This window comes from Diabrotica virgifera, chromosome 8, assembly GCF_917563875.1.
Source record: "Diabrotica virgifera virgifera chromosome 8, PGI_DIABVI_V3a".
Lineage (NCBI taxonomy): Eukaryota > Metazoa > Arthropoda > Insecta > Coleoptera > Chrysomelidae > Diabrotica > Diabrotica virgifera.
In genome coordinates, this window is record NC_065450.1 from 82747314 (window position 1) to 83035671 (window position 288358).

At 32.5% G+C, this 288358-nt stretch overlaps 1 protein-coding gene and 1 pseudogene across 1 annotated transcript; both read left to right on the forward strand.

The window, feature by feature from the left end:
• Positions 1 to 46014: 46014 nt before the first annotated feature.
• On the forward strand, positions 46015 to 179379 carry LOC126890192 (uncharacterized; annotated as a pseudogene).
• A 107800-nt stretch (positions 179380 to 287179) lies between these two features.
• On the forward strand, positions 287180 to 287965 carry LOC126890193 (golgin subfamily A member 6-like protein 7). Its single transcript, XM_050659046.1, has 2 exons — positions 287180 to 287557; positions 287798 to 287965. The coding sequence occupies exons 1-2, from the start codon at positions 287180 to 287182 to the stop codon at positions 287963 to 287965; spliced, it is 546 nt and encodes a 181-aa protein (XP_050515003.1).
• Positions 287966 to 288358: the final 393 nt, after the last annotated feature.

A 288358-nucleotide genomic window follows, 5' to 3' on the forward strand; every position in this document is an offset into this window, starting at 1 on the left:
GTAAAAAATAGTATTCTGAAAATTGTTTTTACTGACTAAGAATATTACAAATCTTACAAATGGTATCATATCAAAAAGAGCGAGAATTTCTACAGCGTCTGCTAGATCGTCTTAGTGAAGATGAATATAATGAAGAGTTAGTGAACGACAACGACGAAGACAGCGAAGAGGATATAATAGAAAGGCAAGAAATATATTCTCATTCTGAAAATGAAATTAAAGATGAGGACGTAGAAGTCAGTCTCTTACAAGTATCTTACTTGGTTGGGCAAGGTGAAAAAATAAGTGGCCAAAACACCCTCTACTCACATCACGAACAAGGGCAGTAAACTTGATAACTCATATGCTAGGTGCTAAAGAGGTGTTAAAAATTTGGAGACACCGTTTGATAATTAGAGGTACGTTTTCAATAAATGTGCTAAGCATTATTCTAATTATTTCATTCGTAGAGATTCTGACCAATAAAAAGCTACAGAGATAAAAATTACAGCGATTATTTTTTAATGATTTTAACTTCCAATCGTATAGTAAGATTTTTGATCACGTGTTTAATTCTGTCTAATCAAATTATTATTACATTGGTAATTTTCTACTGTAGAATATTTAAGTGAGAATTTTTTTAAGTAGATTGTTTCTGTTTAATTTCAACCAGTTTCCTAGTTTTGACAACTGTCACATTCAAGAAAATATCCATAATTTACCTTTACTTCTGCATCCAATGTCAAATTGTCACGAGAAGAACACAAATGGGCAAATTTAAGCGCTCGATTTAGTTTGGAAGATTATTTCATGAATAAAACTGTATTTTAAGTAAATTAACTAATATTTTATTAATATCTTCATCTAAATATTTGCTAAACTGTGCTTTTCTCTTTGACAAGTTGAAAAATGTGTGTCACATTAATTGGGATCAATGTCACTGACTGTTTTTATATAAAGACTTGAATTTTATATGTAAGTATTAAAAAATAATCTTACGAATATCACACGATAGAAAGAATAAATAAGAAAATAATGCTTCACTTTTTCCCAAATTTGTTGCCATTGGGCAACAGCCACTCGAGCCCTGCGGGCTCTCGTGTCTATTGCCAGACAACAAGTTTTCGAAAAACTGTCGCATTATTGTCGATTTATTCTCACTCCCTTGTGATATTATACCCTATTATTTCATTCATAAGAGATTCTGACTATTAGAAAACTGAAGAAATAAAAATTAAAGTGATAATTATTGATAATATCCCGTCCTCAAGCACTACGTCAGATGCCCTTCGTTACTACGCAAAAATGAACATTCAGTGACATTAATCACAATATTAATGTTTTACAACTTGTCACAGAGAACATCAAGAAACACGTTTAGAAAATATTCAGGTGAAGATATCATATAAAACATTAGTGAAAATGATTTAAAAAGACAGTTTTATTCATGAAATAATCTCAGCCAATTACCCTCGGTCTCTAAAATTATTATCGATTTGTTGCCCTCGTGCCACTTTTACATAATTTCACTCCCCTTCGGGTCGTGAAATTAAAACTGTCAAATTGTCACTCGGGACAAAAGTGTTAATTCAATGATTTTAACTCTCAATCCTGTAGTAAGATTTTTCATCACGTGTTTAATTCTGTTCAATCAGATTATCATTACAGCGTCAACTGTCACATTTAAGAAAATATCCATAATAAACTTTTAGTTCTGCATCTAATGTCAAATTGTCACGAGGAGAACACAAATCGGCAAATTTAAGCGCCCGAATTTACTTCCGTAAGATTATTCCATGAATAAAACTGTATTATTAAATAATCTTAACTAATATTTTATTAATATCTTCGTCTAAATATTTTCTAAACTGTGCTGTTCACTTTGACAAGTTAAAAAATGTGTGTCACATTAATTGGGATCAATGTCACTTTGGAATATTATATGTAATTATTAAAAATAACCCAACGAATATCACACGACAGAAAGAATAAATAAGAAAATAATGCTCAACTTTTTTTCAAACTTATTGCCATTGGGCAATAGCCACTCGAACCCTGCGGCTCGAGTCTGGTAACATAGTCATAGACGGAGTCTATCTGGTAACATAGTCATAGGCGGAGTCTGGTAATAAACACTCTCTGGTAATAAACACTCTCGTGTTTATTACCAGACAAAAAGTTTTATTTTCACTCTCTTGTGATATTAATGCCGTTAATTTTTTATAATTTCCCGTCGTCAAGTATTTTACGTCAGATGCCCTTCGATCCTACGCAAAAATACATTCAGTGACACTAATGACAATTAATGTTTTACAGCTTGTCACAGAGAACACAAAGAAACAGGTTTAGTAAATATTCAGGCGAAGATATCAATATAATATGTATTAGTTAAAATGATTTAAAAATATGGTTTTATTCATGAAATAATCTTAACGAATTACTGTCGAGCTTCGAGATTCTCGATTTGTTTTGCCCCCGATATCGACAAATCGATAATTTTAGAGCTCTGTAATTACTACTGATAATACGGTTTAGAGCAAGACCTAACTTATATTTTTTATTTATTTTTGTATATTTACATTTTTCTTTTGTATATTTTTAGTTAAATCAGTGTAATAATAATTTACTACGTTTGTTTATAAAAAAGGTCACATATACTATATCACGCATTTTACGTGCCAAGTGCGGACTTATAGTTCGCAGCCACTATTGGTGCACAGAAATCAAACGCCAATGACGGAAGGTTAACCGTTTCCTATATCCTTTTTAACATTGTTGTTTGAATGTCTCTGCACAATTTAATCATCTCGTGGTCCAGATATTTATAGGTATACACTTGTATAATTTACGTGCCATTTGCTGAAATTGTTTTAGCCAGTATAGTAGTACCGAGTTATCTGCAACCGTGAGGAAAAGAGACGACAGACGTTCGTTTATGCGGTGCAAGTGATCTTGAGGATTTTTGTTAACTCTGTTATACTGTATAAGGTTTGTCATTGTATTCTTGTGAAGTTAATTTTCAGTCCAAATCGTGTGCACGAGCTCTGGTGGTCTTGACGAAATTGGCAGTCGTGATCTACATGGTCTGAAATAAGTACTATGTCGGCGACAAATCTCAAGTTGTTCAGAAACTCTCCACTTATATTGACTCTAATATATTTTCCAATATAAGTTATTATTTCTCATACTACTCTGTAATAAAGCGGTGAATAGTTTAGGATGGGTGGACGAGAAAGAGAAGAGAAATATTTTTGTGTCACTATAGTAGATTTTCACTTCAGCTGTTGTACTATTAGATATATTGTTCTGGAGCTATTTCCATATGGTCTCTTATAAAATGATATATACCGAAGAAGAGTTGTGTACCTGTAATTAATACTTCACTCTATAGGAGCTCCTAAAATATCAACAATAGTTACATTAATGTTCTTTCTTGTCTACTTTATTGGATTTTTTATTATGGCATATTTCTTCCTACAAATGAAATGTCTTGTCAAAATGTCGAAACCCAAAAGACTCCATTTTCAAACAAATAAATGTTTAAAAATAATAAAATCTTTGGATTTCTTAGTTCGGAAACAGATTCTCTCTTATACCTATTCTCGTCCTTCTAAAAATTGCAAGGAAAAGGGTGATGAATGTATAGACATGGGGAGTCTACATAGTTGCACTCCACAACATATCAATTCACCGAGGTAAAGATCAACAAATCTGCTTCCTAGTACTCGATACGTGAGTAAAACCCTGGGTAGATAAAAGGCATTATATTTAATTTCGATTCAGAGATCAGTACCATCTTTCTATGGACCATTTCGAACTCTTTTGTTCTCATCAGGAAAGCAACTGTAATGATGCTCTAATGATGAGAGCATCATTACAGTTGCTTTCCTGATGAGAACAAAAGAGTTCGAAATGTCTTGTCTTTAAGACTGATTTATCTTACGACGGGACGAGGACGACACGGTCGTCTTACGGGGGACGTTAAAGAATGTTGCGATGTGACAAGCATTGGCTAGTTTATAGTACAATGGAACGGAGAGACAACGGGGACGTGCTCCGTCTATTGGCTAGGACTATTGGCTCCTGTCTATTGGCTCTAAATAACATAAAACTTACGCCAATCAATAATTATTATTTATTTACACCATTATAATGTATTGATAACAAATGCGAGAATTATGTACCTATTGTACAAATTAAAAATATTTAGTAGAAATAAACTCCACAAAATTTTATGAGATTAGTATACACTCCCACTATTTCTAATAATTCTTCTTTTTTTAATGAAAGATAAGTTGATTTGAGCAGTTAATAATGTGAGGTAGGAATTTTGGTGTGCAATGTGTCAAAGTGAATCTCGGCAGAGAGAATTCAGTATATTAGCTTTATTTTAATTCCAGACCATCTTCTTGTCTTGGTGTTAGTAGTTTCCGACATACTGTATTCACTATTCACAGTTCAACATTCACAGTTTTTTATAAGTAATAATTTTTTTTTCGTATCTAACCTCCAATTCTCTACCTACGTGCGTTGTTACAATAATGTTTTTATCTATTAATATGCATGTAGAAATTAAATAATTTAACTACTAATAATTAATAATAATTCAATTGAATCTATTGTTGCCATTTGCTACTTTTTCCGATTACTCGCAAACTTTGCACAATTTGTTTTCTACTTCTTGATGTTAAACTAATATATGGCTTGTCTTCTAGTTTTTGGGAAGAAAATAAACCGTCTCTTCTTATGCAACATCTGCAATTGCAGCAGCTATCCAATATCTGTAGTCGTACCAGCTAAACACCACCAACAAACTAGAGCTGCATTGACATGAGGCCGAAGTATAATCCAACAATTGTTAGTTTTTGACATGAATCTGAATATATTTGTTATTGAATTTTATAAGTCATATTTTAATTAGAGTAGAACCCCGATTATCGGTGCTCCTCGGGACCGGACGTTGGCACGGATAATTGAAAAGCACGGATAATCCAAACGTTTATTTCTTATTGTAATACATATGCACGTATATCCATACATATAGTCCTACCATAAAAAGACAATAGAAAAAATAAATCTTTTATTATGAGTCTCCCCCTCCGCGTATAGAATTTCTGTCGAGTGATTTACAGTGACGCTATTTTGATAAAACCTCAAAAATGCAATTTAAGTAATAGAAAATCATAACACGGATAATCCGCAGCCCAGATAATCCGCACACGGATAATCGGGGTTCTACTGTATATCTTTATTAAAAAATAAACATGATTAGTTAAAATATTGTTTTGTTTGTTTCCAATCTAGCTCTTCATATTTCATATTTACAACAGGCTGTGGGTGAAAAAACGTGATATAATTCAGGAATTTTTGAAACCTATCAGGTGTTGTAAAGGACGATGCCAGGAATAACTTTTACTAAAATGTGACCAAAATTATTGTGAGCTTTTTTTTATTGCGATTTTCATTTGTTAAATTTGCAATTTTTAAAGATTTTTAATTTTGCAGCTTAGGATATTGATTTTAGAGAAAAACTTTTTAATAGAAAGTTGTAGTAAATTAAACAACCTACAATTTGAGCTATGGTAAGTTTAATTTCGTTTATTGGTTATTGCAAAACAGCCTGCGAAAAGTACAAAATGGCCGTTTCTTACAATTGCATTATTTATTGTACAAATAATTTTCTTTTATTTTTTAAAGCTTTAAAATGAAGATCTTTCAGTTCCAAACATAAAAAAAATGTAAGGCCGGATTAACGAATTTGTTGCTTAGATATTATAAATTGTTTTTCCCAAGAGATCAAATGTCGAAGGCTATAACTTTTTGAAAAAAAAAAAATCGTAGAGAATTGGTGAAACATCCAATCTCCTTCTAAGGAGTTATATTTTCATATTCTGATGTAAATAAATGCGTAAAACATTTTTAAACCTCTAATTTTTGGGTTTGAAGATAAGGGGGCAAATTTCGTTAAAAACATTTAGAGCTGAAGCGGCCCTGTACACCTATGAGTTTTTAACTTACAGATTATTGTTGCTGAAGACGAAACGAAGATTTATAAAAAAATAAAAAATTTCTACGACCAACTGAAGCCGAACTAAATGTTGGTTTTGAAAATAACGGGGCAAATTTCATTATCAACATTTAGAGCTGAAGCGGTTCTGTACATCCTGTGAGTTTCTGACTTACAGATTATTGTTGCTGAAGACGAAACGAAGATTTATAAAAAAATAAAAATTTTCTACAACCAACTGAAGCCGAGATAATTGTTTCTTTTTTCTTAAATCGTAGTGCCTTTATTTATAACAATTAAGAAATTATTTTACAGTCATTGACTGAAGAAAGACTTATGTTATCTTAAAATAAAAATTATTATAAAATATAGTTACATTTATATAATAAAATATAGTTTTTAAAATCGGTACTTTGGCGAGCGACCGAATTTTGCAAATCGCCCGGCTCGCTTCAAATCCGCGTGCTCGGAAAATATTTACGTAACTTGTATTAAATTTTGACAGAAAACAATTTAATAATATTACCATTATAAATTTAATTTTTTTAAATTTGTAACATTATAAATTTGAATTTAACTTAATATTTACCAATGTATTTGTTTCTCTTGATAAACTTTTATATGTGAAATCTCATTTCTGAAGAACTAATATTACAAAAATGATACATATATATGAAATATATAACTATATTTTTATATTTTTAATTTTTTCATTGTTATATAAATATAATAATAATAATGTTACTTCTTATTATACAATATAAAACTTTTTCTTCTTGTAATGACTATCCCGTTTGGATGTTGGCGACCATCATGGCAATTTGGCAAACCCCATTTGGAAACTGAGAACCAGGAAGGCGAAGGATTACCTTGCTAGAAAATTTACTTACGTCGTTCAACACAACAACTACAAATCTTTTTAGAGCAGCAGTACCGATTTAGTGTGCAAGTACAGATTGCCATGATGGTCGCCAACATCCTAAAAGGATAGTCACTACAAGAAGAAAAAGTTTTATATTGTATTATAAGAAGTAACATTATTATTATTATATTTATATAACAATGAAAAAATTAAAAATATAGTTAAGTTATATATTTGATATATAATATGTATCATTTTTGTAATATTATTTCTTCAGAAATGAGATTTCACATATAAAAGTTTATCAAGAAAAACAAATACAGTGGTAAATAGTGTATATTATAATGGTAATATTATTAAACTGTTTTCGGTCAAAATTTAATACAAGTTACACAAAAATTTTTCGAGCGCGCGGATTTGAAGCGAGCCGGGCGATTTGCAAAATTCGGCAGCTCGCAAAAGCACCGATTTTAAAAATAATTTTTAATAATTAAATGTAACTATATTTTATAATAATTTTTATTTTAAGATAGTATGTCTTTCTTTAGTCAATGACTGTAAAATCATTTCTTAATTGTTATAAATAAAGGCACTACGATTTAAGAAAAAGAAACAATAATCTCGGCTTCAGTTGGTTGTAGAAAATTTTTATTTTTTTAAAAATCTTTGTTTTTTCTTTATCAACAATAATCTGTAAGTTAGAAATAGGATGTACAGGGCCGCTTCAGCTCTAAATGTTTATAACGAAATGTGCCCCCTTATTTCCAAACCCAACATTTAGCTCGGCTTCAGTTGGTGGTAGGAATTGTTTATTTTTTTATAAATATTCGTTTCGTCTTCAGCAACAATAATCTGTAAGTTAAAAACTCATAGGATGTACAGGGCCGCTTCAGCTCTACATGTTTTTAACGAAATTTGCCCCCTTATTTTCAAACCCAAAAATTAGAGGTTTAAAAATGTTTAACGCATTCATTTACATCAGAATATGAAAATACAACTCTTTAGAAGGACATTAGATGTTTCAGCAACTCCCTACGATTTTTTTTCAAAAAGTTATAGCCTTCGACATTTGACCTCTTGGGATAAACAATTTATAATATCTAAGCAACAAATTCGTTAATCCGGCCTTACAATTTTTTCTAAATTTGGAATTGAAAGATCTTAATTTTAAGGCTTTTAAAAAGTAAAAAAAATTATTTGTACAATAAATAACGCAATTGTTAAAAACGGCCATTTTGGACCTTTTGCAGGCTGTTTTGCAATAACGAATAAACGAAATTAAACTTACCATAGCTCAAATTGTAGGTTTTTTAATTTACTACAACTTTCTATTAAAAAGTTTTTCTCTAGAATCAATATCCTAAGCTGCAAAATTAAAAATCTTTAAAAATTGCAAATTTAACAAATGAAAATCGCAATAAAAAAAAGCTCACAATATTTTTGGTCACATTTTAGTAGAAGTTATTCCTGGCATCGTCCTTTACAACACCTGATAAGTTTCAAAAATTTCTGAGTTATATCCTGAAATCGACCTAGTTTTCACCCACAGCCTGGAGTAATTTTAGATTAGAACAAGACGAACAAACACATTGGGAATCTGAGCTAGGCTAGGGCAAGCGATAACTATCATAGTTGATTTAAATATTATTTTTCATTAGTATTTCAATTACCTGTGGTAGATTAACGCTTCACAGTTTTTATACGAATCTGTAGATATATAGATTAATATCAAATTAGAAAAAAATGTGACGGACACGGCACTGTAATAAAGAATACTTCATCATTTAACGATTCTCCGTCTCTGTCTTCTCCCCGACTGCGACTCGCACGTCCCACCTGCCATAATTTAATGATAATTAGTGCACCGGGTACACTTCTTCGTTTGTCTTTTTTACTGTATGAGCTTGTTATATTTCGGATATCTAGTTAGGACCCGGCGTAATGTGATGCAATCAATTAGGAGATGCATGGATGTTGATTAGGGGCTGACATAAATGTATCGGGTTGGTCTGTATGTTGTTTGATGTGATATCATGGAATATTGTTTTCACCAATTTTACAAAAATGTGAAAACCTTGAATTATCCATCTTTGTCTGTCCGTTCGTAAACAAAACTCATAAACACAACTCAACGTCATTAGACCAGCTGTAATGACAAATGAGGTGTCTAATGAAATTTTGTTACTCAAAGATAGTACTAAAGGTGAGAAATGTGACCTCGCACTTCCGGTTTTAGAGTTACAACCGGAAGTACCGTTTTAAAGTCACTGAAATAGTATAAGCAATATAACGAGCGATCCACAATTATTGGGATCAAAGCCAGCCGTGCAAAATATTACGTATGTCTTGTTTTAATCTAAATTTATATCATTGATTTATCAATTAATTTTAATTAACATTATAAAACATAAAAAATCAGTCAAAACCTTTAACACAGAACTTTAATAAAAAAAATTAATGTGTGTGTACTTTGTACGCACATAAGAAGTTATACTTCTACTACATATTATGTGATTTTTAAGACAATACCAAAAATTTAAAAAATAAAAGAATAAAACGCACACAAACACATTGAAAAATGCCACAAAGAAAAAATGATTTGTGAACGAGAATAATTGTTGGCAAAATTTTAAATACGCATTTTCTGAAAAAAAAAAATTATGTAACAAATATACTTACAATCATAAAATGCATAAAAAATAAAAACTTGCATCGGGAATCGAACCCGTGAATTTCTGGGCGCTTTGATTCGTAATCGAAGCCTAGACTCACTCGTCCAATTCCACATTATTTGTCATGTGGAAAAATAGGGTAACTGAACTGTTTACTGTTTGACAGTTGTTTTGAATATAATTAAATAATGTAGTTTAAATTTTGTGGAAGAAAATATTAAAATATAACAAAACAATAAGAAAACAATATATTATATGAAGATTGGTAGAACTTTTGTTGGTAATCAAATTAAGTATGTAAATCAAAGCATTACATACTTACTAGATAAATAAATCTACGCCAAAAAATCATAATTTAAAAATAAAAATCGGACCTAATTTGGGATTTCTCTCTAAAATCCCCATTCTTGAGAAAATAAATGTACCGTAGAGCGTCTATTATCCGAGCAAGCGTTAGTAATTGACGATTAAAATATCTGCAGTGTTCTTCAATATTGTATCCAAAAATAATTATGTTGTTGCAAAGACTGCACTTTTTTGTTTAGTTGCTAGTTGTCATTATCAAGATATATAAATAAATATGTAGGTATATAAATATGGCTTTTATTCACTTGTGGATAAATATGTATGACTATAAATATGTATCAATATATTGTAGTTCGATTATTTGAACAAATCTGTTTTCCGAACACCTATGTCCCCCAATTAGTTCGGATAATCGACGCTCTACTGTATTTCAACCTAATCCAAATGTATAATTACAATATGATTATAATAAAAACTATTTACCAAATTAGAATGAGTTTTCCTTGTCCAAAATAGTCCAAAAGTCCAAAAATATAGGTATATGAAAACTATTTAAAAAGGCAGTATAACTATTAACTAACTTTTGTTTGTTGTTTCTTTTCACACAAATTTTAAAACGCAACAACCATAAATAATCTAACTACAGCTGTGCCACAGCCGCCATATTGAATAATTTTTGACATGTCATTTGAACATCCAATCAGAACAAAGGTATAATGCGCATGCGCCGGGATCATATGTTTTAACATATAAAAATTCACCCTCATATCGCCGGTAAAGAAGTATAACTTCAATAAAAAGATTTAACAAAATTATAAGCAACAATAAAAAATACAATCCAACAAAATGCTGTATGTGTATGTCCACCACCAACATCTCTACATAACCTAACTTTTCATATTAAGTTGACTGACGTAACCTGAAAAGTATATCTGAATAAAGAAAAGACATGCACTGTATAGCTATCTCTGTCGTTCAGAGCCACCTATGGTGACAATAATTCTTGATTACACGTTATTATTCGCCGTGCCTTAGCAAGATGAGAACAAATGTATACTTTTGTTTTTTATATCATATCCAGTTAAAAGATTGTAACCGGAAATGCCACATATTATAGTCGCAGAAACAGTACATGTGACATATCAATCGAAGCGTATTGAAAAGCTGAGCTTGAATATTTAGTTCCCTTTTGAAGTAATTTCCTTTTAAACAATTATGACCGAAAGTTTAGTAAAAATAACTTAAAATCAGTGAAATCGGATATCAATTGACGAAAAGTTACACGAAGGGATCAACTGTCGACTTCCGGTTGTACTGTCGGTCTTTTTTGGTGAAAACCTAGGACTTACGAAGTCCAATTACTTGTTTTTAAATGAGAATAGGGGTCGTGTTTCAGCTCATTTGAAAGGTTATGCAGTTCTCCATTCACTAATATAAACACTAACATATCTATTTATACAGCGTGATCTATTTTTTATTTCGTCTGAACTCTTTTATTTCATTCCTCACACAGCGTGTTGCACTTGTCCTTGCTAGGCCACATGTTACAAAATGAGAGCGATATGTTTTCTTTATCTACGCTTCTACCACAAAACATAGATCCTTCTCCTCCTAAGTGTTTCTCTCTGTTTTGGGCTAAAATGTTTCGTAGCCAAGATTATTTCTTTCCTCCTATACCCCCTTTACCTTCGATCTGGCCTTTTAATATTATCTCAAGTTCTGGGTGAAATCGAGTTCGCTCTGCTTCGTTCAGGTATATTTTAGAACGGTACGAATTGGCTCCCGCATGAATGCGGGTAGGCTCTCATATAATCGCGGAAACATTAGACATTGTTACCAAATCGTGTAATATTTATACTGCTTAGGAAATTTACATAGTGATATAGACTTTTTATAGGAAAATTATACTTTTAGACAAATAGTTTTAGAGTTTGTTTTAGTTCAACATTGGCATATGTGGCAATTTTAACACAAATTATCGTTGTCGGCCGGTATGCGCTCGACCGTTTTGCGCTCTTACCTGAAATCGGCCGGTTTGCGCTCTACACTCTAATACCCGAAAGTTAAGTTAGGACCGAAGGGTTAGGTCTTCCTCCTTTCCCATAGATATTTCTAGGAAGGTACCTGTTTCTAACAAAAAGAGAAAATTTGAAAGAAGTGACAACGCTGGGTGATATTTTCGAATTGTTTAGGTAAAATAAATTTTGTCTATGGGAGCCGATTCGGACTCTACCTTTTTTAGTTCAGGTAAAATTCTTACCATTGGGAGCGAACTCGACTCCGTCCCAAATTCTCTATGGTGGCATTATCTGCGCTAGATAAATATGATCTTTCTAATTTTGATAGTATTGACCAGATGAGGACGTTTGTTAACCTTCCGCAACTAACACAGGTTTTCTGAACATTAAAGCTAACATCGGGTCTCAGAGACCGACATAAAAAAATGTTTCCATTGACACAAACTTTTAAGTGTAGGATTTTGTTACTCCCCGAAGGAGTAAAATTAAACATAAAAGATATCTATTGTTAAATTATTAAACCTCTTTAACATTAGCAAAGTACCAAAGAAAATAAAACAATCACATAACATCTGATTTGTCAAAAACAACCTCAATATTTCCATTGCTGTTTTCTTGTACCTAGGTTTACATTTTACTCCTGGCAATTGGGTTACTAAATTATTAGCACTTGTTTGCACAGTCTTTCGTTAATCTAAATATTTTTTTCATTGAGTAAATTCTGGGTCCAACATGGCTCTCTGAGACAAGATTTGCCGATAATTGCATAATTAGTTGACACTGAAGACTCAAACTTCAACACTAAAAACAGGCATCTAAATCAGGCAGCTACTGATGGCGCCGAAGATTCATAACGAACGATTTGGATATAATCGTAAAAGCTCTAACAGGTCGGTCTCACAGACCCAATGTTAGTCACGGAAGGTTAATGTTTTTCAGTACTCCTTCATTTGCAGTTATGCTGGTTCAGCTTATTCTTAGCATTCGGCGGTACATCCACATTTCGAATAAAATCAATTTTTTGACGTCATACTGGTTTAATGTCCTGGTGTCACAACCATAAAATATAGTAATAGAGACCACACGTAACATTTTATTGTTCTCAATCTTATTGTTATTGATAGCTTAGGGTTACAGATCATTTTGTGCATGTTCATGAAACCAGACGTTGCTATTTCAATGCGTCTTCTAATTTCTCCTTTAATATGGAAAATTAATATTAGACCAGGGCGCATCTGTAAAATATTAGTACATTTAGACGTTGAGAGGTGACTCAAATTTTTTTACATAAATTGCTTAAAAATAACTTAAATAATAATATTTGAGTTATACTCCCTCTCAAAAAGGTCCGGAACATTGTTTAAATAATTAAAATGTCAAAAAATAAAGGAAAAATTCGATTTTTTTCTTCGTTTTTTGATAATAACTTTAAAAGTATTCATTTCCGAGGAAACTGATACAAAAGTTGCGTAATTAAATTTCCTACAATATAGATTTGGTTAAAAATTTAAAAAATAGTCACCCTTGTTGCGAAATAACCATAATTGCGAAAAAACCGTACAAAAACGAGTATTCGCATTTTACGTTTCTCAACCATTTAGGCCAAACTTAGGACGTTCATATTTTACCTAGAAAATCTTTATAATACAGTAAAACAATACTGTAACTTAATTAAGATCGGTTCAATAGATTTTGCAAAATAAATTTTGCAATCCAGCTTTCGCAAAAAAAAATTAATTTTTTCAAAATGTTATAGGACTGAAAATAAAGGAGATAGCAAGTTGAAATTTTTTTTTACCTATAGAAGTGTACCGTACCTTTCATCTGCAATTCGCAAAATTAAAATCGACTGACTACCACGGCGTCAGGATTTTTTTAAAATAAACATTAATTATTGGTGCTATGCGCAGGACAGCGGATAGTTTGCCCTGATTGGGCATTCCAATGACATTTGATAATGATTGATACATTTTAATTTTTATTACATTTTGATATGAATAAATAAATTTGTTTATTGCAAAATAAAAACACATAGGTACTCTATCTTTTGAAATAACACTTTTTTAGCAAAAATTTTCTTTGTTCATATATTTTAACTTAGAGAATAAAAGTTTATTATTTTTAAACATATGCAATTGTTTAAAAAATATTTCACAAACAATAATAAAATTAGTTTGATTTTTGTGGAATTAAAATATTAAAATAAAACAAAATATAGAGTAAGAAAATAATATTAGATAAAGATTGGAAGAAATTTTGGTGGGAATCAACTTGTGTGAATCGAACACCGCGGTCCTGCGCGTAGCACAAAAAATTAATGTTTATTTAAAAAATTTCCTGACGCCGTGCTAATTAATCGATTTTAATTTTGTAAATTGCAAATGAAAGGTACAGTACACTTCTATAAGCAAGAAAAATTTCAACTTGCTATCTGCTTTATTTTCAGTCTTGTAACATTTTGAAAAAATGATTTTTTTTGCGAAAGCTGGATTGCGAAATCTGTTAAACCAATCTTAAAGAAATTTATAGTGTTGTTTTACTATATCATAAAGTGTTTCTGAGTAAAATATGAAGGTCCTAAGTGTAGCGTAAATGGTTGAAAAACGTAAAATGCGAATACTTGTTTCTGTATGGTTTTTTTCGCAATTATTGCTATTTTGCAACAAGGGTGACTATTTTTTAAATGTTTAACCAGTATCGTAGGAAATTTAATTACGCAACTTTTATATCAGTACAACTTTTCTCAAAAATGAGTAGTTTTAAAGTTATAATCAAAAAACAAATAAAAAAATCGAATTTTTCCTTCATATTTTGACATTTTAATTATTTAAACAATGTTTCGGACCATTTTTAGTGGGAGGATAACTCAAATATTATTATTTGAGTTCTTTCAAGCAATTTCTGCAAAAAAATTTAAGTCACCTCTCAACGTCCATCTCAAAACAGATAAGCCCTGATGGCATAGTTAATATGGCAAGGCAAAAAGTACAGCTTGTACCAAAACGTTTAAAAATGATATTTTTAGGAGATTTTAAAATAAACATTTACAAACACGGGAACCATATAAATTTAACTTTAAAAATGTTGTTTACATAACAGTTATTGTTATTTTGTTGACCATTGCCATTGACACACATCATATAAATTTACGTAAATACTGCAAAATTAAACATTTTTTATTATAAGGATTTTATTTTATGACTTACACTTTTGTAGTAGGTATTCGTTGAGTTTTATTTTGAAATCAATTTCTGAGTAGAAAGTAGTAACGTCCACACATAATTTTTAATTTTATTTGGACTTACACTACCTACTTAATATACGATTAATATTTTTTTAGCACCATGTACATTGAATAGTAGTTAATTAAAAAATCAGAAAATTTAAAATACTTTCAATGTTGTATAAATATCTATTTATTTAACAAAAATATAATAATAATAATAATATACGTTTATTCAAATTCGTAGTTAGTACAATAATTTACAATTTCGGTTTATTTACACTAAAATAAACGTAAAAAAAGTCTTAGAAGCATAAACATGCTTGTTGACTTAATCTGTCTAATATTGACAAGTTTATGTTTATTGTTTTTTTTTTACAAATCATTATTTTATTTTACAGTTTCTAATCTAATTTCTATGTTTTTTTTTATCTAGTATAATTTAAATTTATAAAATTTTTACACAACTCCCTGTTTTCTTTTACCAAAGCAGTAACTAATTTTTTATACAAACAAAAGTTTTTGATATTTTTAAAATTTATGGGCAATTGATTGTATATTCTTGGAGCAAAATATTTAATTGACCGTTGGGTGATTGTTTTTAAAGTGTGAAGACATTCGACATTAAATTTTTTTCTTGTTTCATAATTTGAAACTTTTACTTTAAGAGGAATTTTATCTTTATAAATATTTTTAAGTAACTCTAAGCAGTACAATAATTGCCGAACATCAAGAACCTGAGTTTCATGAAAAAGTTAGTCTGAGGGATTTGTTTTTCGTTTTCCATATATTAGTTTAAGAAACCATTTCTGAGTATTTTGAAGGGTCACCAGATGGCAATCAGCTACTCCACCCCATCCTTAAATCCCATATACAAGATGAGATTGTACTAGAGACAGGTAAAGCATTTTAAGCTGTTCGACATCCAAAAACTCTTTTAAATAGCGGAATTTTGGTAGCAGTCCTCGTATTTTTCTTATAATATTTTTTATTTGTAAGTCCCATTTAAGGTGCCTGTCAATTAAGACTCCTAAATATTTTATGTACTCTGCTTTAGATATTTGTTGTTTTTTATTTATTTTTAATGAATTAAAAGTTGGCAGAGAATTTTTATATATTGCAAAAGGTATATATTTAGTTTTTTCATAGTTTAATGTGAGTTTGTTTATTTGTAACCATGTTTTTATAATTTTAAAGTCTTGTTCTGCTATAATTTTAAGATCTTCCCAATTATCTGCCTTATAAAAAATGGCAGTGTCATCAGCAAAACTAAATTATGTTTCCAACAGTTTTTAGTTTGAGCATGTTACTAACATAGATTGTAAAAAGAAGAGGGCCTAAAACGGTCCCTTGCGGTACGCCATAATTAATTACTTCAGGATCACTTTTAACACCATCAATTTCTGCAAATTGTTTTCTGTCAGTCATGTAACTTTTTAGTAATGTCAAAACCCTTCCTCTCAGACCATACTTCTCAAGTTTTTTAAACAAGATCTCGTGAGATATTGTGTCAAACGCCTTAGAGAGATCGACGAATATGCATAAACTACGTTTATTAGACTCAAAAGCTTCTGATATTTGTGATGCTAGTTTACAAATCGCATCTTGTGTCGATTTTCTTTCTCTAAAACCGTATTGGCAATCCGATATGATACTAAACCTATCAAAAAAACTTACTAATCTATTCTTTAAAATTTTTTCAAATATTTTGGAAAAAACAGACAACAAAGAGACTGGTCTGTAGTTAATCACGTCTTCTTTATTTCCTTTTTTAAACAGAGGTTTGATTGTGCCTATTTTCAGACATTCTGGAAAGCAACCATCCTGAAAAAATGCATTAATGAGAAAAGTTAAAGGAGTAATAATTTCTTCCTTAATTTGTTTGATGGTTTCTCTCTTGATCTCATCCCAGCCAGGAGATTTTTTGTTCTTTAAAGATTGTATTGCATTTACCACTTTTTTTTTTGGTCAACGAGATACAAGTACATGCTGCTTTCTATCCTATCTATTTCGTCAGTCTGGTCATAACATTGTATTGCTTTAAAATATTATACAATTGTTTGTATTAATAAAAATTATTGGTTTTATAAAATTAGCTTTAAAATGTTTTAAATATTTGCATATAATTTATATTGTGTATACCAGGAGTTTATAAATATAACGCAATTTTAAAATAAAACGGAAACAAATAAATGCACGACCAATATTATTGCGGATTAGATTATATTAAGTATAAATGTTACAGTTCAGGTTGATTATCCAGTTGGAGTTGACTATTCCTAGTTCGAGTCAACTCAAATGGCTGGTTTTAGTAAAAGTTGATTATAAATATAAAATGAAGATTTGTATAAGCGGCATAAGCGATGTTAGGTGGCCAGGAGAAGGTAAATGTACAACAACAAATGCCACGATGTACTATGTAGGAAACAACAATCCAGCTCATCTTTATGGAGTCGGTATTGTTCTGGACAGTCGCATAAATGATTCGATGATAAATTTTGTTCCTTATTCAGATAGAGTAATGCTGATACAATTAAAAGCACAACCGAAGAACATTAATATTATTCAGGTATATGCCCCTACAGCAGATAAGGATGACAATGTAATTGAGGACTTTTATACACAATTACAAGTGGTCCTCAAAAGTATACAGAAAAAGGAACCCATAATAATAATGGGTGATTTCAACGCCAAGGTGGGTCAGGGTAGAGTGGAAGATTGTGTTGGAGACTATGGGTTAGGAGACCGTAATGAACGTGGTGACAGAATGGTTCAATTTTGTCAAAATGAAAAATTTGTAATTACAAACACAATGTTTAAACTCCCGAAGCGTAGACTTTACACATGGAAATCCCCTGCTGATGGTAACGGGAGGATGATTAGAAATCAAATAGATTACATTCTGGTTAACCACAGATTTAGAAATTCTATACTATCAACAAAGACCTACCCAGGTGCGGACATTTACTCTGACCACAATCCGGTTGTATCTGTGTTAAACATAAAATTAAAGAAACTAAAAAAGAAAAAAATGACTCGGATAGATTTCAATAGACTAAAAGATACGAAAACAAGAGAAGACATAAAAGAAAAAATTAATAAAAACTTGAAAGAAATTAATAGCGTGAACTCCGAAGAAGTTGAAAATAATTGGAAACAGATAAAGGCAGCACTAACAACAGCTGTTAAAGATACGTTGACTCCTAAACGAACTGAGAGAACTAAAAGAAAGGCATGGATGACAGAAGAAATTCTTAATTTAATGGATGAGAGACGTGCCTATAAGAACAAAAACAAACAACGATATGATGCAATAAATCGAACCATAAAGAGAATGATCAAAGAGGAAAAAGAAAAGTGGCTGTCAGAACAATGCAAGGATATTGAGAAATGTGAGAGAAAGTACGATAGTTTCGGCATGCATAAGAAGATCAGAGAAATGACTGGTACAAAGAAGAAGACTCATAGTGGAATGGTGAATGATTCAGAAGGCAAGATTATAATAGATTTCAAACAAAAACTCACAAGATGGAAAGAATACGTAAAAGAACTTTTTGACGACGAAAGAGAATTAATAACAGTGAAACGAGAAGAAATGAAGGGTTTAAGGATACTTAAACAAGAACTTGAATATGCTTTAAAAAACACCAAGGATGGTAAGACACCAGGGCCTGATTAAATACCGGTTGAAGTATTAAAACTTATTGATGGAGAAGTGATGAACATGATACTCGAGTTATTTAACAACATATATGATACTGGAATAATACCACAAGACTGGTTAAGGTCCACATTCATTTTAATACCTAAAAAATCAAATGTAAAAGAGTGCTCGGATTACAGAACGATTACCTTGATGAGTCATATGCTTAAAGTTTTTCTAAAAATCATTTATAATAGAATTTTCCGCAAACTTGAAGAAGATATAAGTGAAACACAAATGGGCTTCAGGAACGGCCTTGGTACGAGGGAAGCGCTCTTTGGTGTGGGCGTACTATTTCAACGGTGTTTGGATATCAATCAGAATGTATACGCCTGCTTTATAGACTTTGAGAAGGCCTTCGATAGAGTCCGACACGACGGACTGAGACAACTTCTAGTCGAAAAGAACATTGATGAAAAAGATATTAGAATAATAACTAATTTGTATTGGAATCAAACAGCACCAAGGTAGATGATGAAATGACTGAGGAGATCAAAATATGTAGAGGAGTAAGACAGGGGTGTATTCTGTCTCCTCTTTTGTTTAATTTTTATAGCGAAGTCATATTTAAAGAAGCTCTGTCGGACGTTAGTTGTGGTGTAGTGATCAACGGAAATACAATCAATAATTTGAGATACGCTGACGACACAGTGATATTAGCAGACAATCTTACAGATCTGCAACGACTGATGGAACGCACTAACCACTACTGCAACAGCTACGGACTTACATTAAACCTCAGAAAAACTAAATGGATGGTAATAACAAAAGATCCACACGCCAGGAATGATTTGGTTGTCAATAACACGGTTATAGAAAGGGTATCCTCCTATAAATACCTTGGAGCTTGCCTGGATCATACAGGCGATCAAACAAAAGAAATAAGAGCAAGAATAGAAATAGCTAGATCAGCATTTAACAAGATGAAAATATTTCTGTGTAGTCGTGACATAAATCTTGATCTGAGAGTGCGTATGCTGCGGTGTTATATCTTCTCCACTTTATTATACGGAGTTGAGTCATGGACCATCAAGATGGGCAGCATTAAAAACATTGAAGCTTTTGAGATGTGGTGTTACCGTAGAATGCTACGTGTATCTTGGGTGGACCACGTGACGAATGCCGAAATTTTACGTCGGATCGGAAAAGGATGTGAAGTTGTACTTACTGTTAAAAGAAGAAAGCTTGAATACTTTGGCCATGTTATGAGAGGTGACAAATACTCGCTGCTGAGACTGATCATCCAGGGTAAAATCAGGGGTAAGAGAAGTATCGGTAGGCGCAGAATATCTTGGTTAAGAAATCTGAGGGAATGGTTCGTCTGCAGTTCCATCGACCTATATAGGGCAGCCGCCAGTAAAATAAGAATAGCTGTGATGATTTCCAACCTCCGATAGGAGACGGACTTGAAGAAGAAGAATTCAACATTTACTAGTAAAAGTAGACTCCAACTAGAAAAGGTATACTCTTCCCAATGCCATTTAGTAAGAATTGATTCACACAAACAACCGATTCTAGAAATTAAATGTTACTGGGTATGTTCAAATCGTGATCAGTAGTTGAAACGGTCAAAACAAAGAGACGCGCACTCATCAAAAAAGTACTCGGGGTTATAATCATATAATCTACATACTGAATCGATCCAGGAATAGTTAACTCAAACTAGTAAGAGTTGATTCTATTTTTCCCGCGATCTACTTTTACCAACAAGCGTTAGGAAGAGTTTACTTCAACTACTAAAAGTTGAATTCAGTTTTGCAAATCAACTCTTACTGCTCGTTTTAGTTGGAGTTGACTCGAACTAGGAATAGTCAACTCTAACTGAGAATCAACTTGAACTGTAACATAAACACGGACAGATATATGCTTTAACTTATTTCACAATATTTTTAATCACAACAAAACCTAATTATCGTTCAAACAAAATATTTCTGCAAAATAAGAAAAAAAAAAATACTGTACAACATAGGTATGGTACACGAGGCATATAACCTAAAATTAAGTTTGGGTATGGTATGAAAAAAATATTTTATGTGTAAGACCATGTTGCAATTTAAACACCTCATTTTGGCTCTGTCAATACCAGCAATATTAAGTACTGAAGATAAAATTGAAATAATTGTGTTAATTATGGATGAGAATTATAAAACTTACCGTGAAACTGCCAAAATTTTGAATCACCGACACCCAGAGAAAAATCTTTACTATAGCACAGTAAGGAAATTATTTAAAAATATTTAAGACTTTTGGAAATATAAGCAATAAATTTAGCAACAAACGGCAACAACGGGTTGCCAATGGTTGCAAAGAATTTGAAATTATGATTTCAGCAATTGAAAATTCTAAAATATTGCGAAAAAGGTCAGTCAAAAAACATCAACTAGAAGCATTTCACTACACACTGGAACCCAGCTTCTAATTTTTAAAAAGTTTTCTTAATAACATTTTTCAATATTTTGAAAAATAAAGGTAATTTTACTCTTGAGCGATATTCATAATTTTTGGACACACCTCGTATATGATTTATAAAATTTGATATCTGGTTCATCTTGGGTTTTAGGCCATGCAGAACTTTTTATAGAGTATAACGTTTTTTCGTAAAATTAATAATACCAAAATTTTTGATATGTGACCAACTAATTATTTTTTTTTTCTTTTTTTTTCTGGTCTCTCGACCAGACGGTAGAAGATCAGTGGGCCGTCCCAGAAAAAGATGGAGGGATGATGTTGAAACCGATCTATCTAGGATTGGGGGACAACAATGGCAAATCGAAGCGCAAGATCGCAGACGATGGAGGGCCATAGTGGATGCGGCGAAGACTCACCCCGAGTTGTAAAGCCAGTCAAGAAGAAGAAGAAGACCAACTAATTAGACACGCAATGTATACAGGGTGTCCCGAAAAGACTGGTCATAAATTATACCACAGATTCTGGGGTCAAAAAGAGGTTGGTTGAACCTCACTTACCTATGTACAACAGTGCACACAAAAAAAGTTACAACCCTTTGAAGTTACAGAATGAAAATCGATTTTTTTTCATATACATATCGAAAACTCGCAGAGATTTTTTATTGAAAATGGACATGTCGAATTCTTCTGGCAGCAGCATCTTTAAAAAAAATTAAAGTGAAATTTGTGCACCCCATAAACATTTTATGGAGGTTTTGTTCCCTTAAACCCCCCAAACTTTTGTGTACGTTCCAATTAAATTATTATTGTGGCACCATTAGTTAAACACAATGTTTTTAAAACTTTTAGCCATTTAGTAATTTTTTGATAAGCCAGTCTTTATCGAGATATTTTGAATATTTGTCGAATCCACCACATATTTGTATATTTAAGTACGATTATAGAGACCTGTTAATAATCTGAAAATTTACTAATAATTTACATTTCTAGGTATATTTTGAAAAAGAAGCCACATCTCGATAAACGGTGACTTACCAAAAAAAGACTAAGAGGCAAGAAAGTTTTAAAAACATTGTGTTTAACTAATGGTACCACAATAATAGTTTAATTGGAACGTACACAAACATTTGGGGGGTTTAAAGGGACAAAACCCCCATAAAATTTTTATGTAAATATATTAAAAAAGAAGCCGTATCTCGATAAAAACTGGCTTATCGAAAAAATACTGACAGGCAAAAAAGTTTTAAAAACGTTGTGTTTAACTAACGGTACCACAATAATGAATTCATTAGAACGTACACAAAAGTTTGGGGGTTTAAGGGAACAAAAGTCCCATAAAATTTTTATGGGGCGGACAAATTTCACTATAATTTTGTTTTAAGATGTTCCTGCCATAAGAATGATACATGTCCATTTTCAATACAAGATCGCTAATAGTTTTCGATATATTGAAAAAAATCAATTTTCATTTTGTAATTCAAAGGGCTGTAATTTTTTTATGAGCACATTTGTACTAAGGTAAGTTAGGTTCAATCGAACTATTTCTGACCCCAGAATGTGTGTGTGGTATAATTTATGACCAATCTTTTCGGGACACCCTGTATAATATAAAAATTATAATGTTGGATTTTTTTTTATTTTTGTAATAATAAAATTTAATAATAAAACTGTTTGAATTTTATTTAAGTTCTTTGTAAATATAAAAGAGCACAATACAGAGAACATTTATTCCATAATTAAGTAAAATAGGAGGTTCGTGTATTCAACTGAAAGGTATTAGCAAATGAGAACTAGTGAAAGTATTTCGGTGAACTAAGTGAGTGAATGGCGCAGTAGATATAGGATTTCCAAACTGCTTTGTAAAGACCAGGGAGCGGATTTTATGCTAAATGCATATTGCATGCATATATCGCATATTTGAGAACTTACTAAATTTTGCATATTTTTAAAGAAACATGCATATTTTGTGCCTATTTAAAAACATTTAAGTCCAAAAAAAATTAAACTTTTAAATTCGACACAAAATATTTCCCCGCACAGGCTGTCCTATCTATTAATTCGAGAACTACATACCTGAAAAGAGACGGCTCATTCACTGCCTTTTCATTTTTTTCTTAGAAAATACCCGACCTTTACACAAAGTACTTATAGTGCTTATAGTACGCCGTTATAAAATGATTGTATGATGTTAAAATGGTGAAGGATGGTTTACCGGGAAATCCAAATTTTATTTACTTTTATTATGTTTAGTACTATTTGTATCCCAATTTAGTAGGTACTTATAATTCTGGTGATTCTTTTAAATCCTCTATTGTTAAGAGAATTTACACCTTTAACCATAGTTTTACGATTTTCTGGAAAACGGAAATTGAAATATTCATGCTTTAGATCAGATGCCGTCTTTAAAACTTTGAAATTGATTTTGAAATTGATTTTGGTGCAGAATTTTCGGCTTTAACAAGTTATTTTATTATATTTAACAAGTTATTATACTTATGTTGATGTTGAAAGGAGTTGTTCAAGTTATAAAAATATTTTATCTGATCAAAGAAAATGTTTCATCGTAAAAAAAATTGGGAAAAACACATTGTAGTGAATTATAATCGAAGTTATATGTATATAGCGATATTGTTGTTTTATTTTAAATAGGTATCAGATATCAGATATTAATATCAGATATTGGTATCAGTTTTTGTAAAAAATGTAAATAAATTACTTAATGATTTTATTTGAAAGATAAATAAGATTGCCCCCCCCCCTATAAAAGAACCCCTCAGAATAGAATAGAACAGAAAATTTGTGGTTTCTCAAAATGCGCATTTTTACTGCATATATATGCGCATATTTCATCAAAATTGATCGCATATCAATCCGCTCCCTAGTAAAGACTTAGTTCCAATACTAATTATTACTACCAATAAGCACTAGCTAAAATACCTGGACTGACCTATTATTAATTAAAAAAAAATAAGTCGTCAAGACCGAATTTATTAGTACGTCAAAATCAGAAGATAAAAGGTTATTTGAATTCTGTTGATATGTCCAAGGAATTTTAAAAGATAACACATTTATGGTAAGACGAATTCTTTTTTCGGATGAAACAACATTTATATCAAATTAGTCCTGTCGCCAGGGGGGGTACAACGGCCTCCTTAATTCAGATGGACTTACCCAAGTTTTTTTTATATATTTTGACCCGCAGAATACGAATTTTTTGGGTAACAGTTGATCCGGATGTCGATAAGATTGTTATAGACAAAGAACTTGAGGAATTACATAACAGCGATTTCTCGCAAAACAAAACATCTTTTTGTATTTTTTGGGTCATTTTAAGCAAAAAATATTCCTACAAGTTTTTTCGTAGAATGCATAGTTTACGAGATAACCGCGGTTGAACTTTCAAAAAATCGAAAAATTGTAATTTTTGAACCCGAATAACTTTTGATTAAAAAATAAAGTAGCAATTCTGCTTACCGCATTTGAAAGTTTAAGTCAAATTATATCGGTTTTGATTATTTTCATTGCTAGAAATTTATTATTTTATTGTTAAACAAAGCTACACACACCTAGTATGTGAGTGATGTTTTCAATGATTTCTCATTTAAAATCGAACGAGTAGGTAGAGTAGCTACGAGTGCAAGCGAGGCAATTTCTACGTAGCATACGTTAAAACGCATGTATTAGGCACGGGAAACACTATGTGTTTATAGATTATTTTAACAATAAAAAAATTAATTTTTAGCAATGAAAATAATCAAAACCGATATAATTTGACTTAAACTTTCAAATGCGGTAAGCAGAATTGCTACTTTATTTTTTAATCAAAAGTTATTTGGGTTCAAAAATTGCAATTTTTCGATTTTTTGAAAGTTCAACCGCGGTTATCTCGAAAACTATGCATTCTACGAAAAAACTTGTAGAAATATTTTTTGCTTAAAATGACCCAAAAAATACAAAAAGATGTTTTGTTTTGCGAGAAATCGCTGTTATGTAATTCCTCAAGTTCTTTGTCTATAACAATCTTATCGACATCCGGATCAACTGTTACCCAAAAAATTCGTATTCTACGGGTCAAAGTATATAAAAAAAACTTGGGTAAGTCCATCTGAATTAAGGAGGCCGTTGTACCCCCCCTGGCGACAGGACTAAATGGAATATTCTCTAGTTAAAACTGCATTTGGTGATATTAATTAAAATTTTGCAATCAACACTCGGGACCGTGAATTCAAAACAAATATTTATTGTGGAATTTACGGAGGTAAATACGGAGACTATTTGCTCTTTTTAGAGAACAAATTAGAGGTTTTCTGGTAACGTTCCCCTCCTTCAATGTCAACAAATATGGTTTCACCATAATGGTGGTTCAAATTTCTCTCCTTTAATACCAACGTTGGGTTATAAACTCTCATTCGACACCTCATTTGGTATTCTGTTTTAGTCACGGATCAGTTATATTAGCGGACAGACAGACGGACGAACAGATGGGCTGAAACAGTAAATATCTGTTTTGGTCTTGCTAAGGCTCTACGAGTAATAACGTTGCAAATCTAAAACCGGATATACTAGGTCAAATTTCTCAAGTATAATACCATCATTGGGTTATAAGCTTATATAGTAGAGGAGGAAAGTATGTTAAATTTGCAGTTACTCGAGAGTTATGGGGACCTATTAATTGGGCTGTGAAGAGTAGGTACTAAAACCAAAAAAAGTTAAGTTTTACATAAAGTGGGGGACTTTCCATTTTTCGGTTAATTTTTAATTTCCAACAATGGTTTTTTCCGATTATAGCGCCATCTATCCATAATACGAAAAAATATCTCGAATAAAAGTTGCTTATTTTTACGTAAGGTATGTAAATCTGCAATAGAACTTAAGTGTATTTTTACAATAAATAAGAATTGGATAATAGTTAGTAGGCAACCAATTATTTAGCCAGGTACTAGGGGTAAACGGCATTTAGGTATTTTTTATATATTGTTATAATTTAAATCTCGAGTAGTTGATAATTATATTTTTTACTAATTAACATAAAAAAAGGTCGTAGAAAAAGTATAGTATTCTACTCGTATGTAATAACTATTACTCACTCTGATGAATTACGACACTCGCCTAAAGCTCGTGTCGCAAACTTCATCATCGTAAGTAATAGCCATTATTACATGCTCGCTGAATAATATACTATAACACAAATAACTTAAAAAATAATCACAATATTAGATATAAATTCCAATAATTAACACAAATAAAGTGCGCTAATATCACTGTAAACAAAATATACCTAAACGTAAGAAATATACAGACATTATTACAGTTAAAAATTTTCGAAGTTAATTATTGACATAAATTACAATAATAATTGTATTATGTAAATAAACAAGTATACATAAGTAATTTTACTTGCAGCTTATATACGAATAATACTAAAAGTGGCATGCGCCACTTGAATCTAACTTTAGCTTTTGAGTAATGACCCGTGGGTAACTTTAGCCCGTGAGAAATGAACTATTACTCACGGGTAAAGTAATGGGTGCTATTATCTATTAAAAAATAGCGAATAATAAGCATGCTATTAAACGGTCGTGGAAAGTAATAATAATAGTACTATGTACTTGTATAAATAATGAATGATGAATGTAATTTTTAATAAAAGATAAATGTTTTGTATGTATAGCTAATTCCGAGAACAATTTTAAAAAACTTCAATTAGAAGGATTTAATTACATATTAAAACATCCTCTTTAATTCTGAACGACTGTTAATACCTTGAGTCTACGAATCTTTGCCCGTGCGTCATAAATACCTGGCGGTATAAAACTCATACTTTTTATCTAGCATCATCCTCTTCCACGCATGAAACTAATGATAAACCAGCTACCGCCTGCTATTAAGTAAAAACACATGTTATTTTTATGAACGCTCTAGACTCAGTACATTGAAAAGAGATATGTACAAAAAATACGATTGGGGATGTTTTCACATTTTAAGTACAATTTGTGACGTTTCTGGTTTGTATACTTTTGTGGCTGTCACTCTCTTAAATTTTTTGCTGTTATTTTGTTGAATTTTTTAATTTTTAATTTTTTTATAGTATACAAACAGTTGTTTTGACAACTAATTTTATATTGGAATTTGAAATTTTATGGTAAATGTATTGTACTTTACGATTAATTTTTACAACGTACAAAGCTAACCTTATTGATACAGTTAAGAAATGCTTGTGGTTAAGTCTCCGCCAAATTAAATAAAATAAATAGAAAATATGTTACTGATTTTTTTATAATTTTTTTTTCATTTATTAATCAATGATATTAAAAGAATTTATTAAACGACTTCAAATGTAGCTGCAATTGTGCACTAAAATTTTAAAGCAAAACTTACATTTGACATTATATTTATTTGATAACGTCAAATTTTATACTATAACCCGTGATCGGAGCAGTACCCACTTTCTGTCACTTGCTGTTGCGTTTAGTAAATTTTCGAGTTATTTCCTATGCTTTCAATGATTACGCACGGGTAAATAACCCTGGACTCAACGTATTAACAATTTTCATTATTGTGAAAAACGAAGGTATGTACTTGCGAAATTCATATTTTTTACATACCTTGTAGGTACTGATAAAATTATGTGTCTGATGATTGGATCGAAGGTTTAAGTCTATGCAGAGCTATTTTAAACAATACCTTTTTTTCGTAAAATTAATAATAAAAGATTTACCTACAATATTTTTAATAATTAAATTGATGGGTAATTTGAAAAAAGTAAAAAAATCTTTTTTCAATTAGAAGGATTTAATTGCACATTTTAATATAGTTTTTATTTCCAAGCAAACTCTCATAATAACAAATTTCTATATTGTGAAATATACAGGTACTTTACTCTTGAGCGAAATTCATATTTTCTCACATACCTCGTATGAAATACCTCGTAATGAAATTAGTTATCTGATGGTTGCATATTATGTTTTAGAGACATGATGTAGAACTTTTTATGAGCAAAAATCCTTTTCATAAAGTTAATAATAAACAAGCTGAAAATGCGAGCATTATCATAACGAAAACTTTGTTTATTTACGTATTTTAATTCCTAATATGGAAAATTGCTATTATGAAAGGTTGTTTAGAATTAATAATTATGTTTTAATGTGCAATTACATATATCATTCTAATTTAAATGTTATGAACTATAAAGGCACTTTACTCTTGATCGAAATTCATAGTTTTTATATACCTCGTATAAAATTAATAAAATTTTATATATGATGGTTGCGTCATAAATCTTAGAGCATGAAGAGCTTTTTATGAAGAATAAATTCCATTCGTCAAATTAAAAATAAAAGAAAGATAAACTTTTTCAATCCTAATAGCAACATTTATAATATTAAAAAATATTAAAAATATTACTAAAAGATTTTTAAATTGAAAACTTATTGGTATATTTCCCTGGTCACACCTCCAAGGCTTCTACAATTTGCAAGCCAAATGGATGCTGCAGTGAAGACAAAAGGGAAGGAATTCTACACTATGCAATTCACAACCCCCGTCTGCAGCTTGGTAAAGTTCCAACGGAAAATGCACCTAGTTACTCCACGGAGTAATACTACTATAAAATAAAAATGTATACCCTTTTTATTCAGTTGCAATGCGAGGCCAAAAATGTCTTAATGCTTACTTAGATTAGAGAGCGCAACCAGCACTCTTATCGACGATTTCACCTCTTGTTAGAGACTCTTCAGAGAATCCATAGGTTGCTTTTCTCTAAACCAGTAAATTTTTCGACATATATTAGTCCCACACTGCAACTGAGGTGAATGGATTAGGTGACTAGCGTCATCTGGCAATTGAAAGATAAAGTTTTTCAATCCTAATAGCAACATTAATAATATTGACCTCGTTGCAACTGAATAAAAATGTTATACATTTTTATTTTATAGAAGTATTACTCCGTGGAGTAACTAGGTGCATTTTCTGTTGGAACTTTACCAAGCTGCAGACGGGGGTTGTAAATTGCATAGTGTAGAATTCCTTCCCTTTTGTCTTCACTGCAGCATCCATTTGGCTTGCAAATTGTAGAAGATTTGGAGGTGTCACCAGGGAAATGTACCAAAAAGTTTTCAATTTAAAAATATTTTAGTAATATTTTTAATATTTTTCAATATTATTAATGTTGCTATTAGGATTCAACTAAAAAAAACTTTATCTTTCAATTGCCAGATGACGCTAGTCACCTAATCCATTCTCCTCAGCTGCAGTGTGGGACTAATATATGTCGAAAAATTTACTGGATTAGAGGAAAGCAAATTATTCATTCTCCGAAGAGCCTCTAACAAGAGGTGAAATCGTCGATAAGAGTGCTGGTTGCGCTCTCTAATCTAAGTAAAAATTAAGACATTTTTGGCCTCGCATTGCAAGTGAATAAAAATGGTATACATTTTTATTTTAAAAATAAAAGAGTTATAAATGAAAATGTTGTTGGTATCCATAATTTGAGAAAAATCTTCAAATATTTTTTCCATTAGAAGGATGTAATTGCACATATCAGACCACAATTTTTATTCCAAACAATATTATTTCATATAGTTGGTTCGCTAAACTCAGACACAACTGGCTAGTGATTTTAGTCAATAATTTTGCCAATTTGGCAAAAAAAAAATAATTACTAAATAGTTAATAACTACTACATAATTAGTAATCTTGCCAATTTTGGCAAAATTGGCAAAAAACAAAAAAATACCTACTCAAATCCCTAAAATACCAATTTGGGCTATTCCACGAATATACGACTGTCTTGGGTTATCTCGACAACGAATATTTTAGTGTGCAACATAAGAATAGCGAAAGTAAATGGCTCTAATAATTGTTCCAATAAAGAACAATGTATTTTGCAATTTATTTTCGTTCTTTACAATTTGCACAGTAAAATATTCGTTGTCGAGATATACCACAACAGTCGTATGTTTGTGGAATAGGGTATAACAATTTTCATTTCATAACGAATGGAACAGTCCATTTATCATAAAAGGGGAGGCCGTATCCTCGTATTGCTTTTAAAATATACTCAAATTGTATTTTTGAACATCTTATTTATTTCATATAATAATTAAATTCACTATCAAATGTCATAATACTTTAATCTAAAATTTAGTTTGACATTCACGAAATGTCAAACTCAAATATAAATAACCTATGCTTTGCTTAACAAATCGAGATTAAAAAACTAGCCTACTTACTAGCAACAATTTCAGCTGAGGTGTTGTGTGTCGGCAGAAAATAAATGGATTGTGAAGTCACATTTTAGACTTTGAGGTCGATTATCTCAAAGACGGTTAGAGATATCGAAATGCCGTTTTCAGATTTGGATTTAGAAGAAAAAACTACATAAGAATCCATCGATAAATCTCATATGAGTATTGCAGGAGTGGCAACGCAATAACACACATACTTTTGCGAATTTATAAACGAAAAGTTTTCGTTGAAAAATTTTTCTATATGTGCTGAACGAAGTAGACACGCAATATACAGGGTGTAACGAAAATACAGGTCGTAAATTAAGTCACATATTTTGAGACCAAAAATAGTTCGAATGAACCTAATTTACCTTAGTACGAATATGCACATAAAAAAAGTTACAGCCCTTTGAAATTACAAAATGAAAATCGATTTTTTCGAATATATCGAAAACTATTAGAGATTTTTTATTGAAAATGGACATGTGGCATTCTTATGGCAGGAACATCTTAAAAAAGAATTATAGTGAAATTTGTGCACCCCATAAACATTTTATGGGGGTTTTGTTCCCTTAAACCCCCCCAAACTTTTGTGTACGTTCCAATTAAATTATTATTGTGATACCAATAGTTAAATTCAATATTTTTAAAACTTTTTTGCCTCTTAGTATTTTTTCGATAAGGCAGTTTTTATCGAGTTGCGGCTTCTTTTTTAATATGTTTACATAAAAATTTTATGAGGGTTTTGTTATTTTAAACCCCCCAGTGTTTGTGTATGTTCCAGTTAAGCTTTTACTGCGATACCATTAGTTAAACACAGTGTTTTTAAAACTTTTTTGCCTCTTTGTATTTTTTCGAGAAGGCACTTTTTATCGAGATATTACTTCTTTTTTAATATGGTTCAAAATAGGTATACCTAAAAATGTAAATCATAAATAAATTTTCATATTATTACCAAGTCTCCATAATCGTAATTAGCCATATACAGATATGTGGTGGATTTGACAAATATTCAAAATATCTTGATAAAAACTGACTTTTCGAAAAAGTACTAAGAGGTAAAAAACTTTTTAAAATATTGTGTTTAACTAATGGTACTACAATAATAAATAAATTGGAACGTACACAAAGGTTTGGGGGGTTTAAAGGAACAAAACCCCCATAAAATTTTTGTGGGGTGTCCAAATTTCACTATAATTTTTTCTTAAGATACTACTACCATAAGAATGCCACATGTCTATTTTCAATAAAAGATCTCTAATAGTTTTCGATATATTGGAAAAAAGCGATTTTCATTTTGTAACTTCAAAGGGCTGTAACTTTTTTATGTGCACATTTGTACTAAGGTAAGTTAGGTTTAATCGAACTATTTTTGGTCCCAGAATATGTGATTAAATTTATGACTTGTATTTTTGTTACACCCTGTATAATATGATTATTTATAACTGTTAATTTCTATTTTATTTTATAATAATAAAATTTAATAATATTACTGTTTGAATTTTATTTCAGTCTTTTTTAAATATAAAAGAGCACAATACATAGAGCATTTATTCCATAATTAAGTAAAATAGGCAGTTCATGTATTCAACTAAAAGGTATTAGCAAATGAGAACTAGTGGAAGTATTTCGGTAAACTAAGTGAGTGAATGGCGCAGTAGATATAGGATTTCCAAACTGCTTTGTAAAGACTTAGTTCTAATACTAATTACTACTACCAATTAGCACTAATTAAATACCGGGACTGACCTATTATCTGTGGAATCCCCGTTTCTAAGGCTTCTTCGGATCTCTCGTTTCCGTACACTCTGTCGGATTCTTGAGTACGCGCTATAATTACGTGGATTGGCTTCTGCCAGTTTGTTGTTACAAAGTTTTCGCAGCTAGCAACGAAATACGTTTTTAAATAAAAAGCATCCTTAGCATCGCACAAATTACAGATAGCTTCTTTTTAAATATAAATTAAAAAGCTTTTTGTAATACAGGACATCAGTAAAAGATCTTCTAAAGCTACGGAAGTTTTAAATACCATTAGGGTGCATTATTATTCTGGAGGACACCTACTTAGGGGTCACCAATGCCTTTTTAATGAAATGCGTCCACCCAAAATTATATATTTTTGGTTGATGTTTACGAGTTTCGAGGATTGATGTCGATCCGAGTGGTGAAACATTCGTTATAAACAATATAATTGTTTATAAAACCCTACATATACATAATAATTCGTAAACTAAAGGATATTTTTTTTCAAATAAAATTTGCTCATTTAAGAAAAAATAAAAAAAAATAAGGTTTACCAAACTTTAATCCAATAATCAGAACTCGAGATTTTGTGATATTAGTGCAAAATGGTTGCAAAATAAGTATTTTATGAAGTTTTTTCAATCGTAACTCAGCTTTGACTCACACAAATTAGAAAAATGCCAAGTTTCTTGTAAAAGGTATATATTAAAATACCCTAAATAAGGGTCAAAATACAAAACGTTTTCGGATTAAGGAATCCATCATCAGTGTTTAAAAGCCCTAAAATTAAGTATAACCTAATTAAATGAGATAAAAGTTAAAATTGACAGAGGTTTTCAAGAACAAGAGGTCATACTTACAAAATTTGCATGCCTGAGCCACCAAAATGTATAGGGTAAAAACCCTATAAATGTAAATAATAAAGATGTTTTACATATTTATATAAAATTCATCGGATGTAATAGATAAACCTGGATGTTACCCAGGGCAACACAGGACTCTCCCCACGTGGTTGGAACTTTTTTTGGTGAAAACCTCACATATTGGATTTCAATGGCCAACTGACAAGTGAATTAAAGAGCAACCCGAAATGACACCAAGAACTGTCAATGTAACCTAGTTGTAATATTACTTCAGCCACAACGTTAAAGATTAATTTAAATGTTTTAAGATAAAAAACAGTATCAAATTTACAAATAGTAAAAATAAAAGATGTTCACAAAATATGAAAGATTTTTTCCCTAGAATCTTTCATATTTTGTGAACATCTTTTATTTTTACTATTTGTAAATTTGATACTGTTTTTTATCTTAAAACATTTAAATTAATCTTTAACGTTGTGGCTGAAGTAATATTACAACTAGGTTACATTGACAGTTCTTGGTGTCATTTCGGGTTGCTCTTTAATTCACTTGTCAGTTGGCCATTGAAATCCAATATGTGAGGTTTTCACCAAAAAAAGTTCCAACCACGTGGGGAGAGTCCTGTGTTGCCCTGGGTAACATCCAGGTTTATCTATTACATCCGATGAATTTTATATAAATATGTAAAACATCTTTATTATTTACATTTAAAGGGTTTTTACCCTATACATTTTGGTGGCTCAGGCATGCAAATTTTGTAAGTATGACCTCTTGTTCTTGAAAACCTCTGTCAATTTTAACTTTTATCTCATTTAATTAGGTTATACTTAATTTTAGGGCTTTTAAACACTGATGATGGATTCCTTAATCCGAAAACGTTTTGTATTTTGACCCTTATTTAGGGTATTTTAATATATACCTTTTACAAGAAACTTGGCATTTTTGTGATTTATGGTATACAGCCAGCTACAGGAAGTTTATTTTCCTCGTGGATTTTAACACAAATTAGCTTTAAAAAGTCTTCTTTTAGATCTTTCCTACATAGAAAATACAGTAAGACAAAAAAACTGATAATATCAGGATTAAAAATAGATGGAAACGACGATAGAAACATAAGGAAAGAAATGCAAAATTTCCTAACCAGAGAACTGCAAGTAAAAATGAAAATAAGGAATGTCACAAAGATTGGGGAGAATCATCTATGCGTTCTTCTTCTTGTAGTTTCTTCTCCTATCTAAAGTTGGCTATCCTCACCTATCCGTACCTCATTGGCTGAAAAGATCTACTGAGCTGCAACTATACCACCCTCTTAAGTTTCTCAGCCAGGAAATTCTTCTTCTACCTATGGATCTTTTACCCTTTATTTTACCTTGCATTATGAGCCTCAATTACAGAAGATAAATGTCACTTTGTAGTTATTAGTAACTTGACCCCAACGTACACCCCTATACAAGTTGTTCACTACATCAAAGAGAAGCTAGGCATTAAGGAATATATTAGATGTTACGCACTCCTTAAAGATGCCGACACAACAACTGGCTCTTCGTTCAAAATAGGTATAAAATCTAAAACAGCTATTAACCTATTATTTAATAAGGAAATTTGGCCACCTGCTGTTAACATCAAATGGTCTATAGAATCTTCCAATTCTGAACCAACGCTTTCATCTGAGTCACATAAGAATCCGAAGAATCTCATAAGTCCTGTCACCTTGGAAAATCCAATTACCAATTCTCGCGAGAACAAAGACGAAGTAGAAAACACAAACATACGTACAGACAAGCAGGCCATCGAAGTTTGTAAATCTAAGAATCCGTTCCATTCGCCTGTAAATTTCATTAAGAAGGATACTTTAGAACCTTCGATAAATCTGGATCCTTTGACCCCACCAAGAGTTAGATTAACCAATAACTCGAATAGTCGATATCTTCTAGCCAGATAAAGGGAACTGGATATCTTAAAAGCCATTAAACTTCATTTTGCTTATCTACACGACCAACCAGCTTCAGTGTTTTACGATGAATTTACCAATACATGCGTTAAACTCTTTTTGGATTCCGAGGGACTTCTCACTAAGACTGAAGATCTGCGACGAATTCTGCTGGAATTTACCAATGCCTATGTGATTGGTCCAGATGAGGTGGAAGCTGATCTTGATGCTTACAGATCCGTTCTCACTTCTGAAAGAATTATACACCTGCAAAAATCAAGGGAATGTCACCGAAATTACTATTCCGCTGCCTCTCCAAAACGAAATTTTTAAACATCACGACGTGTTCTGAGGGACTAGAATCCTCAAATTGTTTTAGTTCAACTTTAGCATAGTTCTGATTAATACTCGTTCTATAAGATACAAAACTGATGAATTATTTTTATTCCTAGAGGAATTAGGATTCCCCCAGTAGTTGCGGTTACAGAGCACTGGCTTGAAGTCAACGAGCCTTTTTTTGTAGAAAAATACACCACAATTGCTAGGTATGATCGTCCAAGCTCAGCTTACGGAGGCACCCTAATTCTATCTACGAGCAATGATTTTTCTTCGGTAACAGAATATGACTTTCTGCTAAGTGAAGCCTTCTTTGAGTTTTCGTTAATTTACAATAAGAATCATAATCTTTATATTATTTGCATTTATAGGTCACCTAACTCCTAAACCTGCTAAATGTGTTAGATGACCTGCCCCATAAAAGTAGAAAAATTTTATGCGGGGACTTTAACATTGATTATGCTGCTGCTAGTGTTACACAAATATCCTTGGTCAACATATTTGAAACGTATGGTCTAACAATGCACGTTGATTCTCCTACAAGGATAACAAAAACTTCATCTACCATAATTGATCATACTCTCTCAGATTTTTCACCTCTTGATGTTCACTTTACAATTATTAATGCTGGACTATCTGATCATGAAGCAGTTTATACGAAGTTTAATATCTTGAGCAAACCCTCCTCGAAAACCCGACGTTTAGGCAGGATTTTTTTATACCCGGAACTTTCGTAATTTCCAAAATTTATGCTAAACCTCTGAGTGGCGCTTTCCTGCTATGGACGTGGATAATAATTTTAGTGTTTTTTTGGATAAGCTTGTGTGTATCTTCAATAAAGCATTTTCTTTAATTGCAATTAAGCCAAAACATCGCAAACCCTGGACTACTAAAGGTATCCGAATATCTTCCAAGAATATGCGTTCTCTTCTCTATATCAGGAAATTTACTACCAACGTCTCTATCACTGAATATATCACCAAGTACAGGGCAACCTATCTTAAACTTATAAAATCAGCTAAAAAAGACTACTACCATAACCTTTTGGGAAGCTGAAAAAGTGTTACAAAAGAAACTTGGTCCATAATAAACAATCTTCGAAATAAAACCCACACTGCTAAAACAATTTCCCTTCCAGACCCTGAAAGTCTAAATGAATACTTTGTTAATTTGAGTAGAAATATTAAATCAACTATTTTGCCACAACAAGATCCCATTGCTTATCTCCCTAATTCAAGAAAGGTCTCGAATTCATTCTTTATAAAACCAGTCGATAAATCTGAACTGATCCAAACAATCAATAGTATCAAAAGCAAATCTTCCTGTAGTACTGATGGTCTATCGATAAAATTTTATTCTAATCTCCCAGAAAATGTGTTAGAAGTCCTCATCTCACTAATTAATGGTTCCTTTGAGAAAGGTAAATTTCCAGAGTGCCTGAAGACCGCCATCATTATTCCTCTTCATAAGGGTGGTGAAATATCTAATTCCTGCAATTATAGACCTATTGCACTAATACCGGTACTCTCCAAAATTATTGAGAGACTCATAAAAGCCCGACTTATGTCCTTTCTAGTTGAAAACAACATTTTATCACAAAATCAGTTCGGCTTTTTAAATAAATGCACCACTGATGCCATCTTTTCTGTGCTACATGAGGTTTATCAAGCACTGAACAATAATCTTCACACTGCCACCGTTTTTTGCGACTACGCCAAAGCTTTTGTTTGTGTAAATCATAACATTTTGATAAGAAAACTAAATTTCTACGGAATTCGAGGTATTTCTTTAGATTGGTTCCAATCTTACTTGGATGATAGGAAACAACTGGTTAGAGCAAATATTACAGACTCTAGTCTCAAAAACATTGTATGTGGGGTACCTCAAGCTTCAGTATTGGGTCCTCTACTTTTTCTTATCTTTATTAATGACATAACTAGTTTAAAAATCGATGGAAAAGTCTTTCTTTTTGCTGATGATACCAGTATCACTTGGAGCAACTCAAATATTGCAACGCTTCATGCTACTATAACTTCTGATCTACTTACAATAAAAACCTGGTCTGACTCTAATTTACTCTCGTTTAACGTAGATAAAACAGTAGCATTGTCTTATAAAAGGAGTCCTTCAACCCTTACCTCTTAATAACAGCCAGATCAGTACCGTTAATTCTGTAAAATTTCTTGGTATTTTTTTAGACAGCAACCTTAAATGGTCCCACCATATCGATTTGTTAAGGAAGAAACTATCCTCAGCTTGCTATGCTATAAGATCTCTTTCGAATGAACTCAATTTAGCATCTTCCAAAATAACATATTTTTCTTTGTTCAAGTCACATCTTCGTTATGGTCTTCCTTTTTGGGGTTCTGGTACAGCTGCCCAATTCGATGTTACTTTCAAATTACAAAAAAGAGCAGATATCTGTTTCGCCTTAGAAGAACAACGCATTCCAGAAGTTATTTTAAAGATCACAGAATTTTAACCCTTCCATCTTTGTATATTTTAGAAACTGTTTGCTTAATTCGTAAACACCTACATGTCTTTCCACCAAGACCTAATCATGACTACTTCACGAGAAATTCTACGTTTGACGTCTATATGCCGACCCCGTTCTCTGAGTTAGTAAATAAATCTATATTATATTCCGCAAAAAAACTTTACAACCATCTACCTCTACAACTTAAATCTGCAGCATCTTTCCCCAAATTCCGTAAACTGACAAAAGCCTACCTATCTGAAAGACCATATTATTCAGTAGAAGATTTTCTTAATCAATAACTAAGAAATTACAGTACCCTTTGCACAAGTAGTATTATTATTATCATTTTTTTGTCTATATTTGGGTGTTATATGCAGCAGCTTAACTTTTAAACTTATTAATTACTAGGTAGACTATGCATTTGCAATTTACTTAAATTTTGCAATTGATTACTTCTGTTTAACTTCATTATTATTGCTATTATTGTAAATATATTGACGATTTATGTAATTTTAGTAAATTGGATTGTTATTGTTTTGTTTTCTTGACGTTTTATAAGCTTTGTCGATAAAAAGCATATTTATATCTATCTATCTATCTATCAATGTCTCATATTTCGCCCCTCTGGTAATGTGGCCCAAAGAGGCTGAGAGATGCGCTCTTTTTCTAATCGGCGTAAAGCTGAACGGGGAAAGAAAAAATCTCAGGTGACCAGTTTTGCACGGAGAGTCTTAAGACTTTGCACCTCCTTAAACCATCCCAAGACCGCTGGGTAATTCCAACAATGATTGGGGTGTGTAATTAATCTTTGATTGCATTCTTCTCGTGGTGGCCCTGTTGAAACTAAACTTAGCGGATCTACACTAGATAGTCGATAAACAATCCCCAAGCCAAGCCGTGAGATACCGTGGTGAAGGCTCTAATGCATTGGGGTAACAATGTCGCAAACGGGTCCTTTGGGGCAACAGGTCGCAAACCATAGTATTTAAACCTTACCCTCGCAATCGGGGCTCTGCGAGGGGTTGAGTGTCCTTCCCTAGCTACTCGTAGGACCAATATTGAATCTCAAAATAAAATAAAAAAGTAACAACTATGGGCAAAAGGGTTCAGGAGGCCGAAGGCCCAGTGAACTCCTAAGCCAAAATAACAGTTCCTAAAGCCGAAGGGCAGGGAGCTTCTGAACAAGATCTGAACGCCGAAAGGCCAGAAAATTCTGAAGAAATCATTCAAACTGAGAGGCAAGGAACAAGATAAGCTGTCAGAGTAACAGCGTTGAAAGACGTTGATCTCATGGCAGACGAAGAGATTAGGGCTGTAAAGCTATCTGGCATCTCTAAAGCCAAAATCAGTAGGCTGGTGAAACAAGGCCAAGATTACATACAAGCCAAAAGGGCTGTAATCAAGACCAATTTCATCAATGCTGCTAAAAGGGCAAAAGAGTTGTCGTCAGAGCCATTAGAGGCCATGGCAAAACCAAACCAAACCCAGATAGCCGAAGGCCCAAAAAGCAAAGGATAGACGGAAGCATACCACCCGAAAGCCAACGCAAAGGGAAAAGGTCAAGGGTGTGACTTTCAGCGAAGCTGCCGCACCTGTTAAGATTGCAGCAGTACTAACAGGATTCCCGGAAGCCAAGGTGGATGTGGATAAGCTTAAGGCAGCCGAGATAACCATCTTAGCTGCTTATGAAAAAATTCCGGAAGCAGGATCACAGGTTCGCTTCCTGAAAAGTACCTACAGACCGGGTTTCCTAGAACTTAATTGTGCGGATGAGTGGCTAAATGAGGTGATTCCATCCCTGAGGCTCTGGAAGAGTGCATCTCTCAGGGCCGTAGAGGGGGAAGATATACTCAAGCCGCACTTATGCTCCGTCTTCGTACAGGATGAATACGGAAAACGACTTGAGTCCAAAAGGATACTTAATAGACTAAGAATAAGTAACAGTCTGGGGTAGTAAACCTTCGGGAAAAGGGGTGTTATGGACATTTTCAAAGGATTCTGAATCTCAAGAAGAGCTCCAGAGATTAAAGATGTCACACTGTCAAAAAAGTAGGTTTCCTAAAGAAAGGTAATGGGAAATTTATGGACAGCAAAAAAGAAAGTCTTATAGAACTGATAAACACGCAATTTTCGGGCTCAACAATTCAAAATGATGCAGATAGGCAAACCAACATAGACCAAAGGCTGACTAGGCCGAGTTCTATAGATTGGGAAATAGGCACAGCGATCACAAGACCAAATAGAATTAGACGGCTATAAATAAATTTTGGCCATATAAGTCTCCAGGGATAGATGGCTTATATCCGATACTGTTGCACATGGGATTAGAGGTATTGATATCACACTTATGCAAGCTTCTCAAAACCTATTTAGCATGGGGGTCATACCTAAAATATGGCAAAAGGTTGAAGTTATATACTTGACTAAGGTAGGCAAAGTATTAGACCTAACACCAAAGTCATATAGACCAATAAGCATATCCTCTTTTCTGTTAAAATAGATAGAAAGGCTTCTTGATAGACACATCAGAGACGAAGTGCTAAAAGATAATCCTCTCAGCTATCGTCAATCTGCATACCAACCTGGTAAATCTACGGACTCTGCGTTGGATGATCTAAATAGGCTTATCTCAAAGTCAATGGAGGACAAAGAGATAGCAGTTGCCGCTTTTAGATATTAAAGGGACATTTAATAATGTTACTACCAGCTCTTTGATAGGGGCTATGAGTAGACGAGGCGCACCTGCGGTAATATGCAGATGGATAAGGGCATCCCTGGAGAATAGGATAGTAATACCACTGTGGGTAAAGCAACCATCAAAGCAAGAGCAGGTGGAGGCTGTCCACAAGGAGGAGTTCTATCACCTCTACTTTGGGCAACCTTGGTAGATAATCTTCTCAAAAATATGTCCACAGAAGACTTTTACTGTCTAGTATACGCTGATGATATAACACTCATTGTCAGGGGCAGGTTTGCCGAGGTGATGTCTGGAAGAATGCAAGCAGCCCTAAATATAGTGGACGACTGGTGTAAACAAGAGAGACTGATAGTCAATGCTAAGAAAACAGAAATCGTCAACTTCACCAAAAAGACAGCGCTACAAGGTCTAAAACCACCGGTGCTGGAAGGAAAAGAGAGTTCATTTGTCAAAGAAACAAAATACCTTGGGGTTTATTTTGATCATAGGCTTACATGGAATACTCACGTCCTGAAAACCACACAAAAAGCTATTATTATGTCCTTGGGCAGATGTAGAAGAATGTGCGGTAATAATTGGGGCTTAAAGCCAAAATGACTCTATGATTATACACAAGGGTTATTAGACCCATGATAACCTATGGCTCGTAGACGTGATGGACAAAGACGCAGCAAATGTGAGCAATAAGGCTGCTAGGTAATACACAAAGGCTAGCATGCCTGTGTATTACAGGGGCCATAAAAACAACTCCTACAGCAGCGTTGGAAGTTCTGCAGAATCTAGCACCACTAAATATATTTGTTCAGGCCGAAGCCAAAGCAGTGATACACAGATTAATGCATAGTCAGCTACATATAAGCCAGGTGCATAGTGCTGACACCAGAAAGCTAATCGAGGAGCTAAAAGCCGATATTGTAATGGGGTAGCGATGCAACAGCAACGAGATATAGCTTTGATAATAAGTTCAAAATTAATATAACAGGCAGGGAAGACTAGAAGGAAGGTGTACCCATACAATCTATTGCTAACTGGTACGCTGATGTCTCAAAAACATCGGAAGGACCATGTTTTCATTTAAGGAAAAGAGAATTGATCAGTAACTGATAGTCTACAGAGGAAAAGATAAGGACAGTGATCATATATTGAAAATAGTAAAAGTTCCAAGGTTCCAAGGTAAAGAGGTATCAAAAATAACAGAGGAAGAAATAAACAAGAGATTGGAAAGAATCCCTATGGGGAACATAGAGGAGAAATGGGAACTAATAGAAACAGTCATGATAGAAGCGGCATAACTTAGTATTGCGAAAGCAGAAAAATAAAAGAGAGAGCACTGGTTGATGAGGAATGCAAAATAATCCTAGAGCGGACGAAAATGCAGAAATGGAAAATATTAGAAACGATACACAAAAAAATAAGGAGCATGATAAAACCAAATCCAGTTGTGAATTTTTCCAAAAAAACGTAGTTTAAAGAATATTTTTATGAAAAATTACAAGAGTAGTGACAAAATAAACAAAAAAAAATCAGTTGAGCGTAAATACAAACAACAGTTTTTTATAATCTGCTATTATTCCAACCAGAACGTTCATTTTTGTGGTAATTTAGTTCCTATTATATTATTAGTTCAGTATTATCCGAGAGGATTTCTTAATAAAAGTAATTTCTTAATTAATGTTTCATTACTAAACTCGTGAGTTTATATGAGGGTGAAGTTTTGGTCTTCAATATAATGTTAGTAACGTTGCAATATGCAAAGTAACTGCAAAATCAATATTTAATCACGATTACTCTTGGAAACAACACATGTGGTGCTTTGTTACCGTCATATGCTAAATTAATCAAAACGTATTTTTCAATATTGAAACGGGACCGGAACTAATTAAAAATTCCAATAAAAATAACGGCACTCTTTTATTACTTGTTTAATGAAAATTATCGAATTCTCTTCGTTCAATGCATTATTGCTTTTTTAGGGGCAGCTATTGATTTCCCAAACTCTCTCTCAGTTGAGATTTTTCATTTAAAATGAACACTCCATGAAATTGGCTACGTAACAATACAATGACGACGAAAATATGAATTCGTTATTTTATTAAAAGCACTAAAATAACAAATGGCTAAAAACTACAGAAAATTAATTATTTTTATTGTCTGATCACATCCAAAAAATTACATAGTTGAAGTCCGAAGTTCGAAAATTTTTTAGGAAATACAAAACATTTGCGAATATTACATCCGAAAATTTACTGGAACAGAGGAAAACATGAAATTCAGAAAAACCATTAAAAAAACTATGCCATTTTTCATTATTAACCCATTAACGCCCAAATGATTACTTTTTGCATTTTTAACGTAATTCTTTGTTTCGTAATATATTTTGAGGTACAAAATGATGTCCTAGCAAAATTTTTGTTTTTTGTTTTAAAATTTTTGGAAAACCAACTGTTCTAATTTGAACACGCTGGGCTCAATTACTATGAAATTAAAGACAAAATTTAGTTTAGCAACATAAGTTTGTTTAGCAGTTTTTCAAATTATCTCGTATATTCATATTATATACTTACCTACTATGGAGTTAAAATATGTTTATATAAATCCTATATTTTATCAAATTGTTCAAAACAAATCGACAGGCAAAGCTTTACATTACATTTCTGGCAATATGTTTGCGGTTTTGACGTAGTTTCGATTTTGACGTCTTCATTGTTTTTCTCGTTTTGCTACAATGTGGTTTTTACTGTCATATCTAATGTCTTCAGAGATATTGCTTCTTGATGTACTTGGAAGACTAAATGGACGACCTTTGCTTATTCTCACGCCATGCCCACTTTTTAGATATGAATAAGCTACTTGTCGCCTAAATTCTTTGATGGATATATTTTTCCCTTAGGTATCATGTTGTATAGCACGCATTTTTTTACGATCTCCATATATATCATTCGTGTAATACGACAACAATATCATTTTTTTCCTCTTACAGATATATGGTGTTTTTCTTACAACCAGTAATGGTGATCCACGCCACCCATATACACTCACCGACACAAAATTCCGCCACCCAAAATTTTTGATTAAGTATGACAATAATTTATAACTTTATTATTTTGTTCTCCGAGTTTCAAGATACTTGCACCAGTTTGTAGGTACATGTATGGATATCGTTTGGTATTATTCCTGTAACAAAACAAATTTGCTTGCATGGCATTATACAGGGGTGAATGGAAGCGTTGTATTTTCTCCTAACTTTAAAAACTTCTGTGGAAAAACGAAATAGCTGATTTTGTTTCATAGTGCTGTCATATTATCCCGGAGGAATTACTAAAATTTTGTTTTTGAATTATTCGAATATCTCTTTCCTTGAAAGAGGTGTACCATTTTTTGTAAATAAGTACACTGATTGACTCATAAAATAGAGATTGGATTGATAAGATTAGAATGACCCGCTTGCAGCCCAGATCTCAATCCTATTGAGAATTTATGCGATGAATTGAAAAAAGCTATTCGCCGTCATCCTAGGCCTCCAGCAAATTTGGTACAGTTATGGACCTGTTAGAGGAATATCCGGATATTTCCTAGGCAAGGATAACACATCTTTATTCAAATCCATAAGGAAAAATTTCCTGTAGCTTTCTGTATACCATTAATTACAAAAATTAAAGAAAAGATCTTTTGTGTAAAAGGTATATTTATTTAAACACCAATAAACGGCTACATTAACAAACAGAACGTTTTCGCCCTAAAGAGAGCATCATCAGTGTTCTAAGCCTAAAATAAGTATAACCATAATTAGTGAAGACAAAAGTAAAAAATTTAAAGGTTGACCAAGATAAAAAATTAGGTTATACTCACAAGCTTTACATGCTAAGCCACCAAAAATACATGGGTTAAAACCCTTAAAAGACTTTTGGTCGGCATTTTACTTACTCCCAAATTTTGGTTCATTATCTCGATCACGGACGTCACAAAAAATCCCTTATAATTTTTATATTAATCCCTACCCCTACCCCTTTATCGGTCACGCAGCGTTCCGCCCCTGGAGATTTAACTTAGTTAGGTCATGAGCTATTTATTCATGAGCTTAGTAAGGTCATGAGCGTCACAAAAAATAATAATAATAACCGCGATTTTCACCCCTCATAACTACCCTCGTCCCCCTTTTTGGTTTCCGCCTCTGGAGATTTTTACATAGTTATGTCATGGTCTACTTATTCCCAAATTTTGGTGCACTCAATCACGAACGTCATTAAAAATTGTAGCGTTTGAAAAAACTCCAACATTAATTTTATATCCAATTCCCAAAAAGTACATCTATTTTTCCAATTTGTTAATGTTATATCCCACATAAAATATTTTAAAGCCGTCCCTGTTTAAAGATTTCCAAAAGTTAAGAGATATTACGTAAGTTGAGATTTTTACCCCTACTCCCCTTCAAAAAATGATTGAACTCGTCCAAAATGCTAACCCCCCTTTAAAAAAATGGTTTAGTCCAACTGAAAGTAACTGAGTTTTTATCAAGTAAGCATCCCTAAGGATCAAAATCGCTCGGTACTTGCGTCGTACTTTTCCTGTTTGTGGCTTCAGAGCGAAGCGCAATTTAGTCCAGTTTTAAGATCTGTTGGAGTAACATCTGCTCCTATGCTGTGACTCGCTTGAAAAGGGCGTAGTCCCTTGCCCCTTAGCCGGTAATGTGTAGAAGGTCATTTTGTGAAATTATGAAGATCTAAATCTATAGTGAGTGCTCTAGGAAGATTTTTTTACGTATGATAATGGATTTATATGGAAAATCAACTACTCCTATGAGTTAATGACGCAGTTCTAGAAGCCGGTTGTCTTTTGTTTCCTGTCTTATGTATGATGGTCAAGTCCTGATTTCACAGAAGAAATGTGAACCGCCACTCCTCGTGTCGAAAGGACACTGATGTTTTCGTTTCCCGTTCCAGTTCCCAGAGCCCTTTGAATCGAAATAATGAAGAACCCCTTTTCCCGTGTAGTTTGTGACCTGTGACGATGGATTTTGTTAAAATAATTAAGGTATACATTTTTAAATTTTGTAAGGATTCCAAAAGGATATAAAGTTTGTTGGTAAAGAATTTTAAAATATAATAATAATTTGCAGTTTGCTTTCATAATGGTAATAAATGACAGTGACTTTGACATTTGACAGCTGCGTCAAATCTTGTGTTGACGTACACTGCTAACCAAAGTTGTTGTATTTAATTTTGATAGAAAAATAATGTAAAGTTGAAGTTTTTTTGTATTAAAATAATGCAAAGTTGAAGTTTTTTGTTGTATTGAAATAATGTAGAGTTGAAGATTTTTTTTTATCCTGTAGTAATGTCAATCATTCCCTCTTTTTTTGTTTAAAGAAATTAAAAAAAAAAGATGTTTGGAAATATAGATTTTTTTGTTTAAAGGAGTAATATAGTTTCTAACGGTTTAAAATAATTAAAATAAACATAGTAAAATGTACCTTCTTTTATTTGTTTTCTGTGACCCTTTTGAAAAAATGTTAACCTGAGTCTAATGCAACTGTATAAGTTTTAGTCTAGAAGAAAAGAAAATGGCATTGAAGCCAATAATGAGAAAAGATGTTGCCCAGTTTAACCCCAAAGAGGAATCGAAGATGATTGTCCCCCCATTTGGTACCCGTAAGTAAGAAAAATGTCCTGTAAGTACCCATATATGAACCAGAGGATTTATTTCGAACGGCGTCCTTTTTGTTAAATAGTAGAAAGATCCTCTAGTCAGAGTAAGTACCCTTTAGTATTTGGTTATGTTAGTTTAATCATCTTAACACCCTCCTACCCCCCTTAACGAATCTACGACCCAGCCACCGCACAACAAATGAGCTGCCGTCTTGCAATGAGGGTTTGCGTGTCTGTTCCTTCTACTAGCCCCATTTCTACCCCCCAGTATTTTTATAGTTAGTTCTTTCCTTGTTCCCATATGAGCAGACATGTAAAACGCTTCAACTGTCGCCCTAGAACGTGGGGCCGATTCATTTTTCTGCCTCCTTCAGTATCCAGTTGTTGTCTTGTCCAGTTGAATGCTTCAACTGGCCCCGACAACGTGGGGCTTGATTCCTTTTGCTTTGACCTCCGTTAGACCCCATTTGCATGTTCCCACTACCATGTCCATTTGGCCTCCTTTCGGTCTCATTTGTACTACAACTGTTGGGGTAGAGCCCGTACCCTTGGGCAGCCCGATCTCAGTTTGTGGTGCAAGTGTTTCCGACAACATGGAAGCTCGACTTTTGTCATATTTTGTGTATGCCCATTGTTACAAGTCTAGCTTGTAGACATGTTCAACTAGTAGTTAGCCTATCTACTAGTCCCCAACGTCTTTAGCCACCCCCCACTTAGTGTTACATTTGTAACGTACACCCTGAAGTTTGACCCCGAGTAAATATCGCCCCAGTCTTCCCATGTAGTTTAGCCCAGATTCCTCTTGTCTTGCCCCCAGAAACTGTTTCATGTCTTCTAGTGCCCCCGAAACTGTTTCAGTCTGTTAGTCCCCATAAAAGAGCCCATTTTCGTAGTTTTTGTTGCAGAATGTTAGTAATTTTTCCAAAGAGGTGTAAGTATGTACACATTTTGTTGTGGTGTTGATTTGGTCATGCTGTTGATTGTATAGGCATGTACCATTTCATACATCATAGTGTATTTAACTTGTAACCCCATATGTATACTGGTATTGTATGTATCGTAGAACAGAATAGTATGTTATTGTAGCGTACTAACTGTATTGTATTGATATTGTACCCATGATGAAAGCATTGATTTGAATTTTTTGAAAATATTGATGAAATATATAGACAAACAGTTGAATAAAAAGTAACGTAAATTTTTTTTGAAAATTTTGGTAAAAAGTAACGTTAAATATTTTGAATATTGAATCCACTTATGAAGTATAACAGTATGTTGTATTTTTTGCATGTATTCCTATAGATCAACAGTTTTTTTTACAGAATAACCGTTTTTTGTGATTTATTGATTTGGTCGTTTGAGTAGATGTGTGATGTTGTTAGTATGGTCCGTGTATGAGCTTAGTCCCGTATTGTCTGTGAGAGTAGTCCCATGTTTTTCCAGCGAACCTATCTCTGTTGGTGTATGTCATGCCACAGGTTAGTTGGAGAAGTCATCCCCTTGAGAAGTCACCCCTTGTAGAAGTAACCCCATGAAGAAGTGAAGAGGGAAACCGTGGAGAGGCCCCCCACTTATTCAAGAAGAAGTAGATCCCTTTTTTTAAACAGCCAGGAGAAAAGCTGTCGCTGTTTGAAGATGGCGTTCTCTGTCGACACTGTTTGAAAATAACTGTCTTGAAGTGTAGAAGTTAGCCCGTGAAAAAGCCCCCCTCCTTGTCTATGTTGCCCCTTGTTTTTTGACTAATCTAGCTTTGTAGGTGTCAAAAGGATGCCAGAGGTTAGTTGAAAAAGTGCCCGTGAAGAAGTAGTTGAAGTCTCCCCCCGGTGAAGTGAAGTAGTAGAAGTCCTCCCGTGAATGAAGTATGTCTTTTTGTATCTGACATGTCACAAGTGTAATACTCGTGATGAAGGAAGTGTTGTTCAGCTATCTGTGAACACTTTCATTAGTAGTCGGAGCAAGAAATGTCTTATCCCGTGTGAGCTCATATAGGAACCAAATTTCAATATTGTTTGTGTTTGTAAGCCCCTGAGTATATCTAGAAGTCATTGAGTACGTTGTTGCCTGTTTGTTTGTCTATCCCTGTTTTGTCTGGAAATTTTAGAGCCCGTTGTCCCGTGTTGTCTGTTAGCCCGTGTTGTCTGTTAGCCCGTGTCCGTGCTGGAGTTTGATTTTTTTGGCGAATAGTTAGTTGACCTCTCTTCTGTTTGTTGACTGAAAGTAGGCCAAGAGCAGAAGCTGTGACAAGGCTGGTGAGGTTAGGATCTGGCCGTGTTGAGTACAGGTGAAGCTTGCTTTTGATCGATAAATGGAGGCGGTTGTTCGTCAGAACTGTCATACTTTCTACATGTCCCTTTGGTCTTCCCCTTGCGTGTTGCTTTCATCCCCTGTTTTGAAAAAGTAGCCCCCCCGTTTTGAAAAATAAAGTCCACCCCCAGTCTTGAGAAATGAAATGCCCCCAGTTTTGAAAAGTAAGTCTACCCCCAGTTTTGAAAAGTAAGGTCCCAACCCCTGATTTGAAAAGTGAAGTCTTCCCCCAGTTTGTGATTTGAAAATGAGAGAGTTGTCTTGTGAACTTTCAGTGAAAGGTTCTTATGTCCTATGTTGGACTGTTGATTGAAAACGTAATGATGTAATGTTCTCTATATCATACGTTGCGTTCATTTCCCTTAGTCTCGTGTAAAAAGTTCGATATCCTGTTTGAACCCAGTATACTAGTCTTTTTGGTCTTTTGTTGTTGTCACACGTATCCCCCCTCCGCCCTTGTTAATCTTGTCTTGATTTTAGTCCTTGTTGTTGTCATATACCCCTTTGCCTAGCCCTGTCTTGTTTGAATGAGTTGTTGAAGTAAGTTGTTGGTGAGATTTTGTCTCACTGAGGTATTTAGATTGGATGGTCTAAATCCTCATTTTGCAGAACCGTTGCCGAATTGTCCCGTGAAACTCGCTAGGTGTTAGCTGAGTTTGGGCAGACGTATATCTGTCATATTTTTTTAGTTTTTGAGAACCGCTCGCGGTTAGGCAACGAGGTGATAAGGCTGTGTCTGCCCTGGTATGTCACTTGTGTTACTGCTGTGGATGTCAGCGAGGTCCACACAGGGCACAAGTTTAGTTTCTTTCCCAAGGCACAGAAACTCTTGTCACCTACAGTTCTTAGTAGAGTCAATAAACATTTCAGTCTACTCGACTTTAAAGAGTCTGGCGATTGATGGCACGCTAGCCCAATCCCTAACGACTTTTTTGTTTTGTTTAACCCCCACTAGCCATTATCTAAATATTTTGATATTGTTGTCCTGTCACACCTAAGATGTCCATGTTGGATTTTTTTCTGTTTGTTATCGAAAACTGGATAATCTTATCCAGGTTTCTCTTTTGTGCGGAGGCTTTGTAGCGTTTGAAAAAACTCCAACCTTAATTTGATATCCAATTCCCAAAAAGTACATCTATTTTTCCAATTTTTTAATATTATATCCCACATAATAGATAGAAAAATAATGTAAAGTTGAAGTTTTTTTGTATTAAAATAATGCAAAGTTGAAGTTTTTTGTTGTATTGAAATAATGTAGAGTTGAAGATTTTTTTTTATCCTGTAGTAATGTCAATCATTCCCTGTTTTTTTTGTTTAAAGAATTTAAAAAAAAGATGTTTGGAAATATAGATTTTTTTGTTTAAAGGAGAAATAAAGTTTCTAAAGGTTTAAAATAATTAAAATAAACATAGTAAAATGTACCTTCTTTTATTTGTTTTCTGTGACCCCTTTGAAAAAATGTTAACCTGAGTCTAATGCAACTGTATAAGTTTTAGTCTAGAAGAAAAGAAAATGGCATTGAAGCCAATAATGAGAAAAGATGTTGCCCAGTTTAACCCCCCAAAGAGGAATCGAAGATGATTGTCCCCCCATTTGGTACCCGTAAGTAAGAAAAATGTCCTGTAAGTACCCATATATGAACCAGAGGATTTATTTCGAACGGCATCCTTTTTGTTAAATAGTAGAAAGATCCTCTAGTCAGAGTAAGTACCCTTTAGTATTTGGTTATGGTAGTTTAGTCATCTTAACACCCTCCTACCCCCCTTAACGAATCTACGACCCAGCCACCGCACAACAAATGAGCTGCCGTCTTGCAATGAGGGTTTGCGTGTCTGTTCCTTCTACTAGCCCCATTTCTACCCCCCAGTATTTTTATAGTTAGTTCTTTCCTTTTTCTCATATAAGCAGACATGTAAAACGCTTCAAAATGGAGATAAAAGAGTTGAAAACAGAAATGAAGGAAGAAAATAAGGAGATCAGAAGAGATATAAATGAAGTAAAAGAAGAGATAAAACAAAACAATCAAGAAATAAAAAACATAAAAATAGAAATAGAAAGGATGAAGGAGGAATGGACTAAAGAGGAACAAGAACTGAAGCGTGAACACGAACTTACCAAAACCGAAAACAAAAAGATAACAGAAGAATTAAATGATCTAAAACGGTCATTGGAAAAATTAAATAAATAAAAAAGAAAAAATAATATAATTATTAGTGGATTAATAATAGACACCGAAGACCCAAAAACATTAAAAGAGGAAATGACTAATATGTTGGGAAACTACCTAGGAGTCAAAATAAATATTAAAAGATCAAAAAAATTGGTCCACAAACATGCTTAATTGAACTAGAAGATGAAGAAGAAAAAGCAACAGTCCTAAGAAACAAATACAAACTTAAGAATGCTTCACACGAGAAAATCTGGATAACAGAGGATCTCACAAAAGGAGAGAGAGAGAAAATGAAAGCCTTAAGAGATAAAGCAAGAGAGATGAGGAAAAATGGAAAAATAGTCAAAATAAAATACAATAAAATCACAGTAGATGGTAAGAAATGGAGATGGAGTTATAAAGAAGAAAAAATAGTGGAAATAGCGAGTTCAAAAAACTACCAGAGCTGCATACAAGGAACCAAGGAGGGGACATGCAACGAACAGGGAAAAAAGAATTTCTAATTAAGTTGGACAATGTTAATAAATGTTTAGTTTTAAGTAGTAATAAGAATAGGATTAGGAGCAAAAATGATAAATACTGTATTAATAATATTACTGGTGATGGGAATATAGGTATTAAGTATAACAACAATATGGGCAATATGATGGGTGAAGGAAATATTGGGAATGGGTATATAAATAGTAATGAAGGTAGGGAAAAATTAAATATAAGTATTATGAATAAACACAGTAACGAAACAAACAGCAGATATAATGATAATACAAAAACCAGGGAGCATGAAATCAACGATAATACTAGTAATGGAGAAGAAGAAAACGGTAATGAGGAAATACATCATAACGAGACAAATCATATAGAAATAGCGATATGGAATGTGACATCTCTGATAGGTAAGGAAATAGTAGCTACAGAAGAAATGGAAAAAATGGATGTATAAATATTGGGAATAAGCGAAACAAAAAAGATAGACAGAGGACATATAAATATCAACGAGAAATATAGCCTATAATATTCCGAAGTACTACAGGGACAAAGAGCAAAAGGCGGAGTTGGTATAATAGCGAATAAAAGAATAGAATCAAGGATAACAAGTTACGAAGCAGTATCATCTAGAATTGGATATAGCAAATAATAGAGGCGGGAAAAGGTAAAGGAAAATCACTCGAGGAATTAAAAATAATGGCAGAAAACAGAAAAGAATGGAAGAGATGGGTGAATGCTAATTAAAGTAGCGATCCCAAATCCGACACCCTGATAGGGTACAAGGAAGGGGAGAAAGAAAGAAAGGTGCTGTGCTTACCGCAGCGATACTTGCATTTTGAACAAACTATGGCTGTTGCTGTTTTTGCCTACTTATTGCCCATTTTTCTTTTAGATTTTGCTAATTTGACACATCAATGATATCGTCCTTTTTAATTTTGGGATGGTGTTGAAGGTGTTCAAGGGGATTATTTATAATCCACTGTCAAGTTTTTATAAAAGTATGAGGAAATGAATTAACTTATAGAAATGCTTATTATGCCATCCAATAGAGCAGTAGTACGCCGAAAACTACTAATTATTTGAGATTTTTAGGAACAAAGATATTTAGAAAATCGGATGTGATGCAATGTTGTGGACACTTTTTAACCCACCTTGGTCATTCTAGGGTTAAAGGAGAAGAAGATCTGGTTTCGGCAAAGTTGCGACCCTTCTGGCGATCAAGCATCTCCTTTCCTAGCCAATTCCGTTCTTAGTTACATACTTTTCCTGTATCATTTGAGACAAAATTGGCCATAGACCATTTTATGCAAAAACTTCCTCCTTCTTCCAAACGAGTATACACACTGTATAAATCAGACTGAATTTATACATAGCATGGATTATAGATAACCATGACCGTACAGGATGTCCAATTCGCCACGTCTTATTAAAACTACATGTCATTGGTATCCATATAATAAACTTCAGATTAAAAGAAGTTAGTAGTCACCGACTACTGTTGTTTTCATATTAATATGAAACGATGATGCTGTCAGCCCAAAATACATTCCCCAACAGTAACTTTTTCGTAATGTATTGACACACTTGGATCTCATCTGGATTGGTATCTTCCTAAATTCGACAATATTTCGATTCTTCGATAAAAATAAAAAAAGTTTTGTTTCGTATCGTATTGAAATTTGACAAGAATAAGCGCCGATGTTTATATAAACAAAGATATGAGCGTTCTAAATCGTTGCCGCTTAGAATGTTTATAAACATGATGTACAAACATGAAAAGTAGTCGGAATCGGCAAAAGTTTGAAACTTTATTGTTTATTTATGAAGCATAACGTATTAGTAGGAGAGCCCAAGCGGGGATTTTTGCAGTTACTCGAGCGCGTCAGATTATCATATGGGGAGAAACCTGGTACCCTGAAGATGTACCTCTACCATATATTGGCTCTTAACACAGGGAAGTTCGTTAAGGGCGACCCGAAAAAAATCTATCCTTAAAAATACTCGAAATTGTCAGATTAAGATAAGGTAAGTTAAGTACGTCTACAGTGTTCTACAGTGGTCTACAGTTGTTACGTCTACAGTGTTCTATACTATGGAGTGGAATCATGGACGTTAAATGTAGAGACAATGAGACGACTTAACGCCTTTGAAATGTGGACCTATAGAAAAATTATGAGGGTTTCCTGGGTAGATAGAGTTACAAACAATGAAGTACTGAGAAGAATAGGTAAAGAAAAGGAAGTTGAACTTACAATTAAAGAAAAGAAGCTACAGTATCTCGGACATGTGATGCGGGGCGAGAAGTATGGCAACCTACGACTCATAATGCAGGGAAAGATAGATGGCAGAAGAAGCATCGGAAGAAGACGAATTTCATGGTTGAAGAACCTGAGAGAGTGGTTTGGATGCAGCTTGAAACAACTATTTAGAGCTACTGCCTCAAAAATTAAAATAGCTATGATGATTGCCAACCTCCGTAGCGGAGATGGCACCTGAAGAAGAAGAAGTTAAGTACATGCAAAAGAGTGTATATTTCAAAAATCTGACGATTTGAGCGGGGCGTAAGGAAATCGGTGAGTGAAATTTTAAATAAAATCCCGCGATATTTCGCAAAATGAACATCAGATCGAAAAACTGCAAAATACACTTTTAAAATGTTTTTGAAAAATCTATCGAATGGTACCAAATACGACCCCCCACGGAGGTGAGGTGGGGGGTTCCTTTAAAATCATGACTGGACCCCCAAATTTTTATTTCAGATTTGGATTCTCTACTTAAAAATAAGCAACTTTTATTCGAGACATTTTTTCGAATTATGGAGTTAACGCTATAGTCGGAAAAAACAATTGTTGGAAATGAAAAATTAAATTAAAAAATGGAAAGTCTCCACTAAAATGGAAAATTTTACTTAACTTTTGTTCGGTTTTACGACCTAACAATCACAACCCAATAGGTAGGTCCCCATAACGCTCGAGTGACTGCCAGTTTAGCATACTTTGCTTCCCTACCATTAACAATAATTAACGTAAAATGGAAATTGTGTATTAGTCCAAGTAATGAAGCTTAAAATAGGACCAGACCTCGCAATTTTTACAGAATAGATCGATTTGCTTGAAAATTTGAGAATAAGTAGTAGATAGTCCAAGGATCAAAATCTATATGATGCCGAAAGGCGCTTTTACCATGGGGGTGGTTGCCACCCCACTTCAGGGGTTGAAATTTTTTATTATATTTTGACAACAAAAGTTGGTAAAAACATTTATTCTAAGCAAAAAACGTTCTATACATTTTTTTGATAAAATTAATAATGTCCGACTTATTCGCTATCAAAAGTGTTAGTTTTAAATCGAAAAAATCAATGTTTTTAATCAGTTTTCTGCTAATAACTCAAAAAGTTTTCGTTCTATCAAAACAACTTTACTTAACAAAAATGTACCTTTTCAAAAAATAAACAAAACCGTTTTTTTTTGTTTTCTTTAAGACCAATAGTAATCGAGCTATACTTTATTTTATGTTAGCTCTTCTTCGTTAAATGATAAAACTTGTAGTTTTAAAGTCAAAAGACGGGAAAACTATGCATTTTTCGAGAATAACTTATTCAAACTAATTTAAATTATTTACAAACATCTATCACGAGAAATAAAAAAAAAGTCTCTAGCTCAAAAATTAAGTGACTTATAATGAAAAGAATGTCAGTCTCTAATTTTTTTCAATAAAAAAGTCATGGACCTTATTTGGTCTTCTTTATTTATGTATTATTAATAGGTTTTAGAAGTTTGACCGGCTTACAATGATTAGTTTTAAAAAAAATGGAGTTACAAGCGAATCACGAATTTTTGGAGTTTGATAAAAAATGCCCTTTTCTTCAGAATAGAAAGATTAGAATCAGAGATACGAAAAAATGGTTAAATATGAAATTGTAGCTTATTTAATTCCTAAGAAATTGGTTTGCAAACATTTTTTCTACGGTAAAATTTGAGTGAGCTATTGATAATTAAAACTTGTAATAACTTGCAAAAACCACCTTTACCAATCCTTTCAAAGTCACCAATTTTTGCGACTGAGGATTCTAAAAAGGATTTAATATCAACATCCTTATAGAGTTTGTAAACACCTACAAAATTCTTTTTTACTAAACTTTCTAAGGTCAAAAATAAAAAAGTTACGGTTAAAAAATCAATAAATTTTTTTGGAAAAAAAGAAGGGTAAATCAAATTGGAAGCATAATAATGTAAGCTAGCGGTGTTTTTAGTCATTGCTCTTTTTCAGTCTTCTTTATTTATGCATTAGTAATAGATTCTAGAAGTTTGGCTGGCTTAGAATGATTAGTTTTAAAAAAACTGGAGCAAAAAGCGAATAACGAATTTTTGTAGTTTGGTAAAAGATGTTATTTTCTTCAGAATAGAAAGATTAGCATCATCTATATTAAAAAATATTTTAATAAGAAATTGTAGGGTATTTAATTTCCAATAACCTGGTGTTAAAAATTTTTTTCTGTGGTAAAAGTTGAGTGAATAATAAATGAGTATATATCGAAAAACATTGATTTTTTGGATATAAAACTAACACTTTCGATAGCGAATAAATCGAAAACTATTAATTTTATCAAAAAAATGTATAGAATATTTTTTGCTTAGAATCAATGTTTTTACCAACTTTTGTTGTCAAAATATAATAAAAAATTTCAACCCGCGAAGTGGGGTGGCAACCACCCCCATGGTAAAAGCGCCTTTTCGCATTATATAGATTTTAACCCTTGGACTATCTACTACTTATTCTCAAATTTTCAAGCAAATCGATCCATTCTGTAAAAATTGCGAGGTGAAAAGCTTCGGTTCCTGGACTATATAGTTCATCTACAAACTAGCTACAATCTCTAAAAGTTTTAAGTTGCTACATTGTAAAAACAAGAGAATCTGAGCATTTTCCATTAAAATCGTTTTTTTTATTTAAACAATTAATAAATATAAACATTTTTTCGTTGGACGTATGGAAGATAATAAAAGAAAGGGGAGTCGAGAGACACATAATAGAAGTAATAAAGGATATGTACAAAAATAATACAAATACAATAAGAACCAATAACGAGGAATCCAGAGAATTTACTACAAGTCAAGGCGTCAAACAGGGATGCGTGCTGAGTCCACTGCTATTCTCAGTGGTACTGGATGAAGCGATAAAGAAAGCCAAGAGAAGAATGAGAAAACTAACATTAGGATACATAGTCCTGTCGCCAGGGGGGGTACAACGGCCTCGTTAATTCAGATGGACTTACTCAAGTTTTTTTTATGTATTTTGACCCGTAGAACACGAATTTTTTGGGTAACAGTTGATCCGGATGTCGATAAGATTGTTATAGACCAAGAACTTGAGGAATCAAATAACAGCGATTTTTGGCAAAACAAAACAATATTTTGTATTTTTTGGGCCATTTTAAGTAAAAAATATTTCTACAAGTTTTTTCGTAGGATGCACAGTTTTCGAGATAAACGCGGTTGAACTTTAAAAAAATCGAAAAATTGCAATTTTTGAACCCGAATAACTTTTGATTAAAAAATAAAATAGCAAGTCTGCTTACCGCATTTGAAAGTTTAAGTCAAATTATATCGGTTTTGATTATTTGCATTGGTAAAAATTTATTTTTTTATTGTTTAACAAAGCTATAAACACGTAGGGTTTCCCGTGCTTTTACATGCGTTTTAACGCATGTAACGTAGAAATAGTCTTGATTGCACTAGTACCTATTCTACCTACTCGTTCGATTTTAAATGAGAAATCATAGAAACATCACTCACGCACTAGTTGTTTGTAGCTTTGTTTAACAGTAACACAATAAATTTTTAGCAATGCAAATAATCAAAACCGACATAATTTGACTTGAACTTTCAAAGGCGCTAAGCAGAATTGCTGTTTTACTTTTTAATCAAAAGTTATTCGGGTTTAAAAATTGCAGTTTTTCGATTTTTTGAAAGTTCAACCGCGTTTATCTCGAAAACTGTGCATCCTACTAAAAAACTTGTAGAAATATTTTTTGCTTAAAATGACCCAAAAAATACAAAATATTGTTTTGTTTTGCCAAAAATCGCTGTTATTTGATTCCTCAAGTTCTTGGTCTATAACAATCTTATCGACATCCGGATCAACTGTTACCCAAAAAATTCGTGTTCTACGGGTCAAAATACATAAAAAAAACTTGGGTAAGTCCATCTGAATTAACGAGGCCGTTGTACCCCCCCTGGCGACAGGACTAACAGGCAAATTAAACGGACTCAACTATCGGAGCTACTATTTGCAGACGACATGGTATTGATAGCAGAAAACAGAGAAGACTTACAGAACAATCTTGAAATCCTAGAAGAAGAACTATCAAACATAAATATGAAAATTAATACAGAGAAAACAAAAACAATGATAATTTCAAATATGAGGAAGACATACGCAATAGAATTAGACGGGAAACAACTAGAGCAAGTGGAATATTTTAAATACCTAGGAGTAATAATCCAATCAAATGGTAAAAAAACATGGAAATAAACGAGAGAATGGGACGAACAGGAAGTTTATTTAACGCTATGAAAACAACATTTTTGGGGAAAAAAGAGATACCGGAGAAAGTAAAAACGGCAGTCGTTAAATCAGTAGTTAGACCAACAATCATGTACAGCAGCGAGACATGGACATTTACGGGGAGACAAAAATCCAGAGTCAATGCTATGGAAATGAGGTTCCTGAGGAAAATAGCAAACAGAAAGAGGACAGATAAAATACGAAACGAAACAATTAGACAAAACCTAAAACTAGAGCCAATCAATGAAAAATAGTGAAGGGACCACTAAGATGTTTCGGGCACGTGTGTAGAATGTCGAACGAGAGGCTTACAAAACGAGTGTTCGAAACGGGAGTGCAGAGGAAAAACAAAAGAGGAAGACCAAGAGTTATGTGGGTAGATGAAATTAGGAAAGAAGTCGACAAGAAGGGATTGGCATTGGAAAGTGCAAGAAACCTAACGCAAAATCGGAAAGCATGGAGACTACAATGCCAAACTCAACTCCACCAGTCTTACACCTAAAGGTAGAAAGGCTTAGGACTAAGTAAGTAATTTTTTTTATTGACTATTCGTGTATTGTTCCCGTGAATGCATAAGTCTGCAAATTTTTATTCATGTGCATTGAAAAGAATGCAGTCAAATTAACGTCTAAACATTTGACCCAAACGATTGAACTAAACAAAAGTGTTTAATTAGGATCAGTTTTTAACAGCTGCAGAGTCCAGTCATCGAACGTATGCTATTTGTCCATCGAAGTATACTTTCAGATCCTAGTTCTGTTAAAGTTTCTACGTGAACATGTTCAAGTCACGTCGCAAGATTTGCTAAGTTGTGGTTTTTAAAAGGCTGAGTTGTTATGGATGAAGTCAAATTGACTACCTTGGATTCTCCTGCATACTTTCGTACAGGGACAGCCGTAATATTTTAGGCATATCTTGCGTTTCGTCGATGTACGGTTATGGGTTTATTCTTTACTGAACACTGAATCGGTGGATTTTAAACAGTTTTATTATTACCACGTGCTATTGTACGCTATTCGCCGTGTGCAAGTACTTGGAGGGGATGCGAGAAAGGTTTGTGCGCGAATAGCGGAGAAATCTTGCAACTTTCTTAAATAATTCATTGTCAATTGAAATTTTCAAATTGACGTATGTTTCATATCTACTGTCAATGCATAAGAAAAATTATAGGTTTCTCCACAATATTGATATGATATGCAATTATTATATAATAGTTATTTATGAAACCGTTCGTGAAGTATGCTCTTTGCGAACGCACGCGATGTTTAGAGCACGAGCGACAGCGGAGCGAGTGCTATATATCGCGTGCAGTTTCATACAATATTTTATCTACGATAAACAAATAAAAAAATCTGTATCTCTTCGTCACTGTAATTCATTTCTAATCTACAATTTTTAGAACTTTGACGTTTAAAAATTCCAACTTGTCAAAACGTGACAAAACTGTCAAAACTTTTGTTGTAATTTATTGCTCACATATGTCATCACCATGACAACGCGAAGGTTAAGGATATTTGATTATATGAAAGTGTGCCAAAAAATAGTGCGAAAAAGTAAATCCCGTTTAAAATACATTGTTACTTTACGCACACTTTAAATCCTTCACGCACTGCTATCTATAATGACAGTTTTCACAAACTAAAAACTTATATATTATATGAGATAAAGTAGATAAAACTAAGTTTAATTAATTGTATTTTGCTTGTAGTAGTGCATTTTAGTAATTAGTTTTATTTACTACATACAATTGTTTACCTTTTAATAACATAACCTTAATATTATGTTTCTTCTCATAATTTTTTTGGGCTATGGCCTTGACAATTGTCCAGCAACCAGGACTAATATAATTGGCCAATATAATTAAAAGTGCTAAAAATGTTGCTGAGCTATGAAACCAGGTGTCGCTTTTCCGAACTTGGACGGTCCCAATATCCACCTATGGTCATGTAGCAAAAGAGACTGAATACATGACAGCTACTTTGACAGATGTAGCTTAATAATAAAGACGCTACCAACTGTGAAACTAACATGGCTATTTTGAATTTGTTGACTGCTGCCCTAAAATCTCCGGTAGTGGCATCTTAACTTGCTTGGATATAAGTTTAAGTTGGCAATACGTATAGTAGAGCTATTCGGTCGAAATACGCAATAATATGAAATATAGAAAATTATATTTAAAATAAGGAAGATTATTATTTTTATCCGGTGCAACCGGAAGTAAAGGAAGTTTTTTTTATTTACGGTGTATTTTAGAACAATTGGGCACATCCAAAAACCCCACATTCTGAATTTTCAGATATTATTTATGTCAAGTTTTTCTAACCCATCTAATTATAATTCCCAAAGAATTACCCTGTATAAATCGTACAAGAGTTCCGTTTTCGAGATAATTGAGGCGTTCCATATTTAAAATTGACTCTATTGTATATACGTAGTCTGCGAAAACCAATATTTTGATCTATTTAACAATTTTTTTTGTGTGAGTTTGATGGCCTTGGCTGAGCCAATTAGCCAGACATTTTATTTTAAAAACAAACATTTTTTTTTCAATCAGAGGAATTTTTTCTGTATTTCTAATTCTAAATATATGTACATAAGAAACTAACATACTACTATCTAAATAAATACACTGTTTTGGATGTAAATATATTTTTTTATATTTTTTATATTGTAATATTTTTTTGTATATATTTTTTTTGTATATATTATTTTTTTGTATATATTTATATTTTTTTATATATTTTTTTTTCGATTTTTTTTAATTGTTCTTTTTACTCCGCTAAGAGATAAACCCGATTCAACTTCTCGGAGGTTTACATCTTCTTAGTTTTTTTCCTTTTTTTTTCTCTTTTTTTTCTTTTTTTTTTTTTTCTTGTTCTTTTTTTTTTCAATTTTAATATACAATAATTACTTAAATCTACAGGGTAAAAAGAAATAACAACAAAACACACATGTTTGTTTTGTTTTAACAAACATGCCTGTTTTGTTTTAACAAAATTACTTAAATACAGGGTTAATTATATTGCTACAATTTATATTTATAGTTTTTGATATGTTCGTAAATTGTTTTTAATGTATTAATATCTTCAGAAAAAATCAAATTGTTTAAGTAGACGGGAAGTGGCATTTTTAAAATTTTAAGATTATCATAAAATTTGTTTATATTTACTGATTGATGGGAACATTCGAGGAGAATGTGTAGTAGATCACCTTCTTTTCCACACTCACAGTTAGGTGACTCTGTGAGACCCAAACTGAACATATGAAGGGGAGTAAGAGCGTGATAACATCTCAATCTATTTATAACTCTTATGAAATGGCGATTTGATACAGAATGAAACGAAATGGGTAATAAATTCAGGGAAGGTTCTTCGCCTATTTCTAGGGCCTATTTATATTTAACAATATCTGGTTTATTGTATTAATACGCACTTATATGCATCAAGAAAATAAATAGTTATAATAAAAAGTATTAACCAGTTAGTGAACTTTTTCTTCAATCGTAGAATGCAATAAACCCGAATAATTTGTCTAAAAGTTCCCAGTAAAAAAATCAAATCCATTAAAGTTAATGCGTCTCTCAGTTGTATTATCACTCCAATCCGAAAGATTAACTCCCAAACTCCCGTCTACGGCAGTTCCATCTCCCGTAGGAGGTGAAAGAACGAAAACCGAAGTGAAAATGGTAGGAAAAATCCCTATAAAAAGCCACTTAACAGATAAGATCAAGTGTCGAATGAATAAAACAAGTCTCTTGTACTATTTGTCAGGACGTATGTTCTTCTTGAGAACACCCCGGAATAATTTCTTGAGTGGTATAATTCAGTTTTGTGATGGCGCTAGCGGCTGGGGGGAGCGAGATATCTTTGCTATTATCTAAATTCCTATAATGGAGGGATTGCTTTACTCGATTATTCGTATATACTATCTCTTATAAAAGGGACCGGGACTTTTAAATAGTCTTTAATACGGGGCTGAAAATCTTTTTAAAAAGCAACTGCTTGATGTATATACAAAAACAAAACATTTTTTATTGTTCTTTTATTTTGTAATCAGTCAAAAAGAAACCACAAACACATTTGTTGACTTTAAATTATTGGCGCTAAGAGAATTATTTCAATAAATATTTACTCTACATAAATATTACAACCAGCGATTCTTAACTGAAGAATGGTAAATATAATGGTAATTCGTTGCGTCAGAATAACAAGGTTCTATCTGCAATTTTTGTCTAAACTGAGATTTTTATGTAACTTGGTTCTATTTTATGTTTTTCACGTTAATATGATACTAGCACCGACATCTATTAACAGGTGGCTGAAATACCTAAATTACAAGGTTCTATCTGAGAGAATTTTAAATGTTGATAAGTTAGCAAGGTTCTAACTGAAATATAAAACAGTCAACTAAGTATACAAGGTCCTATCTGCAAGAAATAAAAGTGTTTATAAGTTAACAATAAGACTTTATTAAATAAGTTGAAGTTGTTTTATTATATAATAATTGTTAAACAAACGTGTGTGTAGAAAAGGAATCTTTATTAAATAAGTTTAAATCGTTTCTCAAATCAGAACTCTTTTGTATTAACTATTGCAGTATCCGTTCAAGGTTAATAAAAATATATTTTTTTTAAATTACATTGTTAACACATACAGGTGGTGATAATAGTAAAATAAATAAACAACATAGAAACTTTAAGGAGTCATAACTAAAAATGGCACCTGAGGCAGATATAACTTTGTTATTCCAATGCCACGAATTGTTGCTGAAGGTGTCTCTTTTCTTGAGTTTTGTCCAACAAAATTAAAGCTAACCTATTCGGGTGTTTAGTCGTTGTAAATCAATGTGTGTCACTATCATGCATTTACTGTTGGCACTAGTTGGTCTTGTAGTATGTCTTTGTTGTTAACAAACCATAATTTCATAAGTTAGAGCTCGTAACACCTTGTGGTAGGGGAGCGCGTCAGAAAATCACATGGGGAGAAACCATGTACCCTGTAAATTTGTAAATGTACCCCCACCATATACTAAGATGGACTCCTAATACAGGGGTGTGCGTTGTGGGCAGTCAGTAAAAAAATATATCCTTATAATTATATCCTTATCAATGTTTTGAGTGATTCAGAGGAAGAAGCTTTTTGCAAGAATTCGGACTGTGATCCTAATTTGTACCCCTTTTGAGTCTTCAGCACGTTCATATCGAGATAACGAGTATGAAATCGATCCTGAGAGTCTTGATAGCGTCTTAGGAATACAAGTAAGTGGGCAAAGTAATTAATTTTTCTCTTCTTATTTTATTTTTGTTAAATTTGTAGGAGAGCACACTTTGACTTTTTTTCTATTAAATGATTATAAATTACACGGTCATTGATGTCTTGGTTACAGAAACCAACCAATAGGCTTCCCAACAGTTAAGTATCAATCCGTTAAAACTTTAGCATAGACAAAGATGCTGCATGCCTGTAAACTAACAAGAAATAAAGAGCTTTTGAGCAAGTATCATTTGCACAAGGAATTTCCGCAAGTAATAAAAAATTTTTCTACGTTACAACGATACTGGTCTAATAATCCTCTTTACATACATATATTTATAAGCATGACGACAAGGATCAGATTTTTATTGATCTTAAAATATTTACATTTTAATAATAACGATGGTTTTCATAATACGACAGATAAACTCTGTTTAGTTCGACCGTTATTAGATATTATTTTAAACAACAGATTTTAAGAAATATTGACATATTTACACTTCTCCAAGAATAACGAACCAATTGGGTCATTTTTGATATCTCGAATTTCCTAAACCTGTTGTCCGATTTAAGTGATAATTTTAATATATTATATCATTACTTTTTACCACTATCGCTGTAATAAAGTTGTTGCTAGGTAGGTAAATTGTCATTGTATACCGAGTTTACCAGCTACCAATAAAACTGTGTTTTCTTCTCAAAGGTCGCACAAAACTGTGGAATATTACAGCATCTATAAATTACTTAAATTAAAATCCAACCATAGCCCCATGTTTTCTTAATATTCTGTTTTTAAATCATTCGCTTATGTTGGATAATAAAAAAGTTAGGTTCTTTAACATCTAGCCATGTTTTTCATCAATACATGGTGCTTTTAAATAAGTATGGAACACTTTAAGGGATAATTCTGCATGAAAATATAAAGACAGTTTACTTCATAAAAGTATATCCGCAAATTCTTCGTTTCCGAAATAGTGGGTGTTGAAATTTTTATTATAAACTGACGATTTACTTATTGCTCTAAAACCAGTTGAGATGTGCAAATTAAATTTGGTGAGTTTTAAGAGGTAGTTATGTCGCAATTTCTGATATACAATTAAGGATTTAATAGGTACTCCCCATTGACGGGCGTACGGGTAATATGACCCCTGTGCGCGCCAATGGCGAATATAAAATTCTTAGTTGTATGTCAAAAAATGCACAATAACTACCTCTTAAAACCCACCAAATTTAATTTGCATAGCTCAACCAGTTTTAGAGCAATAAATAAATTGTCAGTTTGTAAGAAAAATTTCAACACCTCCTATGTTGCAAACGAAGTATTTGCAGACATACGTTTATAAAGCAAACTGTCATTATTTTTTATGCAGAATTACCCTTTGAAGTTTTCCATATATATTTAAAAACACCCTATTGATGAAAAATAATTATTATAGTACCTAACGTTTGTACTATCCAACATATAGTCCGTTCTTTAACGGTAAAATATTGCAAAATCTCTAAATTTTAAAGAACCGCTTGGATTGACATGAAATTTGGCATACTCATAGCTAACAAGTTAATGAAAAAAAGTGATATTGTGCCGATATGTGCTTTTCCCTGGGGGTGGTTTTCACCCCCTCTTGTGGGTGAAAAATATTCGTCCAAAGAAATGGAATGGATAAACTGGCTAATTTTAAGTAAATTTTGTTCTATAGAGTTTTTTCACTAAGTCAATACTTTTTGAGTTATTTGGCAGTGAATATGTTCATTTTTTCAACAAAATAACCACGATTTTAGACGGTTTTTCGCAAATAACTCAAATAGTAAATATTTTGTCGAAAAAACATTTTTAGAAAAAATATAGCCTGTAAAAATTTTTAAAAAAATGGTGTATATATCACGTCTCTAGACCTAGTAGAAGCAGAGTTATAGCTAATGAAAAATAGGTTCATATTCGTCAAATTCCAAATGAAATATTTTAACGTGAAATAACCAAAAATTAAGCACATTTCGGGGAAAACTCATTACAACTTATTTAAAGTGTTAAAAAAAGCTTCATTTTTGTTTTATAAAAAAATTTTTAGCATCAAAATTAAACAAGTTACGCTCAAAATAAAGTTAGTCCCTTTTGGTTTTGGTAAAAAATCGAGAAAGTCACCCCCTAATTAGTATCTTAAATGAACGTAATCGTTACGACTTCACAAGTTTCTTGACTCGTGTATATATTGTTTATATGATCTGTAAGTTTCATCGGTTCAAAGTCCTTGTTATTGAAAGGGCTGTAGTTAAAAGGGTTTGAACGAGTCACTGATCACGAATATATGCAAATTTAGAAACACCAAATCTTAATCAATTTTTGTCTAACAGAAAAACAAAAAAATACATGATATTCAGAAAAGAAAATCTGACTTATTTTTGTTTTTCGAGATTTTTGGTATCTCTAACAATTTTTAAGTTATTTTGAAAAAAAGCATATTTTTCAAAATTTAAATTTTCCAAAATTTTACATTGAAACCAAATTTTTTCAAAAATAAGCACTTTGAATCGATAAAACTTACAGATCATATAAACACAACATAAGTAAAATAATTTGTGGAGCGGTAACGATTAATTCCATTTAAGTTGCTAATTAGGGGGTGGTCTTCCCGATTTTTTTTTTGCAAAAACAAAAGGGACCAACTTTATTTTGAGCGTAACTTGCTTAAGTTTAATGCTAGAAACTTTTTGTAAAAACAAAAATAAACCTTATTTTAAACTCTTTAAAAAAGTTATAATGAGTTTTCCCCAAAAAGTGCTTAATTTTTTGGATATTCCACGTAGAAATATTCTATTTGAAATTTGGTGAATATGAATTTATATTTCATTGGCTATAACGCTGGTTCTACGAGATCCAGAGACCTAACGCGTACACCATTTTTTTAACTTTTTTATAAGCTATATTTTTGTTAAGAACGTTTTTTTCGACAAAATACTTACTTTTTGAGTTATTTGCAAAAAACCGTCTAAAAATGTGGTTATTTTGTTGAAAAATGAACATATTCAATATTCACTCGCAAAAAAACCCGAATAGGGGTGACTTGGCGAAAAAGCTCTATAGAACAAAAGTCACTTAAAATTAGTCAGTTTACCCATTTCCGAACTCATTTTGGACATATATTTTTTCACCCCCAAGAGGGGGTGAAAGTCACCCCCAGGGCAGAAGCACACATCGGCACAATATCACTTTTTTTCTTTGACATGTAAGCTATACGTATACCAAATTTACCAATGACAATGTACCTGTCTAGTAACAATATTATTATAGCGATATTGCTAAAGAATAGGAATTTTCATTGACAGTCATTTGTTTCGAGATTTTGTCATATGTCGTATAATCCGTGTATATTAATATTATACACAGATTATACAACATACGACAAAAGCTCGAAACAAATGACAATCGCTGAAAACCCGTATATGGCAACATGTTAAAAAAATCACTTAAATCGGACAAGAGGTTTAGGAAATCGGAGACATCAAAAATTACCCATTTTAATACCTCGTTAATTTCTTGGAGAAGTCTACAAGAAATAATTAAGCATTACAAGTATGGTGTAAATTTGTATGAAGTTTGTTCAACATATGATTACTACATAATTAAAGTATATTGTGGTAAACAAGATCTCATTGGAAGTAAGGGACATTCACATAATGTTATTATGACAATTATGGATACCTTACTACACAAAGACAGAACACGCTATGCTAGTAATTTTTAGTCTAGCTTACTATTAGTACCAGAAATATTCGAAAGAAGACCTTTTGCTCTGGAAATTTAAAAAACAATTGTAAAGTCCTCTCTATAACATTGATTACAAACAAAATTGAATCAAAACACTGCTATTCATAATAAAGGCCGAAAAAATATAAAACAAGAAAATATTTTAAAACTTCTTTGTGTTATTGATGAAAACAAGGTCAAAAAAGATGTTGATGAATAAAAATCTATAGTACCTATTATTTTTTAGAACTGGTAGGTAGGGATGCCGGTTGTTGACAAAAAACCGGTTTTCAGTTATACTGTTTTTTTACTTACGGTTTAACCTAGCGGTTATAACCGGTCAAAAAACCGGTTATTCCAAAACCGCTTTCCGGTTTTTTGAATCAATATTCAATACCCAATATGTTATGGTTCTTTTCATGAGGATTTTTCAGTGCGTCACAAATGATAGAAAAAAAGGTGAGTCCGTGATAATATACATTTATAACATTTATTCTAACATGATATTTTAGTTAAATCTGACAGTTGTCAAATTTTATTAGCAATTGGGCATAAAAACAAATCAATTGTCTTTATTGCATTTATAAAATGGTATTTTCTTTGATTTATATAGTCTTATAAATTGTAGAGATTATATTCGTAGATATATTATATAATTAGTAAATAAATTTTTTTCTATTATAGGTTCCATCTATCGACAACTAGAATAATCACCGAACTAGAATAATTAGCAAAGTAATCACCGACGTGCCTTTTTTCTGTCATATACAATTTAATGCGTTAGAAAGAAATCGAAAACTGTGACGCACTGAAAAATGCTTATGAGAAAAAGCATACAACGTTACATTTATATTGCATTTTAGTTTACGATACTCCACTCGAAACGACATCAATATTATCCATACCGATACTATACTCGATATCGATACTATCGATGCAAAAATATCGATACTAAGATAATTTCGGTTCTCAAATACCAAGAATCGATGAATAGTATTCGATTCCTGAAAATTTTTGAAATTCTTGAGATGTGTTGAGAACTTAAACCGAAGTATTCGAATACTAGCTGGCAAAGCCTCTAGTTTATCTAAGATTTAGCTAAAAAAACAAAATCCGTAACCAAATAAGAATGTCTCAATTCAAGTACCTAGCACAGTTTAAATGAAATTTCGCAAGACATACTCGAGGGTGTAACAATGAAAGAGCGACTAAGATTATTATATATTGGAGACCGTGCAACTGAAAACGAAAAAGGAGAAGGACACAAATGCTATGGTCACATGACCTGAAGAAACACGCCGGGTCAAAATGGATGCAAAATGTTCAAGATAGAGAGGCATGGAAGAAGGAAGAGGAGGCCTATATCCAAGGATGGATGTTTAGTGTTGATTAGATAGATAGAGACTAGCTAAGCTGCTAAGCGACTACTAAAAGAGTCAACAAAAGACTGGAAATATTGGAAACCATCAAGACACGAAAGCTGGGGCATGTTATGCGTAATGAGAGATACAACATACTTCAGTTGATTATACATAGTCGAGGAAATGAAGCATTTTGGCTCGCAATTTTTTCGTCCAGCATGCATTTACTTGAAATTTTCACAGAAGGTAGGGAATAGTCCAAGAATCATTTTCTATATCATACCGCTGTACGCTAAAACCTTGGGGGTGTTTGCCACCCCATCTCGGGGGCGGGAATTTTTTTATTACATTTTAACCATGCAAATCGATGTAGAAAGTAATTCTAAGAAAAAAATGTTTTTTACATTTTCTTCGTAAAACTAATATTTTTCGAGTTATTCGCGCTTGAAAGTAACGGTTTTTCGATGAAAAAATCGACTTTTTTAGAGGATTTTTTGAGAATACTTCGAAAAATATGCATTTAATCAAAAAAACTGTAGCTCTCAAAATTATATCTTTTAGTAACACAAACCAAATTATTTTTCTATAATATTTTTATGACCAATAAGAACCGAGATACGGCATGTTAAAGGTTAGCTTTTTTCGTCCAATGCATAATTTGAAATATTCAAGGCCGAATAACGGGATAACTTTGCATTTTTTCGAGGAAAACTTAGATAATCTTTTTTCAAGCATACAATTAGACCTTTCAAAAAAAAATAATAAAACGTTTTGAGCAGAAAAATTGAACGACTTGTGATAAAAAAGTCGGTATAGTACCCTCGGAGATCCGTGGAAAAAATTTACACCCAAAATAACAAAATTCAGTTTGGCAACACTGTGCGAATGTTGATAGTAACATATCCTTTTTAAGATAAGCACAACTGTAATTTAGTCCAAACAAATTAATATATTTTTTTGGCAACAAAAATGAGATTTTTCAACCAAATAATGTTTCAAATATGATGTGCAAAATAATTTTTAATTGGGTTCTGCTAATGAGCTTGCTTTTTTTGTCATTAAAGTAAAAAAAACTAAATTTTATTCATTAAATCAATGTTGTCCGGTTATCGTCTTAATTATTTTAACTGTACTAATATCCGTTGAGTTATTCTGAATGATGAATAGGTCGTTAAAACATTTTATCTATAGCGGCTTCTGGAATATCTTAAAAATATCGAATTTCATTGATAAAATGCGCATATTCCACCGATCTTCGCTTCGACAATACCTGCTTTTCTCTATGAAAAAATCAGTGAAAACAACCCCCTAACTACCCTCCTAGTTAAAAACTTTTCTTAACCATTCTGTAATTCCTTTTATATTTGTATTATCAATACACCCAAGAAGTTTGGCCTATGTAAAAGGCCTAATTTTAGAAAAATTGGAGTTTTAAAAAAATAATTTTTTGGAATTTCCCATTTTTCACATTTTACTTCAAAATATCTCCGAAAATACTGGAGATACAAAAAAAATTATGGACCACTAAATTGTAGCTTTTTTAATATCTAAAATTGTCTTGTGCATAGATTTTTATTAAATTGAACAGTTAGCGAGATATAGCTGTTTAAAACCTTTATTTACGAGCAAACAACCCCTTATTCGAGCCATTTAAACCCACCCTAATTAAAAACTAAGAGATCTTACGGAATTTAGTTTACACAGTCTTATAACTCTTTAAAAATTCTACAAAGACATTTGCCAAAAACTTTTTATCGTTAAAAATGCAGCAGCTATGTTTATAAAACCAATTTTTTTTTTCGAAAAATTCGGATAGTCCTCTTATGGTTAATTTTTAATGTATGTATAATACCACAGAACCGGTTCGTACACTGGAAAATGACTAAAAACTATTTGTATTTGTATTTGTACATTTGTAAATTCGTATTTTTGTGCAAATAAATGTTTTTGTAATTCTTTAATTCTACTTTTTTTTCTATATAAATATATTAAAATATCTACTTATAAAAACTGTAATGTTATTAAGGGTGGTTTTTAAGGGTGGTTTTTAAGGGTTGAAATATTATGGTGTTATATCGTAAAGTATAAAACAATCATTATTTAACCAATCACAACAAAATTTTACAATAAAAGTTTACAATATTTTTATACAATTTTTGAAAATAAGGGGTAGTTTCACCCCTAAAAATAATCAACGCCCTTAAGCATGATATAAAATATGAAGTACAGGGTGAGATCATCCTAATCCCAAATTTTTATGTAAATCGATGCAAGCCGAAATTATTCTTTTAGTATTTAGAATTTAGAAGTAAAATTTTTATATATAGCTCCAACAAGGTTGGTTTTAGGGGTTGAAATATTATGATACTATATCTTAAAACATAAAACAATCATTATGTAACTAATAAGAACCAAATGTTGACAATACTAAAATTTAAAATGTTAAATTATAATTTTTTACAATTAGGGGTAGTTTTCTCCCTTAAAAAACCAAAAGCACAAAACGGCTCAATATAGAAAATAAACTAGAGGGTGTAATGAGCCTAATCCCAAATTTTTGTAGAAATCGATGCTGGACGAAAAAATTACGAGGTTTTGCCATTTTTTCAGCTTCATTTCCTCGACTAACCGGAGAAAATCCAGGGCAAGAGAAGTGTAGGAAGGAGACGAATCTCGTGGTTGCGTAACTTGAGGGAATGGTACGGATGCACATCAACCGAACTATTCAGAGCAGCAGCATATAAGATCAGAATAGCCATGATGATTGCCAACCTCCGTCGCGGAGATGGCACGTGAAGAAGCAGAAGAAGAAACTGCTCGGTCACTAAATTCGGATGTCAGGATCTACTTTTAAAAGAAAATGCATATTCCCAATATAACCGGAGAAGTTAGTTTTGCAAACAAATATTTTTTGAGGTCAAATAATATGATAAATTAACGCAATGAAAATTTCCAGTCCAAATAAAACCAAATGAGTGAAAAATACAAAGGTAGTGAAGTTATAGTTCTATACAAGACTATACCAATAATATGAAATAAATTAGACTATAACGTATGTATGAATAGAGGTATTATAATTTTAAAAACGAAAATGCAACATTAAACATGGTAGAACTTATAAAACAAATAATTAATCATTGTTAAAATACTGAACTGGATTGATGTAGTGCCTTAATATAATATAAATGTTTTTGCAAATTTGTTGTATTTCCGAAAAAAAATTTAATTCCATTTTACACAACATAGGTACAACAAAAAAGCATCAAGCAGAGAAAGCTGGATTATTTCGAACATGTAATGAGAGGTCCCAAATAAAGGTTGCTGCAAAATATTATGAAAGGAAAAATCGCAGGCAAACTGCACTTCAGAACGAAAAAGAACGTCATGGTTGAAGAACTTGCGAGATTGGTATGGTGTTGATACAAGCATGCTATTTAGGGTGGCAGTGAATAAAATTAGGATAGCTATGATGGCAACCAAAGTTCTGAAAAGACATGGTATTATATTATATATTATGTTATTATAGACATTTTATTTTTTTTTTTCATTTTTTTTAAGTCATTACAAAAGAATGATTCTTGTCTCTTGGATTTATATATGTAATGATAAAAAATAAGTTTATTCTCATTTGTGTATTATAGTTGTATAGCATCTCTACAATTATAACTAATTATGACAACTGATTGATATTATAGTATTTATTTTTACAAGACGTGCTTATTCCTAAGTTCATCAAAATGGCCAATCCAGCTTATCACATTTCTTCAACATATTTCAGTGAGTGTGAGAGTCATTAACGAATGTGATAATACTTGCTGTGTATTAACGTGATAATAAAGTTGCTGTGACATGTTGATGATTGAAACGCTGTTTAGACGCTGCGATAAGTTGATTGATGTGATTGACCACAACAAGTTGAAGAGGGGAGTATTGTGTACACTTTACACCTTTCAATAAATGATAACGAGTTTTCATGCTAACAAATATATCCTCTTACCTTCTTTCTAACAAAAATATAAAGTTTGGGTATGTTATACAGGGTATTTACAAAGTTATAACCAATTTTATATGAAAATCGTAAAGTTCAACTCACTGTAAAAATAAAAATAAGCACAACGACAATGGTTTATTGGTGCCATATTTTTTAATTTATTGTCAAAATTTTTAAACATGATTGATATTGCCAGTTTACTTTATATCTAATACAGGGTGAGTTAAAACTAAAGTACATTATTTTCTCAGTAAAATTTAAATGGGATACCCTGTATTTTATATCAATATTGAAAAGTACCATTACCGTACATTAATTTGCGTACAACATTCCCTATGTCTAAATTTATTAGTTTTCAAGATATTTTCATTTTTCAATGGACCAGTAGCGTGGCTACCCAGATCACCAGAATTTAATAAACTGGATTGATTTTTTGGGGTTACTTTTAGAATAGAATGAATGTTATAAAATGCCTCCAACAACAAGAGATGAGATGAAAAATAGAATAAGCAGTCTATTTCGACGTGTTAATTTACAAATGCTCCGTAGTGTAAGTAATTCATTCAATGACCGTTTTTAGACATGCATAAAATGTGTTAGGCGGTCATTTTGATCAAATTACATAAATATTTAAAATATTTTAACTTTTTCAAAAATCTTGTGTTTTGTTCATGTCTTTTTTGTAAAATTTTTTACTGATAAATTATTTTTCGTTATTTAGTGTTCATTTACATACAAATGTAGTTTTTATTTGTTTTCACAGAATGTTTGTTTTGTGTTTGTTTTTTTCTTGCAAAATTTATAATTAATAAATTATTTTTATTCTTGTTTCTTACACTTACACACAAAAATAGTTTTTAATTGTTTCAAAAATTTTGTAGGTATGTTGTGGTTGTGTTTTTTTGTAAAATTTATTACTAATAAATAATTTTTCTCTCTTTATTTGGTACATTGTTACATTTATTACCAGATTGATAATCAGCACTTAATCGTAAATTGTCAGTTTTAGACAATTCAGTCATGGCTTAATCAAAATTTGGAAAGTTTTAGATCTGTAATTAATAATTTGCTCTGAAAAATAAAAATATCTCGAAAACTAATAAATTTAGACATACGGAATGTTCTATAAAAATTAAAGTACGGTAATGATACTTTTCGATGGTGATATAAAGTACAGGGTGTTCCATTTAAAATTACTGAGAAAATAATGTAGGTACTTGCGTTTTGACTCACCCTGTATTCAATATAAAGAAAATTAGCAATATCAATAATTTATGATATTGATATACGAACGAACTCCTAAAGTACGGAGAACAAGATCTAACTAAAGAACTATTAAAACTAATACAAAACATAATAAAACCAAACAGAAGAATGGAGATCAAGCATATACAAGAATGGAGATAAAGAATTCTAATACCTACCTTCAAAAAAGGAGACAAATCAAACCCAGAGAATTATAGAGAAATTAACTTATTACACCGAGAGAAAAAAATTCTTGACATAAAGAAAGTTTATTAATATTTAAGAAAGATCGACTTGGCATATTGCCTAAGAAATATATCTTTGTATGTAAGATATAATTTTCTAAAATATTTCAAATAAATTCTGCTATAGCCAAAGAAATATATCTTAAACATGATTGAACTATCACTTTCTGGCAAACTTCAAACCCATTTATCAGAAAGAAATTAGACTTGATGTTAATTAATTTTATTAGTCATAAAAATATATTTTCTACACATAACAAAACTATTCTTTCCGGGCAATAATATTTCTTAGTAAGGAATATTATTATTTTACTATTAATAATTAATGTATTTAATTTTAAGAAATATATTTCGCAGAGATAAACGTATATTTAGAGTTAAGTTAATATTTCTTGAAAATAAAGTGATATTACATACGACAAAATAAATCATTGTGTTAAGGTAAAATCATTATTTATTAATAAAACAAGATATTAAACGTTATTATTACATACAAATATTTTCTCCACTCTTAAACCACTGGCTTCTACACAACAATAAAAGGATGGAGAGGCAAATCCAACTTCCTCAAATTTTCCTTCTTTTGTTAATAGCACTTTGTATATCAGCAATTCACTAAAACAAAATCGTTATATAGAAAGAATAAACTTACTTTAATAAATTTTTTCTATAAAGACATAGATATTTATTTTAACAAATTTAGGAAATAAAAAAACAAATACACGGCCCCACATAAGAACTATTAATACTAATAATAATCAATCATATTTAGTTCAAACATGGCATTATTTAACCTACACATCTTTGTTTATTTTTTTCTTTTTGTTAATGAAGTATTAATTATTTATCTGTATAATATTAAGTCACACAATAAACATTGTTTAGCTAAAACAAGGGGGAAAATACAAACAATGTAAAACATTGAAGCAGACATAATAATATGTAATTTTCTTAATTTTTATAATCTAAAAGAGACAGCATACCTAATCATTAAGAAATTTTATTACGGGAAATTATTATTAGTTTACATCTAAGTCATTTAATACATATTAACTAATTCACGGTTTTCGGCAATAACATTTCTTAACCATAAACATATATTTCTTTTAGACTAACTGATTTCTTTATCTCAAATAAATTAACAGAAAACATCCTCAGCGTTGCACCCGCCATGTTTAATATAGCGTTGTATTGTATATTTTTATAGAAGACGATACATTCAATAAACCTATTATAGTTGATACATAAGTATAGATATTTTTAAAAAGGTACTTACATGTATGAAGTTCTACCATTTTTGGAAGGCCCCGCAGTTGGTTAATAACTCCTTTCTTAATATTGTTCTGAAGCTATACATTATATCATTCTGTCCCAGCTTTAAATTGTGGCATATTTCCCAGTTAGAATAATAAGCTCCTTTATTTCAGAGTCGTCCATCATTATACCTAAAAAGCATATAAAGATACTATTATGTTTCAACGTAGAATGAAGTAAACACTTCTGTTGTATGTAGGTATATAATTTATTAAAAAATTCTTAAAATTTATCCACAAGGGAGTGGAAGTACAACAAAACGTTTTCGGTCAAACTGACCATCCCCAGTGTAAACCTGGAAATAAGTGAACCACTTAGATTGAAATGCAAAAGGGTGAAATTTTGACAGTTAAAAAAAGAAAATGTGGTTACTTACGTCCAGTGTACAAGTAATTGAAACTAGCCACTTGAATAGGTGTAAAACCTCAAAATAACATTATTGCTACATTATGAGCTGTGTAGTAATCGACAATAAGTCGATGTCATAAGATTAAAAATATATCACATGTGGATGTATGTCATCCTTGCTCCGAATTTACACAAGGTTGTGATCAGGTGAGAGGTTAACAACCAACTGATTAGACAGATTGGTGCCTGAAAATTCATGACAAGATGTCAAAGAAGATAGGTGGATTTCTCAAATGTCAACCGGAAAATTTGACAGAATGAATTAATATTTAACTTAATTATTCAATTGGGAATATGCCACTATTAAAAATGTTTGTTATGAATTCTAAGTTGTAAATAAAGGTTAATAAGCTGTAATAATATATTCATTAATGCACCGAAAACAAAGGCAAAATTCTACTCATATGCTGTGACGTCATAGACTGTTTGTCAACTGTATAGGACTAAGAATAATTATATTTATTTGAGTAAAGTTATAATGAATGAATATTATTGAAAATTATATAGAAAATTTTTTTATATAGAAAATTTTTAAATATGACATCTTAATAGAGTAGCAGCTGTAGAGTTGGAAGAAATACTAATAGGGAATGGTCGGTTGCATATGTTTCAGGGAACCAACGAATATAATGAGGAAATACCAATCTATAGATCTGTAATGTAAATTATTGGAGGTATTAAAGGAAATGGTATTAAATGAGGAAGTGGAATTGAAAAAACCTATGTACATATTTTGATCAAGAAATTTTTTAAAAATTTTTGTTATGACTGAATATAAAAAGTTTGTCGCATATAGAACTATTGAAATTCTAAATGTAGAAAAATTATTAAAACGGGTGATAAGGTAAGTTGCCTATGTTCAGTGGACAAATAAATGAAATATAATTACTGTTTTGAAAATAAATTGTGTGAATTGTTAAATGGATAAAGACTGATATTAAATTAGGAAAATTGCGCTGAAAGAAATGTACATGTTTTGATCAAAGAAAAAAAAATTAATTTAGATTGTAAGCTCTAAATGTAAAAAGAATATGTCACATATATTAAACTATTGAAATTCTAGATTGAATATTGTATTGACCAAAGTTGATATTAAGTAAATTTATTAAATGCTGATAGCTGAGATTTATTTTTTAATTTTAATCTAATTGAAAAAATAGAGTGAATCAATTAAAAAAGTTGGAATTGCAACAAATTTTTTTTTTTTTTTTTGGTTATTGTCTATATTAGAATGTCATATCTGAAAAGATCAAGGGTTCCATGGTGTGATTTTGATATAATGAGAAAATGATTATGTTAAGTGAAAATAATTAGAGAATGAGATGAAAGAGATAGAGTCTTGCCTGGAGCACAGAGTGAAAGAAACTGAAAGATACAAAAGAATATTTGATTGGGTATATTGTTTGGGTTTTTGTTTATTTTAGATTTGTAGTGGTATGTATAGGAAAGAAGGCCAATGTGAAGGTGGATAAAATATAGAATTATGGAAATAATTGTCTATGAATTGGGGTGAAATCACGGTTAAGAAAAAGTTGACGGTTAACACAGTTTGGACTTGTCCTTGCGTCCCTGACAATCTCTAAATCCTCATATAGATCTAAACGAAGGGTATTCTATAACATCCAAGATAAGAATACCCTTCGTTTAGATCTATATGAGGATTTAGAGATTGTCAGGGACGCAAGGACAAGTCCAAACTCTGTTAACCGTCAACTTTCTCTTAACCGTGATTTCACCCCAATTCATAGACAATTATTTCCATAATTCTATATTTTATCCACCTTCACATTGGCCTTCTTTCCTATACATACCAGTACAAACCTAAAATAAACAAAAACCCAAACAATATACCCAACCAAATATTCTTTTGTATCTTTCAGTTTCTCTCACTCTGTGATCCAGGCAAGACTGTATCTCTTTCATCTCATTCTCTAATTATTTTCACTTAACATAATCATTTTCTCATTATATCAAAATCACACCATGGAACCCTTGATTTTTTCAGATATGACATTCTAATATAGACAATAACCAAAAAAAAAAATTTTGTTGCATTTCCAACATTTTTAATTGATTCACTCTATTTTTTCATTTAGATTAAAATTAAAAAATAAATCTCAGCTATCAGCATTTAATAAATTTACTTAATATCAACTTTGGTCAATACAATATTCAATCTAGAATTTCAATAGTTTAATATATGTGACATATTCTTTTTACATTTAGAGCTTACAATCTAAATTAATTTTTTTTTCTTTGATCAAAACATGTACATTTCTTTCAGCGCAATTTTCCTAATTTAATATCAGTCTTTATCCATTTAAAAATTCACACAATTTATTTTCAAAACAGTGATTATATTTCATTTATTTGTCCACTGAACATAGGCAACTTACCTTATCACCCGTTTTAATAATTTTTCTACATTTAGAATTTCAATAGTTCTATAAAAACTTTTTATATTCAGTCATAACAAAAATTTTTAAAAAATTTCTTGATCAAAATATGTACATAGGTTTTTCAATTCCACTTCCTCATTTAATACCATTTCCTTTAATACCACCAATAATTTACATTACAGATCTATAGATTGGTATTTCCTCATTATATTCGTTGGTTCCCTGAAACATATGCAACCGACCATTCCCTATTAGTATTTCTTCCAACTCTACAGCTGCTACTCTATTAAGATGTCATATTTAAAAATTTTCTATATAAAAAAATTTTTCTATATAATTTTCAATAATATTCGTTCATTATAACTTTACTCAAATAAATATAATTATTCTTAGTCCTATACAGTTGACAAACAGTCTATGAAGTCACAGCATATGAGTAGAATTTTGCCTTTGTTTTCGGTGCATTAATGAATATATTATTACAGCTTATTAACCTTTATTTACAACTTAGAATTCATAACAAACATTTTTAATAGTGGCATATTCCCAATTTAATAATTAAGTTAAATATTAATTCACTCTGTCAAATTTTCCGGTTGACATTTGAGAAATCCACCTATCTTCTTTGACATCTTGTCATGAATTTTCAGGCACCAATCTGTCTAATCAGTTGGTTGTTAACCTCTCACCTGATCACAACCTTGTGTAAATTCCGAGCAAGGATGACATACATCCACATGTGATATATTTTTAATCTTAAGACATCGACTTATTGTCGATTACTACACAGCTCATAATGTAGCAATAATGTTATTTTGAGGTTTTACACCTATTCAAGTGGCTAGTTTCAATTACTTGTACACTGGACGTAAGTAATCACATTTTATTTTTTTAACTGTCAAAATTTTACCCTTTTGCATTTCAATCTAAGTGGTTCACTTATTTCCAGGTTTACACTGAGGATGGTCAGTTTGACCGAAAACGTTTTGTTGTACTTCCACTCCCTTGTGGATAAATTTTAAGAATTTTTTAATAAATTATATACCTACATACAACAGAAGTGTTTACTTCATTCTACGTTGTCTTAACAAAGGTATACAGCCAACTACAGGGTGTACCCTTTTAAAGTTTTACTATTATGTTTCTTTTTTAAACATTCGGATACGCAACAATATTATTATTACATCTTAAGTTACTCAATTTACTTTTATTTAATACCTATATATGTACGTACCTTCAAAATATCCGTTAATTTTTAAAGAACACCAATAAATCAAAAATCCATCTATATGAACATGAACATATCACGCCATCTTGACAAACACTGACGACTAATCATAAATAGTTAATCTGCGCAATTCTTTTGTGGAAGAAAATCTTTTTGCAAGTAACATTTCGGCATTAATGACAAAGTTTTTATTTTATAACCACAGCTACTACAGAGGGTATTTCTGAAGAATTATTTCTTGTGGTTTAAAATATTTATTTGACTGCAAGAAAATTTCTTGTTCACAAATATAAATATGGATTAACTTAACATTATATTTCTTATACTACAAAATATTTGTAGTTTTCAATTTAAGAAATAAAAACTTTAGGATAAGAAAATTAAATGTAACCATTAATGCATTTCCTAGTATTGAAGAAATTATCTGTAAGAAATTATTGAGTTGTGTTTAAAAAACTCGTTTCTTCATATGTGAACCGGTATGTTTAAGTTAATAGGATATGTTAACTTTTAAGAAATATTGCTCAAAGAAATCGGTGTTTTAGGAGAAAAGAAATTGTTCTCCCGGTGTAAACGCAACATTAAAATTAACAACCAAAGAGATAAAAAACAAATTGACTGAAATTATACCATTAGCAGAAGAACAACAAGGTTTTAGGTCGAGAAGTCATGCACTTACGCTGTATTTATAATGAGGTAAGTTTAAGAGAAATCGTTGGAATACAACAAACCGGCATATTTATGTTTCGTGGGCCTTAAGAAAGCATTTGACATGGTTAAATTAAAGGAGGTATCCATTTGTTATACTCGAGAGAGGTACCTCGAGGAATCATTAAAACGATCGAAAACATATACCAGAACCACACAATAAAAGTAAAAGTGGAAGATGAACTAACTGACCTAATTGAAGCCGGCAATGGGATAAGACAGGGATATTCATTGAGTTCTTTATTGTTCAGCCTGATCATGGACGAAATAATAAAAAATTAAGAACTAAAAAAGGATACCAAATGGGAGAAAAACAACTCAAAATAATCTTCTATGCATACGATGCAATACTAATCTCTAATGAAGATGATTTACTACGTATTCTGCACCAATTTAACATAACTGCCAGAAAATTTAACATGTTAATTTCTCAAAAAAAGACAAAATGCATGGTTATAACAGCAGATCCAATAAGATAAATTGGAGCTGGAAGGTTAGATAATAGAACAAGTAATGGAGTTTAAATACCTAGACATCACACTATCTAGCTACGGAAGGCTCGAAACAGAAGTGGAAGATCAAGTTAATAGAGCAAACAGAGCCGCAGCTTGCCTGAATGACACAATATGGAGAAATAAAAATATCGGAAAAGATATGAAAGGCAGAATTTACAAAACAGTCATCAGTACAATAATGACATATGCGGCAGAAACACGACCCGACACAGAGAGGACAAAAAGATTGCTCGAAACAGCGAAGATGAAAGCTCTTCGAAAAATCCATAGTAAGACTCTACGGGACAGAGCTAGGAGTGCAGATATACGAAAGAAGACAGGGTAAGAAGCAGAAGAATAGAATGAAATGATCACATAAGCCGAATGACAACAGAGTAGTCAGCGAGAGACGGTTTCCCAATAGTCTGGGCTGATTATCGGAGAATAGGCCATTTTTGGGAAAAGTTATTTACCAGCAATTTTATTGCTGAAATCGAATTATAAGATCCTATATATTAATAATATAGGTATGCAAAGTCCTCAGATAGTGTGCTACTTTTTTTATAAACAAAATGGCGCTCGAAAATCGTGTTTTTTTCAATTATTGCTCTAGAACTCCGAAGATTTTAACTTTACAAAAAAAAAACATTCAAATAAAAATTCACCGTGATTAAATTCTACATAGACGAGTGTTTTTCCCGATCTGCTGCGATGAAAATTTTCCTCGGAAAATGCGGGTTTTCCGAACAAAATCTTTAATTTTCAAATAAAGTTTTAGATAAGTAATTATTAAAGACTGGATTATATGCAAAATGCATATGCATATATATGCTGCATATTTCTCATGTTTTTCATAAATGCATATGCCTTGCATATTTGGAGATTTAAGAGCATATAAATGCATATTTTGATGGGAATTTACTCTACCCCATTTAAAAATAAGGTATATATTAGTAACATCAACATCCATTAAAATAAAATGTGAAAGTAAATATTTTGCTGTTAAGCTCCTTTGTTGTTGTACCCATAAACATAATGGGCGTTATTTATAGCTGCAGGTATCATTATCCGGATATTTAAGATTTATAGACTTCTCAGAATTTACAAATTACCTAAGTAAATACCGATTATATTTTGAATAACATTACAAATATTACCTGTACTTTCTGCTGGTGTCGGCCAACTATGAATTATTCTGGGAAAACCAACCAAAACGAAATTTTAAGCATTTTAAGGGTAGGATAGATTATTTTATTTTATGAATGGTTAGTCTTAAATCAATCGCCGATTATTCAACTTTTGTGATTGCAAGTTATTGACTATACTGTGTAAAAAAATCATTTTATTATTATTGTGAAAATGCCTAAAGTAGCAAGGGAAAAATCAAGTCTTCTCAGAAGTTGGATTGGAAGTAACAATCATCTAAAAGTTATCGACAGTGAAAGTATGTTTTGCACCATTTGTGATAAAAAGGTAAGTTCTCCACTTCAATAGATTTTTAAACTTATCAAACTTCTTTGCACATCTATGTGTCTGTCTATTCTAAAATGACAAACCGTCCCATTTCTTCAAAAACTGTTTTTTAAAGTTCGCAACGGTTTGGCTTATACAGAGCGAGGTGTTGAGAGTGGCCCACCCTGTATACTACGGTACACTGACTGTACTTTATTGTTTGACGATTTCAATTTCACTTTGAGAAATAAAAAAAAATTGGGGGAGGTTTAAAAAGTTTGATCATTTTAATGTAGGTATCTATTTACGAAAACATCTAAAACATCATTATCATTATATTCCAGATTCCATGTCAAAAGAAATTCCAAGTAGTTCAACACATAAAAACTTCACTTCACCAAACTAAGCTATCAAAAAATGATAATAAACCTCGCCAGCAGATTCTACAGAACAGTTTGCAGATTCAGAATACGTCAGTTGGGCAAGAAACCTTTGCAAAGGATTTATGCCATTTTTTTTTGAACTGCAATATCCCTCTGCACAAGTTAGAACATAAATCGTGTCAAAACTTTTTAAAAACTTATTGCAAGATTAAAGATAAACCAGCTCAAATACCAAGTTCTTCAACTCTTCGGAAAAAATATGTCAGTGCATGTTACAAAGATGTGATGACGAGTATTAAAAATCAGTTAAAAGCCGAATATCTTTGGATTTCCGTCGACGAAACAACGGATACAAAGGGTCGACAAATTGCGAATCTAATTGTTGGAGTTCTTAACGACTCTGGCGATTTTAAAAACTCATACTTAATTAGTGTAAAATGTTTGGAAAAAACAAACTATGCTACAATAGCTAGATTTGTTAACGAATCCCTAACAAATTTTTTTTTACCTGATCAAGTACCATTTGAAAAAATATTATTAATGCTTAGTGATGCCGCCTCATATATGATGAAAGCTGCATCCAATCTTAAAATCTTTTTCCCTAATTTAATTCACTGTACATGTTTGGCGCACGGCCTAAACAGAGTTGCAGAGAAAGTTAGAATTGAATTTCCCAATGTAAACACCTTAATAAATAATGTAAAAAAAGTATTTCTGAAAGCACCACTACGTGTACAGGTATATAGGGAGATGCTTCCCGATATTCCTTTACCACCAGAACCAGTATTAACCAGATGGGGAACTTGGCTTAAAAGTGCTATATTTTTATCTGAACACTACGACGACATCAAAAGCGTTATTTCAAGTTTTGATCCGACTTGTACCGCTATTGATAACTGTCAAAATATTTTTAAAGAAAAGTCTATTAAAAATCAATTGTTGTATATAAAATCGAATTTCGATATCATTGAAAGTTCAATTACAAAATTAGAGGCTCAAAATTTATGTCTTCACAATAGTATGTCTATTGTTGATTCGGTTAAACAGAAAATAACAAATCTGAATGGGGAAATTGGAGTAAAAATTAAAGATAAACTTGATGACGTTTTAAACAAAAATGAGGGTTTCACTTTATTGCGTTCAATAAATAATATAATCAATTTTGGAAACTTCGATGAAAATATTAATATGGATCCGTCTCTAATAGCAAAGTTTAAATATGCCCCAATTACATCTTGTGACGTTGAGAGATCTTTTTCTGCCTATAAACAAATATTAACAGATAGAAGACATAATATTAGTTTAGAAAATATGAATCAATATATGATTATTTATTGTAACAATAAAAATATGTAAATTTGTTTTATTGTACTCTTTTTATAATATTAGTTTAGAAAATATGAATCAATATTGTAACAATAAAAATATGTACATTTATTTTATTGTACTCTTATTTATCTTGTGGTCAAAATAAAATATTTTGCCGTTTTATTTGTCACAAAACCTGAAGTTAAAAAAATATATTAAGAAATAATAATACAATTTGGTTTAAATTCAAACCTATTTATTTATTTTTATTATTTTTTATTTATTTATGTATTTAACGTAAACCATAAAATTATTCATATAAAAATAAGTGCATATATAAATGCATATTTGCATGTTAATTGTGCATATTCAGCTTGTTTTAAAATGCATATTGCATGCATATTTTAGACATTTTTTAGTGCATATTTTCCAGTCTCTAGTAATTATTTACCAATAATTAAATAATTTGGTGACTTAAAAGTCTTCTTGGTTTAGATTATAGTTCCAGAAGCTGGTGAAAATTAAACGAATATTTTAGCAACAATTCAATTGTTAATTAATAATTTACGGTCGCAATAATAACCAAAATAATTATTATATACTGATCAAACTTTGAAATCTTATAAAGATGAGATGCCTATTTAATATTTTGTCGACAAAATATAAATTTTTTATTTTTTTGCATAATCTTTAAATGTTTAAAAAAAAATAGTTATAAACAAATTAAAGTTTCTCAGAAAGTTTTTATTATATTATAATTTTAAAAAATACCTAAAATGCGCATTTCAAATATCTTGAAAATGAATGCTTTAAAACTTTTTTGTAACTATTTGCAAAAAAGTTATGAAACAGCAAAATAAACATACGATTACTACGGTGTTAATAATTTTTTTTAATTCTTTCAAAGCGTAGAAGTGAGCTTAAAGTACAAGCTAATTATTTATTAAACAATATCGATTATCAGCTTAATGGTTATATTTCAATTAAAGATTATAAATATATTTTTTTGTAATTTACACGCGCGAAAGTAGAATAATACAGTACCGTAGCTACCCGCCCACATACACAACTCGCGCGAGTTTAAGCGTGTCAGTCGCTTCGAGTGAACATTTTATCTCCGGCTCTGTATCAAGCCTACTTTCGCGCTAAAAATTACAAAAAAAAGTATTTTTAATGTTTGATTAAAATATAACCATTGCACTAATTTTTGACATTCCTTGTGAGTAATTAGATTGTACCATAGACTCACTTTTAAGCTTTGAAACAATTAAAACAAATCATAAACAATGGAGATATCGTATATTTATTTTGCTGTTTCTTAACTTTTTTGCAAATGGTTGGAAATTTTTTTTAAAGCATTAATTTTCAAGACCTATGAAATACGCATTTTAAGTATTTTTTAAAATTAAAATATAATAAACAATTTCTAAGAAATGTTAATTTGTTTATAACAATTTTTTTTTAAACATTTAAAGATTATACAAATAAAATTAAAAATTTATATTTTGTCGACAAAATATTAAATAGGCATCACACCTTTATAATCTTGCTAAGTTTGATCAATGTCTCATGATTATTTTGGTTGTTATTGGGACTGTAAATTGTTAATTAACAATTGAATTGTTGCTAAAATATTCGTTTCATTTTAACCGGCCTCTGAATTTATACTCTCTACCAAGAAAGCTTTTATTTCACCAAGCTATATAATTATTGATAAATAATTACTGGCCCAAAAAATTTATTTGAAAATTCAAGATTTTGTTGGGAAAACCCACATTTTCCGAGGAAAATTTTCGTTGGAGCAAATCGGGAAAAACATGCCTCTATGTAGAATTAAATTGGAGTGAATTTTTATTTTATTATTTTTGGTGTAAAGTTAAAATCTTCGGAGTTATAGAGCAATAATTGAAAAAAATACGATTTGTCGGCGCCATTTTGTTTACAAGAAAAGTAGCACACTATCTGTGGACTTTGCATATCTATATTAATAATATATAGGATCTTATAATTCGATTAAAGCAATAAAATTGCTGGTAAATAACCTTTCTTTGTACTTTACTAATTAGACCAACGTATTATAACTATTTTTTTTCAAAATTTAAAGATTATGCAAAAAAAAGAAAAATTTATATTTTGTCGATAAAATATTAAACCAGCATCTCATCTTTATAATCTTTATAAGTTTGATCAATGTATCATGAATATTTTGGTTATTATTGCGATCGTAAATTGTTAATTAACAATTGAATTGTTGCTAAAATATTCCTTCAATTTTCACCGGCTTCTGGAATTACAATCTATACTAAGAAATCTTTGATGTCACTAAGATATTTAATTATTGATTAATAATTACTTACTTAAAACTTTATTTGAAAATTATAGTTTTTGTTAGGAAAACCCGCATTTTCCGAGGAAAATTTTCGTCAGAGCCAATCGTGAAAAACATATCTCTATGTAGAATTTAATTGCGGTGAATTTTTATTTGGGTGTTTTTGTTGTAAAGTTAAGATCTTCGGAGTTATAGAGCAATAATTGAAAAAAATACGATTTGTCGGCGCCATTTTGTTTATAAAAAAAGTAGCACACTATATGCGGACTTTGCATACCTATATTATTAATATATAGGATCTTATAATTCGATTCCAGCAATAAAATTGCTGGTAAATAACTTTTCCATGAATTTTGCTAATTAGCCCAGAGTACAATAGATTAGTGGAAGACGATCAGTGGTAAGACCACGAAAACGATGGAACGACAACTTACTAGAGGCACATTGAAAAAACAGACGGTCATGTCGATACAAAAAGAAGAAGAATAATTTATGAAAATTTTGATAATAAATAAAAAATATGGCATCAATAATCCATTGCTTTTGTTCTTAATTTTATTTATACAATGAGTTAACTTATTACAATTTGTCATATGAAATTGGTTATAAGTTATAACTTTGTAAAATACCCTCTATAACATAACAATCCTTTATACTTTTGTAATGGCGAAGTTAAGAAAATTTTGAATATAAAATAAAATACAGGGTGTTCCATTTAAAAAAACATAAGTTTGGTCTGCCACTATGTTATCGAATATCCTGTAATATTCTAATTAATTTTGAAATGTGGATCTCAAAGTTGGCTACAATTTTTGTTGCTATCTATTATTATAACGGATCTACGGAGCTTAACCCCACTAATCAATCACCCTGTACATATAATAATTCTTATAGTTGATAAAAGTATTATATTATTGTTGATTGATGCAACCCAACTCCAATGATAAATCGCTGTACCGTTTAGAGACAACGATAAATTAAAACAACTCGATCGATAATAAGTTGATGCAACCCAATACCAACTTCAACCCAACTCCAACTTCGATAAGTCGCTGCGATGCACCGTTTACACACAATGATAAGTTGCAACAACTCGATTGATATTGATAAGTTGTTAGATTTATCGCTGTGTCTAAACGCCGCTTTAAACAAATCAATAATATTGATGAATTTAAAACAAACAATATTTTTTCTCCGAATTCCTTATTTTTTAGAGTTATATAATACCTTATCCGGTTTTTCACCGGTTATTTATTTAAAAAGAAATAAACGGTTATAAACGGGACAAACAAACAACCGGTAAAACCAACCGGTTATTTCGAAGTAAAAAAATCCGTTTTAGTTTATAACCGGTAGGTTTTTCCCAAACGTACTGGTAGGCAAATACTACATAAATAATGATTATATTTTTCGTCAAATTTGCGCAGGTGTTCAAACCGTTTCTACTAAATTAGATCATAATATTTATAGTCCGTTCTTTAACGGTAACATATTGCAAAACCTCTAAATTTTAAAGAACTGCTTGGATTGACATGAAATTTGGCATACACATAGCTAACAAGTCAAAGAAAAAAAGTGATATTGTGCCGATATGTGCTTTTGCCCTGGGGGTGGTTTTCACCCCCTCATTGGGGTGAAAAAATATTCGTCCAAAGAAAGTCAGGAAATGGATAAACTGGCTAATTTTAAGTAACTTTTGTTCTATAGAGTTTTTACACTAAGTCAACATTTTTCGAGTTATTTTGCAGTAAATATGTTCATTTTTTCAACAAAATAACCACGCTTTTAGACGGTTTCTTGCAAATAACTCAAATAGTAAGTATTTTGTCGAAAAAACATTCTCAGCAAAAATATAGCCTGTAAAAAATTTAAAAAAATGGTGTATATGTCACGTCTCTTCACCTAGTAGAAGCAGAGTTATAGCTAATGAAAAATAGGTTCATATTCGTCAAATTCCAAATGGAATACTTTAACGTGAAATAACCAAAAATTAAGCACATTTCGGGAAAACTCATTACAACTTATTTAAAGTGTTTAAAAAAAAGCTTCATCTTTGTTTTATAAAAAAATTTCTAGCATCAAAATTAAACAAGTTACGCTCAAAATAAAGTTAGTCCCTTTTGGTTTTGGTAAAAAAATCGAGAAAATCACCCCCTAATTAGTATCTTAAATGAACTTATTCGTTACGACTTCACAAGTTTCTTGAGTCATGTATATATTGTTTATATGATCTGTAAGTTTCATCGGTTCAAAGTCTTTATTATTGAAAGGGCTGTAGTTAAAAATTGTTGAACGAGTCACTGATCACGAATGTATGCAAAATTAGAAATACCAAATCTTAATCAATTTTTGTCTAACAGAAAAACAAAAAAATACATGATATTCATGAAAAGCAAAACTGACTTTTTTTGTTTTTCGAGATTTTTGGTATCTCTAACAATTTTTAAGTTATTTTGAAAAAAAAGCATATTTTTCAAAATTTAAATTTTTAAAAATTTTAATTTGAAACCTTTCAAAAATAAGCGTTTTGAATCGATGAAACTTACAGATCATATAAACACAACATAAGTAAAATAATTTGTGGAGCGGTAACGATTACTTTAATTTAAGTTGCTAATTAGGGGGTGGTCTTCCCCATTTTTTTTTGCAAAAAACAAAAGGAACCAACTTTATTTTGAGCGTAACTTGCTTAACTTTAATGCTAGAAACTTTTTGTAAAAACAGAAATAAAGCTTTTTTAAACACTTTAAAAAAGTTATAATAGATTTTCCCCAAAAAGTGCTTAATTTTTTGGATATTTCACGTCGAAATATTCTATTTGAAATTTGGTGAATATGAATCTATTTTTCATTGGCTATAACTCTGGTTCTACGAGATCCAGAGACCTAACGCGTACACCATTTTTTTACTTTTTAATAGGCTATATTTTTGCTAAGAACGTTTTTTCGACAAAATACTTACTTTTGAGTTATTTGCGAAAAACCGTCTAAAAATGTGGTTATTTTGTTGAAAAATGAACATATTCACTTGCAAATAACTCGAAAAGTGTTGACTTGGCGAAAAAGCTCTATAGAACAAAAGTTACTTAAAATTAGTCAGTTTACCCATTTCCGGAAATATTTTTTTCATATATTTTTTCACCCCGAAGAGGGGGTGAAAGTTACCCCCAGGGCAAAAGCACACATCGGCACAATATCACTTTTTTTCTTTGACATGTAAGTTATACGTACGCCAAATTTCATGTCAATCCAAGCGGTTCTTTAAAATTTAGAGCAAAAACCGTGAAACAATGGACTATTATAACACTTGACGTGATCAAACTCACTCACATTTATAATCTATCGAATTTAACATAAAATTAATAAAATACAGTATGGAAGTTGCATTAGGGTTTCAATTAACGCTCCATTAACAAATAATGATCTATCAATAGAGCGTGAATTGGCGAATGCGCTCGGAATTACGTTTCAAGTATTCATTTGCCATTCGTGACGAAACAGTAATAAACTTAGTTTTATTGTTTGATCAAGTTACACTAATGAAAGCTTCGATGTCCTCGGCTGTTTGATAAGATTTACTGAAAATGAACTGATATTGTATCGCGGTTAAGCGGTGCATTTATGAGAAATTCTCCTTATCAGATTAGAAACTAAGGTTTTCGTTTATCGTCATTGTAGTTAGCATTGCTTGTAACTCTCGAGCGACAACCTTTAAAAATTTATTGTTATTTATGTTATTTATTATTATTGTTTAAAAACTACTGTAATTAAAAAAAATATGTTCCTAAATCTAACTTTTTAGCAAAAAATCACATTTACACCTGGTCTAGCTAAATATGTCATTTTTCGGGACCAAATAACACGATGATAAGCAGAACGTCTATAAACGTCTAATTTCCATAGGGCATTCCAGCATGCTGTCAAAATTAAATTAATATGGCGGCTGGGAGGCGAACATAAAAGTTATTCAGTTATGGTTTGTTTTTAAATCAAGGGGAGTAAACTAAAAAAACAAATTCACACACAAGAAAGTCACTAGAACTATTACCATATATATCTTCTTTCTTGGTTGATCATATCGGCCTTCGACGTTAATTCATACATATTATATTATACTAATTCGACGCTAAAGACTTCTAAAAACAACTGCTTTTTTATATAAAAGTAAACTAAAAATCTAAAAATTAAATGAATAACGCAGAAAACACATAAATTCGCCGATATAACTTAACCTATGAAATTCCAATGGTGTCAAAATTTTATAAATGTCATTAGTGTCAAAATTTCATTACAGTTGAGTAAACTTGCCTGAGGTTGGACCAATTACAAACAAGCATTATGGCGCGGGAAATTTGAATTACCCCTCTTGGTTTAAAAACAGACCATAGTCCTTAATGTGTTAGAATATAGTTATAGTTAGAATATAGTTGTATACAGTTAAAATATGTAGAATATTTTAGTTACGTTTCTTTGTAATTTTGTTTTGTACAAAGATTTATTTAACATTTTCACTAGAAGAATTAATTTAAAAACATAATATGTCTCATTTCTGTTGTGCATTGAAGTGAGGAATGCGAAGTAACCGTGATAAAGTTCAGTTTTATCGGTCACCATCAGTGGTACATTTTAAGCATAAAACTGAACTAAATAAGTTATCATCTGAGAGACAAAAACAGTAGTTAAATGCTATCAAATGTCCTATAAAAATGCTAAACAACTAACTACGTCCGTGTTACTTATACTTTGAAAAATAGGTCCACTGTAGGTTAACTCAAGTAATTTCAAGTATTCATTTGCCATTCGTGACGAAACAGTAATAAACTTATTTTTATTGTTTGATCAAGTTACACTAATGAAAGCTTCGATATCCTCGTCTGTTTGATAAGATTTACTGAAAATGAACTGATATTGTATCGCGGTTAAGCGGTGTATTTATGAGAAATTCTCCTTATCAGATTAGAAACTAAGGTTTTCGATACCCGTGTTGAGCTGCCCCCCCCCCCACTTGCAAAAATTAAAAAACAAATAGCCCTGAATTATGAGCTATTTATGAACTTTCATTATCCGCAAATTAAAAATTTTGAGCTCGTTCCACTTAGAAGGAATTTAATATTTTATTGGGGGGTGGGCTGAGCAGCCCACCCCCCCCTGCTGAAAAATAGGGATATGAAATCGATTTTTGCGGCAGAATTGGGAGCTATTTATTAGCTCTTGAAATGATATAGTTTCGATTTTTGAGCTCATCCCCTTCACCTCCAAACAACCCTTTAATTGATTTTACTTAAGAGAAACATGCTGAAAAAAATTAAAATATATAGTATCACGGATATTATTCCAATAGCTTATATATTCTAAGAATAAACTCTTAAATCATGCGCATTTCGATTATTGAGCTATAACCCCTTCACAAGAAATTCCAGCCCCATTTTCCAGGCTTAAGAGAGAGTTGTACTTAAAATGCATTAAATGAATTATTTGGATACTAAATATCGTTTAATAATTTATGAGCTCTTAAAATACGCGCCATTAGATCATTAATTTGCAATTTCTTTTGTATAGTGAAGTCACTGAAGGTAAAAATTAACTATTACCTTAAATTTCGGTGAACCTTCATCGATTTTCACGAAAATTGGTGAGCGGTTAGAGGATACTCCAACAACCTTGCGCCTTTACACTGAGGGTGGTTGCCGCCCCTTCTCGGGGGTGAAAATTATTTTATTAAAAATATCTCCACAAATCGATAGAAGGACAAATTATACGCAGAATTTGTTATATAAAGTTATTAAAATAAATCAATACTTTTTGAGTTATTAAAGATCAAAAATTTTAATTTTTCGTGAAAAAATGCATGCTTTAAAGCGGTTTTTCGCAAATCATTTAAAAATTGTAAGTTTTTATAAAAAAGTTATCATTACCAAAATTAAAGCTTTGAAAAACCATTTATTATTAATTCATAGTGACTTATAGGTATCTAATTAAATGTATTTTTTGTTTCGGCGAGTACTCAAGTCAAATTATTCAAGCCTAATTTAACAGGAAAACTATGCATTTTCTAAAATATACTGAATATATATATATATATATATATATATATATATATATATATATATATATATATATATATATATTTGTACAAATATTTTCGACCGTACTGTGTTAAATAGTGATTTTTTGAATAACGGCAATTCGGTCAGATGAAATAAAACTCTATTTGTTCTAGGTCTCAATATTTCGTCACTATTTGGTGACTTCTTCAGGAGAAAACTGTAAATTTATTAAGATTAGATATGGACAAAAATCAAAACATTTCATTACTTACAACTATAAGAGTGATAATTTAAATTCGTTTAACATATTATATTGAACATTGACTTGAGAAATGACTGATGTTATTTTGACATATATTTCGGAGTTATGGTAACTGCAATATATTTTATGTTAATAGAATATTGTCTAATATTGAAAAAAATTTTATTTTTTATTTTTAGTGAATACGTCAAAGTAAACAAGAAAAAGTATTTGCGAAATTTTAAGGTGGAAAGGTAATAGTAGACAAATGAAAAAGGACTTGAAGTATTTTATTATAAATTTGATTTTAATAATGTAAAAATTTTGGAACAAGTTGACAACTATAAAAAACGACTCTTCCTTGAGATGGTACATATTAACAAAACTCCAGAATCAATTAATTATAAGACTGACACTAACCATTTGAGTAATATCTACTGTAATATTCTAAGTAATTCATAACATTCTTTCCCAAAATTTAAAAAATACAAACAAATTACTCAATTAATCTACTAACAATGAATCTACCTTATTTTTATTCAAGTTCTGAATACCAGTCTTACACTAACTCATTACGTACCATCGATTACATTTTATAGTCAATTTAAAATACTTCAAGTCCTTTTTCATTTGTCTACTATTACCTTTCCACCTTAAAATTTCGCAAATACTTTTTCTTGTTTACTTTGACGTATTCACTAAAAATAAAAAATAAAATTTTTTTCAATATTAGACAATATTCTATTAACATAAAATATATTGCAGTTACCATAACTCCGAAATATATGTCAAAATAACATCAGTCATTTCTCAAGTCAATGTTCAATATAATATGTTAAACGAATTTAAATTATCACTCTTATAGTTGTAAGTAATGAAATGTTTTGATTTTTGTCCATATCTAATCTTAATAAATTTACAGTTTTCTCCTGAAGAAGTCACCAAATAGTGACGAAATATTGAGACCTAGAACAAATAGAGTTTTATTTCATCTGACCGAATTACCGTTATTCAAAAAATCACTATATATATATATATATATATATATATATATATATATATATATATATATATATATATATATATATATATATATACATCCTTCATACAAAGTCAGTCCATTAGACAAAGCAGTTATCCCGAGCCATCGATCCCGAACTGATCAAATAATGCAACGTTAATTTATTTAAATTGATTATAAGTGTAAAGATAAAGCTATGTTTATTTTACATAAAACAGCATTATTTATAGACCTGGGGAAGTTTTAATTGTGGAACAGGTTTAAAATTTGGAACGTCAGACTACGAAAGCGTTCTATGTATTTTGTCGGACAGAAATTCCAATTGATTTGTTACCATTTCATTAAACTCTCATGCAAAAATCAGACTGGTGTTTATAACCAACTGGGTATTTTAATGAGTGGAAGATGAAGAACCTGTCAAAGGACAGGAATCATGTTGGTTAGCAATAGCAGTCTGATTTTTGTATGAGAGTTCAATGAAAGTGTAACAAATCAATTGGATGTTCTGTCCGACAAAATACATGGGACGTTTTCGTAATCTGACGTTCCAAATTTTTAAACTGTTCCACAATTAAAACTTCCCCTGTTCCAATGTTTCCGTACACCAAAGTTTGTCCGATTCTCTTTTTAGGTTTGTATTTGTTAAGTTATTTGAGTTAAATTACTCTTGTTAATCTTGATTGTACATATTGTAAATCAGGGGTGGCCAACTTAACCTATTAACCGCCAAGCAAAGAAATACTGCAATAATATGTAATATATTTGATTAACTAGAGTAAAATAAACTTAAACATTCGTAAAAAAATTATTTTACACTTTGATAATGGCAGGTGTCACAACAACAAAATGGTTCGTTTTCGAACCTTTGGCGGAAATGAGATATAAAAATTGAAATACACAATTTTATATTTTTGTGAAAAGTCTCAAAACATTTAGAGTGTAAATGGACCTGGAAGTTTTGATAAACAAAAATAGTATTGTTAGAACATTGCCTACACCTTCTTCAGCTTCTTTATCAAAAACGAAGTCGAACGGCCCTCTATCTTTTTTAGAAATTATTTTAGATATTTCCAGTTTACACTTTCCATTCCTGTATCTTGCACTGTGCCAGTTGCATAAATTCGACAAATCGACATATATTGTCTACAACACTACGCAACCTCCCTTGTGTAGCCCCCTCCCCCACCCTAGATTTTAACAAAACTGAATACCAGAATACCCGTCTTTCTAAAGGTACGTATCCACTACGTTCGTAATATAGGACCGCACGGTCGTTGGCGCACTGTTGCACGGTCCGGGAGCGCCAACCATCCAATATGTTCACAAACCTCTTGCACTCCGCGCTCCCTGCAACTGCTCCAATCGATACGGTATGCGCTCCTCTACATATAAACCGACACCAATTGGAACGCCGAGGCGGAGCGCGCACTGTTGCACGGTCTGGTATCGCCAACCATTCACTATGTTCACAAACTTCTTGCGCTCCGCGCTCCCTGCAACTGCTCCCATCTACATGCATGCGCTCCTCTACATATAAACCGCCATCTATTGGACCGTTGAGGCGGAGCGCCCACTGTTACATGGTCCGAGAGCGCCAACCATCCACTATGTTCACGAACTTCTTGCGCTCTGCGCTCTCTGCAACTGCTCCAATCGATACGGTATGCGCTCCCTTACATATAAACTGCCACAGATTGGAGCGCCGAGGCAGAGTGCGCACAATTGCACAGTCCGGGAGCGCCAAACGTGTCCACTATGTGGAGCAGTTGCAGGAGCTCGGAGCGCAAGCATAGTGGATACGTGTTTTTACACATAATAAAGAAATATCCCAACAAATTACTGCCTGTGCATCACCTTGAACTTATTCCTGATCAGACAGGATTATATGTCGACTTCCGCCAATGGTTCGTTATCTAACCATTATTTTCAAACACGAGATTTGATGACTCAGAAATTATTTTTTCTGTATTTTTATAACAATTGGTGTACAAATAGGTTAAAAAAATAATGTTTTAATTTATTTGACCACAAAAGTGTTATGCCAATAAAATTACTACAGTTAAAATAAAGTTGTGTCGAAGGATTGAAAATGTTGGACATTTAGAAAATATTTTTGTGATGAAAGCACGAGTTTGGAAATTAAACAAAATTAAATTTAGTTTCACTTATATCTTGTGGTTGCTTAAAAAATACAAAGATTTAAAAAAAATTAACGAATTGTCAAAAAAAAATTCTACAAAAAATGGTGCGTTTTCGCACCTTTGGCGCTAAAATCGGTCAAGATATACTGTCTGTCTTTCTAATTCTTTGCGATCTACCGACTAAGAATTTTTTAAATATCTGGCGAGCGGAGCTGGGCCGGTTACTGATAAATTGTACTCGGGTACAGAGTACCGGGTACTTTTCATATTTGAGGAACGAGTGCAGAGCAGTGGCGGCTCGTATAACTTTAGGAAGGTAGTGCCAGAATCCAAGCAGCTGCCTAAATTTTTTGTGGCGGTTTTACGATATGGTCAAAAAGGATATAAAATATAAATAAAAAAAAATATCGATTCTTATCTACCTGTTCATTATGTTTAATTAGAGTATCACGATAAGCTGAATTTAATTGGGTTTTTATATTTAACTTACCAAGCATTGAAAAGCTAAAAACGTTATTCATGTGCACTTTAGATTTTTCATGGGATTTCAATTTCTCCCATATATGTACAAGATCATCGGTGCCTTTGTTTGACCAAGTCTCGTCACCTCCAAACAAAACGCATACAAAACAGAAGAGTTTATTAGTTTGTTCGCAACCACACAACCAGCTATTTTTATCATAAATAATTTTATTAAACTTACGACAGCGAAGTTTTTGTCCATTTCCACTTTGTTTTTCAATTTTTAAATCGGGTAAAGGCCGACCGAGTTCTTTAATTTGTAGTTTTTTTTCTAACGAAAAACCACCAAAAGAGTTTTTTAATATACTAATTTGATTCATTGTCAATAAATAAATTAAACGTAGAAAATAATCAAAATATTATTTTTATACCTACGACACCCACGATCACAACGCACTAACTAATAATTACAAATTAAAAAATATAGTAGAGTATAAACACAAATATACAATACAGTAGTAGACAATAAACACAATAGCGTCAAGCGAACGCGTAACGAAACTAGAAATATGTAGATCTAAAACATTGTATCTTAAGATCCACTAACTTCCTTTTCGAGATTTCGAGCCTGGCACGGAGACTCCAATTTAAACGTATGTTAAAAGTGCAATACCGCTCTCTCTCTGTCACTTACACAGGATGCTCATACAATCTTTCTCTTTTCTCACGAGCCACTATGCCGTTCGGCACTGGGATTTTTATGATTTTCATCCTTTATCCGGTCAGCTGTGGATGGCCAGAGTCGGTAGATTTGCATTGCGCTACACAGTTGCCAGATTTGATATAATTTATAAAAATAAAGAGAAATATTCACAAAAAAAAATAAACAGGCATTAAAATGTTTTTAAGATAAAAAATATGTTTCTGCATAGTTAGCAAGGTAGTGCCATGGCTCTATGGCACTACCTCACGGGCCGCCACTGGTGCAGAGTACCAAGTACATTGCTCCAGAAAAGTACTCAGAGTAACATACTCAAAGTACAATTACCCGAATTTCTCGGGTACTTATTTCGAGTACATTCGAATATAGAACCTGAAAAAAGGTAAGAAGGTAATAATTATCTCTGCATCTCTAAACATATTTATGAGTCATGAAAACATAAAATACCGTATACCAACTGAAATTAAAAAATAATAAGAATTTCAGAAACTAATCGTCGATTAATAATTAGTACAGTAACACCACTCACACTTACTGATTAATTTTATTGACTTTTAAGATAACTAATTTTTCAGTTTTCATCAGTTAGAGCCTTTCTTCGAGGGCTATTAATTATTGTAGCATAAGAGAATAGGCGTTCTGCAGGCGCAGAAGAAGGCAAGCATGTATCACAGTAAAACCTGTGTTATCGGCCACCTGTACTAACGGCCAATTTCAAAATTTCCCAAATCAATTATACACTGCGCGTCATAGAAAACGGGCACCCTAAAAAAGGGTCATTTTTGATGTCGCGTATCTCCTTAACATGTTGGCGGATTTAACCGATTTTTTGAATATGTTATAGCCTTATTCTTTGTCAATATCCCTGTAATAATATTTTTGCTAAACAGGTAAATTTTCATTGTATACCGGGTGTACGAATCAAACTGTGTTTTTTTCTCAAAGTTCGCAACACCCTGTGGAATATTCTAGCATTTATAAAATACTGAAATTAAAACCCAACTATAGCCTCAGGTATTCTTAACATTCTGTTTTTTGATTCATTCGCTTATGTTGGTTAATACAAAAGTTATGTACTTTAACAACTAGTCATATTCTTCATCAGTATAGGTTGTTTGTAAATAAGTGCGACAAATTTTAAGCGGCAATTCTGCATGAAAAAATAATGATCGTTTGCTTTATAAACTTATGTCCGCAAATACTTCGTTTACGAGATAGGGATGTTGATTTTTTTTACAAACTGACGATTTATTTTATTGCCCTAAAACCGGTTGAGATATGCAAATGAAATTTGGCAGGTTTTAAGAGATATTTATTGCGAATTTTTTGACTTGCAACTAAGAATTTTATATTCACTATTGGCGTGCATACGGGTAATATGACCGATCATATACCCGTATGTACGCCAATGGTGAATATAAAATTCTTAATTGTATGTCAAAAAAGGTGCAATAACTACGTCTTAAAACCCACCAAATGTCATTTGCATATCTTAACCGGTTTTAAAGCAATAAATAAATCGTCAGTTTGTAAGAAAAAATTCAACATCCCGTACCTCGGAAACGAAGCATTTGCGGACATACGATTATAAAGCAAACTGTTATTATTTTTTAATGCAGAACTACCCCTAAAAGTTGGTCGCACTTGTTTAGAAACACCCTGTACTGAAAAAGAACATGGCTAGTTGTTAAAGTACCTAACTTTTGTATTATCCAACGTAAGCGAATGAATAAAAAAACAGAATGTTAAGAAAACCTGAGGCTATAGTTGACTTTTAATTTCAGTATTTTATAAAAGCTAGGATATTCCACAGGGCGTTGCGAACTTTGAGAAAAAAAAAAGAGTTTAATTCGTACACCCGGTATACAATAAAAATTTACCTGTTTAGCAAAAATATTACTACAGGGATATTGACCAAGAATAAGGCTATAACATATTCAAAAAATCACTTAAATCGGACAACAGGTTTAGGAGATACGCGACCTTAAAAATTACCCATCTTTTAGGGTGCCCGTTTTCTATGACGCGCAGTGTATGTAGATTCCCCTATTTTAGACCTGGTATTTGCGGCCATCTTTATGATACGGACGCGGCCAAATAAACACATATATAGGTCTGGATCCCGTGTATGAAAAAAAAGTTGATTAATAGCAAGCTGAAAATTTGTTAATAGCTTAAGGGTGTCTAGTCGGACAAACTTTGATATATGGGACCACTGGAACAGGGGAAGTTTTAATTGTGGAACAGGTTAAAAATTTGGAACGGTCAGACCACGAAAACGTCACATGTATTTTGTCCTACAGAACTTCCAATTGATTTGTTACCCTTTCATTAAACTCTCATGCAAAAATCAGACTGCTATTTATCTGGTAGCGCGAAGACTATTTGGAGTGGCGCGAAGATTTTTGACGGCTGGATCAGCCGTCAAAAATCTTCGCGCCACTCCAAATAGTCTTCGCGCTAATTCCCACTCCGCCACGTCATCGACAGCCACGTCAGTCACATCAGTCCACGGTATAAATGACCGCCCCAGCGTCAGCAACAACAGTATTGCAGTGAGTAGTGAAGTAGTGAGTAGTGAGTGTAGTGTCTGGAGCCTCAGGAGACTGAGACCCCGGAAGCCCTGAAGATGACGTCAGAGAGGACGTCGAAAGCTCGGCCTAGAAACCAACGACGCGGTTCAACCCGGAAGCCTGGTGAGTTTAATTTTAATATTAATTCTTTTGTTGATATTGATTTTAGCTTTAAGTTTCATTGTATTAACCGCGGAAACCTTTCCGAACATCATATATATATATATATATATATATATATATATATATATATATATATATATATATATGTATATATATATATATATATATATATATATATATATATATATATCTATATATCTATATATCTATATATCTATATATATATATAATATATATATATATATATATATATATATATATATATATATATATATATATATATATATATATATATATATATATATATATATATATATATATATATATATATATATATATATATACATCCCGCTATTAAATTGGCATCTTTTCACGTTGCAGTCATTTGGCATCACCTAGAAATGCTATCATTTTCTAGGTATAATCCGTGAATGTTCGCTTAGTACACTTCTTTAAGCTTGGCACCGTTGTCGGATTTTCAGTAATCCGATTTATTTATATATTTTATTCCTTACACTATAACGACAATTTGACCCCCGTAGGTCAAAAACATTGCTTAAACATCACTTTGGCAACAACAGGATGTTGCCAAGATATACATTTTTACGGAAAAGACAGTACCTAGTTAGATACATAATATCGATCGCTTCACGTTACAAGTCTTCCACTCGCACTCAGGTAAAAACCAGTTGTAGGCTCTTTTGTCTGAACGGGTCCCTGAATGAGTTTAATAATTCACTTTTATTGTGTATTTTGTTTCGTTTAGTTGAAATATCAGATTTTGTTTGTAACGAATTTCATAATAGATATTTAAATTATTTTTTTGTTAACAAAAACAAATTTTAAAGTTTGACATTTGAAAAATTAATTTTATATTGCCATTTTCATGACATGGTCAATGGTTAATTGCATTTATAATAATTTAATGGGTCATTGCGAAACAATATACAGTGCGTCCATAAAGTAACGCATAAATTCATTATTTCACAAACCGGACACTTTCAGGAAAAATACCGAAACAGGTCGATTTTTATTTTTAAATTACAATTTATTGGCATACATATCATACTAGTGACGTCATCCATCTGGGCGTGATGACGTAATCGTTGATTTTTTTAAATAAGAATAAAGGGCATGTAATAGCTCATTTGAAAGGGTATGTAATTCTCTATTCAATAATATAATTGTTAATATAATTATTTATACAGGGTGTCCAAAAAATGTTATTTAAATTAAATTAATTGGTATAAAAAGATGAATGTATGTAATTTGTTTAATTCTAAATATATTTTATTGGTGCCAGCAAACATAAAAATGTTTTATTTAAAACCTAAATATTGATTTTCGCTTAAGCGTAATCTTAAACTTCCAAGAGGCAGGTGGATGGCAGCTCTAACATTTAATTTTCTGACAAAAGTAAAACGAATTTTGAATTAAATAAGTTACATACATTTTTCTTTTTGTCTCAATTAATTTAATTAAAGAATTCTTTTTGGACACCCTGTATATATAATTATGTTATTGTTTGTATTAGTAAATAGAGAATTAAATACCCTTTCAAATGAGCTATCACATGACCCCTATTCTCATTTAAAAAATTCATCGATTACGTTATCAAGCCCAGATGGATGACATCACTAGTATGATATGTAATATGCCAAAAAATTGTAATTTAAAAATAAAAATCGACCTGTTTCGAAAATTTTCCTTAAAGTCGCCGGTTTACGAAATAATGAAATTATGCGTTACTTTATGGAAGCACTGTATGTTACAATGTGTAAATTTTTCAGGAAACGTAAAAATCTTTCCATTAGTAGTTAGAGATTCTGATAGTAATACTATATTTTATATAAGTATTATGGGTTATAAATGCATCTATTAGGTCTGGATCCCGCGTATGAAAAAAAAGTTGATTAATAGCAAGCTGAAAATTTGTTAATAGCTTAAGGGTGTTTAGTCGGATAAACTTTTATATATGGGAACACTGGAACAGGGGCAGTTTTAATTGTGAAACAGGTTGAAAATTTGGAACGGTCACACCACGAAAACGGCACATTTATTTTGTCCGACATAACAGACTTAAACTCTCCGAATAGAGATTAAACTCTCATGCAAAAATTAGACTGCTATTTATCACCTGTCATAATTCCTGTCATTTGACATATTCTACATGCTCTACTCATTAAAAGGCCCATTTGGTGATAAATAGCAGTCTAATTTTTGCATGAGAGTTTAATCTCTGTTCGAAGAGTTTAAGTCTGTTCTGTCGGACAAAATACATGTGCCGTTTTCGTGGTGTGACCGTTTCAAATTTTTAACCTGTTCCAAAATTAAAACTGCCCCTGTTCCAGTGTTCCCATATATCAAAGTTTATCCGACTAGACACCCTTAAGCTATTAACAAATTTTCAGCTTGCTATTAATCAACTTTTTTTTCATACGCGGGATCCAGACCTATATCTGAAAGACCAAAAAAGTTTAAATGTTGCTTATTTTTTTGATATTATGTTTTAAAGTTTGTGGACTTATGTTGTTTTCGAAATGAAACCATAATTGGTAAAGTTTTTTCTTTATTCTCAACAAGAAACAGTCATAATACGGACAACGCACACATCTTATGGAAAATATAATGTCACTCAAATTCAATAAAATTTATACGAATAGATCCGTTTTAATTTACCGATCAAATCTTATCATTGCGCCAACTCTTAATTATGATTAATTACGGCGAAAATTGCAATTAAAGTTTATCGAAATCACATTTTTGGAGTCCATAAAGTGTTAAAAGTGTTAAAGTTACAATCATTATTGCTCCGAGTGCTATTCATAAGAGCTTAAATCCCGCTGGGCCTAAGCGGATTAGTGAAACTAATCCGCTGATTTATGGAGTACCGAAAATCTGGGTAGTTTAAAATATTTTTTCTCTCTCTAACTTATGTACCTACCCATTTGATTTCAGATTTATTTGTATCAATTTCTGCTCTTATTTTTGAAAATAGAGAGTTGGCGCAATGATAAGATTTGATCGGTAAATTAAAACGGATCTATTCGTATAAATTTTATTGAATTTGAGTGACATTATATTTTCCATAAGATGTGTGCGTTGTTTTCGAAATGAAACCATAATTGGTGAAGTTTTTTCTTTATTCTCAACAAGAAACAGTCATAATACGTAGAAATTTATACTAAATTTAAAATCCAGATTCAGTAGAAATAAACAAACCAAGACACGTTAAATGCTACTAGGAGCACTCCCGAATCATAATTATTTACAATGTATTGTTATATTTCTATTTGATATGAAAATTAAATTTTGATGGTTGTAAACAGGATTCAATTTAATATAAAATATTTTCAATTTTCTCAACCACGGGCATATAAATTTAGAACACCCTGTATACAACAAATTGTTATATTTAATTTTAAGAAGTGATTAGACGGAACTCGGGACAGTGCGCTTAAAATAAACAAAGTGAATGACGCGTACCATTATCGTTCTTCTCGGAAGGTCGATCATTAGTCTATGCTAAATAAAACTCAGTGAAATAGATGATAGTTCATTATCGTTTTTCGCGGAAGGTTTCGATCATTAGCCTATGCTAAATAAGACTCATTTGAAAGAGAGAATAGGTCATTAAAATTTGTAAATAGTAGAAAGTGATTTTAGAATGGGAATTAAATATTTTCTTTTGAAATCCATTAAGCATATTTAGAAAGATTAAAAATTGGTTTTTGAGGAATACTGAGAATGAGAGTTGGTGGTGGAAGGTTGATTTGTGAATCTGGAAGGGATATTGAGAAAGTAGGTGAATGAATGACAAAGTGGGATCAGAATGTTTTGAGCTGTCGAGAAGTGAAGTCGAGTAGTAGACGGTAGTGTTCGAGGAGTGAGAAAGCCGGTAGTTCCGTGAGTGTGGAGTATCTATCGTGGAACGAGAAGTAGGCCAGGTCGAGAGTAAAAGAACCTCCTTGAGCCCAGAGTGTCCCGGTAGCTGATAGCAGTTTCGAAAAAGGTAGAACACAGCATCACGACAAAAGCAGGAACGAGAGCTATTCGAGCTAGTTTTTCAAAGGAGAACATCACTGGAAGCCAGGACGAGGTTTGATCGCAGCCAAGGATAGCAGGAAAGGGTTTTGTGTGAGGACATTTTCAGTTCACCAGGAAAAGGTCAGTCTCATTTGTTTGGACATGAATGTATGGGTTTTTCGTATTAAATTCCACATAAAAAATTGAATAACATAATCAATAATATCAGAAAAGCTTCATCAAACTTAAATAGAGTTGTCCCTAATAACTCCTAATAGTTAAATGTTAATAAAAACTTTCAATAGAAAACCAAAAGGAAATAAAATTCCCAGTTGTAAATGTTATGTTTAAGAATAATAAGAAATAGCAAATATTAAGCATTGATTGCCTTTTGAATAAAATAAAAAATATTTTGATTATAATTGTAACCCATATTTGTATTTTTTTTTACTCTTTTCTTTTCTATCCCGATTAGGAACCATTAAGAAATATTCAGAAGCCACGAAAGTAAGTAATTAATTTATAATTCGCCCTGAGATTGAAAACATATTGATATGTGATCTGGTTAATTAATTAGATTAGTATTAATACATTGATTAAATTAAGTGACATATAAGAATATTATCTCATATCAATAATCAAGATCACATCAGTATATACATTGTAAATTCCAAGTCATGATTTCCAAAGTTTACACATTGTAAATTATGATTCGGGAGTGCTCCTAGTATCATTTAACGTGTCTTGGTTTGTTTATTTCTACTGCATCTTTACTGTTTCTGTTAACTAATCTAAACGTAGAGATATTTTTTGAGATTCTTTAACTCTTTCAATGCTGGGGTTTGTCACATCCCACCTGTCTGTTAGTGGCAAAAAAGTTCACCTGTCGGATGCCGGGTTAAAACATGACAAATTAGATGTGGAATGAAAGCTTATAACCCAAAGATGGTACTAAAGGTGAGAAATTTGGCCTCCGACTTCAGGATAAAGAGTTGCAACCCGAAGTATTGTTCTAAATTCGCAGAAATAGTACAAACTATGTATTACTCGACGCGCCTTAGAAAGACGAGAACAAATATTTATGCCTGTCCGGTTTTATGCCTGTCTGTCCGTCCGTCTGTCAGATATAATCACAGAGGTTGAATGAAAGATTATAACCCATAGATGGTACTAGCGATTAGAAATTTGACGCGCATTAGAAAAATGAGAACAAAGAAATACTTTTTTTAGTTTTACACCACTTCCGGTTAAAATGGTGTACCCGGAAGTGACACACATAGTCACAGAAAAATATACTTGATCAATTTACGTGTATTAAGAGGTCGAAACCGAATTTTTTTAATTCTGGTTTTGATGTCATATGCGGTTAAAAAATTGTCTGGAAGTGGAAGAAACCAGTTTAATAGTTGTCCCCTTCGAGTAGCGAAAAATAAACAATACTTTGTAAAAACATTCAACATTGGTTGATATTCCGCTGTTTTCATATTATTTATTGACCTAAGTTTTTGTAAAATGCACTAGTCTTTTTTAAAGATATCATTGGACAATTTACTCACTGTTTTTGGATTTTACAAAATCGCTTGGATTGGCATGAAATTTGACATAAGCATAGCTAACATGTCAAAGAAAAAAGTGATATTGTGTCAGTGTGTGCTTTTTTCTGGGGATGAGTACCACCCCCTTCTCGAGTGTGAAAAAATATAGGTAAAAATATGTCCGTAAGTGGATAAACTAATTAAATTCCTTGTATTTTTTGTTTTTAGATGGTTTTTCGTAAATAAATCAAAAAGTAAGTATTTGATCGAAAAAACTATTCTTAGCAAATATAAAGCTTATAAAACAGTAAAAAAAATTATGTATGTATGAAGTCTGGACACACAATAAAAACAGAGTTGGAGCTGAACAACAGTTGGTTCTTATTCGTCGAATTCCAAATCGACTAGTTCAACGTAAAATATCCAAAAAATAACGCACTTTTCGGGGAAAACTCGCCACAAATTTTTTAAAGTGTTTAAAAAAGTTTTATTTTTGTTATTTAAAAAGTATCTATTCTATCACCATCAGCATCAAAAGTAAGTTACGCTTTAAATAAAATATGTCCCTTTTTTTGCTAAAAGAAATCGTGAAAATCACCACCTAATTAGCATTCCATATGAAATTAATAGTTACCGCCCTAGTTAATTTACTTATATTATACTGTTTATATGATCTATAAGATTTATTGGCAAGAAATGCTTATTAAAAAAAATTGGTTTTAAAATAAAAAAATTTTAATTTTGAAAAAAAATGCCTTGGTTTAAAATAACTTAAACATTAGTGATACTAAATATCTCAAAGAGTAAAAAATGTACATATCACATAAACAATACATAAGTAAATTAGGCGGTGATTTTTACATTTTTTTAACAAAAAAGAGACTTCATTTTGATGCTAACTAACTTTTGATGCTAGAAACGTTTATAAAAATACAAATAAAACTTTGTAGACATTTTATAACAGTTGTAAGTCATGAGTTTTTCCCGAAAAGTGCTTCGTTTTATGGTTATTTCATGTTAAAATATTCGATTTGTATTTTGACGAAGTAGAACCTGCTTTTCATTAAGGTGATACAGTAGCGATCAACAGGTAGCCAAAACGCGTTCCAAGATTGCGGCTGTAATTTTGAATATTTTTTCGAGATATTTGGCACACGTATTCGTAATATAATAAAGAAGGGCGGTACAGAGCCGAATTTGAAAAATATATTAATATGTGGAAATTACTCTGTAATTAAATATAATATTAAAAAAACGAGCCTGTACCGCCATTAAGAAGAACAAAAAAATACACTTTCTTCAAATAAACTTTTTATCCGATGCCTAGATTTTGTGTCATTTTGGAACTACTAATGAAATACAAAATTTTAGTAGTTCCAAAATGACACAAAATCTAGGCATCGGATAAAAAAGTTCATTTGAAGAAAGTGTATTTTTTTGTTCTTCTTAATGGCGGTACAGGCTCGTTTTTTAAATATTGTATTTAATTACAGAGTAATTTCCACATATTCATATATTTTTCAAATTGGGCTCTGTACCGCCATTCTTTATTATATTACGAATACGTGTGCCAAATATCTCGAAAAAATATTCAAAATTACAGCCGCAATCTTGGAACGCGTTTTCGCTACCTGTTGATCGCTACTGTTTCCTCTTAACTACAACTCTACTTTTACAGGGTCTACAGACTTCATACATACACCATTGTTTTCACTTTTTTATACGCTATATTTTTGCTAAGAATATTTTTCGTTAAAATACTTTTTGAGTTTTTTTCTAAAACCGTCTAAAAACGTGACTTTTTTGTTGAAAAACGAACATAATATATTCACTTGCAAATAACTCAAACAGTATGTTAAGAAAAAATCTATAGAACAAAAACTAGCTTAGAATTACTCAGTTTATCCACTTTAGGACTTATTTTGAATGTATGTCTTTTCACATTATAAAAGTGGTTGTACTAACTCCCAAGGCAAAAGCACACGTCGGCACAATATCACTTTTTCTTTGACCTGTCAGCTATGTGCATACCCAATTTCATGTCAATCCAAGCGGTTGTTTAAAATTCGGAGGTTTTGCAATATTTACCGTGAGTGGATGGACTACAGATATATGTATATTAGATAAAAATTATAGTCTCAGCGAATCTTTGAAATATCTCCATTCCTTTGAAATGTTACATTTTTTAAGCCTTGAGGGAGTAGGCGCAAAATTATGACCAATGCTATTTAAATGCATTCAGTTTATTCGAATCCTGAGAAAACTAATAAGAATTTTGGAAAAATTTAAACGCAGAATGAAAGATTACATTATAACCGAGGGCGAAACTCTCTAAAAACTTTTATGTTTATATTGATAAGTGAAAGGGTGAAAAAAAAAGAAAATTTAGTGTGATTTTTTATTTCAAATATTTAATTCAAAAGAAATTTTTGTTTATTCTATTCTTTTTGACATGAGGCTGTATTTGATTTCTCTATGTCATTGTATGCTATTGGTTAGTTCCTATCATTTCAGCCGACGTACGTCACGATTGGATCAATAGGGCCGAACATACATAACTAAGGCCCTTTTGGCATGATGCTGTATTATTTTGAAGTCGATACAGCCTGAATATTTTTTTTTATTTTTTTACGTTCTATGTGATTAAAAAAATTAAGAATCACCGCAATTTTAGCCCACCACCCCCTTCCCCTTTCCCCACATCAAAAAATGTCAATTTTTCGATTTTATTTTTTTTTAAGTTGGTTTGCAATTAAATTATAAATTACAAAAAATTCACACGCACAGCTGAGGCTTTTACAAAACATATATTTTTATGGACCCGAAGGTCGAGTGTACATAACCTCAATGTTTTTTGTTTTTTTAATAGGTACGTATAACTTTTTTTGGCGATGGCTGCATGTCTAATTTTTTTGCGTTTTGTGAATTTTATCAAAATCTGTATTTCTGACTTTTTTCAGATTTATTCGTAAGGTGCGCCATCTTCAAAAATCCGGAAAACTGGTTTTTTCGGTAGTTTTTTGGGATTTTCTCCATTTTATATACTTCAAAATAGACTAACTCAAGGTTTTTTATAGGTTACGTATATATAATTTGAAATAACTGAGTTTTTAGGGATATTCAAAAATTGTGTAAAACACCTAAACCCCCCAAAAACTATGTTTTTTCAAATTCTTAAAAGTTTCTTAATTCTTTCGTACCCCATGAAGTTAAATTACAAAGCCATTAAAATATAACTAGAGGTGATTCATACCTACTTACCATCTCAATTGAATGCAATCATCGGCAAAGCCATCTTTTAGTGTCATTGTGTCATCCCCAAAAATCTACCTGGGTCTTAAAATGCAGGTATGCATACTTGTTCCGTTATAACTCTTATCTTTTAAAATTTTGTAGTAAAAGCATTTCTATAGCTATAGTGAGTTTATTGCCCTACCTCTTTATGTAGCTTAATGATTTGGATTGTAAACACAGATAAGAAAGGGTGTGATAGACCAGAGAAATTAGCAAATAAATGGCCTCTTTCGTGACATCCGTTGATACAGGTATCTAAGAACTGCTTATGGCATTAGGGTAAATTTAGTTACAACAGTATCCAATATAAAAATTATGCAAAAAATCAAACGTACTTTTTAACTTATAAACAATATATAAACAATTAAAGATCGCTATTTGATTGTAAATATTAAAGGTGGAGACCGGTATGCTGTATGGAAAGGTGATATAATTTTACTGAAGAGCATAGAAAATTCTTTAAAATGAGTGTTTGGAAAGTTCTTTTTGTTAATTTGTTGCTTAGTTATTGGGAAAATAGCTTCAAAAGTCGATTTTTTGAAAATAATTAATAACTTTTCTAAAAATACACTAAAAGCTTTATTTTCGCGTAAGTAAAGGAACAATATTAGAAGTATTCAGCCGTTAAATTTTCAAGAAGTTTTACCTAATAGTTATTGCAAAATTGAAATTGTTTATCCCAAAAAGCTTCTATCTACAGCGTTATTATGCATAAACTATTAGGTCAACATAAATTCTAAAGACATCAAACCAAAGAGAAAGGTTCAATTTATCAAATTAGATCAAGTCTTGAATAAAAAGTTTATAATAAATATTATAAATAATTATAAAATAATTTTGAAAAAGTAGTGTTATTTTAAGCTTATTCGCGAACTCAAGCGAGGGTGCTGCCGCTTATTTTGAACTAGAGGAATTGGGATGAAGATTTAAACAAAACATCCGTTAACCTATATATCAATGTCGATTGAATGCTTGTCTGGTGTGTTCATTTAATGAATGATTTATTTATATTAATTAATTACATCAATAAAAATATTAATTATATCAAAATGCATTATCCCAATTACATCGGCCATTTTCATGCAACTGCACTGCCACCTATAATCGATTGAGTTCGCGAATAAACAATTAAAATAACAACCGCATTAACATGTGGGAATTAACTAATTTTGATGGGAAATAAGCCACAATTTTACTAAAAAAAATGGTTTTATTTTGACAACGACACCCGATTTGAGCGTCGAAACGTTAATAAAATCAGTTTTTTTAGTAAAATTGTGGCTTATTTCCCATCAAAACTAGTTAATTCCAAAAATGCCACAAGAAAATAGCTTCAGAACAACAACACGTAGGAAGTTAATTTTTTTTATTCGACATGTTGGTATTCATATAGAAACTGAAACAAAAATTTAATGCCCTACAACCCTTAAAACCCGAGTTAGCCACTTTTTTCAAAAATTCACCGGGGCTTTGTTTATAAATATTAGAAAATTTGAAAAGCAACATTTAAACGAATGAAAGAGCATGTTTATACAAAAAAAAATTAAAACGATTCTTTTAAAAACGAGCCGTCCATGATGCGCCAAAAGTGAAGAGTTTAAAAGTAAAGCGATTCTTACCCTCTTGATTTTATTATCAAAAACTTAATTCACAACTACACATTTATAAAAGGCGCAATACCTCCGGTAAGATTTAGGTACAAAATTAACAAAACCCAAAAAAAAATATATAATACAATATTCCAGTTACCCGTCGTTTGTCACCATTAATCCCTTTATCCTAAAGATAAATAACAGTTTGTCGACGAAAATTCCATTCGATCAAATGTTCGTCGATGAATTGTCCATTCGATGAATTGTGCATTCGACCAACTGTTTGTCGACCAACTGTTGTCGACCAATTTTCCGTCGACGAAGTGTTCTCGACCAGCTTTCCGACACCGGATTTGGGTGTCATTGTATTCTGTTGGTTAATTCCTACCATTTTAGCCACCGTACGTCATGATTGGAAAAATAGCAGCGAATATACGTAACTAAGGCCCTTTCAATATTTTACTGTAATTGATTTTTCTGTGTCATTGTATTCTGTTGACTGATTCCTATCATTTAAGCCGCCGTACGACACGTTTGGACCAATGGGAGTGAAGATACGTAACTAATACCTAACAAGAGGTTTACTCAAACTTCTTTTTTGTACTTATACCACTCGGTAAAAGTACAAAAAAAAGTTTGGGTAAACTTTTGCACAACTGTGTAAATACTAACGAAAAATCTAAAATATTAAAAAAAATTAGTGGAATCCGTTAATCTGTTCTCGAAAAAATTAGCTATGAAAATGAGCATAATTTTCTATATCCCTAACTTTTGACGAGCAGTTTAGCTTAAATGGGGAAAAGCGGTAAGCTTAGACCAAACACCAGTAGGAGGCATTCAATTAATTGAGGAAAAAAATTAAATGGATAACAATATTTATTTCAGTTACACAAAAGGCATTGTCCCGCTAGAATGTTTGAAATCACAATTAATAGTCCTACAAAAAAGACAGGCGTTTAAAAGTGATAAGACCATTGAACAATAAGCCTGTGAGCTACCTTTTAAACACATTCTTAAAAATAATCCATAACACAATTAAAAAAAGGTTTGTTAAGAAATTCTTTTATAGACTTCAGAAATTCAACAACTTCTCCTGATTATGTTTAAAAAACGTACGGAATGCACTAAATGAAAAAAAAAAAAAAAAGAAAAAGATTTATCATACCGTTATATTATAATATATCCTTACGTTGAATATTTGATGCTTCCCTGTGGAGTATAAAACGGACAGTTGTGTTTTTCCCGTGATCTGCCTTGTTTAGTCTTCTTTGTCGTTTTATTCGTTAAATCCTATCCTCTTAAGTCACAGCGTCAGAAAGCAGTGGGTATATGCAGTGAACGGGAGGCCTATGTCGAACAGTGAACGTTGGGGCCCTTTCGCGTTTATCATATGTAGAGAAGTCGCTTGTCAAAAACTGGACGTATGTAATCGTATTCTATTTGTTAAATACTCTCACATAATATGTCATACCATGTGCGTTAATCCATTTTATTTCTACAATTTTAAAGTGTTATTACATGCCGTCATTTTCATTTGTCTACACCATCGTATTCTGCCAGTTAAATCCCATCGTTTCAGGCGCTGTACGTCACGATTGAACCAATAGGACCGAAGATACATAACTAAGGCCCTTTTGACCTGCTGCTTGTTTGATTTTTCTGTGTCATTGTCTTCTATGATGCCTAAGGCATATTTATGACATGTCTTATTTTTAAAGAAAACAAGTAATTGGACTTCGTAAGTCCTAGGTTTTCACCCAAAGTAATCGAAAGTAGAATTGGAAGTCGATATTTGAATTCTTCGTGTAACTTTGCGTGGATTGATATACAAATTTACTAATTTTGAGTCATTTTTACTAAACTGTTTACACAGAAATAACTCTAAAGATTCAAACCTTTCAATACGCTTCGATTTATGTGTTCGTATACTATTTCTGAGTCTATTGGGACCGTGCAAGTTCGGCAAAACGACACCTGGTTTCTACGCTCTGCAACTTTATTCGCACTTTTAATTATATTGGCCAATTATATTAGTCCTGGTTACTGGATAATTGTCAAGGCCATAATCCAAAAAAATAATAAGAAGAAAAAATAAGATTCAGGTTATGTTATTAAAACGTAAACAATTGTATGTAGTAAATAAAATTAGTTATTAAAATGCAGTACTGCAAGCAAAATACAATTAATTTAATTTGCCTTCATATAATAATTGCATATAATATCAATATTGCAGAGCAACATATAATTTTTCTTCTTCAATGACAGTAGGTGTGAAATGTACGTCAATTTGACAATTTCAATGGACAATATGAATTATTTAAGAAAGTTGCAATATTTCTCCGCTATTCGCGCACGATCGTTTCTCGTATCCGTTCCAAGTACTTGCACACCGCGAATAATGGCATTTCCGGTTATAACTTTTTAAGCGGAAATTACGTAAAAACCAAAATTTTACATTTGTTCTCATCTTGCTAAGCCACGTTGAATAATATATCACTTATTCTCTTTCGGCAACTTTAAAATAGTAAATACTTACGGTTGCAACTCTAAAACCGGAACTCCGACGTCAAATTTCTCATCTTTAATAATACCATCCTTAAGTTAAAAGCTTTCATTCGACACCCGATTTGTCATTCTATCTGTATTAATAACGGAGGAGTTGTATTCGCGGATGGACAGACATACGGACAGACAGCCTAGGTAAAATTTTTCATCTTTAATACCATGCTTGAACTATAAGCTATCATTTGGCACCTCATTTGCCATTATACCTGGTATAATGACGGAGGATTTATACTCGCGGTCGGAGGGATCGACGGACAGACAGCCTAGGTCAAATTTTTCACCTTTAGTATCATCCTTGGATTATAAGCTTTCATTTGACACCTCATTTGTCATTCTACCTGGTATATTGACGGAGGAGCTATATTCGCGGTCGGACGGACCGACGGTCAGACAGCGTAAGTCAAATTTCTCACCTTTAGTACCATCCTTGGATTATATGCTTTCATTTGACACCTCTTTTGTCATTCTACCTGGTATAGTAGAGGAGTTATATTCGCGGTCGGACGGACCGACGGACAGACAGCCCAAGTCAAATTTCTCACCTTTAATACCATCCTTGGATTATAAGCTTTCATTTGACATCTCATTTGTCATTCTACCTGGTATAATGACGGAGGAGCTATATTCGCGGTCGGACGGACAAACGGACAGACAGCCTAAGTCAAATTTCTCACTTTTAGTACCATCCTTGGATTATAAGCTTTCTTTTGACACCTCATTTTTCATTCTACCTGGTATAATGACGGAGGAGTTATATTCGCGGTCGGACGGACCGACGTCTCACCTTTAGTACCATACTTCGATTATAAGCTTTCATTTGACATCTCATTTGTCATTCTACCTGGTATAATGACGGAGGAGCTATATTCGGGGTCGGACTGACCGACGCGACGGACAGACAGCCTAAGTCAAATTTCTCACCTTTAGTACCATCTTTGGATTATAAGCTTTCATTTGACACCTCATTTGTCATTCTACCTGGTATATTGACGGAGGAGCTATATTCGCGGTCGGACGGACCGACGGTCAGACAGCGTAAGTCAAATTTCTCACCTTTAGTACCATCCTTGGATTATAAGCTTTCATTTGACACCTCTTTTGTCATTCTACCTGGTATAGTAGAGGAGTTATATTCGCGGTCGGACGGACCGACGGACAGACAGCCCAAGTTAAATTTCTCACCTTTAATACCATCCTTGGATTATAAGCTTTCATTTGACATCTCATTTGTCATTCTACCTGGTATAATGACGGAGGAGCTATATTCGCGGTCGGACGGACAGACGGACAGACAGCCTAAGTCAAATTTCTCACTTTTAGTACCATCCTTGGATTATAAGCTTTCTTTTGACACCTCATTTTTCATTCTACCTGGTATAATGACGGAGGAGTTATATTCGCGGTCGGACGGACCGACGTCTCACCTTTAGTACCATACTTCGATTATAAGCTTTCATTTGACATCTCATTTGTCATTCTACCTGGTATAATGACGGAGGAGCTATATTCGGGGTCGGACTGACCGACGCGACGGACAGACAGCCTAAGTCAAATTTCTCACCTTTAGTACCATCTTTGGTTATAAGCTTTCATTTGACACCTCATTTGTCATTCTACCTGGTATAATGACGGAGGAGTTATATTCGCGGTCGGACGGACCGACAGCCTAAGTCAAATGTCTCACCTTTAGTACCATCCTTGGATTATAAGCTTCTATTTGACACCTCATTTGTCATTCTACCTGGTATAATGACGGAGGAGCTATATTCGCGGTCGGTCGGACCGACGGACAGACAGCCTAAGTCAAATTTCTCACCTTTAGTACCATCCTTGGATTATAAGCTTTCATTTGACACCTCATTTGTCATTCTACCTGGTATAATGACGGAGGAGTTATATTTGCGGTCGGACAGACCGAAGGACAGAAAGTTTAAGTCAAATATCTCACCTTTAGTACCATCCTTGGATTATACGCTTTCATTTGACACCTCATTTGTCATTCTACCTGGTATAATGACGTAAGAGTTATATTCGCGGTCGGACAGACCGACGGACAGATAGTTTAGGTCAAATTTCTCACCTTTAGTACCATCCTTGGATTATAAGCTTTCACATTTTTTCAAAATTGGGTGAAAACAACTTGATGCCAGAATGATTTGTTGATGAAAATAATATATACATTCTCAAATTGCCTATTTTTCGTTGTGGATAATATTGTATTCAACAGTGATGCCAAATTTCTGATGCCAAAATGATTGATAATGAAAGTGGGATATACGTTTTCATGTATATAGCGGCAGCGACAAAACGGTAAAACACTGAACTAAATGTATATAATATTTTCACTGTGCCATCATTTTGAACTCAACCATTTTATGGAATAAACTTATATAAGTCAGTAAGGAATAAACAAAGAAAGCTGATATATTAAAGTAACATCAAGGAATCAAATCTCTAACTACAGAGTTGATTAGACTTCTGCTAACAAGTACAGGAAAAAAGTTATTAAGGTAGTGTAAAGTGGCATCGATATACAGATGCCACTTTGCAAGACGATGCCAAATTGATGGTAAATGCATAATGTATCGATGCCAAATTGATAGTAGGATTTATATATATATATATATATATATATATATATATATATATATATACATATATATATATATATATATATATATATATATATATATATATATATATATATATATATATATATATATATATATATTTATTTTTAGCATCTTATGACGTCCCCCCATGTTAAACCGTAGTCTCTCGTGGCTTCCAGGTCTTCGTGAACTCCGATATACGGTTGCCACGAGGACTTTCCCTAAAATGTATCGAAAATGAAAGGTACCACTTCCTACAATGCTTACACAAAATATTGGCCGGACGTCCTCAGTCACGTTATCTGTATAATAATATACACATTACTTGGAGCAATTGCCGTCAGGCGCGCCATGTTCGCTTGCTGTATATCTAAAATCACTTTAACGGTTTTGATGGCATCCAAATATATATTTATTCAGTTTGCGGTTGTAGTGGTCTCCGTATATTTGAGTTTATGTCCTCATGGCTTCCACTGCGCTGTTGTCACCTCAAATGTTGGAATGTAGACTTCGGATATTTTTATAATTAATTATTGTAGTATGTTGAAAAAAATATTGTTGTGATATATTAATGATATTTTTTGTATAATTAACAATGTATTTTTTTTCACTGCAAAAATAAAAAATTAAAAAGTATGTTCATTAAAATTGATGAATTTATCATAACCAGTTGCCGAATCTGCTGGTCTAATTGCTCAATTGTAACATATTATAGAAGTGTTAAAATTGAATTCTTAATTTTTTATTACAAAACTTTTACCTCGACAGCGTAGGGTACAAGAGGACGGCTTAAGTAAAGTAAGTACAAAATTTTTAATAATATAATTTGTTCAACTAATATGTGCAAAGGTGTCTGGAAAATAACAAAAATGTTTAAAACATTGCTTACTTATTTCATACACTCAATGTATTTTTTTATGTAAGGATATAGAAAATAATATTTTGAAAAATATTTAAAATATAGTAGTAAGTCTTAAATTTCACATTACATAAAGTAGTTAAGTCTGCTAGTCTACAAAATTAAAAACAAATAGAATACATACTTAAAAAAAATTAAAGCACTCATGCCATACCAAACGAACTACATTCTTACATATTTTAAAAAGAAAAATCTTTAATTTTGCCCAACCCGACTAAACTATCGGCAGGTAAAAAGTCTGCAGTATGCGGGGGCCCTACTGTTGAAATAGATTAGAAAATTAAAATAAACTTATCTACCATTATGAAATTCTAATTTGACACAAAAAACTGTATCCTGGATTAAGAACAAGTGTGTAGAATACTCTCGTGAATTAAGAAGCGTTTCTACTGTAGGGTGACCATATCATAAATTTGAAAAAAACGGGACACATCCAAGCAGCAGTAGCGCACCTATAGTTTTTCTCTGGGGGGAAGGGGGTTGGCTTGGGCGTCGAAATTTTTTTCTATATTTTGTGAAAGACAAGTTACATTTTCCTGCTATTATTTATATATTTTTCATATGCCCTGGGGGAAAGGGGGTTTAACTCCCAAACCCCCCTCCCTGGGTGCGCTACTGCCAAGAAGGGTTTGGAGCGATAATACACAAAGAGGGATTGAAACACCGTCTTTTAGCTAATTTGGAACCTATAAATCCTTTTCAATTTTAAATGTGTAATTTACGTACGATCAAGACTGCGAAACGCAGAAAACTAAAAAACTACGCTAGAATGACGTGGATAAACAACCAATCCGTCAAAACAAAACAGGGAAGAATAAAAAATAGCGAGAAACACAGCAAACTCAACAAATAAAAAGAAGAAAAATGACGGGTTTCGCTGGAGGACATTAAAAAAGACAGAAAACCATCAAATATAACAATTTTACAAAAAAGTGAGATAAAAAAATACGTCCAGCATTAAAACAAGAGTACTAAAAAACAAAAAAAAGAGAAACCCTGTTTGAAGACAAACAGATCAGCAGAATATGAGAAGAATATTACGAAAAAATGCTATTCGGTATGAAGGAAACAGATGAAGAAGAACAAGATAACAACGAAGTAGAAATTTTCACAGAAGAAAACGTACAAAAACAAATATTAAAAACAGAAAACGGAAAAGCAGCAGAAGAAAATGAAATAACAGTGGAAAAAAATACAGAGGAAGAGAATTACATAAGGAAATAAACCAGCTAATACAACAAAAAATATGAACAAAACACTACCAGCCGATTGGAACGCAGATATTATAGTAGGTACCTATATACAGTAAAACCCCGCAAATCCTAACTAACTGGGGGGACAGCCTGTTCGGATTCCGAAAAGGTCGGATTATCCGAAAGTTAGCCTAACTAATAATTGAAAGTTTACTTTGTCGTTGATTTTGAGTCGCTGTGCCTGTCTCTCTCCCTCTTCCACCCATCTCAGATTGATGTCACTGATGCAGAGCCAGTGTCATTATTTGTGCTTAGTCGTTAACTCCATGGCTTGATTTCTAATTTGAATAAGCTCTATTTTTCCCCGTTCCCCTATACAAGATGGATCAGAAAACTAAGAAGAAAGTGTAATTACAGAATGGATTGAAGCTGACGACAAAGGGAGCGAAGAATTTACGGATGAATACATTGTAGACTTGGTTCAACCTCAAGGCAACCCTAATGACTAATGAAGATGAAGAAAGCGAGGAAGAAGTTTCCCTGTCATATTGAGTGTCACACGCAGATGCCACTAAAGCTCTGGGTGTGGCTCTACGTTACGTGGAGCATAACTCTGCTGCATTACCAGTAGATGTAATGTTTATATGTAAATAGAATTAGAATTAAACAATGGTTTCAAATTCACCTGTATAAGTTGCAAGTTGGGAGGGTCAGGTAGTAAAAAAGTTACGAATTGGCCGGTGTACATTTTGATTTGAAAAAGTTTGTCATTAAGAGTTACGAGTTGGCGCGTGTCCATTGGAAGAAGGAGAATGCCACGGTTAACGAATTTAAGGGACTGGTTTAGATGCAGTTCTAGAGAACTCTTTAGAGCAGAGGTGGATAGATTAAAGATAGTGATGATGATATCCAACCTCCGATTAGGAGACGGCACTTTAAGAAGAAGAAGATATTAGATTTTACTGATTATGCCGCCCCCTTGTGATGCCGCCTGATGCGGCTGCCTCACCGCATCATAGAACGGCACGGCCCTGAAAATTACAGTCTTTTCGTTTAAGTCGCTACAGGTAAAAATAAGTAATTAAATATTTTATATCAGATAGAGTATTCATTTTTAGTAGATGAACAAAGGTTTAAAATGGCAGTTTTTGAATTTTGGTACGATTATTTGTTGCTTCGGAAGTTGCAAAAATAAACTTTTGCAAAAATAAACTTAAGACTGATATTACATGAAAATTTGGGTCAAACAGTCCATGTTCAGTCCAGATATAACAAAAAATTTCAAGGTGATTCGTCAATTAGTTTACATTTTATTCAATTTGTTTAATAAAAAATCCTTTTCTGTGCAATGATAAAGCATGCTTTTCTTCATAAAATAATAATGATACAGCAATTTTGTGGAAACTACATGAAAGAAGAATACTTATGTTTTCAAAGTTTTTAAAAAAATAATAAAAACTCATTTTTATCATTCCGAAAATATTTTAGTAAATTAGAGTCGTTTTTGGCTTATAAACAATTTGAATAACTTTGTTAGTATTGACTGCAAACTAAATTAATCGACTAAGGGATGGAAAAAACCTACCGGTTATAACCTAAACCCAGTTTTTTTAATTCGAAACAACCGGTTTTACCGGTTGTTTTTTTGTCCCGGTTATAACCGGTTTTTTTTCTTTTTAAAGTAATAACCATTGAAAAACCGAATAAGTTGCCTGTGGAAAAAAATTAATTTAGAGAAAAATGAAGAAATTTCTATATATTTTCGATCTTAATCATATAATATTATAAATAATAAATGCGAAGTAATTAACCCAAACAACCATAATTCAACTTTTATTTACTAATAGAGAACTGGACGAAAGTGTCACATCAGCTTTTATGAAACAATTTTGAGAATAGTTATTTAGATTAATAAATATTTCAAAGACTGGTGAAATGGTGCATGTGATGATAATATTTACATAAAAGTATGTGATCTGCTTGAAATCGATATTCCAACCATCATCAGCTAAAAAATTGTTTATACTTGAGTACTTGAGACTTGAGACTCTTGTATAACGTGAATACCGAAATACGATTAGGAATCTCCATTATGTAATTTTTAAACAATAAATAATTCTTACGAAATAAATGGTAGGTATTATACAAACGTATTAAAAAATATTACCTACTGAAATTTTTTGATGGCAATAGAGAAGTAAATACTGAATTGGTTTATCGAATTTATTTTGTAAAATACCTATAAGTCATTTGGACATTTTTTAAAACTTGATAGATCCAAGGGACATTTTGATAGATCGATAGGATCATCACTTTTGGGAATATCCCAATTATTGACAACGCAATATACGCCGACGCCGTCTACAACGAGCGACGAATCAGAGATTGGGGTACTCTGGCCCATTTTTAGGGTAACTTGAAAGCGCCTGGGAAAATTTTTATAGGTTGAATTGGTTGGGGAATTTTTCGGGAGGAAAATTGAGCAAACTAAAGTGCAATATAAATGTAACATTATAACTTATTGAGTATTTGCTTTTGATTAAAAAAAACCGAAAACCTGTTTTTGGAACAACCGATTTTTTGACCGGTTATAACCGCCAGGTTAAACCGTAAGTTAAAAAAACCGGTATAACCAAAAACCGGTTTTTTGTTCAACAAGCGCCATCCCTAGACTTTAGGATTTAAAAAGCTGGTACTTTTACATTATTATTATATTATCGGTTTATAACGTTCTTCGTCTTCCGATACCCATTCGCCATTCCTCTCTGTCCGTACATTGATCTACTTGCAGACCTCTTTCATCCATGGCTTTGTTTATTCCTGCCTGCCAACTTTTACTCGGTCTACCTCATCTTCTTCTATCTTGCAGTTTCCATTTTTGCCCTTGTTTTGGGATTCTGTCTTCATGCATTCTTTATACGTGACCAAACCATCGTAGTTGTATTTCGTTGGTTTCGTCATTTATTGTATGTGTGACCTTCATTATTTCTCGTATCCGTTCATTGGTGACATGTTCTCTTCTTGATCTTCCTGCAGCCCTTCTCCAGAAATCCATTTCGGTGACCTCTAACATTCGTTTTGATTTTTCTTTCATATGCCATACTTCGCAGCTGTATGTTATAATGCTTTTCACTACGGCGTTATAGATCTTTTTCTTGTTTTGGTTGTTTACCTGCTTGTCCCAGAGTACTGAGTTTAGGAGCCTAATTGCTTTCCTGCCCTGAGTGTTTCGTTCTTTAACGGCTCCTTCTAGTGTTCCATCATTCGTGATTTTCATATTCATACCCAGGTATTTATATTCGTTACATTTACTGATTGTTTCTCCTCCTTCTATAGTCGAGGAAATGAAGCATTTTGACTCGCAATTTTTTCGTCCAGCATGGATTTAGTAGGGCGTAGGGAATAGGCCAAGGATCATTTTCTATATCATGCCGCTGTACGCTAAAAGCTTTGGGTGGTTGCCACCCCATCTCGGGTACGGGAAATTTTTATTGCATTTTAACCATGTAAATCGACGTAAAAAGTAATTCTAAGAAAGAAATGTTTTTTACATTTTCTTCGTAAAACTAATATTTTTCGAGTTATTCGCGCTTGAAAGTAACAGTTTTTCGACGAAAAAATCGACTTTTTTAGAGGGTTTTTTGAGAATACCTCGAAAAATATGCATTTTGTCAAAAAATACTGTAGATTTGAAAAATTTATCTTTTAGTAACACAAATTACCCCTGTAGTTATCACATTGTTTTCAATGTGTACTTTTACATAAATGTTAAAAAAAACTTTTACCTTGATTAATTACGGTCAAAGTTAGGCACTTTTTTTTATTTAATTCACAGCTAGTTTCTTTATAACAATTAAGAAACCTAACTAGCGCTATTTTAAAGTTCAAGGTATGTATATATAGTTTATGTGTAAAAGTTTGAGTAAACTTGAACAGAGTTGTTAATATATCTTTAAAAATGACGTCCTAACGAAATCGACTCGTGGTCTGTGGAGCGGAATTATTAAAATCCGTGCACTCAAAAAATGAAATTAACTTTTCAAAGATATGTTGCGCTTAATATCTCCTGAGTTTGTTGATGGACTTTGATCATTATTTTTTTAATTTATATATACCTGTAGTTTTGTAGAGTATGTTATGTACACATATACCCACCTAACAATACAAAATGTTATGTATACATATACAAGTATATGTATACATATATAATTTCATAAAAATCGTTCAAGCGGTATCGGAGGATTATGGCAACTAACATTACAACAGGAGAATTTTATAGATGTAAATAAATAGATAACTATTAAAAAATAGGGGTTGGTGGTAGAAAGGTGAAAATTAAGGGTTGTATATATTTTTAATGGTACATAATATAAAATGAAGGTAGACAATTTTCTCCAAAACAATAAAAAAGTGGCAGGGGCAACCCCCCTTATAACGTATGGGTGTAAATAATAGATTACCACCTATTTTCAGTCCTACAGAATATACGTGTAAAATTTCATAAAAATCGGTCAAGCCGTTTCGGAGGAATATGATAACTAACACTGTTACAGGAGAATTTTATGTACATAGAAGTAACTGTGAATTAAATAAGTAATAAAAGTGGCTAACTTTGCTCGTAATTAACCTAGGCGAAAAGTTTTTTTTTGAAAATTCGTGTAATAATATCAGCTTTTCAAATCCCAACGTAGATTTAGTCAATATGTTAATATGGTTATTAAAATTGTTTAGAAGCCAAAAATGATTCTACTTTCGTAAAATGTTTTCAGAATGCTAAAAATGACTTCTTATTGATTTTTTAAATAAGTTAAAAATATAAGTAATCTTCTTTCCTGTGGTTTCCACAGAATTGCTGTATTATTATAATTTTCTGAACAATAACATTGCAAAAAAAGCTCTTTGTGATAAACAAATCGAATAAAATTTAAACTAATTGACAAATCGTCTTCAAATTTATTGTGCATTATGGACTGTTTGACTCAACATTTCATGCAATATCAAAGTCTTAATTTCATTTTTATAACAATTTTTTTATAAGTTATAACAATTTTTTATTTTCGAAATTTAGTTTTATTTTGCAATTTCCGAAGTAACAAATAATCGGATCAAAATTTAAAAAATTTTAAACCTTTGCTTATCTACTAAAAGGTGAATAATCTAAATAAGATATTTAATTACCTTATTTTTACCTGTAGCGATTTAAACGAAAAACTGTCATATTTGACCCTTATTTGTTAATTACTAAAATTCTCGTCCGAACTGTGACGGGCATTGTTGTATTTATAATGTAATAGGTATAACTCCAAAAAACCCATTTGCAACCTGGCTGGTCAAGTGTCCCGACAAAAACCTTATTTTTCTGGACTATTGCAACTAAGAGAAGAAAGAAAGAAACTTGAAAAAAATGTTACAAAAAGAAGCAACCGAAGAAGGAAAAAGCAGTAGAAAGGAAATACAAAGAAAAAATATAGCGGTTAAAAAGCAAGCCAGGAAAGACAAAAGATACTATGTATATGATATGGTAAAAATGTCAGAAAAAGCTGCGCAAGAAAACGACCTGAAGATACAGTACAATATCATCCGAAATTTGACAGGGAAAACACTAAACAGTAATAAACAAATCAAAGATAAACAAGGAAATATAATTAAATCAGAACATAAAATAATACAAAGATGAAAACAACACTGCGAGGAAATATACTCCAAACACCAGATATAGACGAAGATAACGTAATACAGGAAATAAACATTAGAACAATTGAAATTACGAAAGAAGAAATACAAAACACACTGAATCAACTAAAAAAAATGGCAAAGCCGCTGAAAGCGACAACCTACCGATAAATTTAATAAAGGCGGGCGCAAACAAATTAGTAGAAATGTTACACAAACTCAAGATATGGGCCGACCAGGAGCTCCCACAGAAATGGAACGAGGGTGTAACTATTAAGACACCAAAAAAGGGCGATTTAAATAAATGCGAGAATTGGCGAGCAATAACACTGCTAAGAGCCACATTCAAAATAATGTCAAATATCATATTGAATAGACTGAAGCCAGAAATAGACAAGAAACTAAGACTAAGAAGCAACCAAGAAGGCTTTCGCGCAAAACGCTCCACTATCGACCACATTTGTACTCTATCAGCACCTCTGTATCTTGTACCTGTACCGCTGTATCTCCTGTACTCTATAATTATCTTGGAACAAGCTAGTGAATGGCAAAAAAATATAAACATAATGTTTACTTTGACTTTGACTTTGAAAAGGCATTCGATAGTATAAACAGAGAACAAATGTGGAAGATTCTAAAACTATATGGACTACCGATAAAATACATCAACTTAATCAGACTATTTGACAAGAAATATACAGCCAGACTAGAACATGCGGGAAAAATGGTAGTAGATGTAGTTATACAAAGCGGAGTTAAGCAAGGATGTGTGCTATCCCCGACATTATTTCTAATAATAACGGACTGGATCATGCAGAAAGTAAGCAATAATAAAACAGGTATTAGATTGAAATTGCATGACTAGTTGGAGGATTTGTAGTTCCCAGATGACATTTTTCCCCTAACCGAACATAGCAGCCATAAGCAAAATAAGCTTGCAAAATACTCCAGGGTAATGGGCCTGAAGATAAAGACAAAAAAAAAAACAAAACTTAAAAAACAGCAACCAAGAAACTAAAATTAAAATACAAGGAAGACAAATACAGGAGGTAGATAACTTTACATATTATCTGGGATCAACCATGGAAAAAAAGGCGCTAGTAGATCAGATGTAGAAAAAAGGATAGTAAAGGCACAATATGCACTCATTATATATTCATAATGCATTAAGGAAAATCTTGAACACACGCGATATATCAGAATTAACCAAAATCAAAATATTTACAGGAAGAGACAGGAAGAAACAACTAGCAAAAAATTAAAAACCTTTATAAATAAATCGTTGAGGAAAATCCTAAAAATATACTGGCCAGATAAAATAAAAAACATAGATCTACGGAGAAGAACAAAACAAGAGAAAACGATTAAAAATAGGAAATGGAAATGAATTACACGGACTCTGAGGAAGGATCGAAATAATATAACCAAACAAGCACTCGAATACCAACCAGACGAAAGAAGAAGAAGAGGAAGACCTGATAATAGCTGGAGAAGAACTGTAATAAGAGATCATGAAAGAATTGGCCTGAGATGGAGAGAAGTCAAACAGAGAGCGAGAAACAGAGAGCAATGGAAAATAAATGTATAGCAAATTTCGAAAGAATAAAACAGATAAGGATGCGCTGGGAAGGGATTACAGGAAGAGAGAGAGAGAGAGAGAGAGAGAGAGAGAGAGAGAGAGAGACAGAGAGAGAGAAACAGTACCGATTATTATCAAAATAAAATTTAATAATATACCTAACCTAACTTATCGAAAGGCTCATCAAACAATTATTAACTTTAAAAAATAAAAATTTGTCAAGGGTATATAGTGGTATTGTTAAGTATATTACAATATAACTTATTCCATCGAAATCTTCCGAAATCCATAATCTTCTTCCATCGAAATAAAATAGAAAATCTAAAAGTTTAGAAAATACATCATTCATAACTACACCCAAGAAATAAGTTTTTCTAACCTGATTTTAGAGTATAAAAAAACGAAAACAAACAATTTACAGCAAATCCTTATCGTATATCCGAGCAAAACCACCTAATTGGCAAAAGTTATAAATAGAATTTGTCTGGGTTCTACAACTAAATTTGCACTTAAACACGACCAAGGTTAAATATTTTACTTGATATTATAAGTACGTTGTTGCCAGTATAACGGATGCCAAAGCGAGCGCTAACTGTATGAAATTATTCTTGTTAATATACACGCTGTATATTGATCGGAAGTCACGAAGAGTCAAAACTATACAGAAGCCACGAGGGACGCAAATACAATATATATATATATATATATATATATATATATATATATATATATATATATATATATACATATATATATATATATATATTTTGAAACGTTTATTCAGCAATCTGTTAGTTATAAAAAATTCTATCAATAAGCGTCTTTGGGGTTTGAGTAAAAAATTGACGTTAGAGAGGTCAGTCTAATGACAGGATCTCTAGTATGGAACAAACAGGACATTCCGATAATATGCTACATAGAAATATACATTTTACATTTACAAACAATACATATATCTAAAACATAAACCCAATTACGGTGAGTTATAAAACTTAATTATAAATAAGGTCCACTGGATTTTTACGTTTTAGTCTGTGAGTTTGTTGACTATTATCAAGTAAGTTTATTGTTAACGCATTTGGATGGCTTTCTAGGCGTTTTATGTACCGAACACTGCACTGAACTATCACTTCACTGATCGTAGGTACTTCTAGATCACAATAAATGACTTTGTTTGACACGAACCATGGGGCGTCTGTTATAGAGCGTAACACTTTGGATTGTAATCTTTCCATTATGGATATGTTGGATTTTGTTGCTGTACCCCATAGCTGGATCCCATAGGTCCAGATCGGTTTGAGTATTGTATTGTATACCAACAGTTTGTTCCGTATAGACAACTTCGATGTTCTGCCCAGTATCCAATAATGTTTACGAAATTTTAAATTTAACTGTTGGCGCTTTTTCCATATATGTGTTCTCCATGTCAATGTTTTGTCCAGGTGCATACCAAGGTATTTAACGCTTTCGGCTTGTGGAATTGCTTTGTTATTTATTTCTATATTGGGCGATATTTTACGACATTTTGTAAATATGATATGTTGTGATTTTGATTCATTGATCTTTATTCGCCATTTCTTTGTCCACTTTTCATGTACATACTCTCTTGTATAGTTGATTTACTACTTAATACATTATTGAAAAATTCTCAAAATTTTATTTTATTTTTATCTTAATTACATTAAATTTAAATACAGTAATGAGCGCGCTAATAACCGGCAAAATAGCACAAAAGATGGAAGACGTATTATGCTGTGAGATAAAAAGAAATGAAACTAGTCGAGCTGGGACATTTAGCGATATTAAGCTATAAATTTACATTATATTGACTGTTTCCTACCTTTACACATATCAGAGAAGTATGTCAACTAAAACTGTCACTGTGACAGTGGTAGTTTCCAAACTCGTGCGATACGTCTAAAGGTGGAAAACAACCCACATAATGTAAATGTGTAGGTTAACATCGCTAAATTTCTCAGCTCCACTAGTTTGATTTCTTTTTATCTCACAACTTAATACGTTTTCCATCTTTTGTGCTATTTTGCCGGTTCTTAGCGCGCTCATCACTGTATATATATTTGTTCAGGAAATTCATGTGATAATAATATTTATTATTATTTGTAAGATTGCTTATTCTTAAATAAAAAAAACAGTAAATTTAAAAAAATTTAATTAAAATCAAAATTATATGTTTGATTTAAAAATAAATTACAATTTTTATATTTTTGTTTTATAAATAACAAATAAAAAATTCTGATAATAGAAGATAAAATGAAGATGAGAGGCCGCTTTTCTATAAAATCACCGGGCCGCTTGAAATGTTCCAGCACGCCACTGCCTGTGGGTGTGGGACTCGACATTGCTCCTTCTTTTTGTCAGACAAAAATAAGTCATTTTATTTTAATGCATAATCTTTTAATTAAAATTAAAAATTATAGTTTTGCAATAACAAAACATGACCGCGCTAGAGCTACAGGTTTAGGTGTTGTGCGCGCGGAAAAGAGTCCAACCTGCGCTCTGAAAATGTTTGAGACTTTTATAATCATATTCAAGAAAGCACGGTGTACTGGGGACTATACCAAAAATACGAAAAAAAACTACGTTGAAGAAAGAATTTCAAAGTTCAAAATCTGTATAGGTACGTAAAAAAATGCATTTTCTTTGCTTCCAATCGAGCAATGTTCTTCATTTTTTTTAATCCGCAGTAACTCCACTGGAGCCACTTAATAGCGCATTGTCGAATCATAAATATGCTTTAGGCTAAGGCCACATGGGCGATAATTTACGGAGCCCTAAGAGCAGTAAACCTGACGATGCATTGGTTGACTAACTCCTCTTTCATGTAAAATTGGTGGAGGAGTTAGTCAACCAATGGGTTTACTGCTCTTACGGCGCCGTAAATTATCGCCCGTGTGGCGTTTCGCTTAGTTTTGTTACCTTAGGCTAACGCCAGACACGTGATAATTTACGGCACCGTAAAAGCAGTAAGTGAAAGGCCACACGGGCGATAATTTACGGCGCCGTAAGAGCTGTAAACCCATTGGTTGACTAACTCCTCCACCAATTGTAGATGAAATAGGAGTTAGTCAACCAATGCCTCGTCAGGTTTAAGGTTTACTGCTCTTACGGCGCCGTAAATTATAGCCCATGTGGCCTTAGCCTGAGCGCTGTAAGAAGCATGGCCAGACGGGGATGTAAAATACGGCGCGTGTCGCGAGATGTAAATACAACGTTTTGGTCGTTGTGGCGAGATGAGCTACAAACGACACAGCACCCTTCTTATGGAAAATATAATGGCACTCAAATTCAATACAATTTACGTGACTAGATTCGTCTTGAAATTACGCTCGTTTCATATCAGTACGCCAACTCTGTATTTTGCTTAATTAGGGCGTAAATTTATATAAATAAATTAATATAAAATTAAATGTTAATTTAAATGAGTCAAAGAGAGAAAAAAGATTTTCGCAATCGCCACTTTATAAATTTTTAAGGCAGAGAATAACTTGACCGGTAAATCTAATAAAGTAGGTATAATTTGACCATTCGTACAAAAGTATTAGTTCCTCTAATCCTCTTAATAGGCTATTGATTATATCCAAAATAAGATATGGGTCTGGATCCCGCGTATGAAAAAAAAGTTGATTAATAGCAAGCTGAAAATTTCTTAATAGCTTAAGGGTGTCTAGTCGGACAAACTTATATATGTGGGAACACTGGAACAGGGGCAGCTTTAATTGTGGAACAGGTTAAAAATTTGGAACGGTCAGACCACGAAAACGGCACATTTATTTTGTCCTACAGAATAGACTTAAACTCTCCGAACAGAGATTAAACTCCCATGCAAAAATCAGACTGCTATTTATCACCTGTCATAATTCCTGTCATTTGACATTTTCTACATGTTCCACTCATTAAAACGCCCATTTGGTGATAAATAGCAGTCTGATTTTTGCATGAGAGTTTAATCTCTGTTCGGAGAGTTTAAGTCTATTCTGTAGGACAAAATAAATGTGCCGTTTTCGTGGTCTGACCGTAAATTATCGCCCGTGTGGCCTTAGCCTGAGCGCTGTAAGAAGCATGGCCAGACGGGGATGTAAAATACGGCGCGTGTCGCGAGATGTAAATACAACGTTTTGGTCGTTGTGGCGAGATGAGCTACAAACGACACAGCACCCTTCTTATGGAAAATATAATGGCACTCAAATTCAATACAATTTACGTGACTAGATTCGTCTTGAAATTACGCTCGTTTCATATCAGTACGCCAACTCTGTATTTTGCTTAATTAGGGCGTAAATTTATATAAATAAATTAATATAAAATTAAATGTTAATTTAAATGAGTCAAAGAGAGAAAAAAGATTTTCGCAATCGCCACTTTATAAATTTTTAAGGCAGAGAATAACTTGACCGGTAAATCTAATAAAGTAGGTATAATTTGACCATTCGTACAAAAGTATTAGTTCCTCTAATCCTCTTAATAGGCTATTGATTATATCCAAAATAAGATATGGGTCTGGATCCCGCGTATGAAAAAAAAGTTGATTAATAGCAAGCTGAAAATTTCTTAATAGCTTAAGGGTGTCTAGTCGGACAAACTTATATATGTGGGAACACTGGAACAGGGGCAGTTTTAATTGTGGAACAGGTTAAAAATTTGGAACGGTCAGACCACGAAAACGGCACATTTATTTTGTCCTACAGAATAGACTTAAACTCTCCGAACAGAGATTAAACTCCCATGCAAAAATCAGACTGCTATTTATCACCTGTCATAATTCCTGTCATTTGACATTTTCTACATGTTCCACTCATTAAAACGCCCATTTGGTGATAAATAGCAGTCTGATTTTTGCATGAGAGTTTAATCTCTGTTCGGAGAGTTTAAGTCTATTCTGTCGGACAAAATTAATGTGCCGTTTTCGTGGTCTGACCGTTCCAAATTTTTAACCTGTTCCACAATTAAAACTGCCCCTGTTCCAGTGTTCCCATATATCAAAGTTTATCCGACTAGATACCCTTAAACTATTAACCAATTTTCAGCTTGCTATTAATCAACTTTTTTTTCATACGCGGGATGCAGACCTAATAGCTAAAAGGAACTACAACGTTAACGGGGTTTTATTATTTCATATGGTCAATGGACATCTATATATGAAAATACCGCGGAGTGCTACCATTGAAAGGGGTGCGTTTTTGAGAAATGGGTGAATTAGTCCCTGGGCACAGGTTACATTAGGGTGAGTTCTATGCACTTTTGGTACAAACATTTCTACATAAAAATTGTTCCTGGTTAAATTCCCTATCTAATAAACAATTTTTAAAGTCAATGATACTTTTTTTACAAAAATACATATATTCAAAAGAAAAAGCACAAAGAAACCCAAAAGAAAGAAATTTTGTTTTTTATCCCATAACTTTTGTCCACGAGGATATAGGTATAGATATTGCTTTACAGAGAAAAAACCTACGTATTTCTTCTTTAAAATTTTGTTCAGTAGAGGTAATTAGGATTTATAGTTTTCGAAATATGATTTTTCAAATTTCGCCACTCACAGCAAGTTTGGGCAATTTTCCTTGTTGTTTCGCAAATATTGTTCTAACTTGTTTCCACGTAACTATAGGCATATGAAATGGTACATGTAAGATAAATAGAAATAAATTACCTTTAAAAAGGTCTACTGCATAACGTTGTACGACTTTTTTTAAAGAGATTATGGTTTTTCAAGGTTTTATACTTTTAACGATTTTTTATAATATAATATAAAAATAAAATAATATTATTATATAATATATTATATATTATATAATATTATATTATACCTATATTATATACCTATTATATAATACCTAATATAAAAAAATATTATTTTTTTACATTTTTTACGATTTTTTTTTAAATTTCTCATTATAACTTTTTTTTCTTATACATGAACACACTATATATATTGCTCAATAAAGAGGGCTTACTTTCTGTTCTTTAAAATGGTGTATCATCTATATTTAAATAATGGAAACCGAGTGATTCTTTGATATTTTTTTACCTGTATTATTTAAAATTATTTATTTTACAAAAATTACATAAACATTAGTCTTAGAAAACATCACTAGTTAAAATTATTTAAACGTTGACGTTTAAAAAATTTTCAAAATCAAAGTCCATCTCTTCGTTAGCATTAGCTTCAATATCTTCCTCTGACACCTCAGTTATCCACCTCAGTTCCCACAATTAGTACCCATGCACATGCACGCTTTGCAGAATATTGAACAACTAATTCCTATCTTCCTACAACCGCAGTTTTTTGTACATCCTTTGGTACATTTACATGCTATTTTTTCAAGCAAAGCTTGTGGTGCAGGAGCTTTGACAGTAAATATTGGAATTAATCTATATTTTGAAGTTTGAACGGCCGAGTCAAGTGGATCCAAAGTATAAAAAATAAGATTCAATAACAACACACAATCACATAAAAAAGTTATGAGAAATTTAAAAAATAATCCTAAAATCAAAAATCGTTGCAAGTACTTATTACATTTTGAAAAAGCTTATCTTACTCAAAAATAATCCTAGAATTTTTTGTAATACACCATTTTGAAGTAAACAGAATAAGCTTTCTTTTTTATTATATAATATATACCTAAATGGCAGTGGCGGCTCTTGGCTTTAGGGACAGGGTCGGCAAGGTTTTGTCTCCAAAAGCTTCAATTTCATAGGAGATCTTTGGTTTTTGTTTTTTTTTTTGTTTTTTTCCTATAAATTTAGAAACTATACCTGTTTATAAATTAACTCTAGTCTATGTTGTTTCGAAGTAGCAGAATGGGTTATAATGTATGTAATTGTAAAATTTATTATTGTTTTGGAGGGACTTTAAAAGTTTTTTTCTATCGACATTTGAGACAAGTTTGACATTCTCTCCTGTTTCATGGTGTTTCGACAATACGTTTTGACTCTTTTGAGACAAGAGAAATCCCGTTCCGACCAAAAATATATTCTGTCTTATGGCTTCTACTCACGTCTGAAAACCTAACAACCTCTCATAAATTTAGACGTAACGCGTATCGAAGAACAATTATTGATACTTGTGAATGAAATGTTACCTCTATCAGTAGTTTCGTCTACTTCTACCGAAAAGGATCAAAATGTAACTACTAATTGATTCTTTCATTCTGTGCTGTTTTAGGTACGCCGGTATATTCTTCGAGTCAGAAAATAAATTAGAAAATTCCAGATCGTATTTGTTAAACAATTTTATTTGTTCTCTATAATTAACTTGATTTAACGAATGCTTCGATACATCCTGTCCCCTAAATGGTAATTCCTAACAACTTAAAAGAATTACAATATCAATAATAATATTAATAATTAAACGACGTAAAACTACTTACCTATTTCATAATTATCCCGGGCGCGCCAGCAAGGCAATACGTGGCTACGTACGTGCCTTTCTGCCATTTGCAGATCACCGCTCGGCCTCGGCAGAGGTAACCGCTGCCGTACTTGCCATTCAAATAAGTACGGAGAATGTATAATTGGTTGCCTATCGGCTAATATTCCATAGCTTCTTATTATATAGCAAATCCTCGATCTGGGGACGGCATGCCGTGCCGGGCTTTATAATAAAAATTCACACAATCGGGTGCGGGTGCATGGCTATAGGATCATTAATTTGAAAAGTCTTTTACGCACAGCGCACAGGGATCACTTAACTAACGTATCGGGATCGAAGTCTTTTAAAAACAATGAATAAAATTTAGTCTGTATTATCTCACAGATATATTTTTTATTTCACAGAAACGAATATCATCAACTCCGATTAAATTAAATATTTAAAAAATCTATAATGTGTCCATAAATGTGTGGGTCGGCACTGCCGACCCTGCCGACCCTGACGAGCCGCCACTGCTAAATGGAAAAAAAAATATAATGGGAAATTTAAAAAATAATTGTAAAAAATATAAAAACTCGTCAAAAGTATACAATCTTGAAAAAGATAACCTCTTTAAAAGAAGTCGTACAACATTATACAGTAGAACATTTTAAAGGTAATTGATTTCTATTCCTCTTACATGTACCATTGCATATGCCTAAAGTTACGTAGAAAAAAGTTACAGAACAATATTTGGGAAATAACAAGGAAACTTGCCCAAAATTGCTGTGAGTTGCAATCTTTGAAAAATCATATTTTGAAACCTGTAAATCCTAATGACCTCTACCAAACAACATTTTAAAGAGAAAATACGTAAGTTTTTTTTCAGTGAAGCTATTTCTATACATATATCCCCGTGGACAAAAGTTATGGGACAAAAAACAAAATTTCGTGCTTTTGGGTTTCTTTGTGCTTTTTCTTTTGAAGGAAATTTAACCAGGAACAATTTTTATGTAGACGTGTTTGTACCAAAAGTGCATAAAACTCGCCCTAATGTAACCTGTGCCCAGGGACTAATTCACCCATTTCTCAAAAACGCACCTCTTTAAATGGTAGCACTTCGCGGTTTTTTCATATATAGAGATTCATTGACCATATGAAATAATAAAACCCAGTTAACGTTGTAGTTCCTTTCTATAGTACATAATCAATAGCCTAAAACTCACGCAGGGTAAGCTCTTCTGAACAGCGATTAGCCTAATATTATTTATGAATGACACTTTTATGGACTCCAAAAATGTGATTTCGCTAAACTTTAATTACAATTAACGCCCTAATTAAGCAAAATACAGAGTTGGCGCAATGGTATAAAACGAGCGTAATTTCGAGACAAATCTAGTCATGTAAATTTTATTGAAATTAAGTGCCATTATATTTTACATAAGACGGGTGCCGTGTCCTTTGGATCAGGTCCATTTGTTTTCGACACGACGCACGCCAAATATGGGCCCGTTCGATGTTGCTGCGCGATATTTTATAGCTCAATCTGGCCATCCACTACTCGCACTGTGGGACCCATTTTCGCGCTTCATTTTACGGGTATTACGGCGCCGTAAATTATCGCGTGTCTGGCCTTAGGCTTAGGCTTAAACCTAACTTCGTCCGGTACATTTTGTACGTTGCGTGTATAAAATCCGTCATTGTCCTTCATTTCAGAATTGTATAAAATAAAATACTTTTCATCATCCATATAGCCCATCGGGATACCATTTGACCTTGGATTAGGAGCTGCCCCAAATTTTATTTTTCTGATCTTTAGGGGGGGTCAATAGTAGTATAAATTTAAAATCTCGACTGAATTTGAGCGTTGCGTTAGCCGCCATCTTGATTTTAAACGAGAACCGTTTTTGCTCAATATCTCCGCCATTTTCAACTTTTCGACCAAAAATATACAAACTCAAATTATTTAAAATGCGATTTTCTATAATTTCATTTATTATAATTTTTTACGTGCGGTCCATATTTTCCGAGTTATGGGGAATAACAGTGACAGTTAAAGCATAATTATTGATTTATTGAATTATCTCGTTTATTATTACATCTACAACAAATTTTAACCCATACAAAAATGAAGAGAATTAAATTGTGTACAATTTTGATCTCTTTCATTTTTTTGATAAAATTAATATTTAAGGTAGTACGTATGCGGTAAAGGCGCGAGCGTAAGACCCGATTGGTTTTAGAGCAATTGTTTTTGTTCAATATCTTCCCCATTTTCAACTTTTCGACAAAAAGTGTAAGGACTGAAATTGTTGCAATTACGATTTACTACAATTCGAAAGAGCCAGTGGCGGGTCTAAGAAGGGGGGAATGGAAAAATTCCCCCAACGGGGTCCAAAATAAAAAAATTGTTGAAATATTAAAATATGTTAGCTCACATGAAACTTAATTATCGACAAACAAATTCAACCAATAAAACCCGCTAGTTAATAAAATTAAGTGAACTTACTGCATAAGTTATTATTTACGTGTTTTATGTACTTAATTTGGTTGGTGTGATATTGAAAGTTTTAAAAATTGTATAAAATATTTTGTTTATATACAATTATGTCGTAAAGTTAAAAATAAATGAGACAATTCAATAATTATGCTTCCCCTCCGTTTCCACTATTTTCCTCCTTAACTCGGAGAATATTGATCGCATAAAAAAATTGTAGAAAAGAAATTGTAGGAAATTGCGTTTCCAACAATTTTAGTTCCTACCATTTTTGCCGAAAAGGTGAAAATGGCGGAGATATTAAGCAACAACGGTTCTCCTTTAAAATCAATATGGCGGCTAATGCAACCGCGGAATTCAGTCGAGATTTTAAATTTACACTACTATTGATCTCCCCTAAAGGATACAATTATAAAATTTGGGGCAGCTCGGAAAAAAGATTCAATTCAGTAATTATGCTCCCCCCACCACTTTTAAGTATTTTCCCACTTTACTCGGAAAATATCAAGCGCATGAAAAAAATTGTTAAAAAGAAATTGTAGGAAATCATATTTGGAACAATTTAAGTTGAAAATGGCGTAGATATTGAACAAAAACACTTGCTACAAAATCAGTTAGGTCTTACGCTCGCGCCATTATCGCATACATACTACCTTAAATATTAACTTTAGCAAAAAAATGAAGGAAACTAAAATTGCGTAGAATTCAATTCTCTCTATTTTTGTATAGAAACGTTTTTGTCGTAAAACTAACAATAAACGAGATAATTCAATAATTATGCTCTATTTATATATAACTGTCACTATTTTCCGCTATACTTCGGAAAATATCGTTGGGACGAAAAAATTGTAAAAATAAAAATGATGGAAAATTCCATTTTCAACAATTTTGCTTGTTATACTTTTTGTCGAAAAGTTTAAAATGGCGGAGATATTGAGCAAAAACGGTTCTCGTTTAAAATCAAGATGGCGGCTAACGCAATGGCGGAATTCAGTCGAGATTTTAAATTTACACTACTATTGACACCCCCCTAAAGACTAAAAAAATAAAATTTGGGGCAGCCCCTAATGCAAGGTTAGGCCTGTTATTCGTCTAACCCGACTGGACTAATAATGACAATTTTACCAGGAAAATGAATACGTCTCAAAGCACGACATCTAGGAATTTTTGAAGTTATACTTCTTTACGGGCGTAATGACGGTAACATTTTATATGGGAAAACCTAGCGACCGGGCGCATGCGCATTATAACTTTGTTCTGATTGGATGTTCAAATGACATGACAAAAATTATCCAATATGGCAGCTGTGGCACAGCTGTGGGACTGTGCATGGTTTGGTTATAATGTATGCTTGTTGCGTTTTAAAATTTGTAGGAAGAGAAACAACAAACAAAAAGTTAGTTAATGGTTATACTGCCTTTTTAAATAGTTTTCATATTATATTTTTGGACTTATTTACATAGAAGAGATGATTGTTGCATCACAATGTGAAAGCTCATCAAACTGTGCCTAGTATGAGTGCCGCAGATCTCGCTTATTCAAAGCTAAAGAATCTTTCACTGGTAAGTGTTTTATAAATAGTTGATCAAATTTTGTTATGATATTTGAACATAGCCACTTTGCACGACGCAAGTGATTGCGAAATTTATTAGTCGTTATACGGGCTCCGATACCTACCTTGAACCTACCAAAATACATAAGTAGTATGTAATACTTTTATTTTACACCTTAATATTCACCTAATATATTGTCTTCTTACTCTATATTTTGTTGTATTTTTTCAATTCTAAATCATTTCAATTCAAAATCAAAATAATTTGATTTACATAAGTTAAAAATGTCAAAAGGTTAATCTGTTTAGTTAGACGATCTTCGCACATAATGACAAGCTGTCTCTGTGGCGAAGTTTTAATGCGGGTGGATCGCAATACAACGCAAATACCAGCCGCGTGGTAAGTTGGTTCGAATCCCAATACAAACTTTTATTTTTTTATTTTTTTTTATACATTTTATGATTGTAAGTATATTTATTATATAATTTTATTATCAGAAAATACGTATTTAGTTAAAAATTTTTCCGACAATTAATGTTCAGAAATCATTTGTGGCATTTTTAATGTGTTTTTTGGCACTGTTTTAATAAAAATTTTTGAGAAGTAGTAAGTATAAATTAATTTAATATTTAAATAAAATATAAATAAAAAGTATATTAATTTCGTTTATAATCATATAATCATATAATAGAAGTATAACTTCTTACGTGCGTACAAAGTACACACACATTCTTTTTTTTTTCTAACTGGGCTTGTGTACTTAGGAGGTTTTTTCTTTTATATCGCTTTAAATTATTTCTAGAAATTGTTCTACTAACTGTGAAACATTATATCTTCGGCCAACATTTCGCAAAGACGTTCGTAATTGGTTATCCATACTCTGAATTAATCTCTGTTCCCGAGTAGTAGTTAAAACTCTTGGTCTTCCACTTTTTTGCAAATTAAGGCATGGTATACCATTTTCGCACCCTTTAATTGTCTGGTAAATCGTTGACACAGAAATATTTTGAGCACTAAAAATTCTTACAACCAGGGCCGGCGATAACGGGCCTGCAAGGGATGCACTGCAGGGGGCGCCCCTGTTTGGGGGGCGCCAGAATTAGATTTTTCTGTTGGTATTATGCAAAGTACTAAAATAGAAAAATGTAATTTTTTAAATGTGGTTTAAATTCGTCTTAATACCCTAATCTGTGTTTGTTAGTTTTGCATATCACACAATTATAAAATATACAAAAATATGCAATGCCTCATAGAATTCTTAATCGGGCTCCACACTCTCGGCGAAGTTACTTCGCCAAAGTTGACCGAAATCCGAAGTACCTCTCTACACACTCGTTCTACTTCGCGCGATACCGACAAAGATTCCTTTGACTCGGACGCGCCAGACCGACAGAGAAAGGAAGTAGAGCGAAGTGAGGCAAAGTTGCACAAGGTGGCCGTCTACACTCTCGTAGTTGTTGAACCTCGATCGACTTCGGCGAGAGTGTGGAGCTCACATTACCATGTAGTAATATAATTTATTGGTCAGATATATCATATTTCAACCAATTAACTTTGCTCTTAATGTCAATGCTTTGTTTATTTTCTTCAAATTTCTTGCAAGTTGTTAAGCGAGCTCCACACTCTCGGCGAAGTTACTTCGCCAAAGTTGACCGAAATCCGAAATACCTCTTTACACACTCGTTCTACTTCGCGAGAAACACATTCAAGCGGTGCGATACCGACAAAGATCCCTTTGACTCGGACGCGCCAGACCGACAGAGAACGGAAGTAGAACGAAGCGAGGCAAAGTTGCACAAGGTGACCGTCTACACTCTCGTACTTGTTGAACCTCGATCGACTTCGGCAAGAATGTGGAGTTCACATTATGTGAGCTCCAGTGGGTCTCACTACTATATTAGAACAGACATACTGTCCCCGAGGCCCGAGGCTGCTGTTGTACGAGTATCTGGGTGTGTGGGTGGGGGCCGACTGTGTTAGTTTTGCAGGCGGGCACCTTATACCCTAGCGCCGGCACTGTTTAGAACATCGCGTTTTGGTACATGTCCAACTAAACGATAAATGCTTTGATAAATATTAAGTTTGTACGACATCTTAACAAACCGTATTTGTCAAAACTGACATTGTTTATATCGTTTAAGTTGGTCACTAACTTTGGTTTCCAATGGCAACTTGATCAAATGCTTCCTACCAATAATACTCTTAAATCTAAAATTTTCCGAAAACTTTAGGGACATATGTTACTTTATGTAAATAAAGAAATAATAATTTTTAGGTTTTATACTAGCTGCATACATACGTTCCATGCAGCCATTTTTAGGATTTTATTTTTTTTTTTTTCATTAAATTCCATACGGTATATGTATACAAAAATTAGTACCTTGTATTGGGTTACACACCGTTACTTTTATATATTTTGATAGTCTTTTTTTTAAATACAGTAGACATAACCTCGGTAGAAGTTTTTATAATATTAAAAAAAACGTTATATAAATGATAACAAGCTTTCATTTCAAACGCCCACTAGTGTCATTATTGGATTTTCAAATATTTAGGAATTTATGTTTGCCTATATTGCTTGTTATTAACTTTTCAAAAGTACTTGATATTTATATTTGATCACAATCAACGGATTTTCTGTATTCATAACAACTTCTATGTATTTCCAGGATCTCTGTATTTATATATTCCATGTCAATGGTACTTTATTATAAAACGTTACAATTACAATTACGGCCTTATTGATAGACCTCGACATGAATATATAAACGCAATTATTTTGGCATTGGATGGATGTTATAATTAAAATTTAGCTGAAAAAATAATTATTAATTCTGTAAATGCAGTTTTTACAGCTATAAACATACACATAATATGTCCAAAAGTTTGGAATATTGGAACATTTTATCTTTTTATTGATTTTTATGTACAAATCTTCTGAGTAATTAAACATCATTTTGCTTCAATTCTCATCAATACTAAATAAATCTCAAAGCCTGATAAACGATATGCAAAAAATGATTTAATTTCATGAAGGGAAAATTTTTAAAGTACCACTTACATTTAAAAATAAATTAATACATATAGACAAAAATAATATTTAATAATAGTGCAGTCACTGAAGCTGGATATGAGCTATTACTCACGATTTGGTTGAACCTCCATCGATTTGCATGAAAATTGGTGAGTGGTTAGACGATATCTCAAGGAACAAAGGCGACATGGTGCCAACTTGCGCTTTTACCCTGGGGTGGATGCCACCCCTTCTCGTGGGTGAAAGTTATTTTATTAAAAATAACCCCATAATTCGATAGAGGGACTAACTCTAAGCAAAATTTGTTATATAAAGTTATTGAAATAAATCAAAACTTTTTGAGTTATTAAAGATGAAAGAGTTTAATTTTTCGTGAGAAAAATGCATGTTTTTAACCGATTTTTTATAAATAACTCAAAAACTATAAGTTTTTACAAAAAAGTTATTATTACCAAAATTAAAGCTAATAAAAAACGAAATAAATTCCTTACAAGAAAATCCTTTTAATGTTAACTAAAAGTGAGGTATAGGTAATTGAATGTATATTTCTTTCGGCGACTACCCAAATCTAAGTTTTCAAGCTTAAATAACGGGAAATGATGCATTTTATATATATATATATATATATATATATATATATATATATATATATATATATATATATATATATATATATATATATATATATCCCGTTCACAGCGTAATACGCCTTTGGGTTCCCGTTCGCCAAGCCTGTCTATTCTGCCAGTCTTCTTCAGATAGATTTCTTGCTGACATTGCTTTTGAGATTCCTTGGATCCATGTTGTTGGTGGTCGTCCTCGTTTTCTTTTCTCTGGTGGTACCCATTCTAATATCTTTTTGGGTAGTCTTTCTTCCCCCATACGTCTAACATGTCCGTACCATATTAGTTGTTGTTTTTCGATGTCTTCTATAATTGATCTTTGTACTTTCATTTGTCTCCTGATGTCCTCATTTTTCACATGTTCTAATCTAGACTTTCCCGCTGCTCTCCTCCAAAAATCCATTTCAACTGCCAATAGGTTACCTTTAAGTTTTTGTGATAACTGCCACACTTCTGAGCCATAGACGATTACTGGTTTTAATATGGTATTATATATTCGTTTTTTCGTTTCCGGTCTTATATTTTTTTGCCATAATACTGAATTCAACGCACCTATAACTTGTTTTCCTTTGGTTATTCTGTCTTTTATGGCTTCATCACTTCGTCCTGTCTTTGTCAGTTTTACCCCCAAATATGTACATTGGTCACATTTCTTAATAGTTTAATCTTCTAAGTCGAGGTCATCTGGATTATTTTCTCCTCCTACGCAAAGATATTGTGTTTTTTGGACATTTACTTCGAGGCCCCATTTTTTGTACTCTTCCATTAGTTTTCTAGCCATATACTCCAGGTCTTCTTTGTCTTGGGCAATAACTACCTGGTCATCTGCATAGTGCAACGTATATAACGTTTCATCCCCAATAGATAGCCCCATCCCTTTACACTTCTTCTTCCAGTGCCTGAGTGCTTCATCGATATATATGTTGAACAGTATGGGAGACAAACAACAACCTTGCTTCAGTCCTTTTGTTACCTGAAAACCATTAGACACCTCTTTTCCTATTTTAACTTTTGCTATTGTGTTCTTATAAAGCTCTTTAATAGCATCGATTAGTGTAACGCTGATACTGGTTTTCTCCAATACTTTCCACAACTTCGCAACAGGCACGGTGTCATATGCTTTTGTTAAATCGACTAAGAGTAAATGCACTTCTCGAGATCTCAGTGTTCTTTTCTCAAGTATTTGGGATAAGCAGAAAATACTATCTATTGTGGATCGTCCTGCTCTGAATCCGTTTTGTTCTTCTGACTCAAAAGGGCGGTATTCTTCGCATATGCGTTCTTTTATAATTCTTCCATATAATCTGCTAAGCGTACTCGTAACAGTTATACCCCGATAGTTATTGCAATCTTCCTTATTTCCTTTCTTATGGATAGATGTAATCCATCCTTCTTTCCAATTTTGTGGCACTGGTTCTCCATGCAAGTGCCTATTGAAAACTTCTGTTAGAATCTCGAATAGTTTGTTGGTTCCATTTTTTATTAACTCTGCATATATCCCCTCTGGACCAGGAGCACGTCCATTTTTCAGCAGTGATACAGCTTTTTTAGTGTCTTCTACGTTGATTGCTAATGGCTCCCCTTGAATCAGGACTTCATGTTGTTCTATGTTTTTGTATTCCGGTCTTTCTTCTACTAACAGTGTTTTATAGTGTTTTTCCCATTTTTCAGGTTCTATGGAGTGTATGGCTATTTGTTCTGTTTTGTTGGATCTGATGTTTTTTAGCAACCTCCAGGATTCTCTTGATTTGCGGCCGCCGATGTACTTATCTAATTCCTGACATTTTCTTTCCCAGCTTTGATTTTTTGACTCTATTACCGTTAATTTAAATTTATTTACTATTTCTCTATATTCTCTTTTATGTTCTTGATCTTTTGTTCCCAGCCATCTGTGATATAATTTTTGCTTTTGTTCTTTCATTTCCTGTAGTTCATCATTCCACCAATTATTTGTCTTTCTGGATTTATTTTCTCTTATACCTAAGGCTTCTTTAGCGGCTTGATGTATTCCTTTTTTTATTATTCTATGTAGCTCTTCTGTTGTTTTATGTTTGAATTCCTTTGGTAGTTGTTGCTCTAATCTTTTTTTATACAATTCTCTAGTACTATCGTTGTCTAAACTTGTTAGATTGTACTGCAGTTGTTTAACTTCTACTGAGTGATTTTCGTTTATGTTTTGATTTTGTTGGTGTTTACAATTTCCGCTTAGAGGTAGTATCATTTTGGCTTTTACTAAGTAGTGGTCACTTCCACATTCGGCTCCTCGAAACACTCTTACGTCATGCACTTTTATTTTAGATTTTTGTTTCATTATTAGGTAATCAATTACTGATCTCAAGTTTCTTGTAGGCTGAGTCCATGTATATGTATGTATTGCCTTATGTTTGAAATACCCATTCATGATCCTTAGTGAATTGTGTCTACACATTTCTATTAAGTTATTGCCATTGTCGTTTGTAGTGTTTTCTCCATATGATCCTATTATTTCATCGTTTATTCTTCTACCAGTTCTTGCATTTAGGTCACCTAGTATAATAGTTTCCCTTGTTTGACCTATTTGAGAAATAGTTTCATCTAAGACTTCATAATATTTTCTTTTTTCTTCTACGCGTGCATCATCATTCGGGCCGTATGTGCCTATTATTGTCATTTTTGATCCTTTCAGGTTGAGGTTGACCTTTATGATTCTTTCATTTATTGCTTGCCAGTTCGATATGTTCTTTTTGTATTTCTTCAATATAAGTATTGATACTCCTCTTTTGGCATGTTCTTCCTTATTAACTCCCGTATGTATATGTATATACCTATCCAGATTTTGAGTTCCTTGTCCTTTTTTCTTTGTTTCAGAGAGTACAGCAAAGTCCATTTTGTGTTTCTTCATTTCTTCGATAACATCTTCGATTTTATTTCTAATTCCCTGTGTATTCCAAGTACCACAAATCAGTGTCCGTTTTCGTTGCCATTGTCGTCGTCCTTTAGTTCCATCCGTATTCCGAGGCTTGGTTTCGGTATTATTAGCGTAAAAATATTTTTCCAAGAATGAGTTGCTGGCCCATTGCTAAACCCCCTTGCTAGGAGGACCAGAATTTTCTGTCGGGGTTTATTCCCTTAGCCGATAAATAACTCGCCGCGCTGGCACGACGGTTTGGCAAGTGAGGGGGGATATAGGAAAGGAATTTGGGGTTTGGGTAGGATAATACTAGGGTTTGGGCCTGGTTTCACCTAAGTCGGGAGTGGAGGAAAAACCAGGAGCTCGCGTGGGCAGGGACGCTACCTCCCTGAAGTAAGTCTACCCTCAATCGGGACCATAGAGGGGTACCTACCCGCTACCGCTTGCATTTTATAACATGAACTAATTAAACATTTGTCAAAGTATTTAAAAATATCTATCAAATGAGCACCCAAACAAGTTGATAGCATTAAAATTTATGCTCCAAAAATTTTTCAAAATTTATCTTTTAAAAATTTTTCCAAAAAAGTTTTTTTAATAACTCCGTTAATTTTGAGATATCTTCTTCTTCTTCTACGGTACTACAGCCCAAATTGAGCCTTGGTCTCCTTTATTTTTTGCCTCTACACTTGCTTGTCTGTCGCTGCTATTCTCCATACACAGACTCCTAAAAGGGCTTGTGCGTCGCTATTTACTGTGTCTTCCTAGCGCTTTCTTGGCTTTCCAACCGGTCTCTTTCCCTGCATTCTAGCATTCAGGGCTCTTTTTGGTAGCCTATCCTCTCCCATTCTTATCGCATGTCCGGCCCATTGCAATCTTTGTATTCTAATGAATCTGACATTGCAAGAGGAGCATTTATGAAACTTAGATCTATTCTGAGCAACTCTCAGCTGAACTTACAACTAAGAATCAAGTTCCTAAAATGTTATGTGTATCCTGTATTACTATATGGATGTGAAACCTGGATCATGAAGGTTAACATGATGAACAAATTAGAAGCCTTTGAGATGTGGTCGTATCGTAGAATGCTCAGAATATCTTGGGTTCAACGCATTTCAAACAGAGAAGTCTTAAACAGAGTAGGTCAAGGCGAAGGTGACTTAATGAAGATGATAAAAAAGAGAAAACTTGAATATCTGGGGCGTATAATGAGAGGTAGCAGATACAGGATGCTGCAGTTAATACTCAATGGAAAGATCGACGGAAAAAGAGGAATTGGTCGAAAGAAATATTCATGGCTCCGAAACCTTCGTCAATAGACTGGATTATCAGCAGATCAATTGTTACATGCCGCACAAGATCGATAACGATATCGGCAAATTGTTGTGGAAGCTACCTACGCCTAAAAATTTGGGCACGGTACTTAAAGAAGAAGAAGAAGTCTGACAGGGGTGCTTCCTTATAAAGTTGATAAAGTTCGTTGTTGTATCGACTTCTGAAGATTCCGTTTTCCCTCACAGGTCCAAGTATTCTCCTCAGTACTTTCTTTTCGAATGTGTCGAGTTTGTTTTTGAATGTTTCTTTCAGGACCCAGACTTCACTGCCATAGGATGTTATTGGTCGAATTAAAGTTTTATAGATTCTGATCTTTGTATTTCGGTGGACACTTGTAGACCGAAATATATGGGAGAGGACAAAATAAGCTCTGTTTTCCTGCGTAATTCTCTTCCGTATTTCTCCATCTTCTGATCTGTCGGCATATATTTCCTCTCCCAGGTATGTAAACTTTCCAACCGTTTCAATGTCACCTTCATGTATAATGTTTTGTGGGACTATATTTCTTCTCGTCTGAGTCACTATACTATTTTTGTTTTTTCTGTGTTAATTTCCAGGCCTAGCATTTTTGCTTGTGTTTTTAACTCTGCGTATGTTTCCTGTGCTCCTGTTGATGTTTTACTCATAATATTAATATCATCGGCATAAGCGGCCAATTGAACCGTTAGGTTGGTCAGTGGGTTTCCTCGTCCAGTTTGCATTTGCCTAACCGCATACTCCAGTGCCAGGTTAAACAATGTTGGGGTCAGCCCATCTCCCTGCTTTAGTCCCTGCGAAATTTTGAAAAAGTCTCTCCGGTGGTTTTGTATTCGTACACATGCCTGAGTTTCATCCATTGTGGCTTTAATTAGTCTTATTAGCTTGTGTGGTATTGCCAATTCAGCCAATATGTAGTATAGTTTGTTCCTTTTGACTGAGTCGTATGCCTGTTTGAAGTCTACAAACACGTTGTGAACATCAATGTCGTGTTCCCATGATTTGCTCAAGATCTGTTTGACTGTAAATATTTGATCCAGTGTCGATCTTCCCCGTCGGAAGCCCGTCTGATACTCTCCAATAATATTTTCTGCTAGTGGTTAGAGCCGCTGGTTTATAATATACGTGAGGACTTTATATGCTGTACATAGTAGAGAGATTCCACGGTAGTTTTTGCACTGGAGTTTGTCTCATTTTTTATAGATCGGGCATACTATACTTTTCTTCCAGTCGTCGGGTATTTTCTCTTCTTGCCATATGTCTTTGATGAGCGCGTGGATGTGACTTGCTAGGTGGTCGAAACCTATCTTATACAGTTCTGCTGGTATTTCGTCAACTCTCGGAGCTTTATTATTTTTCTGGACCTTTTGAGATATCAGATTCACCTAAAAACCATTTGAAAGCTAAAACTAAGGGATTTTAAACTACATTGAATTTAATCTTTGAAACCCCTTACTTTTTTAAAAATAAAAGGTTAAATGGCCCCGGTTACATGGTTCTCACAGCAAAATTTAAGATTTAAACGTTTCTATCTTGTTATTTTGTACCCTATAGAAATAGTAAAAAAGGTAAAATATTTAATACACAACAAACTAAAATTTGGTTGTATATAATTTTTTTCCTACATTGAGTATTTTTGAAGTTATTATTAAAAGAAAAAGAAAATTACGATAATTTGAAATATTCTGATTTTTTAAAATTATACCTATTTTTTCAAAAATATGCATTCTAAACCAGTCAAAATTGTTAAAATCATTACTTATGCTAATATAAACAAATTGTGGTAAGCATTTCTATAAATTTTAATGTTTGTGGAAATGGCGTATGTTTTATTTTTCACTTTTTCCAAAAAAATTTGACAGGCTTCTCTTATTTTCATCATAACTTGCTTAATTTTGATGCTATTAACTTCTTCTGGAGCTCATTTGATAGGTATCCTGAAGTACGTTGACAAGTTTTTAGTAGGTATATTTTATAAAATGCATAGTTTGCCCGTTGTTTAAGCTTGAATACTTAGATTTACGTACTCGTCGAAAAACATATACCTTCAATTACCCATAACTCACTTTGAAGTAACATCAGTGTAGTTCTTTAAATGAGGATTGTGTTCAATTTCTTATTTTCTTTAATTTTGGTAATAATAACTTTTTTGTAGAAGCTTATAGTTTTTGAGTTATACGTGAATAACAGCTTTAAAAGGTGCATTTTTTTACGAAAGAATAAAATATTTGATCTTTAATAACTCAAAAAGTATTGATTTATATTAATAACTTTATATAACAAATTTTGCTTAGAAATTGTTCCCCTATCGATTTATGGTAATATTCTTAATGAAATAATTTTCACCACGAGAAGGGGTGGCATCCACCCCGAGGGTAAAAGCGCAAGTTGGCACCATGTCACCTTTGTTCCTTGAGGCATCCTCTAACTACTCACCAATTTTCATGAAAATCGATGGAGGTTCAACGAAATCGGATGTAAAAACCTTCAGTGACTGCACTATAAAACTAATAATGAGTATTTCCTCCATTGACCTGTATGCATGCCAGTGGCTCTTCTCTCCAGAACCAGTAGTGGCTTCCGTTTACAACTAATAATACCACCCCAAATCATAATACTGGCGTAGCTGAAGGTTGGAGGGCCCCCTTGCGACAATTTTTGTGGGCCCCAGTACTATAAAAATTTACTAAAATATGTGAAAATGACAATATTTGGCCTTTCTTGAATAAGTCTTCATCGGTTCGTGATAATATATTTTTTGGGAATAGACATGAAAACCTATTATACTTTCATGTCTCTTAATCCGAAAACCTAAACCTATTAGTAAGGTGTTGCAATATTATACTAAATTTACATTGAAAATATTAACTTCAAAACTTTTTTTGCTACAAGTTATTTTTTCGTCGCAGCTGAGCTCATCGTAATTTTTTTTTTATACGTGTTTCCCTTTATTTTTAAATTTCGGTTTAATCTCCACTATTCTGCTATTCCGCTAAAATTTCAGATAAAGCATTTCTAATTTCTCGAAGATTATCACGAGTTTTTTCAAAAAGTTGAAAAACCGTAAACTCTGCCGTTTCAGATTGCAGAAGTTTTGATGTTGGTTGAATAAAGTTACTAAGTATTTTAGATTGAATAGTAATGTTAACAGCAAATTCAAAATTATTCATATGCTCTAATAATGCATTAGCTTATAATTTTTCATAGTTTTTTGATAGCAGTGAAATTTTAGTTAAAGATGTCATTACTTATCGGAGAGCTCGACGCAAAGCCATAACAGCATCATGTCTGGATGACCACCGGGTTTCACATAACATTTTTAAGGTTGGCAAACGCGATCAATTCAAAGTGATAATAGTTAGAACATATGTAGTACATTCCATCTTTTAATACTTGCAGTCAGTCAGTCAGTCTTTGGTCGCGGAGTCAGTCGGTTGTGTTTTGATTTGCATCGGCCAGCTGCTCATTGTTTAAATGTTTTCTTTTGTTATTGGTTTATTGTTTTGTTTGGAGTCTTGTGAAACTAGTGTAAGTGTTCTGTTTTTTTGTTTATTTTCATTCGACCCACTTTATTGCATATCTAACCTTGAAACCATGTTCTACAACTGTGACAACTGCCTTGAAAAGTTTGCGGATTCAGGTAAATATAAATAATCGATTGCGGTGCGATGGAGATTGCCGCAGAAATTTCTGTATGCGATGCACGAAATTAAATAAGTCCACCACAAAAGCCCTATTGGAACAAAAATTTCCCCATCTAAGATTCTTTTGTACGGTATGTGACTAGCCTAGCTTAAGATATTTAAATGAAAAAATAACCAACTTATCAAAAAATCAAATACCACTAGAGAACTTTGAAGCTTTAACTCAAGTTACTAAGAAACTTACTGATAATTTGCCTATTTTTATTGAGACTTACGATTTGTTGACAAAAAATGACGACAAACTGGACTATCTTACGAAAAAAATTGACGAGATCCATAAACTAAATAACCTGCTGAATCCTGAAAAGGTTTTAAATTCTGTTAGGCAGATGAAACATGACATTTTCAATATATCGTCAGTTTTTATTCGGGGGTTCAGATGAGACTATTAAGGTTCAAATCCAAGAATCAAATTCAACTGATATTAAGTTGGGATTAGAAAAGGTCTCTTCAAACATCAATGAAATATCGAATCAAATGAGCAATCTTACCAAAAGTCTATCTACCATACCAACGAAAAAAGAGGTATTGAAGAAAAATACATGTTATGCCACCTCAAGTACCCAAACTGAAGAGCCTCAACATTTCGAAGCAAGTCCAGAGCAAAAGTCAAAAATTACAGAAGATAAGTGTCACTTTGTAGTTTAGTAACTTGAGCCCAATATACATCCCTATACAAGTGGTTCACTATATTAAAGAGGAGCTAGGTATCAAGGAATATATAAGATGTTATGCCCTCCTTAAAGATGCCGACACAACAACTGGTTCTTCATTCAAAATAGGTATAAAATCTAGAACATCTATTAACCTATTATTTAATAAGGGCATTTGGCCACCTGGTGTAAACATTAAAAGGTCTAACGAATCTTCATATTCCGAACCAACGTCACATAAGTATCCGAAGAATATCAGAAGTCCTATTAGCCTGGAAAATTCAAATAGCAGTTTATGCAACAACAAAGATGAAGTTCAGAGCACAAACATACAAACAGACAAACAGACCATCGAAATTTGCAAAACTAAGAATCCGTTCCATACCCATATTAATTTCATTAAGAAAGATACTTTAGAACCATCGACAAATCTGGATCCATTTACCCCACTAAGAGTTAGATTAACCAATAACTGTAATAGTCGATATCTTTTAGCCAGATTAAGGGAACCGGATATCTTAAAGGCCATTAAACTTCATCTTGCTTATCTACACGACCAACCTGCATCAGTATTTTATGATGGGTATACCAACACAAGCGTTAAATTGTTTCTGGCTTCCGAAGGACTTCCTACAAAGAGTGAAGATCTACGAAAAATTCTTCTAGATTTTAATGATGCTTATAGAATTGGTGCAGATGAGGTAGACGCTGATTTTGCTGCTTTTAGGTCTTTTCTAACTTCGGAAAGAATTATTCACCTGCAAAAATCAAGGGAATGCCACCGAAACTACTATTCCGCTGCCTCTCCAGGACGAAATTTTTAAACATCACGACGTGTTCTGAGGGATTAGAATCCTCAAATTATTTTAGTGATAATAACTTTAGCATGGTTCTGATTAATATTCGTTCTTTAAGATATAAAACTGATGAATTATTTCTGTTTCTAGAGGAATTAGGGTTTTCATCGATAGTTGCGGTTACTGATCACTGGCTTGAAGTCAACGAGCCTTTTTTGTAGAAAAATATTCCACTATTGCTAGGTATAACCGTCCAAGTTCAGCTCATGGGGGCACCCTAATTCTCTCTACAAATAATGATTTTTATCTGGTAACTAAATGTGACTTTCTATTAAGTGAAGCATTCTTTGAGTTTTCCTTAGTTTACAGTAAGAACCTTAATCTTTATATTATTTGCATTTATAGATCACCTGAATCTTCCGTGGAACTATTTTTTCAGAACCTGCTTAATTTGTTAGATGACCTTCCCCATAAAAGCAGAAAAATTTTATGCGGGGACTTCAACGTTAATTATGCTGCTGCTTGTGCTACACAAATATCCCTGGTCAACATATTTGAATCATATGGTCTATCAATGCACATTGATTCTTCTACAACGATTACAAAAACTTCATCTACCATAATTGATTATATTGTCTCAGATTTCTCACCCCGTGATGTCTGCGCTACAACTGTTAATGCAGGACTATCTGATCATGAAGCGGTTTATACGAAGTTTAACATCTTTAGCAAGTCCTCCTCGAAAACTCGACGTTTAGGCAGGATTTTTTCCGCTCGGAACTTTCGTAAATTCCAAAATTTATGCTTAACCTCTGAGTGGCACTTTCCTTCAATGGACGTCGATTACAATTTCAGTGATTTTTTGAATAAGCTGGTCTGTATCTTCAATAAAGCATTTCCTTTAATCACAATTAAGCAAAAACATCGCAAACCCTGGACTACCAAAGGTGTCCGCATATCAGCCAAAAACATGCGTTCACTACTGTATATCAAGAAATTTACTACCAACGTCTCTGTTACTGAATATATCACCAAGTAGAGGGCAATCTATTTAAAACTTACAAAAACAGCTAAAAATTGTACTATCAAAATCGTCTCAGAAGCTCTAAAAGTGTTGCAAAAGAAACTTGGTCCATAATAAACGATCTTCGAAATAAAACTCACACAGCTCAAACATTTTCCCTTTCAGACCCAGAAAATCTAAATCAATACTTTGTTAGTGTGAGTAAAAATATAACATCAACTGTTGTGTCCCAACAAGATCCCATTTCCTATCTCCCTAATTCACGAAAATTTTCGAATTCATTCTTTAAAAGACCGGTTGATATATCCGAACTGATCCAAACAAATAATAGTATCAAAAGCAAATCTTCCTGTAGTACTGATGGACTATCAATAAAAATTTTCTCAAATATCCCAGACAATGTGTTGGGAGTCCTCATCTCTCTAATTAATGATTCTTTTGAGAAAGGTAAATTTTCAGAGTGCCTAAAGACGGCCATCATTATTCTTCTTCATAAGGGTGGTGAAAAATCCAATGCCTGCAATTATAGACCTATCGTATTACTACCGGTACTCTCCAAAATTATTGAGAGACTCATAAAAGCCCGACTTATGTCCTTTCTCGGTGATAACAAGATTTTATCACAAAATCAGTTCGGCTTTTTAAATAATAAATGTACCACCGATGTCATGTTTTCTGTACTACATGAGGTTTATTAGGCATTAAACAATAAACTGCACACTGCCACTGTTTTTTGTGGTTATGCCAAAGCTTTTGATTGTGTAAATCACGAAATCTTGATAAAAAAAACTAGATTTCTATGGAATTAGAGGTATTTCTTTGAACTGGTTTCAATATTACTTGGATAATAGGAAACAACTGGTTACAGCAAATGATACAGACTCTAGTCTCAAAAATGTTGTATGTGGGGTAGCACAAGGTTTCAGTATTGAGTCCTCTACTTTTCCTTATCTTTATTAATGACATCACTAGTTTAAAAATCGATGGAAAAGTTTTTCTTTTTGCTGACGATACCAGTATCACTTGGAGTAACTCAAATATCGCAACTTTTCATACTACTATAACTTCTGATCTACTCACAATAAAATCCTGGTCCGATTCTAATTTACTCTCTTTTAACGTAGATAAAACAGTAGCATTACCCTATAAAGGAACTCTTCAACCCTTACCTCTTCATAACAGCCAGATCAGTATCGTTGATTCTGTAAAGTTTCTTGGTATTTTTTTAGATAGCAACCTTAAATGGTCCCTTCATATCGATGTGTTAAGCACGAAACTATCCTCAGCTTGCTTTGCAATAAGATCTGTTTCGAAGGAAATGAATTTATCCTCTTCCAAATTAATATACTTTTCATTGTTCGAGTCTCATCTTCGATATGGTCTGCCTTTTTGGGGTTCTGGTACAGCGGCCCAATCCGATATTACTTTTAAATTACAAAAATACAAAAAAGAGCAATAAGATATCTGTTTGGCCTCAGAAGAACAACACATTGCAGAAGCTACTTCAAAGATCACAGGATTCTAACATTACCTTCTTTATATATTTTAGAAATTGTTTGCTTAATTCGTAAACATCTACATGTCTTTCCAGCAAGACTATTCCACCAGAAATTCTACCTTTGACATCTATTTACCGATCCCGTCCAGTGAGTTAGAAAGAAATCTATATTATATTCTGCAAAAAAACTATACAACCATCTCCCTCTACAACTTAAATCTGCATCATCTTTCTCCAAGTTCCGTAAAATGACAAAAGCCTATTTATCTGAAAGACCATATATTATTCAATAGCAGAGTTTCTTAACCAATAACTAAGAAATTACAGTATTCTTATGTACAAGTAAAATCTTAATCTATATTTGAGTGTCATATGCAGCAGCATAACTTATTAAATTACTTATTAAATTTCTTGAAGTAGATTACGCAATTTGCAAATTTTTTTTATTTTGCAATAGATTGTTACTGGTTGTTTTTTATTTCACTTTATTATGTTTTATTTATATTGACGATTTGTATAATTTTAGTAAATTGTATTTGTTATTGTTTTTATTTATGATTCCTTTAAGCTTTGTCTAAAAAATTGTTAAATTTTTCATGACAATAAAGCATATTTCTATTCTATTCTATTCTATTCTATTCTATTCTATTCTATTCTATTCTATTCTTGCACTAAAAAAACATATAATCTTTTAATGATATCGTAAAAAGACCAACTCCTGTACCAGCAACGGCATCATTCAACACTAGGATCAGATTATGGGATGAAGATAGGAAACTCTTTTTTTAATGTCAGTTATGCGCCTTTATATGCCTGAATATACACCACTAATAACGCTTGCCCCATCATACCCCTTTCCTCTGCAGTTGTGTACGGGAAGGTGCTTTGATTGTATAGATTTTAAACTTTCATTTACAGTACTTTCTGTATGTTGTTCTGAAGCTATTTTCTTGTGGCATTTTTATAATCAACTACTCTTAATGGGAAATAAGCCACAATTTTACCAAAAAAATGATTTTATTAACGTTTCGAAGCCCAAATCGGGTTTCGTTGTCAAAATACAAAATACTACTAAAATAAACAAAAATGTTGTTGCTACGTAAAAAAAATTCTTCTAATAATTGATTTAATCTGACTCATTTATATTGGCAATTCAGACGTATATTATAAATTTTAAAGTAGAAGACTTCAAAATGATATCGCCAATATTTATGAGTTGCGTTCCTGGAACGACTTTACTAAAAGATATTTCATTCGATTACATGAAATCAATCCCAACTCAAGAATATCCGTCACAAAAAAATCATAGCATGTGATCTGTCTTTAAAAAGACAACCAAATGCAACGATGACAGTAAAATTCTCGCGTTAGAAATTCCATAGTAAATCACGAGGGAAAACCAGGAAATAACCTCGTGATACTATCCCGATATCGTAAGTATTTATAAAACTAAACCTAACAGTGAACAAGAAAGAACAAAGAATTGTATTTATAAAATACCTTGTGAATGCGAACAATTTTATTTAGGTGAAACATCAAGACCATTAAACGTTAGAATAAGTGAATATCAGTCTTATATTAAAAATAGAGAATTTGATAGATCCCAAATATGTCAACATGCATGGGATAACGAACATAGAGTTCAGTGGAGAGATTCAAGTATAGCCCTGAAAGAATCAGATAGTAAAAAGAGAAAAATCAAAGAAGCGGCTCTAATTATGCTAAATGAAACCAATTGTGTCGCAAATTCCTCGGTAGAATGCAGTAATATGTAGTTACCCATACTGAAAGAGGAAGTCAATAGAAAGAAAATACCACGATCAGTAAGTCAATAACATAACGAGTTAATAAAAATTTTATATTTTAGTATTACCCATTGTATATCTATGCATTATTAATATTATTTATAATTTAAACATATTAAAGTCGGAATTTGGTATTAGTTATTTGAAAATAAATTAAATGTAAGACCAAATACTTACGACGTCGGGATAGTATCACGAGGTTTTTTCCCGGCTTTCCCTCGTGATTTACTATGGAATCTGTAACGCGAGAATTTTACTGTCATCGTTGTATTTGGTTGTCTTTTTAAAGACAGATCACATGGTATGATTTTTTTGTGACGGATATTCTTGAGTTGGGATTGATTTCATGTAATCGAATAAAATATCTTTTAGTAAAGTCATCCCAGCAACGCAACTCATAAATATTGGCGATATCATTTTGAAGTCTTCTACTTTAAAATTTATAATATATGTTTGAATTGCCAATATAAATGAGTCAGATTAAATCATTTATTAGAAGAATTTTTTTTACTTAGCAACAACATTTTTGTTTATTTTAGTAGTGTTTTGTATTTTGACAACGAAACCCGATTTGGGGTTCGAAACGTTAATAAAATCATTTTTTTGGTAAAATTGTGGCTTATTTCCCATTAAGAGTAGTTGAGTACCTTCTGTACTTTGGTCTAAAATGCAAATAAATCCCAAAAAACTTTGAACAACTTCTGCTTTGAAAGGGAAATTATTTTCATCGCAAGTTATTTTTACATACCGGAAAATAAAACTAAGCTGATCGTGTTTTAAAATATCTTGAGTGGTATCAAGAACTACTGAATAAAAACAATTTTTTTTAATTAAATTAATAAATTTGTTTTCAGTTTCTTGAGCCAGCAAAATAACTACGTTTTGTATTTGGTGGCTCAAGTAGTTTGTTTAAGTTATTGTTTTTATCGATTAATTTAGCTAAAACAGGATCATATTTAGCTAGTAAAAGATCATCTGGCAAAAAATGACCTTTTTGGGATTACACCAGGGAAATAAGCCAAAAATATACCATGTTCGGGACACTTGAGCAGCCAGGTTGCAAATGGGTTTTTTTGATACTATATGCCTAATACAGTATAAATACAAAAATGCCCGTCACAGTTTGGACGAGAAATTTAATTATTAACAAATAAGTCTCAAACATGGGAGTTTTTTCGTTTAAATCGCTACAGGTAAAAATAGGGCAATTAAATATCTTATTGATAATATTTTTCTTTTAGTAGATGAGCCAAGGTTTAAAATAGCCCTTTTTTAATTTTGGTCGGATCATTTGTTGCTTCAGATATTGCAAAATAAATCTAAAATTTCGAAAATAAAAAAACTGCTATAACTTTTGCGAAAATGAATTTACGACTTTCAAAATGCGCGAAAAGTTAAGGCAAATACAAATTACATTTCAAATTACAATGCACAAACAATTTATAAACGATGCGTCATTTAGTTTAAATTTTATTCAATTTGTTTATCGCAAAGAGCGTTTTTTCGTAATGTTATTGTTCAGAAAATGATGATACAGCAATTCTGTGAAAACAACATAAAAGAATAATAGTCATAATTTCAAATCGTTTAAAAAAATAATTCAAAAGTTTTTTATCACTCATTTACATTTTTTAAAACAATTTACTAATATAGAGTAATTTTTCACTTATAAACAATTTGAATAACTTTGTTAATTTTGACTGTAGACTAAAACTACAATGGAATTTGAAACAATGGTATTTTTATACGAATGTTCAAAGAAAAACTTTTCGCCTAGGTTAATTACGGTCAAAGTTATCCACTTTTATTATTTAATTGACGGACACTTTGTTTATAACAATTAAGCATCCTAACTAGAGCAGTTTTGAAGTTGAAGATATATAGATTTTGTGTAAAAGTTTGAGTAAACTTTGAACCTCAACAGAGTTGTTAATAAAGCTTTAAAAATGGCGTCCGAACGGAATTAATTCGTGGTCCATCGAGCGGAATTACTAAAATACGTGCACTCAAAAAATGAAACTGTTTCTGCAAACATATGCTGCGATTCATATCGCTGGAACTTGTTGATGGATTTTGATCATAATTTTTTTAATTTGTATGTACTCGTAGTCTTAGAGAGTACGTTATGTACACACAACCCCACCTAACGTTACAAAATGTTAGGGGGAACTCCCCCTATCACTCAGGGATATGAAAAATAGGTTACGACCGATTCTAAGGCCGAATATACATATATAATTTCATAAAAATCGGTCAAGCAGTCTCGGAGGAGTATGGAAACTAACACTGTGACAGGAGAATTTTTTAGATGTAAATATATAGATGGCTATTAACAAATAGGGGTTAGTGATAGAAGAGTGAAAATTAAGGGTTGTATGCATTTTTTAATTTTATATCATATAAGATTGAGTTAGATGATTTTGTCGAAAAAATAAAAAAAAAATGTCAGGGGGGCAACCCCCCTTATAACTTATGGGTATAAAAAATAGATTAAAACCTCTTCAACCTCCTACAGGCTAAACGTGCAAAATTTTATAAAAATCGGCCAAGCCGTTTCGGAGTAGTATGGTAACTAACACTGTTACAGTAGAATTTGATGTATATAGAAGTAACTGCGAATTAAATAATAAAAGTGGCTAACTTTGAACCTAATTAACCTAGGCAAAAAGTTTGTTTTCTGAAAATTCGTACAAAAATCATTTTTGAAATCCTAAAATAGATTTACTCTATAGTCATAGTCAATATTAACAAAGTTATTCAAATTTTTAAGAAGCTAAAATTGACTCTATTTTACTAAACTTTTTCGGAGTGATAAAAACGACTTTTTAATGATTTTTTTCAATACTTTAAAAATATAACTATTATTCTTGCATATAGTTTCCACAGAATTGCAATGTCATTATTACTTTCTGAACAATAACATTGCGAAAAATAGCTCTTTTTGCGCATTATATGGAATGTTTGACTCAACTTTTCGTGCAATATTAGTCTTAATGCCATTTTCGCAAAAGTCATAGCACATTTTTTATTTTTGAAATTTTAGTCTTATTTTGCACTTTCCGAAACAAAAAAGGATCGGACCAAAATTCAAAAAGTGCCATTTTAAACCTTGGCCCATCTACAAAAAGAAGAATATTATAAATAAGATATTAAATTACCCTATTTTTACCTGTAGCGATTTAAACGAAAAAACTGTCATTTTTGTCCCTTATTTTTTAATAACTAAGTTCCTCGTCCGAACTGTGACGGGCATTTTTGTATTTATAATGTATTAGGTATATATGTAACACCTAAGGGTCTTCTACGATCCAAATTTATTCCATTTAGTTTGTGTGCTATTGTTTGCCGAGAAATATTCAGTCCTTAAAGCCTAGCAATTTTGTCTGGATATACCACTTGTAGATTCCAGACGATTTCTTCGAGCTATGAATGTTATCTGCCGGTCTTGTGCTGCTGTTGTACATCGACTTCTGCCACTTCTGGGGAGATCATTTGTATCTTTTTTTTTTAACTTTCGGTAGTAACACTGAGTACTCGATAGTAACTCGAACACACTGAGTAACATCAACAATATTCGCGATAGCACTTTGAATAAAGTCCTGTTGTAAAAAAGCAATAATTACTCTAGATCTGTCAAAATGAGACATCACGTTTCTAGGCATTTTTAAACAGCTCAAATCAAATTTAAACCAAGACTGAAATAATGTGTAAATACGCTAATCAGTTGAATGTTGCCAAAATAATACAAAAGCGATTCATATTTTTTATCATTTTCATTTGAAGACTCTCTAGAATGAATATTTACATATTTGAAATCACCATAGGCGTAGATATATTATTTTTACGTATTCCAAACATTTGGACATGTGTGTATTTCTGTGCTTCTTACTCCGTTTTGCTTTTACAAATAACTAGTCAAATAAATAAATAAATATATTTTTGAGCTAAAAAAGTTTAGAATATTACGCATTCACCAAACAATATTAATGATTATGTAGAGGATAAATATTTTTCTGCAACAATCCCGAAAACTAAACTTTCGGGAAGATTTATTGAAATAAAGAGTTCCACTTTATAGGCTATTGATCATATTCAAAATAAGATAGCTAAAAGGAACTACAACGTTAATGGGGTTTTATTATTTGATATGGTCAATGGGCATCCATATATGAAAAAACCGCGGAGTGCTACCATTTAAAGGGGTGCGTTTTTGAGAAATGGGTGAATTAGTCCCTGGGCACAGGTTACATTAGGGTGAGTTCTATGCACTTTTGGTACAAATACGTCTAGATAAAAATTGTTCCTGGTTAAATTTTCTATCTAAATATAACTTTGTAAAGTCAAAGATACTTTTTTTTACAAAAATATATTCAAAAGAAAAAGCACAAAGAAACCCAAAAGAAAGAAATTTTGTTTTTTGTCCCATAACTTTTGTCCACGGGGATATAGATATAGATATTGCTTCATAGAAAAAAAACTTACATATTTTCTATTTAAAATGATGTTTGGTAGAGGTTATTAGGATTTACAGTTTTCGAAATATGATTTTTCAAAGTTCGCCACTCGCAGCAATTTTGGGCAATTTTCCTTGTTATTTCACAAATATTGTTCTGTAACTTTTTTCTACGTAACTTTAGGTATATGCAATGGTACACGTAATAGGAATAGAAATCAATTACCTTTAAAATGGTCTACTATATAACGTTGTACGACTTTTTTTTAAAGAGATTATGGTTTTTCAAGTTTTTATACTTTTAACGATTTTTTATAATATAATATAAAAATAAAATAAAATTATTATATAATATATTATATATTATAATATAATACCCAATATAAAAAATTTATTTTTTACATTTTTTACGATAATTTTTGAAATTTCTCATTATAACTTTTTTTTCTTGTATATGAATATACTATCTATATATTACGCAACAAAGAGGGCTTACTTTCTGTTCTTTAAAATGTGTATCATCTATATTTCATTACATAATGGAAACCGAGTAATCTTTTGATATTTTTTTACCTGTATTATTTAAAATCATTTCTTTTACAAAAATTACATAAACATTAGTCTTAAAAAACATCACTTTAGTTAAAATTATTTAAATGTTTACATTTAAAAAATTTTCAAAATCAAAGTCCATCTCTTCGTTAGCATTAGCTTCAATATCTTCCTCTGACACCTCAGTTATCTTAGAGTTCCCACAATTAGTACCCATGCACATGCACCCATTGCAGAATATTGAACAACTAATTCCTATCTTCCTACAACCGCAGCTTTTTGTACATCTTTTGGTACATTTACATGCTATTTTTTCAAGCAAATCTTGTGGTGCAGGAGCTTTGACAGTAAATATTGGAATTAATCCATATTTTAAAGTTTGCCCGGCCGAGTCAAGTGGATCCAAAGTATTACCTATAAAAAATAAGATTCAATCATAACACACAATCACATAAAAAAGTTTTAATGAGGAATTTAAAAAATAATCCTAAAATCAAAAATCGTTGCAAGTACTTATTACAATTTGAAAAAGCATACCTTATTCAAAAATAACCCTAGAATTTTTTATAATACACCATTTTAAAGTAAACAGAATAAGCTTTCTTTTTTATTGTTCAATATATACCATATAGAAAAAAAAGCTATAATGGGAAATTTAAAAAATAATCGTAAAAAATATAAAAACTCGTTAAAAGTATAAAGTCTTGAAAAAGATAACCTCTTTAAAAGAAGTCGTACAACATTATACGGTAGACCATTTTAAAGATAATTGATTTTTATTCCTCCTACATGTACCATTGCATATACCTAAAGTTACGTAGAAAAAAGTTACAGAACAATATTTGCGAAATAACAAGGAAAATTGCCCAAAATTGCTGTGAGTGGCGAACTTTGAAAAATCATATTTCGAAAACTGTAAATCCTAATAACCTCTACCAAACATCATTTTAAATAGAAAATATGTAAGTTTTTTTGTGTGAAGCAATGTCTATACCTATATCCCCGTGGACAAAAGTTATGGGACAAAAAACAAAATTTCTTTCTTTTGGGTTTCTTTGTGCTTTTTCTTTTGAATATATTTTTGTAAAAAAAAAGTATCTTTGACTTTAAAAAGTTATATTTAGATAGGAATAACCAGGAACAATTTTTATGTAGACGTGTTTGTACCAAAAGTGCATAGAACTCACCCTAATGTAACCTGTGCCCAGGGACTAATTCACCCATTTCTCAAAAACGCACCCCTTTAAATGGTAGCACTCCGCGGTTTTTTCATATATAGAGATTCATTGACCATATGAAATAATAAAACCCCGTTAACGTTGTAGTTCCTTTCTATAGTACATAATCAATAGCCTATTAGATAAATCAAAACAAAAGCAACTATTTTCGAGAACATATTTTCACTTTTGGGACGACTTTTTTACTTTTGTAATAGGGCGGCTTTAGTTATAATTATAATATTGATTTATTTGCATTTATTTTGTTTTTTATACAGTACACTGGAATAAGTGTTTCCCCCTTATTAACTTATTTATTTTTAGCACATAAGCATTATTTTTAGCACATAAGCAAAAGGCTCGGACAGGTCGATCTTTAAAATAACCATAGTATTATAGCATCAATTTTTCAAACTTTACGCCATCCCTCTTCAGGTGACAGGCATAACTCTGATTTTTTTAAATGGAAAAGTAGATCATGTGACACCTCATTTAAAAGCTTTTGAAATACTGATTACAAAAACGTATAATACTTTAATCCTTTTTAAGAGAGTAGGTGTCAAATTTTGGCCGAATTATTTTTATATGCATTAATTTTTTTTCGAATCGTGAGAAAACTAATAAGTATTTTTGAAAAATTTAAATGGAGAAGTAAATATTACAGCATTATCGAGAGTCGAAAGCCCCTGAGAAATTCTATAATATAATATATTTTAATAAGTCACAGGAGTGAAGAAAAAATAATATTTAGTCTGATTTTTAATTTCAAATATATCATTCAAAAGAAACTTTTTGTTTATTCTAAGGGAAATTCGACCGTCCGCAATAATTTAATCTTTCATTCTGCGTTTAAATTTTTCAAAAATACTTATTGGTTTTCACAGGATTCGAAAAAAATTAATGCGTTTAAAAAGAATTCGACCAAAATTTTGAGCCTACGCTCTCAAATAGGATTAAAGTATACATTTCTGTAATTAGTATTTCAAAAACTTGTAAATGAGGTATCGCAAGATTTACTTTCCCATTAAAAAAAATCAAAGTTATGTTTATCACTTGAAGAGATATCGCGTAAACTTCGAAACATTGATTCGAAACTTCTCCTTAACCCATCAACCGACAAGCAAAGAAATACTGTAATAATATGTAATATATATTTGATTAACTAGAGTAAAATAAAATAAAACATTCGTAAAAAATTTGTTTTACACTTTGATAATGGCAGGTGCCACAACAACAAAATGGTTCGTTTACGGACCTTTGGCGGGAATGAGATATAAAAATTGAAATACACAATTTTATTTTTTGTGAAAAGTCTCAAAACATTTAGAGTGTAAATGGACCTGGCATTTTTGGTAAACAAAAATAGTATGGTTAGAACATTGCCTACACCTTGTTCAGCTTCTTTGTCAAAAACGAAGTCGAACGGCCCTCTATCTTTTTTAGAAATTATTTTAGATATTTCCAGTTTACACTTTCCAATCCTGTATCTCGCACTGTGCCAGTTGCATAAATTCGACAAATCGACATATTGTCTACAACACTACATAACCTCCCTTATGTAGGATTATAAGTCGACTTCCGCCAATGGTTCGATATCGCACCATTATTTTTAAACACGAGATTTGATGACTCAGAAATTTTTTTTTGTATTTTTATAACACTTGATGTACAAATAGGTTAAAGAATTAATGTTTTAATTTGTTTGACCACAAAAGTGTTATGCCAATAAAATTACTACAGTAAAAATAAAGTTGTGTCGAAGGATTGAAAATGGCGGACATTTAGAGAATATTTTTGTGATGAAAACATGAGTTTGGAAAATAAACAAAATTAAATTGAGTTATACTTATATCTTCTGGTTGCTTAAAAAATACAAAGATTTAACAAAAATAACGAATTGTCAAAAAAAAATCTACAAAAAAATGGTGCGTTTTCGCACCGTTGGCGCTAAATGGGTTAAAGGAAATACAGGCAACTTGTTTTGAAGGCAAAGTTCCTCTGTATGTTTTGTTTGTGAAATTTAGATATTGATATCTCTAATGATAGATTTCATTAGAGTCAAAACGTATCAAGCAATGGAACATTGGGGTATATTATCAAAAAATTAATCAGGCTAGTCAAAATGACACTAAATATCTCTACATGTGGAATTGCTTGGCACGGTTACATTTCAGATCAATTTAAGGTTGTCTAAGGCTTCAGATAGGGAAATCCTTTATCCACTACATTATTTAACTCAATGTTACGGTAGGGGAGCCCAAGCGGGGATTTTTGCAGTAACTCGAGCGCGTCAGATTATCATATGGAGAGAAGCCTGGTACCCTGTAGATGTACATCTACCATATATTGATTGGCTCTAAACACAGGGGCGTTGGTTAAGGGGGGCCGAAAAAAATATATCCTTAGAAAAACTCCAAATCGTCAGATTAAGATAAGGTAAGATAAGTACATGCAAAACAGTGTACATGTCAAAAATCTGACGATATGGGCGGGGCGTAAGAAAATGGGTGAGTCACAAAGTTTCACAAGAATAAAGCGAATATTTCGCGAAATGAACGATAGATCTAAAAACTAAAAAATACAAGCTCAATATTTGTCAAAAATCTATTGAATGATAACAAAAACGACTCCCCACGGAGAGGGGTGGGGGGTAAATTTAAAATTTTAAATACGAATCCCGCGATATTTTCGCGAAATTAACTGATCCAAAAACTGAAAGATACACTTATTCAATATATTTGAAAAATCTATCGAATGGCACCAAACACGACCACGGAGGTGGGGTGGGGGGCTACTTTAAAATTTTAAATAGGAGCCGCCATTTTTTATTGCAGATTCGGATTCCTTACGTAAAAATAAGTAACTTTTATTTGAAACATTTTGTCGAGTTATGGATAAATGGCGCTATAATCGGATTGGTGGAAATGGAAAATTAAATTAAAAAAAATGGAAAGTCCCCACTTTATGGAAAACTTAACCTTTTTCTGATTTTAGCACATACTCTTCACAACCCAATAGTTCTCCAAAGCGCTCGAGTGACTGCACATTCAGCATACGTTCCTCCCCTACTATTATAAACTGTAATCAGAAAATGCAGCATGAAGGTGGACGGAAAAATCATGAAAAATGAGTACCAGTGCATAGCATTTACTGATGATCTAATGATCCTAGCAAGAGCCTCGGAAGAGTTAAGAAGAATTGTGAAAGGAAATTATTGAAAAATACATAAATCTGGAATGGAACTCAATAAAGACAAAACCAAATATATGATCAGTATAGGGACATAATAGCAAAGAACAGTACTTGAGTGTGAGTTCTGTAAGTGGTAAGAGCTCTAATTTTATTTCCTGGGTGTAAGAGAATAAAAAATTAGGCAGTTTAAGAGCCTTAATAAACTCAAAAATTTTTCCAGACAGTAGCATGGACATTAAAAACGAAGGAAGGGAAAGATGGGAAAGGAAAATATTGGTACACGTATTCGAATGGTGGAAGACAGAAGACGGGTTGGACAGAAGAACCAGCAATGAATTAGTTGCTGTGTACAAAGAAACTACTATTACTAGATTCGTCACGACGCAAAGAATCAGATGGTTGAAACATGTAGAAATAACGGCAGTAAAAAGAATATATAAACTAGTTGTGAGCATAAAACTAATCGGTCCCAAAAGAAGAGATAGACCCAGAAAGAGATGGATCAATAATGTCGAGGAAGACCTTCCACATGTAAAGGTGAGGGACTGGGAAAGAACCAGTGGCAAACCAAACTTGTTTTTTAAAATGGAACACACTATTTTATTTTATATTCGAAATTTTCTTAACTTCTCCATTACAAAAAAATAAAGGTTTGATATGTTATACATGGTATTTACAAAGTTATAACCAGTTTTATATGAAAATCGTAACAAGTTCAACTCACTGTATAAATAAAAATACGCACAAAAGCAATGGATTATTATTGATGCCGTATTTTTTTATTTAATGTCAAAATTTGCGTAAATGTTTAATATTGCTAATTTCCTTTATATTGAATACAGGGCATATTGAAAACCCTCTGTATATTATATGACTATCGAAAAGTACCATTACCGTACTTTAATTTTTATATAATATTCCCTATGTCTGAATTTATTAGTTTTCGAGACATTTTATCATATAAGAGACATTCGAGACATAAAGAATGAAAAATAATTTATTAGTACAAAATTTTACCAAAAAAAAAAACATGAACACAAAATACACACAACAAATCAACACAACATTTTTGAAAAAACTAAAAGCTACTTTTAAAAATATATTTTAAATATTTAATCACACAAGTTGTTCAAAAGGATCTCTTAACACATTTATAATAATAGTCTTCCGTTTTATACCGCTACGGCGGCTTTGGGATTATAGCAGGGTAGTCTAGTATATCTAAGTGAAACCTCTATACTCGGGGTATTGAGATTTTGAAGAGGAAGAACTGACAAAATAGAAGAAAAACTGGAAGAGAAGAGATTTAAGATACTAATAAAGAGTGGCTTAGCTCAGACTTCTTAGCTCCGATCAAGTTAAACTTCAGCCAAAATCTGCTGACTACTATAGTACAATAACAAAAGCCCTATCGGAAAAAAAGACAGAGTTTCATACTTATCAAATAAAAAACGAGCGCAGTTTCAGGGTTGTTCTTAAGAACATGCATTACTCGATGGACAAAAATCTTATAAAAAAGAAAATAGAAGAGAAAGGCCACACTGCTAGAAACATTTGGAACATCAAACACCCTAAAACTAAAGATCAGCTATCACTATTTTTCGTCGACCTGGAACCTTCTGATAATAATAGAAATATATATGACATTGAGTTCCTATTAAACCATAAGATTAAAATTGAACCACCGTACCAAAAAAGAGAGATACCACAATGTTCTGGATGTCAACGATACGGGCATACCAGATCATACTGCCACCTTAGACCACGATGTGTAAAGTGCACAGGGGATCATGCAACAGAGCAATGCACTAATAAAGAAAGAAGTGCCAACGTCAAGTGTGTACTCTGCGAGGGAGACCACCCAGCAAACTACAAAGGTTGCAGGGTGTACAAGGAGCTACAAACGAAAAAATTTCCAACGATTAGGCCCAGGCCTAGCATGCCAATTATTTATGCACAACATGTCCAAGCAGGAGTGACCTACGCCCAAATCGTTAATAACTCACAACAAATTACGAATAGTAATACAAACCAAACAGAAGTAATTACTACCAATACTCCCGTCTCAAATGACATGGCTGAACTAAAGAATATGTTAAAAGTCCTGATGGAACAAATGAGTACACTGTTAAACCTTCTCACCACCGTCGTCACTAAATTAAAAAAATTATCAATTTCTTAAAAATAGCTATTTGGAATGCCAACGGGCTAACAAATCATGCTCAAGAGGTTAAAGCTTTTATACTAATGCACAACATCGACTTAATGTTAATATCTGAAACACACTTTACAAATAGAAGCTATCTGAGAATTCCCAACTATGCAATATATAACACCAAACATCCAGATGGCACTGCACATGGAGGAACTGCAATCATAATTAAGTCATTATTAAAAACCACGAGTTAAATAAGTTTAAAGGAGACTATATACAAGCAACAAGTATTAGTATAGAAGACTGGAACGGTCCTTTAACAGTAACTGCAATATATAGTCCACCACGACATACTATAGCCAAAAATCAATACCAAGAATTCTTCAACACACTTGGAAACAGGTTTCTAGCAGGCGGCGATTATAACGCAAAACACACTCACTGGGGATCCAGGCTAATAACCCCGAAAGGTAGGCAATTATACATGGCAATGGAAACCAACAACCTTAAATACATATCTACTGGCAAACCCACATACTGGCCCACAGACACAAACAAAATTCCAGATTTGGTTGATTTCTGTGTGACTAAAGGAATACCACTTGAATCCCAGACAGCACAATCTTGTTTCAATCTTTCATCCGACCACTCTCCTGTCTTGGTCATGATATCCACGAATATCCTCGAAACACAACCTCCACCATATCTAAGTAGTAAATATACCAATTTGATTAAATTCCGGGCTATCCTTGATGAGAGACTGGACCTAAACATCCCACTAAAATTGGATAGCGAAATTGACGAAGCAGTAAATCAATTAAATAGGATAATTCAGGAAGCTGGCTGGCAGTCAACACCTAAACAACCAAGAACAATCATACACAAAGATTTACCCAACGAAATAAAAGAAAAAATCGCAGAAAAAGAAGACTAAGGAAAGTATGGCAAAGAACCCGTGCACCCCAGGATAAAAATAGATTAAACCAAGCTACAGCGCGACTAAAAACTTTGTTAAACAACAATAAAAACAACGACATAAAACGGTATCTACAAAATCTATCTGCCACGGAAACCTCCGAATACTCGCTATGGAAGGCAACACGAAAGATTAACAGACCACAACTCTCTAATCCGCATATCCGGGCCAGTAACGGATGATGGGCTAAAAGTAACAACGACAAAGCTACAGTCTTTGCCAAATACCTGGAAGAAGTGTTCCAACCACATGCCCAAAACAACAACTCTGATGCAGAAGATAATATTCAATTGTATTTAGAATATCCATACCAACTAGAAGCACCGTTGGAGAAATTCACAGCCAAACTGGAGTTGCCAGTTGCCATTAAGTCATTGAAATGTGATCAACTCAATTTGGATCCCACGTGTTGGGAAACCTGTATACTTTACCTTAGGGCATTATCCTGTTTGCCATGTGACCATCACAGGCCTTTTTATTGAAGTATGCATTTTTAAGGCATCTATATTTTATGTAAAGGGTTTTTACCCAGATATTTTCCTTTTTTGGCTCAGCTAGCATCCAGTTTGTCGAACACTGATGATGATTTTTTATAAAAATCGAAAAGGTTTTGTTGTGATGTAGCCGTTTTAAGGGATTTTTAATAAAAAAAAATTGTATACCTTTTACAAAGGATTTCTTTCCAATTTTGTGATTGATGGTATACAGCCAACTACAGGAAAATTTTTATTTTCCTTGTGGATTTAGTTATTTATTATTTACCATTACCTAACTTTACTTAAAATCCTACTTAATTAAAAAAAACTATGTATATAGTATACCTGTTATACGCATATAAAAAGCTTACACAAATTTATCAATGAAAAGTAAAAACCAAAATATTAATACTTATGAACTGAAACACAGAAAAAGCTCTTATCTTTGACAACTCCTGGGTATCTCCATAGAAAAGTCCACTAGATTTGGGGGAATCTCTGGGCACTGTCACATCTGTGTTGAGCTGTCTGGAAGTCGAGAGTTCCTGCTGATGTATTTGGTGGAAAGGGTAGGTAATGGTCTATTATGTCATACTTTCAATTATATATTTATCCATAACAAATCCAACAAAATATCAACATTATGTGGCAAAATGTAAATACGGGATTTTAGAATGTAAACGAACCTGAGATCTGATATGTGGCCGGTACACGTCATGTGGCTTGTATAATTTACGTTATATTTACTCTAATTCTTGTTTTTCTTCGCTTCGGAGATGGTCTGCTAACGTTCTCTGATGTTTAGTTTACTAGTGGTATGTAATATATTTTACTCACAATCGGTTAGTAATTTATGGATTTCTAACCTTTGAAGTAATCAGGAAGCGACTTATTACTTACTTTACTTTCCCAACTAGCCGGGAAAGTACTTTCCCGGCTAGCATCTGTCACTTTTCTACCTGCAAATGTCAATGTCATTTTTGATTAAAAGATGGTTTAGAAAGAATAGAATCCACTCAACATTTATTTAATTAAGAAACAACAACAACAACAATAACAAAAAGAAAACTATTTGGAATTATAAATATTAATAGTTACATTGGAATTATGATTACTATTAACGGTTAAAGTAAGACAACAACTGAATCTGACATTTAGGCGGTACACGACGCCATTAATTGTACATATAATCAAATTGTGTTTATTTTATAAAAATGTCTGATAGTGAATTTGAATGTACGCCACCAGAACTGCGGGCAGCTTGGATACAGATATTTGAAACGAAATTATTATTGGTAGATTGTGAGTATTAGAAATCCATAAACTACTAACCGATTGTGAGTAATAGTATATTACATACCTAGTGGGAAAGTACTCTATTTCAGCCGAGCGGCAAGGTAGTTTACCGAGGTGCGAAGCACCGAGGTAAACTACAGACGCGAGGCTAGAATGAGTTCCCGCGAGGTTTGTATACTATTTTACTCACAATCGGTTAGTAGTTTATGGATTTCTAATACTCACAATCTACCAATAATAATTTCGTTTCAAATATCTGTATCCATTTTCATTATGTGATAAGATGAATTATTTTAAGTAACCTGTGAGATCGTTGCTAGGTAACACGGTCTTACTTTAACCGTTAATAGTAGTCATAATTCCAATGTAACTATTAAAATTTACAATTCCAAATAGTTTTCTTTTTGTTATTGTTGTTGTTGTTTCTTAATTAAATAAATGTTGAGTGGATTCTACTCTTTCTAAACCATCTTTTAATCAAAAATGACATTGACATTTGCAGGTAGAAAAGTGACAGATTCTAGCCGGGAAAGTACTTCCCGGCTAGCTGGGAAAGTAAAGTAAGTAATAAGTCGATTCCTGATTACTTCAAAGGTTAGAAATCCATAAATTACTAACCGATTGTGAGTAAAATAGTATACAAAACTCGCGGGAACTCATTATAGCCCCGCGTCTGTAGTTTACCTCGGTGCTTCGCACCTTGGTAAACTACATTGCCGCTCGGCTGAAATAGAGTACTTTCCCGCTAGGTATGTAATATACTATAATTTCAATCCCTTATTTTCCCAGAATTCGTCTACATATAGAAAGACTTACACACCAGAACGGATTTCTTCAACCAACTAATCTTTCTTTTACGATTTTCATCGATTCGTATTATCGGTCAGCTTTCGCCTTGCGCAGACAGACTACGTAGCTATAAAGATTCATAGGCGCATCAAATAAAACTCTGAAGGGGTAGCATAAATGCTACAGAAGGCCTACGGTATACAAGGAAGGTAACAGGACCAGTGCTATGCTTCTTCTTCTTCTTGTGGTGCCTATCCGTTTCGGATGTTGGCCACCATCATGGCAATATGTTACGCTTCAACCGCCTATTATTACCCCTGGTTTTACCCAAGGCACCCATTTTTATTCAGGCTGAGTCGACCTGGGGCTTATAGACATTTTTAAAAATGTCTAGATGTTCTCGCCGGCGCTGGGTCTCAAACCCCAGCCTACCTGCGTGGAAGTCAGACATATAAGACCGGTCAGGGCCCGGTAAATATGCATGGCCCGTAAACACACCTAAAAACGGTCATCGAATGAGTTACTTACACTACGAAGCATTTGTAAATTAACACTTCGAAATACACTTTGTATTCTATTTTTCATCTTATCTCTTGTACCACAGACTGTGGGTGAAAAAACGTGATATAATTCAGGAATTTTTGAAACCTATCAGGTGTTGTAAAGGACGATGCCAGGAATAACTTCTACTAAAATGTAACCAAAAATATTGTGCGCTTTTTTTTATTGCGATTTTCATTTGTTAAATTTGCAATTTTTAATGATTTTTAATTTCGCAGCTTAGGATATTGATTTTAGAGAAAAACTTTTTAATATAAAGTTGTAGTAAATTAAAGAACCTACAATTTGAGGTATGGTGAGTTTAATTTCATTAATTGGTTATTGCAAAACAGCCTGCGAAAAGTCCAAATTGCCGTTTTTTACAATTGCATTATCTATTGTACAAATATTTTTTTATTTTTTAAAGCTTTAAAATGAAGATCTTTCAATTCCAAACATAAAAAAATTGTTAAGCCAGATTAACGAATTTGTTGCTTAGATATTATAAATTGTTTATCCCAAGAGGTCAAATGTCGAAAGCTATAACTTTTTGAAAAAAAAAAATTGTAGAGAGTTGGTGAAACATCCAATCTCCTTCTAAAGAGTTATATTTTCATATTCTGATGTAAATAAATGCGTAAAACATTTTTAAACCTCTAATTTTTGAGTTTGAAAATAAGGGGGCAAATTTCGTTATAAACATTTAGAGCTGAAGCGGCCCTGTACATCCTATGAGTTTCTAACTTACAGATTATTGTTGCTGAAGATGAAACGAAGATTTATAAAAAAATAAAAATTTTCTACAACCAACTGAAGCCGATATAATTGTTTTTTTTTTCTCTTAAATTGTAGTGCCTTTATTTATAACAATTAAGAAATTATTTTAGAGTTATTGACTAAAGAAAGACTATATTATCTTAAAATAAAAATTATTATAAAATATAATTACATTTAATTATTAAAAATTATTTTTAAAATCGGTGCTTTTGCAAGCGGCCGAATTTTGCAAATCGCCCGGCTCGCTTCAAATCCACGCGCTCGGAAAATTTTTACGTAACTTGTATTAAATTTTGACAGAAAACAATTTAATAATATTACCATTATTACATACAGTCTATTTACCAATGTATTAGTTTTTCTTGATAAACTTTTATATGTGAAATTTAAAACGAATAGTCACTACAAGAAGAAAAAGTTTTATATTGTATATTATAGTAAGAATTAACATTATTATTATTATATTTATATAAAAATGAAAAAATTAAAAATATAGTTACATATTTCATATATATGTATCATTTTTGTAATATTATTTCTTCAGAAATGAAATTTCGCATATAAAAGATTATCAAGAAAAACAAATACAGTGGTAAATAGACTGTATATTATAATGGTAATATTATTAAATTGTTTTCTGACAAAATTTAATACAAGTTAAGTAAAAATTTTCCGAGCGCGCGGATTTGAAGCGAGCCGGGCGATTTGCAAAATTCGGCCGCTTGCAAAAGCACCGATTTTAAAAATAATTTTAAATAATGAAATGTAATTATATTTTATAATAATTTTTATTCTAAGATAATATAAGTCTTTCTTTAGTCAATGACTAAAATAATTTCTTATTTGTTATAAATAAAGGCACTACGATTTAAGAAAAAAAAACAATTATCTCGGCTTCAGTTGGTTGTAGAAATTTTTTATTTTTTTATAAATCTTCGCTTCATCTTCATCAACAATAATCTGAAGTTAGAAACTCATAGGATGTACAGGGCCGCTTCAGCTCTAAATGTTTATAACGAAATTTGCCCCCTTATTTTCAAACCCAAAAATTAGAGGTTTAAAAATGTTTTACGCATTTATTTACATCAGAATATGAAAATATAACTCTTTAGAAGGAGATTGGATATTTCACCAACTCTCTACGATTTTTTTTTTTCAAAAAGTTATAGCCCTCGACGTTTGACCTCTTGGGATAAACAATTTATAATATCTAAGCAACAAATTCGTTAATCTGGCTTTACAATTTTTTTATGTTTGTAATTGAAAGATCTTCATTTTAAAGCTTTAAAAAAGAAAAAAAAATATTTGTACAATAAATAATGCAATTATAATAAACGGCCATTTTGGACATTTCGCAGGCTGTTTTGCAATAACCAATTAACAAAATTAAACTTACCGTACCTCAAATTGTAGGTTTTTTAATTTACTACAACTTTCTATTAAAAAGTTTTTCTCTAAAATCAATATCCTAAGCTGCAAAATTAAAAATCATTAAAAATTGTAAATTTAACAAATGAAAATCGCAATAAAAAAAAGCGCACAATATTTTTGGTTACATTTTAGTAGAAGTTATTCCTGGCATCGTCTTTTAAAACACCTGATAGGTTTCAAAAATTCCTGAATTATATCCTGAAGTCGACTTATTTTTCACCCACAGCCTGGAGTATTGTTGTTGAAGGCATTTTGTAACGTTGGTTCTTAAAGTAACCCTAAAAAAATCAGTTCAGTTTATTAAATTCTGGTAATCTGGGTGGCAACGCTATCGGTCCATTGAAAAATGAAAATATCTCGAAAACTAATAAATTTAGACATACAATAGGGAATGTTGTATACAAGTTAAAATACGGTAATGGTACTTTTCCATAGTGATATAAAATACAGGGTGTTGTATTTAAAAATACTGAGAAAATAATGGACTTGCGTTTTAACTCACTCTGTATTAGATATAAAGAAAATTATCAATATCAATCATTTTTAAAAATTTTGATAATAAAAAATAAGGCATCAATAAACCATTGCCGTTGTGCTTATTTTTGTTTATACAGGGAGTTGAACTTGTTACGATTTTCAAATAAAATTGGTTATAACTGTGTAAACACCCTATATAACACCCAACCTTTATATTTTTGAGATGAAGAACTTAACATGATCTCGAATATAAAATAGAATAAGTTTGGTCTGCCACTATGTTATCGAACACTCTGTTACATTCTAACTAAATTTGTAATGTGAAGCTCAAAGTTGACTATAATTTTTGTTTTTAACTTTTGTCGCTATCTATTACTATAACGGATCTACGGAGCTTTATCCCACTAATCAATCACCCTGTACTTAAGGTTGAGTTTTATTTAAAATAAATTGTAATTAGTTAATCTTAGTATTCTGTTATACAAATGCCATATGTCTTAAGAGCATGTTGTGCGTATAAATAAATAAATAAAGTGTCGTTGTTATTTTCAATATTTCTTTTCTTAACTATCATTTAAATTGTCCATTTTTAAGATTTTATTAATAAAAAAAATTAAACTTTATTATTATCTTCCTATTTCTAACGAACATCCTGTACACTTACGTGTTTCTTTTCTTCGTTTTGAATTTGCCGGTGTCTTGCGTCGCGGCGCTAGCGTCGTCGTCGCAAATAACAGTTGCACGCGGTTGCCAGAACAAGAACTTTCTATTAAGGATGAAATGTGTCGTTGATGAGCTTTGAATTGTGAAATTATCCTCGCTGATTGTATAGACAGGATGATGAAATAACCAAACCGAGCCAAACCGAGGTTGCCAACCTAACAACGGGTCAATCAGCTGGCAACTGTGTATTCTCAATAGAGCGCAATAGACCAGGAAGATTATTCTTTTTAATAATGAAATATCTATCTTGACAATCTCTGAACCTATTACAAAATACTTTATTTCTTAGACAACTCTTTGATATTTTTTATTTATTTATTTTTTTTTTATTTAAATTTACGTGTCACGACAACTAACGATCATTGGCACGGGAACAAAAAACGGTATTTACAATAGTTGATTAAATTACAGGTTTTGGTACGTTTACAAAATTTTTAAATATTTTATATTAAATTATACAGTCGACCTCCGATAACCCAGAAGACCGGCTAACCCGGACCGATTTTCATCAGATAAAACGACCATTTTTCAGTTTGACTGAGTTTTTTACCAAGAAATAAACAATACTGTATACAACCGTACGTAATTTAGATGTGCTGTGCATATGTATTCCATGTTTCTACAAGTATAATGGAGTTTTTCTGTAAGTATACTGTATTTTATTATCGAGGTTCCACTGTACAAGTTAGAGACTCTCAAGAAAGTAATCAAAGAGTTCATTGAACAAGGTGAACTAAATATACTACTACGGGTACCACTAATATAATATTATGCCGTCGTCGGGAGGAGCTGATAGTGCTGCATTCAAGTAGAGCATGCTGTATGGAAAGCCGTGTGTTGTTGAAGCGTTCGCAGACTGGTGGATTTCCAGAACACCTGAGAGAACCATGCGTGAGACGAGTGTGACCTATTCTTAATCGTCTGATTATGGCTTTGTCTCTTCTTTTTTGTACGGAGAGTTGCGGTGGTAGAATTTTTAATCGTATTTGATGTAATTGTGATGTGCTTCTACTCCATTGATCTTATCAATTTTCCAAAACCGATTGCTTGAAGAGATATTTTAGGTCCTGATATAGCTGCATTCGTTCAACTTAATTATTAGGGCAATTATAGCTTTTTTCGTTGCTTGGTCCGCTTTCTCATTATCAGTAAGACCTACTTGCGAAGGGGCCCAGATTATGGAGACTAAGGTGCCCGAAATTAACAGCTGGTGACAGTGATCCTGTACATTATTGATTATTGGGTGTTGTGATCTTAAGGTTCTTAGTGAATGAATGATGACAGTGAGTCGGTGCCTATGGCTATACGTTTACTGCGGTTTGGTGTGACTTCCAGAGCGTTATTTATTTTATATAACTCCGCTGTGTGTATACTGCAGATTGTAGAAAGGCGAAATGACGCGATTGTTTCGTTTGTTGTAGTAACTGCATAGTAGGGTTGGCGGTTTTTGACAAAACATCGGTTGTCGGTTATACCGGTTTTTTTGCTTACGGTTTAACCTGGCGGTTATAACCGGCCAAAAAAAACCGGTTTTTGGAAAAACCGGTTTCTGGTTTTTTTAACCCAATAGGTTACAAAGTTACATTTACAATGAACTTTAGTTTATGATACTCCATTCGACTCGATATAAATATGATCAAAATTAGTACTATCGAAAGAACATCAATATCAATATAAATAAAACACAATTTTTAATAAAACCATTTTATTCTATTAATTAATATATTTATTTATTATTTTACTATTAATATTATCTCAGACTCTTTGAAATGGGATTTAAAAAAATAATATCAACATAAATATTTTACTTAAAAAAAATTGGATAATGCAATTTATCTTTTATTTTTACTACCATCAAAAAAAATTTATGATTTATTACTTTCAACACATTTGTATATTTGTAGAATAGGTACATTTTAACTCATTTAATACTTCCTGTATGGGTGTATCGTTTTGAAAACGTAGGGAAATTCTTGGAGATTCGTATTCGTAATCAGTAATTCGATATTCATAGTCAGAACATTATTTTTGGTAATCAGAAAAAGTCATTCACCCACTTTCAATGTCAAGAGTTAACTGTGAAAAATATATGATGTTTGCGTCTACCAGATCAACCAGAATTCAACCAGATCACTTCTTATGTAAATATTATGATTACAAATACCTTTTCAAGGAAATATTATAATAAAACTTAATAATTGTTTCTGGCTGATGTGAGACTGCACTTTCAGTTTGCTTCTGTATTTATAAAATAAAATAAAATTTGAATTATGGTTTTGTTTGGAATAACTACTTGAGAACAAAATTACTTGAGAATAACAATTATGATTGGGATCCAAAATAATACCTGACCTAATCCTAATCAGTAATCACCGTAAAAACTTAATAACCGGTTTTTACTTTAAAAAGAAGAAACAGGCTATAACCGGGACAAAAAAACAACCGGTAAAACCGGTTATTGCGAAGTAAAAAACCGGTTTTAGGTTTAAACCGGTAGGTTTTTCCCATCCTTACTGCACAGCTTGTACCATGTTCAAGCCAGTCTGGGGTCTGTCTATAAGATTTTGTCAAACAGTTTCATGTCAATCAATTTGTTGAAATCTTGTCTAAGCAGAAGGGTGAAAGTTTCTTATTCTTTCGTATCCACATAGACTAGTGGTAAAACTAGGCTGCTTTCTGGTCCAAGGCGGGGTATGAGGGATACAGATGGGAGTATTTTTTATTGTTGGGTACTTAATCGATGTGATTTTATCATGATATAGATAAATGTAAAGCTTTTGATATATGTGTTCACATGAAAAAAATAATCTAATGGTGATAAATCGATATACATATTTTACTTGCTTCCTTTCTTAATCCTATATCGGTTTTAGCCTCACGTCTTCTTCGGCTTCTTCGGCTTTAGCATCTACCTAATCGTTATTCATTTCGGTGCGTCCAAAAGGTTTTCATCTAATTCTCTTTCGCTCATTTCTCGATTTCTGCCTTCTCTCCAGCTAAGTCCGGGTTTTCCTCTTTCTTCTACCATGAGGGGTCCACGTATGGATTTATTTCTGGGGTCGTTCTTCGGACATTCTTTGAACATATACATACCATCTTAAGTTGTTTGGTACTAATATCATCTCTCTTTTTAATCCTGACCCCCGGAGGAAATGTGTCATCGACGTAATGTCATGTATCGTCTGTCTCCAAAGATCTCTGTTTCTGATCATTTATTTTAACTCATGCATAGGGCTTTTGCATAGTCCTCTACTTTGATCCATCCATCTTGTTAGGGATCTTCCTCGTGATTTTGCGCCTTCCACCTTTCCTTGCATAATGAGTCTTTCCATGTTTTCTGTGTCAGCTCTCATATCATGTCTAAAGTATTTTAGGTGATAGTGGTGGTGTACCATCTGTTTCGATATAGAAAATTTGAATACCAAGATTTGGTGGGAAAGAAGTCTTGAACTGTTTTGTATTGACAAGTCTTCTTCGTATTTTAATCAGTATTTCAGCTTTTGCACTGTATTTTTATTCAATTTTGTGGGTATAAAAGGAACTAATATGCTAAAGATTATTGTCACGGTAAACGACAGGTCATGAATGCAATTATACATTGCCTTGTCGAGTATTTCACCACTCTCTTCTGCTTTATTTTTCATCTTAAAAAGCGCAGCGGATAAACAATTCGAATGATAGTTCCTGCCTTATTTTGACTTACGATATATTTCACTTGCGTAGTTATGGAGCTTAGAAATAATTTTGAACATCTAGGCTAAGGTATGACAACAAAACTCCTTATTGAAAGGGTTATTTTACTCCATACGTAATAATTATTGCCTAGTCAGATTACGTGCTTTGAATACGAAATATTTCGTAAAGGCTCAAGTTACAAGAAAAATTTTAGAGTTCTTATAAAATTATAATGTGATGTGTATTTCCATGTCATTGTTTTTTTTATTGGCACCTTAGGTCTCTAACCTATATTTGCTGGGTAATATTTAGCCTTATTTCTGATTCAGAGTTCCAGCTCTATTACCAACTCCTCCTCTTACAATTTTCACAGTTCAATCTTGCCTAATTCTCGTTGAGTGTTGTTCATAATTATTAAATATTATTTCTTCTCGTCCTCTTCCTTCTCCCATTACTTCTTCTTTTTTGTGTAGACATAAATCTGTTTTTATGTGCCTCCAGTAAGTTGTTATTCCATAGTTCTCGTGGTCTTCTCACTGATAGTCTTCCTATTGGAAAACCGTCCCTCGTTGCCTTTACTACACTATCCTATTTGCTGTCATTTGGCGTATGTAGTCATTCTATTATACTCTTCCCTTTGTTATCTAGTACTTAATATTCTCCACCTTGCATCGTCGTCGTATATCTGTACTTCTATGTGGCTCTCTGTTCCATAGTGTCTTACAATCGATTTTTCTAAAAGTTTTCATCTCTGCGGTTTCTAGCATTTTTTTGTCCTCTCAGTGTTTGGTCGTGTTTCTACCGAGTATGTCATTATTAGTCTGATAACTGTTTTGTTATTTCTGCTTTCTGAACTTGTAATTTTTCCCCGATATTTTTTTGTCTATATTATTTTATTCAGATAACCTGTGGCTCTGTTTGGTCTATTCATTTGATCTTCCACTTCTGTTTCGAGCTTCCTGTAGCTAGGTAATATGATACCTAGATATTTAAGCTCCATCACTACTTGTTCCATTTTTTGACCCTCCAGCTGTAATTTACATCTTAGTAGTTTTTGATGTTATAACCATGCAATTTTTTTTGTGAAAATTATTTTCTGGCAGATATATTAAAATGGTACAGCATCAGAGATGGGCATCAACACGTCGACTTTAATTGTCGACACAGACGTGTCGACAATGTCGAGAACGTGTCAACAATGTCGACAATGTCGACAATGTCAGCAACGTGTCCATAATGGAAAAAAGTGAGGTTATGTTATGAAATTATTCAGTTGTAAACTTTGAATGTGATCTGATCTGATCAGAATCAAAATGAGTGGCAGAAAACTGAATAAAAACTATGATATATTATCATTCAAAGTATTAAAGATAGAAGGAAAGCACGCGGCTAAATGTTGTGTATGTGGAAATGTGATAAAAAATACAGCTGCAGCAAGATTGCAAAGTCGCAGGTAAGAAGAAATATTTTAATTAATTTTAGCTGGATAGCTATAGAGATTTATTCTCTGAAATTGATATTTGTATCGGCTGATAACTAACCCCGTCCCGTACTTTCATTTTAAGAAACGTCTGCAAGTTAGATCGTGGCAATGGTAATCAATCCAATAATGAAATGTCGCATGTTTCGATATACGAAAATACTGGCTCAGACACAGGTTTTACACCTACAGTTAATCCACAAGTGAGTATATAGGACGAATGTTCTACTACATATTTAGCAGGGGCGGATCTAGAAAAAATTTTGGGGGGAACTTTTTGAAATTACATTTATCTATAATATAAAAATGAATCGTAAAATGTGTTCGGAGCCGCATAACTCAACAACGCATGGATCACCATTTCGGTAGTAGTATATTGGAGAAAACATGGCGTCAAAAACCGTATAGCCATCTAACGGCAAGAAGTGAAAATAACGCACTATATATTATTGTAGATTTCTTGATTACTATTTAATTCGAATTCGGAAGGGGACATAAATTGCATCAGTTTTCACCCCAGAATTTGTATTCTGAGGTTTTCACGTTGTTGCATCTCTATATACAGGGTGTCCCATTTAAAAAACACCAAGTTTAGTATTTTACGGCAAAAAACGGATTGGCCTATTGAATTAAGTACAAAACGCTGTATCTATGCCAACTTCTGTATACAGGGTGTCCGTAGATCCGCCCTTCATATTTAGTCACCTTAGAGTTTCTTTTTATTTTGAATTTTAGAATACAACGAACGGTAGTTACGAAGTTATGGAAGATGGTTCGCTAGCTATTGTGACTGGAACTTCACCTGAAAACATGCTAGATGGAATTATAGAAAATTCATTAGATACCGATGCCGCCTTATTGGAATTGGAAGAAAACAATGGTGTAGCAATTCAAGGCACTCATAATATTGTTGAAAATATGATGTTATCAACTACTGATACTGAGAGTAGTAATTTGACTAACTTAAGTACTCCAACTTCCTCCAGCACAAGCTACACAAGCACGAATAAAAGAAATTTATTCGCTACATCTCAAGCTAGACCAGCCAAAAAATCAAAGAAAATCACCGACTATATGGACATATTACAAGAGTATGAAGAGGAGAAGATAAGCACTGCACTAGCCAAATTTATATTCGGCTGTAACTTACCATTTACTGTGGTAGAATCACCTCTCTTTAAAAATTTTATAAAAACGATCCGTCCTGCTTATTTAGACAAAATTCCTGGCCGGAAAAAACTTTGTACATCGCTTTTAAATAAGTGCTATGAAGGCTGTATTGAGATTTCACGTAAAAAAGTGGAAACCGAGTCAGTCATTTTGTGTGACGGTTGGAAAAACTCATCTACTAATTCTAAAACGGTTGTGACAATGTTGCATAGTGCAGACGGAAAAAATGCCTTTCTTGATGCTTGGGATTTAACCACGGAGTCTGAGACTGGAGAAAAACTTGCCGAAATAATAACAGAATCTAAAAAAATTGCAAAAGAAAAATACGATGTAGATGCGTACGGTATAGTTTCGGATAATGCTAGTGCAATGATTAAAATGGGATCCCTCCTCAAGCACAACATGTGGCACTCTACGTGCAGTAGCCACACCGGCAACCTTTTAGCCAAAGACGTGCTGGATAAAAAGTTAGTCGACAATGTGGTCATTGTCCTCAAAGAATTTAAGCAACCAGATTTAGAAAAAATGATAGTTGATAAGGGAGGGCGCAGAATCAAATTGCCGGCCGAAACAAGATGGTGCTCTTACCGAGATTCTTTCGAAAGTCTCCTAGAAAATCTGGTATATATGAAACAAGTAGCCGCTGTAACGAAAAAAAAAGATTAAGCCGAAAGTCAAGGAATTAATCTTCAACGATGAATTTGTGGATGAGATTCAACAGAACATAGAAATTTATGAACCCATTTGTAATCTGATCAATGTTTGTCAGAAATCTGACACATCTGTAGCAGATGCCGTTCATCTGTGGCTCAATTTGAATCTGCCAGATAACCTTAAAGAAAAATTGAAACACAGACAACAAATGGCGTTAAACGTGTACGCATTAACTGCGTACTATCTGCATCCGAAATATGAAAATTCCAAGCTTACGTCAGAGCACACTGGTATAATAACTCAGTTCTTACTCAGAAAGTTGTGCAATCAGGGCATAGAAGAATGGGACAAATTTAACACTAAATCGGGTAAGTCTTTCAGACAAAATTATCGCTCTTTTGATTTTTAATATATTAGGTTTAAAATTTCAGGAATATTCTCAACACTTTGGGAAAAAGGAGTTGAAAAGCCTCTAGTATTTTGGCGAGTGGTCAAACTGGAATGCCCAATTCTTGCTAAAATGGCTCTCAGACTTCTAAAAATGCCAGCCTCCTCAGCTCAAATCGAGAGACTCTTTTCAAATTGGGGACACATTCACAGTCTGATAAGAAATAGATTAACGTTCACTAATTCCAAGAAATTGGTACATATTTATGTTTCATTAAAGGGAGAGTATCCTGATAAAAATAGTTATGACCTGGACGAGGAAGAAATTGTAGATATGGACGGGGAAAGTACAACTATTTGATGTATTATTGGTTAAATGTTTTCTTTGGTTAAAAATTAGCAAAACCGCAAAATGTTGTAATGTTTTTATTATGCAGTCTCTGCCAAAGCACGAAGAGATTCAACACTGTTTCAGTAATTATTATACTATAATTATTATAATAAAGAGTTAGTAAAATTTAAAAAAAAGTAAACGAAATGTTAGGAAACAAGGTAAGGTTTCAATGTACTGAGATATGTTTGATTGTGGTTTTGAATCTTACCTCGTTTACTGACGTTTAGGTTTACGTTTCTTTTTAATTTTTTTAAACCTTTCTGTAAATGTTACGAGTTTACGAGTAACGATAGAAAATTAAAAATCTATGAAAATTTGTTTTGCTGGTTTTTTCTGGTTTTGCATCTATATGGTAATATTTTAGATTCATTACATTGCATTACTCTATCATGAGGTTTGCACATAATAAATTGTCTCTATATGAATCTATTTAAAATTCATTTACACTTGAAAAACTTGCAATCAAACAATTATGGAATATCCTATGAATTTGACAATCGCAAGTTAATAGTGAGGTTAAAAGTTTCAAAAGTTTGAGATTATTTGGTCTCTTTGCAACTTGTTAAAACATTAATGCATACTTTTTCAATAAGTCAGCGCAGCCAGATTAACCTAAAATTTCAAATTAGTGCGCACGGAACGTCATTCTGATCGTTTGCTAATTGTCGACATACTCGACATTGTCGACATTGGCAACAACTTTAAATCACTCGACATCGACATGATTGTCGACATGTCGACAATCGAATTGTCGACATGACATTATCGACACCGCCCATCCCTGTACAGCATACGTTTTAAATCATCTTCACTTGGAGAATGTTACATCGTCTGCATAGCAGATATGTTCTTTTATGTGGTTTTCTCTCGTTTTTATCCTTTTTAGTTACTTACTTTTTTTATCTATAGAAAAGAAGAAGACTCAGGTAATCCTTCTGGTTGATGCTATTGCCGGCTTCCATTGGGTCAGTTAAGTCTTCTTCCACTTTTACTTTTATTTTGTTGTACTGGTATATCGTTCTAGATCGTTTTAGTTATTCCTAGAGGTGTATCCCATGAAAGAATAAACTATTTTAAATGGGAAATAAGCCACAATTTTACCAAAAAAATGAATTTATTAACGTTTCGACGCCCAAGTCCGGTGTCGTTGTCAAAATACAAAATAAAACTAAATAAACAAAAATGTTGTTGCTTAGTAAAAAATTCTTCTAATAATTTATTTAATCTGACTCATTTTTATCGGCAATTCAGGCATTATACATTTTAAAGTAGAAGACTTTAAAATGATATTGCCAATATTGGATATTGGTAAATGAAAATAAATATGCTAAATGAAAACAATTGTGTCGCAAATTCCTCGGTTGAATGCAGTAGGATGTGGTTACCCATACTAAAAGAGGAAGTCAATAGAAAGAAAATTCCACGATTAGTAAGTCATTAACATATCGAGTTAGTACATATATTTTAGTTTTATTTATATAATATCTACGTATTATTAATATTATTTATAATTTAAAATAGCATACATACATTAAAGTAAGAATTTGGTATTATTTTTGAGAGTAAACTAAATGTAAGCCCAAATACTTACGATGTCGGGATAGTATCACGGGGTTTTTTCCTGGTTTTCCCTTGTGATTTACTATGGAATCTCTAGCGCGAGAATTTTACTGCCATCGTTGCATTTGTTGTCTTTTTAAAGACAGATCACATGCTATGATTTTTTGTGGCAGATATTCTTAAGTTGGGGTTGATTTCATGTAATCGAATGAACTATCTTTTAGTAAAGTCGTCCCAGGAACGCAACTCATCAATATTGGCAATATCATTTTAAAGTCTTCTACTTAAAAATATATAATACATGCCTGAATTGCCGATATAAATGAGTCAGATTAAATAAATTATTAGAAGAATTTTTTACTAAGCAACAACATTTTTGTTTATTTAGTATTATTTTGTATTTTGACAACAATACCGGAATTGGGCGTCGAAACGTTAATAAATTCATTTTTTTTGGTAAAATTGTGGCTTATTTCCCATTTAAAATAGTTCACTATAAAAATGCCACAAGGAAATAGCTTCAGAACAACATTAAGAAACCGGTATGGGCCTAGCGTTTGTCAAAATTTTAGGAGATTGGAAACCTTGTACGAGAAACTGGCACACTGTCAAAATTCAATTAAATTTTTAAGAAGATGTAGAAACAACACTTTAATAACAAAAGGGCTTGAGGTTACGGCCAGCATACTCAAGCAGAAGACTTCAAAATATTCTACATAGAGCCAGTTTATAAATGATCCGGGAAAGGTTACAATTTCATAGGTCAAATTTATTTTTTATTGAACAAGACATCGTAAGTATTGAAGATTTGCTTTTCGGAATGGTATCGGATTCTGATTTTGATCGAATTATTTTTAGTTTACACATAATTTATCAAAATTCATATCAAAAGCAAAGAAATATTCATTTAAATAAATTTAATATTCTTTTGGAACAAAATAGTATACATACTTTTGATAACCTAAACAGAAATAATGACATATTAGCGACAGTTGTCAATATATCAAATAGACATTTAAATGCAACGGAAAATTTAGTATTGTCAAAAGGATTAAACTATGCTGTTACTCATCCATCTATTCCAAAATTAGACAAAATTAGTTCAGTGGAAAAAATATCCCAGTGTTTACCAGCTCATGAAAAAGAACAATATAGGGTACTATGTAAACTTGAATTAGAAAAGTCTAGTCAAATTGAACAGAACATCAGCAGAGAGGAAATGAAAGCTTTAAAAACTTAAAAAAATGATGTCTCTATAACAATCCTACCAGCAGATAAAGGAAATGCAACTGTAATAATGGACAAAATACAGTATGAGGACAAAATTACAGATCTAATTACAAATGGAACTTATACCAAATTAACGAAGGATCCAACGAAGACACTGGAAAACAAAATCTATAGAACTCTATTCAAATTTAAAAATGATCTAACGTATTATCAAAGAAAATTAATGACACCTCATTACAGTAAGACACCACATTTTTATGGAGTACCGAAAATTCATAAAGCGAATATTCCACTTAGACCAATTTTAGTACCATCAATTCTCCTTGTAGTGAACTTTCAAAATTTTTATTATATATTATAAAACCATTTGCAAATAATAATGACACATTTATAAAAAATACACAACGTTTTTTAAACAAATTATCAAATATTGAATTTAATCCAAATAAGGTTTTACATAGTAAATATTGACATAAACAGTTTATTTACAAATATGCCATTAGATAAAACTTTAAACATAATCAAAACGGAATTAGAGAATGATAATACATTGACAACTAGGACAAGACTAAATGTATCAGCTATAATGGAGTTATTGACATTCTGTACTAATAATACCTATTTTCTACTAAATAATGAATTCTATAAACAAAATTTTGGTCTAGCAATCTGCTCTTCTTTATCTCCATTATTGGCTAATATATTTATGGAGGATTTCGAAACTAATATCATTTCTAAACAAAATTTAGAACCCACAGTATGGTGGAGATATGTAGATGATGTGTTTTTAATCTGGCCTCATAGATCAGAATTGTTCGATACATTCCTAAATATTATAAACGATCAAGAAGAGACAATAAAATTTACAATGGAAAAGGACTGTAATAACACTCTACCTTTTCTCCATGTTTTAGTCTCAAAGAACGATACTGGATATGAGACTCAAGTGTATAGGAAACCAACACACACTAACAGATATCTCAATTACAAATCAATTCACAACATCAACATTAAAAAGGGAATCATTAAATCCTTATATGATAGAGCCAAAATTACTTGTTCTAACGAAAATTCATTTTTAGAAGAAAAACATTTGTTAACATATGTTTTATTAAAAATGATTATCCTTTACCGTTTATAAATAAAGAATTGTCAAGATTGGATCGAATGGAACAGAACAACGTAGAACGGGATCCTATACCATCCACAAGAAATGATACGAGGAAAATATTAATACCATATATAAAAGGACTATCCGAGAAACTTAAAACAATAGGAAATAAATTCAACATTTCAACAACATTCAAAACAACAAACACATTGAGATGTATTCTATCTAAAACTAAACCTAACAATGAACAAGAAAGAAGAAAGAATTGTATTTATAAAATACCTTGTGAATGCGAACAATTTTATTTAGGTGAAATATCAAGACCATTAGACATTAGAATAAGTGCACGTCAGTCTTATATTAAAAATAGAGAATTTGATAGATCTCAAATATGTCAACACGCATGGGATAATGAACATAGAGTTCAGTGGAGAGATTCAAGTATAGTCCTGAAAGAAAGAGATAGTAAAAAGAGAAAAATCAAAGAAGCGGCTCTAATTATGCTAAATGAAAACAATTGTGTCGCAAATTCCTCGGTAGGATGCAGTAAGATGTGGTTAACCATACTAAAAAGGGAAGTCAATAGAAAGAAAATACCACGATTAGTAAGTCATTAACATATCGAGTTTACATTAACATATCGAGTGTACATATTTTATATTTTAGTTTTATTTATATAATATCTATGTATTATTAATATTATTTATAATTTAAAATAGCATACATATATTAAAGTCAGAATTTGGTATTATTTTTGAGAGTAAACTAAATGTAAGCCCAAATACTTACGATGTCGGGATAGTATCACGAGGTTTTTTTCTAGGTTTTCCCTTGTGATTTACTATGGAATCTCTAGCGCGAGAATTTTACTGCCATCGTTGCATTTGTTGTCTTTTTAAAGACAGATCATATGCTATGATTTTTTGTGGCGGATATTCTTGAGTTGGGGTTGATTTAATTTAATCGAATGAACTATCTTTTAGTAAAGTCGTCCCAGGAACGCAAATCATCAATATTGGCAATATCATTTTAAAGTCTTCTACTTTAAAATATATAATACATGCCTGAATTGCCGATATAAATGAGTCAGATTAAATAAATTATTAGAAGAATTTTGTACTAAGCAACAATATTTTTGTTTATTTAGTATTATTTTGTATTTTGACAACGACACCGGACTTGGGCGTCGAAACGTTAATAAATTCCTTTTTTTTTTGGAAAAATTGTATTATTTCGCATTTAAAATAGTTCATTATAAAAATGCCACAAGGAAATAGCTTCAGAACAACATTATGAAAGAATAATATGACAACTTCATCTCAGAACAGAAAACTGAAGCAATAGTAATCAATGAAGAACCAATTATAATATATGTAAAATATAAGTTGGCGGCATCAGTGTTATACAAGTTCTTCTTCTTTTAGTGCCTATTCGTTTCGAATATTGGCGATTATTTCATTCCTAGGAGATTCTGACCAATAGAAAGCTACAGACATGCAAATTAAGGTGAAAATTCCACACCTGTAATTTTGAACTAATCAACATACGTTATTTTGACAGATCACCATGGCAACGGAGGTATTTTATCGGAAATTTTCTGCTCGTGGGGTACCCAACAGCGAATTATAGTGGAAATTTTTTGACGTTTACAATAATAGAACATTTTTGACAGACTGGTTTTTATTTGTTTACATAATTTAGTTTTGATTCATTTTCTATCACTTGTAGTTACTCAAAACTTATGTAAAATTGAAGAATATACTATTTTCTATCTTGAAATGGTATTCCCATGCAACTACAATGAGTAGAAATTACGAATTTGAAAGCCTAAATAATTGCTGACAAAGCTATGGCGCGCTATATCTGTTCATGCAGCTTTGGATTTTCAAATGCAAATTTGGTGTGGAATTTTCTTACCGAATACCACGCGAAGTCAAATTAATATCCGGAAATTTTCTTTTGATCATGAATATTTTTAGAAAATTTCTCTCGTCTGCGACTCGGGAAATTTTCAAAATATTCATGATCTCAAAAAAATTTCCGGAAATAATTTGACCTCTAGTGGTATTACTAGTGATAATTTTTGATAATCTCCCGTCGTTAAGCATATTACGTCAGATGCCCTTCGTTGCTACGAAAAAATACATTCAGTGACATTAATGACATCATCATCCAGCCTCAAAAGTCCACTGCTGAACATAGGCCTCCTCCCCTCGTTTCCAACCCCATCTATCCTGCGCCGCCCTCATCCAGTTTTTATTTACCTTTCTTAAGTCGTCAGTCCATCTTGTAGGCGGTCGACCGACGCTTCTCTTGTCTTCTCTTGGCCTCCATTCCAATAACCTCTTCGTCCATCGCCCATCTGTCATTCTGGCTACGTGTCCTGCCCATCTCCACTTCAACCTGGCTATTCTCTCGATGACGTCAGTCACCTTTGTTCTTCTCCTGATTTCTTCGTTTCTGATTTTGTCTCGCAGAGTTATTCCTAACATTGACCACTCCATTCTTCTCTGCGTGACTCTTAGTTTGGTAGCCGAGGCTTTAGTTAAGGTAAGTGTTTCTGATCCGTACGCCAAGACTGGGAGGACGCACTGATCGAATACCTTTCTCTTTAGACATGTGGGTAACTCACTTTTAAAAGTTTCTCTCAGTTTTCCAAATGCTGCCCACCCAAGACCGATTCTTCTCTTCAGCTCATGAGTCTGGTTATCCCTGCCAATCGTAATTTCATGTCCCAGGTATTTATATCTATCTACGAGTTCTATTTCCTTCCCACCAATACTGATGTTCTGGTTGGGTACCAAATTTGTCATTATTTTTGTTTTTGAGATGTTTATATTTAAACCAACATTTTCTGTAGCTACAACGAGTTCTTGTACCATCTCTCTTGCCATACCTAGATCCTCAGCTACTATGACTATATCATCGGCGAAACGTAAGTTGTTTAGGTATTCTCCATCTATTTTTATTCCCTTTGTCATCCAATCCAAACTCTTGAAAGCATGTTCTAAGACCGTATTAAAAAGTTTAGGTGACATTGGGTCTCCTTGTCTAACCCCCCGTTCTATTTTTATGCGATTACTGTTAGTATGTAATTTGACAGTGGTTGTTGCCTGTAAGTATATTTTGTGTAATTATTTTGTATACCTATAATCTAGCCTGCATTCTTTAAGCGCCTGTAATATTTTGCTAAGTTCAACTGTATCAAAGGCTTTATGAAAATCGATAAAAACTAGAACTAGGGGTTTATTGTATTCCACTACTTTCTCTATCAGGGTTTTTATACTTTGTAGAGGGTCATTTGTTCCGTAATTTTTTCGGAATCCTGCCTGTTCTCTTGGTTGATAAGTCTCTAACTTTCTTTCCATTCTCTTAACTATTATTCGCGTAAATAACTTATATAAATGGCTGAGGAGGCTAATCGGTCTGTAATTCTCTAAATTGGCTTTGTCTCCTGCTTTGTGTAATAGAATCATAGTAGCGTTGTTCCAGTCTGTTGGAATATTGGCGTTGTGAAGGCAGATATTGAAAAGTTGTTTAATTTTTTCAAGTAGTATATTTCCTCCAATTTTTAGTGCTTCTGATACTATTCCATCTTCACCTGGGGTTCGATTATTTTTCATTTTCTTCAGAGCCTCTTTGATTTCTGATTTTGTTATATCGGGCATTAAATCCGATCCTTGATTTAATACTCCAGTTTTTACTGTAATTGGAGGTTGCGCATTGTCATCTTTTTTTCTTGATTTGTATAACTCTGTGTAGAACTCTTCGACTATTGTTAATATTTCATCTCTGTTTGTAGTTTCTTTTCCAGTTCTGTTTCTTAGTTTGTTGATTTCTATTTTTCCTTTTTGTACGCTTACGTTCTTCAAAACTTTCATGTTCTTATTTTGCTCTATTGCTTGTTTTGTTTTTTCTACATTGTAGTTTCTTATGTCTTTTCTTATTGACTTTGTGATAGTCTTATTTATTTGATTTAGCGCTTCTTTGCTGGAACTTGTATCTCCTTTCATCTGTCGTCTTAGTTCTATAAGGGTTTTAGTAGGTTGACTTAGTTTTTCATCTTTTTGGTTTGTTGGACAGTATTTAGTTTGAGCCTGTTGTATTGTGGTGATTATTTGCTTGTTCAGTATATTAATGTCTGTTGTTGTTGTATCTTTCAATGTATCATTAATATATTTTTCGAACTCCTGAATATTAGTTGGTTTTACCCATTTCTTTGGGTGTTTCTTATTTATCATTTTGAGTCTTTCCTTTTCGATCGATATCGTTATTTTAGCTCTTACTAACCTGTGATCACTGCTTGTGCTGAACTGGTTTAACACATTTACGTCTTTAAATAATTCTTTTTTATTTGTTAAGAAATAGTCGATTTCGTTCCTTTTTTTTCCATCTGGACTTTCCCAGGTCCATCTTCTGTGTTTTTTCTTTTTAAAGAAGCTGTTCATTTGATAGAGATTGTTTTCCAAAAGAAAAGTTAACAGTTGTTTGCCTCTATCATTTCTGCCTTCGCTTCCAAAATTTCCCAATATTATTTCAGAGGGGTCTTCCTTGGTACCTATTTTGGCGTTGAAATCACCGCCTATTATTAAGAAGTGGCCAGGATTTTCCTTGATTGCACAGGATATTTGGTCGTAGAATATTTGGACTTCTTCATCTGAATGGCCTGTAGTAGGTGCGTATACTTGAATGAACTTTAGGATATATCTGGTGCTCATTTTGATGTTTAAGTAGACCACCCTTGTTGATATTTGGTTTATTGACACAATTCTGTTCGCAATTCTTTTGTGAACAAAGAAGCCGACTCCTCCGACTGTCGATTCCTCTTCTCCTTTGTAGTACCACAGATGGCCTGATGGGAGTGAGATAAGATTCTCTCCTTTTTTTCTAACTTCGCTGATACCCACAATATCCCAATTCACTTTTGAAAGTTCTTCCTCCATTTCTTCGAACCTTTCTTCGGTAGAGAGAAAGACATTAATGACAAATGTTTTAAAAATTATAAAAGTGATGACTTTCAACCGTCAAATACATATTTATAACAACTGTGTGTTTAATTTCACTAATTGGTACTTACGTATATACATTACAATAAAATTTTGGTTTTGAACAGTTTTATTCATGAAATAATCGCAACAAATTGCACTCGAACTCTAAAATTAATATAGAATTTTGGCCCTCGTGACACTTTGACATAATTTCACTCGCCTACGGCTCGTGAAATTAAAACTGCCAAAGTGACACTCGGGAAAAATTCAATAATTTTAGAGCTCTTGTGCAATTAGTACTGATAATTTTGGATATAATTATTTCTAGCTATACAAGTAATGGAAATAAAATACCTTGGAATTACAGTGATCAGATAGGGTGACCTGGACAAACAAGTGAGAAATCAAGTACAAAAAGCAAGTAGACTGGCAGGATGCCTTAATAACACTATATATACGGCGAATCCGACGTAATATTAACACCTAAATAAAGTCAAGAATTTATAAAGCTAGTGTATGACTAATAATGACATATGCATCAGAAACAAGATCCAACACAACCACAAAACAAAGACTTCTGAAAACGACAGAGATAAGAGTACTGAGAAGAATTACACAAAATACGCTGAGAGATCGAAAGAGGAGTGATGACATCAGAAGAAACTGTAGCGTACAGTGTATAAACGAATGGACACTAAATTATGAAAAAAAAACTATGGAATAACCGCATAAGCCCAATGGGGAAGACTAGTGTGGTCAAAATAGCAAGAGATAAATCACCAATCGACAGAAGAAGTATTGGACTACCGCATAAAATATATTGGACTACCGCGGACTGACAACCTTTCATAGTGGTATCAATCCGCCAATGAACAATAATAATTGCTTACAAAGAGGAAGAAAAAGAAAATTCAGTGGTTGCAACAATTAAACGAAGAAAGTATTCAAGTCAATGATAAACTATTACGTGCCTTTATGTTGCCAAAGATGCTGTCGTTACTGTAAACTCTTGTGTGTTGTAACATCTGAAATGACACCGGACAAAACTATATGAAAAATATGAAATATTAACATAGAAAACTAAATTTATGATAACCGTCAACCAAGCTCATATTGTGGCGTCACATATTATGTAAGACGTCCAAAAACGTCCAAAACGTTCACTATACTTTTGCAATCATAAAATAAAATCCTTATTTTTTAAATCGACGATAAAGAAGACCAATTAACCCGAATGGATAAGAAATAGCTAAGAGGAGAAAAAAGCAGTTTGAAAATAATATACACAATTTTTCACCTACACGCCAAAAACATAATAATTTTGAAAGGATAAAATCTGGTACCAATAATTATTATGATTATTTTTTAATGATTTTAATTTAAAATCGTGTAGTAAGATTTTTCATCACGTGTTTAATTCTGTCCAATCAGATTATTATTATACTGACTGGGAATATTCTAATGTACATTATTATATTCGGAATAAGTTTATAGTACATTGTTTACCGGGTACGAAAAGCTTAACATTCCTGGACGACTGTGAAGATTGCTAAGTCGAGGCGCAAGCCGAGACTTAGCAACACAGAGTCCAGGAATGTGGCTTTTCCTACGAGGTAAACATACTATTTTTCCGCAAATCGTTTAAAATTCGACAGATATTGATTGATTTAAAAAAAACGCGATAATTTTATTCCCAAATAAATGGTGCTTTGAAATTCCTAATAAAATTACTTGGGTTACTATGGAAACGTATTGATGTTGAATTGTCAAACTTGACGCTTATAAATTTAATTGCTGGTGTTCTCGAAAGTAAAATGATAAGTGATGATGAAATTTCCATTCCTGGGACTCCTCCAGAGCTGGTTGAGGCAGTGAATACTGCTTCATTAGAATTATTGCCAAAGAAATCAAGAGAAAAGTACGAAAATGCATAGAGACGTTTTATGGATTATCGCATGAGTAAAAATACGAGTTCTTTCTCAGAAAATGTTGTAATGGCATACTTCCTAGACCTTTGTTTAAAGATGAAATCTTCAACATTATGGGCCAATTATTCAATGCTGAAGTCAACCCTTGCACTTAAACATAATGTAGATATATCTACATACTCAAAACTTAGTTCTTTATTGATACGGCAAGCTCAAGGTTATAGGGCAAAGAAATCTAAGATTTTAACGAAGGAAGAAATTGAAAAATTTATCCAGGAAGCTCCAGATAAATAAAATTTAATGATTAAGGTAATTTACAAGGTTTTAATAGCAATGTGTTTTCTATCGTTTATGTAGAACACTAACAACTGTACGGAAATATCATTTTTCTACAACCACTATTCAAAGTGCCCTTTTCTGCACGGTTTTATGTTAGCAAACTTGATACTTTCTCACAGTATAAGATATTTGACATTAGTGTGCAGAAAAGTGACGTTTCTGTGCCGCAAAGTGACGTTACTGTGCCGCAAAGTTCTTTTCTGCACAGTTGACTACCTCATTCTGAGTAACGTTATATTCTGTTTACATCCGTGGACTACCGCATTCTGAGTAACGTTATATTCTGTTTTTATCCGTGGTTAAACTTTAGACAAATATATAACCTATAAGACAATTATTATATTTAACTATAGCATAGAAACTAAATTATGGATGTTACAACTGTTTTATTTTACAATTTTATTCTTATTAAACATTTTATAATTATCAAATAACCAATAAGGATTTAGCAACCTGTGCAAGAGACGTCGAATGAAGTAGGTTTTGTGTAAATTCGTGACTTCATAAATATAATGTCAATAATGTGTAATAATTGTTTAAATTTAAACAAATTAAGGCAGTGCATTAATTTTTTAACTGATTTCTGTGCAATTTATTTAGGTATAAGGAATTTAAATTGATTAGTAGGTATAAATTAAATACAGTTTAAAATTTATCACATAGGTACCTATTATAATTAATCGTCGTTTGGAAATTGTGATTTTTATTTTTAGGAAAAACTGTGCTTGTAGAAAAAGTATAGTGTGAAACACGTGCAGAAAGGTAATTTCTCACTCGTTTGAATTGCGGCACTCGCTTGCGCTCGTACCGCAACTTTTCAAACTCGTGAGAAATTAGTACCTTTCTGCACTTGTTACACAATATACTATTCCTTACAGTAAGGAAATGACATTTCCTTACAGTAAGGAAGTCCTGACTTTTTCTTCAAGAAATTTTGACAGGAATGTCAAAATTTCCTGGCGATTTGCGGAAAAGGTATTTTTTTTTCTGTTTAAATACAACGAGTTTCCTAGTTTTGACAACTTTAAGAAAATGCACCGTAATAAACTTTAAGTTCTGCACCTATTGTTAAATTGTCACGAGGACAATAATGCGAGTCGGCCATTTTTATGTATAATTAATTTTAATTATTGATATCTTCGTCTGAATAATTACTAAACTGTGCTATTGACTTTGATAAGTTGAAAAACATTAATTGCGATAACTGTCACTGAATGTTTATTTATGCTTGAATTTTGTACGTAAGTATTAAAAAATAATCTTACGAATATCACACAATAGTAAGAATAAATAAGAAAATAATGCTCCAATTTGCTTCTCACACTTGTTTCCATTCGGCAATAGTCACTCTAGCCCTGCGGGCTCTCGTGTCTATTGCCAGCAAACAAGTTTTCGAAAAATTGTCGCATTATTTTTAATTTATTCTCAGTTTCTTGTGATATTAATGTTAAAAATAATATTTAATAATAACCAAAAGTTATGCCTGTGACTTACTTTTGACTTGAAATATAAACAAGTTGCTTGGTCTATAAGGTTACGTGTCAGCATTTACGTTGTCTCGTTGCATTTGATTCAACTCTAATATTCGATTTATTATGTCCTTCATTTTGTATCTTGTTCTGTTACTCCTAAGTCGAAAATACAGTTTGTGGCAAATATAAGTACGGTTCAAAAATTACGTATATACAGGGTGAGGCAGATAACTGGCCTATTAGAAATATCTCGAGAACTAAAAGCAACAGAATCATGAATATTGGAATACAGGGGTTTTGAAGGATGATCTATTAAATGAAAATATTTTTCATCTCTTTGCAACTTCCGGTTATACCGGAAGTTGCTTATAACTTCGTTTTTTTAAATGGGACACCCTGTATTTTTTTACATTTTTTGGATTCTCTTCGATGTCTTCTTTCTTAAAATATGAGGATTTGTAATGTTGTACAGTAAATGATTTTTAATATAGTCTACTATTGTTAAGAATCATTAGTATAGCTAAATTTTTAATTTTAGTATACAGGGTTGGTTGAAACTCAAAATGAGTATTTTCTGAGTTTTCTTAAATGGAACACCCTGTATTTTAGTATTGTAATGAAATGATATTTTATGGTACTTTTTTATTTCTTAAGCATTCCCTATACCTAACTGCTTTAATTTGTGCTTAATTGTTAGTCGCACCAACAATCTTAACTAGGTAGCTATTTTGATAGCTAAACCATTATTGGTAATTTTAAGGATCGATCTGGATTAATTATGTATTTATTTCTGAAAAATTGTTTGTGATTGAATATTTTCATGGCCAACCTAATAAAATTTTACGTATTTTTTGTTGCAATTAATGTTTAGCTTGAATCACCAATAACTCACAAATTAAAGCAGTTAGGTATAGGGAATGCTTAAGAAATAAAAAAGTACCATAAAATATCATTTCATTACAATACTAAAATACAGGGTGTTTTACCTAAGAAAACTCAGAAAATATTCATTCCGAGTTTTGACCAACCCTGTATACTAATATTTCAAAATTAGCTATACTAATGATTCTTAACGATAATAGACTATATTAAAAATCACTTGAACGTAAGCAGAGTTTTTAATGTCAAACTATTACAATTCTACAGGGTGTGAATGTTGCTACGAAATTAATAAAAAACGTAAATATCTTTTAAAATACCCTGTATAGTATTACAAAATCTCATATTTTAAGAAAGAAGATGTTGAGGAGAATCCAAAAATGTAAAAATATACAGGGTGTGCCATTTAAAAAAACCAAGTTATAAGCAACTTCCGGTATAACCGGAAGTTGCAAAGAGATGAAGGTATTTTCATTTAATAGATCATCCCTCAAAACCCCTTTATTCCAATTTTCATGATTCTGTTGCTTTTAGTTCTCGAGATATTTCTAGTAGGCCAGTTATCTGCCTCACCCTATATACATAGTGCAACAAAAATTAATATTTTGTTAATAAATGGTATAAGATGTTGATGTAAACCTCAAATGGTTATCTTAAGGTAAATTTCATTTGCGTCTTAAGGTTTAAATCAACAACTCATATAAAATTAATAATTATATACAAGTAATTTAATAACTGAACCACTAAATTTTATATTTTTAAATAATAAATGTACCACTGATGCCATGTTTTCTGTACTACATGACGTTTACTAACTACCAAGCACTGAACTGTAAGCTTCACACTGCCACCATTTTTGTGACTACGCCAAAGCTTTTGATTGTGTAAATCACGAAATTTTAATAAAAAAACTAAATTTCTACGGAATTCGAGGTATTTTTTTAAATAGGTTCCAATCTTACTTTAATGATAGGAAACCACTGGTTCGAGTAAATGATACAGACTCTAGTCTCAAAAACATTGTATGTGGGGTACCTCAAGGTTCAGTATTGGGTCCTCTACTTTTCCTTATTTTTATTAATGGCATCACTAGTTTAAAAATCGATTAAAAATCTTTCTTTTTGCTGATTATACCAGTATCACTTGGAGCAACTCAAATATTGCAACTCTTCATGCTACTACAACTTCTGATCTACTTACAAAAAACCTGGTCCGACTCTAATTTGCTCTCATTTAACGTAGATAAAAGAGTAGCATTATCTTATAAAGGAGCTCTTCAACTCTAACTTCTTAATAACAGCCAGATCAGTACCGTTGATTCTGTAAAATTTGTTGGTATTTTTTAGACAGCATCCTTAAATGGTCCCTTCATATCGATGTGTTAAGGAAGAAATTATCTTCAGCTTGCTATACTATAAGATCTGTTTCGAAGGAACTCAATTTAGCATCTTCCAAAATAACATATTTTTCTTTGTTCGAGTCGCATCTTCGATATGGTCTTCCTTTTTGGGGTTTTGGTACAGTTGCCTAATCCGATGTTATTTTCAAATTACAAAAAGAGCAATACGATATTTGTTTGGCCTCAGAAGAATAACACATTGCAGAAGCTACTTCAAAGATCACATGATTTTAACTCTTCCTTCTTTATATATTTTAGAAAGTTATTGCTTAATTTGTAAACATCTACATGTCTTTCCAGCAAGATCTAATCATGACTATTTTACTAGAAATTCTACCTTTGACGTCTATTTACCGACCTCGTCCTCTGAGTTAGTAAAGAAATCTATATTATATTCCGCAAAAAAACTGTACAACCATCTCCCTCTACAACTTAAATCTGCTACATCTTTCTCTAAATTCCGCAAAATGACAAAAGCCTACCTATCTGAAAGACCATATTATTTAGTAGAAGAATTTCTTAATCAATAACTAGAAATTACAGTAGCTTTTGTTCAAGTAATTTTTTTATTTATATTTGATTGTCATTTTCATATGCAACAGACCAACTACACCAGTTAATAGGGAAAAAAATCATCGATTTCACGTAAAAATGTTAAGCAGGGTTTTGAAGGTTTTAAGCGATAGATGAGGTATAAATGATGATAATTCCGTGAAGACGTACAGCTAATTTTTCTTCTTCTTTTTTTAAAACAGTTATAAAGAATGAAAAACTAAGTTTTTTTACTATAAAACGTTTCTTATCCATTTTAGAGAAAAATGTTTCAAATAAATATTGTAGACCTTAAAAAGTTCTTTAATTTGGTGTGACACATATTGCAATATATAAACAATTGACCGAGATAATTGTAAAAAACTCTCATTTTTGCACTAATTTTTAAATATTAATAACTGTATTTTTTGCACAACGATATTTAATTTAACTACTTTAAATTATGCCAATTAATGGGTTATTTTAGTGAGCTAAATTTCAACCAGATCGACCAAATAGTTTATAAGTTATTCAATTTGTTTTTCCCAGACAGCAATTGTTTAAACAACTGTTCTTGCCCTAACAGTGACTCTAGAGATATTCTACAAATCGCAATCGACTTTAGTTTTAAGATGTATTGAAAATGTTTTAAGATTTTATCAAAATTGTTGTTAAAAAAACCGCCTGAAAAACACCCTACTTTTTAGATCATAAACAATTAGAATAACTTTGACAATTTTTACGTTACACGCTCGTATGTAGGCTCACTGAAAAGCTGGTGAAAATATACACATTAAAATAATAAAGTAGATTTTATATGACTAATAGAAATCGAGTTAGAATTTTTTTTTCAATAAATCATATTTCCATTTTTTATAAACATTAAGAGCTGAAAATTGAATAAGTTGTTTTTATAAAGTCTATATTTTACGATCCAGTTTATAGATTGCATATGGAGTAAAAAAAATAAAAAGTCATGACTCATTAAACTGATGGTACTCGTGAAACACCGCCAACAAATGTGAAGGTGAGAATAGCTTCGTTTTATTTTTTAGAATGGAATCCCAATTTGAAACATGTTGAAAAAATTTGCAGTTTAATTGCTATTACTTGCTTTAATTTTACAATAATTTCTCGTAAGAATTACTTATATTTTACTAATTAAAGAATATTATTTATATAAATATACAATAATAATTAGCTCAGGCCCAGAAAATAAATTGGTTGAAAACACGATCTTATCCATAAAACAAAAAATATTTTTAGCAGTTAGTAAAAATAAAAAGCAATTGATTCAACTTTTATGTGCAGAGCTCAACAAATCTGGGTACCGAACTAAAGTAGCAGATGAAGATGCAGACGTATTAATAGTGCAGACAGCTCTTCACGAACATACATATGAAACTAACAAGACCATTGTAATAATTGGTAATGATACTGATATACTCATAATATTGACGCAACTCTCTGCTCCGGACAATAACATATATTTTGAAAAAAAAGGCGCAAAAGGAAAATCTATCTATTATAGTTGTAATAGTTTTAAACATTCTCATCTAAGAAAATACGTTGGGTTCTTATATATTTTTACTGAGTGTGATACAACTTCCTCTTTTTTAATCAAGGAAAATTCAAATTATTAACTGCATCGTCAGAAATTGTAGATCTGATAAATAGTTTTTATGACGAGAATGCTAACAAGGAGGACATCATGAAAAATGGATGTGATATCATTGTTGCTTTGTATTCTGCTGCAATTGATGTTACATATAAAAAAAAATAATAACATATTGGCATTAAATTAGTTACGTTTTTTACAATTTATAAGAAATACAGGGAAAAAATCTTTTAAATTGGAAAATTTGCCCCCAACAGAAGGCGCAGGTTATCAGCATGTACTTCGCGTTTAACACTGGTTAGGTAAAAAACTGGATGCTACCCAGTATGGATGGAAAAAAACTGATCCGGGTTTTGAACCTATTTACATCTTAGATTGTTTGATACTTAAAGAGATATTAAAACAAATTACATGTAAATGTTCAACGGGTTGCAAAAGTACAAGATGTGGCTGTAAAAAATATGGTATAAACTGTACGGATCTTTTTACAAACTGTGCAGTGGAAGAAGAGGAGAAAAAAATGTTGTAATCGCGCTGCAGTGGCTCTTGACGATGTCGAGTCAGACTTTGTAGAGGATAAACTGTATATTGCCGAGAAGCGATTTAGAAGTTATAGACGTTCACTAGAATAATCAAATTAAAATTCATAAACAATGTTTTACTTTTTTTATTTTTATAATTAATTATATGAATTTATTAAAATATATATATTACTATCAAAACAAATATACGAATTTTATTCTAATTATTGAACTTAACATACATCATTAAATAATAGTGCAAACGTATTACATATTTATACTTATTAGATGCCTATCTAAACAAATATTAATAGCTTCATTAAATTAAATAACATTTCATAACAATTCAAAAACAAAATAAAACAAAAATTAGTTTTTTAAAAACTATTAAGGACTTTTAAATACTTTTTAATTATTTCAAATAAAAAAAATAAATAATGTATTGTACTAATTTATAATTATTTTATATTTATATAAAAAATATACTTTAATTAATAATTTAAATAATTTTTAAGGAATACTTGTAGAGTTCAATAACTTTTATAATAAAATTCAATTAATTGATTTTCACGGGATTTTCCAATTGTGCAAGGTGAAATTTACACAATTTTTAGTATTTTCTTGAGCTACTCCAGTTAAAAAAGAAGGTTGTGCATGCTATGGAAGGTGATAATATATTGCAGTTTTTTCCCAAAAAAGGAAGCGAAGCTTGAACAATTCCCACCTTCACTTTCGTTGGAGGTGTTTCACGAGTACCATCAGTTTAACAGGTCATAAGTTTTTATTATTTCACTGCATATGCAATCTATAAACTGGATCGTAAAATATAGATGTTTATAAACAATGCAAAATTTGATTTATAAAAAAAATACTAACTTGATTCCTATTTGTCGTATAAAATTATTTTTTCTTTTTTAATATGTATTTTTTCACCAGCTTTTCAGTGAGCCTACATGCAAGCGTGTGACATAAAAACTGTCAAAGTTATTCAAATTGTTTTTATCCTAGAAAGTAGGGTCTTTTTCAAACGAGTTTTTTAATAACAATTTTAATAAAATGTTAATTTTTTCTTAATGCATCTTAAAAGTAGACTCTCGGATAATTGATTGCGATTTGCTAAATATCTCTAGATTCACTGTTAGGGCAAGAACAGTTGTATAAACAATTGCTCTCTGGGATAAACAAATTGAATAACTTATAAACTATTTGGTCAATCTGGTTGAAATTTAGTGCACTTAAAGAAACCATTAAATGGCACAATTTAAAGTAGTTAAATTATATATCATTATGTAAAAAGTAAAGTTATTAATATTTAAAAATTAGTGCAAAAATGAGAGTTGTTTGCAATTATCTAGGTCAATTGTTTATGTATATTAATATGAGTACTATCGAATTCAAGAACTTTTTAAGATCTACAACACTTATTTAAAACATTTTTCTCTAAAATTTACAAGAAACGTTTTATAGTCAAAAAACTGAGTTTGTCATTCTTTGTACCTGTTTAAAAAAAAAGAAGAAGAAAAATTAGCTGTACGTCTTCACGGAATTATCATCATTTATCTCTTATCTACCGTTTAGCACCTTCAAAACCCTGCTTAACATTTTTTCATGTTTTTTTCCCTATTAACTGGGGTAAACTTTAAAACTTTTAGTTACTAAGGTAGACTATGCATATGCAATTTGCAATTTATTAAAATTTTTAAATTTTGCAATTGATTGTTTCTGTTAACTTCATTATTTTATTTTTTTTTATTTAATTGACGATTTATGTAATTTTAGTAAATAATTGTATTGTTATTGTTTTGTTTTCGTGACTTTTCATAAGCTTTGTCGATAAAATTGTACAATTTTTTCTAACAATAAAGCATATTTCTAATTCTAATTATTATCAAAGGATAAATAGTAGCACTCTTACCTTATTTAGCTTTCTTTAACATGGTTTACCAAGAGAAGGTAAGGTTGAATAGTTAATCAAAAATAAAAAAAAATTAACATTGGTACTACAAATCAAATTTATTGTTAAAAAAATAAAACGACACCGATGTTGGACCTCTTTCTGATGTTACAATATTTTAAGCGTGTGGCTAGTTGTTATATAAAAAAAGAATGTGTGTACTTTGTACGCACGTAAGATATAAGGTACTTATTTATCACTATTACTCTGGGCTAATTAGCAAAATTCATGGAAAAGTTATTTACCAGCAGTTTTATTGCTGGAATCGAATTATAAGATCCTATATATCAATAATATAGGTATGCAAAGTCCACAGATAGTGTGCTACTTTTTTTATAAACAAAATGGCGCCGACAAATCGTATTTTTTTCAATTATTGCTCTATAACTCCGAAGATTTTAACTTTACAACAAAAACACCCAAATAAAAATTCACCGCAATTAAATTCCGTATAGAGATATATTTTTTACGATTTGCTCCGACGAAAATTTTCCTCGGAAAATGCGGGTTTTCCTAACAAAAACTCTAATTTTCAAATAAAGTTTTAGGTAAGTAATTATTAATCAATAATTAAATAACTTAGTGACATCAAAGCTTTCTTGGTATAGATTGTAATTCCAGAAGCCGGTGAAAATTAAACGAATATTTTAGCAACAATTCAATTGTTAATTAACAATTTATGATCGCAATAGTAACCAAAATAATCATGATATATTGATCAAACTTATAAAGATTATAAAGATGAGATGCTTATTTAATATTTTATCGACAAAATATAAATTTTTCTTTTTTTGCATAATCTTTAAATTTAAAAAAATATAGTTATAATACGCTGGTCTAATCAGTAAAGTACAAAGAAAGGTTATTTACCAGCAATTTTATTGCTGTAATCGAATTATAAGATCCTATGTATCAATAATATAGGTATGCAAAGTCCGCAGATAGTGTGCTACTTTTTTTATAAACAAAATGGCGCCGATAAATCGTATTTTTTTCAATTATTGCTCTATAACTCCGAAGATTTTAACTTTACAACAAAACACCCAAATAAAAATTCACCGAAATTAAATTCTGCATAGAGATATATTTTTCACGATTTGCTTTGACGAAAATTTTCCTCGAAAAATGCGGGTTTTCCTAACAAAAACTCTAATTTTCAAATTTTTAGGTAAGTAATTATTAATCAATTATTAAATAACTTAGTGACATCAAAGCTTTCTTGGTATAGATTGTAATTCCAGAAGCCGGTGAAAATTAAACGAATATTTTAGCAATAATTCAATTGTTAATTAACAAATTATTATCGCAATAGTAACCAAAATAATCATGATACATTGATCAAACTTATAAAGATTATAAAGATGAGATGCTTATTTAATATTTTATCGACAAAATATAAATTTTTCTTTTTTTGCATAATCTTTAAATTTTGAAAAAAAAATAGTTATAATACGCCGGTCTAATTAGTAAAGTACAAAGAAAGGTTATTTACCAGCAATTTTATTGCTGTAATCGAATTATAAGATCCTATATATTATTAATATAGGTATGCAAAGTCCGCAGATAGTGTGCTACTTTTTTTATAAACAAAATGGTGCCGACAAATCGTATTTTTTTCAATTATTGCTCTATAACTCCGAAGATTTTAACTTTACACCAAAAACACTCAAATAAAAATTCACCCCAATTTAATTCTACACAGAGGCACGTTTTTCCCGATTTGCTCCGACGAAAATTTTCCTCGGAAAATGTGGGTTTTCCCAACAAAATGTCGAATTTTTAAATAATTTTTTTGGGCCAGTAATTATTTATCAATAATTATATAGCCTGGTGAAATAAAAGCTTTCTTGGTATATATTATAAATTCAGAAGCCGGTGAAAATGAAACGAATACTTTAGCAACAATTCAATTGTTAATTGACAATTTATAGTCGCAATAACAACCAAAATAATCATGAGACATTGATCAAACGTAGAAAGATTATAAAGGCGTGATGCCTATCTAATATTTTGTCGACAAAATATAATTTTTTCATTTTTTTGCATAATCTTTAAATGTTTAAAAAAAATTGTTATCAACAAATTAACATTTCTCAGAAATTGTTTATTATATACTAATTTTAAAAATACTTAAAATGCGTATTTAATAGGTCATGAAATTAAATGCTTTAAAAAAATTTTCCAACCATTTGCAACAAAGTTATGAAACAGCATAGTAAATATACGATTTCTCCGTTATTTATAATTTGTTTTAATTGTTTCAAAGCTTAAAAGTGAATCTATGGTACAATCTAATTACTCACAAAGGATGTCAAAAATTAGTGCAATGGTTATATTTTAATCAAAGATTAAAAATATTTTTTTTGTAATTTTTAGCGCAAAAGTAGGCCTGATACAGAGTCGGAGCTAAAATGTTCACTCGAAGCGACTGACACGCAGCATACATTATTTATTAAAAGTGTACGTCGCGTGGCCGCCGGTCGTCGCTCCGAGTGAAAATTTTAGCTACAGTACTGTATTATACTACTTTCGCGCCTGTAAATTACAAAAAAATATATTTATAATCTTTAATTAAAATATAACCATTAAACTTATAATCGATATTTTTTTGTAAATAATTAGCTTGTACTTTAAACTCACTTCTACGCTTTGAAATAATTAAAAAAAATTATAAACACCGTAGTAATCGTATGTTTAATTTGCTGTTTCATAACTTTTTTGCAATAGGTTGCAAAAAAGTTTTAAAGCATTTATTTTCAAGATATTTGAAATGCGCATTTTAGTTATTTTTTAAAATTATAATATAAAAAAAGTTTTCTAAGAAACGTTAATTTGTTTATAACTATTTTTTAAACATTTAAAGATTATGCAAAAAAATAAAAAAATTATATTTTGTTGACAAAATGTTAAATAGGCATCTCATCTTTATAAGATTTCAAAGTTTAATCAGTGTATCATAATTATTTTGGGTATTATTGCGACCATAAATTATTAATTAACAATTAAATTGTGGCTAAAATATTCGTTTAATTTTCGCCAGCTTCTGGAACTGTAATCTAAACCAAGAAGGCTTTTAAGTCACCAAACTATTTAATTATTGGTAGATAATTACTTATCTAAAACTTTATTTGAAAATTAAAGATTTTGTTGGGAAAACCCGCATTTTTCGAGGAAAATTTTCGTCGGAGCAGATCGGGAAAACACGTCTCTATGCAGAATTTAATCACGGTGAATATTTTTATTTGAGTGTTTTTGTTGTAAAGTTAAAATCTTCGGAGTTATAGAGCAATAATTGAAAAAAACACGATTTTCGTGCGCCATTTTGTTTATAAAAAAAGTAGCACACTATCTAAGGACATTGCATACCTATATTATTAATATATAGGATCTTATAATTCGATTCCAGCAATAAAATTGCTGGTAAATAGCTTTTCCCAAAAATGGCCTATTCTCCGATAATCAGCCAAGACTATATTTAAATCAAACAAATTTTATTTAAATATATAGACTAATAGATTTTAAAATTCAAAATTACCTATTTAATCTTAACTCCGCCCTCTTAATATAATTTTAGTTCATATATTACGTACACAAAAGACGGAACAGCCACCTAGTCTACTAAAACGTAAATACCACAAAGTTCTCTAATTACGCTTTCTGTCTGTACCTCAGTATTAACCTTATTACAATAATATCAAAAATAAAAAAAATAAATGAAAAAGGGAGGCAACAACTTGCTGTGTTCTCAAGCGGCGGCGGTCATACATCCAAGTAACCGAACCCGATAGTGTTTTTGACTTCGGTGATCGGACAAGACAACAATTTATTTTATAATCGGCCGTTGGCGATTATAAATGAAACAAAATTGATTTAAGTCTTCTTTACCATTTTCTTGCGAGAAATTAAACTTCCGTAAATATTTACTAATAAATTGTCAGTAAAGATCTATCACCGTCGTATATATTAATTTAATTAACAAAAAAACGAATATTTTTTTTCACATTGTTTATTTGAACTACTGATACGTAACTTGAAAGATTTAGCAACTAATTTCAGACTGTCATTTTTATATTGTCGGTGTGCGTGTACTTCAGACTTTCGTTTTTATAAAAATTCACTATCATTGCTTTTTTCCCAATCGCGCGTAACGAAGTATAACTTCAAAAATTTAGAATATTAAATACCTCTTTTGGATCCGGTCCTGAAAGTTCAGGTAGAAAAGTCGAAATAGTTTGAGCTCCACAACTTTTATTGTTTTGAGAAGAAACATTGTAAATTTAAATATTAAACCGAAATATATAGAAGCAGTGTACAGTGATCTGTTAATAGCTGTAAGTACAGTTTCCAAATTTGCAGTAGTTTGATTACAAGCATTGTTTTTATATACATACGAAGAACATTATTTATATTTCGTATTCATTAATTATTTAAAAACTAGTTTCAACTGTTGGCATTATCTTGCTAATTGCTATCTCGACTATTTACTTTTCAATAAACAGAGTCGGACCTACCCAAATTAAAATTATTGAAATGAAAGTTCAATTTAAATTTAAAAAAAGATAGAAAGTCAAATTTGACAAAACGGCAGGTGGTACTTCTGACTACAGGGGTCCATCAATTAATCCCGATCAGCATAAAATTACTTATTCTACCATAACTAAACAACAACCATTAACAAAATTCCCAACAAAAAATCAGGCCATAATTTTACCGGTAGTAGACGGAATAAGAACAGAAGAGTACACCATTGCAGTAGGGATTATAGTCCATCCAAAAAATGTACTTTTCTCATCCAAAATGTCAAACGGAAGAATATGCATCTACCTTTCAAGTATACAAGTCGTAGATGATTTTTTAAGTCAACATGGTGAAATTAAGATTGGAGAACATACAATCAAAGCACGTAAACTAATTACACCCGCTAATAGATTAGTTATATCCCAAGTATGTCCATCTATACCCCATAACATAATCGAACAGTCTTTAATCAATCTTGGTTTTAAATTATTGTCTCCGATTTCGTTCCTTAGAGCTGGAATACCAGACCCGTAATACAGCCATGTACTTAGTTTTCGAAGACAAGTTTACTTTGCACCTACAGACAATTTTGCTGTACCCGACTCCGTCCTAATTGATCACAAATACCATCTACTAGCCCCGAACAAAATCAAATTACACATGTAAATGACGAATCTCGAAAAGAAATGGATGCTCAAGTCAGCACTGATACCGATAATAAAAATAAACGATCTCACTCGGAAGTGTCATCCTCAACTTGCTCCACTCCTACAGAAACTATACCAACAGAATTCACGAAACCAAAACCAGTGCAAATTAAAAAGAAGAAGAAAATTACCAAATTAGACAAATCCACTTCAGAAACTACTAATATTGAGTCATTATTACAACCAGTCAAACAATTTATCCAAGATGCATCACCACCATATGTACTAAATTACACCCAATTACTAGCATTCTTAGAAGATGTTCACGGTTCTTCCACCCCAGTAGAACTGGCCCTAGAATACACACAGGATATCCACGGATTGGGACATATGCTAACTGAAATATACACCATGTTGAACGAAAGAGCAATTAAATCTAGAATTACAAGAATCAAGAAAAAACTACTTAGTAAAATACACCAAGATTTTAGTATTCAGGATGACACCTCTGAAGATACTGACGCATCACAGGAAAATACTCCTTCCAACGATAAATAAAAAAAGCTAGCAAACTCTAATAACCCTGCTTACTCCTACATATTTTCTGGCAATTTTCATTTAATTTTTGAACAAAAACCCTTTCTGCATCATTTAATAAAAGAATCATAGGTTTCAATTTTCCGAAAGTTATTTCCAATGAAATAAGCTACCCTCCTCCTTGGACCATAAAACTCCCCAAATGTACTACCAACCTTCTACTGTATCCTAAATCTGATACTTCATCACATTTATATCTACAACGGTTTCAAGGGATTAAAAACAAGTACAAAAGATATTACCAAAAATATATACAGATGCGTCAAAAATTTCTGAAATGGAAACGGTAGGCGCAGCTTTCGTTGACGAAACAATTAAACATAGTTCCAGCTACCTAAGGAGTACTCCATATATTCCGCCGAATTGTATGCCATATCCAAAGATCTACAACATATATCAAACCAGACCAAATTGGAAGAAGTCATTTTCACAGATTCTTTAAGCGCAGTACAAGGAATATTAAGGGTTTGCCCAAACCACCCAATACTATGCCAAATTAAAATTGATCTAGAAGAACATTACAGTAATAAAAAACGGGTAGAATTTGTTTGGGTTCCATCTCATGTAGACATAATAGGTAATGAAAAAGCTGATCGGGAAGCTAAAGAAGCCTGCTATACGAATAGACCAGATAAAGAGCCCCTAGAAATTCCTCATTCCGACATTCAAAACACCATCAAAAAATTTTCAATGAGAATATGGCTTGAAAGATGGAAAAAACTTGACGACAACAAACTACAACGCATCAACCCAAATTTGACACCAAAAAGGATAATGCCACAAAAACGACGAGATCAAGTCATACAACACCGCTTGAGAATAGGATATACCAGGTTAACCCACCAGTACCTAATGAAGAAAGAACAACAAAAACTGTGCTATGTTTGTGATATTCCTCTGACAATCGAACACATTATTGTTAGTTGCCCACTCTATCACCTGGAACGACTTCAAAGTGATTTACCAAGTGATCTGAAAAGTGCTCGGAACCATAGTAAATGTGATAAAGTGACTAAGTTTCTAAAACTAACTAAATTGTACAATCTAATATAAAAATAAGCTTAAGTTCTCAATTGTAATTAGTTGTTATAAGCAAATATCTGATTTTATGTACAACTCTTCCCCGCCAATAACCTCTCATAGTTGACGCGGTTTACTTAATAAAAAAAATATCTCTTTTGTTGCACAAGTGAATTTCGTTGATTGTCCTGCTGCTAAATAACTGAATAAATCTATGGATTAATGCGAAGCAGTTTTCACTGCCCTTAGCAATCTTTAAGACAGTACAATTATGGTTTTGCTTCTATTAATTTTACTATTAAAATTTCATCAATTCTCGAGTTATTGTAGTGACTTACCAATTAAAAAAATTAGAAAAATTCAAGTCACTTCATGTATTTTAATGAATTATTTCATTCACATATATTCTGACCAATAGAAATCTACAGAAATAAATATTACAGCGATAATTTTTGACAATTTTCCGTCGTCAAGTATTACGTCCGATCCCTTCGTTGCTACGAAAAAATGAACATTCAGTAACATTAAGACAATTCATGTTTTACAACTTGTTAAAGAGAATATCAGGAACAGGTTTAGCAAATATTCAGGCGAAGATACCAATAAAATATTAGTTAAAATTACTTAAAAAACAGTTTTATTCATGAAATAATCTTATCAAATTACACTCGAACTCTTAAAAATTATCGATTTGTTTTGCCCTCGTGACACTTTGAAATAGTTTCACTCCCCTTCGGGTCGTGAAATAAAAACTGTCAAAGTGTCACTCGGGATACAAATCGATAATTTTAGAGCTCACGTGTAATTACTACTGATAATCCGTTCATTCTTAATATTTACTACTCCAATAAATTAACGCACCGTTTTAAAATGGGAACATTTTTAATGTCTTGAATTTTCTAAACCTGTTGTCGGAGTTTAGTCATTTATAAATATATTATGGCTTTATTCTTTAAGAATATCGCTGTAATAATATTGTAGCTAGATAGGTAAATGTCATTGTATACCGGGTGTAACAATCATACTGTGTTTTTTCTAAAAGTTCTGTACACCCTGTGGGGTATTCTATCATTTATAGAATGTTGAAATTAAAACTGAATTGTAGCCTCAGACTTTCTTAATATGTTGATTTTTGACTGATTCGCTTATGTTGGATAACAAAAGAGATATGTAGGTACGTTTATATTTATTATCAATGAGGTTTCCTATTTCGTCTTGATCAATATCATTCCAAATCTCGAGAGCTACTGTTTCTACCTCTTGTAAGGTTATTGGAGGTGACAAACGATGTCGTAGTCTTTTGCCAATTATATCCCACAAATGTTGGATCGGGTTAAAGATTTGGACTATGCGGTGGCCAATTTAGTCCAAAAATTTACCTGTTGTAAATATTCGGTTACAGTTCGTGCAATATCGTGAGTTATCGTGCATTAGCAAAAAATTGTTACCCATACAAGGAGCCGATAGCGCTGTAGCTAAGTCCTTCGCGCTATGAAGGTCACTGCTTGAGCACGCCTATAGAGGGTTCAATTCCTTGTAGAGCGTTCCATTTCCACCAAACAACAAAAAAATTTTGGACTTAATTGACACTTTAAAAAATAATCAATCTAATTTTCAGAACAAACCAGACACTTTTTGACTGTTAACAATTTGGAATTTATCAAATTGTTAGTTTCTTACAGCTTACTTTAGGCTTGTTTATTAAACTAACCAGAAAATTAGGATATATTGATGAAAAAATGGCTAGTTGTTAAAGTAACAGAATGTTTAGAAAAGCTATAGTTGAGTTTTAATTTCAGTATTTTATAAATGCTAGAATATTCCACAGGATGTTGCGAACTTTGAGAAAAAACACAGTTTGATTAGTACACCCCTTATACAATGACAATCTTCCTGTCCAGTAACAATATCATTACAGCTATATTGTTAAAACATAAGGCTATAACATTAAAAAAATCACTTAAATCGGACAAAGTCTTAGGAAATTCAAGACATCAAAAATGACCAATTTTTAAGGTCTCAACTTCTTGGAGAAGCGTAGTTTGACTCCACCACCACACCTAAATTACAACCCCACAGTTCACTCATTTATACAGTAATTCAATCTAGATTCTTTACTTTTTAATCTTAACACTTCTTGTCATTTTCACTTCCTCTTAATTATTAGTTCTTGCACTGATTCATTGTTGCATACTAACTTTTGATACAGTAAGTCAAACACAATTACTAGATACTCTGATAGACACAGGTATAAGAGGGAAAGCATATAATTTGATAAACAGTTATTTAAAGGACAGGCAACAAGTAGTGAGAACAGAAGGGACACACAGTAGTACAAGGAACATTAACTTTGGTATACCACAGGGAACGGTATTAGGACCAATTTTATTTATTATATATTGTTATATTTCTATTTGATATGAAAATTAAATTTTGATAATTATAAACAGAATTCAATTTAATATAAAATATTTTCAATTTTCTCAACCACGGGCATATAAATTTAGAATAACCTGTATACAACAAATTGTTATGTTTAATTTTAAGAAGTGATTAGAAGGAGCTTACGAAACTCGGGACAATGCGCCGAGAATAAACAAAGTGAATGGCGCGTACCATTATCGTTGTTCGCGGAAGGTTCGATCATTAGCCTATGCTAAATAAGACTCAGTTGAAATAGATAATAGGTCATTATCGTTGTTCTCGGAAGGTTCGATCATTAGCCTATGCTAAATAAGACTCAGTTGAAGTAGATAATAGGTCATTAAATTTTGTAAATAGTAGAAAGTAATTTTAGAATGGGAATTAACTATTTTTTTTGGAAATCCATTAAGCATATTTAGAAAGATTAAAAATGGGTTTTGAGGAATACTGCGAATGAGAGTTGGTGGTGGAAGGTTGATTTGTGAATCTGGAAGGGATATTTAGAAAGTAGGGGAATGAATGAAAAAGATAGATCAGAATGTTTTGAGCTGTCGAGAAGTGAAGTCCAGTAGTAGACGGTAGTGTACGGAGAGTGAGAAAGCCGGTGTAGTTCCGTGAGTGTGGAGTATCTATCGTGGAACGAGAGGTAGGCCAGGTTGAGAGTAAAAGAACGTCCTTGAGCCAAGAGTGTCCCGGTAGCTGATTGCAGTTTCGAAAAAGGTAGAATACAGCATCACGACAGAAGCAGGTACGAGAGCTATACGAGCTAGTTTTCAAAGGAGAACATTACTGAAAGCCAGGACGAGTTTTTGATCGCAGCCAAGGATAGCAGGAAACGGGTCTTGTGTGAAGACATTCTCAGTTCACCAGAAAAAGGTCAGTCTTATTTGTTTGGACATGAATGTATGGGTTTTTCGTATTAAATACCACATTATAAATTGAAGAACATAATAAATAATATCAGAAAAGCTTCATCAAACTTAAATAGAATTGTTGCTAATAAATCCTAATAGTTAAATGTTAATAAAAACTTTCAATTGGAAACCAAAAGGAAATAAGATTCCCATTTGTAAATGTTCTGTTTAAGAAAAATAAGATCTAGCAAATATTAAGCAGTGATTGCCATTTAAATAAAATAAACAATATTTTGATTATAATTGTAACCCATATGTGTGTATTATTTTACTCTTTTCTTTCCTATCCCGATTAGGAACCATTGAGAAATACTTAGAAGCCACGAGAGTAAGTAATTAATTTTATAATTCGCCCTGAGATTGAAAACATATTGATATGTGATCTGGTAAATTAATTAGATTATGATTAATGCATTGAATTAAATTAAATGACATATAAGAATATTATCTCATATCAATAATCAAGATCACAACAACTGGCGCCCAACGTGGGGCATGGAAAAGTATTTCTAGTGGCAAATTTGAAGGATAGAAAGAGTAAAGCCGGTATTTGAAAATTTATATGCCTGTGGTAAAAAGTGAGATACTTACATTTGATAACATAAAATTTTAGATCTCTTTAGGTACAAATTTTACATAACTGATTTAATATTTTATTTTTACGATATTTACATTTGATATATTTATTGACAATTTATAATATTTCGGTGAGAAAAAGTCGTCTTGGTAACATACTAGTAAAATTTCATATTTGGCGGGGACAGTACTTCTTGAAAACAAATGTCTGTGACAAGAAGCCAAAGCAAAGACAACAAAAAACAAAAAGAACATTCAAATCAAGAGAATAATTCAGACCAAGAAGATATTTTAGACACGAGAATCATGGCATCAGAACAGCAAGAATTATCAGGAATAGATAAATTATTACAAATGATGCAACTCCAGTCACAAAGAATGGAACAAAAACTGGATGACAATCAAAGAATAACAAAACAAGCAATGGATGAAGCAAAAAGGACGATGGATAAAAATCAGGAGGAAACAAAACTAACAATGGATAAAAATCAAGAAGAAACATCAAAGAAAATGGATAAAGTGGATCAAAAAATGGATGAAACACAACAAAAAATGGTTGAAACACAACAAAAATTGGATCAAAAAATGGATGAAACACAACAAAAAATTAAACAAGCAATAGAAGAGAACAACAAGAAAATGGAGGAACGCATAGGAAAGTATGAAAAGGAAGTAAAAGGATGTTTGACAATGATCAAGAACGATATGGGACAACAAGAGACAGAGATTAAAGAAATCAAAAGCAAAATAAAGGAAATAACGAATTGCCAGAAAAAGGAAATAGAAAATTTGGAAAATAAGTTGGAAAATGCTATTCAAGTAGACAGAGAAGAAGTGGAAAAAAGAATCACAGAAATAGAAAAACAAGTCACCGAAAACCGGACGAAACAAAATGTAGGAGAAAGAAGAGAAATGGTTATACATAGCACAGATGACGTGAAGATAAGGTTTGGCGGGGATGTAAGAAGATTACACCCAGTGCCGTTCATAAATAGCCTGAAAAAGAAAATACAACACATCGGAAATTTCGAAACAGCAAAAGAAACTATCAGAAACCATCTCAAATATGAAGCAAGCCTATGGTTCGATAGTAAAGAAGAAGAATTCGGCAATTGGCAACAATTTGAACAAAAATTTTTGAATTATTTCTGGGGAAAAGTCCAACAATTGGAAATTAACCAGGAATTGCAAAATGGGAAATACAATGATAGGATGGGGGTATCAGAAAGGATATATGCTTTACAAATTTACAATAATGCAAAACATTTACAATATAATTACTCATCGGAACAATTAGTCGAACTGATTGCAAGACATTTCGAAGAAACGCTGGAAGACCATATCACATTGCAAAACTACAAAGACATAGATAGTCTATGCCAATTCTTACAAATAAGAGAATCACGTCTAAGAGAAAGAAAATCAAGAAGGTCGCGAGAAGATTACAGGCCCCGAGACACACAAGATTACAGAGATAGAAATCAAAATAGGAGGGACTATACAAGACGAGATTTTAATCCCAGAAGGGAAAACGAAAATAGAGACAACGGAAGAGGAAATTATGAACAAAGAAATAGGCAATGGAATGAGGTCAGAAATCGAGAATACCAGAATAGAAACACCACACGCTCAAATCAAGAAAACAGAAATAATGGTAGACAAAATGAACAGGGATATCGAGAAAACCGAAACAGATCCGACAGACCAAGAGAAAATAGAAGAGAAGTAAATAATACCCAGACAGATGAATATGACGGAGAGAGACATTATGACGAAAATATAAACAACGATGAGCAACCGGCGTCTTTTCACGACGGCGCTCACTAAAAACCAAAAATCAAACAGGAATCTTTTGTCACCCCAAGGAGTTTATTAAATTGGCAGGAAACAACGAAAAGAAAAATGGAGTGAATTTAAAATTTGTGGATGGATTTATCAACGAGAAACCAATTAAAATTATGATAGACACTGGATCTGAAATAACAATGGTCAACAGAAAACTAATAGAAGAAGTTAACTTAACAAATTTAATTTACAAAATACCTAGGGTAAATTTAGTGGGCGCAAACAAACGGACATTGGCAACTATAAATGAAGGCATACGAGTAATGGTACGACTGGGTAAGAATATGTATGCACTACAATGTGTAATAATGCCAAACATGTCACATGACATGATAGTAGGAGTTGACGAATTGGCAGAAAAACATGTAGTGATAGATTTTAAAAATAATACGATGAATCTAACAGAAGAAAAAGAAGAAGAACAGGACAAGGAACAGGAGAAACAAAATACGGACGAATCAGGTAAAGAACAAACAGTGGAAATTAATTTGGCAACGAAGCAAGGACAAAGAAGAAAAGGGAGAAAAAGTCAGAAAAAGACAAAAGAAAATGAAACCTGTGGCTTCTCAAAAGAAGAGTTGAGCCCAGAAGAAGAAAAATTGAGAGTATCAAAAGCAAAAGAAAACTGGGATTCCTCAAAAGAAGAGATGAGCTCAGGAGAAGAAGAAATAAAGCTAACAAATGAAAGCGAAAAAGATATGATCGAAACAGTGGCATTTGAAGAGGAGGCATATGAAAACGAGGATGCAGAATACACGGTAAAAGTATGTGAAAAATCTGAGGAAAAAGACAGAAGATTGATATGGGAAAAAGGGAAAGACAACATAATAGCCGACACTCTAACACAGGATGAGGACACTGAAAATAAGGAAACAATTACTCTACAGGTGGGACTAATTAGAGTAATACAAGAAGAAGGGGTATAAGACGTAAATTAAAGTAAGGAAATATACAGGGAGTTGGTTTTGCCTCGAGAAAATTTATTTAAAAATGCAGATAAATTTTATCGAATACAAGGCGGGAATTTGTTATATTTCTGTTTGATATGAAAATTAAATTTTGATAATTATAAACAGAATTCAATTTAATATAAAATATTTTCAATTTTCTCAACCACGGGCATATAAATTTAGAACAACCTGTATACAACAAATTGTTATGTTTAATTTTAAGAAGTGATTAGAAGGAGCTTACGAAACTCGGGACAATGCGCCGAGAATAAACAAAGTGAATGGCGCGTACCATTATCGTTGTTCGCGGAAGGTTCGATCATTAGCCTATGCTAAATAAGACTCAGTTGAAGTAGATAATAGGTCATTAAATTTTGTAAATAGTAGAAAGTAATTTTAGAATGGGAATTAACTATTTTTTTTGGAAATCCATGAAGCATATTTAGAAAGATTAAAAATGGGTTTTGAGGAATACTGCGAATGAGAGTTGGTGGTGGAAGGTTGATTTGTGAATCTGGAAGGGATATTTAGAAAGTAGGGGAATGAATGAAAAAGATAGATCAGAATGTTTTGAGCTGTCGAGAAGTGAAGTCCAGTAGTAGACGGTAGTGTACGGAGAGTGAGAAAGCCGGTGTAGTTCCGTGAGTGTGGAGTATCTATCGTGGAACGAGAGGTAGGCCAGGTTGAGAGTAAAATAACCTCCTTGAGCCAAGAGTGTCCCGGTAGCTGATTGCAGTTTCGAAAAAGGTAGAATACAGCATCACGACAGAAGCAGGTACGAGAGCTATACGAGCTAGTTTTCAAAGGAGAACATTACTGAAAGCCAGGACGAGGTTTTGATCGCAGCCAAGGATAGCAGGAAACGGGTCTTGTGTGAAGACATTCTCAGTTCACCAGAAAAAGGTCAGTCTCATTTGTTTGGACATGAATGTATGGGTTTTTCGTATTAAATACCACATTATAAATTGAAGAACATAATAAATAATATCAGAAAAGCTTCATCAAACTTAAATAGAATTGTTGCTAATAAATCCTAATAGTTAAATGTTAATAAAAACTTTCAATTGGAAACCAAAAGGAAATAAGATTCCCATTTGTAAATGTTATGTTTAAGAAAAATAAGTTCTAGCAAATATTAAGCAGTGATTGCCATTTAAATAAAATAAACAATATTTTGATTATAATTGTAACCCATATGTGTGTATTATTTTACTCTTTTCTTTCCTATCCCGATTAGGAACCATTGAGAAATACTTAGAAGCCACGAGAGCAAGTAATTAATTTTATAATTCGCCCTGAGATTGAAAACATATTGATATGTGATCTGGTAAATTAATTAGATTATTATTAATGCATTGAATTAAATTAAATGACATATAAGGATATTATCTCATATCAATAATCAAGATCACAACAATATATAAATAACATACTGACTTTCCAAACTAAAGGCGACATTTTAAGCTTTGCAGATGACACTGCGATCCTATACTCTGCTGACACTTTGACCAATTTAAAGCTTAAAATGGAAAGGGACCTAGGAAATATTATAGATATATTCAGTCATAAACTACTCACGGTAAATATTGAAAAAACACTGTATGTCCCATTTACCAGTTATAAAAGTGGCTTACCCGATTATAACTCGTTAATTATAGGAAATCTGATGATTAACAGTGCAAGTAGTACAAAGTATTTAGGAATTCAGATTGATTCATATCTTCGCTGGGATAAGCACATAAATCAAACTTGCAAAACTTTAAGATGTCTTTTATATAAATTTAGATATCTACAAAGTATATTAGATATTCATCATTTAAAAATTATTTATTTCTCCTTAGTAGAGTCACGTCTAAGGTATGGAATTCTTAGTTGGGGTGGCATTGCAAATACGCACCTAAAGCAAATGAACATTATACAAAGAAAAATATTAAAAATTATTTACAATAAAAAACTAGGGCACAGTACTGACGATCTGTTTATTGAAGCTCAAGTGTTAGATATAAGGCAATTGTTTGTGCTTGCAATGTTCACTAATCTATATAAAAATAAACAGTTACTTGTACCACTAGAACACACATACGATACCAGAAGTAGATCTCAGTCCTTTATTAGAACAAACTTAACAAAGAAAGTAGTTGGACAAAGAAACTTTGAATACCTTCAAATAAAAATATATAATTTGCTTCCTCAAACATACAAAACCTACTTGATTACTATAAATTCCTTTAAATTAATAAAGTGCATATTTCAGACGTATCTAAAAATAAATAATAGAAAAATGTTTAACCATCTTTTTGAATAAATAAATAATATAAACCTGTAAACCTATAATTAAACACAAAAAAAAATAAAAAATAAACGCTCAAAAATTGATGAACTTCACTTCATACCATGTTCTTTTTGTTTATATTAATTTGTATTGTTCTTGCATGTAAAAATTTTACTTCTTAAAAATTATTATTATTATATCCAACACAATAAAATAATTGTTATGTTGTATATCTAACACAACTATACTAAAATGGCCCATGCACAACTTAATTGTTTTAATGGGTTCTATGGTTTCATCATCATCCAGCCTCAAAAGTCCACTGCTGAACATAGGCCTCCTCCCCTCGTTTCCAACCCCATCTATCCTGCGCCGCCCTCATCCAGTTTTTATTTACCTTTCTTAAGTCGTCAGTCCATCTTGTAGGTGGTCGACCGACGCTTCTCTTGTCTTCTCTTGGCCTCCATTCCAATAACCTCTTCGTCCATCGCCCATCTGTCATTCTGGCTACGTGTCCTGCCCATCTCCACTTCAACCTGGCTATCCTCTCGATGACGTCAGTCACCTTTGTTCTTCTCCTGATTTCTTCGTTTCTGATTTTGTCTCACAGAGTTATTCCTAACATTGACCGCTCCATTCTTCTCTGCGTGACTCTTAGTTTGGTAGCCGAGGCTTTAGTTAAGGTAAGTGTTTCTGATCCGTACGTCAAGCCTGGGAGGACGCACTGATCGAATACCTTTCTCTTTAGACATGTGGGTAACTCACTTTTAAAAGTTTCTCTCAGTTTTCCAAATGCTGCCCACCCAAGACCGATTCTTCTCTTCAGCTCATGAGTCTGTTTATCCCTGCCAATCGTAATTTCATGTCCCAGGTATTTATATCTATCTACGAGTTCTATTTCCTTCCCACCAATACTGATGTTCTGGTTGGGTACCAAATTTGTCATTATTTTTGTTTTTGAGATGTTTATATTTAAACCTACATTTTCTGTAGCTACAACGAGTTCTTGTACCATCTCTCTTGCCATACCTAGATCCTCAGCTACTATGACTATATCATCGGCGAAACGTAAGTTGTTTAGGTATTCTCCATCTATTTTTATTCCCTTTGTCATCCAATCCAAACTCTTGAAAGCATGTTCTAAGACCGTATTAAAAAGTTTAGGTGACATTGGGTCTCCTTGTCTAACCCCCCGTTCTATTTTTATGCGATTACTGTTAGTATGTAATTTGACAGTGGTTGTTGCCTGTAAGTATATTTTGTGTAATAATTTTGTATACCTATAATCTAGCCTGCATTCTTTAAGCGCCTGTAATATTTTGCTAAGTTCAACTGTGTCAAAGGCTTTATGAAAATCGATAAAAACTAGAACTAGGGGTTTATTGTATTCCACTACTTTCTCTATCAGGGTTTTTATACTTTGTAGATGGTCATTTGTTCCGTAATTTTTTCGGAATCCTGCCTGTTCTCTTGGTTGATAAGTCTCTAACTTTCTTTCCATTCTCTTAACTATTATTCGCGTAAATAACTTATATAAATGGCTGAGGAGGCTAATCGGTCTGTAATTCTCTAAATTGGCTTTGTCTCCTGCTTTGTGTAATAGAATCATAGTAGCGTTGTTCCAGTCTGTTGGAATATTGGCGTTGTGAGGGCAGATATTGAAAAGTTGTTTAATTTTTTCAAGTAGTATATTTCCTCCAATTTTTAGTGCTTCTGATACTATTCCATCTTCACCTGGGGTTCGATTATTTTTCATTTTCTTCAGAGCCTCTTTGATTTCTGATTTTGTTATATCGGGCATTAAATCCGATCCTTGATTTAATACCCCAGTTTTTACTGTAATTGGAGGTTGCGCATTGTCATCTTTTTTTCTTGATTTGTATAACTCTGTGTAGAACTCTTCGACTATTGTTAATATTTCATCTCTGTTTGTAGTTTCTTTTCCAGTTCTGTTTCTTAGTTTGTTGACTTCTATTTTTCCTTTTTGTACGCTTAAGTTCTTCAAAACTTTCATGTTCTTATTTTGCTCTATTGCTTGTTTTGTTTTTTCTACATTGTAGTTTCTTATGTCTTTTCTTATTGACTTTGTGATAGTTTTATTTATTTGATTTAGCGCTTCTTTGCTGGCACTTGTATCTCCTTTCATCTGTCGTCTTAGTTCTATAAGGGTTTTAGTAGGTTGACTTAGTTTTTCATCTTTTTGGTTTGTTGGACAGTATTTAGTTTGAGCCTGTTGTATTGTGGTGATTATTTGCTTGTTCAGTATATTAATGTCTGTTGTTGTTGTATCTTTCAATGTATCATTAATATATTTTTCGAACTCCTGAATATTAGTTGGTTTTACCCATTTCTTTGAGTGATTCTTATTTATCATTTTGAGTCTTTCCTTTTCGATCGATATCGTTATTTTAGCTCTTACTAACCTGTGATCACTGCTTGTGCTGAACTGGTTTAACACATTTACGTCTTTAAATAATTCTTTTTTATTTGTTAAGAAATAGTCGATTTCGTTCCTTGTTTTTCCATCTGGACTTTCCCAGGTCCATCTTCTGTGTTTTTTCTTTTTAAAGAAGCTGTTCATTTGATAGAGATTGTTTTCCAAAAGAAAAGTTAACAGTTGTTTGCCTCTATCATTTCTGCCTTCGCTTCCAAAATTTCCCAATATTATTTCAGAGGGGTCTTCCTTGGTACCTATTTTGGCGTTGAAATCACCGCCTATTATTAAGAAGTGGCCAGGATTTTCCTTGATTGCACAGGATATTTGGTCGTAGAATATTTGGACTTCTTCATCTGAATGGCCTGTAGTAGGTGCGTATACTTGAATGAACTTTAGGATATATCTGGTGCTCATTTTGATGTTTAAGTAGACCACCCTTGTTGATATTTGGTTTATTGACACAATTCTGTTCGCAATTCTTTTGTGAACAAAGAAGCCGACTCCTCCGATTGTCGATTCCTCTTCTCCTTTGTAGTACCACAGATGGCCTGATGGGAGTGAGATAAGATTCTCTCCTTTTTTCTTCGCTGATACCCACAATATCCCAATTCACTTTTGAAAGTTCTTCCTCCATTTCTTCGAACCTTTCTTCGGTAGAGAGCGACCGAGCATTATATGTGGCGATGTTGAGGTTTATATTTTTGACGCACTTTGAATAGGGTTGGTTTACACTGGTCGGGTTTGTGGCATTTAAACACCGTGCTTGCCTTGCATGTTGGTGAGTATTCATATTTATTCCCACGAGTAGCTGGGGATCGTCGTCGATTCCTGTAGAGCCCCGCGTACAGGAACAAGGCTAATTTTCAATGGGATTTCGCCCGGTGTCCCAAGAGCATCGTTAGCGGCCGCGTGACGTGCGACCATTCAGTTTTTAGCACGATAGCTTCCACCTTAACTTACGGATTTTTTGCATCTGGTTTTCTCCATATTTTGTTGGGTAAGATGGGGAGGGAAAAAGGTGTATATGGGAAGAATCTGTAGTAGAAAGAAATATAGTGACCCGTCTGCCTTCGGAAACCTAATCGCCATTCGGGGTCGAAAAAAAAACAAGAGTTAGCCAAGAGAGGCTGATAGAAAAGATTAAAGACATTTCACTCAAGACAAGTTGAAGAAGAGTAAAATGTGAAGGCCCTTATGATCCGCCAGGTGCGTTTCATAAGCGTATGAGTATTGGTACGCTTTGTGTTCCCGCTCATACTTCGGGGTGTTGACTACAGACTGTATGGCTCGTCCAGCATGCCATAGCATGGAGGATAAGGTTCACGTAATTTTTACAATGTAGACACCCTAAACTCCATGGTCTGACATTTGTTCTATGGTTTGTTTGCGTTGAATACATAACAACATATCTAAAACACATAGATATTATATTGCATCATAATAATTATATATTTTTTTATATGTGTATATTTTTCAAGTGAATAAACGTTATTATTATCCAGATTTAGCCATACGGCTCACACTCCCTCTGAGGGGAAAATTGACTCATCCCAGATACCTACGGTATCAAAAGGATTGAGCTCTGGTGGGACTCTTTCCGTGTTATCGAGCCCTAGGTGACTTGGAATGCAGGTGTATCTCCCAAAAATTTTCTTACACTTCTGGCCGTCGCAAGTAGTACAGCTTTCTGCATGGTCTTATAAATATGTTCATTGAGACCCAGCTTTTTTATGCTTTCGAGGAGGGTCTTCGGAATGACTCCAGTAGTAGACATAACAATAGGTATCGTCTGGGTACTTTGCATTCTCCATTGTCTCCGTATTTGAATTTCCAGATCTCTATACTTGGCGATCTTTTCAGTAAATTTACTACGTAGATTATTGTTGTTAGGTATCGCCACATCAATTAGTGTTGTTTGTCTTGTTAATTTATTAACTAGTACGAGATCTGGTCTATTATGTGCCACTGTTTGGTCTGTGAGCACACTGCGGTCCCAGTATAGCTTGTAGTTGCCATCCTCAAGCATAATCTCAGCAACGTATTGATAATATGGGAGAAGGTCCGTTTGGAGAAGTCCCAGCTTGTTAGCTATCTCTTGATGAAGGATTTTTCCCACTGCGTCATACCGTTCCTTGTATTCAGTTGCAACAAATGCCTGGCAGCCTCCTGTAATATGTTGGATGGTTTCTTGGGCTTGACATCCATATCGGCATCTGTCGTTTTGAACCTGAGGGTCTTTGACGATATATTTCAGGTAATTTATGGTTGGTATAACCTGATCCTGAATGGCCAGTAATGAACCCTCCGTTTCAGGGAACATCTTTCCTGATGTCAACCAATAGTTCGACGCTGTATTGTCGACATAGTCTTGGCTAACTTCATTGGGATGTCGCCCGTGCAGAGGTTTACCCATCCAGGTGCGCAGTTTTTCGTCCTTAGTAAGGTAGTTTATGCGCATTTCTGGTTCCCTCAGTTTGATCGGTGTTGTGTCATCTACTGCGCAAATTGCGCGGTGTAGAGTAGATGTCTCAGCCTGCATCTGAAAATAAGTTCTTAAATTAGCAATCTGTTTATCTAAATGCTCACCTATATCCATAAGTCCTCTTCCTCCTAAATACCGGGGTAATGTCGTTCGTTCTACTGCACTTTTAGGGTGGTGCTTTTGTGCCTTTGTGAGGTGTGTTCGTACTTTTCGCTGAAGATTTTCTATATCCGTTTTTGTCCACTTAACAATACCAAATGAATAGCTAAGCGCGGAACAAGCGTAGGTGTTCAGTGCCTTAAACAAATTTTTACTGTTAAGCTGTGAACGAAGCAGCTGTTTTACCCTTCTTATAAACTCAGTAGTTATCTCAGTTTTCATTTGCTTATGGTCAATTTTCCGCGCCTGCTTTACTCCAAGATATTTGTACATATCGTTATCGCCCATGGCCTCGATGTTCTGGCCATTTTGCATATCGAATCCACCGGGCTGTACCTTTCCTCTGACTATATTCAAAACACGGCACTTGTCTAGACCGAACTGCATACTAATATCATTAGAGAATGTTTCTACAGTTTTTAGCATCTCTTCTAGATGTTCTCGAGTGGAAGCCATTAATTTCAAATCATCCATATACAACAGATGATTGAGCTTCGCTACTACAGTATTATTGCTTTTAATGCTAAAACCTGAGTCAGTGGAGTTTAGTAGCTGGGAAAGGGGGTTCAAAGCTAAACAGAACCACAGTGGACTCAACGAGTCTCCTTGAAACAGGCCCCGGTTGATTGCGATATTTTCGGTTTCAATATTTTTTTCACCAGGTATTTGGAGGTGAATTTTAGTCTTCCAATCTCTCATTATATGCCTTAAAAAGGTCACTATGTTATCATCAACTTTGTATATTTTCAAAATATCTATTAGCCATTCATGCGGTACTGAATCAAAGGCCTTTTTATAGTCAATAAAAGCAGTAAAAAGGTTCCTTTTTTTAGTTAATGCCTGGTTAGAAATGACTGAGTCGATGATAAGCTGTTCTTTGCAACCCATGGAACCCTTAGCGCGGATCTTGGGTGTTATTTTGATCCTTGGGTATTAAATAAGTAGTTCCCTGAGTTAGAAATGATGGTAATTCCTGCGGATTAGAAATAACATGATTAATTAATTTTGATAAGCACTCATGAATACTCCAAAACTTTTTAAGCCAGAAGTTCTGAACTCCGTCTGGTCCAGGAGATTTCCAGTTATGAAGCTCTTTGACGACATTTGAGACTTCTTCAGTCGTGAATGGTTCGTAGTTAGCAGTGACGTAGTGGTGACAGTTGTGCGTCGTATCTTCTATCCAGCCAGCATTGTTGTTAAAAGCAGCTGGCGTGGAAAGTTGATTTCCCCAAAACTCATGAATTTCTTCTTGGCTTGGGTAAGACTTGTCGACACTTTCCACGGTGGAATTGAGTTTTCGGTAAAACGCCTTCTCAGAGTTCTCAAAAAGTGCATTGTCACATTTTCGGTTGTTACTAACTTTATACCTTCTTAATCGTCCTGAATAGACGGAGAGTTTTTGTTTTAATGTATCCAGACACTGTTGGGCTGTGTTATTTTCTGGATCGTATCTCGAGTGTCTTGCAGTGCTCTGCATTATTTCTTCAGCTCTCTTAATGACTTTTCTACTTGTTACACCTCTTATATATTCTGTGACTTGACCAATATCCCTACGCAGTAATTCAATTTTTCCGAGAAGTCTCTTTTCCCATGGTGCAATTCTGTTACCAGTCCTTCCGTTATTAGTACCCCGTCGTGTTCTGGTCTTAACGCCCATTACATTGGCCATTGCTGTTGCTGCACAGTAGATTAGTATATGCAGATATTCCAATGTGTGGGCCTCTACGACATAATTGGGTAGGACTTCAGTGTTCGTAATTTGTAACAGCGCACCTAGTTTCTTATAAGAGTTTATTCGTGGTAGCGGTGGTCTGCTAAGTGGATTTGTTCCATTAAACTCTTGTACGGCACGAGCTATGGCGCAACTCGTTGTTTTCCTGCTGTGTATTGTCAGGTTGAGTTTCTGGTATGGGAATCTCAGGAATCTCCTCCTCAAGGATTTCGTTAGGGACTTGATCTAAAACTAGCTCTTGGTTATTAATCTCCCGTTCGACTTCGCTTTTGATGGCATCGCGTCTAGTCTCTGGGATAAGATTATTTCTTATGATTACCCGGTATTGATCTGATACTCTTTGCTCCGATACTTGAATATCTGGGTACTCCCTGCAAAATTCGGCATACAGCTGTTGTCTGTAGCCGATTGTTTCTTGACCGAGGTTTGTCACCTTATAATAGAAGCGCAAAATGCTTTCGTTGATGGACACAGTCCATTTCATGCTCTGCCTCGGTCGTCCCGCTTGAGTGAGCGCCGGCTGGTGATCCAGCGCAGCACCTTCGGCGGGTGGAGCTCTTGTTGTTATTTGGCTCGCTTGTGGTTGTGGTTGGGCTGTAGCTGATTGTATGACAGGGGCCCGCCTCCTCAACACCCTGCCATGCCCTTATTATTGTTATTATTATTATTATTATTATAACTTAGGTATTTAAGTTAGTATGCAACCATTAACCGTACCCATACAGTTGAATTCCATTTGGATATCCCATATACATGAAACCAAGGTAATTATTAACATCCACTCTACAAGGAAAAGTTCACGGTAAGAGAGACGTCCGATGAAGAGAAATCTCCTATTCTATATTTTCTCTTTCGTAAAAATGTAGTGGCGTTATGTAATTTGTTTGAACTATTTTTGTCCAATTATCTCTCTCCTGTGCCTGTTGCTTTGCTCCGGAAAATGAGTAACCAGTCATGTTATTTATTTCGTCATGCATACGTCATGGACATCGTACTCTGGAGATCTTCCTCTGGATCTTTTACCAGCTACGTTGCCTTCAACTATCATTCGTTCTATGCCTTCTCGTCTTCAAGTTTATGTCCTAAATATCTCAGTATATTTTTGTTCACAGTAACTGTTGTAGTAAGTCTAATTTTTATGGTAAGTTCTGCTAGCATTGGATTATTTGTGCCATGTGCGCCGCGGTCCATGGTATGCGCAATATTCTACGGTATACCCACATTTTAAATGCCATTAACTATACGTTTTGAATCGGCTTTAATTAAAATGGTAAATAATTTAAATCTGAAAACTTTTCTTATTGGAACTTCTTTCTGGTACATCCTTAATCTGTGACTTTTAAAATTTGTAAGACAACAGACGACGAATATAGAAAGCGAAAAGGACTCTAAAATATGCAGTCATATTTCATTTCGCTTGATTTTGTGTTTTTGTAATGTCGGTGTTCTTTCATATTTTTGTGAGTTTGGCTGTTGCCGATTTGGCCATTGCGATGCTTCGACAGATCTCGCGTAGTTGTATCCTCCACTGTTAGTAATAACGGAGCCAAAGTACGTAAAATGTTTGACCACTTCGTAACATGTCATGTTTCTTATCTCTGTTTGGTTGTTTCTAATTCTATCGATGATCATTACTTTGGTTTTTTGTATATTTATTTTTAAGACATACTCCGTATTCGCCGTGCCTAGCCTATTCATAATTGGTTCCAGTTCTTCTGGTAAAGCCTATATAACCGTGTCATCAGTGGTTTTAATTTTTCTGCTTAGTATAGTTGCTCCATCTTGCCATTCCTCAAAAACTTGACTCATAATGTGTTCATTATATACTGAATAAAATGGGGTATATTATACTTAACTGTCGAAATCCAGATACTAATTTGAAATTTTTCGAAAACTCATTATTAACTCCTATATTAGCGGTATTATTTGCATACAGTTCTTAGATATAAATAGATTCCATATAGAAAAAAGACTAAGTTTTCACTCTAATGGCATAAAAAACAACATAATGCTATTCTACATCCCACCAGAATGAAAACAATGGGAACCTTTTCTGGTTACACCTCCGAGGCTTCTACAATTTGCAAGCCATACGGATGCTGAGTCTAAGGAAGATGAGGGAATTCCACAATTTACAATTCACGTCCCATCTGCTCAGCGCGGTAAAATTCCAACGAAAATGGTTCCCTTCATACTCCAATCCGAGTAAATGTAAATCAAAAATGAATAACCATTTTCAATTTCGTTGCAAAACGAAAATACAGCCGAACCATATTCCAGTCTAATCAGAGAGTGCAGCAAGCACCTCTACCGGTTTCGAAACTTATTAGTCTCTCATCAGAAGGCACATATGCTGCTCTCTCTGATCCAACCAAAACAAACCCCAGCGTGCAGTCCCGGATTGCAACGAACGAAATGGCATAGATGCCCTAGCGGCAACTGCTAGCAAAAAGACTAAGTTTTCACTCTAATGGCATATAAAACAATATAACGCTATTCTACATCCCACCAGAATGAAAACAATGGGAACCTTCTCCGGTTACACCTCCAAGGCTTCTACAATTTGCAAGCCATACGGATGCTGAGACTAAGGAAGATGAGGGAATTCCACAATTTACAATTTACGTCCCATCTGCTCAGCGCGGTAAAATTCCAACGAGAATGGTTCCCTTCATACTGCAATCAGAGTAAATGTAAATCAAAAATGAATAACCATTTTCAATTTCGTTGCAAAACGAAAATACAGCCGAACCATATTCCAGTCTTATCAGAGAGTGCAGCAAGCACCTCTACCGGTTTCGAAACTTATTAGTCTCTCATCAGGAGGCACTTATGCTGCTCTCTCTGATCCAACCAAAACAAACCCCAGCGTGCAGTCCCGGATTGCAACGAACGAAATGGCATAGATGCCCTAGCGGCAACTGCTAGCAAAAAGACTAAGTTTTCACTCTAATGGCATATAAAACAATATCATGCTATTCTACATCCCGCCAGAATGAAAACAATGGGAACCTTCTCTGGTTACACCTCCAAGGCTTCTACAATTTGCAAGCCATACGGATGCTGAGACTAAGGAAGATGAGGGGATTCCACAATTTACAATTCACGTCCCATCTGCTCAGCGCGGTAAAATTCCAACGAGAATGGTTCCCTTCATACTGTAATCGAAGCACCTCTACCGGTTTCGAAACTTATTAGTCTCTCATCAGGAGGCACTTATGCTGCTCTCTCTGATCCAACCAAAACAAACCCCAGCGTGCAGTCCCGGATTGCAGCGAACGAAATGGCATAGATGCCCTAGCGGCAACTGCTAGGAAAAAGACTAAGTTTTCACTCTAATGGCATATAAAACAACATAATGCTATTCTACATCCTACCAGAATGAAAACAATGGGAACCTTCTCTGGTTACACCTCCGAGGCTTCTACAATTTGCAAGCCATACGGATGCTGAGACTAAGGAAGATGAGGGAAGTCCACAATTTACAGTTCACGTCCCATCTGCTCAGCGCGGTAAAATTCCAACGTGAATGGTTCCCTTCATACTCCAATCAGAGTAAATGTAAATCAAAAATGAATAACCATTTTCAAATTCGTTGCAAAAAGAAAATACAGCCGAACCATATTCCAGTCTAATCAGAGAGTGCAGCAAGCACCTCTACCGGTTTCGAAACTTATTAGTCTCTCATCAGGAGGCACTTATGCTGCTCTCTCTGATCCAACCAAAACAAACCCCAGCGTGCAGTCCCGGATTGCAACGAACGAAATGGAATAGATGCCCTAGCGGCAACGGCTAGCAAAAATACTAAGTTTTCACTCTAATGGCATATAAAACAACATAATGCTATTCTACATCCCACCAGAATGAAAACAATGCGAACCTTCTCTGGTTACACCTCCGAGGCTTCTACAATTTGCAAGCCATACGGATGCTGAGACTAAGGAAGATGAGGGAATTCCACAATTTACAATTCACGTCCCATCTGCTCAGCGCGGTAAAATTCCAACGTGAATGGTTCCCTTCATACTCCAATCAGAGTAAATGTAAATAAAAAATGAATAACCATTTTCAATTTCGTTGCAAAACGAAAATACAGCCGAACCATATTCCAGTCTAATCAGAGAGTGCAGCAAGCACCTCTACCGGTTTCGAAACTTATTAGTCTCTCATCAGGAGGCACATATGCTGCTCTCTCTGATCCAACCTAAACAAACCCCAGCGTGCAGTCCCGGATTGCAACGAACGAAATGGCATAGATGCCCTAGCGGCAACTGCTAGGAAAAAGACTAAGTTTTCACTCTAATGGCATATAAAACAACATAATGCTATTCTACATCCCACCAGAATGAAAACAATGGGAACCTCCTCTGGTTACACCTCCGAGGCTTCTACAATTTGCAAGCCATACGGATGCTGAGACTAAGGAAGATGAGGGAATTCCACAATTTACAATTCACGTCCCATCTGCTCAGAGCGGTAAAATTCCAACGAAGGGAACCATTCTCGTTCATTACTGAACTCGAAGGTTCATTACTTTTTTTTTCATAATTCGTTCTTCTATTTCGAATTGTGTCCTTCCACTTTGCTGGATTCTCGTATCGAGGTATAAATAATCAGATATTGGTTCGATAACCATATCATCCTCTGGTTGTAACTCATTTTTCTGTCCTCCTATACACATATACAGTTGAGTCCAGGAATCTTTACCCGTGCGTCATCATTTAACGCATACGAAATAAGTCGATGATAAGTCGGAAATTGAAATTTACTAAACGCAACAGCAATCACTGACTGTCACTTGCTGTTGCGTTTAGTAAATTTTAATTTCCGAGTTACCATTGACTTATTTCGTATGCTTTACAAGATGACGCACGGGTAAAGGTTCCCGGACTCAAGTGTATTTGGTTTTCTTTATATTGACATATAATCCCCATTTTTTGTATTGTCGAAACAGCCGGTTTTGTAAATTCAACATCGTCAGCAAAATATAGTGTGTATAGTGTTGAATCGTCGTTTAGCTTTATCCCCATTCCCATGCCAGAACATGATTTCCGACACTTATTCAAGACCTCATGTATATAGATTTTAAACAGTGTTGGCGATAAGCTGCATCCCTGTCGTAGTCCCTTATTCACCATGAAGCTATCGGATAATCTGTTGTTGACTTTTATGTTTGCTTGGATGTTGTTATAGAATTTTTACACAGCTTTTATTAAGGTTATATTAATAGGGAATTTTTCCAGGACTTGCCATTATTTACACAGGTGCGTTATCATATGCCTTAGTTAGATCGACGAATAGTAGATGTATTTTTCTGTCTCTGGCTACTTTTTTTTTTCGTTGGGTTTTTTGAGCGTGAAGATGTGGTTCATGCAGGATTTTCCTGCTCGTAATTCTGCTTGTTTTTCGATCTCTAAAGGAAAATATTCATTTTCTATTAGGGTATTTAAAGTGTGTCTATATAATCTGTTGAACGTGCTGGTGACAGTAATACAGCGATAGTTCTTACAGTCTTCCTTGTTATTCCCTTCCTTCCTTTTTGTGTATCTATTGAGGTTATCCATCATTTTTTCCAATTTTCTGTTATATTTTATCCATTGGTGTAGTTGTTGAAAATTAAGATTATTAATTTTATCAATTTTGATTTTTTTATTTTTTTTCCATTTTTTATGTGTCCCTGGTATTCCTTCTGGACAACATGCTTTTTTATTTTTTAGTGATTTTATCATTCTCTCAACGAATTCGTCATTTAATTCTACCTCTTTCTCATTTAATTTGTAGTGCTTTTCCGCAATCGGTATTTCCCTACAGTTAACAAAATTAAGTACACCACTGACAACAGCAAAAAAGCAGCTAGTTCTTTTTCGTTTTACGTAGTAGTTACTTATATACCGAAAGTCCAGACTGCCCAAAATATTTTTTCGGTCGTCTTTGTACACGTTTGAAAATCTGATGTTAGTTTGTTGTGATCGTGAGTAAAATACCGGGTTTTTTCGGCACAAGAAACTGGTTAGAATGTGTCGAGATTCTTCCTAGAATGTACAACAGGACTAATGAAATGTTTGGCCTGTTACTCGATGCAATTAAATGCTCCCAAAACGATGTGGCACGCTTTCGGGGGAATTTAGTGAGTTTTTTCATTGGTCTCTTTTATTACGTTTGTTATTTTTAATTAACAATGGTTTTATATACATTAACCATTAATTTTTATAGCTACAGGGTGTTTCATTAATAATTGCAAATATCGTAACTGTAGATTCCTGGGCTAAAAATATTACGGTTTAACTCAATTCACCTAGTCCTAGTCCGAAAATGCTTCCTAAAGGAGCTAGAGCTCTTTGAAAATGGCTTCTTGTATTTAGTTTTTTTTAATAGTTCTAGAACTCTTATATTTAGAAAAACGAAAACTGGTACGCTTATTTTTTATCTTCCAGAGATAAATCGATTCCATCAATTGCAAATTCCTAATATCGGTCATAGGCTTCCGTTTTGTGTAGGGCAACGGTTATTTTATCGCATAACTGTTTTGTCTTTAACTTTTAAGCATTTGTGACACTATATTATTAAATTTTGAGGTATTTTACTAATAAAAGGTACTCTTGCTTTAAGTGGGTGAGCTATAATATTTTCTAGAAAAATCGATTTTAAAAATTTTTCGTTTTTTGAATTTGAAAAAAAAATTGTAAACATTTTTCAAAAAGCAACGGTGTATTTTCCGACTTGAAGCAAGAGTAACTTTTAGAATTAGAATACCTCCTAATATAATAAGCTAATGTTGACCACTACAAGTGGTCAGGACTGATGAGAGAGAAAGAAAAAGGGAGAGAGACAGCGAAATAGATAGAGAGGTTTCTTCACGTATCCGTCTATCAATTGCTCTCTTTCATATTTTTATGGTGTGAATACTGACAACTACGAGATCAAGTTTAGTGTAAATCCAAATTATTGTTTATAATTTTTAGCCCTTAAGTACTAACATCTTATATCAATGACGTAAACACTAACTAACCGCCTGAGAGACGGGTTTAATATTTTAGTAGTAATTTTTGTTTTTGTAAAAAGGTAAGTGAGGGTAACTTCGGCGGCTTAAGGCCTTATTTGTTAAGGTATAATTTTTTAGGGCAAGCACTTCTCAGTTATACACATTATAAAAATTGCAGTATGTGATTTCGGCTCAGAAATAATATCTTTATCAAAAGGGCAAGGCTGGTTATTTTATTTATTTTTCTGATTTAGTTAAATAAAAAAAGAGGGCAGAAACTACCTATGTCAGTAATTTCGGCATAGGGAGGTGTTATTTTCGTGACGGTTATGCTGGTAATTTCGGTGGTGACTGAAGACAAACTATTGTTAGAAAAATATTTGCCTTTTTTATTTAAAATTTAAATAAGAAAATTTTAAACAAACATTTAATAAACCAACATTTATTAACATTTTAAAGAAACATTTACTTATAGGAACTAAAACTGAAATAAACACCTAAAAAATGTATAAATGTGAAAAAATGACAACACATTAAACAACATTACTTATTTCATGTTGTCAAAAAAACGTTCATAACAAAACAGAACGGACAAATAAGTACTTACATCTAAATGTTTAAAAATATTCCTTATTAATAATATACCAACTAATAATCACAAAATATTTATTATTGCAAAACAGTGTGGAACTTAATTAAATAGGTATTTAACGGTATTTAAAACTATTTTTTGGTATTATAGGAATCCTTATTTATTAAATAATTTAATAAACTCTTTTGGCATATCCGGTACTTCATATATTTTTTTGGTTTCATTTATCAATTTTGGTTCTTTAATCGAACAGACAACATGTTCTTTTGGATAGGTTAATATGTCCTCCTTTTGTGGCCACTTCCAAAAAGACCCCGACTTTTCCATACACCTGACATTAAAACTTTTATTTTCCTTATTCACAGAGATAATTACTCCTGGAAATAGGTTGTCCTCATAATTTACCACCAAATACTCTCCAACATCTGATTTTAAAGCAGTTTTTGCTGGTTCATCTTTGGAAGATTTATTTTTTTTTTGTATTTGGTTTCTTTTTAACTGCTGGTTTTCCTTTTCTTTTTGTTTATCAATCCTGCTTTGTTTTCTTTCCTATTTTTCTTTGAATTTCCGAGTTTTACTCTTTTTGTCATCGACTGGTGGTTCCCAAAAAAGATGTTTTTTAAAGGGTGTAGGTACGTTTGCGTTGGTTAAAATATCCGTTTTCTGGGGCGTCTTTTCCACGTTAAGGCCATTGGTTTATGTTTTTCGTTAACTTCTGAGCCATTATTTTTATTGGTATCCTCATCTCTACACATTCGTTCGGTTTTATCATGCATTTGGGGCATCTTGTCTACGTTAAGTTCATTGGTTTTATGTTTTTCCTTAACTTCTGAGCTATTATTTTTATTGGTATCCTCTTCTCTACACATTCGTTCGGTTTTATCATGCATTTGGGGCATCTTGTCTACGTTAAGTTCATTGGTTTTATGTTTTTCCTTAAGGTGAAACAGTAGCGATCAACAGGTAGCGAAAACGCGTTCGAAGATTGCGGCTGTAATTTTGAATATTTTTTCGAGATATTTGGCACACATATTCGTAATATAATAAAGAATGGCGGTACAGAGCCGAATTTGAAAAATATATTAATATGTGGAAATTACTCTGTAATTAAATACAATATTAAAAAAACGAGCCTGTACCGCCATTAAGAAGAACAAAAAAATACACTTTCTTCAAATAAACTTTTTTATCCGATGCCTAGATTTTGTATAATTTTGGAACTACTAATGAAATAAAAAAATTTAGTAGTTCCAAAATGACACAAAATCTAGGCATCGGATAAAAAAGTTTATTTGAAGAAAGTGTATTTTTTGTTCTTCTTAATGGCGGTACAGGCTCGTTTTTTTAATATTGCATTTAATTACAGAGTAATTTCCACATATTTATATATTTTTCAAATTGCGCTCTGTACCGCCATTCTTTATTATATTACGAATACGTGTGCCAAATATCTCGAAAAAATATTCAAAATTACAGCCGCAATCTTGGAACGCGTTTTTGCTACCTGTTGATCGCTACTGTTTCCTCTTAACTTCTGAGCCATTATTTTTATTGGTATCCTCTTCTCTACACATTTGTTCGGTTTTATCCATACAAGCGTTGTCCTTTTGTAATTTATTTTTTTCAATTTCAATTTTGTTTTTAATATCGCTGTTTTCTTCTTCGTAAGTCATTGATTTCTTGTTATTTAATAAATCAGTTTCTTCGATGGCTGCTGAATTTTGTAAAAAGGACAAATCGATATCAGTTGCATATAGGTATACCTAAATCAACGTGACTAAGATCAAATTCTGACAATGGTTGATTAAAACTTTTGTCTTCCACTATAATAACATCATCCACCGCTGTATAATTGCAGATATTTGAATTAACTGCAACTAATATTGGATTATGTGACGGAGCTGAAATATTATTAGCATTAAAAAGATTATCGTTATTATCTAACTCGCTAAATTCATTTTCAATTTCATCATTCTCCGATTTATCATCACAGATATTTGAATGAATTGTTACGTTAAGTGGTTGTTTGGATTGAATTGCAACACTTTTAGCGTCAATGACATCAACGTTGCTTTCGTTATCAACCTCTATAAGTCCGACTTCGAATTCTTTATGAGAAATCACTTCCGCAATATCACTTACATTTTCTCCCCTCAGATGTTGCCAAAAGTTGAATAAGTTTGTATCCTTAGGATTACCTTTCCACTGATCTTCTTTGTTTGCCTTTTCAAAGTCGAACATTTTATTGGCATTTTTAAATTCAAAATATTTTAAGAATTTATCTTTCTCGCAACTAGTAAGTTTAACATCTTCTTTTTCGACATCTAAACTTTGTTGCAGATCCTGAGTAACACCGTTTTTAAAAAACTTTTGGAATTTTATGTTATCTGGGTTAAAGGGCACGAGCCCACAAGTTCGAAATCCATTTTATATTGCTTTTGAAAAGTGACAATTTTTTAATAACGCTTCATTTAGAATTGGAGCAAAATTATCTTTGGCAAAGGTTTTATTTGGATTATCTACGCGCCAGTTTTGAATAAGCTTTTTGTAGGTTGATTTAAGAGAATGGAATAAAGCCACATCCAATGGTTGCAATATGTGGGTAGAATTTGGATATAGGCTGATCAGAACTATTCCATTTTTGGAGCAGAATCAGCTGAGCTGAAGGGTAAGATGAGAAGTGTGACCGTCAACAAATAAAATAATTGGCCTTTGAATTTTGTTATCATGTAACCACTCGCAATGTATTCAAAAAAAGTTTCCTGGGTCATCCATCCATTTTCGGAGCGTCCCATTGCCCAACCTTTCGGAAAGCTGGAACTGATCACTTTTGAAACTCATTAACTCATTGCATTGCGTAAACTACCATAGGAGGAGGCAACTGGCCTAGAGCATTAACCATTATTAATGACGTAAGGCACTCTTTTTCGCTTGTAGTAATAAACGCACAGACGGTTTTATTCTCCTTTTTTGGCCAAAACTTTGTCTCCTTTTGGAGACAGAAAAAAAGTCGTCTCTTCACAATTATACACCCTACTTGGATCTAGGAGGATATCTAAGAAGCCGTCTTTTTCAAGGTAGCTACTTATTTCTGCAAACCAGTTACGTATCTGTTCTTCCGATACTTTAGAACGTTGTTTAGTCAAATTTTGGGACATCCTCAGACTTATATTGGGGTGCCTTCTCATAAATCTGTCATACCAATCCCTACCAGGCCGGTTGTTGTGAAAAGGATTTGGGCGCTGCAGATCATCCAGTATTCCTTTTACGCTATTTAAAAGCTGCTCTTTTGTAATGGGAAATCCTTGCCTTGCTGAGTTAAGTATCCATTCTTCTAAAAATTGCTCTTCATCTTTAGACAAAATTGTCTGAGTCCCAACTGATCCAGTATGTTTGTTATTTCGTTTATCAGAAAGAGTTTGTCCGTACAGATCACTTACCTTATAAGATCGCAGATTCGTCTTCCACAATGTCTAACACACGAGTAAACTATGATTTTTTAGGCCGGCACGTAGGTATTTATTCCAACCGAAATTATTTAACATTGTTGCCAGATGTATAGGGAATGAGTAGAAATGCCTATATTTTAATTTCTTTTATTGTGAACGTTGATACATTTAATAATTTGAGAAAACCGCCGAAATAACCCTTACCGCCGAAATTACACTCTTCTTCTTCTTCTTCTTGACTGGCTTTACAACTCGGGGTGAGTCTTCGCCGCATCCACTATGGCCCTCCATCGTCTGCGATCTTGCGCTTCGATTTGCCATTGTTGTACCCCAATCCTAGATAGATTGGTTTCAACATCATCCTTCCATCTTTTTCTGGGACGGCCCACTGATCTTCTACCGTCTGGTCTCTCGAAGAACACTGTCTTTAGCACTCTGTCTTCCTCTGATCTTACTACATGACCTGCCCATCTTATCCGATTAGCTTTTATATGTCTGACGATGTTTTCAGTACCATATAGAGTCACCAATTCAGCATTGCGGCGCCTTTTCCACTCTCCTGTCAATTCATCTCTTTGAGGACCAAATATCATTCTGAGGACTTTCCTTTCAAATATCAGCAATTTATTTATTTCTCGCTGATGTAGAGTCCATGTTTCACTCCCATATGTAACAACTGGGCGAATAATTGACATGTACAGTCTTAATTTAGATTGTCTTTTCAGCAGCTTAGATCTTAATAATGATGATAGGGAGTATAATGCTCTATTTCCCGCAGCTATTCTTGCTGAGACCTCTTTTTCTATTTGATTGTCCTCTGTGATTACTGCTCCCAGATTTACACTCAGAAATTACACTCGTTTACCTAATATTATTATTTTAATGCAAAAAAATATCTCGATGACTTACTGAAAGTATTGATTAATTATCTAAAAAACACATGATTATCTAAAAATTAATAGATGTAATTTATCTAGATTTTCTGTATTTATTAAAATAAAAAACATTTTAACAAGAATGGAAGGATTGTTGGTGTACCTTTTTACTCCTGAAAAAAAGTGTGATAAAAATAATAAGAATATTAATAAAAATTTATAATCAAGTTAAACAAAGAGTAAGAAAAATTAAAATAAAAAGGTTTTTAAAAAATATTAAAACAAAAAAAAACTGACAGGTACTATAATTAGTACAGTGTAGTAATGGTAGTCAGTGGCAACATTTTCATCACAAATTGATTCCACTTCGCTTATGTCGTCTTCTACCTCATCAAACAAATTCAAAAGGGTTTGATCGAGGTCTTTATTCACATATTTAATATTTTTTGACGAACTTGGGGACATTATCTGTAATGACGAACTGGGCACAAACACTAGAATCACTCTATTAGACGGAAATCACACTTTGTGCCTAAATACCTTTCGAATAACAACCTGCCGCAAATTGCCGACTTCAATACTACTCAAGAACAACCCAACTTGATTAAAAAACTAAATTTCTATGGAATTAGAGGTATTTCTTCGAATTGGTTCCAATCCTACTTGAATAATAGGAAACAACTAGTTAGAGCAAATGATACTGACTCTAGTCTCAAAAACATTGTATGTGGAGTACCGCAAGGTTCAGTATTGGGTCCTCTTCTGTTCCTTATCTTTATAAATGACATCACTAATTTAAAAATCGATGGGAAAATTTTTCTTTTTGCTGATGATACCAGTATCACTTGGAGCAACTCAACTATAGCATCTCTTCATGAAACTATAACTTCGGATCTACTGACGATAAAGACCTGGTCTGACTCTAATTTACTCTCTTTTAATGGAGATAAAACAGTAGCATTATCCTATAAAGGAGCTCTTCAACCTTTGCCTCTTAATAACAGTCAGATCAGTACCGTTGATTCTGTAAAATTTCTTGGTATTTTTTTAGACAGCAACCTCAAATGGTCCCTTCATATCAGCTTGCTTTGCAATAAGATCTGTCTCAAGGAAACTCAATTTAGCATCTTCTAAAATAACATATTTTTCATTATTCGAGTCTCATCTTCGATATGGTCTTCCTTTTTGGGGTTCTAGTACAGCTGCTCAATTTGAGGTTATTTTTAAATTGCAAAAAAGAGCAATAAGGTATCTGTTTGGCCTCAGAAGATCTACACATTGCAGAGGTTACTTCAGGAATCACGGAATTTTAACACTTCCATCTTTATATATTCTAGAAACGGTTTGTTTAATTCGTAAACACCTTCATGCCTTTCCAGCAAGGCCCAATCATCTTTACTCCACCAGAAATTCAATCTTTGATATTTATTTACCGATCCCATGCACTGAGTTAGTAAAGAAATCTATATTATATTTCGCAAAAAACTTTACAACCATCTGCCTTTACAACTTAAATCTGCAACATCTTTCCCAAAATTCCGTAAACTGACAAAAGCCTATCTATCTGAAAGACCATATTATTCAATAGAAGAATTTCTTAATGAATAACTAAGAAAATTGGGTTTCATACGCAGTAGCTTAAACTGTCAATTCCTAATGTTGTATTTTAGTTGTTGTAAGTATGTTCAACTTTCAATTTGCAATGTATATAAATTTTGCAATTAATTGATTTTGTCTTTGGTTTTATATCTTATTTACTGTATATTGACGATTTATCTAATTTTATTGAATTGTAGTTGTTATTTGTTATTTCTTGTTGATATTATTTTTCTTTTGACTATATGTAAGCTTTGTCCATAAAATTGTAAAAATTTTCAGTGACAATAAAGCATGTTTCTATCTATCTATTTCTAACCCAACTTGAAAAGTCATAAACGGGCGACCTTCAAAATTTTCTAGGAAGGGAAATATCCCACTTTCGACAAGCGATGCCGTCTGAGAGACGGTGTGTTAGTACTTAAGGGTTAAAAGTCAAAATCCCAAATACCTCGGGAATATTTTGGGAAAAGAGGTTTAAAAACCAATAGAACACTTTCTGTTGGCTTTTAAATGCTGCTAATATAGTTTACCTGTGTATATGGTAGCTGTTATGGGTAACCGAGATGATCTTACAAGTTCATGTTAGTGGTAACAGCACAGCCAACACTAGTGGTACTTTTAGTATTTTTTTGTATAATTTATAAAAATGCTTTCTTTATAAGACTGTTGGGAGATTCATATTACGGTGAGTCATATATCATTCTGACACAAAATCTAAATCTGAAACAAAATACTTTCGATATAGATTCTTTGTCCATTATCTTTAAAGAGGACGGTTCAGTGAAAAACCAACTTGAGGAGGTCTCAGATACAAATTACATTGAAGCAGATGGGAGTAATTATGATGAAACTCCGTTGGATATACGTAGAAGTAAATATTTTCTTTCAAATAGAATTTCGACTAGAGAGTCCCAAAATTGCATTCTCTATAAAAAATTTTAATAAAGCAGTTGACTCCAATATTAGGCTATTGATTATGTATTTTAGAAAGGAACTACAACGTTAACGGGGTTTTATTGTTTTATAGAGTCCATGGACCTCTATGTATGAAAAAACCGCGGAGTGCTACCATTTAAAGGGGTGCGTTTTTAAGAAAGGGGTGAATTAGTCCCTAGGCACAGGGCGAATTAGAGTGAGTTCTATTCGCCTTTGGTACAAACATGTCTACAGGAAAATTGTTCCAGGTTAAATTTACTATCGAAATGTCACATTTTAAAGTCAAAAATATTTTTTTTTACAAAAATATATTCAAAAGAAAAGCAAGAAAAAAACACGAAAGGTAGCATTTTTGTTTCTTGCCCAATAACTTTTTTCCACGGGGATATAGGTATATGCATTGCTTAACAGAAAAAAAAAACTTCCATCCTTGGTATTTAAAATGGAGTTTGGTGTAAGTCTGTATGATTTATAGTTTCCAAAATATGATTTTTCAAATTTCGCCACTCACAACAATTTTGGGCGATTTTCCTTGTTACTTCGCAAACATTGTTCTGTAACTTTTTTTTACGCAGCTTTAGGTATATGCAATGTTACATTTAGTAGGAAGAAAAGTCAATTACCTTTAAAATGGTCTATCGTAGAAGGCTGTATAACTAACTTTAAGTAAGATATGGTTTTTCAGAATTTTACACCTTTAATGATTTTTGATATATTTTACGATTATTTTTAAATTTCTCATTATAACTTTTTTATTGTATATTTAGGTATACACATTGTGCAATAAAAACGAAAGCTTATTTTCTTTGCTTTAAAATGGTGTATTGTAAAAAATTCTAGGTCTATTTTAAACAAGATATGCTTTTTCAAAGTTTGACATATACACATGCAATAGGTCACACTAAGTTTTTATTATTAACTTTATGAAAAAATTATTCTTTATAAAATGCTCTGCATAGTCTAGAACCTAAGATGTAATCATCAGATATAAAGTTTTATCAATAGTGTACGAGGTATGTTAAAAAATATGAATTTCACTCGAGAGTAAAGTACCCTTATATTTCACAATATCGAAAAGTGTTATTAAGAAAAGTTATTTGGAATTAAAAATTATGTTACAATATGCAATTATATCCTTCTAATTGAAAAAATAAAAATTTTTAAATTTTTTCTCAAATTACGGATACCCTTGGATATCCTACGGATATCTTGTTTAAAAATAGTCCTAGAGGCGATTGCAATACACCATTTTAAAGTAAAGAAAATAAGCCTTTTTATTCCAGAATGTATATACTTAAATGTACAAGAAAAAAAGTCATATTGAGAAATTTAAAAAATAATTATAAAAAATATCAAAAATCATTAAAAGCATAAAATCTTGAAAAAGCACAACTTGTTTAAAAATAGACGTACGACCTTATACTGTAGACCGTTTTAAAGGTAATTAACTTTTATTTCTACTAAATGTACCATTGCATATACCTAGAGATACGTAGAAAAAAGTTACAGAACAATGTTTGCGAAATAATGGGGCAAGTGGCTCAAAAATTCTGTGAGCGGCAAATTTTGAAAAATTCTATTTTGGAAACTATATATCCTAGAGTCTTCTATCAAACGCCGTGTTAAAGAGAAAGGATGGAAGTTATTTTTCGCTTAAGCAATGCCTATACCTATATCCCTGCGGAAAAAAGTTATGGGGCTAAAAACAAAATTGCTTTCTTTCGAGTTTTTTTCTTGCTTTTCTTTTGAATGTATTTTTGTAAAAAAAAATACTTTTGACTTTAAAATATGATATTTTGATAGTAAATTTATCCTGGAACAATTTTCCTGTAGAAGTGTTTGTACCAAAAATTAATGGAACTCACCTTAATTCACCCTGTGCCTAGGGACTAATTCACCCCTTTCTCAAAAACGCACACATTTAAATGGTAGCACTCTGCGGTTTTTTCAAACATAGATGTCCGTTGACCATATGAGACAATAAAATCCCGTTAACGTTGTAGTTCCTTTTAGCTCTCTTATTTTGAACATAATCAATAGCCTATATACCAGACAATAATGATCCACCTCCGGATGTACTTGTTTAACTCTTTACAAAGGAATTTATTAATAATATTGTCTTTCAAACCAATCTATATGCGGTCCAAAATGGCGGTGGCGACGACAATTGCTTTAGACAAACCAATGCAGAAGAAATTACTCGGGTACTCGCGGGTACTCTTGGCAATAAATTTACTGATGGGAATAAAGGGTCTTCCTAGTCTGATAATACTGGTCTTCCAGGTGGATCTTTAAGATGTGTATATTAGTTCTTGTATGCCAAGAGACCGGTTTGTGTGATTGCTTAAAAACTTGCATCTGAACTATCTTCAACCTAAAAGACATAAGGCCAACTGTAACAAACTATAGCCAAACTGAGGCCTTTACTGAATCATCTACCAGAAACGTTTTTTGCTTGTTATATTCCCTCAGAAAATCAAGCAACAGACGAGTCAGTGGTAAAATTTAAAGGACGTATCCAGTTCCTTACGTCAATATTTACCAGGAAAGCTCGTAAAGAGGCTACAAGGTCTGTATCAGGGCCGACGAATCTGGATTTGTATACCAGTTTGATGTTTATCCAGGAAAAGTTGCTGCTATGACAGAAAAAAATTAGGAGCTAGAGTCGTAAAAGATATTAAACACTCGTAAATTGATAGGAAAGGACCATAAAGTTTATTTCGCAATATCTCTTCATTTCTGCGGAATTAATGAAAACTTACGCAAAAACATAATTTACGAGTGTGGAACAGCAAGAAAGGGAAGGCAGAATACACTTTTTTCTTAAATTCCTATCCGTTCTGGACGTTGGAGATCATCATGGCTATATTCACTTTGTTTACCGCAGCGCGGAACAGTTTAGTGGTAGTCGTGTTATACCACTTTCGTAAATTTTGAAATCAGGAAGTGCGTGTTCTTCCCGGTCCGCTTTTACCATTTACTTTCCCTTGGAGAATCAGTTGGAGAAGGCCGTAACGTTCTTGATTTCCCATTAATTGTCCTAGATATTCAAATTTTTTAGTTTTGATAGTCATGAGAATTTCACACTCTTTCCCCATTCTACGCAGAACTTCCACATTAGTAATTTGGTCAACCCAGGATATACGTAAGATGCGCCTATAATGCCACATTTCTGCAGCTTCAAACTGATTCACAGATGCAAAAGTTATTATCCAAGCTTCCATTCCGTGGAGTAAAACTGTGAAGATGTAGAATTTCAACAGACGGTATTTTGTTTTTTATGATATGCCTCGACTGTTGAAAATGGGTCTCATTCTAACGAATGATGCTTTGGCTTTTACAGCGGAAAATTAATTAGCGAGAGGTGAGACGGATTGGCGAGTTAGCAAAGATGGTACAGTTTTCATGAAATGGAAAGGCCGAAAGGGTGTTTTGATTATATGTAAGTAACTATCATAATCCCGAACATATTTGGACAGTATCTAGGAAGATGGTACTATGGAGTATATTGTTTGTCCAACACTTGTCAAGGACTAAAATGCTAACAAGTGTTAGCATGTTATTGATAAAATGAATATGCTAAAGCCAATTGATAAATTTGACAGAAAATCGAACAAATGGTGTCACCATATATTTTGGTATTTTTTTGGACTTGTCGCTAGTAAATCCCTTTATTATTTTCAAAAGAAAATACTATAAACAATCGCTTTCGTTGAAGATGTTGAGGTTGGCAGTCATTATCGGGATTATTGGCGCCCAAAATTTTTTTCCTTCTTGTACTATTCAAAATAAATACAATATTAGTGTTGGAAATGTTTTATTAACAGATGCCTAATGTTCTAGTATAGTGCATCCACTGAAGGTGGATATGAGCTATTACCTCCGATTTCGTTGAACCTCCATCGATTTACATGAAAATTGGTGAGTTGTTAGAGGATATTTCAAGAAACAAAAGTGACATGGTGCCAACTTGCGCTTTTACCTTGGGCGGTGAGTGCCCCTCTTCACGGGGGTGAAAATTATTTTATTAAAAACAACCCATAATCCGATAGAGGGACAAATTCTAAGCAAAATTTGTTATATAAAGTTATTAAATTAAATTAAAACTTTTTGAGTTATTAAAGATCAAAGAGTTCAATTTTTCGTGAGAAAAATGGATGTTTTTAACCAATTTCTCATAAATAACTCAAAAACTATAAGTTTTTACAAAAAAGTTATTAATACCAAAATTGAAGCTAATAAAAAATAAATAAACTTGCTAGAAAAACCTATTAGTGTTAACTGAAAGTGAGTTATAGGTAACTAAATGTATATTCTTTTCGGGGAGTACCCAAATCTAAATATTCCAGCTTAAATAACGGTAAAATTATGCATTTTATAACATAAGCTTATTAAACATTTGTCAAAGTACTTAGAAATATCTATCAAATGAGCCCAGAACAAGTTGATAGCGTTAAAAGTTATGCTCCAAAATTTTTTCAAAATTTATCTTAAAAAAATTTTTTCAGGAAATGTTATTGTTTTTTTTTAATAACTCCGTTAATTTTTACGGTATCAGGTTTACCTAAAAACCACTTAAAAGATAATTTTAAGGGCTATTAAAACGCGTTGAACTTACATAATCTTTTAGACTTCTTACTTCTTTAAAAATAAAAGAATAAATGGCCCCGGTTACATGGTTCCCGCAGCAAAATTTAACCTTAAACGTTTCTATCTCGGTTATTTTTTAACCCATGTAAACAGTAAGCCAGGTAAAATATTTGATACAGAAAAATTAAAATTTGATTATATACCATTTTTTACGTATATTGAGTTATTATCAAAATAAAATGAAAATTACTAAAATTTTAAAAATTCTGGTTTTTTAAATCATACCTTTTTTTAATAATATGCATTCTAAACCGGTAAAAATTGTTGAAATCATTAATTATGCTAACATAAAGAAACTATTGTAAGTATTATTATAAATTTTAATTTTTGTGGAAATGGCGTATGTTTCATATTTTACTTTTTCCTAAAAAATTCGAAAGGGTTCTCTTATTTTCATCATAACTTGCTTAATTTTGATGCTATTAACTTCTCCTGGAGCTCATTTGACAGTTATTTTGAATTACTTTGACAAGTGCATGATATATTTTATAAAATGCATCGTTTTCCCGTTATGTAAGCTTGAATACTTAGATTTGAGTACTCGTCAAAAAATATATAGATTCAATTACCCTTAACTCACTTTGAATTAACATTACTTTAGTTTTTTAAGTATGGAGTGTATTTAATTTTTTATGATCTTAAATTTTTGTAATAATAACTTTTTTGTAAAAGCTTATAGTTTTTGAGTTATTCGTGAAGAGCAGCTTTAAAACATGCATTTGTTTACGAAAAAATAAAATTTTTGATCTTTAGTAACTCAAAATGTATTTATTTATGTTAATAACTTTATATAACAAATTTTGCTTAGAATTTGTCCCTCTATCCATTTTTGGTATTATTTTTAATAACATAATTTTGACTCACTATATGGGGTGGCATCCACCCCCACGGTAAAATCGCAAGTTGGCATCATATCACCTTTATTCCTTGAGTTATTTTCTAACTACTCACCAATTTTCGAAAATCGATGGAGGTTCAACCATATCGGAGGTAAAAACCTTCAATGACTGCACTAATATTATGACACGGTCTATAGCTTTTGTGAGCTGATAAAAAAATAAAAAATATTGTTAAAACACTGTTATTAACAATAATGATGTTATATACAAAAATCCAAAAAACTTTGTATATATGTAGGTTAAAAATAGTGGGTTATTGTAGTTATGACACACTGAATAGTATCCCAATTAGCTAAGGCAATGTAAGTGAATTTGATAATGGTGTAAATGCAAGCAATTAGTCGTTAACCCTGTTCACCTGCTAACTACTAATGGCGTCTAATGGAATAACCCCACTCAGAATTTATAAACACATTTGCGTTTCAGGATGATTTACACCACAAAATTATTTTTAATATAAAATAATTTACGTAACTTTAATCAATAGAATATTTCCGACAAAATTTACCAAAATGTAGAAATTATAGACCTAATGAATGATTTTGAAAAAACATTGTAACAACAATTAAATAGCTCCCGCCAGTAACGTTCTAAGCGACATATTGTTTGAAATTGGGTTTTCTGTGCAGAAACGTTCTATAATGACATCCCAGACATGAGAGAGGTATTTTCATGTTATTGTCATTGAGGTTGGCAGCCCTGTGACTAGCGTCTCCCCGTCACTTTTTGGACCCTGTCGCGCAGTAACGTTCCAAGCGCATGAAGCTGTCCACATCGCCGCGTGTTAGTATGAAACCCTCTGATATAAATCAGTTAGGGTAAGAACAGAACAAGTAAGTCGAGGTGGAGGTGTAGGTCGCGGTGTATACTACTAGTTAAGTCGCGGTCGATGTCGACAGCACATAGCAAGGAGGTCACCTGCTCTGTCAGTCGAGCTAAAACCACTATCAAGTGAAGTAGTTTAATGAAATTTGAATGACAATAAGAGTTTGCGGTGTTGTGTCAGTCAAGTGATGATAGTGATGAAATGTCAGCTGTAAATAATCAGATCCTCCTTTATATTTCAAAAATTTACTGAATTTAATTACTTTAGAAATTCAAAAATAAGCTGAATACAAAAATAATATAAAAAGTATCAACTCAGATAGCGTAGGTACAACTTGGCTTCGAACGGACCAATCACAGGGATGCATCCTTATAGGCTGCTCAGTAGACATCCATGTGAAACAAACTACAACCCCTGCGCAAGAAAACTATCCTATCTTCCCGGCTTACCTTAAAATGCATTAAATTAATTATTTGGCGACTACATATCATTTAATAATTTATGAGAAAATTCCACACCTGTAATTTTGAACCAATCAAAATACGTTATTTTGACAGATCACCATGGCATCGGAGGTATTTTATCGGAAATTTTTTGCTCGTGGGGTACCCAACAGCGAATTATAGTGGAAATTTTTTGACGTTTACAATAACAGAACACTTTTGACAGACTGGTTTTTATTTGTTTATATAATTTAGTTTTGATTCATTTTCTATCACTTGTAGTTACTCAAAACTTATGTAAAATTGAAGAATATACTATTTTCTATCTTGAAATGGTATTCCCATGCAACTACAATGAGTAGAAATTACGAATTTGAAAGCCTAAATAATTGCTGACAAAGCTATGGCGCGCTATTAATCTGTTCATGCAGCTTTGGATTTTCATATGCAAATTTGGTGTGGAATTTTCTTACCGAATACCACGCGAAGTCAAATTAATATCCGGAAATTTTTTTTTTGATCATGAATATTTTTAGAAAATTTCCGGAAATAATTTGACCTCTAGTGGTATTACTAGTGAAAATTCCACACCTGTAATTTTGAACCAATCAAAATACGTTATTTTGACAGATCACCATAGCAACGGAGGTATTTTATCGGAAATTTTTTGCTCGTGGGGTACCCAACAGCGAATTATAGTGGAAATTTTTTGACGTTTACAATAACAGAACATTTTTGACAGACTGGTTTTTATTTGTTTACATAATTTAGTTTTGATTCATTTTAGTTACAAAGCTAAGATGTTTTCTATATTCTTCGGACACCTCCTCTCTTCTTAATGGCGAATATGCAGGACTTTGAATGTTTTCAATTAAGTTTCTATGTCTAATAAAATATATTAATGTGATATTCAAAGATCGGTGTGCTCAAAGCACTTGATTAGATAATTAACTAATTAATTAAATTTAATTTTAATGATGCACTTATGATTTAATCACACTATTTAATGCTCTAATCTCAGGGTTTTATATTCTCGTGCTTCAATATCTCCTTTGCTTTACATATGATAAATAAGGTCAAAGATTAACGGAATAAAACACATATATGGTACAAAAGCATCTATTGAAATAAATTCACCCTCAAAATATCCTCTAAAAATAATATCTCCTATTCTGATTATTGAAATAACCCTACCACTATCTAAAGTACTTATTGAAATTTGCGTTATGAATAATTCTACAAAAAAAATAAAACTGTCTCTCGGATGATGAGTTGTCCAAATTCTTGTCTCTGGTCGCCTACAATTTACTCTTAGCAGCCCCCTATGTAGTCAGCAATCTCGCAACAAATTATTGCAAGCCTATTGTCATTAATGACCCCCTACAGATGCACGTATCTTTCAAAAAACAATGCTAGCCTTTTCTCCTCTCGATAAACTGAATCTATTTCTCGTTCCGGCATGCAACGGTGACTCTTGGAATATAAGTAGAACAATATAACTTACAATGCTTTACGTGATGAGCTTCCGTCAGGACACTTATTTCAACAAACTCACAACTATTCACTTATCTGCCTTACTACTTCAGGAGACTCTTAGAGATCACCACTAGTCGACTTAACGATCATTTAACAACTGACTCTTCTTCCACCCTCTAACATTTCGCTAAACTCCCATTCTTCATACCTAGCCCCTCCTTTTTCCTTCTTCACCAATCCGAGTTTCTCAATTTTATCCCCATCTACCTTTCAGATAACAAACACCAATTTTCCCTACCATTAGAAATTTCCTAAAACTAATTACATGCCAATCGGTTTTTTTTTCCTTTCTTAATATCTAAACAAAGATTACATTCATTTAAATTTCTAAATACAATTATTCCCTCGCCGCAAAAGTCCATTTGGGAAACCCGGTCTCATTGTCCAAACACATAACCACTTTCTTATCATACTAACTGTACAAAGAAAATACTTAATCCCTATTTAAATTTTGTTTACCTACGGCCATCCAAAGATAATTGACTTTCATTTCTTCGAAATGAATTTTGGTATATTTTTATTATATGTTTTAACTTTTCTAAAATATTAAGATCGAAACCATATTAATTCAAATTTTACATATCTTAACAATATATAATATTTAGACACTAATTTATTTACCTTTTTCCCATTCAGTACTTTCAATTTTGCGTAGTTTAGTTTTAAAAACGCCAAAAAATAATTTTCTATCACTTGTAGTTACTCAAAACTTATGTAAAATTGAAGAATATACTATTTTCTATCTTAAAATGGTATTCCCATGCAACTACAATGAGTAGAAATTACGAATTTGAAAGCCTAAATAATTGCTGACAAAGCTATGGCGCGCTATTAATCTATTCAGTTCATGCAGCTTTGGATTTTCAATTGCAAATTTGGTGTGGAATTTTCTTACCGAATACCACGCGAAGTCAAATTAATATCCGGAAATTTTTGGACTCAAAAAAATTTCCGGAAATAATTTGACCTCTAGTGGTAAAACTAGTGAAAATTTTTTGCTCAATTAGAAATCCAATGAAATCAATTAATTTGTGGTCATCTGATTGAATACAACCAATAAAACCAACATTATACTGAAAACAGATCCCATGGGCTGTTTTCACTCAATCATGTAGCTATGTATACCTACATTTCGTTTCATTTCGATTTTGACATTTCAAATATTCAATATTTCAAAATGTCACGATTTGGTTGTAATACTGATGAGAATATTAATGAAATTATCGAATCAAATATACCAAAGAATACTGTTTACAGTAAAAAATTTGTATGGAAAGCGTTTATGGACTTTTGCAATGATAGAAAATATGAATTAGATGGAAATCGGACGGTGGAAGAATTGGCGTCGATTTTAAAGGATTGGGCTGTGAACATGAGAAGAAAAGATGGTACAGAATTTAAAGAAGCTACTGTCAAAACCATGTAGAACCTAACAAGTAAGCTTTTACAAGAAAAGTATTATAAGGAAATGAAAGTTATTATTGACCCATTCAAAAGCGTTGTATTTCAACAAGCGTAATGGAAATACATCTTCATCAGTTATAGAAACTAACATGTCTGGATCTTCATTAAATTTTTCTAATTGTTCCTTTGTTAATTGCACATTTAAATAAATTGTTTCTGCTGTGTATTTTTTTTTCATAACCAGCAAAAAATTTTCTATCCGAATAACCCTCGAACATTGATAAATGCTCAAAAATTTTTTAACAACTTTCTCAAGCTTGTTGCTTACAGGCAACAGACCTCCGCCTACGGCGTCGGTCTGTTTCCAAGCAACAAGCTTTCGAAATCTGTTATAAAATTTTTTCGAACAATTATCAATGTCCTTGGGTTATTACTACTGATAACAAATTACGCGCATTTAGATCAGTAAATTGCAATTTATTTTGTATAGTGCAGTCACTGAAGGTAAAAATCAACGATTACCTTCAATTTCGGTGAACCTTAATCGATGTTCACGAAAATTGGTCAGTGGTTAGAGGATACCTCAAGAAACAAAGGTGACATGGTGTCACCTTGCGCCTTTACCCTGAAGGTGGATTCCCCCCCTTCTGGGGGGTGAAAATTATTTTATAAAAAATAACTGTACAAATCAATAAAAGGACAAATTATAAGCAACATTTGTTATATAAAGTTATTAAAACAAGTCAATTCTTTTTAAGTTATTAAAGATCAAAGATTTTAATTATTCGTGAAAAAATGCATGTTTTGAAGCGGTTTTTCGTAAATCACTGAAAAGCTGTAAGTTTTTACAAAAAAGTTAATAGTAGTTTAATTCGTATAACTTATATTCTAAGAATAAACTCTTAAATCACGCGCATTTCGACTATTGAGCTACAACCCCTTCGCAAGAAAACCATCCCATATTCCCGGCTTAAGAGAGAGTTGTACTTAAAATAATTTAAATTAATTATTTGGCGACTACATATCGTTTAATATAATGTATGCGCTCGCAAAATATACGCATCTCAATTATTGAATTGCAATTTTCTTTCTATAGTACAGTCACTGAAGGTAAAAATCAACTATGACCTTCGATTTCGGTAAATCTCCATTCATTTTCACGAAAATTGTTGAGCGGATAGAGGATACCTCAAGAAACAAAATTAACAATAACAACTTGCGGTTTTAGCCTGGGATATATGTCACCCCTTCTCGGGGGTTAAAATTGCTTTATTAAAAATAGCCCCGCAAATAGAGAGATGGACAAATTCTAAGCAAAATTTGTTATACAATGTTATTAAAATAAATCAATACTTTTTGAGTTATTAAAGATCAAATATTTTAATTTTTGTGAAAGAAAATGCATGCTTTAAAGCGATTTTTCATAAATAACTCAAAAACTGTAAGTGTTTACAAAAAAGTTTTCATCACTAAAATTGAAGCTAATAAAAAATATAATAAATTGCTTACTTAAAACTAAGTTTAAAGTAAGTTATAGGTAATTAAATGTATATTTTTTCTGCGACTATTCAAATCTAAGGATTCAAGCTTAAATAACGGGAAAGAGATGCATTTTATGTAACACTTACTAAATACTTCTCAAAGTACTTAGAAATACCTATCAAATGAGTTCCAGAAAAAGTTGATAGCATCAAAATTTATACTTCAAAAATGTTTCCAAAAAAATTAATTTTTTTTTGAATAACTGTTAATTTTTATGATATCAGGCACATCTAACTATTTGAAAGGTAATTTCAAGAGCTATAAAACTGTATTACATTTAATCTTTCAAATACTTTATTTTTTTAGGATAATAGTAAAGGGATCCTGTTACATTGTTCTCATAGTAAAATTTAGGCTTAAACGTTTCTACCTTCGTTATTTTGATTCATCCAAAAATCAAAAGACAAGTAAAATTTTTGCTAATAAAAAAAACTCAAATTTCGTTATTTATCATTTTTTACGTGTATCGAGTATTTTTGGAGTTATTATCAAAAGCAAATGATTTACGAAAATTTGAAGAATTTTGATTTTTTTAAATCATATTTAAAATAATAACTCCAACAATACTCGATACACGTAAAAAATGATAGACAACGAAATTTGATTTTTTTTATTAGCAAAGATTTTACTTGTCTTTTCCTGTTCCTGATGTTATAAAAAAATTAACAGAGTTATTAAAAAAAATTCATTTTTTTGGAAATATTTTTGGAGTATATATTTTGTCGCTATCAACTTTTTCTAGAGCTCATTTGATAGGTATTTCTAAGTACTTTGACAAGTATTTAGTGTTACATAAAATGCCTCTCTTTCCCGTTGTTTAAGCTTGAATCCTTAGATTTGAATAGTCGCAGAAAAAATATACATTTAATTACCTATATCTTACTTTAAATTAACATTATTTTTAAGTAAGCAATTTATTATATTTTTTGTTAGCTTCAATTTTAGCGATGAAAACTTTTTTGTAAAAACTTACAGTTTTTGAGTTATTTATGAAAAATCGCTTTAAAGCATGCATTTTCTTTCACAGAAATTAAAATATTTTATCTTTAATAACTTAAAAAGTATTAATTTATTTTAATAACATTATATAACAAATTTTGCTTAGAATTTGTCCCTCTCTCGATTTGTGGGGTTATTTTAATAAAGTAATTTTAACTCCCGAGAAGGGGAGACATATACCCCAGGCTAAAAACCGCAAGTTGTTATTGTTAATTTTGTTTCTTGAGGTATCCTCTATCCGCTCAGCAATTTTCGTGAAAATGAATGGATACTAACCGAAATCGAAGGTCATAGTTGATTTTTACTTCAGTGACTGCACTATAGAAGGGTGATTCGCCAAAATAGACGGCAATTTCGAGGTAGAGAAATTTAATTTAAAACAGGGTTTAGAATTAGTTCATTTTAAAATATTTTTTATAAAATGACCTATTCAACTTACCCATGATACCAGCAGAGATCATTTTTAAATATTTTCCGAAAAACGGAAATGTGACTTCGGAGTTGACTAAGTGTCCACGGTGTTGACGTAATTCTCTGTTAATTGAAATTTATGATCGTAACAATTAAATAAAAATTGGTATGTAATAAAACTATACAAAACACTTCCATTTTGATATAAACTACTACAGAAAAACATGAAAAATAGGTAAAATATCAATTGCGTCAGAGTTGATTTAGACCGGTATTCGTGTTGACAAAACTTTCCAATAAGTAGCCGTGTCTTCTTCGTTAAACTTTAAAAATGTAATCTGCTTTTGGACACTATCTTGGCATTTCCCTTCTATACATTCTTCTGTCTTTTTCGCAACATAATGATTTGTTATCCGCTTCCACACATGAGCTCCACGTTTTCACATAATGTGCTTAAATAGACAGATGTCTCTTTTATCAACATTAGAGAAGACTACCCAAAATGGTATATTCTCTCAGAAATAAGCATAGCTGCATAAAATGTTACTTTCTTTCATAAAGTCTTTATTTAACGATTTTGGGGGGTTTCGCCTTCATTTTTCCGTCGTACTCCAGTGTATACGAGCCATTTTCTACAAAAAGAAGATAATATTACCAAACCGACCGAAACATCTTGAGAGCTTACCCAGTAACCCTTTTCCTATATCAGACTAAATTTAAATTGTATTTTTTAGTTTAAGAATGACCACTCACACACTTTCAACAACTCCGAGGCACGTTCGTCAACTCCGAGGCACGACTGGGCTTCGGAGTTGATGGCTTCGGTGTTGATGACTTCATACATTTTTAATTCTACTTTCTACAAATATTAAAAATAATTCTGCTTTATTCATGGGGTGTCAAAAAAACTTTATAGCGCATACTTAACCTTTAACTACCCGCGCATCAAGTTATAACATAACTACACGCGTGGCGTACTTTGTACGCCACAAGAAAATACACTTAAAAACAGCGGATTTGTTTAATTTTTTTTTGAAAAAATACACTTAGTTGTTTGTTATAAACCTTATTCGTCATCAGTGAATACTTGGAGTTCCTTTTCAGTAAGCCAATTGGGATTTATAACTGGAATCATGGAATAACTGGATTCCATGATAAATAAAATTACTAATATTTTTTTTTAAATGTGATTTTTTACAGGAGAAAAAGTATTGTTTACAAAGAAAAATATATTTTTTGCCATAATGACTAAAAAACAATTAAAATATGTACTTATATTACGACTTATAGTAATATAATCCTGGGGTATATTGTCCACCACCGGAAACAACAAATAATAAAATGTAAATTACGATCTTTCCAGAACGCCGATTATAACGAAACTAAAACCAAATTGTAAAGCACATTCCAGTGATAGGTTAGAAAATAAGCAAGGTCAAAAATTAAATTTTTAAATATATTTCCAGTAGAATTCTTATATCTGGCGTACAAAGTACGCCAGCGCGTGTAGTTAATGGTTAAAAGAAAAACATATTAAAAAATTTGCAAAATTTAATTTTTACGAAGGCTTCGGTGTTGACTGTATAAAAACATACGCTTAGCTTAAGACACCTCGAAAAATTTTCTATCGCTTAACGATATCATGTTCGTCCACTTTCTTCCACAATTTGGGTTAGACTGAAGCGTTCCTCTCTTGTCAAGCTGCCTGCCATACAGTATAGTGCAGTTTGGCCAAAATTTTCATATATTTTCATGAAGCCTGGGTATGCACAAAGGTTGGGTATGCACTGGTTGATGCACAAAGTTGGTTACAGTTTTTAGTAGTAGATTTTTATGGTTTAATTTTAAAAATGAAAGTTATTAATTTGACAGTTTTAAATTACATTGGGTTTTTAATTATTTATTGATAAAATAATCTGCACTTTTGTAACTTTTTAGTGTGCAATACTATAAAACAGATCAAAAAACAAGGTGGGTTACAGCCTCGGAGCTGATATTTTGACATTAAAATTGCATAAAATGCTTGTAAAAATACTTTTTTTTAAATTATTGTTAAGTGGCGTACATTCATCTACTGTGTAACTTAACTTTGGCAACATAATTTGAAACACAGTATGTAAAGGACTTAAGAAAAAAGCGAGTTACACAATATGTCGCTAATTTTGGCGGACCACCCAGAAAGAAAATTGCAATTCAATAATTGAGATGCGTATATTTTGCGAGCTCATAAATTATTAAACGATATGCAGTCGCCAAATAATTAATTTAAATTATTTTAAGTACAACTCTCTCTTAAGCCGGGAATATGGGATGGTTTTCTTGCAAAGGGGTTGTAACACAATAGTCGAAATGCGCGTGATTTAAAAGTTTATTAGTAGAATATAACCTATACAAATTAAACTAATATTAACTTTTTTGTAAAAACTTACAGTTTTTCAGTGATTTACGAAAAACCGCTTCAAAACATGCATTTTTTCACGAATAATTAAAATCTTTGATCTTTAATAACTTAAAAACTATTGACTTATTCTAATAACTTTATATAACAAATGTAGCTTATAATTTGTCGTTTTATTGATTTGTGCAGTTATTTTTTATAAAATAAATTTCACCCCCGAGAAAGGGCGGTATCCACCCTCAGGGTAAAGGCGCAAGGTTGCACCATGTCACCTTTGTTTCTTGAGGTATCCTCTAACTACTGATTAATTTTCGTGAAAATCGATGAAGGTTCACCGAAATTGAAGGTAATCGTTGATTTTTACCTTCAGTGACTGCGCTATACAAAATAAATTGCAATTTACTGATCTAAATGCGCGTAATTTGTGATCTCATAAATTATTGTTAAGTTATATGTAGTCGCCAAATAATTAATTTAATAAATTTTAAGTTCAACTCTCTCTTAAGCCGGGAAGATGGGGTAGTTTTCTTGCGAAGGGGTTGTAGCTCAATAATCGAAATGCACGTGATTTAATAGTTTATTCTTAGAATATATAAGCTATAGGAATTATATCCGCAATACGATATATTTTAAGTTTCCTCAGCATTTTTCTCTTAAGTTAAATCAATTGAAGGGTTGTTTGGGGGTGTAGTGGATGAGCTCAAAAATCGAAACTATATCATTTCAAGAGCTCATAAATAGCTCGTAATTCTGCCGCAAAAATTGAGTCAATATTCCTATTTTTAAGTAGTGGGGGGGGGGCACTAAAATATTAAATTCCTGTTCAGTGGAACGAGCTCAAAATTTTTAATTTGCGAAATATGAGAGCTCATAAACAGCTCATAAATCAGGGCTATTTGTTTTTTAATTTTTGCATGTGGGGGGGGGGCAGCTCAACACGGGTGTTTGTTTGACATGGATATCGACATCGACCGCGACCTACACCTCCACCTCCACCGCGACCCACTTGTTCTGTTCTTACCCTTAAACTGAAGTAAAAGCAGGACATCTAACATCGCCAGCTAGTCTAGAAACGTGCGTAATTTTTCTAGAAATGCAGGGGAACCTTATTTAACTGAATATAAAATAACATTTCAACTGCCATTATTCCCGTAAAAAGTTACAACAACGTTCTAAGCGACTGACGATTAGAACGTTGTTGCAATTAAAAATTTACTATTTTGGTTATAACTTTATTACTACTTTGTATAACTTAAAAGTTTTACTGGTAATGTTTTATTAAAAGGTTTACAATAATATTGTTATAATATTTAATTTATTAACTTAATTTTTATTGGAAAAAATGTTTTTTCAATTCTTGAAAAAATTTTAAACTGGCGCGGCGCTTGGAACGTTACTGGAGGGACCCATTCAGTTATGGAAAATACAGTGAAACTTCTCCATAACGGACACGAACGGAGAAAAATAATTGTCCGTTGTGTAAAGTTATCGCTTTATCAATAGGTTCCTATTTGCTTGATCTTTAATTTATACATCTTCGGATGTGCATAAGCATATACACAAATAAAACAAAATACTAATGGAAAACAGGTAGGTATTACTGCTTAAAAAATCCTCAATTTTGGTTTGTTTTTGTTTTGAACAATATTTTTCACAATTTCTGACTCAACATTTAGAAATTCATCAGATATTTTTTGACTGACTCTTGAATCACCTTTATACATTTACTACTCCAAGAAATTACCGCAGCACCTTAAAAATGGGTCATTTTTGATATCTCGAATTTTCTAAACCTGTCGTCTGATTGAAGTAATTTTTTAATATGTTATAGCTTCATTCTTTGACAATATTATTGTAATAATATTGCTGCTCTATAGACAGGAAAATTGTCATTATATACCGGGTGTACCGATCAAAATGTGTGTTTTCCTCAAAGTTCACCACACCCTGTGGACTATTCTACCATTTATAAATTAAAACCCAACTATCCGCTGTGAGCTCGTAGGCAGAGGGGATATTTAAAATTTCGTGAGCTACAGTAGTGAACTTTGGTTGGAAAGAACCCCGCAGAAACCTTATGGGAAATGGCTCTCTGTCAAATGCTCTAAAACTTTGGGTTCTGGTAGTCCTTGATGTGTAGAACAAAAGACTCAATGGTCGCGTAGCTCCAAAAAATCATGGTTTTAAGATACAAGCGTCTGAAATTATAGGTACAGTGAGGACGCTTGAGTTGGAATAAATTTATGTAAATTTATTTTCTCGAAAAAGGGCGACTCTGGAGATAAATTACGAATCAGGTCGATTTTTATTTTTAAATTATAATTTTTTGGCATATATATCATACTGGTGACGTCATCCATCTGGGCGTGATGACGCAATCGATGATTTTTTTTAAATAAGAATAGGGGTCGTGTGATAGCTCATTTGAAAGGTTATACAATTCTTTATTCACTAATATAAACAATAACATAATTATTTATACAGGGTGACCAAAAATTTTTTTGAATTAAATTAATTGAGACAAGAATAAGAATGTATATAATTTATTAAATTTGAAATACATTTTACTGCTGTCAGAAAACAGAAAAAAATATTAATTTGAAAAATAAACATTGCTTTTCGTTTAAATTAAATATTCACACTGCTAAGAGGCAGGTGGGTGGCAGCTTTAATATTGAATTTAATCGAAAAACAATATTTATTTATCAGATAAACATTTTTTCATGTTTTCGGACAATAGTAAAATGTATTTCGAATTAAATAAAATATATACATTCTTCTTTTTGTCTCAATTAATTTAATTCAAAAAAAATTTTTGGGTACCCTGTATAAATAATTTTGTTAATGTTTATATTAGTGAATAAAGAATTGAATAACCTTCCAAATGAGCTATCACACGACCCCTATTCTTATTAAAAAAAAAATCATCGGTTGCATCATCACGCCCAGATGAATGACGTCACTAGCATGATATATATGCCAAAAAATTATAATTTAAAAATAAAAATCGATGTGATTCGTAATTTATCTCCAGAGTCGCACATTCTCGTGAAGATGAATTTATTCCAACTTAAACGTCCTCAGTGTACCTATAACTTCAGGGGCTTATATCTTAAAACCATTATTTTTTGGAGCTACGCGTCCATTGAGTCTTTTGTTCTACACATCAAGGACTACCAGAACCCAAAGTTTCAGAGCATTTGACAGAGAGCCATTTACCATAAGGTTTCTGCGGGGTCCTTTGACATAAATATCAAAGTGATTAATATAAAAGACCATATTATTCAATAGCAGTTTCTAAATCGATAGCTAAGAAATTACAGTATTCTTATGTATAAATTGAATTGTAATCTAGATTTGAGTGTCATATGCAGCAGCTTAACTTAACTTTTGAAATTTCCTAAGGTAGATTATGCAATTTGCATTTTTTTTAATTTTGCAATAGATTGTTACTGTTTTTTGTTTGATAATTATATTTTATTGATATTGAAAATTTATATAATTTTAGTGAATTGTATTTGTTATTGTTTTTATTTATGACTCTTGTAAGCTTTGTCTATAAAATTGTTAAATTTTCCATGACAATAAAACATGCATTTCTATTCTAAAACATTGAAATTAAAAACATTAATAGGAAAAAATATTAGTTGGCCAAATCTGTGGCATATATTTTTACCTTAAATATACTTACGTTTTAAATACTGAAATTTGTTTTTTTAACATTTTATAATGTAAATAATCTATTAGTCTAAGCGCCATCTACACGATAATTGTGAAAGTATAGGAAATAGGAGAAAAGGAAACTAATATTCGAAGTCAAAATGATAATCAAAATTTAAAAAAAAATAATCGTAATGAATCATAAATTTTGATTACTGATATTAACCATCCAAGTTGCACTAGTAATCCGCTAGTTGGCGATACCAGCGAAGCTCACAGCGTATTGGGACCGTGCAAGTTCGGCAAAGCGACACCTGGTTTCTACGCTCAGCAACTTTCTTCGCACTTTTAATTATATTGGCCAATTATATTAGTCCTGGTTACTGGATAATTGTCAAGGCCATAGTCCAAAAAATAATAAGAAGAAAAAATAAGATTAAGGTTATGTTATTAAAACGTAAACAATTGTATGTAATAAATAAAATTAGTTACTAAAATGCAGTACTGCAAGCAAAATACAATTAATTAAATTTACCTTTATATAATAATTGCTTATCATATCAATGTTGTGGAGCAATATATAATTTTTCTTCTTCATTGACAGTAGATATGAAATCTACGTCAATTTGGCAATTTCAATTGACAATGAATTATTTAACAGCCCAAGATTTATAAAAGACGATGCAGGACAATTGCTCACAGACGACGAAGAGATAAGCCGCCAATGGAGAAAGTATTTTGAGCAACTCTTAAATACAGAAAACCCCACAACGACAGGGCAACAAAGACAGTACCAGTTTGCCGAACCTGAAATACCAGGGCCCACACTAGCTGAAGTAAAGTCAGCAATTTCGTCACGGAGACAAACTACATCTTGAGATATATCATCTTATAAGAGAAGTCTGGGAAAGAGAAGAAATACCGAAACACTGGCATGAAAGCCATATAATACCTATTCACAAGAAGGGAGACAAACAAATATGTCGGAACTATAGAGGAATATCGTTAATTAATACAGCATACAAGATTATATCCATAATACTGTTTAGAAGACTAACTCCATACGCAGAGGAAATAATAGGCGACTACCAAAGCCGATTCAGACCGGGAAGGTCGACTATAGACCAGATCTTCGTCCTACGCCAGGTGTTGGAAAAAAACTGGGAATTCAACCGCGATGTACACCAAATCTTCGTGGACTTCAAACAAGCTTACGATTCTGTTAGCAGAGAAGCATTGTGGGAGACTATGGTAGAAATGGGAGTACCTGGAAAACTGGTACGATTAGCAAAGGTGAGCACGGAGAACGCTTCCGCACGAATCAGAATTGGCAGCACCACGTCGGAGGAATTTCTCATTGACACCGGACTTAGACAAGGAGATCCTCTCGCCCCCCTGCTGTTTAACTTCGCACTGGAACATGCAGTAAGGAAAGCTCAGCCACAACTGACAAACGGATTTGCCGCCCAAGGATCAAAAATACTATTAGCCTTTGCGGATGACGTGGACACAATTGCACAATCCACCAGAGATGCAAAAGAAGTTTTCACCCTATTCGAGAACGGAGCCAAGGAAGTTGGTCTTAAGGTCAACGAGGACAAGACCAAGTACATGGTGGTTACGAAGAACCCAAGACCAAGGGTTAGACAAAACGTAACAATTAATGAATACAATTTTGAAGTCGTCAAAGAATTTAAGTACCTGGGAGCGATTATAACATCTGAAAATAACTATGAAAAGGACGTGGCAGCCAGGATTATTGCAGGAAACAGGGCATATTACTCATTAAGGACCCTACTTAAATCAAAAATACTCTCAAGACCAGCAAAAATAAGAGTATATAAGACAATAATTCGTCCCACAATAACGTATGGAAGCGAAACGTGGACTCTGAATCAGCGGGAAACAACAAAATTACTGGTACTTGAAAGAAAGATACTGCGGACTATCTATGGGCCTTGCAGAGAAGAGACAACAGGAGAATGGAGAAGAAGACACAATGATGAACTCCAGACAATATACGGAGATGAAAACATAGTACGCTACATTAAATCAAACAGAATACGATGGGCGGGTCACGTACTAAGAACAAGTGACGAAAGACTTCTAAACGCCACATTCTGGGAAAGGCCCGATGGAAAAAGGTCAGTTGGTCGCCCAAGAAAGAGATGGAAGGACGCAGTAGCCAGCGATCTACGCAAAATGGGAGTACAGCAGTGGGAAATAGCTGCTCAGGACCGACAACAATGGAGGGAAATAGTAAACGCGGCCAAGACTCACATAGAGTTGTAGAGCCAAATGATGATGATGATGATGATGAATGAATTATTTAAGAAAGTTACAATATTTCTCCGCTATTCTCGCACGATCGTTTCTCGTATCCCGTCCAAGTACTTGCACACCGCGAATAGCTTCAGACTTTCTAACATTCTGTTTTTTTATTCAATCGCTTATGTTGGATAATAATTAGGTACTTTAACAACTAGCCATGTTTTTAACAACTAGCCACATATCTAAGTTAGGTGGCTGAAATACGTATTTTACAAGATTCTATTTGCGAGAATTATAAATGTTGATAAGTTAACAAGGTTCTAATTGAAATAGAAACAGTCAATTATGTACACAAGGTCCTATCTGCAAGAACTAAAAGTGCCAATGAGACTTTATTAAATACGTTGAAGTGGTTGAAGTTGCTTTATTTTATACTAATTGGTAAACAAGGTTATACGTAGTAGATAGAACTTTATTAAATAAATTTAAACCATTTCTCAAATCAGAACTCTTTTTTATTAGCTATTGAAATAACCTTTTATGGTTTTAATATTTTTATATTTCTTAATACTATATTTTTTAATTATTATATATTTTTTAATTTGCATAGTTAAAACATACAAGTGGCGATAATGGTAAAATAAATACGTAAAATAGGAACTTTAAACAGTCCTAACTAAAAATGGCACCTGAGGCAATCAGAACTTTGTCATTCCAATGCAACGACTAGTAAATTGTGCAAAAATAATTATTAGATTCTAAGGTGAACCGCTGGGAATACCTAGGATAGTAAAGTAGTAGATTAGGTTAAATATAAAATGCTGGTTCTTCATATAGGATTAGGTACACTGTGACTTTAATAAATAAAAAAAATGATTGATTAAAAAAAATCTAAAACAAGAATTTAGATTAGTCATAACGTCCTCTTATTGAAGGTTAACAGTTCTGCAGCCCGCCCATGTTTCTAAACCAAATCCCGGCGAATTTTTTCCTCCTTCGTCGCTATTTTAGAACCTTCGCTAAGAACACAACCATACATAATTCATTAATTAAAAAGGGGCAATTAAAAAGCAACAAAACAGAAACAAAGATTGCACTTGTGTGTTATGAAAAGGATAGAATAATTTTAATTAAATTAATTTGGAGTCTAGTTAAAAGCGACCATGGTAAAAAGTGCCTTGTCAAGATTCATTATGGCGGGCTGGTGTGACAGGACCTTAATGAGTGCTCCTCTTCCCTTAGCAGGACCGGTGTTTGACGTTCAAGGAAACCTTCGGCCCTTTTATATTTTAATATTTTCTATTATATTTTTATACTCAATTTTATAAAATCTATATTTTTACCAAAAATTTGGTCAAAATAAAATAGTACAGTCAAAAAACGTAGATAAAAGTGACTTATAATAACAATCCTTTACTGGAATCAAATAGAACAAATTTTAATAGATCACGAACCCAGTACAGAAATCGATATTTTTAAAGAAGCATTACTATCTGAAAGTGAAGGAATAATAATTAACGGAAAAATTATTGACAACATAAGATATGCAGACTTCGTCGCAATTGTGGACTGTGGTAAGCTCCACTGAATATCTCAAACTATTACTAAACAAAACAAACGGTTTCTTTTAAGAAGATGGACTAAAAATTAATATAAATACACTAATAAGATAGATATATGATAATATAAAAAAAAGACAAATATTCAAACAAACATATATTTGAGAAATATACCAAAAGAAAAGGTTGATAAATGCAATTACCGGGGAACCTGGATACCAGAAATGAATTATCAAACAATAGAAGGAGTGCCAGGAGATAAATAGCACGAAATGCGTTTGTAAAAATGAAATCAGTTTTCTGCAATAACAACCTTAGATTGGAACTGGGAGTAAGAGCTCTTAGATGCTATGTGTTTTCGATAATGAAATATGGACCTGAAAGTTGGACATTGAAGAAGAAACAAATGAATAAGCTACAGTCATTTGCAATGTGGTGTTACGCAAGGATGCTTAGAATTACATGAGCATAAAAGAAAGCGAACTATCTACCATAAATATATCATATTTTTACTCTATGTCAACTGCTCCAAAAAGAACGAGAATGCAATAGACCTATCAGTAATCTCCTTATAGATTTTAGACAAATATACAACATCATTAACCCTAGAAGGACCAAGGAGGGTTTAAAAGTATCCACAACATTGCATTACATCCGATTTTCTAAATACCTTTGTTCCTAAAAATCTCAAATAATTAGTAGTTGCTCGCGTACCTAGTACTGCCCTATTAGATGGCATAATTAGCATTTCTATAATTTAATTCATTTCATCATACTTTTATAAAAACTTGACAGTGGCATATAATAATAATCCCCCTCAATACCTTCAACACCATCCCAAAATGGAAAGAGACAATATCATCCATGTGTCAAGTTAGCAAAATCTAAAATAAAAAAAGGCCAATAAGTGGGCAAAAACAACCATAGCCAAAAATGTTTCTGTATCCTACGATGATGCCAATTCCACTGAAGCCGAAGACTCTGGGTAAATTATAAATTCGTATCTTCTAACTGTTCCATTAACCTCTAGGAATAATATAAATGTGTTATTTTTAAATTAGTTTAAATTAAGAAGCACATTTTTGATTATTTTATGTGTGGATATTTATTGACTTCCCTTGGTCCTCGCTGTTTTTATTAAAAGGTTGTTCCTGCGAGGGTTAAAACTGATCAGATATTATGGAATACAGAGGCAGACATTTTATTTCCAAAAACACGTATATAGCTCGTTAAAATATGTAAAAATGACTGCATATCCAGAGTATGAACAAACAACTCCCAGAATCATTTGAAATAAATAATGGCATGAAACAGTGAGACAAGCTGTCATATCTTCTTTTTAATATACATAATCCTGGAGAAAGTAATAAGCACAACACAAATTAGAACAGAACTACTGACAGCAAATGTCCGAAATAATTGATGGATTCGACCGTTACTTGAGGGAAGTTCATTTTATCTGACAATAAAACACTGAAAACGTTTGTTTTCTATACTTCCACAAAATTTATTACAACTATGTGACTACAGCTGTTTCGGCAGAGTGCCTTTCTCATGTGATTTAGTTTACAATGGTTTGCCTATTTAAAGTCTTTAACCGAAGAGGTTGAGGAGTGGGGAGCTGTTTGTCTCGAGTTGGTCACTCAGAATTATATCTGTATTTTTCAATATTTATTAATTTCCATAGATTCTAATAAAGATAGCTTAAGGCCTTTATTTTGAATATGCAGAATTTGAAACTGTTCATTAAAAGAATGATTATGATCTAGAAGGTGAAGTGCGTATGTAGAAGTGTCTGTTTTTCTATTGTTGAAAGCCCTTTTGTTTTCTGCTATCCGTTTGTCAAATTCTACCAGTTTGACCGATGTAAGTTTTCGGACAGTCACCACAAGTTAGTTTGTAAACACCACTCTGTAGTTGATTTCTCTTTCGGCTCTTATTGCTCTCAATATATTTGCTTAAGTTGTTGTTAGTTCTGAAAGCTGGTGTTATTCTTTTCTTTTTTATGTATCTGGCTATTTTTGTTGTTATCTTGCCAGTACATGTGATAGAGCACAAGCTACTGGGTTATTTTTGTGGTGGTGGATAGACTAATTTCATGGCTTTCTTATGGAGTTTTTGGTTTAAAATTTTGCTAATTGTTTGTTCGTTATAGCCATTGTTTATTGCTATTTGTTTAATGATGTTCAGTTCTATCTCGAAGTTATTTTTTGACATGGGAATTTCTGTCAGTCTGTGTATCATGCTATGGTAGGCTGCTAATTTGTGTTGTGTAGGATGGGATGCTGAATTGTGTATAGTTGTGTCAGCATGGGTAGGTTTATGATATACGGAGAACTCATGTTTGTTGTGTAGTCTGGTAATTGTTGTGTCTAGAAAGTTTATGAACTTATTCTGTTCTGTTTCTATTGTGAACTCAATGTTACTATGAAGTGAATTAATGTATTATAGAAATTGGTCAAGCTGCCTGTTAGTTTCTGTAAAGCATACTAGTATATATCATCCCCGTATCTCCACCAATATAAGAACTCTATGTCCGTATAACGTTTTCAGTGTTTTATTGTTAGATAAAATGTCCAAAATTTTCGAAGATTGTGGGAAACACCCTCACTAATATAAAGAAAACTTTCAACAAATTAGTGACAGCGACAAAAAACGGTCTAAGAGTCAATAAAGAGAAAACCAAATACACGTGCATCAACAGAAAAAGGGACGAGATAGAATAGGGCAAATGTTACAATAGACGCATATAACTTTGAAAGAGTGGATAATTTTAAATAACTTGGAGCGAAAATCACCGCAGATAATGATATCCCGGAAAAACTAAAAAAAATAATTCAGTCAGAAAACAGATGTACGTATAGCCTCCACAATACTATTAAATCCAAGAGCCTAACACAAAGATACAAAATCAGAATACATGAACGCTAACAAAATCAGTCGAAAAGATACTTTCTAGGAAAATTCCCAGTGCCTAACCAGTGGTTGGCCTTGTCCATAGGCTCTCTAATAAACGCCTTATCAAGTTAATCTGAGAGGAAGCCCCGACAGGGAGAAGGCACTTAGGACACTCGCGAATGCGGTTGAGAGATAACATATCGCTCACTGAGTTCTATAGTGGCACATTTTCAGAAAATTGTGTTTTGTTATAACCACTACTTAAAAATCACCAAATTTCACTTTATAATTGAACGAAACCGGCATAACGGTAGCTTGCATAGAATCCCCTATATAGAAGTTGTACCACGTGCATATTTCTATCCATTTCGCTCCAGCGGCAGCACTATACCTTCACATATTTAATATGCCGTTGACATTAGGTGTGTTTGTGTTGCTGCTACGTGGAATGCCGGCACAATTTAATAGAACTTATGTTATGCCTCTTTATAATTTTTATAACCTTCAATAAAATATCTTATTTTTTAGTCTATACCGGCACATTAAAAGTTGTGCCAGTATGAAATGAATTTTTTGGCAAAAACATGCTATTTGTGTCACCAAAATGTAAGGTTGTGTCGGTATAGAATTTACTTTAATTCAAATACTTCACTTTATGCCATGAAAGAACAAAGTTGTGCCAGTATAGGTTGACTTTTTCTTATATTTCACTTAGGATGTAGGAAAAAGAAGAATTTAAACAGTGGATACAAAACCTAATTAAACGCCTCCGAAAGTCTGAACAATCTTATCAAATGTACAACAGGAAGATAGACGTTCCAGGCAGATCAGTTAAAGATCCGTGTGACATCACAAAATGCAGGCAAGCATGTACCGGAAATACACAGAAGAAGAGAGAAAGACGAGCGTTTTTAAGTTATACTGGGATTTGTGATATAATTCCAAGCAGCTAAACTACATTATAATGACATTGATGGAACAGGTTAATGTAGCAAAGATTGGTGGAAGAACCAATAACAATGCTTTTTATTTTGTTAAACAATGTACAAAAGTAAAGGTGTGCAAAGTTTTTTTCACTTCGACTTTATGTATTACTTTAGGTCTTTAGGGAGAAGTCTTTATTAAGTGACGTTTCAATACTGAAAGTCGATAGGATAATCATAGCATTTTCCTGTATGGTATTTCCTTTCGCGAATTTTATTTTAAAATGGTGAACTTACTCAAAGAAATACGAACCATAAATCCTAGCAAAGTATTCTCTTTTACAGACATTGAAATTAAAAGAGTCTGTCAAAATAAAATTCAAATTTCCAGAAAAAAATATGAAGATCTAATGTATCCTATTCGATCCAATGCAATTAATAAAAGTCACAGTGAATTTTACATCAACTAACATTCCACGTTTCTATAAACAAGGTTTTTCTATAACTGATAATCATTTTAAAATTATTTTTTAGTTATTAGTAAGAAAAATATTGTTGTGTTCATATAGTATATCATTAGTACGAATAAAAACATGATTAAAAAATTAAAAAATTAAAACGTTTATTTTGTGAACTCTTTGTCACTACTTACGACCGAACATCTTTGCCAAAATACTATAAAACTTGAATTCAATACTGGCATATTTATATCAAAGTTCTCGAAATTCATATAATGGAAAAAAATGTAATATCTAACTATTCATTGACAAGTATTTGGTTTCTTCTGTCAACCTCTTATCCATAAATTGTAATTTTGAGTGGTATTTTATCATGTCATGAAATTTCATGGTCAATTATCTCAGAACTTAATTTTTGCGGTTGTGCCACTATAGAACTCAGTGAGCGATATGGTAATATTTAAGAACAATGTGGATTCCCACTGGCTCAACTATTATGGACAGACCGTTCTAGATGGAAGCGGAATGTGCAGCCAACTTAAACCCACCACGGGTTGTAGTGCTACGAGAAGAATAAGAAAAATTCATTATCAATACAAAAATTGAAAAGAATATACAACATTACAACGAACGCTCGAACATTGTTAAGAATATATGAATCCAACAATAATGAGACTCAACCAAAAAGATCTATATAAATACCCACTAAGCAACTTTCTTTAAGAAAATTGCTAAACCGCACCAAAACTTTTTAATGGAAGATATTATCGGAATACCAGAACAGAAAAAAGCCGGCACATCAACTCATAAGAGGTACGAAGCAGTTTAAATAAAATTGTCTAAAGCAATACGAATCAATTTATTTTATTATGAAAGAAGAAATTGGAAAATTTAAATATAGTTAAAAATACCACATTTTATAATATGTTGATATCAACAATATCAAAAAATTTTAACGTCAACATGAACTTTAAATTAGTTGGCTGAAGTAACAAAGCAGTTCATATCGTCGCATTGACAGATTGTCTCTGGCATACTTCTAAAACTCCTTCATCTTTAGTTGACACTCAATTCTCAATATGTGAGGTAAGGAAACAAACATACAAACAAGCACACATTTAGAAAATGTACCGATAAAAAGGGTTGATAAATACAAATACATATGAACCTATATTTTAGACAGTAATGATCAAACAACAGAAATAAGGGCCAGGATAGAAATAGCAAGAAATGCGTTTGTAAAAATGGAAACACTAATTATCTGCAACAAAGACATTAGATTAGAACTGAGAGTAAGAACTCTGAGACGCAACATGTTTTCGATACTGGAATATGTACTTGAAAGCTGGACATTGAAGCTAGAAAACATAAATAAGCTACTGTCATTTGCAATGCGATGTTAGAGGAGGATGCTTAGAATGGCATGGAAATAGAAGAAAACGAATACGGTAAGTATTGCAAGAAATGGGCAAGTAATACGAAATCATACACATAATAAAAATAAAAAAGTAACAATATCTGAAACACTTAATGAGGGGACAGTGATATCAAATACTAAGACTGATAATTTGATAATACAGGGAAAATAAGAGAAGGAAAGGCCTATAGGTAGATGGAGAGAGTCATGGTTGAAGAATTTAAGTGACTGGTTTAAATGCAGTTCCTTAGAACTCTTCAGAGCAGCGGTAGATAGAGTAAAGATAGTGAGAATGATATCCAATCCCCTATTGGGATACGGACTTAAAGAATAAGAAAACTCCAAAACAACAGACAATATCACTAACACACGCAAGTCGAAGAGTGCTAAAAAATATAATACAAGTAACAACATGTAGAGAGCGATGATAGCCTTAGTTTCAAAGAAACCTAGTTTTAAAGGAAATAAAAAAATATAAAAAAAAATTTTAGGAAACGCTTTTCTTTAGTTACGAGTGACTAAAATTAAAAATATTATAAAAAAATCAACTAAGAAGTAAGAAATAAAAAAAATTCAAACACATTCGTTAAAGAAAAGCGTGGGGCGAAAACCGTTTATTTGATGAAGATGCGCCCCACGCTTTTCTTTAACGAATGTGTTTGAATTTTTTTTATTTCTTGCTTTTTAGTTGATTTTTTTATAATATTTTTAATTTTAGTCACTCGTAACTAAGGAAAAGCGTTTCCTAAAAATTTTTTTTTATATTTTTTTATTTTTTACTTTTTAGTCTAACAGTTTTCAAACAGTAAAATATATCATGTTTATTAAAATATATGTATAAAATATAACATGATTAACAAACATGAAAATTAGTCGGAATCGGCAAAAAAATTTCATCTCTATTGTTTATTTATGAAGCATAATGTAAACAATTAACGTAAAAAGTGAAATTATGTATAGTTCATATAACTAGCTACAATCTCTAAAACTTTCAAGTTTCTTCATTGTAAAAAACTAGGGAATTTAAGCATTTTCCATTAAAATAGTGTTTTTTTATTTAAACAATTAATAAACATAAAAATTTTTTATTGACTATTCGTGTATTGTTCCTGCGAATGCATATGTCTGCAAATTTTCATTCATTTTCATTGAAGAAAAGGCAGTCAAATTAACGTCTAAATATTTGACACAAAAGATTGAACTAAAGAAAAGTGCTTAATAATAAATTACATGCATTCTCCTTTTTTTTCAAATAATTTAATTAAAAAATTATTTTTGGACACCCTGTACAAATAATTATATAAATTTTTATATTACTGAATAAAGAATTGAATGACCGTTCAAATGGGCTATCGCATGTCCCCTATTCTCATTTAAAAAAATCATCGATTACGTCATCGCGCCCAGATGGATGACGTCACTAGTATGACATATATGCCAAAATATCGTAATTTAAAGTCGCCTTTTTACGAAATAACGAATTTATTCCTTTCATTTGCATCGTCTGTATAAACAAATATATGAGTGTTCAAAATTTAAAACTTTATTGTTTATTTATGACGCATAACGTAAACAATTAACGTAAAAAGTGAAATTATGTATAGGTTATATCATTAGCTACAATCCGTAAAAGCTTCAAGTTTCTGCATTGTAAAAAACAAGTGAATTTAGGCCTTTTTCCATTAAAATCGTTTTTTTTATTTAAACAATTAATAAACATAAACAAAAATTTTTTGTTGTCTATTCGTGTATTGTTCCCGCGAATGCATATGTCTGCAAATTTTCATTCATTTGCATGGAAGAAAAGGTAGTCAAATTAACATCCAAAGATTTGACGCAATCTATTGAACTAAATAAAAGCGTTTGAAAAAAGAAGAATGTGTGTAACTTATTAAATTTGAATTAAAATACATTTTACTGCTGTCAGAAACCAGACAAAAATGTTTATGTCACAAATAATCATTGCTTTTCGCGTAAATTAAATGTTAAAATTTCCAAGAGGTAGGTGGCTGGCAGAAGCTGGCATGAATATTTAATTTAATCGAAAATCAATGTTTATTTCTGAAATACACATTTTTTTCTGTTTACGGGCAACTGTAAAATGTATTCTGAGTTAAATAAATTACATACATTCTTCTTTTTTGTCAAATAATTTAATTAAAAAATTGTTTTTGGACACCCTGTACAAATAATTATATAAATTTTTATATTACTGAATAAAGAATTGAATGACCTTTCAAATGAGCTATCGCATGTCCCCCATTTCTCATTAAAAAAAAATCATCGATTGCGTCATCGCGCCCAGAAGGATGACGTCACTATTATGACATATATGCAAAAATATCGTAATTTAAAAATAAAATCGACCTCTTTCGGGATTTTTCCTTAACCCTGGATTGCTACACTTATTTTCTAAACTCAATCTGCTACATCGAGGTACAGTGGTACCCCAAATAAAATCGACCTAAAATATTTATATATGTATGTTTTAACAACTTATGACAAAAACAATCTTAAGATAACATGCTAAGAATTTATTTTATATACAAAAATATTTTATTATATTATTATTCACAAGTTGATTTTCATATTTTCTACACCTACTACTGCAAATTGGTGTAACTTACAAACAAGGTTGGGGTACAAGTGTACCCCAGGTAGCATTCCAGGGTTCAAGTCGCCTTTTTACGAAATAACGAATTTATTCCTTTCACTTGCATCGTACTGTATAAACAAATATATGAGTGTTCAAAATTTAAAACTTTATTGTTCATTTATGACGCATAACGTAAACAATTACCGTAAAAAGTGAAATTATGTATAGGTTATATCATTAGCTACCATCCGTAAAAGTTTCAAGTTTCTACATTGTAAAAAAACAAGAGAATTTAGGCCTTTTTCCATTAAAATCGTTTTTTTTTTTATTTAAACCATTAATAAACATAAACAAAAATTTTTTGTTGTCTATTCGTGTATTGTCACAGCGAATGCATATGCCTGCAAATTTTCATTCATTTGCATGGAAGAAAAGGTAGTCAAATTAACATCCAAAGATTTGACGCAATCTATTGAACTAAATAAAAGCGTTTAAAAATTACTTAGATACAAAGGACTAACTGAGATTTTAAATTTTTCGTAGTCAAATTATTTGAATGACCTAATGAATAATTTGAAACCGTCCCTGTCTATACGTCTCTTCTCTTAGTAGTTGCTTGTTTGCCGGGTTTAGTCCGTTAATTAAGAGGAGAATATGATACTAGAGGTTTTTCGTTTTTCGACGGACAGCGACGACAATGACAACTTTTAATCAAAAACTCGAACCACATGTTAGACGCCGTATTTACTTCAAGCTTATAGTTTGCTCTAGGTTGGCTTTGAAAGGCGAAATTTAAAAGGACGGAACTGAAACTATTAAATTTGCGAGATGTAAATTAAGTTGATATATTGTGCCTCCCTAATATGGACATAGAATATAGCCTCCTTATAAATATAAATATAAAAACAGGATATTACCTCCGAGTTCTATCCTACTGCATGGATTTTAATGAAATTTTGGAGATAGTCTCTACTGATCTCCTAATTCAAAGTCTAGCCTATGCCGACGTGCGCTTTTATCTTGGGAGTAGTTCTACCCCTTTTCGGCTGTGGAAAATTTTTTGGTCAACATAATCACGGAAGTGGCTAGAGAACCTAATTCTTAGCAAAATCTGTTCCATAATTTTTTTTTAAAGCTCAATACTTTTTGAGTTACTCGTGGATGAAAATTTGCCATTTTCATTGAAAAATGTCACCTTTTGGGACGGTTTTTGCGAACAACTTAAAAATTATGCAGCTAACAAAAAATAACACTATAAAAAACATTTTTGTAGCTTATGAAAAATCAAAGAGATTCGTTTCTTCATAAATCTTCTAGTTATAATACAAAAAAAGATATGGTAGGTAAAAAGAGTTTTTTATGTGCATGCTCAAATCGTTTGTTTGACTTAAAATAATAGAGAAATGGTCGATTTTAAGGGTATAATGCTACCAATATCTTTTGTAGTGCTTCAAAAGACCTATAAAACGAGCACTGTTAAATGTCGATTACATTCAAACTAAGCGAGATATGGTGCAAAAAATTATTGACTAATTTATTTTAAGATAAAATGCGAAGTATATTACCCCTCATCCACCAGATTTAAATGCATCGTTTTACATCTACAATACCTTTTATTATAGTATTATTTCTATTTTCAAACAGTTGGACGGGTTTAAGATGCATGGTTTTTGAAAAAAAAATAAGATCTAAATTATAGAGCGCATTTTTAAATGTTCTTAAAGATCTTTCTTTTTCTTCATGTCTCGAAAATGATAAAGAGATACAGTAATGAAAGAAAAAACAAAATTGTTATCTGACAAAATTCTACATTTATATATTGTATATTTTTTCGTATCTCATATAATTTTCGAGTTACATGGAGAAAAAGGATGATTTTTAGAAAATTTAGAAGTGCGCTCTTTAATTTGAACTTATTTTGTTCAAAAACCATTCATTTAAAGCCCGTCAAAATTTTTAAACATAGAAATAACACTATAATAAAACGTATTGTAGAAAGAAAATGATGCATTTAAATTCTGGTGGTTGAGAGGATAAATATACTTCTCATTTTTTCTTAAAATGCATTAGTCACCAATTTATTTGCATTATCTCGCTTAATTTGAATGTAATCAGCATTTATTAGTGCGCATTTTAAAGGTCTTTTCAACCACTACAAAATATATTTGTAGCATTATACCCCAAAAATCGCCCGTTCTCTCTAATTTTAAGTGTAATACACCGATTTGAGCATTTACCAAAAAAAAATCTCTTTTCACCTACCATATCACTTTTGCAAAAAATTCGCAAAAAACCGTCTAAAAGGTGTCATTTTTCAATGAAAATAGTAAATTCTCAACCACGAATAACTCAAAAAGTATTGAGTTTTCCAAAAAAAAATTATAGAACAGTTTTAGCTTAAAATTAGTCTCTAGCCACTTCCGTAGTTATTTTGACCAAAAAATTTTCCACCCCAAGAAGGGGTGGCAACCGCCCCAAGATAAATGCACACATCGGCATAGGGTAGATTTTGAATTAGGAAATTAGTAGAGGCAATTCCCAAAATTTCATTAAAATTCATCAAGTAAGGTGGAATTCGGAGCCGAATACACTCACTGACTGCACTAAGTACAGTATGCGTTAAAATAAACAGTACTGAAAGTACCCCTCACAAACCTTTTGGAAATTAGGTCCCAGTAGATTTAGTTCATACTTTGCGAAAATACTCTTTGAAGCATTGTGATGAAAAGTTCTTATGGGTACAACTCGATCGTATGGAGAATTTTCAACATATAGAGGCACAAACTCGGAAAATTATATAAGATTTACTGGGTATTCCAAATCCTTGAGTTACTGGTTATCTAGCAACATGTAGAGGTTTGGATCAAAGAAAGGTAATACTAGTCTAGAATTTTTTCCTGGGTATCCAATGACTACCTTTACTTTGACGTTGACCTTCAACGGACGTCATCTTCTAGAGTTTTAATGGTTTTCGGGATTAAATTGATATAAACAGATTACTCATGGGTTTTTGGGATCGCCAAACACGAATATGCCATCAGAATTGAGCTCCGGTGCACGTGGTGGTCAGGGCCACTGTAAGGGACGTCATCTTCTAGAGTTTCGATGGTTTTCGGCATTTAATTGATGAAAATGAATTGCTGGAGGGTTTTTGAGGTCGCTAAATACGAACATATCACCAGAACCGACTCACGGAGCACCTGGTTTCCAAGGTCAATGAAAGGGGCACCTGGGGTATCGAGGGCCTTGGGTACTACATTAATGCGAACGGATTAGTTATATTTTTTTGGTGTTGCTGAACACGAATACGTGATCAGCACAGGCACAGGAGCACCTGGTGCCTAAAACAGGTTATCTTCTGGAGTTTCGGAGGAACCAAATGGATAACTCTTAGGTTTTTGGGGTTGCTCAACATGGATACACTATCAGATCCGACCCATTAATCACATTGTGCCTACGGCACGTCATCATCTGGAGCTTCGAGGGATTTCGGCATTAAATTGATAAAAACGGATTACTCATGACTTTTTGGGGTCGCTGAACGCTAATACGCCATCAGTTTCGAGAGTGTTCGGCATTAAATTGATACGAAAGAATTACTCATGGCAGCCCCAAAAACCTGTGAGTAATCAGTTTACATTAATTTAGTAACGAAAGCTCTCGAATCTCGAAAGCATGGCATGCCTTAGGCACAAGATACTAAGATGTCTATTCTGATGGGGTATTCGTGCTCAGCAACTCCAAAAACCTATGAGTAATCCGTTTGGATCAATGTAGTACCGAAGACCCTCGAAACTACAGGGAAACCAAGTGCTCCAGGAGTCGGTTCTGGTGGTATGTTCGTATTTAGCGACCTCAAAAAACCCTCCAGTAATTCATTTGCATCAATTAAATGCCGAAAACCATCGAAACTCTAGAAGATGACGTCCCTTGCAGTGGCCTTGGCCACCACGTCCTCCGGAGGTCGATTTTGATGGCATATTGTTTGCCATCCAAAAACCCATGAGTAATCTGTTTATATCAAGTTAATGCTGAAAACCCTCAAAACTCTAGAAGATGACGTCCGTTGAAGGTCAAGGTCAAAGTAAAGGTCGTCATTGGATAGCCAGGAAAAAATCCTAGCCTACTATGTAGTACTTTTATTTAATCCAAACTTCTACATGTTGCCAGATAACCAGTAACTCAGGGAATTGGAATACCCGGTAAATCTTTTAATTTTCCGAGTTTTTGCCTCTATATCTTGAAAATCTTGAAAATACGATTGAGATGTGCCCATGAGAACCTTTTATCAGGATGATTCAAATGGTATTTTCCCAAAGGATGAACTAAATCCACTGGGACCTAATTTCCATAAGGTTTGTACGGGGTACTTTTTATGAATATTTATATTCACTGTACATGATATTAGCCTTGCAAACTTGACTCATAACGACGTTCCCGATAAGACAGACTTCAAAGAAGCCCTCTAACCTGAAAAAATCTTTTTTTTTTCTATTCCGCAATTCCGGAATGTCATACGGTGGTTCATTATTTCCCATATGTGTGTATCAAATGGTTTTAGGGCTGGTGAGTACAATGGGTATGTAAAATATCGGTCCCACGAAATAAGCCAGATTGTTGCCAGATAAGCAGTAACTCAGGGAATTGGAATACCCGGTAAATCTTATAATTTTCCGAGTTTGTGCCTCTATATCTTGAAAATCTTGAAAATACAATTGAGATGTGCCCATGAGAACCATTTATCAGGATGCTTCAAATGGTATTTTCCCAAAGGATGAACTAAATCCACTGGGACCTAATTTCCATAAGGTTTGTACGGGGTACTTTTTATGAATATTTATATAATATTCACTGTACATTATATTAGCCTTGCAAACATGACTCATAACGACGTTCCCGATAAGACAGACTTCAAAGAAGCCCTCTAACAAGAAAAAATCTTTTTTTTTTCTATTCCGCAATTCCGGAATGTCATACGGTGGTTCATTATTTCCCATATGTATGTATCAGATGGTTTTAGGGCTGGTGAGTACAATGGGTATGTAAAATATCTGTCCCACGAAATAAGGCGATCCCCAAGATGATTTCTCAGCATTCGAAGAGACTCCCTGGCCGTGTGACTGGTTGCTCCGTTCTGCGGAGGCCATTTTTGATTTTAAGCTCGGACCGTTTTTGCGACCTTTTCCGTATGACCGAAAATCGTACTCCAAGATAAAACATGTTTCTGCAAAACTGAGAACCACCCTGAAGCACCTAACATTAACACGACATTCACATACGTTTTAACGAAGTTCGGAAACCATTCAGTAAAGGAATATGTATTTCAGTATATGGAAATGAGAGGGGAAACGCAGAAGAAAATAAGAACAAAGAGTTAAGTAACAAATCAATGACATTCTTAAATCCATCTCAAGTCAAAAAATACCAAGTCTAAAGTCGTTAATTAAAATTGAAGAGAGATTCAACACGTTCTAAAAGAAGTCAGAGAAGAAATACTTGAAGCAATACCAAAGAAAAGACATTATATGGATTACAGGCGAAATAATTGAAGGCGAAAAAAAAGAGAATATAGAAACAAAACATTGAAAAATACAAATTCTTAAAGAGCGGGATTAGAAAAGACATAATAACAGCAGAAAATGATAGTTAACTGAACAATGTCACGAAATAGAGGAATTTGGAAAGAAATATTATAATAGTTTCAATGTTCATCGGAAAGTGAAGGAAATGATGTCGGAATATCAAAATAATAGACATGTTACAAAAGACTCGAACGGTAACATTCGCACAGATATATAACAACGACAAAACAGATGGACAGAATACGTAAAAGAACTGTTCGAAGATGAAAGACAACAAATTATAGCTCAGGAATCTGAAGAATGGGAAACAAAAATTTTAAAACAAGAAGTTTAGTACGCATTAAAACAGACAAAAGGAAAAGACTAGAGGTCAGATGAAATCCCGATGAAATTTCTTAAATTGATCGACGAAGAATGTCCGATAAACATTTTAGTAGAACTATGTGATTAAATTATATTTATCAAACAGGTATTTTACCAAACGAATGGTTAGTATCCATATTCGGAATCATTCCTAAAAAGCCAAATGTAAAAAAATGCTCAGAAAACCGTACAATGGCATTAATGAGCCATGCTTTGAAAGTAGGCTATTAATTATGTTCAAAATAAGAGAGCTAAAAGGAAGTACAACGTTAACGAGATTTTATTGTTGCATGTGGTCAATGGACATCTAAGTTTGAAAAAACCGCGGAGTGCTACCATTTAAATGGATGCGTTTTGAGAAAGGGGTGAATTAGTCCCTAGGCACAAGGCGAATTAGGGTGAGGTCTATGCACTTTTGGTACAAACACGTCTACAGGAAAATTGTTCCAGGTTAAATTTACTATCGAAATATCACATTCTACAGTCAAGAATAATTTATTTTACAAAAATATATTCAAAAGAAAAGCAAGAAAAAATCACGAAAGACGGCAATTTTGTTTTTTGCCCCATAAATTTTTTCCAAAGGGATATAGTGATTTTTCAGTGAAAAATAACTTCCATCCTTTCTCTTTAAAATGTCGTTAGGTAAAAGTCTCTAGGATTTACAGTTTCCGAAATAGTATTTTTCAAAGTTCGCCGCTCACAGCATTTTTGGGCCATTTTCCCCATTATTTCGCAAACATGTTTCTGTAACTTTTTTATACGAATCTCTAGGTATAGGCAATGGTATATTTTGTAAAAATAGAAGTCAATTGCCTTTAAATTGGTCTATTGTGTAAGGTTGTACGACTATTATTAAGCAAGTTATGCTTTTTCAAGTTTTTATACTTTTATTTATTTTTTATATTTTTTATGATTATTTTTTAACTTTGTCATTATGAATTTTTTTTCTTGTACATTTAGTTCTATACATTGTGGAATAAAAAAAGTTTATTTTCTTTACTTTAAAATGGTGTATTGCAGAAAATTCTAGAACTCTTTTTAAACAAGATATCCGTAGATATCCTACGGGTATCCAAGGGTATCCAAGGGTATCCAAGGGTATCCGAAATTTGAGAAAAATTTTAAAATTTTTTATTTTTTCAATTAGAAGGATATAATTGCATAACATAACATAATTTTCAATTCCAAATAACTTTTCTTAATAACACTTTTCGATATTGTGAAATATAAAGGTACTTTACTCTTGAGCAAAATTCATATTTTTTGACATAACTCGTAAACTATTGATAAAATTTTATATCTGATGATTGCATCTTAGGTTTTAGACTATGCAGAGCATTTTATGAAAAATATTTTTTTTATAAAGTTAACAATAAAACAGTTCCATATGGTTCCAACTTAGTGCGACCTATTGCATGTGTATATGTCAAATTTTGAAAAAGCATATTTTGTTAAAAAATAGTCCCAGTATTTGTTACATTTCACCATTTTAAAGTAAAGAAAATAAGCTTTCTTTTCTATTGCCCAATGTATACAGGGTGTAACAAAAATACAGGTCATAAATTAAATCACATATTCTGGGACCAAAAATAGTTCGAATGAACCTAACTTACCTTAGTACAAATATGCACATAAAAAAAGTTATAGCCCTTTGAATTTACAAAATGAAAATCGATTTTTTCGAATATATCGAAAACTATTAGAGATTTTTTATTGAAAATGGAGATGTGGCATTCTTGTGGCAGGAGCATCTTAAAGAAAAATTATAGTGAAATTTGTGCTTCCCATAAAAATTTTATGGGGGTTTTGTTCCCTTAAACCCCCCCAAACTTTTCTGTACGTTCCAATTAAATTATTATTGTGCTACCATTAGTTAAATTCAATATTTTTAAAACTTTTTTGGCTCTTAGTATTTTTTCGATAAGGCATTTTTTATCGAGTTGTGGCTTCTTTTTTAATACGTTTACATAAAATTTTTATGGGGGTTTTGTTCCTTTAAACCCCCCAAATGTTTGTGTACGCTTCAATTAAACTATTACTGGGATACCATTAGTTAAACAAAATGTTTTTAAAACTTTTTTGCCTCCTTGTATTTTTTCGAGAAGGCAACTTTTATCGAGATATGGCTTCTTTTTTAATACGGTTCAAAATATACCTAAAAATGTAAATCATAAATAAATTTTCATATTATTACCAAGTCTCCATAATCGTACTTAATAGTCCAGAAAGCCACTGCACATCCGCTAGGAAAAATATTCGAATTCGGATTTTTTGCACAATCTTACTCAAAAAGGACTCCTTTTAACAAATTTGCATGTTGCCAGGACCAAAAGGTGGTCAAAAATTTTTTAAACGTTTTTTTTTTGTTTTTTTCCTAAAATTATTTTTTTTGCATGGAAAAAAGTTTTTTTAGGTTTTTTGGATCATTCCAAAGAGAAAAGGTCTTTAGTGACTTTTCTCTAAAAATGAGAGTTTTTGACATATAAGCGATTAAAAATTGAAAAATTGCGAAATCGGCCATTTTTAACCCTCAAAAACTATGTGAAAAACTGAAAATTTGAATGCTGCCAAGGTAGGTAGATATTCTTTAAACATCGATTGATGAAATCCCGAAGAGTTTTTTGCAGTACAATATTCAAAACTCCTTTGTTTTTTAATTGCTAATCAAGCGTGTGCGACACTATTTTCCACCGACAGTATGGTGCAAATGAAAGGAATAAATTCGTTATTTCGTAAACCGGCGGCTTTGAGGAAAAGTCCCGAAACAGGTCGATTTTTATTTTTAAGTTATGATATTGTGGCATATATGGTATACTAGTGACGTCATCCGTCTGGGCGTGATGACGTAATCCATGATTTTTTTAATGAGAATAGGGGTCCTGTGGTGGCTCATTTGAAAGGTTCTTTAATTCTCTATTCAGTAATGTAAACATTTACATAATTATTTATACAGGTAATAAAAATTTTTTGGACACCCTGTATAAATAATTATATAAATGTTTATATTACTGAATAGAGAATTGAATAACCTTTCAAATGAGCTAGCACACGACCCCTGTCCTCATTTAAAAAAATCATCGATTACGTCATCACGTTCAGATGGATGACGTCACTAGTATACCATATATGCCACAATATCATAACTTAAAAATACAAATCGACCTGTTTCGGGATTTTTTCTTAAAGTCGCCGGTTTACGAAATAACGAATTTATTCCTTTCATTTGCACCATACTTTCGGTGGAAAATAGTGTCGAGCACGCTTGATTAGCAATTAAAAAACGAAGGAGTTTTAAATATTGTATTGCAAAAAACTCTTCAGGATTTCATCAATCGATGTTTAAAGAATATCTGCCTACCTTGGCAACATTCAGTTTCAGTTTTTCACATAGTTTTTGAGGGTTCAAAATGGCCGATTTCGCAATTTTTCAATTTTTAATCGCTTATATGTCAAAAACTATCATTTTTAGAGAAAAGTCACTAAGACCTTTTCTGTTTGGAGTGATCCAAAAAACCTAAAAAAATTTTTTCCATGCAAAAAAAATAATTTTAGGAAAAAAACAAAAAAAAACGTTTAAAAAATTTTTGACCACCTTTTGGTGGTCAGGCAACATGCAAATTTGTTAAAAGGAGTCCTTTTTGAGTAGGATTGTGCAAAAAATCCGAATTAGAATATTTTTCCTAGCGGATGCGCAGTGGCTTTCTGGACTATAACCATATACAAATATGTGGTGGTTTTGACAAATATTCAAAATATCTCGATAAAAACTGAATTTTCGAAAAAGTACTAAGAACCAAAAAAGTTTTAAAAATATCGTGGTTAATTAATGGTACTACAATAATAATTTAATTGGAACGTACACAAAAGTTTGGGGGGGTTTAAAGGAACTAAACCCCCATAAAATTCTTATAGGGTGTCAAAATTTCACTATAATTTTTTGTTAAGATGCTACTGTCATAAGAATGCCATATGTCCATTTTCAATAAAAAATCTTTAATGGTTTTCGATATATTGGAAAAAATCGATTTTCATTTTGTAAGTTCAAAGGGTTGTAACTTTTTTTATATGCACATTTGTACTAAGGTAAGTTAGGTTCAATCAAACTATTTTTGGTCTCAGAATATGCGATTAAATTTATGACCTGTATTTTCGTTACACCCTGTATACCTAAATATACAATAACAAATTTATATTAGGAAAAAAAATAATCGTAAAATATATCAAAAATCATTAAAAGTATAAAATTTTAAAAACCATATCTTGCTTAAAAATAGTCAAACAGCCTTCTTCAATAGACCATTTTAAAGGTAATTGACATTTCTTCCTACTAAATGTAACATTGCATTATACCTAAAGCTGCGTAGAAAAAAGTTACAGAACAATGTTTGCGAATTAATAAGGAAAATGGCCCAAAATCGCCGTGAGTGGCGAACTTTGAAAAATCATATTGTGGAAGCTGTGGAATCACAGAGACTTCTACTAAACGTCATTTTACATAGGAAAGATGGAAGTTTATTTCCTGTGAAGCAATGCCTATATCCCCGTGGAAAAAAGTAATGGGACAAAAAACAAAATTGCTATTTTTCGTGTTTTTTTCTTGCTTTTCATTCGAATATATTTTTGTAAAAAAAATATTTTTGACTTTAAGATGTGATATTTCGATAGTAAATTTAACCTGAAACAATTTCCCTGCAGACGTGTTTGTACCAAAAGTACATAGAACTCACCCTAATTCGCCCTGTGCCTAGGGACTAATTCACCCCTTTCTCAAAAACGCACCCCTTTAAATGGTAGCACTCAGCGTTTTTTTTAATATTTAGAGGTCCATCGACTATATGAAACAATAAAACCCCGTTAACGTTGTAGTTCCTTTCTAAAATACATAATCAATAGCCTAAAGATTTGTACGAGTAATACACAACAGAATTTACAGAAAGCTGTTTGTTGAAATTAGTGACAACCAATTAATCTTTAGAAGCGGCATGGGAGCTAGGGAATCATTGTTCGGTATAAATGTGCTCATGCAAGGAAGACATGAACCAAAACACGTACATATGCTTTGTTGATTTCGAAAAAGCATTTGAGACGGTTTAGCACGATAAACTAATTGATATCTTAAAACTGAAAAGCATTGACAGCCGCGACATCAGAGTAATTTCAGACCTCTACTGGAACCAGAGAGTCGAAATAAGAATTGAGGATCAAATATCGGACGAACTAGAAATTGTTCGGGGTGTAGACAAGTGTAACATGTATGGTATTAAAATATACTAAAAGAAAAAAAATTCATGGTTATTACAAAACATCCAGAAGACAAGGAAATACTCCATATAAATAATATCCAGATAGAAAGGGTGGACAAATACAAATATCAAGGAACATTGGTTGGTCAAAACGAATAACAAACACAAGAGATTCAACGCTGTAAAGAAATAGCAAGGCAAAATTTGGGATCTAATACTGAATCTAAGGAAATGGGTTGTTGCGTTGCTACGTTTTTAAAATTTTGCTCTACGGATCTGAGGCCTGGATATTAAAAAAAATTAGACAATTTAGATTTATAAATTGGAAGCTTTTTACCGTTGGTGTCATCGAAGAATGCTACTAATATTATTAGCAATATTGAAATCCTTAATAGGGTTAATAAGAGTGAAGAAATTATACGGACAATTAAGAGGCCCAAACATATATTTCGATCACATAGTAAGAGGATCTCGTTATAGTCTACTACTGTTGATTATAGAGAGCAAAATACAAGGTAAAAGGGATGTAGGAAGAATAGGGACCTCCTGGTTACGAAATCTAAGGAAATAGTTTAGTCTGAGCTCTAACCAACTATTTAGAGCTGTTGTAAATAAAATAAGTATTACAATATTGATAATATCCAACTTTCGATAAAAGACGGAACCTTGAAAAAGAAAGACGAATGAGACGGTATAACTTTGAGAAGGAACACAATTAGAGTACCTTGGAGTAATATTTAAACATAGAGGAGGTGAAGAAGAAGACATAGATCGGTTACTAAAAACAGTAGAATCGTTAAAACAACTGTTGAATGTGAAACATGAAAACTGTATCAGAAAGAAGAAAAGAAGTTAGATATTTTGGAGACGAAAGCTTTGAGAAAAGTTTTTGGTAGTATACAAGAGGCTGATCTAAAATGCCCCTTGATATATAACGAATGTTTACCCACGATCTACAGTTACCAATAGTTAGCAAAGCAATATCTGCTGTAAACTCTACATACAATATCAGAATATCTTGCTATCCAAACCCGCTGACCTCTACTTCTGGACCTAGACCTCTTGTAAATCTGGAGTAACACAGTATAGTGTCACAGTGCGTTGAAAGTTTTTAATCTGATATTTTTTAAAACATTCGGTTGGTTATTTGTATTAAAATTGTTAGGTCATAGATCAAATTTATACTATTGTATATCTTACCTGGGTGTCCGCCATTTGCACTGAGAGGCTTTCCACTATGTTATTCTACATAAATTATACATAATATCGCTTCTTGTTTGTAATGAGAAAAATTGCAATAAACATTGGATGCTAAAAAACAATAAACGACACACTTGTAGATTATTTTGTGTTTATCCGTCTCATTTTGGTACCTTCAAATGTTTTTTCTGAGGTGTACATTTCCCGTTTCATATTTTGTAAAAATAAATAAGCACTCAGTCCGCTACAAGTAGAGCATGATATCAATTAATCAAAGCAAAAATCCTCTTCCACTTACCGTTTCAATTTTCCGTAATTGAAACCAACGACCAAACTCTGGCCATGTTGGCCAGTTATTTATCAGTGGCAGCTAATTGACGATTTCATTATTAGATTAAAAATGTCGGATGATTCGGCAGTGCATATCCTGCAAATGGTAACAGCAGCATTAACAAAATGACAGTTTGCTGTTGCTAAATCAATTAAGCTAAGTAACGAATGAATGGTCGGGCATGATCTACAATGTCAAACTTTTATTTTCGGATTGATTTTCAAATTAGAGCGGGGATTTAATGAAATTCCGCTCTCTGAGTATGATCAGGTAGTCGGTTGTGTTTGTGAGAGGTCTCTGATAGGATTTGCCGGCTCTTTTAAACGATGTTGTTTCAGCTGTGATAGATAGTCATAAGTCGAGTAAAGCTCTTGGAATTTTAAATGTAATCCATTTCATTCTTTTTTACTGAAAATGTTGGCAGCTCGTCGTATTATTCGTAATAATCGTAAAAGAGACTTTAAATACGTATTTAGTTCTGTAAAACGTTGACTTAATTTTTAAAGTGAAAAGTTTAAGTATATTAATAATATTATTAAATAGGTAAGTTTATTGCCAGAGAACGGCAGTTCTCGCCAGTGGCGCACACCAACACCCCCCTACACGCGACAATATATATACACGAAATTTTCGATTTTCTAAATCTGACTGATTTGAAAGATGGGCTAAGTCTCATCTTAAAGTTCAGGAAAAGACTCACCCATTCATATGTCAACCATCCATTTTGGTCCAAGGGTGTGGATTTTACGGCCCTTTCTATTTAGGGTCTGTTTTTCGTTCTAGTCCCCAAAACTCCCAAAAACTTAAAAATTTAAATCCGACCTTTGCGGCTTCTAATAGTACTGATCATTACCTTTCCAATGCATGTCTAATTTTGAAAATCGGTTATACCATTCAAAAGTTACCGAGCTCAGAAATATGACTCAATTTTTATTTAAAAAAGGGAAAAGTTTTGTGGATATGTATATTGTATACAGGGTGGTGAATCGAAAAACGGGCCATAGGAAACTCAACGTAAAATTTTAAACTGTTGAATTCCTGCTTCCCTAATTATGTTACATCAAAAGTCATGAGAAGTTATTTGTAGAGGATTGAAATCTGTATTAAAAACAGAAGTTACAATTGTTCTACGATTTAAACACATTCCAAAATTTTGAAAAATATAATGTATTTACCGCAGTAGGTATGTGTGGGCATGTTAGGCCACACGTTAGTATTTAACTGACAGTGAGCACACTATTGACTGAAGAAAATATCTTTATTATTAATACTTTCTCCTTAACTGAGGGTATCTGATCAACTTTATTGTGTTTTAAACAATAAATGATAAAATAAATAAAGAAATTGACAGTTCAAATTGTTAATATAATAAACTCATTGTCACCGAATGCAATCATATACACATTATTGCACTGTGTGTGGCGTAACTTTGGCGTATTTCTCTGAAAATTGTATTATATTTTTACAAAATTTTGAATAATTATTGTTCGTAGAACAATATTAATAGTTGTTTTCAATACAGATTTCAATTCTCTACAAATAGTTTCTTATGACTTTCGATGTAAAATAATTAGGGAAGCAGGAATTCAACAGTTTAGAATTTTACATTGAGTTTCCTATGGCCCGTGTTCCAATTCACCACCCGGTATATGTTTGAAAATTAAACCGATTTGAATTTTTTTTTCTGTGTTTGAAGAGGGGCTCAGGGCCGATTCAGAACCGGAGTAGTTTGTGACTTTTGACCACCCATAAGCCAGCTAGAGGACTTGGTAGGTACAAAACGGCATATTTTTGGGGGTATATATCTTCGAACCAAGAAGAGACAGGAAAACCGTAAATACACCAAATCAATATTGTTGAGTTAAGCTTTCAGATGGTGTTTAAGCCGTCAGGATCAGATATATACACGGCTCAGTATAGCCGAAAAACTGAAAAACTATACTTTGAAAATTTTAGTTTTTCGACAATTACTCAAAATTTCAACATACGAATTGCGCCAATAACTAAGCATTTGTAGAAGAATTCTAGACCAATATAACGGTGTATACGTCATATCCGGGAAAATTCGAATTTTTAAGTTATAGGCTTCATAAATATGATCAAATCTATTTCCTACGGGAAAAACGGTTCCTGAAGCTCAATAATTCCTGGAATAGCTTCAATTATCATACTTGACCTTAGATCCATCAGACACTACTGGCGAATACGTTTTCAAACTCATGCTTACTGATCAAAATCGGTTAAGCCTTATAGAAGTTATTAAGCTACAAAAGTATAATCCAATGAACGATTATTCCCGAAATGGTTTATGTAGTTGTAGTGATTACGACGCTAAATTTGATCTGGCAACGGGAATCCGACTTCATTTACCGGTCATCTCAATATTTTTTTTCAATCTATTTCGAATAGAAAAAAATCTAGTGTACTTTCGATGGACACTAGATCATTTGGGAGATAATGCCACAAAGGTGACCATTTATACAGATTAACGAGTAACAGAGGAACATTGCATTTAACTTCATATATTTAATTTATAAATAACTTTGACAAACTCCTGATACAAGAATAAAAAACCGCTAAACGCCTTAAAAATGAGTGGCGCATACAATATTCCAGCTACAAAAGATCTGACATGAATATTACGTGGCGCGAAAATGTATTTTCATTTTGATGTAAAACAAAATTCTAGTTTTAAAACTCCTGATACAATAATAAAAAACCGCTAAACGCCTTAAAAATGAGTGGCGCATACAATATTCCAGCTACAAAACATCGGATATGAATATTACGTGGCGCGAAAATGTATTTTCATTTTGATGTAAAACAAAATTCTAGTTCTATTTTAAAAGATTTTTCCATAATATTTGCTAAATTTACAGTAAACGCGCCACAAAAGAGTTTCAAAACTCAAACTGTATCAAAGTTATTCATTTGTGGCGCGTTTACTTCAAATTTAGCAAATATTATGGAAAAATCTTTTTTCTACGAGCGTGCAAAAATGTCTACTTTCGCGCACGCATTTTAGTTTAGAAAGTTTCACTTTTCCGCACGCCTGTTACTTTTCCGCACGCGTTTTTTACTTTTCCGCACGCGTGTTAATTTAGATATGTTAATATGGCTTTAAAGTAATTATAATACATGCAATAAACTAATATTTAGATATTATTTACTAATTTATTTCAAATATATCTTACTGTATTCCTGTTTTAATGAAATTAACGCGACAATTCGATGAAATAAAATTATTTTGACATAATATTCGAAAGTCAAATCGGTAGTTTCAAATCAAACAGTCGTTTTGAATCATCGTCATGGAAACCAAGATCGTCGTCATGCTAACTAATTATATTGAAAGTTTGGTTTTGACAACCTTGTCAAAGAATTAATTTGTGTATGTATTTTCATATTAATTAAATTAATTGATTAAGATTTAGTAATTTTTTAAAGACTCTTAGGAAAAATATTGATCCTAACTCTTGCAGAAAGTCTCTTTTCCGCACTCGACTGCTTGCCGAACTCCCGCCTCGCGTGGTTCGGCAAACTGCAGTCGCGTGCGGAAAAGAATGACTTTCTCCATTTGTTAGGAAAATAACTATTAAAATAAAACTAGAGTTTTGTTTTGCATCAAAATGAAAATACATTTTCGGGCCACGTAATATTCATATCAGAACTTGTGTAGCTGGAATATTGTATGCGCCACTCATTTTTAAGGCGTTTAGCCGTTTTTTATTCTTGTTAATATAATACGACATGAAAACACAATACACCATCATAGGAAAATTGGCAGGAAAAACACAAAAAGGTAGTAATCATATGAAAGATAAGGAAATATGATTAAAGCAGAATATGAAATAAGACAAAAGTGAAAATAACACCCCAAAGAAATATATTACAAAAACTAGGCAATATCAGTTGGAGACGAAGAAAATGAAATACATGTGTTAAAACTGAGCAGAGATGAAATTACAAAAGAAGAAATACAAAAGACATACACTAAAACAATAAAAAACTGCAAAGCCGCTCGAAATGATAACCTACCGATAGATTAATTAATAAAGGGTAAAGCTTGTTTGAAGTTGTCTTAAACTATACATGTTTTCATTCTATATTGACTCCCCCATTATTAATAATTATAAGTAAAACCGAGATAGTACATTTAGGCCTGGATGCCGCGTACCAAAAAAAAGTTGATTAATAGCAAGCTGAAAATTTGCTACTAGCTTAACGGTGGCTAGTTGAACAAATTTTGATGTACGAGAACACTGGAACCGGGGGAGTTTTAATTATGGAACAGATTAAAAATTTGGAACGTCAGATTACCAGATTACGAAAACCTCCCATGTATTTTTGGGAGAACATCTAATTGATTTGTTACCCTTTCATTAAATTCTCATGCAAAAATCAGACTGCTACTACTAACCAACATGATTCCTGTCATTTGACATGTTCTTCGTGTTTCACTCATTAAAATGCCCAGTTGGTGATAAACACCAGTCTGATTTTTGCATGAGAGTTTAACGAAATAGTAATAAATTAATTGGAAGTTCTGTCCGACAAAATACATGGAATATTTTCGTAGTCTGACGTTCCAAATTTCTAACCTGTTCCACAATTAAAACTTCCCCTGTTCGAGTGTTCCCATACATCAAAGTTTGTCCGACTAGACGCCGTTAAGCTGTTAACAAACTTTCAGCTTGCTATTAATCAACTTTTTTTACTACGCGATATCCATGTCTAATTGACCAATTATTTCTAATCGCTATGTACGTTTTAATATTCATTATATTCACTGTGTTTTTCGTAGTCATTAGTAGGGTTCCTCATCATAAATAGGTAATTGATCTCGTTTCTTCAAACAATCATGAATAATGTGAAAAAATCTCCAGGATTAGTTAAAATTCCATTTAGAAAATAAATTCGAAAGGCGACCCGTCGGTCGTAAAATAATGATTACATATGATATGCAGTGATAAGTACGCTAATAACCGACAAAATGACGTAAACGACGGAAAAAATAATACGTTGTGAAATAAAGAGAGTTAAAACTAGTAGATATGAGAAATTATCAGTATATATATGAGAAATTATCAACAAGTGCTCTGAAATAGGGCTTTTCATTCACAGTCATTTGTTTCGAGCTTCTGTCATACGTTATTGGTATTGCCAATGATACAAACCAAAGACGTATGACGTAGATATATTAATATTATGGGACACCTGACAGAAGCTCGAAACAAATGACAATCGATGAAAAGCCCTATTATTGAATTTTTCCCGAGTGACACTTTGACAGTATTAATTTCACGAGCCGAAGGCGAGTGAAATTATGTCAAAGTGTCACGAGAGCAAAAATTCTATATTAATTTCAGAGGTCGAGTGGTCGAGAGGTCGAGTTCAAAACCAAAATTTTATTGAAATTTATTTATGTAAGTACCATTAAACACACAGTTTTTATAAATATTTGACGATTGAAAGTCATCACTTTTATAATTTTTAAAACATTAATTGTCATTAATGTCACTGAATGTATTTTTTCGTAGCAACGAAGGGCATCTGACGTAATATACTTAACGACGGGAGATTATCAAAAATTATCGATTTAATTCAAATTTCTGTAGCTTTCTATTGGTCAGAATCTCCTATGAATGAAATAATCAATGGCATCTAACGTTGTAACAGGAGAATTTTATAAAATTGAGAACCTGAAATCCAGGTTCCTATACTAAATTTACAATCAAGGTGCAGTAGAAATAAAAAAACCAAGGCACGTTAAATGCTACTTAGTCCTGTCGCCAGGGGGGGTACAACGGCCTCGTTAATTCAGATGGACTTACCCAAGTTTTTTTTATGTATTTTGACCCGTAGAACACGAATCTTTTGGGTAACAGTTGATCCGGATGTCGATAAGATTGTTATTGACCAAGAACTTGAGGAATTACATAACAGAGATTTCTCGCAAAACAAAACATGTTTTTTGTATTTTTTGGGTCATGTTAAGCAAAAAATATTTCTACAAGTTTTTTAGTAGGATGCACAGTTTTCGAGATAAACGCGGTTGAACTTTCAAAAAATCGAAAAACTGCAATTTTTAAACCCGAATAACTTTTGATTAAAAAATAAAATAGCAATTCTGCTTAGCGCCTTTGAAAGTTCAAGTCAAATTATGTCGGTTTTGATTATTTGCATTGCTAAAAATTTATTGTGTTATTGTTAAACAAAGCTACAAACAACTAGTGCGTGAGTGATGTTTCTATGATTTCTCATTTAAAATCGAACGAGTAGGTAGAATAGGTACTAGTGCAATCAAGACTATTTCTACGTTACATGCGTTAAAACGCATGTAAAAGCACGGGAAACCCTACGTGTTTATAGCTTTGTTAAACAATAAAAAAATAAATTTTTACCAATGCAAATAATCAAAACCGATATAATTTGACTTAAACTTTCAAATGCGGTAAGCAGACTTGCTATTTTATTTTTTAATCAAAAGTTATTCGGGTTCAAAAATTGCAATTTTTCGATTTTTTTAAAGTTCAACCGCGTTTATCTCGAAAACTGTACATCCTACGAAAAAACTTGTAGAAATATTTTTTACTTAAAATGGCCCAAAAAATACAAAATATTGTTTTGTTTTGCCAAAAGTCGCTGTTATTTGATTCCTCAAGTTCTTGGTCTATAACAATCTTATCGACATCCGGATCAACTGTTACCCAAAAAATTCGTGTTCTACGGGTCAAAATACATAAAAAAAACTTGAGTAAGTCCATCTGAATTAACGAGGCCGTTGTACCCCCCCTGGCGACAGGACTAACTAGGAGCACTGCCGAATCATACTTTACAATGTATATAATGTTACCGGCCAAACCCGATTTCAGGACAAACTAGTTTGGCCTAGGCCAAACTAGTTGGCCCTAAGCGCGTTAGGATAAACTAGTATGGCCTAGGCCAAACTAGTTTGTCCTATCGCGCGTAGACCAAACTAGTTTGTCCTAGGCCAAACTAGTTTATCCTGATATAAATACGCACATTTCAGGCTAAACTAGTTTATCCTGAAGTGTATGTTTTTATATCAGGATAGACTAGTTTAGCCTAGTCCAAACCAATTTAATCTAGTGGAAAGTACATAATTGATTACAGATTGGTTGCTGATTTAAACGTAAGTTTAGAAGACACTATTAAGAGTTGTGGAACTCCATCTCTAGTGTGGGCAGATCAACACGTGAAAAATCAGGCTCTCTAAAAATTCAATTTTTTGGCGAATAAGAAATAGTTTCTAAAGTGATTTTAGTTACAGTGTGTCAAAGACGATTAGTGTTAAGTGAAGTTATAGAAATAAACTTTTGAAACAGACTGTAAGTACAATAATATTAAATACAATACATAAACTTAAAACAACAAATACAATTTAATTCAACATCAAGCCAAAAAAGTAGATCATTAGAACGTTGATTACAAGCTCCAGAAACTGGAATTTTGAAAGTTAAAGGTGGGAACTGTTGAATCGAACTGCTCCAAAATAACGTAAAATAATTTAATTTAATTTAATTCAATTTAGGGGTAACACATTCGAAAGAGAAACATATTGCTTGAGAAAATCATCTTCCTCCGGCGCGATAGGTGGGGAGGGTGATTTTATCGCGAGCAATTTCGGTAAGAAAATGAACCCCGACGATTACACATCCGACGATAATCGGAAAAGATATAGAGAAAATGAAGAGCAGTCTTTTTCGAAAAGCAAAAAAGTATCAAGAACCCCAGATAAAAGGAACACAGAGGAAGAAAAACTAGACCAAATATTAAATATGATGGCAAACTTAACGAAAGAGACACAAGATCTGAAAATTCACGCAAAAAAAATTAAAGAGGAGCAAAGGCAATACAGAGAAGAAATGAGGGAACTCCGAATTGAATTAGAAGAATTAAGACAAGAGAATGGTGAAGTGCGAAGAGAAAATGAACATATGAAAAAGGAACTGGAAGATGTAAAAGTGCGCCTTGAAAGACTCGATAGAGCAAGAAAAGAAAATAATGTTATAGTACAGGGAATGACAATAGATACGGGAGATAGAAGATTACTAAAAGAAACAATGGAGAACTTTATGAAAAAAGAACTAGATATTAATATAAAGATAGAAGAAGCTGTGAAATTAGGAAACAAAACATGTTTAGTCAGATTGCCAAACAAAGAGGAAAAAATAAAAGTAATGGAAAATAAAAGAAAACTTAAAGAAGTAAAAGAAGAAAGAATATATATAAACAATGATTTAACAAAAGAGGAATTACAAATACAAAAAGAAATAGTCAAAATAGCAAATGATGAAATAAGGAAAGGAAAACGCGTCCAAATTAAGCACAACAAATTGATAATAGATGGACGGGAGAGGAAATGGTATAAGAACAAGAATCAGTTGGATGAGGTTTTTCAAAACGTTTTAAAAAACTAGCAACTGATGAGAGAATACAAGACAATACTTATTTGGCGACGGACGAGGCAAATAAAAAGGAAATGAATGCAGATAAATTGATGTATCACAAAAAAGAAATAAATAAGAGCAGACAAGGAAACAAAAATACAAGACGAAAACAAAAAAATAAAAAACATAAAGAACTGAAAATAAGCACATGGAATATAAGAACGATGTTGGCACCAGGAAAAATGCTAGAAATAAGCAAAGAACTAGCAAAGTATAAAATAGATATTGCAGCACTGGAAGAGATACGGTGGGAGGGACAAGGACAGATTGATAAACAAGACTTTACACTATTATACTCAGGAGGAAAGAAGCAAGGACAAAAAGGAGTGGGATTCATGATTCTAGGACAGCTAAGAGAAAAAG

Excerpts from the sequence above, each read along its gene's own strand:
- LOC126890193 (XM_050659046.1), top strand. The coding sequence starts at position 287,180 with ATGAACCCCGACGATTACACATCCGACGATAATCGGAAAAGATATAGA. Across the intron at positions 287,558-287,797 it reads GAAAAGAAAATAATGTTATA|GAATTACAAATACAAAAAGA; the intron begins GTACAGGGAATG and ends TTAACAAAAGAG.